The following is a 242,991-nucleotide window of genomic DNA, read 5'->3' on the forward strand; positions in this document are numbered from 1 at the left end:
ATTGCTTTCATTTCTTTTCACTTTCTTACTAAACAACGCATTTTTCATTAGTTGTGTGTATATTTCTTGGGACTTTTCTTTTCACAAGCCTGTTAAGCATCATGTCTCCTAAGCAAGTTGCACATTGTACACCTTCACTGATAGAAAACAGTTTATTATGCGCCATAATTTATGTATCCCTTCTTTTTTTTTTAAAGATTTATTTATTATGTGCAGCACGCCGCTACTGCCAGCAGAAGAGACGACTGCAACAGGATCCTTCTCAGAACGCCCTTTATTGGAGCACTTACACTTGAGGTTTGAAAGAGGCAAGAAGACCCCATCCCCGTGGAAGCAGAAGAATATATACGGTGCCAGACAAAGCCCTGACGTGTCATCAACCCAATGGCTCAGGCCAGAATGGAGCGATAAACGTGCTAAATAATGATTGGCCAAATCGGATGGCCAGATCGAAAGACTCCCCGCGCTGGAGGGGGGAGCTCGCGCGCATGCGCACAAGTTCTCTCAAGTTTGACGTGGAACAGCAAACGGCGCCCAGGCTCCGTGCCCACGACATGACAGCGCCATGGTGCGCGCTACAATTATGTATACAACATTCTGCCTCCATGTATGCTGACACACCAGAAGAGGGTGCCAGATCTCATTACAGATGGTTGTGACCCACCATGTGGTTGCTGGGAATTGAACTCATGACCTGTGGAAGAACAGCCAGTCCTCTTAACCACTGAGCCATCTCACCAGCCCTGCATCCCTTCTTTATTTAAACACAATTCTCAGTCTTCTCTTTCCAAGTGTGACTATGATCACTATATGTAAAAACCCTACACCTGTATTGCGGTGCCTGCACTACAGAATCGTTTGCGAGCCAGGCAAGGGCCTGGAAATTTAAGCACAGAAAGACACACAGAGACACGGGTCATCCTTAAAACAGGAATGCCCCAAGAATGCCCCCTTTATTGTGTCCAGGGGCAACTTATATAGGGATCCTTAACTGATAGCCACGCCCCAGCCAAACGCACCAGAAACCACTCCCCTGTCATCAGGAACTCCTGAGGGTCTTGTGCTCAGAGCAGCTGTAAGCATAACACGTTGTTTACAAGAAATTCAGGATCTGGGGGTTCATAGCTCCCAACAGCTATACTCTGGTGCCACTGTGCAGTTTCTTGGGTATTTTTATCTAGATGCAAGACTGATGGTCTTTGTACGTTAATGGTCCATCTTGTAGCATAATATCTAATGTTTATAGAAAGTATGCCATGTTGTATAGTGATTTCTTCTTCTTGTTAAGACTCAGGGACTAAGCCTGGTGTGGTGAGGTGCACCTTTAACCCCAGCATTTGGGAGGCAGAGACAGGCAAATCTCTTAGTTCAAGGCCAACCTGGTCTACAAAGCGAGTTCCAGGATGGCCAGGGCTACACAGAGAACCTTGTCTCCAAAAACCAAAAGCCCCCCCCCCAAAAAAAAAGACCCATGGAATTAACATAACACATAAGACCCAGGAAGCTCCTGAAACTTAGAAAACTCACAAGGCCTTGTCCCCATGGTTACAGAAGCAGTAACAGACTGCTAGGGAGAGCATACACAGCTGGCGGCTCTGCCTTCCTTATGTGGAGAGCTCTAGGGATGCAGCATCTGTGCCTTGTCCCCTGTGCTGGGTGAGCCTTTGATTTGTACTCTTATAAGTAATCCCAGTGAATTCCTTGCTTTGTCAACTTGGACTTTGGTAGAGTCATTACTTTGGCCTGTCATTCATCTATCGAGTGTTTAGATGGTTGAGTCTCCACGGGAAGTCACAGAACACACACCAGCTAGTATTTATGTCTCCTCTAATATCTCAGATCTTTTGTTAGTAGGATGGTTGGCAAAGAACGTTTCCTGTCTCCAGCCAGGTTCTTGTCATGCCCTCCTCTGAGAATGGAGCGGGCAGATAATGGGGAGTATACAGATAGGGGGTGCTTTACCGTTGACGCAGGATCAACAACCTTAAGTGGAATGAGACAACTTTAAACAACTGCCACGGGGACCGTCGGGGTACCATCAGAGAAGCACTGTAGCTCCAAGAAGGCTTTCAGTGAGCTTTGGGGTCCCAACCAACGGCAGTGCCGTGCAGAACCAGTCTGCAGATCACCAGCGGGCATAACAGCAACAGCTGGCACATCTTGCAGTCTCAGGGGCTGGAAGCAGCGGCAGAGGCAAACTCCCTTTTGCGGCTGATGGGTGGCATCTTGGAGTCTGAGGCAGGAATGGGTGAGGCTGGCTTGAGCAAACACCCTGCTCAGAGCTGAAGCTCCAGGTGGCAGAAGCCTTAGGCACATGGAGCCCTTGGCACGTCCCATCCCCATGTGTCTGGAAGACACTCTTCCTTCTCTGAGGAGTGAGCCAGCTTAGAGCCAGACCCTGAAATCTTCGGGCTGCTACCTCAGAAACTGACAGGAGCACCTGAAGATCAGTGCCCTCTCCCCAGCCCCCAGGCTGAGCTAGAAGCGGACCCTGAACCCTTCCTTGTCTTCGTTCTCCAACAATTCCGTGATTCTATCTGTGTGCATGAATTTATAGGATGCCAGCTGAGCTCTGATTGATGGATTGTGGGTATGCAAATAAGATTTAAAAAAAAAAGACCAATCAGGAAAGTACTGTCAGCCACAGTGGGGAAGGGGGAAGAATCATAAGCCTGCTGGAAGTTGCCAAAAGTTATCAGGAAGGTAGGTAGACAGGGCTCTGCTACTGCTGTGTGAAAACAGACTCCTCTGTGAAAGCTGTCCTTTTCCTGGTTGCTATGGTGACCTTGCAGGCTATCATTTGCTTCCCTTTTGCTGCCACTGGGGCTGCTTTAATAGCTATCAGCATTCTGGAGTCTGCAGGCTGTCAGAAATTTCCGCGTTGGGAGTCAGGGAAGAGCACCTACTAAGAATAAGTGTTAGATGGAATCCCATCCTGGTCTTATTGGTCCACCTTTAAACATCTCTTTTTCGGATAGGTCGTCTGCTGCCCTTTGCTGTGAAATGGATTCCAGGGCTGAGCAAGGCTGCGGCGACGGCAAGACGGCAGCTTTACTTGGGTCAGTTCTCTCAACATAAGATCCAGAGATTCTGGGGAGAGGAATGCGGGGAAACTTCCAAAGGAGAGGGCGTTTACTGTCACGGTGCTCAGAAGTCTGTGGGTGAGGGGTCTGGGTATAAGGGGGCACCGAGGCCGATTGTTCTTTTGGGTAAGAGATTTATTAGAAGACTTATTAATATTGTGGGCAGACAGACAGACAGACAGACAGAAACATGGGTGGGGCTCTGGTAGAGTTCAGGACCCCATGGCAGAGTGAGGAATGGCTTTTTATAGGTCTTCGATGAAGGCAAAAGTATGTTTCATACAGCCAGGCTGTCTCTGATTCCTGGGTGTCAGGGAGAAGGGAGGAACTTCCTGGGTGATGCACCACTCTGGGTATGTGGAGGAGAGGCATATTTAATTCAGCTGAACCATTATACAGGTGGAAGATGTGTTGTCCCCAGCAGCAGCCTGACATCCCAGAAGGAAAAAGACACCTGCAAAGTCTGTTTATAGACTCAGACAGGCTTTCTGTCGGGTATCTGTCTCTCCTGTAGCAGAAGGGATCCTGGAACCAACTAGAAGGATGGAGAGGACACAGCTTGAGCGGTGTCTGGTCCGGGATTTAACATTTCTTTCCTTGTGTCCTGGCATTAGACCTGATGGGGAAAACATTCCGAGGACTGATTAAGCAAGTTTTATTTAGACTGGCCAACCGACGGCCTCATTCTAAGCCTGGGGTTTCAGAGAGAAGCCCCTTGCTGGCTTTTGAGGTCCTTTTCATGGGGAAGGGTTAGGGCTGATAGAAAAGAACCGCAATAACGGGCTGTTAGCACCGCAAGGCTGGGGGCTGTAGATGATTGCAGAGCAAGTCCATCATGTGGGAGGGGAGTCACCACAGGGTCAGGAGTTTAGAGGTGGGGATGCAGCCCCGGGCTACAAGTTTAGCATAGCTGTAAGCATGGTTTGCAGTATACACTGGGCTTGGGAAATAGAAACTTATTCTTATAAGGTGTGGGGACTTAGTAACAGCGTGTGACAATGTGGCTCCTGTTTTGGTTTCACCCTTACCACTGAGCAGGTTACCGAGTCACAGAGAGGCGTTTGGAGGAAAAGGAGGGCTTGCCAGGAGCTGAGAGGCTGGGGAGAGAGGAAGAGACGGCTGTGGCAGCCAAACACGAGTGTGACTTGATTAGCCTGCAGCCCAGAATCTAATAGTGGGGAGTTGGCCAGCAGAGCCAGAACCACACAGATGCAGGACTTACCTGACCCGGAACCAGCAGGTTTTCTCACAGGTTCATAAGCTCCAGGCAAACATGGCCTTAAATGGACCTAGGGCTGGGGCTCCAGGTTTCTGAAGCAAGGAGCTCCCTTGACCCTAGGAACTCCAAGCCAGCCCTTAGACTGGACAGCAAGTGCTATTTATGGCAAAACAAAACCCTTCTTGAATATGCAAACATTTGGGCTTAGTGCTGCTGACAAACTTTTGAATCAATGCATTCCAGTCTGTTGTGAAGAATTTAGTAACCAAGGGGCCAGGCGGCCAGCCCACCTTTGCTCCATTTATGTAGAGTTTATTCCTTGTGTTTTGCCTTTGGTGCTATTATTCTGCTGTTATCCTATGCCTCCATGAGTGTGCAATCGCTCGGCGGTGGTTCCCCGTGTCAAAAGACTCAGTACTGGTCAACCACTTGCCTATGGGGCCCCTCGCTCAGGCCCCCAACTCCACGTGACAAGCTAGGGGTTCGGTTTGTGCTCACCGGTTCTTACAGCCTCTGGACTTTGTGAGTGACGACCCAAGGCCATGCTGAACTTCTGGGATGCTGGAGTTCAGTCTCTGGACCTTCCTGCCTCACTCATGGAGACTGCCCCTCCCCCTTCACATACCAAGCTGCACAGCCGCCTGTCGCCAGTTTACATTCTGTCGGTGATTGTTCCTTGGAAATGCGGCCTCCTTTCTCTGTGTCTGCCTTTTGTTCCTGGCGTGATCAAGATTTTAAATTCTCTTTGATCTTTTTCTAAAGATACTTTTCATTGTGCAAAAACAGCTGTCACAATCATTCTGGTATAAATATGCTGCTGTTTATACAATGTATGTGTCTAAACTTTATATTTTACAAACTCAAAGAATTCTTGTGAGTTCCAGGGAGCCGAATTGAAGGATTCACTTTAAACAGATCAGATACACCCCTCTCTCAATTCCCTGGTCCTGATACCCTCCTCCTCAAGACCTTATAATTCTGCTGACCTTCCCAGTCACCTGGGTACCATCCCTTTAAGAGACAAGCTCCACCCCCCAATCTCCATCTCCTCCCTCCTTCCCACCAAGACAAGCATCCTCTCTCTCTCTCTCTGTTCTCTCTCTCTCTGTTCTCTCTCTCTCTGTTCTCTCTCTCTCTGTTCTCTCTCTCTCTGTTCTCTCTCTCTCTGTTCTCTCTCTCTCTCTCTGTTCTCTCTCTCTGTTCTCTCTCTCTGTTCTCTCTCTCTGTTCTCTCTCTCTCTCTCTCTCTCTCTCTCTCTCTCCTCTGATTCCCTTACCCTTATACCCTTCCCAATACCCACTAAATAAGCTCTCTACCCAAATTCTCTTCACATGGTATTTCTGTCTGTCTCCCACCCACCAGGGTCACCAGACTCTTCCCCATGGTTTTAGTGGGCTGTTGGTCAATTTTCTCATGTAAAATGGACATGTTCTTTGTCGATTTCATTGCAAATTTGCTTCCATTTGTGTTTGTTCCCTTTCTACTTTACAAATAGATATTCTTAACTTTGAATTTTTTGTCTTTTTTATGGTTTCTTTTTGGCCTCATAGGTTATTTAAACGCCATGCTCAGGGATAGGGCGAATCACAAGGCTTTGAGTTCAATGTCCAACACCACACATTAAAAACAAAGGAAATCAAATTTCTTATTTCCTCAACTATAGAGGTTTACAATTGACCTCTACTATAGTTGTCTTAGCCCAGCATACTTTTTATAATACTTTTCTTTAGAGAGGCCCAGGCCCCCCAGATTCAGTGAGTCCGTAACCCTAGCACAACACTGAGCAGCCTGGCTCTGGATTCAGAGTCAGGGAAAGAAACTCACTGAATATGGGACCAGAGCCAGGGGAAGAAACACTTTGTCCCTGAACCTAAAACCGGAACAAAGTCCCCGGACCCTGAATCCAGGCCCCTAGATTCTGAGAATACCAAAGATATTCACCCTGGTCCCAAAATTAGAGGTATAAAGGTAAAAAGAACCAAAGAAAGAAACATAGTTTGGTCTCAGAATCGGATCCATCTCTGCCCCTGACAGAAAACCAGCCAATCCCTGAGCAGGGAAAATGGACCAATCACGGTGCCCCTTAGAGGCTTGGTATTCCCCACAGGCAGGCAGTTACTGGCAGTTGGGAATTCCCGCTCAGGCCAGGAAATCCCCTTAAGTCATAGGGGGCAGCCAATCCCAAGCCTGGAAGTCTGGAATTCCCCCTCAATCCCACTTAGGGGCAGCCAATCACAAGCCCAGAAGAATTTCCCAAGCCTCTTCCCCTATATAAACCCCCTCTTTTGCCACTTGGGGTCTCTCCTGTGCCGTCCCTGTTGCTGCTGCTGCCATTACTGCTGCTGGCACAGCTTCGGACAGGCAGAGGGACCCCAGTTAACTTGCAATAAAGACTCTTCGCTTTTGCATCAGATACGGTCTTGTGGTGATGTTTTGGGGATCCAGACTTTGGGCATAACGCTTTTAAAAGTGCTATGGGGGGGAGGGGGAGGAAAATGGGAGGAGGTGGAAATTTTTAATAAATAAATAAAAAGTGCTCTCTGCTTGGTAGCCTAACTGATGATCTAGCCTTAGAAATGGCAATATGTGCATGAAAAAATTGTGCATCCCCATTGTTGAATACAAAATTAATATTTGTCCGTTAGTAAAAATTTGGCAATTTTGTTGTTCAAATATCCCCTATCTTTAATGGTTTGTGTTTGCTTCAATCACCAGTCACAGATTAAAGAACGTTGAAAAATCTGGCCAAATACAGTAGATTAGTGAAATCTATCAAATGTGTGTTTATTTATTGGGGGGGGGAACACACAGAGTGTCAGGTATTCCAGGTGTCAGGGACCAACCTCATCAAAATTACCTCTTGCCAGGGTAGGGGTCTGGGGATCTGAAAAATAGAGATAGTACCAGGACGGAGTTCCAGTGAATACTGAAATTGCCTGCATTTAATTTCCAATTGTTTAAAATATCCCTCATCCCAAAGGGCAGGAATAAGATACAAACTGTGTTAACCTGTTGTACAAGGAAATGAACCAACCAATTGAAGGTCGCGGGCTAAATCAGTCGTTGAACTCTCTGACCTTTGCTTAAGGTGGAAGTAGGCTCACAGTTTTGGTGTTCTACACCCAGGCTGCCTTCAAATTGGCTCTTTAGCCCAGGATAACCTTAAACTTGGATCCTCCTGCCTTCACCTCTAGAGATCTAGGATTAGGTGAGTGCCACCAGGCCTGGCTGCTTCCTATAGTCCGAGTATGTTTAAGGCTGTGTTACTATTTTTGAGAATATTTGGGGGGGGGGGAGTTCTAGGGGTTGAACCTCAGGCCTTCTGTTTTCTAAGCAAGCGTTGTACTACTGGACTGTACTCCTAGCCTGCTTTTTATCTTTTATTTTTGTCCAGATCTCTCTAAATTGTCCAGATTGCCCTTGAGCTCACTCTCCAGCCCAGCAGGCCTTGAACTTTTGATCCTTTAGTTCCAGTGTCTGCCAAGTAGCAGGGATTACAGGTATAGCACTAGGCCTGGTTTAGCAGATTAAATTTTATATTCCAATAACTGTTTTTTTTAAAAAAATCTTTTTAAAGTGAGATTTTTGCTCTTAATTGCCATCTTCCCTAGTTCTTTCTGTATACTCATGCATGCCTGCGGGTATATCTACAAGGTGGGAGTCTAGCTGGGAAGAAGGCTGAGAGGTGTTAATGAGTAAATGTTCCTTTTTTAGTTTTCAGAACAGCTACCCTTCACCTCAGCAGGCTCTGGTGACCAAGACATCTTCAGATTTGCTCTGTATGATGGCCCAAGCCTGCAGCCTCAATCCTTAGGAGCCTGAGATAGACAGATTATCACAAATTGTAGGTCCACCTCGGTTTTAGACCAGCCAGAGCTACATAGCAAACGTGCTGGCAGCAAACACCTTTGGTTCCCTCACTAGGGAGACAGAAGCACTCTGATCTCTGATTTCTAGTTCAGCCAGTTCTACATAGCAAGCCCCCAGTCACCCAGAACCGCAGAGTAAGACCCTGTCTCAAAGACAGCAAACAGCAAAAAGTAAAGTGATGCACGCTTTTAATCCCAGCACTCGGGAGGCAGAGGCAGAGGCAGAGGGATCTCTGTGAGTTCCAGGCCAGCCTGGACCACACAAAGAGACCCTGGCTCTAAATAAATAAATAAATACAATGGGAGAATGATCAAGAAGGATTCCTGCTGTCATTGGTCTGCACACACGAGCCACACTCACGTCGGGACATGCACATGCTCACACCCCCTGCACAACATCCCAAAGGAAAAGATAAAACCAGATAGGGTGCAATGGTGCATGTCTGTAATCCTAGCACCTTGGAGGGGAAAGAAAGGTCATCCTGGGCTAAGGAGTGACTTTTGGTCTAGCCGGGAACACATGAGGCCTTGTTTTAAAGAAGCAAACAGGTAAGGGTGTCAGAGAGATGGCTCAGCAGTTAGAACGAGGGCTGCTCTTCCAGAGGATCTGGGTTAGAATCCAAGCACCCACATGGTGGCTCACAACCATCTATAACTCCAGTTCCAGTGGGCATTGTATGCATGTGGTACACAGATATATATGTAGGCAAACCACTCATATACATAAAGTAAAAATAAATAAATAAAAGGATCACTGGATAAATATGTAAACAGACAGCTAGCTAAATTTACTTTCTTTCCCCCATAAAATAAACCTGAGAAATTCCCTACAGTAGGAGAGGCAGACATAGTAAGTGTGGAGAAGAGTCCAGGCCTTCACTACTTTAAATCAACTTTTAATTGATCTTCCCATCCCTAACTCTGACCTTATCTTCATTCTGGGGTCACTAGATGAGAGCTGCTGAACTTGGACCTTCTTCAGTGGGTATCAATTTGCTTCTGTGTGAACATCCTCACCTCTCCTGCAATGTTCTTCATTGTTCCGTTTCTAATTATAATATCTTTCCTTTCTCCTTGGGGTGTGTCAATCACAGCTCATGGAACAAGTTTTCCTTTCCTCGCAGATTAGGATTGCCGCTTTTAACTGCTATAGCAAACATAGCTACTATAAAACTAAACCAAATGACTGTTTACCTGTGGCTTCTTCTGGATTTCAGTAGGTTTCATTGTTCACTTACTCAGAGCTGAGGGTTCAAGCATTCAGCTGTTTATTCTTCTGAGAATCTGTGCCTTCTTTGATGAAATATTTGTTAAAGACCTTGGTCCTTTCCCCCCACAACTTGCCTCCTCTTCCTCTTTCTTTTTTTCAAGACAGGATTTCTCTGTGTAGTTCTGATTGTCCTGGAACTCATTCTGCACACCAGGCTGGTCTTGAACTCACAGAGATCTGCCTGCCCAGGCCTCCTGAGTGCTGGGATTAAAAGTGTGTACCACCGCCACCCAGCATTAACTTTCCTCTTTAAAAGTTTATTTTATTTTGTGTCTATGAGTGTTTTGCCTGCATGTAAGTCTCTGCACCATATGCATCGGATCCTTTGGAACCAGAGTTACAGATGGTTGTGAGCTGCCATGTGGGTGCTGGGAATTGAACCTACATCCTCTGGAATGCTCAGACAATGCTCCTAACCATTGAGCCATCCTTCAACCCTTGTTGGCTTTCTTATTGCTGTTCAAAATTTCTTTGTATGTTTTCGATGATGATTTTTTATCAATCATATCTTTGTGAATATTTTCTTTTCTATTGTTTCTAGAAATTCTTTCACAGAGCAAACAATTTTAATGATAATAAAGTTCATCTTATCAATTTTTCCTTTTTTGTGTCACATCTAAAAATTCTTCACTGGACACTATCATATCTAAATTTTATCCTATATTATCTTCTGTGGGTTTTATAATTTTGCATTTTACAGTTTTTGAAACAAGGTCTAGCACAGTCTAGATTTAAAATAGTAAACAGAGTATCAGTGTCTTAGTTATTACTGTGATGGAACGCCATGGTCAAAAGCAACTTGGGGAGGAAAGGGCTTACTCCTCCACATCACTGTTCACCATGGAAGGAAGTCAGGACAGGAACTCAAACAGGGCAGAAACCTGGAAGCAGGAATCTGTTTGTGGATGGTGGTTACACACCTGTGTACATTCCGGAAGCAGGAATCTGTTTGTGGATGGTGGTTACACACCTGTGTACATTCCGGAAGCAGGAATCTGGTTGTGGGTGGTGGTTACACACCTGTGTACATTCCGGAAGCAGGAATCTGGTTGTGGGTGGTGGTTACACACCTGTGTACATTCCGGAAGCAGGAATCTGGTTGTGGGTGGTGGTTACACACCTGTGTACATTCCGGAAGCAGGAATCTGGTTGTGGGTGGTGGTTACACACCTGTGTACATTCCGGAAGCAGGAATCTGGTTGTGGGTGGTGGTTACACACCTGTGTACATTCCGGAAGCAGGAATCTGGTTGTGGGTGGTGGTTACACACCTGTGTACATTCCGGAAGCAGGAATCTGGTTGTGGGTGGTGGTTACACACCTGTGTACATTCCGGAAGCAGGAATCTGGTTGTGGGTGGTGGTTACACACCTGTGTACATACATAAAGTCATCACTGAATTGTAGACTTTAAACTAGTGGATTTTATCACATTTCCACAAAGCTGGGGTTTTGTTAAGTTATCTGTTTTGTTTTGTTATTTGGGTTAGATTTTTGTTTTGTTTTGTTTTTCAAGACAGGGTTTCTTTACGTAGCCCTGACTGTCCTGGAACTCACTCTGTCGACCAGGCTGACCTTGAATTTTCACAGAGCTCCTCCTGCCTCTGCCTCCCAAGTGCTGGGATTAAAGGCAACAGCAATAGCACCACAAAGGAAAATAAGGAGAGGAAGGCTGGCGAGTCAGCTTTCTCTGTTGAGAACCAGCTTTCTATGGGCGTGAGGCACTGGAGTTCAAGGCCATCTGCACACACACACACACACACACACACACACACACACACACACACACACACACAGCAACTCTGAGAACAATTTAGGCCTCATAAGATTTTACTTTAAAAACAAAACAAGTACAGCCCAGCAGTGGTGTTGCACACCTTTAGATCATTTGTTAATCGAAATGAACTCCAGACTCACCATCCCACCAGACCAACCTTTCTCAGTCTTTATAGTGAATCATAGCTATCTTATAGCTAGCTGTCTTTGTAAAAACGTAATTGTTTATGTGAGCATTTTGCCTGTATTTATGTCTGTGCACCATGTGTTGCTCAGGGAGGCCAGAAGAGGATGTTGGGAGTTGAACCCTGGTCCTCTGGAAGAACAGCCCAGTATTTTTTTTTTAAGATCTATTTATTATGTATATGGTGTTTTGCCTGCATGTATCCCTGCAGGCCAGAAGAGGGCACCAGATCTCATTACAGATTGTTGTGAGCCACCATGTGGTTGCTGGGAATTGAACTCAGGACCTCTCAAATGGCAGCCAGTGCTCTTAACCTCTGAGCCATCTCTCCAGCCCCCATGCCAGTATTCTTAACCACTGAGCGTGTCCCTAATCCCTTCCCCAGTCTTAGGTCACCATTAATATAGTTTCTACTTCTACAGATTTGCCTATTCTAGATCTTTTATGTTAGTGGAATCATGAGTTTCACTTGTTTGGTTTTGAATCAGTTTTGCTAAGCTGCTAAGGCTAGCCTGAAACTAGCAATCTTCCTGCCTCAGCATCCTCAGTTTTGGGGTTCTAGTTATTCACTGCCACACCTGGTGTCAAGACAAGCTCTGTTCTAAAGGCTTCTTTGCCCTCGCAGGCATCTTTCAGGATCAGCTACATTGTAGCATATACACCAGTAGCTACTTTGCTCACGATTCCGCCACGGTGTCCCCCTGCTGAAGCAACACATTTGTTTATCTGTTTCTGAAATGTTTCATCCTCTCCACACTTGGGAATTCTGGATAACACCACTATGAATGTTTGTGTGTTTTTGCATAGAAATGTTTTCATATCTTCTCATAGATATTTTCGGTTTTTTTTTCCTTGGGAGAGGAAACTAGGAGGAGAATTTCCGAGTTAGATGATAATCCTATGTTTAACATTTTGAGGGACTGCCAAAGCACTTCCGAGTGTTGGGAACACTTTCATCCCCATCTGCAGTATGCATGGGTACTAGTTTCTCCACACCCCTCCCAACACTTGCTAACGTCTTTTTAGGAGAACCACCTGGTCCAGGCAAACCCACTGCAGATGGGTGAGAACTGAGCCGGGACACCCGCAGACTAATTCAAGACGATGCTAAGTATGATTGGTTGAGACTTGGTCACAAGACCCTGTGATTTGGGACAGAGAAGCAGGACTATTACAGTGACCAGGATAAAAGCATTTTTTCCCCCAAGACAGGGTTTCTCTGTAGCCTTGGAGCCTGTCCTAGAACTAGCTCTTGTTGACCAGGCTGGCCTTGAACTCACGGAGATCCCTCTGCCTCTGCCTTCCAAGTACCACTTCTATAGCGGATAAGGGCATCAAATCAGGCTGGAGTTTTATTTAGTCTGACACTGAGTCTAAGAAAGCCAATGGGTTAATCCTCTAAGTCTGTGCTTCTCCCCCTTTAAATTGTGTGTGTGTGTGTTTGTGTATGTGTGTGTTTGTGTTTACATGTGTGTGTGTTTATGTGTTTGGGTATATGTATGTGTGAGAGTTTGTGTATGTGTGTGTGCTGTAGGAAGTCTTACAGCTGTGGGTTACCCGCCCACTGGGGCATGGCCTCTTATATATGCTGATGGAGAACCTGCATCCGCGATCTTTTCTGGCCTCTCCCTCTGTTTCAGTTGTGGATTTTGGTTTTTTGATCTCCATTCCAGCAGAGAATTCTGATTTGTGAGTTTACCCCTAAATAAATAACCATCTATTTCTCAATTCTGAGCTAGTGTGGGATTTCTTTTAAGCGACCGTTTTCATGTATGTTTGTGTATGTGTCTTTATTTGTGTGCCCTTGAGTGTTTGTGTATGTGTGTATGTGTTTATTTGGGTGTAAATGTATTTGTGGTTATTTGTATGTGTGTGCTCGCGTGTGCGTGCGTGTGTACCACTGTGTGTGGAGGTTTGAGGACAGCCTCTGGTGTTGGTCCTCACCTCTTACCTTGTTTGAGGCAGGGCCTCTGTTGTTAAACACTATGTACACTAGGCTAGTTGACCTGAAAACTTCCTAGGTTCTCTTGTCTGCACCTCCCATTTCCCCATAGGAGCATTGGAATTACAGATACACCCTGTAGCACCCAACTTCTACTTGGATTCTGGGGATTTGAACTCAGATCCTCACACTTGACTCACTAAGCCATCTCCATATGCTGAATTTGTGGTTTTGATTTTGTCTTAGTTAGGGTTTCTTTTGCTGCAAAGAGACACCACGACCACAGCAGCTCTTATGAAGGAAAACATTTCATTGTGGTGGCTAGCTTACAATTCAGAGGTTTAGTCCATTATCATCATGGTGTTACATGGTAGCATGCAGGCAGACATGGCTCTAGAGGAGGAGCTGGGAATTCTATATCTTGACCCACAGGCAATGGGAAGTAGACTAGTGTCACACTGAGCTTAGCTTGAGCAAAGGAGACCTCAAAGCCTGCCTCCACAGTGACATACTTCCTCCAAGGCCACACCTACTCCAACAAAGTCACACCTCCCAATAATGCCATTCCTGTTGGAGCCTGCTCCAACAAATCTATCTGGGTACCTGGAGGGGAGTGCAAGGTTGAGAAAATGGCAGTTTGAAAGAAATTAAGACAGAAACACAGGATCGATCTGGGAGGACTGCCAGTCAATACCGCATAACCCAGAGTTTATTTCAGAACTTCCTTCTATACAGGTTGAAGGCAGAACAAAGAGAAGTACAGCCAGCTAACCACCTCCCAGCACTGTCCTTGGGAGGAAGTGCAAGCAGGCTTGCTATCTGTCACAGGAATTCTGCTAGCAGCAAGCAGTTTCTTTCTCTGTCTGGACATGTCTCCGGCTGGCACTCACCAGCCTGTGTCGCGTTCTTTCCCATGGCTTAATCAGAACTTTCTCGCAGCTCTCAGGGAGACTGAAACAAGCAAGCTTGAACTCAAGTGACTTGTGAGTTAGGATGGACTCCAGATGGGAACTGAGCGGCTTGAAGACCACGGCACACGCCCTATGGGCTCATGGGACCAATTACATTCAAATACCACAGATTTATTTTGGCCTTGATCTTAGCAGATCAGCTCTGCATATCTAGGTGTTTAAATTTTTCATTCAGTATTTAAAGTATTCAGTTTTAAAGGAGTTTCTTAGTGTGAGTGTTTTTATTTTTGCTTTGTTATTTTTATTGATATCTTATGTAGCACATTGCCAGAACATTCTTCCATCCAGGCTAGTTATAATCCTCTCCTGGCTCCTAAACTTGTTGCTTGTTTCATTGTAAGAAAGAGCATCCTATCTTCTACAAAAAGAGGCCTGAGGACTTGAGACCAAAACATGTTTGATTTTTGTATGTCTAAAATTTCTCCTTAGTCAGGTGGTGGTGGCGCACACCTTTAATCCCAGCACTTGGGAGGCAGAGGCAGGCAGATCTCTGTGAGTTCAAAGTCAGCCTGATCTACAAGAGCGAGTTCCAGGACAGGCTCCAAAGCTACACAGAGAAGCTTGTCTCAAAAAAAAAAATTCTTCCCAAATGACAAAAGAAACAGCATTTAAAAAATGGTCTCTACATATGTGAAAATTTCAACTAAGACATATATTGTTTTTATACAGAAGAAATGAGCACCAGTGTAATTTATCTTTCAAAAGGCTCTTTGTGGTAGAGATTTGATATAGTCACAGTTCCATGAACTTAGAAAAGGTCAGTCTCCGCCTGAGCGGCTGTTCCTGGCTTAGGAAGGCAAGCTGAGTCCTTGCTCATGAGCACACTGGTGAGCAGAGACTTTTGGTGAGAAAACTTTCCCTCGTGACCACATGACTGGGGAGACTGGCTTCTCTGATAGTCTCCTCTGTCGTATATCCCGAGGCTTTACAATGAGACTAACCCTTGGCTGTATTAACATCAACATGACTGCAGTGTATCAGTCTGTCCTCTGGCTTATTTCCTGTCCTCTCCTAGTCTGTCCTCCTCTGCCAAATATATCCAGTCTTTTTCTGACACGTGGTCTCCAGTAGACCAAGCTGGCCTTGAACTTGACATGCGTCAGAAGAAGTTGGCCTTGAGCTCCCGACAAACCTCCAAGGCCTCAGAGCTGGGGTTACAGGTGTGCAACACTGTGCCCAGCTTTACATTTAGTTTACAGGCTGACAAGAGACTTTGAAGAATTGAGAACAGATGTTTAAAATGGCAAGCAAAACAAAGAGGGCAGTGTGGTCTGCCAAGGTCCTGGTGGCTCCTGCATGGCAGCTCCATGATCCTCCTTGGCCAAGCATCAGCCTCTACATTTATAAAACTGGGCAGTAGCGTTCTTCTGGCTTACTTCATATAACTGTGAAGACCAAATGAAACTGAGGCAGGACAGACAGACAGGAAAATTATGGGACTCAGCGTTATCACCAGTCGGTGTCCGGACTGGACGTCTCCAAATCTTAGCATCTTGTTCAAGAATGAAATAAAGGCCCGCGCAGATGCCAAACAGTGAGGAGACTTCATTCGAAGTGAAGCACTGATCAGAAAGAAACCTGCTGTCGAGAGAGACCGGGCAGTGTGAGTGTGGGCTAGCCTGGAGCCCTGCTGTCGAGAGAGACCGGGCAGTGTGAGTGTGGGCTAGCCTGGAGCCCTGCTGTTGAGAGAGACCGGGCAGTGTGAGTGTGGGCTAGCCTGGAGCCCTGCTGTCGAGAGAGACAGGGCAGTGTGAGTGTGGGCTAGCCTGGAGCCCTGCTGTCGAGAGAGACCGGGCAGTGTGAGTGTGGGCTAGCCTGGAGCCCTGCTGTTGAAAGAGACCGGGCAGTGTGGGTGTGGGCTAGCCTGGAGCCCTGCTGTTGAAAGAGACCAGGCAGTGTGGGTGTGGGCTAGCCTGGAGCCCTGCTGTCGAGAGAGACCGGGCAGTGTGAGTGTGAGCTAGCCTGGAGACTTGCTGTTGAGAGAGACCAGGCAGTGTGAGTGTGGGCTAGCCTGGAGCCCTGCTGTCGAGAGAGACCGGGCAGTGTGAGTGTGAGCTAGCCTGGAGACTTGCTGTTGAGAGAGACCAGGCAGTGTGAGTGTGGGCTAGCCTGGAGCCCTGCTGTCGAGAGAGACCGGGCAGTGTGAGTGTGAGCTAGCCTGGAGACTTGCTGTTGAGAGAGACCAGGCAGTGTGAGTGTGGGCTAGCCTGGAGCCCTGCTGTCGAGAGAGACCAGGCAGTGTGAATGGGAGCTAGCCTAGAGCGCCTCTCAAGGGGTCTAAAGGATGGTGGGGCTGGTTACCAAGTGACATACTGTGGGCAGTCCTCTATTTTGATTGACAGGTTTAAGTTACTGGCCTTTTCCCTACTGCATATGTTCCTTCCCATAATGCATCTGATTGAAATCATATGCACTCCCAAATTACCTAGTTGTAAGATGTCAAATAAAGGTTTCTAGAAGTTCACATAGAAGGCAGTACCTTACTGTACAGGTACCCTAAGCTATCTGAGGCTAGGTCAACTCCCTTACCTGCGTACGTGGCTATAATGAGTGTGATTGAGTAAAAGCTATCTGGGCCTGATGGCTGTTATGGGGGGAGAAAATGACTTTGGAGTGCGGGAGGGTACAGCTCAGTGCAGGCGGAGTCCAGTTTACTCACATGTGTGTTCATAACATGTGTGGCTAAGGATCCCAGGCTGCCAGGCACATTATTAGAAAAGAAACACAGCCCAGACTAAATGGAGTCCTAGATGGCCGAACCAGACCTATGCTTGCCTGCTTTAACAAGGACAGATGGCGAGAATCTGCCTGGGAACCACACATTTCTCATCCCTGGATCCACGGCGTGCTATCTGCCTTTAACTGAGTGGTGGCCACTACAGGGGACACCTTGGGGTACTAGTGGCAGTGCTGGGCTGATTGCTCCTCCACCACTGATAAAACGGAGACTTTAGGTTAAAGCCTGGATCCTCGCAGCCCTAGCATGTGAGGCCCAGACACCCGTCTCCAATCTGCTATTTAAAGAGACAGGAAAGAGGGAGGGAGGAGACAGGGGACTTCTTGAGTGTAGCCATATTGGGAAGGCCGGACAAATAAAGTGGCCCCGTGACCCTCAAGTCCATCGTTAATATATAAGTGAAGCAGTCCTGGTCAGTGTGTTCTCAGCCGTCATCCACCCTCATTATCTGCACTCAGGTTTGTACAGTAAGGTGCTTTCCCACAGCTGAAGGATGCCAACACAAAGCCTCCTGAAGGCTACAGCTGATGCTAAGCTGCATTTTTTTAAATTTTTTTTTTAATTTTTTTATTTTTCGAGACAGGGTTTCTCTGTAGCTTTTGGTTCCTGTCCTGGAACTAGCTCTTGTAGACCAGGCTGGTCTCGAACTCACAGAGATCCGCCTGCCTCTGCCTCCCGAGTGCTGGGATTAAAGGCGTGTGCCACCACCGCCCGGCTGCTAAGCTACTTTTTAACAGAGCTGAGCAACTGGCAGAGACTCCTTCAGGTTTCCTGTTTTCCTCAGTCAGCCGTGGAAGGTGTGACTAGGGCGCCCCCTGCAGACAGTCACGGCTTCCACAACTTGGGGACTCCAGCTGCCCTGTCTTTGAAGAAAGGAACCAGGACAGGCTTAGTTTGCTGTTCGCGGGCTCACACAGTCAACTGCTTCCCTGGATGGTAAGCTTAAAAAACAAAACAAAACAAAAAAAGCTCTGGAGCATTTGGCCCAATGGTAAAATGGCATTTTACTGATAGATGTCTTTCAGTCCATCAGCTCTGGGAGGAAAACCAGCTTTAAGACTTTAAGATACTAAGGCTAAAGATGATGGTAAATCATTATTAACTATATATAAACCTCAGACCTCTGCAAAGAACATTGGGAATCTTTATTGAGTGACAAAACTTAGAACAAAAAAGGCCAAAAGAAAGATGTAATGTGTTCATAGATGTCACACTCCCAAGTTAGTGTCAGTAAAAGTTCCATCTCCCTCTCTGTGGTTGTCAGTTTTGCTGGTCAACCTGGTAGGATATGGAACCAATCATACGGCAATACCTCTGGCTGGACAGATGTCTGCACGGTCATTGCCAGCAAGGATGAATCCAGGAGAGACCTTCTTCCCCCAGGGAGGGCAGCGCCGTTCAATGGCTGTCTCGGGTCTAAAGAGGTCCGAGGAAAGGGTCTGGTGCTTTCCTGTCTAGCTTTCCTTTTTGTGGGTAAGTCTATCTGCTACTGCTTCTGCTGCTGCTGTGATGGCCACCATCCTTCACTGACAGGTTCCTGCTTCACTGAATGGATAACCAGAGACTTTTTGACAATCTTCCAGGGTTTTAGCACAAACCTGGGATTGCCGAGGCATCCAGATTTGTGTACTGAGCAGTTACAAGTTCTCTGCCTCCTGAGACGAGATGCCATTGTTGGAGAACACAGACCCTATTGTGTAAGCCAGTCTAGTACACACATGCACACACACATCACATGTATTTATATATATAATCCCATCAATCCTATTCATCTAGGAGATCCTGCTTAACATATTTTTTCTGGCCCCTGTGGTGGTTTGGATGAGACTAGCCCCCATAGGCTCATATGTTTGAATTCTTGGTCCCTGGTTGGTGGAACTGTTTGGGAAGGACCAGGAGGTATAGCTTTGTTGGAGGAAATGTTTTGCTAGGGGTAGGCTTTGGTGTTTCAAAAGCCTATGCCATTCCCAGTTAGTGCATCTTCTCTCTCTCTCTGTCTCTGTCTCTGTCTCTGTCTCTGTCTCTCTCTCTCTCTCTGCCTCTGAGGATGTAAACTCTCAGCCTCTGCCCCAGAACCATGCCTACAGCCTGCTGCCATGCTCCTCACCATAGCGGTCATAGACTCATCGTCTGGAACCATAAGCCCCAATAAACTCCTTCTTTTGTGAGTTTCCTTGATCATGGTGTGTTACAGAATAGTTGTTTAATTATGTAAAAATGTATTGCTGTTTTACCTTGCCTGCCTAAGGTACCTGATTGGTCTAATAAAAAGCTGAATGGCCAATAGTGAGGGAGGAGGTATAGGCAGGACTTCTGGGCAGGGAGAGTAAGTAGGAGGAGGAATTTAGGCTCAAGGAAGAAAGAAAAAGATGCCAGGTCCCAGCCAGTCAGACAGGGAGGAAGCAGGAAACTATGGCATACAGAATGAAAGGTAAAAAGCCTTGGGGCAAAACATAGATGAATAGAAACAGGTTAAATTAAGTTATAAGAGCTAGTGAGATGGGCTGGAGAGGTGGCTCAGAGGTTAAGAGCCTTGGCTGCTCCTTCAGAGATCCTGAATTCAAACCCCAGCAACCACATGGTGGCTCACAACCTTCAGTAATGAGATCTGCTGCCCTCTTCTGGCATTAAGTCGTATATGCAGATAAAGCACACACATAAAATAATCTCTTTTTTAAAGAGCTAGTGGGACAAACCTAAGCTAAGAACGAGTATTCATAATTAATAATACGTCTTCGTGTCTTTATTTGGGAGCTGGTTGGTGGCCCAAGGACAATTCCAGCTGCGATGGTGCTTTGTCACAGCCGCAGAGATTAACCAAAATGGCCCACACTTCTTATTTGAGCCCTATTTGTTTTGCTTTCATCTCTCCCCACTTAACAAACGGACACTTACTAAGGCAGGCTTCAAACCCTCCCTTCTCTGCGTCTACAACCCTAAACTACATGTTATACCATGACTTGTTGTTTGACACAAGGCTTTGCTATGTCCTCCTGGCTAGTCTCAAATTCATGCCATTCCCTGGCAGCCTCCCAAGTGCTAGAATTTCAAGCATGTCTGGTCTATAGCAAATAATTTACATAATCCTAACTCCCAGAGCCCTGCATTGAAAACCCAACCTAAGTCAGAATTTCAAGACCTCGTTCCCACCTTAGACTACAGCTGCAAAACCAAGGCTTTCAAAGTGGCAGTCTTCTGATCCACCCGCAGGATGCTTCTAGTTCCTGCAAAACTAAGGCTTTCAAAGTGGCAGTCTTCCTATCCACCCGCAGGATGATTCTAGTTCCTGCAAAACTAAGGCTTTCAAAGTGGCAGTCTTCCTATCCACCCGCAGGATGATTCTAGTTCCTGCAAAACTAAGGCTTTCAAAGTGGCAGTCTTCCTATCCACCCGCAGGATGATTCTAGTTCCTGCAAAACTAAGGCTTTCAAAGTGGCAGTCTTCCTATCCACCCGCAGGATGATTCTAGTTCCTGCAAAACTAAGGCTTTCAAAGTGGCAGTCTTCCTATCCACCCGCAGGATGATTCTAGTTCCTGCAAAACTAAGGCTTTCAAAGTGGCAGTCTTCCTATCCACCTGCAGGATGGTTCTAGTTTCTGCAAAACTAAGGCTTTCAAAGTGGCAGTCTTCCTATCCACCCGCAGGATGATTCTAGTTCCAAAGAGAGCCTGGGATTGATGTGGGATCTGGGAGAGATGCATCAGAGTTGTTGCTATTTTCACCTGACCTTCTATATTGAAAAGGGGAGCTCTGGAGCCTGAGAGACGACTATATGGTTACCTGCACTGGCTGCTCCCCCAGAGGACACAGGTTCAGTCCCAGCACCCACACAGTGGCTCATAACCACGTGTAATTCCAGTTCCAGGGGATCAAACACCCTCTCCTGGCCTCTCTGGCTCATGTATGCACACGGTGTACAGAAACTCTCACACACATACACATAAATAAAAATAAGTCTTAAAATGCCAAAATGAATCACTATAGTAATTTTTGGGAGGGATATCATTCGAGATGATATTGGGCTAGTGGGTGGTCACACTCCTGTGATTTTCTCCCCTTTGAATATTTCAAGAAGTTGTATACCTCTCTTGTTTAATCTGTTTATGGTTAGTTGATTTCAGCAAACCTCCAGTGATTGGATGGGAGATTCGCTTTATCCCTATGCTTCCATTGTACAGATATAAACCTTAAGGCACAGAGCCCAAGACAACAACTGTTCTTAGGATGCCCCTTAAGGGAAGAAACTGGATTCTAATCCAAAGATGGTACTCTTTAAAGTATGTGTGTGTGTGTGTGTGTGTATCTGTTTATGTCTCTCTATCTATATATGTGTGTGTCTGTGCACATGTGTGTATTTGTCTGTCTGTGTGTGTCTGGGGGTGTGAGTATGTTTGTCTTTCTCTGTGGATGTATGTGTATGTGTCTAGGTGTGTGTGTGTCTGTGCATGTGTGTGTAATTGTCTATGCTTGTGTGTGTATTGTTCACGTGGTGCTGGGGAGCAGACCTAGGGCTTTTCACATCTGAGATAAGCAAGTTACACCAGGGTGCTACTCCCTTCAGCCTTCCAAAGTCTGAGGATGCAGGCCTAAGAGCAAAGAGGAAGTATAGGTCTGGATAGTGTGCTTTGAAGTGCCTGGACTCACAGGCCGTCCTATCTCCATCAAGGCCACAGCTGGTACCCCAGACATCTTATCACTGGGATGTGGTCCCTGAGGAGGGTGCTACAGACAAGTACTTGCCATTCACGTGCTCCCTTCCCAGCTGTGTTAGGTCTTCCTTGGAAAGCCACTCACCCCGTGTGCCTTTGCCTACACTGGAAACTGAGGGGGTCTGTGAGACGCATGCTGTGTGTGGTTTAATGTAAGCCTCTGAGAAACCTTGTGAATGTGCGTTGCCCAACCACTCATGGGTAGGACATCACACCCAGCTACCCTGGGGGAGCACATTCCACTCCTTTAGCCAATAGCTTTTAAGATACCAGCCCACTTGGGCATGGTCTCTTATACTGTTTATGCCGATGTAAAGCACACCTCTGGCCCCTTTTCCAGCTGCAGGAGCTGCAGGATTTGGTTCTCCGTTCCAGCAGAGGATTGTGATCCGTGAGTCTACCCCAAATAAATAACCCTCTATTATTCTCAATTCTGAGCTAGTGTGAGATTTCTTTTAAGAGTCCTTCTTCACTGCATATCACATCATGCTAGAAAACATACATGCTCAATATGTTCTGGTTCTAAGCTTGCCAGGGTAGGGTGCTGTGGCCTAAACATCATGACTTGGTCTTCTTGCATGAGGCATCTGAGATAATAACCAGTTGTCCTCAGCTTACACGGGACAAGAGCTTAAGATGGTGGTGACTTAATATATCAGGGTGGCAAAGGTTCTCTGGAAATGCAATGCTCTGGATGCAGGCAGGATGGGGTTCTCTCAGTTCCTCATCTGCTGCTTACTCCTGTGCTCCTCCATGGTACCCACCCAGCAGCTGTCCCAGAGCCTCTCCAGCCAGGTCCTGCTTACTTGAGCCCTCATCGTCTTCTGGAAATTTCTTTTGGTTTTCACTGGGATTGTAGACTCCTGTCACACAGTCCAAGTGTCTGAAGTCAAGAGAGGGAAGTACCAAGCATTTCCCCTTCCCATTCCTCCGCCCACCTGCAGCTTGAGTTTGTATCTTTGTCATGGTATAGCATGGAGCCACATTTATGGGCTCCCAGACTTACATTTTTGGTACCAAGAAAAGAAAACTCAAGTCATTGTGTTACCCTGAGCAGTTGATGCTAAGAAGCCCCTGATGCTAAAAAGAAATCCCACACTAGCTCAGAATTGAGTATAATAAAGGGTTATTTATTTAAGGGTAGACTCATAGACTCCTCTTCTTGAATGGGAAACAGCAACAGAATTCAGCAGCAATAGAAAAGTAATTAAGACACACACGCAAAATAAATCAATTGAAAACAGCAATAGGCATGTGCCAACAACCATGCCCAGCTAGATTTATTTATTTATTTATTTATTTATTTATTTATTTATTTATTCTTCTCTCTCTCTCTCTCTCTCTCTCTCTCTCTCTCTCTCTCTCTCTCTCTCTGTGTGTGTGTGTGTGTGGTGTGTGTTGTGTAGGTAAATGTCACATGTGCAGGTCAGTGTACTCACATATACTGGCCAGAGGTTAACATTTGGATATTTTCTTCAATCACTTCTCTGCCTCCCTTTATTTAGAGACAGTCTCTCACTGAGTTTTGCCATTGCGTATAGACTGGTTGGCCATCAGCCCTCAGGACCTGCCTGTCTCCCACCGCACTCTACACTACAGACAGCACAAACATCTGGCTCTTATTTGGTTGCTGGGATTTGAAGTGAAGGTTGTTTAACAAACTCTACCCACTGAGCCATCTCCCAGCCCTGCTTCCAATGCCCTGTTCTCCATCTGGATTTCTGTTGGCTCTGCACCTATTTAGGTTCACATTCCTTGCTTTATCCCGTGAGCCTTATGTTTGCTGTATTTTATTCAGGTGTTTTAATGGAAGATTTGGCCTTGAGAAAACCTCCCTCCCTCTCTCTCCCTCCCTCCCCCCACTTCAGCTATACAAAGAAACATTTTATTTTACAAGTTAGAAGTATTCCCTAGATATTTCTGACTTATTCCATTATTAACCAATTTCTTATTTTTGTAGATGGGCACTAGGAAAAAAAACAATCCTTTTCTGAGAGACTGAATTAGATGAATATAGAATTTGGCTAACTGCATTTGTTCACAAGTGGCATTTTCTGTTAAAGCGAAGAATCCTGCTAGAATGTTAATTCACATGACAGGAGTAGATATAAACGAGGACACTGATTTATCAATCGGAGCTCTCTCGGCATGTCTGGTCTACCAGGAGAAATGAAGCCATTCCATGTTTTCTCCTCTAGGTTATAATTAGAAGCTGAGCCTGAACAGCATTTTTCAGTTATTCTTAATTTTCAGCTTCTCATTAAAAATGTATATTTGTTGTCTGGGAAGATTTATTAATAGTTCTGTAAATTCTCTGCTGCTCGTTGGGAACAGATTGCATATTTAAACAGGCTTTTCGGGCCCTTGAGAGCAAGCACCACCCTCCTCGGGGCTATGCACTTGGAGGAGAATACCAACCAGGTGGCACCGTGTAGCACCGGTTCCTCCCGTTCTTTTCCGGCACCTCACAGCGGCACCTCACTTCAGCAGCGGCACTTCTGGGTCTGCCTGACCCCACCAAGGTCTACTGCTCCTCCAAGCCAAGGAAGAGCTGGTTTGGGTGGAGCCGGTGATCACGCGCCCATCTCCCTTCTGTCCACATGATGGCAGTATTGAGTCAGGGCTCAATACGCAGTCCCAGCTTGATAGGGCCCCGGCTCTGAGAACTGGAAAAGATCTGTTTTTTTTTTTCCTGAGAAAGAATGGTTATGGTTTTCTCCTCCAAGGCAACCCTCCTAAAACCATGCAGAGTGTGGTCTGCCCACCCCACCTTCGCTGCACCTGGGGGACAATGACAACATTGTGGTGTATTAGGTGATGTTTTGTTTTGAGACTATGAGCATGCGTCTTGAATCGACTTGGTAGGTACAACCGAGCAAGCAGCCTCAATTCCCCAGCTCATTTCATGTGCCAGCCATTCAATGTAAAGGATTATTGACGTTATTTAAAGAGGGCCTGGGGGGTACTTCCCAGTGAGAGAGCGTTTGCCCAGCATTGCAAAAACAAGACACATCTCACAAACGTGGAGAGAACAGAAGAAACAGTTGCATGTCTGATTTGCCTGTACCGTACGCTTCACCAGAGAGCCATCATCAGAATCTCATAGAGAGACCCGTTAAAGCACAGATTGCTGGATCCTCCCCTCAAAGCTCTTGACTCAGTAGGCTTAGGTTAGGGTCGGCTTATTTACATTTTAACAAGTTTTCCAGGGATGCTGAAGCAGCTGCACCAGGGATTTGGTGCTTTAAACACTCACATTTAGTCCTTAGCAGCCCGTTGGTATAAAAATTGTCTTCACTTGGCAGATAAAAAAACCTAGGTTCGTAAAGCTAGGTTGAGGCTGGGGTTTAGTCTAATGGAAGAGAACTCACTTAGACAAATTGCCCGGTAACATACCCTAGTAGTATGTGCCTTGTCGATCTGAACCCCAAATCCTCCCTCTAGCTACTGCACTACTGTGTGTGTGGGTCCCTCTGATTGCCATGGCTTCCAAACTCATGAAACAGGGACCAATACCAGTGAAACATCTTGAGACTTGAAGAGTGTAGCAATACCCCTTCATCTTTGCAATTGCCCTGTGTGTGGCAAAGAAGCCACCGAGGTGGCAAGTGACGATGCGCTTTTGTGTGGGACGCAGTTCTTGGTGCCAGATATCGGCATGTCTGTCTTTAGAAATGAAATATTGGCGCTATTAGGTATTTTAGCACCCAGACTCCAGCCTTGAATCTGGAAGATGGTGTGAAAATGAGGCAGGAGAAAGAGGAAGTAACTATAGGGCCTGCAAACTTGCTCATGGAGGAAACAGAGTTTGTCTGTGAAGATAAGTAAATCAAGATTGGGTGCCCTTTCCCTAGCTGTGAATTGACACAATATTGATTCATCCATGGAGCCCTGTGTGTCACCTGTGCAGGGACTCTTTTCTGTGTTTCCTGTCCAGGTATTGCTTTCTTCTACCAATCCCCCAATTTTAGGTCAAGAATTAAACCTGAGCTCTCAGAGACAATATTTGGAATATATATTTGTAAAGAAGGGGGAGAAGACACGGAAGAGAGAATGGAGGAAGAGGTAGAAAGAAGAAGGGAGAGGATGCCCCTCCTTCCATTTAGAAGGCTATGGCTTGCTCCAGTTCCTTCTTTACAATCATCTCATTGGCTGGTGCCATTTCCAAAACAGAGCCATGGCCCAGAGTGTTCTAGAATGCTTCTGGTAGCTTCCTCCTTGGGAGTCATCATAACTAGATTAGTTACTTGTCTCGTTGCTATGGCAAAATACCTGGCAAAAGGGTTTCTTCTGGCTCATGGTTCCCGGAGACATATTCCGTCATGATAAAGGTATAGTAAAGGAGTAAGGGATGGTTGGTGATTTTGCCTCATAGCCAGGGAGCATGAGCCAAGAAGAGGCAGGAATCCTTACTCGAGTGGGTAACAGCACAGAGCCTCATGGTGGGGGGAGGGGCAGGGAGGCCTGTTCACCTCAGGGAAAATTGGTCATCCTTGCTCAGGGCAACCATGCTTAACTTACTTTCTCTTTATTTGGGACCCCAGCCCGTGGAATGATGTCACCCACATTTAAGGTGGGACTTCTCACCTCAATTAACACAATCTAAATAATTCCTCACAGACATGCCTTGAGATTTGTTTCCATGGTGATTCTAAGTCCTGTCAAGTTGGCAATCAGGATTGACTATCACACCTGGAAAAGAGAAGCATCTACTTGGCAGGGAGTAAGAAGAGGGTAAGCGGAGACCATGCTCCTGAGAGCCTTGCCCCGAGGGGCGCCGCATACTCACCCAACCCACCTCCCTGCTCCAGCTCCCTGGGAGGTAGAGGCCAAAGCCTGGGCCATCAGCCCCGTTAACCTCACACTGTGTTCTTGCTGCTCCATAAGGGCCAGAGCTTGCAGGACAGGAAGAGACATTTGAGGGGAAAAATATGATAAGAGAAGGACCAGAAACTGCAAAGATCGCATCAGGTGTGTGGTTGCATTTGCTTTACAGCAGCAGAGTACCCGAGACATCGGAGAAAAAGCAGCAGCGTGCGTGGCCTCGCAGCTCCAGACCTTCACTGTTGGTCTGCGTTGCTCGGTCCTGTTACTTCTGGATTGCAGTGTGGAGAGAGGGAAGGCCTGCTCACCTCAGCGGAGCTAGAAATGAAGAAAGACAGGTGGCGCCTTCTGATGAATGATTAGCAACCTATGCCCCTTCTGATGACTTGACAATGGCTTTATTTTCTCCTACTGGGCCACATATCCAAAAGCTCCCACTGCATCTCACCAGCGCCACAGATGCAGAAGGGTCTTCACCTTTGGGGGACGTTCCAGACTTTCTAGACCCAAAGTAGTATACTACCAGAGAAAGCCAAACTAACACTTAGAAGTGTGACCTGCAAGTTTGGAGGCTGGGACAGTGGCCTAGACCCTCATTTTGTCATTCCTTGCCTGTAATTCATCTCACACCAGGTCCCCATAGCAGTACACACTGGGACTGCTTGGGACAAGGCCATCCAGTTCCAGTCCTCCCAGCCAGAGGAGCTGACTTCTGTCCCCCCAGACAATGTGCCCCCTTCATTAATTCCATTCTGCAGAGGTTGGTGCTCAGCCTCACTGTTCGCCCCAGGCTTCCTCTAGTGACATAACAGCCACACACCCCTCAAAGGTAGACTCCGTGGTGGACGGAGGGTAACACATGATCGAAACAAGACAGAAGCTCCAATGTGCAGTACAGACGGAAACCGAAGCGGAAGCATCAATAACGACACTTTCTTGACTGGCCTAGATGCTCACCGTCTAGTCTGGCCTGAGTAGCTGTCTCCTAGAACTCAAATGTTGATGCTCTAATCCTGTTTGATGGTGTTTGGAGATGGAGCTGGGGCAGAGAATTGGGTCGTGAAGATGAGTGATTAGCAACCTTATAAAAAGAAACAACATCTCTCAGTCTGTCTCTTCTCTTTTTAAAAATTATTTCTATTTTTTACGTGTATGGATGTTCATCTGTGAACTGCTTGCCTATCTAGAGCACACAGGTCCTCTGGAAAAGCAGCCAGTGCTCTTAGCCACTGAGCCATCTCTTTAGTACCTCAGCTCTCTCTTTACCATGTTAGGGTAAAGCGAGAGGGCAGCTACTGCAGACCAGGAAGGGGCCTCGCCAAGGGCCATCTCTTTGACCTCCCAGACGCCCAAACTCTGAGATACAAGATTTCTATTAAGTTGCCAGTCTGCAATATTTTTGCTTTAGTGTCATTTTCTTAGCTGCTTTGAGGGTGAATACTATATTTAAAAAATATGATATATACATATATATATATCACATGGTTAGGGTCTCGTATATATGTAAATTCATATTTATATAATGAGCCCCTAACATTTTTCTATTTTAAAAATAAGGATAATAATGGGCTGGAGAGATGGCTCAGTGGTTAGGAGTGCATACTGCTCTTGCAGAGGAGCCAAGTTCAGTTCCCAGCACCTGCAGGATGGCTCACAACCAACTGTGACTCCAGCTTCAGGGGATCAGACACTTCCGGCCACTGAGGGCATCTGCCGCATGAGCACACACCCTTACAGAGACACACAATCGCAAATAGTAAAAATAAAAATTTAAAGTGTAAAAAATAAAGTTAAGTTTACTAATATCCTCTTTATAGGACTGTGGTTTATGGGACAGATGTTAAGTCTCCAGAATAACAAACAAGAAAAGAAAGGCAGAGAAGCCACCAAGTGACAGTGCTCCAAGGTGTCTGTAAGCTGCTAAGTTCAGCTCATTGTCCAAGATGTGGGTCCTACCCAGAAGGTAAGGCTATGTCAGTATGATTCAACACAATGAAAGGCCCAGCATGGTTTATTAGCATGGGCACAGACTGTGGGGTGGGTTTGCTGCCAACCCCAGTTTGCTATATATTCCTTGTGTGAAATATTCGTTCTGGTACACATTTGTAGTTTCTGCTATGTGATGCAGGATTCCCCTCTGTGTGCTGTGAATACCATTGGTTAATAAAGAAACTGCCTTGGCCTGTTGATAGGGCAGAACTTAGGTAGGCAGGGAAAACTAAACTGAATGCTGGGAGAAAAGAGGCAGAGAGAAGCCATGTAACCACGCTGGAGACAGATGTTGGAACTTTAGACAGTAAACCACAGCCACATGGCGATACACAGATTAATAGAAACGGGTTAAATTAATATATATGAGTTAGCCAATAAGAAGCTAGAGCTAATGGGCCAAGCAGTGATTTAAATAATATAGTTTTTATGTGATTATTTCAGGGCTGAGCAGCTGGGGACCAACAAGCGGCCACCTCCTCCCACAGCTTATGTGGGAGGCAAAGCAGGAAGGTTGCTTTAGCTCAGGAATTCAAGGCTTGACTAGCATAGTAAGACTCTGTCCCCACCCAACCCCACCACGTGTATGTGTGTGTGTGTTACTATGGATTGAACCTGGAATCTTACACATGCTAGGCAAGTGATGGAGGAAGGTCATTGGTTAACTATAATAAAGAAACTGCTTGGCCTCAGAGGTTAAAACATAGGTGGGTGGAGTAAACAGAACAGAATGCTGGGAGGAAGAGGAAGTGAGCTCAGAGAGACGCCATGCTCCTCTCTCCCGGGCAGAGACACATGCGATGAAGCTCCGACCCAGGATGGACGTAGGCTAGAATCTTCCCGGTAAGCGCACCTAGTGGTGCTACATACAGATGATTAGAAATGGGCTAAATTAATATGTGAGAATTAGCCTAGAAGAGGCTAGATAGAAATGGGCCAAGCAGTGTTTAAATGAATACAGTTTGTGTGTTGTTATTTCGGGGCATAAGCTAGCCGAGCAGGCGGCTGGGGTGTTGGGGACGCAGCCCCGCCGCTCTTATTACTACAGGCAAGTACTCTACCAGTCTTTTGTAATTTAACTTTGAGATAGGGCCTCTCTAGTCCAGGCTGGTCTTGAACTCTCTCTCTCTCTCTCTCTCTCTCTCTCTCTCTCTCTCTCTCTCGTGTGTGTGTGTGTGTATATATACATATACAGGGGTACATGTGTGTGACAGCCAGACAAGCCTCAAGTGTTGTTCTTCAAGAGATGAAATAGGGTCTTGCTGACCTGTGGCTCACTGATTAAGCAGGCTGCTGGGGCACTGCCTGGGATCCTTCTGTCTCCACTTCCCCAGTGCTGGGATTACAGGTGAGCATCACCATCGCCAGCTTTATTGGCTTTTCAAGTTCTGAGGCTTGAACTCTAGTCTGAAGGCCTGCATGGGAGGTATTTACCAACTGAGCCATCTCCCCAATCCTGTTTCTGATCCTCCTGCCTCAGTCTCCCAAACAATTGGGGTTACAGGCCTATATCTCCTGGCCCGATTTGAAAAGAGTGATATTGGCATACACTAACAATGCTGATTGGTCACTTACTCTTAACAAGCATTTTCCATCGCATTATAGGCTGGGCATCCCAAGGTCAGACTGGCGGACCATGGGCAGCAAAGCTAGGTCTCAGACCCAGCTTGTCTTGATCCAAAGCCTGTGGTCTCAGTGGCCATGTGCAGCACAGCCCCTCGGCTGCAGCCATGTCTAAGAATCACCTGTGAGGCTTTGGAGTTTGTTGATGGCTTTAGCTTATCCTGTTCAGGACTTTCTAGAAGCAGGTCTTGAAGGATAAAGTAGAACATTTTAGGCAAATGTAGACAGAAGTGACCCAGGTGGAGAGGCAAGGTACATATACACTGTAGCTCAAGACCACAGAAAACAGCTTTAGAAGTCTAATTGATTGTGCACCTGTGGCTCTGAGCGGGGGTGAGGGCAGGAAAACAGAAAGAAGAAAAAAAAAGGAGAAAAAAGGAGGAGCCTCGGCTGGCGGGTTGAGGACCACCCCGCGTTGGGCTTAGACCTCCTACAGCAGAGCCCCTAAAGAATTCAAGGTTAGAAAACAATCTACAGATTCAATGCAATGCCCATCAAAATCCTAGCAAAAATCTTCACAGACCTCAAAAGAATGGTACTCAACTTCATACAGAAAACCAAAAAACCCAGGATAGCCAAAACAATCCTGTACAATAAAAGAACTTCTGGAGGCATCACAATCCCAGACTTCAAACTCTCCTACAGAGCTACAGTACTGAAAATAGCCTGGTATTGACATAAGAACAGACAGGAGGACTAATGGAACCAAATTGAAGACCCAGATATTAATCCACACACCTTCAAACACCTGATTTTTGACAAAGAAGCAAAAAATATCAAATGGAGAAAAGAAAGTATATTTAACAAGCATTGCTGACATAACTGGATATCAACATGTAGAAGAATGAAAATAGATCCATATCTATTGTAGTAATATGGAGTGGCGACGGGGCTGCGTCCTCAACACCCCAGCCGCCTGCTCGGCTAGCTTTTGCCCCGAAATAACAACACACAAACTGCATTCATTTAAACACTTCTTGGCTCATTTCTACCTAGCCTCTTCTAGGCTAACTCTCGCACCTGGACTAGCCCATTTCTTATCATCTGTATAGCACTGGTCTTACCGGGAAGATTCTAGCCTAAGTCCATCCTGGGTCGGAGCTTCATAGCGTGCATCTTCCCTGGAGCGGGGAGCATGGCGTCTCTCTGAGGCGTGTGCTCCGGAGAGGAGAGCTGTCGAGTCTGACCTCACTTCCTCTTCCTCTCAGCGTTTTGTTCTGTTTACTCCTCCCACTTATCTTCTAACCAATGAAATGGGCCAAGGCAGTTCCTTTATTAGCCAATGACCTTCCTCCATCAATCTATCACCATGCACAAAACTCAAGTCCAAATGGATCAAAGACCTCAACATAAAGCCAGCCACACTGAACCTTATAGAAGAGAAAGTGGGAAGTACACATGAACACATTGGCACAGGGAACCACTTCCTAAATATAACCCCAGCATCACAGACACTGAGAGAAACAATTAACAAATGGGACCTCCTGAAACTGAAAAGCTTCTGTAAAGCAAAGGACATGGTCAATAGGACAAAATGACAGCCTACAGAATGGAAAAAGATCTTCACTAACCCCACATCAGACAGAGGTCTGACCTCCAAAATACACAAAGAACTCAAGAAATTGGTCATCAAAAGAAAAAAATAATCCAATAAAAAAAAAATGGAAAAAAAAAATTAAAAAAACAAAAACAAAAACAAAAACAAAAAAAACCAAGCCGGGCGATGGCGCACGCCTTTAATCCCAGCACTCGGGAGGCAGAGGCAGGCGGATCTCTGTGAGTTCGAGACCAGCCTGGTCTACAAGAGCTAGTTCCAGGACAGGCTCCAAAACCACAGAGAAACCCTGTCTCGAAAAAAAAAAAAAAAAAACAAAAACAAAAAAAAAAATGGAGTACAGACCTAAACATAGAACTCTCAACAAAGGAATCTAAAATGGCTGGAAGACACTTAAGGAAACTGATGGAGGAGAGTCTTCTGTTTTGTGTTGATTTCATTGGTTAAGTAAAGAAACTGCCTTGGCCCTTTAATAGGACAGAAAATTAGGTAGGCGGAATAGACAGAACAGAATGCTGGGAGAAAGAAGCCGAGTCAGTCAGTCGCCATGATTCTCCCACCCGACAGACGCAGGTTAAGACCTTACCTGGTAAGCCACACCTCATGGTGCTACACAGATTATTAAATATGGGTTAAAGCAAGATGTGAGAATTAGCCAATAAGAGGCTGGAACTAACGGGCCAGGCAGTGTTTAAAAGAATACAGTTTCCATGTAATTATTTGGGAGCATAAGCTAGCCAGGCAGCTGGGAGCTGGGGCGGCAGGAACACAGCCTGCTGCTCCATACAACAGAGTGGCACCCAACGTGGTAACTAAATCCACTTAAAAACCTGAGAAGGCTTAGAAATAAGGGAAAAAGAGTTTAACAGATTTTGCTGTTTTCTAGGACATGCTGTAGAGAGATTTCCTGATTCAGCAATAGCAGCAGAAAAAACGCTGCGTCATTTTAAAGCGTGGCTTCCTGGGGCTGTGCCTCCAGTGCAAACTTTGGCTTTAAAGCATTTCAATGGGTTTTATGGGACTGGATATTTGTGTACCCGCTCGGGATCGGAAGAGAGTGCTCTGAGAGTGCCAATGGCTCAGCTTTTCCTGCCTGGGCAGAAGGCAGAATCAGACTTGGTCAGGCAGGAGAGCATGGCGGATTCCTGCGGCCATACAGAGAGGTGTTTTCAGAATGCACAGTGCTCTGCATGTCAGATTTGGCTGTAACTTGGATGAAAAGAGTTTCTGTGCTGCACGCTCAGTCTCAGAATTAAACTGAGGACTGTGGCTTTAATGTGGACTTGCTATGTGCCTGGAACTGTGCGCAGCTCAGGGACACCAGATGGATTTGAGGCTGGAGTGCCTGCTCCATGTTGAACTGTGCTGACCTCAGGCAGGAACCATCGTAATTACCATAATAACAGCACAATTAGGGTTTAGACTGGCAGTAAACAGGCAGTACTGTATTACCCCTACATGGTGCAATTTAAGTTTTTAAGAAATGCTTAACATTTTAAGAAATGCTCCTGGATAGTAAAAAAATTACAGATTCACAATAGGACAGATTCAGACATAAAAGACCTCTGTGGGTCACAATGTTGGATGAGTGTACATAGGCTTGGGAGAGAGAAGAAAAAGAATATAGAAAATAAAGTTAATGTTAAAAACGGTAAAGTCTTTAAAGAGACAGAGTACACAGATAGTTATAGATTAAAAGAAATAAAAAAATAAGCCACGTAAAAATGGAAAATTCACAGAGAGTCTGGATTATGTACATTGTGTTTTCTTTAAAATTTTTGACTGTGAGGAGCTAAGTACAGAGAGACATTTCTTTACAATGATATGGGTTAAACCAGAATGATATGGGCTAAAGCAAGATGTGAGAATTAGCCAATAAGAGGCTGGAACTAATGGGCCAGGCAGTGTTTAAAAGAATACAGTTTGCGAGTAGTTATTTTGGGTAAAGCTAGCTGTGCGGAGCTGGGCGGAATGCAACCCACCACTCCTTACAACAGGAAATGTTCAACATCCTTAGTTATCAGAGAAATGCAAATCAAAACAACTCTGAGATTCCATCTTACACCTGTAAGAATGACCAAGATCAAAAACACTGATGACAACTTATGCTGGAGAGATTGTGGGGAAAAGAGAACACTTCTGCATTACTGGTGGGAATGCAAGCTGGTACAACCCCTTTGGATTTCAGCGTGGTGATTTCTTAGAAAATTAGGAAACAACCTTCCTCAAGACCCAGTAATCCCATTTTTGGGTATATATCTAAAGGATGCTCAATCATGCCACAAGGACATGTGCTCAACTATGTTCATAGCAGCTTTGTTTGTCATAGCCGGAACCTGGAAACAACCTAAATGCCCCTCGACTGAAGAATGGATAAAGAAAATGTGGTACATTTACACATTGGAGTACTACACAGCAGAAAAAAAAAACGACATCTCGAATTTTGCAGGAAAATGGATGGAGCCAGAAAACATTATTTTGAGTGAGGTAACCCAGACACAGAAAGACAATTATCACATGTACTCACTCATAGGTGGTTTTTAAACATAAAGCAAAGAAAACCAGCCTACAAACCACAATCCCAGAGAACTTAGACAACAATGTGGACACTAAGAGAAACATTCATAGATCTAATCTACATGGGAAGTAGAAAAAGACAAGATCTCCTGAGTAAATTGGGAGCATGGGGATCTTGGGGGAGGATTCGAGGGGAGGAAAGAGGCAGGGAGGAGAGCAGAGAAAAATGTAGAGCTCAATAAAAATCAATAAAAAGAAAGAATTCAAGGTTAAATAACTGGAACTCTGGACTGTTGTTTTCTTTATTCCAGGAAGGCAGACGTGTTGAAGGAAAATTAGCATAAGCAGAAAAACAGAAAGATGACGATTTATAATTAATCTAGCCAGAAACATTGTAGTGCTTCTGGTAAGAGCCAAGGGCTGGCTGCTGGAAACTGGATGCACTGTGAAGAGGCTCCCCCCCCCCCACTTGGGGCTGAGAAGGAAGGCACAAGTCCCAGACCTGGATAGAGGCCCATGGGAAAGTTAGGTCTCTGTGCTGCCCAGCAGCCTGGTCACCTAGGTGACCGGTGGGCCTGAGGACTCCAGCTGTATTAGCTGAGCGGCAGCCTAGGTCGAGGGCGCAGGCAGTTCCCAGGGACGCCATCTCTTAGGCCGCCTTCTCTGCTGGTGGCCCTGGGGGGGGGGGCTTTCTGCCAAGGTTTCCCAAGTGCCGGGCTTCCCTTTTAAATGTTCTTTGAGAAATGCCGATCTCTGTGAAATAAGATGGGGAGAAAACATTTGCCAGTCCTAATGACCTTTTGATTATTGGGAGGATTGTCAGAATGGAGGAGGCAGAGAAGCCTCTTTTGCTGACATGCGAGACTCCCGGGCCGCAAATGTGAGCCTAGCCAAGAGTCAGGCTTGCCGCTCAGCCCTTGGGATGCTGTGGGACTTCCTGCTTTTCTTGTGTGCCGACAATCAACAGCAGCAGGTGCGGCAAGTACTAGGTACATTGGTGTGTAAAAGCAAAGAGGCAGGGGCTGAGAAAGCAAGCTCGATTTGGGTATACAGGAACACCAACAGGCACAAGCCAAGGGGGCCCCTGGTGACGTGACCTCAGCTGCTGCATTTAATCTTCATGGCCACCCCTCGACTTCTTTTGTTTTGCAGGTGGAAGGGATGTAGGGTGCAGCTCATTTTTTCTGTTCCTGATTCAGTGCACTCTCGGCAGCACAGGGCACAGTCTCCCAAGTCCCTTGTTCCCAGGTTCCAGGACCTTGACAAACGCTCAAGGTCAAAGTTCTCGGGGATAAATCCCTGTGCTTACCTCAAAATGGCTGCCATTTAGGAGGATGGCTTTTGTTTCTAGGGTCCAAACGGCATCAAAGGCCCCCAGGAGTGATCTTTGGACTTCACCCCGCTTCCATGCATATCCAGACCATCTTTCCTGTGCCCCTCAGATGACCTTGTGTCCTCTGGCACCCTGCTACACCGCACCAAAGGTCGTTTAAACACTAAGTATAGCAGACATAGAAAGAAGTGCCAGAGAGCAGTCTGTGGTTTGATGGGAAGCGCTCCCTGAAGGCTCATGTGTTGAAGGCTTCATTTCCAGTGCTGCAGCATCAGAGGCCAGTGACCTGGTCAGGGAATTCGTCCATTGCCTTAGCGGGATGGATTGGAGGCACAGAAGATGGCGAAGATCAACAGGAAGCAAGCTGCAAGCCGGCGTGCTTACAGGGCGGTTTTGTTTTCGTTTTATTTTGTTTTCGTTTTTTTATTTGTTTTTGTTTCTCCAGACAGGGTTTCTCTGTGTCATGGCTGTGACTGTTCTAAAACTCCCTCATGTAGACCAGGCTGGCCTGGAATTCACAGAGATCCACCTGCCTCTGCCTCCTGAGAGCCTAGGATTAACGGTGTGCACCACCACCGTCCGGTTTTAGTTTTTCAAATCCAAGATTTCATCTAGTTCAGGCTGGTCTCAACTTCACTATGTAGCTGAGGCTGGCGCGGAACTCCTGATTCTCCTTTCTCAGCCTCCCAAGCGGTAGGTGGGAGCCCACATACCTGGCTTTGAGGGTATCTTGTCCCCAGAGCTCCGCCCCCATTGTATCACTTACTCACTTTTTTCTGTTTTCAATTCAGCTAGAGGTTTATCGTTTTTATTGTCTTTCCAAAGGATCAATATCAGGCTTTTTAAAATGTTATATAATATAATAAGTTTTAATAAATTATCTTTGCTCTGGTCTCTATTTGTTCATTTTCCTTTTCCCCCAGGTTGACCTTGAATTGGCTTTGAAGCCCAGGTTGTTTTCAAACTCACTGTGAGCCTCTTGCCCCATCTGCTGAGTGCTGGCCTGGACGATGGGGTTGGTATGCTTGGCTCCCCTCTGCTTTATTTGGAATTATTACGTTATTCTTTTTAACTCTTTAAGTTGTGTGAAACTCATTTCGAAATGGGGTGTTTTGTGAATGTTTTGTTTTTCATATTTAAAACGCTCATTATGATTTATTCTTTGATTTTGCAATCATCTATATGTCTTCGTTCCTGAGGGAATTCTTTCCGTTATGATTTCAGTTTTGCTCAGAAAATATTGTTTGCACGCTTCCATTCCTTTAAGATGGTCTGGACTGTCCCTAGGATCCCTTCATTGGTTGGTCTCCATCCATGGACCGATTTCATGATTATTGGGTCATTTGTATGTCCTGTGTCCTTTGTGTGTGCGCTTGATCTACTACGTACTCAGAGATGTTCATATTCCATGCTGCAGCTGTGTTTGTCTGTGCTTTGTAATAATTCTGCACTCCATTCTGCATGCTTCGCAGTCACTATTAAACGCTTACACACTTAGTGACCAGGGGTTTAGTTTGATGAGCAGACCTGAGTTTGATACACGGAAACATGGCTTGTGGTGGCCGCTTGCAACAGCAGCGCTCAGAGAGGCAGAGATGAATAACCCCGGAGCCTGCAGGCTGGCCAGCCTAGTCTGTTTGGCCTCTGAGAGACCTGTCTCAAAACCAAGTTGGACAGCACATAAGGAATGACAGGCAAGTTTATCCGTTGGCCTCCACAAGCTTGCACACATGTGTGTGTTGGTTCATAAAGCAGACCCCCAAATGACAGTGCTGCTGACAATGTCCCAAATGACGGCCCTGGCCCAACCCAGGCCAGATTCTTATTGGATAAACAGAAACATAAACTCAGAAACCTCATGATGTAGGTTACTGTTTGCCAATAAAGCCACCACTTCCCTTCTCCATAGCTATGGTCACCTACATTGAGCGACAACAGCCGTATCAGCTCAAAGTCCCCATCCTGCTGACTGCCATTTGCTTTCCCTCTGGACTGCAGCGCTCTCTCCCTGCTCTTGTGGGACAGCCCGGGCAAAACACTTTGTCTCCCAATAAACTGATTTTCTCCCCCAAGGGGTGGGATAGTTGGTTTTGCTGTGCTTACTGACGGCGTGTAAATGCAAACACACACACAGGCAACTGTACAGATACAAGCATGCACTCACATATGTATACACACAGAAATACAGTGCGTTTAGAATTGTTATACTTTTTTGTGAACCCAGTGCTTTTTACAGTAAAATCTTTTCCCCATCTGCTATTTATGTAAATGTGATCACTTTCTTTGGATTAATATATTCTTGAATCTTTGAAAAGTACTTTATGAGCTGGAGAGACGACTCAGCAATGAAGAGCACTGGCTGCTCTTCCTGAGGACCCAGGTCTGGCTCTCCTTACCTAAATGGCAGCTCACAAGCACCTGTAACTTCAGTGGATTCGATGACACTAAGTACACAGATTATGTATAGGTAAGCATGAGGGCAAAACCCTCATACACATAAAATAAGAATAAAACCAAAGCCACAGTGCCGCGCCAGCGGGACTTGGATACCGAAACTGGTGTGTGTGTGTGTGTGTGTGTGTGTGTGTGTGTGTGTGTGTGTGTGTGCGTGCCGGGATTGAGACATGGAGGCTTCAATGCAGGGAGGAAGAACAACCTTTATTTTGCCCTGAGCTAGAGCCCTTTATACCTTTAGGCAGCTGGCTGGAGACATGCTGAGCAGCCAGAGGTCAAGATCAGGGCATCCTATACTGGGAACACTTCTGTGGAAAACCACCAACCAGAAAGAACACAAACATCCTTGTTGATTACAAGGAAGTTTAGCTGTCGGTCAGGGGGAGTGAGGGCAGCAAGATCACAACTCCTCCCTTTTTATTTTATCAAATAAACGGTGCCTATCTTAGGTTACTTTGGGTGGAATTCCTTGCCCATCATAGGGAATAGCCCTCTAATATTCCCTGTCTTAGGTGGCATCCTGCCTTTAAGGTATTTCCCATTCGTGGCTACCGCTTATCCAGCATCTGCTGCCAAACTTGTGTGGATTCAGGCTGTGCAGCCATCGCTAGGAGTGCCTGTCGGGTGGCACCCATCTGAGTCTGACACTGGCGGCAGAACCGACAGAGGATCCAGACACAGCCCTAACGCAAGTATCCCCAGGACTGACAGCGCCAACGAGCCAGACCCGTGCTGGTCATCCCTCTACTTTAGCCATCCAGGCCCATTAATCATTGGCCAGGGCAGGCTCAACCGGGGCAGAATTTACGGCCTGAATAGCATGCACTCACGGGGTGGTAAAATTAACAAAAGCAGTATCCCAAACCCCTCTCGTATGATGGTTGAGTTCCATAACAGTAGCAGAAGCATGTAATACAGTGCCAGGAGTAACGCACATAACATGATTAACTGTTGAAAAGTCCAAAGATAGTCCACTTGCTCCTGAACCAGAGCCACTTGTTGGTTCAAGGTCAATAGGCCCAATTGAATATGTCCATTTTGAATGTCCAAAGCGTTGCTGACTTTTTCAGCCAACTGTCTGACAGTCCCAGCTGTTTGCACAGTCTGGGAGAGAGCAAATCCGGCAGCAGTAGCTGCGGTTGCAGAGATGGCAATAATGGCAACCATGGTTGTGGTGATTCCAAGGTCTCTCTTCTGCCGATACAGAACAACAGGGATGTGCCCTGTTAAGCTTCATCCTTAGCTGGCACAGGCATGGCAGCAGGAATCCTCACAAGGAGGGCACTGTCTTCTGTGGTACAATTGCTGAAAGAACAATTAAGACTCCCCTCCTCGTTAGATCTCAACCCACTCCATGTCACGAAAGGAAGGATGACAATAAAAGCAGATGGAAAAATTCCTTCCAGTTGTGCAATTTATTTTCAGCTCCCGGCGATTGATGATCCATTTCCAAACTGGGAAGGGCATCAATCAAAGCTTTTTTAGCTGTGGGGGTAAGTTCCCTAGGGGACAAAGGATCCGGGTCCCCTTGTAACACAATCAACACAATAACATACATCTGTACACATTCTATCTTTTTGAGGCCTTCAATTCACCCTTCTGCCTCCTCTTTATTACTTCCCTACTGGCCAGCCTTCTGGAGGGCATCTCTCAGAGCATCTCTGGGGATGAAGAAACACATACTCCTTTTAATCTGTCTATACGCTGTCTCTTTTAAACTTACTCCTTTTCTTCCATTCCGTTTGAGGCCTTCAGTTCACCCTCCTGCCTCCTGTTTATTACTTTCCTGCTGGCCAGCTTTCCAGAGGCGTCCTTCAGAGAGTCTCTAGTTCCCCATCTCCACGGTGCCTCCTGTTGTGGTGCCTGCACCACCCAGAACCACTATCAGGCAAGAGTCTGGGGGTGAAAATACACATAACACACATACCAATCTTCAATCTATCCTCACCCTTCCAGAGGGCGATCTCTCAGGTTGTCCCTAGTTCCTGATCTCTGTGGGACCTCCACTTGTATCATCTGTACTACTACATGTACTACGGTACTATGTCTGTAGTTCAGAGCCTGCACCACAGGACCATTCCCGAGCCGGGCAAGGGCCTGGAGATTTAAACACACAAAGACACACAGACAGAGACGCGGACGGTACATTACAGCACCTCTTCATTCTGTGTTAGACATGTCACTTGTTAATGACCATGATTGTGCGAATACATTTCACGAGAGCCAGCTGTTGGAACCTTCCAGTAACTGACAGTGCCATAGCACTGAGAGTGGAGAGGTGCTGGGACCCGAGAGCTCCGGGCTTGCACTGCTGCCTTGCTCCTCTGCCGTCAGGGCTGGAAGCCGTGGCCAAGAGGAACTGCCAGGTGCCTGTGGCTTGGTTTTGGAGTCCTTAGCCTCCAGCCATGGGCTGATATCTGTCACATGAGTGGCCCTGCCTCTGGAGCTCTGTGAGAGCAGTACAGACGAGCCATGCCCCTCCTCATGTTTCTTCTGATAGACATGGTACTTTAGGTGTTAGTCTCAATGGTTGTCTTCCTCCACCACCCTTGCTTCCCGTGCTCAAGGCACCTCCAGAGGGGATTCAGAAGTCCCATATTTCTTTTTACTTCCTTGTTTTTGAAAACAAAATTTCTTTGCATGACAGCTCCGGCTATCCTGGAATTCACTCTGTAGACCAGGCAGACCTCAAACTCACAGAGATCCACCTGCCTCTACCTCCTGAGTGCTGGGATTAAAGGCCTGAGCCACTGTGAGCATTTTTGTTTGCTTGTTTTGTTTTTTTCTTGCAAACTAACTGATTTATTGTTAACAAAACAGTCTGGGAGAGAAAAGAGCACTCGTTGAGGGTGGGCACTATGGACAGTGGGTATGTGGGGGTCTGTGTGGGACCTGGGTCACTGTTTCCAGAACAGCTCTGTCCACCACTGGGGCAGAGACAGGATCTGGGCAGCTAGTGGAGGTCAGAGGGCTTGCCAGGGAGTTAGAGCTCAGCTTGCCCTGGCTCGTTTGCAGCAGGCCAGCGAGGGCAGTCATCACTGAACTGTTGGAGAGCAGGTCTACTGGGGGCTTGGACAGGGAGAGGCCCAATTTCCTTGTTAGCCGAGTTTGTGTTGTAAGGAGGACCACATTATGTGGCTCAGGTTTGCTTCAGACTAGGGGTGGGATTGCAGGTGTGTGCTGCCACACCCAACTGTTGCACCCTGGGAGACCAGACTTGCCCTAGAAAGCTGGTTCTGCTCTGCCAGCATGCTTCACGCTGCAGGAGACTGCAAACCGGTGTTTAAATGGCTCGGTATGCAGGACGCTTCCTTCAGAAGTTGTAGTGGTCCAGAGGGTGTGTCTTCGAATACCAACGACCAGCTGTTTCTCCAGCCACCAGCTCTCTGCCCAGCAGTTTAACCCCAGTTCTGACACTAACTGCCTACAATTAGCACAGGCTCACAGGAGGCCCCCACGCTAGGTGACAGCGCCAAGTCCCAGGATCCCCACTCCTGATATCCTTAGGTAGTTTTTCTTTCTTCCCTCCCTCCTTCCCTTTCCTTTCTTCCCCTTTGAGACCCCAAGGTCTCAACAGTGTAGCCAAGGCTTCCCTGGAATGTGATGCATTCCTAACCCAGCCTCTCCGGGCTCTATAATTCTGTAATTACAGGCATATGCCACCACGTGCACGGTTTCTTTTCTTTTCCTTCATCCCTTCTCCTTTTCCTCTCTCCTTCCCCCTTTCCTTCCTTCCTCCTCAACACCCCTCTCTCTCTCCTTCCTCTTCTTCTTTCCCTCCCTTCCTACTTTCTCATCTCATTCTTCAGTACAGGCTGGCTTAGGTCACTCTGTGGCCCGTGCTGACCTCAGTCTCATGATGATCTATTTCCTGCTCAGCCTCCCCAGGATGGGCAAGCTGTGTGAAGTGTAGCTGTGTTTCCCCGGCTCGTCTTGAACTTCTGTGCTCAAGCAGGCCGCCTTACCTTCGCCCGTTGAGTAGCTGGGACTACAAACGTATGGTACTGTTCCTGACTTTCAATACTTTTCCAGAATAGCTCACAGAATTCATGGACTTAAATTTATTGTGAGGGATGTTAGAGAGGATACAGGTGAACATAAAAGCACACACAGTTAAGACCTAGGGTGTTGGGGGGAGTTCTATGCGGCTGGACCATGTGGAGGTGTTCTCCAGTCAGGAAGCTTGTCAAGCCCTTCACATGGGGTCCCACAGATGATTCACCATGTAGGCATGTCTCCAGCTCCCTCTTTTTCCCAGAGGGGAAGCAGGCTGCTAACTAGACATGGCCTTTCTGGTGAGCACCCCTATCCTGAAGCTCTCCAGGTGCCTGGCATGACACCCCTCATCATAGGAAAGGACTCTTATTGCCCGGGAAATTCTCTGGAATTTAGGGGGCTTGAGTCAGGAACCAGGATCAAAGATAAAACAGTAGAAAAGAAAGTTGCTATAGGAAGGCACAGCATTTAGGATCTCCGCCAGGAACCAGGGGCAAGGACCCAGTGCGCACATAGGGTCCCTCCGTCTCTCCTGTACTCTGGTCTTTGATGGTTTGGACTTCATCCTCGTGTTCCACACAGCGGCTCTTCATCACACCAGTCTTCCGAAGCCCAAGGACCTTTCTGGAGCTCCGGCTTAAGCTCTGGATCTGTTAGGTGATGAGGCACCCTGACGGGCTTCAGTTGGCTATGGCCACCAAGATCAGGGAGCGCTGTTCAGTAGAGAGGAAGATGAATTCATCAAAGAAAACTGTGTCCAGAGGGTTGGGGTTAGGTGCTGTGGGGGCTGTGAGTGGCCTCTGACTTTCTCAACCATATGCTCAGAAGCAGAGCTGGACACATCGATCCCTCTCGTCTACGTTTGCTTCGTGGGTGGTGAGTGTTTTCTGTTTGGACTGAAACCAAGCAGGGGTCTCTGATGCCACATTTGTGAGTCAAGTAACCATTCATTGTTATTCTTAGGGGAAAATCACTAAGAAATCAATTGAGAGTTGGTTTGCTGGGGCTTCTAAATGACAGAGTTCAGACTAAGCTGCGTTTCTACCTTCTCATTCCGAAAGGTGGGAAGTGAGGAGGGCATTTCCAGAAAGGCCACTAGAACCGGAGCTTGCAGGCACCTACCAAAGGGACACTTCCCCGGACAAGTGACCACAGCGTGGGTGCCCCGGTGTTCTCGAATATATACATATATGTACCTGACTGTGGTGTGGATGCCCTGGTGTTCTCTAATATGTACATATATATACTTGACCATGGTGTGGATGTCCTGGTGTTCTCTAATATGTACATATATGTACTTGACCATAGTGTGGATGTCCCGGTGTTCTCTAATATGTACATATATGTACTTGGCCGTGGTGTGTGTTCCTTGGTGCTCTCTAATATATACATATATGTACTGGACTGCTTTTAAATGATACCCAGGGCCTAGAAGTAGAAGGCAGGACAGATTTGGAAGGTAGCTTTACCTCAGTAAAGAGGAAATTGCCTGTATAGTGTGGGAGGAAGTCCTTTTGTGTGTGTGTGGCTTTTATTGGTTGCTGAATAAAATTGATCCGGCCAAATGGCTTAGCAGAGTAAAGCCAGGAGGGAGGGAGAAGCCATGTAGCTGCTGCAGGAGACAGACGCCCCCGCTGGAGCTCGTGGAACTTTGCAGGTAGGACATGACCTGGTGGTAATGCACGGATTAATGGAGATGGGTTAGTTTAGGGTATTAAAAGCTAGCTAAAAATATGCTTAAGCTATTGGCCAAACAGTATTGCAAATAATATAGTTTTGGTGTGGTTATTTTGGTTCTGGGAGGCGGGGAACGAAGGAGCAGCCTCCTCCAACACCTGTAGGCAGCGGTAACATATTATGTGCATTGCTCCAACTCCAACCCCCACCTTTGGGCTTCCAAGAAACAGGCTGCATTTTTATGCAATTAAGTGTAACTTATTTCTAGAAAAAAAAAGTGTAGATTTCAAATTCAAGCTGCAAAGAGATGAAGTTAACGTGGGCTAATCTTCTCTTGTTCCTTCCAGCGGTGGTGACTGCAATGAACACCATCGGCCTCTTCTCTCATGCTGAATATACATTTGCATCATTTTAATAATCTCATTTCCCGTCTCCTAACAGGGAGGGATTCTTGTAGCTTTAAGAGTATTAACTCTAAACTCCCTTAACTGACGGCCCCCAAATGACCAACATCTCTGGATTTGAAATGAATGGCAGATAAACGGCAGTATCACACAAGCACACCTCGGCTCTCTGAGGGAGACTGGGGGCTCGAACTCGGGTGCCCGTGCTGGAAACAGAGCCTCTTCTCTTTAGTAACGCCACTAGCCAACTACCGAAGCTAAGGTAAGCTAAGAGGGTCTGGGTGGGGCGGGGTTCACTGTGCTGGCACAGAACATCCTCAGAGAACTTGCAAGATAGACAGGCGCAGGTGGATCATGAACTGAGGCCAGTGTCAGCTACGTGGGTCAACCTTCACTCCCCGCAGGTCTCAAGGGGACACAACACAGCTTCCAACTTGTTTCTTATATTTCCCAGTGAGTTTAGGAAAGGTCTTCCTCTTGAACTTCTACTTCCTATGTGAAAGCTGATGTGATGGTGAATTGTTATCACTTGATGGGATTTAGAATAGCGTAGGTTACAGACTTACGGGATGTCTGTTGAAGGAGTTTCTAAAGAGGTTTTACTGAGGAGCAGGGAGAGCCGTTCTAACATGGGCCGGGCTTCTGGACTGAATGGAAGGGGAACGGGAGCTCAGCACCATCATTCATCACTTCTGCTTCCTGACTGTGGGTACAACGGCTGGCCAGCACCTCAAGGTCCCGCCTTTCCTACTTTGATAGGCTGTGCTCTCAAACCATGAGTCAAAGTAAACCCTTCCTTCCCCAAGCTTGTCAAGTATGTTGTCATAGCAACAAGACAAGAAACCAGTACACGTAGCAAGGGCTGTGAGCTAGATGGACGGGCAGCCTGTTCTCATCAGCACTTGAACTTCAGGCCCAGCACCTTGTGGCTTATTTTCTTTATGGGCATGAATGTTTTGCCTGTGTCTATGTATGTGAACCATGTATGTGATGTGCCTGGTGCCCAGAGACCAGAGGAGGGTGCTGGATCCCCTGGGACTGGACTTACAATACAGATGGTTGTGAGTTACTATGTGGGTGCTGGGAACTGAAGCAGGATGTCAGCAAGAGCAACCAGTGTTCCTCCCTACCGAACCACCTCTCTAGCCCCCTCTCCCTTCTCTGCTTTTGACAGCCTTATAAATGGGTCTTTTTGTGGATGTTGGGGCCATGTTTCTCTTCTTGCAAACTGTTCTAGTCCTACTGGCCTGCAGGAGTCACTGTTACTCACGACCCCTTGGATTCTGCAATTAGTAGAGTTGTCTGTTTTGAAGAACTGGGGCCACCTTTGCATTCTAATGCTCTGTTTTTCCAGCACTGAGTTATATGTAATGTAATAACAGCTTTTTTTTAAACATAAGAGATGGAATTTTATTTATGGTTGGATGCAGTTTTGAAAAGATAAATGAATGGGTTTTTCTGTTACATTCAGTGACATACTTGCCAGCAAGGACAGCGTGTTATTGTCAACTGTTTTCCCCACCCTCACCCAGAGGTAAGGCCAAAGACAGACATGATGTTCAGACCGGCTTTGCCAGCAGAAGCCGAGCAGCTAGACAGAGAGCCACTGAGCTGGAATAACCCGGTGGCATTGTTTGCCTATGCAAGCAGCGCCTGAATGCAAATCAGCGCAAGCTTATGGGCCCAGAATTAAAAAGAAAAGGATCAAGCTGTGATCACCCCACCATCTTTATAGCAAGCTTCCTTGCCCCCCTCCATAGCCCTCTCCTCCCAGGCTCCAACTGGATGAAAGCAAAGTTGGGGACCTTGGGGCCAGGCTGGGCACAAGTAGGTACCCAGTTTGTTCTCACACAGCCAATCTCAAGCCAGATGATCCTTAGAAGCACCCGTGGGAACCAAGAGCCACTCTGGATGTCCTGTTGCATCTACAGGACTAAGGGGACCAATGCAGGAGGGTGCCTGTCTCTGCTCAGACTGATGGAGCCACTGCCTCGGGCTTTATCTGAACATAGATGCAGGTTTGCCCCTGGTGGGCAGCTGGGCTAGACTGAAGCCCCATGGGGATGAACTGGGTCAGCACTGCTATTAGTCAGGGCAGCCTTGGTCTTGCTGTGAAAAGCAATTTTCCAGGGGTTGCTTTTCTTCTTTCCTTTCTTCTTCCTCCCTCCCTTCCTCCCTTCTTCTCAGCTAAGTTGAAAATTCCTCCTTTAAAATTCCTGCTTAAAAGGCTGAGGAGGGGGCTCTGTGGGTCAAGTGCCGCCAGACAAGCTGGCTGCCAGAGTTCAGATACCCAGCGCACACATAAATGCCGGGTGGGCTTGGCACGCACTTAGAATCGCAGTGCTGTTGGAAGATGCAGATGAGACCCTTCGAGAAAGCCAGCTAGCCAGACTAACTGAAACGGCGAGTTCTGAGTTCAGTGGGGAGACCCTGCCTCAGTGAACAGACAGTGTGGAGAGAGACTGAGAAGTCTGTGGGCATCTGCCTCAAACCTCCCCGTTCACACGCACACATGTGCACGCGTATTGCCTACACATGTGTGCCCACACATATGAACATATACATACACACATCACACCCCTACAAATGATTTTAAACTACCCTGTCAATGCTGGGCACAGTGGCTCATACCTGTGGCTGGAGCCCTCTGGAGGCTGAGGAGTATTAAGCTCAAGTGGTCTATAAAAAATGGGGGGAAAAAACCGAGGGAAGGAAAGAGATGAAAGAGGAAGAGCTGCTCCGTTTTAGGGTTCGCGTGTGTTGTGCCTTCTTGTTTAGGCACAACAAACTTCAAAATTGGTTTGAAGAAGTGCATAATGCTGCCATATCACACCGGGACATGTCATAGCACGTGTACACACATGCCTCTTCAGTCTCCATGCAGGAGTGAGGAAGGTCACGGATTGAGCCCCTTCCATGCCACACTCCCATCCCCTTTGCAGAGAAGAAAATGTAGTCTCCGCCAGATCCGCCGACCTACTAACCGGCCCCCACTCGCAGTCTGATGCCCTCAGCTGGTTAGCACGAATCCAGGGGCTCACCCACCGCTAGCCACACGGAAGCAGCTTCTGGTTCGGCACCACCGGGTGTCAAGTCCATTTGACTCTTACCTGGATGAGTCCCTTCCTGCTCAATTGTCTGTGCCTTGTTTTCACACCAGGATAATGGGTATAATATTTGACACCCTCTCTCCCAGGGTGACAGTTTACTGACTTCTGAGGTCCTTAAACGAAAGTGCTACTGTCTGTGAAAATAAACGAGACTGCTGAGTAACCACAGAGTCAGAAAACACATCTGCTCAGGAGTCTTTAGAAGAGAACTCTCGGGAATGAGCAGTGATGGAAATAGAGCTAGGTGAGTTTTTGAAAAACCTTTTGGTCGGAAACCTAGAAAAAGTCCCAAATATTAAGTCCTCTGCATGAAAGCACCTAAGTCAGATGATGATGCTAAGTTTTTATCTAGAGCTCTGAAAAGTCCACAGGAAGGAAACTGAGGGCTTGGGGAATCAGCTCGGAAACTCTGTTTCCAGTGCATCTCTGGCAACTGGGCCTGCCTAGCAGTGATCCCCCCGTGTGCCTGCAGTCTGGAGCTGCTGGACCTGGTGTTTTTTTGGTTCCCAGATGCACAGCAGGGTCTTCCTGTTAACACCCTGTGCATATGGCTGCCTATGACCACAAGGGAATTTCAAAGAGGCACATTACCCTTGTGACTGCAGGACCTGGACTCTGGCGGGGTCCTGGGGTTGCCTGGGTGTCGTCACAGGCTGCTAGACAGATTTAATTGGTTTGAAGAAGTGCATAATGCATCCTTCAGCTTGTGAGCAGGGCCCTGGGAACCAGAAAATCCCTCTGGAGCTTTTGATCCCATCATTCAAAGAGGCAGCCGCGGCTCAGGCAGGGAGGCTGGGCGTCTCTGTAGAAAGGAGGGCCCAGGGAGCACCAGCAGGGCCCAGGGAGCACCAGCGGGCTTGTTAGGGTCCTTCCGCCACTTGCTAGGAGGAGGGGCTCCCACTAATCTTCACCCAAGGTGTCACTGCACAGAAGCAACAGCTGCCATGGAGCCCCGTCCCCAAGTCTGCCTCTTCTTAGAAGGGACACAAAGGACAAGGCCAGCCAAACCATGCTGCTGTGTGAGGACAAGATTCTGACTCAGACATGTGAAAAGGTAGGTACCCAACTGAACAAAAACCTTAGCGTTGCCTTAGAGACCATGGGCTGTAGTTCTAATGGGCTTTAAAGGCAGTTCACACTTTCTTCTTTGTGCTTTTCCCTCAAGGAGAACAAAGTCGCTGAAACAGAAAAATATTTCTCAAATAGAACTTAATTTCTTCTTTGGTGACTTGTGAAAGTTTACCACAACTCCATTTAAAACTTTCAGGCACTTTGCTTTTTTGTCTTTTAATATCCTTTACCTTTTTAATAAAAAGTAAAAAACAAACAAAAAATACATCCATGTCCTGAATAGAACCTTTCTATGTAAAGATCTCACTAAACAAATAAACATAGGACCAAACAAAATATGAAGCTGTGAATAGCAATATGATATATTATGAAGCATTTATATATGTATGTATATATTATATATGAATGTGCAGGTATATGTGTGTGCACCTATGTATGTATAAATATGTAAATATTTGCCTACATACACATCACACACACATACATATTTATACTGACCTCTTTTAGATTGAAGTCCAAGGCACTTTTTACAATGAACAGGTTAAAGCCATTAATTTAGAATATAACTGTTTCTGGGTACATATCAATTTAGGGTGCCAATATCAGAACTCACATCTTTCCTTGCCCACCTTGCCTGATGCGACAAACAGGAGAATAGCCTTAGGAGATTTGGACTGTGTCTGAATGGCTGAACTGAGTTCTTTTTCTAGTCCCTAGGAGGAGAGTCCTCACTGGGAAGGCTGCCTTCTTCATGGAGGGACAAGGGACCAGAGATGCCCAATGCTGCACTGGGAGAAACCCAGGCGCCTTCTATCCAGGGACTTGTCCTCCGACGGCCACTCGCATAGGCTCAGAGGGGGCTCTGAGGGGGCTCGATGCTGTGACTGGAATGATTTTCACATCACACTCGAGAAAGGCCACTCCTCCTGATAGTACGGTCCATGCCTATCATTTAGGCTGTGCAACAGCAAATGAAATTTTAAGATGCACGCATCTTCATCCTTACAATCATGTAAGACCTGTCCATTACCAAACAATTTGGTAACTGAGGCCTGCGAAAGAAATAGCAGAATTTCTGAATTATTGATTACCATTGCAGTGTGGTGAGGCCGAACCTTCTCCGTGTTGACTGCATACAGATCTCCAGGGGCTCTGGTTGAAATGCCAATTGTGATTGAGTGGGCTTGGCATGGGGCCTGCGAATCTGAGTCTAAGGGCTTAAGGGGATGTGAACGCTGTCAGTCTCTGGCTTTTACTGGGAGTAGCAAGGATCAGTATATGGCTACGCACATGAATTATTGCCCAGAGCCTGCATCCTCGAGATCTGGAATTTAGGTTCGTATCCTTGACTGTGGATGAGTTACTGCATCGATGGCAAAGGTCAGAAGAATATACATGTTCTCTATACATGTAAACATCGTAGCTGGTCTACAGAGTACTAGGCGGAGAAGTCAAAACAGCTCCAGTTTTGAGCAGGAGATGTATAAAGAAACAAATCAATGTCTCTCAGTCAATTACCGAATTGAGAGTTAGCTCATTTCCATTGCCCAGTGAGCTGAAAACAGGTGCCCTGGAGTTCTGATGGCTTTAATGAAGCTCAGCCTAGCAGATAACTGAGGAGCAGTGCAGATGCGGAGAGAAAGAAACAGGACTTGCGCACACAGATAGCCCTGGCTTCCCCAGCAGACTGGTATCGGGCATTTAGACACTTGCCTGCCATTGGGCATGGCTAACAGGTGCCATGGAGGCCCGAGCCCTCTCTAGGCTGAAATTCAGACAGACTTGGAGATTTCTAGATTTTTGTCCAGGGCAGCACCTATGGTCCTGCATGCTCTGTGGATCTGCGTGCATGTCTAGAGTTGGTGAAAGGAAGAGGCAGGCAGGTAGCTCTCCCCTGATGCTACTTGGTCTGCACCTGTCCAGTGTTCTGTAGGAGTGATGGCCAGAAGCAAGGTCCTCACGGAAGACGTGTGGACTTATGGAAGACTTCCTTCATCCACTATGGTACAGGATAAGACCATGGCAATTCAAAGGAAGGAACTCTGAAACTCTACGTGTCTCGGGTGCTGTGGTGAGGAGGGAATGGGTTTCGTGAGCCGCTTAGGGGAAATGCAGTGGTCAGGCCCACCTCCTCCCAGCGAGAGTAAAGAGCAGACAAGGAAGCCGGCTTTCTGTGGGTCTTGCTGTGCACACTCTGTCTCCTCCTCAGCCACCAATGACAAACTGCAGAAACCTTGATCCCCCAGAGAGACTGCAACTCAGAGAAGGGCACATTCACTTCTCACTGGGTTCTGCCTACAGAGAATTCTAATCTTGGTTGCCCTCTTACACTGAAAAACTCAACGCTAAGAATTTTGAGTATTTTGAGGCAAAGTAAACAAGACTGTTTTTTAATGCCTAATTCTGATATTGCCAGAGGAAAGCTGGTTGGCTGTGCCCGAGGCAATAATTTACAGAATGGGCCCTTTGCATTTAGATGGAAAGAGTCTACGCTTGTACTAAACTGGCTGACAGCTCCTGAAGGGGTGATGGTTTAAACATCACTTCTGAAATGGCTTGATAGAATCGGGGGTAGAATGATTCTTCTAAGTTCATGTCAGGGCTATTTTTGTCTCTACTACTCACTCAGTCTTGGAGAATGAGGATATGGCCGTCCGGCACGCTGTGGAACCAGGACCTGGGCCTGGGGGTCAGGCAACCACTAAGAGCGATGTGTACTCAGAAACAGTCGTTAGGAAAGCAGGCTGTCACTCAGCCTGCTAAAGACTAGCTCGATACAAAATGTTAATCGAAAGTTACAATATATTTCATAATATAGCAATATATTTCATATTTAAAATAAACTGTTATGCTTTCTCCTATCGTTAAAAAATAGCAAGCAGTACAGAGGCAAGATGCAAATTCATACTGAAGCCCGTCTAGTTTGGAATATAAACACTTCCATTTCTGAGTTTGCTATGAAAATGGCTCCTCCATCAACATCCTATCGCTCACTTTTGTTCTCGTGTGGCCAGCACAGAATGGAGAGTCAGGGACTAAATCCGTCACGTCATTGCGCCAATTAAACTCCACGTATGATGAAGGTGGATCAGCCCTGGTCGGGATCCAAAAACTAATATACCTGGAGAATGGTGTTTAGCCCCGTCCTTGCTCCGGGAAGCTGGATGTCGGCTGTTCCGTCAGATTTGGTTGTGTTTTTTATTTGCCACTGTTCCTATTTATTTTTTATTTAATTTATTTATTTTGCCAGAAATGTCAGCATTTCTTTGGGATCTTGACTAGAGGTTGGTATTGAAGTTTGTGCTTTTTCCTCCACCAGCTTGATTGGTCACAAGGTCCCTTTTCAGTCCAGGCCCGAGGTCACAGCTTCCAGAATACGTTTCTCGGTGTGTAAACAACTGTGGCAAGGCGCGTGGCACCTGGTTTGGAGGTGGTCTGTTGAAGATTTGACATGTTGTTCAGAGGGAACTCCAGTTCATGTGTGAGTGCTTCCAGTAAGGGCGTAAGACAAAAAGATCGCAGTTACAGTCCCCTCTGTGGCTGTCTATTGGCTGCGGCACAGGGCACTTGTTCATAAGATGTGGCCTAATTCAATAAAAATCTATGTATTCCTTGTCTGCCAGGGTTAACTGTCAGTGGCTATTCATGCAGCCTTGCGAAAGCCTCCTGCTACCACAGGCGGACACTATTGCTACCCCTCCGCTCCCCGTCTTAGGGCTAGCTACAATCCCATTCCCCAGATGTTTGCTTTGGCAGTAGTAGAGAAGGAAGGGATACTACCCAAGGCATGATCAAGTCAACTGACTGAAGGGTAGAGAAGGGACTGTTCATGGCTGCCAGGAAGCCTGCAGATTGCTGTCTACGGGACTGAAACCAAAGGCTATGGAGTCAACAGGGACAGCAAAATGACCACGAAGGGATCCTTAATCTGCGTCTAGAAGTTTGGGGCAGTGGAGTGGCTGCATGAGAAGGGGCCTGTTTGAGCAGGTCAGAGCAGTAGCTGAGGAAGGGCAGTGACGTCACAGGGTCGCCGCTGGGCGTCTCCAGCAGCAGCCTGGATGTCTGTTTGGAGATGAAACACTGACTCAGCTTTGGGTTCACTGTTTGTCACACTCCGGAGGAGGGGGGCTTCCAGAACTATGCACACACCCCATATTTTGCCCTGTTGACTTTACTATCTATCTGATTCCTTTTTGGTAACTTTCCCTACACTCAGATATAACATCTAAGTGTGGATTAGCCAGTCAGTACTGCTGTGCTGACAGCAGTGGTCCCATTTGTCCTTTACCAAATACTTTGAACTGAATTATTAACCCATCGTCACCTTGAAATACACACAAACCAAGACATACTGGCCAGATATGCGACTCCAGTCTCAACGTTTTCTCTATTCTGATTTTGTATGTATCCCCAGTTTTCTTCTTCCCATGACTTCTTTGCAAGGAGATTACTGCAAAGTGAAGGGGAAGATCTCTAAATATATTAAAAGTCATCATTTTTCAATGCCCTTTCTTGGCCTTTAATAACTTGCTAAGCACTTGAGAACTAAGTTTCATGTACAGTTTCTACATCTAATTTACAAGATTGTTGTTACATACAGCGCTGGACCCTACTGGGGTCACAGTCGCTGGTGACTCATGGCTATGCCCCTCGCAATCTTTTGGATCATATCAAGACATGATGTCATGGAGTTAGACATTATGAAGGTGGTAAAAATGGCTCTCAGACACTTCATGACAATTTAGTGATAATGATCGCATGCGTGGCCTTTGAGCCAAAGGTGTGGATTTTTATTTGGACTTCAATCTAAGAAGGAATGGGCTTCTAGCCGGGTGTAAATGACCAGCTGATGCTATGTCCCGAGTATCACAGTACATCCCTGACTTCACAGTACATGAAGCTATAATATGGCTTAAGCGATGAGAGGGTGGCTCTAGGTTTTTAATTCAAGTGTCCAGATATTTGGGGAAATATTGGAGTGCTTCCATATGCTACTGCATTCCTGAAGGATGGCAGGAAGGCCTCTGCCATTGGCAAGCCTTCCAGGAGTGGGTGGAATTCGACCAGTTCAGGGCTAGAGTAACATTACAGTAATTCATGGTTTGAATACTCAGCCCACTCTTGAGACTCAAACTTGTCCCACTAACATACAGCCATAGGGTCTGTTAGCCTCCTTCCCTACAGCCAGAGATGCTCAGGTGATGTGGGATCAGCCGAAAGATGCAGGAATATATCTGCATGAGCTATAACCAGGATCCCCAATACCTAGGCCAGGGAGGGCTGATTGTATTTGCAAGAGAAGTGTTACTTCCCGTGTCGAGCTGAAATACTAGGACAGAAACGGCAGTTCATTTGTCATTGCAGAACCAACCTTCAGATTCCTGTCACTTTTTACGAGGTATATTCTTTCACTAGAGATAAAACCACACACAGTTATTGCACTTCCAGTAGGCCAGGCTACCCTACAAATACGCCCACATGTCTCTCCGATGCTAGTGGTACCCTCCTGGAAACAACTCCAGCCATTCTCTGGATTAGCATTGCCAGTTTAGTCTCCAGGGTTTACTGAGCAAGAAAATCAACGAAGAGACAGATTTCAGACGATGTCCAGACCAGGATGGACACAAGGCAGCAGAGGCAGTGGAATCTCACAAGTCATTTGTGAAGTGGAGACTAATCTCCAGCTGCGTGCCCACCCTGCACAAGATCACAGCAGGATGCAAGGGGAGAGCAGAGAAAACCAGTCCAGGGCTCTAGGCCAAATGAGCAGGAAGTGGGCCCATCAGGAGCTGTCATTCTGCGAAATGCAGCCAATGCTGGGGGTGGGGCGCAAGGCCAGCTCATCTGTTTGTATACGTGCCTGTCGGTTCGGTTAAACTGCAAACAGCAATACCATTCTTGGGATAAAAATAATCTTTCAGATAATTAATAATTAAAAGAACAAGTAGAAAGAATTAAACATTAACGACAAATGTGGCCTCTCTGGTGTGCAAAACAGCTAATGAAAAGGCTCAGGGGAGAGATGGAGATAGGCCATTAAGAAGATAGGCCATTAAGACAACAGCAGCAGGCTGGGGTGTGGGTGAGGGGAACCGCACTTGCCTAGCGTGCATGAGGCTGCAGGTCTGGTCTCCAGCGCTGCAAAACAAAGCACAAGACAGCAAGACAGTATGACGAACAAGAGACTGAGCAAAGAAACCGAGTGACCTCCACACCACAGCTGTCCACCTTAATATCCAGCCATCCCTGTCCTAACAGGACCAGGACCAGCATTGCACAAGAAAAACCCACACAGTAAGGCAGTGCCTCCAGGGTGGCCGTAATAGCTGCTCACAGGGCTATTCTCAAGATAGCAACCAAACACAGATAACACCCTTTTGTTCTACCAAAGACAGATGAACTACTCCATACATAACTTCTTACAAGCAGAAATCAAGGACCTCAGAATGGGGAAAGTGGTAACTGGCAGTTCTCACCTTCTAGATGCTGTGTATGGTCAGACCAGGGGGCAGTGAGGCAAGCTGAGCGCCTATCCCTAGCCTGGATCTAGATGGTTCTGGAGTCTATGGGCTTTGAGATTCAGTGGAGTAGTTTTCGCCGCAAAACAAACACAACAGAACAGAAACAGGCTTCTAACAAATGAACCCCTCATTTACGCATGTCTTGGGGCTCCCTGTGCTCTCACAGTGTTTCATTTTGAGGTGAGTCCAGGTAAGGTAGAGGGGACCACAGGAACACTCTCTATCCTTCGCCCAACTCAGTAACTGACCCTTTCACGATCCTACATCTGGGTGATGATACCTCAGCAAAGCCCAGACAGCGGTTCTGTTCACTACGGTGGCATCGGGCACACTCTCGTCTCCCACATACAGACCCCTGAGAACTCAGGGCCCATCAGACACAGCTTTTTTGGCCGGAAGAAAACTCTGGGAAATCGTTATTTTTAGACATCTGCTTCTCTCTCCAGAATGCCAACAGTTTGGGGATGGCACACACTAGAATCAGGCAAGGCGTGCATCTAGGACATTGTGGAGGAGGGACCCGAATCTTCAGTGATGTAGAATGTGGCCAGTACCTGCTAACTTCTACCAAACACACCTCACACTTCGTCTCAATGCAGATTTAGACCTTCCTCACCGTGTGCACAGCAAGGAACCAGGTCCCTTTCATTGGGCTCAACTCAAAGAAAAAAGGACCTAGATGGAACATCTCTGTGTGTGTGTTCAATAGTATTATTGGGTAAAAAATCTGGCTTTTCATTTGTCTATGCCACCCCCCACCCCAATCTAATTTGGCTATGTCCATTTTGGAAAGTTCTGGGCAGCTCTCTTTTTACTTTTACCACCCAGGGGCTTCCTTGGACAAAAGGATGGGAGAGACGCCTCTAAGGTCCCAAGGCAGCCAGGAGTTCCTTTCCCAAACCTGATACTACCCTTGCCCAATGCACCCCACTTTGGCTGACTTCACTTTCAGCTGCCTCAGAATGGCTGCCCCTCCCCACCTCCCTGTGAAAACCTGAGATTGAGTAGGGATTTCTGTCCTCCGCCAGCTCTGCAGCAAGGGCCCTGACAGAGGTGTTGCTTCCAGTCACCTCCTCTTCCAGCTCCCAAGTAGAGGCACCTAAACAGAAATTAGACGTCTGGTTTCAAGGCAAATCGAACCAAGCACGCCGAAAGAACGTGAATTAGTTCATCAGCTCCACTTCTCTTCCTTCTGTCCCTGGTCTGAAACTTCCTTGATAGCAAAGCGACCAGGAGAGAGTTGATTTGCATCTTAAGACCTATGGGTAATGCTTCTGGAGTGGGGAGTTTTATTTAGCAACTGCTTGAACTTGTGTACGGGGTTGGGAAAGAGGTGGAGCTGATCCCGATCGGGCTGTCAGAGGGAGGTGCGTGGCTAGTTCCCACCGCCACACTGACGCCGCGGGCCTCCACGAAGGCAGTGAGCAGCTGCTGCTGTTGCTGGCGCAGGGTGTCTGCGATGAGTAGGGGCAGGGAGTTGAAGCTGGCCGTGAGGTGCTCCAGCTTGGCTTCCAGGCTGCCGATCTGCTTCTCCAGGTCTTCACTCCGATCATTGAGCTCTGTGATTAGGTCATACATGACGTTCTGCATCTGGGGGAGTCAGAGTGGAAGACAGAAGGAGACCATCACCACAGAGGAACACGCCGTGGAGAGGTGAAAAGCCCTCCATTTTGCAGCAGAAGCCACCTCCACCCAGCTGTGTCCCATGTCACCAAAGGTCAACTCTAGGACTTTCCAGGTGGTGGGCAGGCTGAGGGGCACTATTTTTGTATTTTTAGAGGGGTGGGGTATCAATGATCAATTTTATAATTTGTTTTGTTTTGTTCTTTTGATTGAGGGTCTCACTGTGTAACCCTGGATGACCTGGAACTCAGGATGTAGACCAGGCTGGCCTTGATCTCATAGAGCTCCATCTGTCTCTGCCTCCTGAGTGCTGGGATTAAAGACAGGGGTGACCACGTTCAACTCAATTATCAGTTTGAAACAGTACATATGCATGGAAAAAAAGAAACATTCCTCTTTTTTTCTTACGTGGAATGCAGCTTAAATGGCTCTCATATTCATACAGAGGGCTGGCTCAAGAAAAGGCATTGAGATGGGGGTGGCCAATGCCATAGACTCACAATTAACAAGTCAGGATTGAAGCTGCAAACCTTCGGCTCACTAGCAGGCCTCTTAACCTCCCTTATCCCGGCCTCCTCATAAAACGGAAGTTAATAAGTACACATAGTTATGAGATTGCATCCCCACCCCACCCCATCCCCTTTTCTATCCAGCAATCAGAATATAAAATGTAATCAATGCCTCAGGCATGATTCTGGACCAGAAGGGGCTGCCCTGCTGAGGAGCCACCCTTCTGTTTCTTGGCCTGAGAGGAGGTAAAAGGCCCGTGACACCTGGTTGAGGTCTTGTTGATTAGATCACACTTGACTCCTTGGAGCAGTCCTGCGTTCCACATGCCTAGCAAACGGTGCCTCGAGGGTGCTCCTGATGGTGTCCTACCCCAACACTATCCACAGTGTTCTTTGGTCCCACGCGCTAGCAGAACTCCCTGCTTGACACCTGTGGTTCCTGTGCCAGCTGCAGGATCCTAACTATACAACATCCAGTCAACATGCACCGGGGGTGCTGGTTCAAACTTGAAAGTAAAATTGAGGAGTCTCACACTCCCAGAGTGAGAAAAAGGGGTTCTGATGGCAGTACCCTGGGAAGGGGAGCTCTGTCCCTGTGGGACCCACAGTGGGACCCTAATCTCATTTCACCTGTCATTACTCTAGGATAGCAGTTCTCAACCTGTGGGTTGTGATCCCAGATGTTTACATTATGATCTGTAACAGTAGCAAAATTGCAGTTACAAAGTAGCAATAAAGTAATCTTATGGTCAGGATCACCACAACACCAGGCACTGTATTAAGAGGTCACAGCATTAGGAAGGTTGAGAACACTGATCTAGGAGGATGTGGACGCCGCAGTGACCCCAGAGGAGCAGGAAGCAGGGTGGGAGGAGAAAGGCAGGAGCACAGGTAGCAGGGGAGAAGACGGGGAGACTGTGAAACGCAGGAGAGCCCCTACCCCCTGCACTCGGAATACTGGAGGAGTGGGTATGGAGACAGCTCCTCTCTAGGAATAGGGTGACGTCCTCAGAGAAAGGGTAGAAAGGGTGACCTGAGTAGACAAGTTCCTCGTCACCGGACATGGTCCCCTCAGAGTGGCTGAACCACACATCCCCAGCTGGGCCAGGAGCACCCTGATGAACTGCAGCGACTGGGTGATGGTCATCTTGCTCCTTGGGTCTGGTTTCCTTATCTGTGTTTATAATCAGACTCCCCCCCCAGCTCACAAAGTATGTTTACAGTTCCTATCTTAGATGCTGGGGGTTGTTTTTACATCTCTATGGAAAAAACCGAAGCAACTGGCGAGGGGTCCGAGACCTCTCTGCTCTGTCACCATAAATGGGGCCTGTTTGATATAGAAAATGCCGTTGGGAGGCCACGTTCTTTGTTTGTTTGTTTGTTTTTGTTTTTTTTTTTTTAAGACAGGGTTTCTCTGTAGCTTTGGAGGGTTTCTCTGTAGCTTTGGAGCCTGTCCTAGGACTAGCTCTTGTAGACCAGGCTGGCTTTGAACTCTCTCCGCCTGCCTCTGCCTCCCAAGGGCTGAGATTAAGGGCATGTGCCACCACCGCCACCTGGCAGGAGGCCACAGTCTTAATTCAGGGAGGAACAAAGCACAGAGGTGGGGAGGAGAGGAGTCAGGAGTTGAAATACACAGGGAAGGGAGCAGGCATGACATCATCATGCTCTCCCTCTCTCGCCAGTGCTTGACGACAGGATGCTGAGCAAATGGAGACCGACGTGAAACACACACAATTGCTGCTGAATCTCGGCTGGTCTCATGGGAGGAAAAGACAGAGACTGGGTGGATGGCTGTCCGAGGCCACTCCTCCGTACGCACGGCCCTCACGATGGCTCTGCACATTCTTTACTCCCATGTACTTCACTCCCCAGTTATATATGGCTCAATTTCCCAATGCAATACAGGAGAGTGTCTTTCTAACTCACTGTGTGTGTACGTGAGTGCGTGCACGTGTGTGTGTGTGTGTGTGTGTGTATGTGTGTGTGTGTGTTGGATACACGTGATACTGTGGGTGCCAGTACACGATGCAAGCATGTAGAAGCCAGAGGAGGACGTAGAATATCTTTCTCTATTCTTCTCTGCCTTATTCCCTTGAAACAGGGCCTCTCATCAAACCAGAAACTGCTGTCTTTGGCTAAGCTAGAACTGGCCATCAGACTTCACTTTCTCTGCCAACCAGTGCTGAAGTCACAGGCACAGGCAGCTCTGCCTGGCTCAGTGTGGGCACTGGGCATTCGAACTCGTGCTTGCACACAGTGTCTCATTGCCCAGCCGTCTCTTTCACCCTATCAACCAGACATCCATCTCCGAGAGCCTGGGCAGCACTGCAGGAAGCACTGCAGGAAGATGAGCGCAAAGCTTGTGTTTGCCTGATATTCCTGGGGGAGTACCAGCCACAGGGCATCCTATTGGTGAGGGGGGGATGGCAAACATCGCTAGCCCTTGAAGAAATATCTTGGGGCATCTCACTGAGCCATACCCAAGGCTCACAGAATGGATCCTAGCTGGTTTTTTCTTCCCAGCCACAGCTGATTTGTCTAAAGGCAGATACGTGACTCACACTATCCAATCAAATCCTCTCTCTCTCTCTCTCTCTCTCTCTCTCTCTCTCTCTCTCTCTCTCTCTGTCTCTCTGTCTCTCTCTCTCTGTCTCTCTCTGGTTTTTCAAGACAGGGTTTCTCTATAGCTTTGAAGCCTACCCTGGAACTAGCTCTTGTAGACCAGGCTGGCCTCGAACTCACAGAGATCCCCCTGCCTCTGCCTCCGAGTGCTGGGATTAAAGGCCAGCGCCACTACTGCCCTTAATCACCTCTCTTGAGAATTTAGAATTAAGAACAAAAGAAAGTCAGTTAAACCCAGGGTGACCTGGGTTGCAGGGAGATGGAGTGGGGGTGGGGTGGGGAAGCTGGCTCTTTGAACAGCATCTGAGCAGGAGAGAGGAGCTAGTGTGAGAGAAAGTCTCCCGAGAATCCCTTACCTCCTTGGAATAAATGGTTCCGTTTACAATGTACTTCTAGTATTTTTGGTAACTGGAATCTAGAGGATTAACCAACATGTCCAAGACTTCAGTGGTCCATTCACCTCCTCCCACACTGGTCTCTGGGAAACCCCACATTCCACCTGAATGCCCCCCACCACTGGCATGGGGGTCTGTGGGCGTCTCCCCAGCTGTGACTGAAGTCCTCCCAGGCATAGGAGGCCCTTTCTTGGCCTTGATCCCTCCAGAAAGAGGCACCCGCACAAGGCCCAGAAACCAGTAATTTCTGCTTGCAGGCTCTTTTCAAAGGGCGCCTAATTGGCCTGGGGGAGTTTCCTTTGCTGTCCCAGGGAATGAGGGTCCATTACAATTGACATCTGCTGGAATGTTCTGCCAGCCTGGCCCTGGGCTATGCACTTGCTTTATAATTTCTATGAGAAGGCATGGAGGTGGGGGTGGGAGTTCCTGGTCAGATTGCCCACGCTCAGCCCTACGGTGCTGATTTTCAAGAAGAGAGTCTCTTTTGTGCTCCTTATGGCACTAAAGACAAGAAACGCTGAAACACAGTGCCATATTGAGCCTTAAGATCTTCGGTTCTTAGAACCTCCATGTTCACTGTCAGCTGCCTGCCTGTGGTGAAACACACACACACACACACACACACACACACACACACACTCACACACACTCACACACACACACACACACACACACACACACAATCAGTTTGTGTCAGGCAGGAAAACCTGGGCTGTCAGGATCAGAAGGCACAGGAAAATGAATTTCTATTATAACAATAAATTGAAAAGAACCATCTGAAGTCTATATAACCAGGTCATCTGTAGGGCCCTTGTCCCATCTGGTCCTCACTAAGGTGCTTCCTGTATGTCTTCAGTCATCTTTAGAAGCCCCCCCCCCATGCATAGCTAATAAACACACCAGCAAGAACTGGGTTAGCTAATGAGCTATGACAAAGACAAATCTGAGCTCCTTAACTTAGAAACAAATGCCGAAGACAGGACACACCGGTAGATTAAGATGCGAAGCATGAGCCTGGGTGTTTGCCCATCAAAGAGAAAACCTTTGCCTTCCTGTCCCTGCACTGGCTCTGTGGACATGTGCCAGGCCTGTCCTGGATGCCACTCACCTTGGAAAGGTCCACCAGGGTGTTGGCTTGGTCACTCAGCTTCCTTTGTTCCATCTTGACACCCCTCAGTCTGTGGAGAAGAGTTGGAACAGGTAGTTCAAGTTCACAGTAAGCGTCAGCCCTTCATTGCACCTGAGCTCGGAACTTAGCACTGGGACCTTGAGCACAGGCAGCGCTGTCACAACTAGACTTGTCAGGGCCCCAGAAAGCAAACTCCATCCAGACTGCCTTGTCGCTTTCCCTTCCTTGCTGTTCTCAAGCCATTCCATGGCTCCCATGCCTTTGTCTGGGTTCTTCTACCACCACGAATGTCTTCCTGACCACCCAGCCTTCCCAAACGTTTGGATCAGAACAATTTTTTTCTTAGCTTTCTCTGCCCTGTTTATTTATTCATTTATATATTTATTGGGGGTGGGAGGCAGGGTCTCAATTTGTAACCCAAACTGACCTCAAACTGAATTTGTAGTCCCGGGTGGCTTTCAATTCATGGTGATCCTCCAGCCTCAGCCTTTTGAGTTTGGGGATTATAGTCATGCACTGCCATACCCAGCTTTCCACTATATTTAAAAGAACTTATTCCTCGGTTACAGAAGGAACACTGGTTCCTCCCTGGAGTTGTGGTGTGTGTGTGTGTGTGTGTATGAACACATACGTGTGGAGGCACTCAAGTCTGTATGTATGTGTTTGTTTCTGTGCATATGTGTATACATCTATGTGTATATGTGCTTGTATATATGTGTCTGTGCATGTGTGTACATGTGTCTCTGTGCATGTGTGTCTGTGCATATGTGTGTATGTGTCTCTGTGTGTGTATATATGTGTATCTGTGTGTATATGTCTCTATGTGTGTGTATATGTGTCTCTGTGTGTGTATATATGTGTGTCTGTGCATATGTGTGTATGTGTCTTTATGTGTGTCTGTGTATGTCCATGTATGTCTGTGCATATGTGTGTATGTGTCTCTATGTGTGTATATGTGTGTCTCTGTGTGTGTGTGTATATGTATGTCTGCACATACCTGTGCATGTGTGTCTGGGTAGCATGAGAGCCCGTAGGCCCTTGCTCTGACCTTTACCCTCCCACAGCAGCCTGCCTGCTGCCTCACAGGGCAGTGAGTGACAGAAGAGCCTGGCCTGGGAGCTTTTTGAGTAGAACATAGCAGATTCTTCCGCACCTCACTGGTTTGAGAAGATGCAGCTGAACTGTGGGATCCCACACTCAGTTTGGCTACACAGCACACGGTTCTGGTACTCACTGGTGGATCGCTTGGAGGAACTTCCTCTGATGTTTCCTGACTTTGGCGTGGTCAATCTTCTTTAGCAGCTTTGTGTGTTTATAGATTAGCCATGTTTCCCGCAGGACGTTGGCAGCGGCATTCTTGATCTAAGAGAAAGCAAACAAGGGGCTGTCAGGTGGAGTCCTGGGTTCACATAGTATGTTTTCCCTACACGTGTGGTTGCCATCCCCCTCCTGGGAAAATGTTTCCTCAGAGATCTCCATCAAGAGCAGGAAACTCTGAGACTAGATTAAAACGCATCTTTTATTAATCTTGGAGCAGACGCAGGAAACTGGAGCTTGGAGTTGAGAGGCATTTCTCCTCCTTAATGGTTTCATCACTGCCTCTCGGCCGCCATTGCTGATGCTATATTTAGACAGGCTGTTTAGCAAGCCCTTGAAGTCTGGGGTACAGTTTGGATCAATAAATACCGTCTATGCCCTCACATCCAGGGTGCCACACTTGAGAGTAACAGGCTCCCTACCAAGTGGAGATTTAAAAAGGTATCTTTGAGGAGATGTCTTTTGTCGCAGTGACAGGTACCACTGTTCCTTTCCTAAACGACCAAAGACTGTGTGCTCCAATTACACATGCAAATGCAATGGGCACAAAACTGAAAGCATCCCAGGGATGTGGAGAATCAGGGGAGATACCCAGGTGTGAGAGCACAGCTGTGTCCCTGGGACTAGCTTCCTGGGCACCACAGTCACACAGCTCCACACACAACTCTGTCATCTGTTGACATGGAAACCACTGATATCATCCAGCTCACGACCGAGCTGAGACATATCAATGGCATCCAGACGGCAGGGGACAAAGTTTTAATCCAAACACAGACATCTTCAGCACTTAGTGGCAAGAACAAGAGAAAACACTCCTTATTAAGTGCGAGCTGAACATATTTTTCATTAACCATCTCCGTTTCTGTCAGCCGTGCACAGTGGCAGAGGACCACAGGCCCAGAGCCTGGAAGTGAGGAGACCAGCCAGGAAAGATCAGGTGGTTTGCCAGCTAGGATTTTAACAAAATCAGAGAGCACAGACCAGCTTCTCAGACCAACGCCAACAGATGGGGCGTAGCTAACATGCTGAGACGCGTGGGAAGGCCTGGGAAGCAACGCTTCGCAGGCTGATTGTGTGTGTTTCACAAATCTTTTACTAAGGATGGCTTATACTCTTCATTGGCGCTAACATGATTTTTAAAAGAACATCTAAGTCTTCTCAGGAATGTTTAAGTGACATAAATATTGCTTTTTTCATTGTTGTTCAGTAAAAAAAAAAATCAGTGAAAATGGTTTTAAACCTTCCATTGGCCCACCCCTGGCACTTTCTTGTTTGACTGGTAGTGACTTGAGGCTGGGATTGGCGCGTGTCTGGCTAACAAGGAGGGGCAAGCAGATGACTGACTCTGGGCCTTGGCTCTGGTTGGCTAAGGAGGTGGCAGAGCAGGAAGGGCTTTCTCCTGGCAGAGAAGATGCTGCTGCTGTCCTTTAAAGGGATGGGCATATAGGATCTTTTCAGTTTCCACAGGTGTTTGTCCTCTGAGGAAAGCCTTAAAGATAGGAAGGAGGGAACGAGCCTGCCTAAGCCTTCATAGGATGGGCCAGGCCCTAGTCACACAGTCCCTTCTGAGGAATGCTCACAGAGCCACCGGATAACAAAACAGACAAGCCTTTGACAATGGTCCCTGTGTCCTGCCAACAAACACTTGACATGGGAAACCCTGTACGGCCTGTGCATCATAAAGCAGTTTAGGAGCAAATGCTTGATTATCCTGACGATGAAGGGAAGACATCTTGGGCTCACACACACACACACACACACACACACACACACACACACACCCCAGTCCCTCAGCCTAATTATCCTGAAGATGAAGGGAAGACATCTTGGGCTCACACACACACACACACACACACACACACACACACACACCCCAGTCCCTCAGCCTAATTATCCTGAAGATGAAGGGAAGACATCTTGGGCTCACACACACACACACACACACACACACACACACCCCAGTCCCTCAGCCTAATTATCCTGAAGATGAAGGGAAGACATCTTGGGCACACACACACACACACACACACACACACACACACACACACATCCCAGTCCCTCAGCTTACCAACAGCAAACAGTCAACGTGGATTTGAGCACTATATAAATCTTAAGGTGCCAGAAAGATATTAGTCATTATTATACAACTCAAGTTCCCCACTTAAAACAGAAGGAAGCAGTTCAGAGATGGAATGAAAGGCCAGACTCACACAGGGAGTTAATGGCCAAGTCTAATCAAGAGTCAGGTCCAAGGGGTGCATACGATTCTCGTATGGTCCGAAGGGAGGCAGGTCTGGACTTTGTCTGAATTCAAACAGAACCATTTCCTCTTTCCCAGGATCAAGGAACTGGGAGGATGCTAGTTTGGTTTCTGTCTTGCTTTTTAAAGTCATCCTGGCCCCCATTCAGCCACCCGACAGAATGCAGACTTCAATGCTCCCCTTTAAATCCAGCCTAAATGAAAAAGATCCTGAAGTCACAGTTTGGCCGGTCGGCAGGGAAACATCAGATCTGTCTTCACGGGCTTGGGAGGGAGGCCCCTGAGCATTCGGGGAGATGATGTTAAATGCAAGCCTTGCGCTGACTGAAATTAACTGCGAGCAAACAGCCCGGCTCAGAGCTAAGCAGATCAATATCTGCAAGAGGAAAAGCAATAGGCTTTTAACCGCACGGGGCTCTCCTGGGTCTCCCTCCATGTCACCCGGCGCCTGATTCTGAGCACGGTTGAGAAGACAGCACCATTTCAGCCCCTCATGGGGCCTGCTCAGCCTCCACAGTGTGGAGACACCTTTCCCTCGCGGAGACTTAGGTACCTCTGAGTTCTCCTGACCTAAAAGATCTTCCCAGGATGCAGTGTTGGGAGGGTCAGGGCTTGAAAGGGAAGCAGTGAGCTGGCTTAGGTTGGCTCTGAAAGGCTTAGTTGAGATCTCTTTGAAGGAGGCCAGGTAAGGGTCTTTTACGTGTGAAAGGCCAGCTCTCTGGCTTGCAGACCTGGAAGCATGCCAGCTGACAGCACTCACTGAGTCTCTAAGCTCCCTGTCTTCCATATTGCTGTTTTCACTATGCTTAGGGTCCATATACTACAAGAAGGACTTGTTTTGTTTCGTTTTGAGAAAGGGTCTCACCACACAGTCCTGGAAAGCCTGGGACTTGTTATGTAGACCAAGTTGGCCTACAGAGATCTACCTGTCTTGCTTTCTGAGTGCTGGGATTAAAGGAATATACCACCATACCTGGCTAGGAAGGACTCTTCATATTAGTAGGCCTGGGGAAGAAACAGGTCCAAGGAAGATCTCCCAAATAAATGTGAGTTACATCTTTCCAAACACTGTGCCAGGCTTTAGAGAACACTGACACCTGCATTATATCACATATTAATCTCCATATAAATGTGGTGAGTGGTGGGTTGTTAACTCCACCTTGGCTCCATTGCTGAACTCTCTGAGATTTATTTTCTCCACCCATTTAAAGGACAATTAATGAATATTAGTGTGTACTTATGATGAGCCAGACACTGTTCTAGAAGGTGAGAGTATAAAGACCAACAAATCAATAGCATTCTCTTAAAACAAACAAAAACCTGGGTCTCATGATGTAGCCTAGACCAACCTTGACCTTACTATTCTTCCAGACTGACTTCAAATGTAAAATCCTCTGCCACAGCTTCTTGGGATCACAAATGTTCACTACCAGTCCTGGTGAACTAATAGTATTCTTGCTGTCATGGAATTTATAATCTTTGGGTGAGGAAGGATGCAGCTAAAAATATGGTATCAGATACTACATGCTTTAAAGAAAATTAAAGCATGACTCAGGGCCAGAGTCTTGCAAGTGCTATTCATCGGCAAGACAGACTCCTGTGTTGATTAAATGGAAATACACATAGAGCATTTAGCATAAAGCCTGGCCATGGTGTGTTTCAATGCACAGTCATTTTGTTTTCTTGTATCTGTTGTTACATTTATCTGTTTATTGTGGGGGTGGTGTATGAATCACTGTTGTGGAATAATCTTTCTGTACACTGTGTAAATATATGTTGCTGTGATTGGTTTAATAAAGACGCTGACTAGCCAATAACTGGACAGGATAAAGTTAGGCAGGGAAGCCAAACTGAAAATGCTGGGAGGAAGGAGGGCAGAGTCTGGAGTCACCAGCCACTGAGGAAGCAGGAGATAACTGTGCCATGCTAATAAATATACCAATGCATGACAGGGCATAACTAAGGAATATGGGTTAACTTAAAATGTAAGAGCTAGTTAGTAATAAGCCTGAGCTATTGGCTGAGCATTTATAATATAAGCCTCAATGTTTATTTGAGAGTGGCTGTGGAACAGGAAAACCCCACTTAGTCAGCTCTTTCCTTCTACCACGGGGTCCCAGGGATCAAACTTAGGTCAACAGTCTTGGTGGCAAGCACCCTTTTCTACTGAGTCATCTCATAGGCCTATTGCCACTTTACTGGCATTGTTTTTCAAATATGTAGCAGCTTCTTCTCACGGCCCCAGCCCCCAAGAAAAGAAAGCATGCAAGAGGACACAAGTCTCTGCACTCTTGACCACAGCATCCCATGTTACAGGCTGCTCTGGCTACCTCTCTGCCAAGGTAACTGCCACAAGGTATTACAGAAGGGCTGTGAGTCACAGGGAGAGTGGCCAGGGTGCAAGGAGGATAAAAAGAGCTCCTTTCTTGAGTAACCATGGCCTCAGTGGCCACGGGAAGCCAACAGAATAATTCACCCACTGGTGGATCCCCAGCTCTGCTGCCAGGAGCCCTACTGGGGAGCAGTGTCCCTCTTGATTGGAAAGGGCAAAGGGGGAATCCAGGTCAGTCTGGCAGCTATGGCTTTCCTACCCCAACGAGTCAATGGGTGGTTCCCAACTAACAGAGATGAGAGATATCACGTTGAGAGACTGAGAGCCAGCCAGCCTGTCAAGAGCTTGATTGGAGGTGTCCATTATAACTAGAACTGTATGGGGAGGCTGCTCCCTTCAGCCCGCCAACCCACTCATCCCTCATCTTCCTCCACTGACATCTGGCTGACTTCCTGAGACTGCTCCCCCCCCCTCCACCCTGTTTACACCTCCTTGTCTTTCCTCTATCCTAGTCCACATTCCCTGCCTCACCTGGACAGGGTTCCATCCCCTTTTTTGGTAGGAATCTGGAATGGGGAGATGTATTTTGTGTTTCAGTGTTGGAGCTGGAGCTCTACCTGGAGCGACTTGTGATAAATGGCAGATCATTCACAGTGATATTAATATGCTACACAACCAATGTAGAATAAGATTGGCTCCTCCCAGGCAGGCCTGGGACCCTCACAGCCATGCAAACCTCAAGGAACTGACCGCATTGTGTGGTGGCTGGAGGACCAACCAGATCCCGGGTGGCACAGCCAGCTGCACATGCCGGGCATCCACCCCTCCCTCCTCGCCCCTCTCTGAGTCTGAGTGTTCACTCCGCTCATCCCCAGAGTCCTTCCCATTTGGGAAGGCTGCTTTTCTACTCCTGTTGGTAAAGAAACATCATGTCCAGTCTCTCTGGGCCACCGCCTTTGTGGGAATGTCATTTGCAATCCCCTTCTGGGAGAATTCGCATCCCTGGTAATGGCAAGTTTGATTACCTAATGAAGTCTACAGAGAAAGGCTTGTTCTGGGGATCTACTCAGGAGCCAGACCAGCTGTGGGCCATCCATCTGCGGAACAGCAACCGCCATTCTGTTTCCCTATAACACACCCCTGCTGAGAGTAAGTCTTTGAGTAAGCCTGCTGGGAACAGTTTTCCCCAGCCTTTGACATTTTCTCAGAGTTCAAGTTTTATTTAGGACTGTTCAGCAGGTCTGCCCGAGGTTTTTCAGTGTGGTAGCGATATGTTCAGGGTGAAATCAGGTCTAAAGGGATTCAAGGGAAAGCAAAGTGCCGGGTGACCGCACTTTGGGGAGGCTGGCGAGTGGATGCAAGATAATCAGATCCTATGGCAGGGAGACCACGACGAGGGAGCTTTATGGATGGGCAAGAGGAGCCTGGGAGGCATCATTGTGTGTGAACAGCCACGGTGCACAAGTGAGCCCTGTGGGCTGCAAGGAACAGACCAGTCAGACCTGGCACTGTCTTTGGGACTGGACACTGGAGGGACATTGACGTTAGTTAGATACCCTGGAGAGTCAGGAGCCAGAAATAGTTCAGGGCTGCTAGGTTTGGCTTTACTGACTGATATCATGGGAAATGTAGTTCAGTGAGATTCTAGGGGATGAGGAACCCTTCTGCAAGGAGAAGGAGGCCACTCTAAGCCAGAGGCACGCACTTATCACACTGACTAGAGAGAGCTACCTCAGGTCTGAGTGGGGAGTCAGGGAAGTACTTGGGCCATCTCCTGTCCATGTAGTGTCGCTGTGTGTCACTTCCTTAGATATTATGGAGTAGCCCAGGGGTTGGCAGTAAGTTATAATTATAGGTTAACAGCGGCAGTGACAGAAAAGTCAGTGTGGGAAGACATGATCCCATTAAACACAGAAGTGACATTGCCACCAAGGTTAAGTTATTTAGGTGAAAGGAGACATGGGTTTGGGAAAGTCAGAAATGAGTACACCCTTCCTGCTGCCAGCTCCAGTTCCAGTCATAATGGGCACTCTGCTCAAGATCTGCCAGGTTGGCTGGCAGTCTCTCATGAAAAACGTGATGTTTCTCATCTCTGTTAGTCGGGGTCCACCCATTGACTTGTAACCAGATACCAACAGCCTGGTGCTACCCGGAGAGGCTGGGCTGAAGTTAGACAGGTGATAAATTAACATGAGAATGATTTGCATTTTTATGATCCACAGGCTACGTACGATTCATGGTTTCTTTCTGCTTAGATGTTTGAGGGGTTCATATTGCATATACCTGCAAGAGGTTGCTTTTGTCGGGTTAGCCTACTAACTGTCCACTACTGAAGGGCAACAGGCATGGCAGCTGCCTTCCTCTGGACCATTCTCTGAGAACTCACTGGAGTCTTGGGCACAGACTTGAGCTTGGCATCTCATTGGCCCATGAGTCACTGCAGCTGGACATACAGCCGGTTGGAAAGGGCAAAGGGCAGCTTAGGACCCTCTGGGGCTACCCTGGGTGTGAGAGGTCAGAGCCAGCTTGAGTTCCGTCAAGGTCACACGGAAGGACGGCTGTAAAGTTTCAGTAGTGCCGGCTTTGAAAGTCTCCCTTTGTGAAAGTCCTCCCCTTGTGTTTATTTCTCTGGGAAACGATGTAAGATATTAGAGGGACGTTTCTGTGGGGTTAAGTGTTCTGAGAAGAGTGAGATGTTATTCGATTAAGAAGGCACCATGCACTCGCAGATGAGCAATAAATATCTGTGGATTTGATTTTCAGCCCTGTTCCTCCAAAAGTGACTGAACTTGAAGAGGATTTTAGTGAATTATTTTTGAAAGATTGAAATTAGCAACCACAACCTCATCTCCTTCTACAATTATAGTGCAGGAAAAAAATGTGCTTATTTCCCCGGCCCGAGAGAGAGCCGGCTTTCCTTGGTTTTATTTCCCTCTGGTGTCTGATTTACTGGGTGAAGAATGGAAAGGACAAAGGAGAGTAAACAGAGAACGCTAACGTTCCCGTTCTTAGCAAAGAACCTCTGAGAAGAGCGGGAGGCAAAACCCCTCTCCCCTGGCTTGTGGGGCTGCAAAATAGGAAACTGAGCTGACTCAGGAAGGCACTGGCACCTGGGCAGTTCACACCCCTAGCCTCCCTGGCTGCTGTGTGTGTCCGTGGCACACGCGGAGAGGGGGCTGAGCATGAGGGTGCTCTCAGCATTCGCTGTGAGTGCTGCCGGGTGGCAGGACACATACTATCACGCTGGAGCTCCGTGTTTTTGTCTGGCTGGTGGCTTGGGGGCCATGATGCTCCTGTGGTCTGCATGCCAACGATATGAAAAATTTCTTTGTACAGGTTCATATCCATGGTAGCTCTTTTAAAGAAGCCCCAATCAAAGACCCAACAATCAAAGGCTGTAAACAATTCTGCTGAGAAGCTGAGAGACCCTGGCAACCGCACACTGCACTGGCTTCCCCCAGCGAGCCGCCGGCTCCTTCTCAGGTCTGTTTTTGTTCTGTCTTCCTGCCTGTCTCTATTACAGAAACATTCTTATCACTTTGGAACGTCAATCACAGAAGAATTCCTCCAGCCTTCAAATCCTCAGCTAAGACTGTAGACTTGCTGTGGACTCATGTCCCCTTGACATGTTTCCCTGGGGCACAGGGTCTGAGTCGGGCACGGGGTCCTGGTTTTTGTGTCTTGAGAAGAGCAGCCTCTCATGAGGTCGTACACCTGACTACCCTTCAGGCAGCCACTTGTTTCAAGATTGCATGAAAGCTGTCGTTGAAGAAACAGCTCCTACCTAGTTTATTGGGTCTGTTGTTCCCAGAAGCCTTATCCTTTTTCTCTTCTAAAGGAGCCTTATTAATTTTTGCTTGTCTTTTATTTTGTTTTAAGGCAGGATTTGCTAGGTGGCCCAGGCTGACTTCAAACTTGAAACAGTCCTCCTCCCTCAGCCGCTTGTGTTCTGGGATCACTGTGCCTGGCTTAAATGGTCTTCCTTTGCTCTGACAACCCAGTGGGAGTGTGTGAGCAGCAGCTAATCGCCCATTCCTGTATTTTCAACTTACCTTCTTCCTAAGCCATGTTCATAAGGCTGCAAGTGAGAGCCATTATCCAGAAAGCCCAAAGGGGAAACCCGGATGATGCCATTTTGATAAGCAAAAATATTTGGGATGTGGGCTCTACTGCAATGATCTCTTTAAATGGCTTTTACAAAGGGGTTGGCTTTAGATATATATATATCCAGGATAATTTTAAGGCTTTATATTGCCCTTCTTAATGAGAATCATGAAAATATTTGAGCATAGAAAAAACAGCACCATACTGGCTGGTTGATGTGGCCCCATCAGGCAGGGAGGCAGCTTCCACGACTGCGTGCTATTTATCCAATCACCAGGAAAATGATTTGGTTGCTTGACTCATATAGTGACTTAATGGTGGCTTGCCTGGTCTGATGGGATTCACTTGTGGACGAGGAGCTGAAGGCCTGAGCTGGGGCTCCCCCAACTGCTCATCCATATCTGGCATGTGGTCTCTTTCTGACATGAAGGTATGGGCATGAGGTGTCTTACCCGTTTGGTGAGCTGAGTGTCCATCATGAAGTTGTGAACGTGCTTCTCTGCTTTGGTGAGTTCGAGCTTGCGGGCAACCACAGCCACCACAAGGGCAGTGCACCCTGCACCCTGCCGGAGGACGTCAGAGGCCCCAGGAGAGAGAATACACAGTTAGGAGGGCAAAGCACAAGACTCAGGGAGCCCTGTGCTCAGTGTGGGCATTGCAGGTACAAGACTCCGGGGCTCTGACTGGTCAAGGTATTCCACCAAGCCTGTCGAAACCCGCTTGTGCCCTGATATCCCCACCCAAGAAGCAGTCTACAATGCTTCTCGTCTTGTGACCCCAACTAGGGATGAGTCTTCTTAGAGCTGGCCAATTCTCGGCACTGTATGGCTAGGAAGAGTCTTTGGGGGACTCAAACACATGGGCAGTCAGGCTCCTGCACAGTGCAGCAAATGACAAAGGCACGGAAGCCTGCCTGTCTGTCTGTCTCATGTTGTCCCGAGCTCACACCAGCTCCAGCCCAGCAGGCCCAGGGGAAAGACAGCCCTGTGTGGGCTGCAGTGCACAGTTGGGGAAGTCCTGAGAATTAGCTAAATGGAGAGGCAATGCATTCTCCCCAAAGAAGAGTGTGGCCTCCCAAAGGGAACACTATTGGATAGGCGTCAACTACAGTGCCTGCCCCACGTGTGGGTCTTTCTCCTTAAGGCTCTAGGCTGTGACTCAGCACCAGGAACTGGCTTCCAGAAGGAGACACATGCATTCACCAACATGCAGGAATTTTAAAGGTGACAACGCTACTGCCTGCAGCCAGGATTTGAATGACTAAGAGGGGCAGCCTCAGCCTCTGTAGAACAATGTTCCTAGTCTGCTCAGGTAGCCCCCACCTGCCCCCACACCCTCCCTCTCCCCAGCCCCACAGGAGAGCACAGCAGAGGAGAAGCAAAGCGGCAGGCCTGAGCTGAGCCACGGAACGGGAGGACCCCTTTTCCTGCCTGGTCCTTTAGCTGTGCACCTGACCGAGCAATGAGCAGGAACAGGAAAGTGGTATGTCCCTGTGTTTAGAAGCTTGGTGGCCTGTGTGTCCTGAGGAAAGATACAGAAGCCCTTTGCCTGGTTCTCTGGTGGCCAATGAAAACCATTCCTGGATTCTCGTCACACACCACTGCCCTCTCCTTGAACATGGGTACCACCCTGACCACCACCTAGGGAAGAGGTGGCAGACTTAGGAGTGCCAGCAGTGAGTCTCCCGTGCCTCAGGAGCCAAGGTTAGCAGTGTGAGATGCTGCGGGGAGGAATGCACTAGTAACACCTTTGGCTTAATAAGTTTCATAATGTGGTGAGAAACGAGGAGAATATTTCTCAGAAACACTACCATCTACAGCAGAGTTGGGACAAATGCATTTCCTTCAACACTGCCCTCTTCTCCTTGCTGATGACAGCGTCTCGTGTGAGATGCTGCCATGGAAAGAGACTCTCCACAGGGTCTCATCAACACAGGTATGTGACACTGTCCATTTGGCCGCCCAGTTCAAGCCCAGTGCCCAGTCTGTAAACTTTTCTTTCTGACCTCATTTTGCCCATTTGTTTGGGGATAGCTGTGTTTTCTTGGCATCTGTGACTTGCTGGAGACTCTGTGCCCAATTTTCAGAGGATATAGGCAATTGGACAGCCCAGTCTATAGCTATAATCAATTTAGCCAGGCTGCCAAAAGCAAAAATAGCTTAAAAGAAACCGTCCTGGAGGGAGGATGCATGCTCCCTCTCCTCTCGAGCAGAGCCAGCATCAACCTTCCCCTTTGTATGGAACTTCCAAAAAGAAGGATGTGTCCAGGATTAAAAATGGAACATCAGAAGGAGAGGGCTCTTCCCAGGTTCCCCGGGTTCAGAAATAATTCCACTTAAATCACCAGGGGAAAGCTGGGGTGACATCTGAAGAGAGAGTCCCCTTTTTGCTACATGGATCTTGGGAACATCATCAACAGAATTGGTCATGCTCCAATTGCTGGGGTCTAGACAGAAGCCCTGTAGTCCGGACCCATAGCCGAGCTGCCAGAGAACTGCTAATAGGAAGTACAGTGCGTTAACTAAGGAACTACCCAGCCTACATTCTTTTTGTAGACTGAATCCCAGGGCCCAATTTCTTTCAACTTAAAAATGTAAACACTCTCTTGTAGCTGTTTTTCCAGAGGGCGCTACCTTCTTAATATCATTCCAGCTTCAGCAGATACTCACAATTTTAATTAAAAATTTATCAAATTTAATTATTTGCCTGCATGTGTGTGTGAGTGTGTGTGTGTGTGTGTGTGTGTGTGTGTGTGTGTGTGTGTGTGAGAGAGAGAGAGAGAGAGAGAGAGCGCACCATGGTGCACGTGTGGAGGTCAGAGAACAACCTGAGAAAGCCAGTTCTCTTCTTCTACCTATGGGTCCGTGGGTCTGAACTCAGTTGTCAGGCTTGGCAGTATGCCTTTAGCCAATGTGTCATCCTGCTGGCTTGCACGCTCTGATTTCTTTTAGATTATTCGTTGTCTAAATGTTACTAGGAAGGTCACAAATGATAATGCCAAGCTATTAATGTGGATTAAGAGACAACTTTGTGGATGTGGGATCGAACATCAGCAGCCCTCAGAAAAATGGTGTGGAGTAGTAAGAGCCAGGCTGCTAGTCCTTCCCAGGATGAGAGTGAGGAAGAGAGAAGGGGGAGGGGGGAGATGGGGAATGAGCTAGAGAACAAGTTTAACCGTATTCTAGCCAGCACTAGTGAGGAAACAGGAAAGGAGAGAGGGAAAAGAAAGAAAGACTAACAGAGCAGTGAGAGGAAGGGAGGACACAGCCTAAGTCAGAGGCCACCAGAGAGGCGTCAGGGGACCCTCTCCTCCCCCTGGCCCAGCCCTGTTTGTCCCTGTGGGTTTGAGTTTCATAGTCTGTGTTCCCTGCTTCCAAGAGTCACCCCAGGATCGCATTTGTCACCTCAGAGTGTTTGCAAGGTTTGGCCATGGTGCAGCCTAGTGTAACAGGTGAATGAACCATCAGGGACCTGGTTAACTTCAGTGGGGTTTGTGTCGTCCTGGTGCCGAATCTGCTGATGTTGGTGGACAGAGGGGGACAGAGGAGCACGTGAGTAGAGGGTGGGGTGGAATAAGGGAGGTGGCAGCTGCTGTCATGACTTCTGTGGGATCAGAATGAGAAGCAAATCTGTGTCTTGGCCTCTTGCCTTCAGATGCCAAGACCTGAATCCACTGATATCAACCCAAGCCCTGTTCCCACGGAGGGAGAGGACCCGCCTCCGACAAGGCCAGACTTCCCAAGGTACACAGTTGGCAGAGTGACGCAGACTGATCAGAGAAGGGGTGTCTTCGGGGTGAACATGTCTAAATCGTCAGCAGATTCAGGCCCAAACCTGGACCCCAGCTGCTCCACACCAGGCCTCCCACTTCTTGCTTGCAAGAAAGATTTCCAGCTGGAAAATCTTAGATGCTGGAAAAACAAGTTTCCCAAGGGGGAAAGTATGAGGTGTTCTTAACTGGAGAGGCCGCGAAGGAAATAAAACAGAAGTGAAAATGACAAATGGAGGAGGGCGGCCTGCGGCATTGCGGCATTGCGTGCGGAGAGACACCGCACAGGCCACTCCCATGCTGCGCCCAAGTCACTGGCTCTGTGGTGTCACCTCTCCTGCAGGACACTGCTGGGGACAGCTTCAAGGCCTGTTTGTCCACAGCCCACACCAGGGTGGCAGAGAGCATCCCTGGGAAGCGGAGTCTCTGGGGACCCCGAGGCTCTCCCAGATAACAGAAGTAGAGCCCGTTTCCCTTCTGGGTGGATGTTGTAAAGTATCCTTCCTCATGGGCAGATGCTGCGGCTCAAGGTGGATTGGTGTTAATGAGCGAACTCTCAAATGCTCCAGGCCTATGCCAACAGTGTCAAGTTGTCCAGACAGTTGCATGCCCTGCCTAATGGTCGGTAATTATGCACTTGCTGGATTGCCAGAGGAAAACAACGATTAAGGCCATTTGCAGCAGGCACACTAAATCCTTCCTTTTCCCTTCCTGTGCAGTCCTTGCCTTGGCCTTGTGGTGTCCATGGTAACCAAACAGGAAGCCCTACCTTTAGTCAAGGCCCTTGGAATAATAATCAGGAGATATACATCATGTTGGGGGTAGGGCGGGGTAGCCTTAGCAATGTGAGCCCCTAGAAAGGAATGACTCAGCTGGAGAGTCACGTTGAATAGAAAAAAAAAAAGCCACCAGGCTTCCCGAGTGCGTACTGAACACTGAACGGCAGTGAACAGAGGCAATGTCTCACGCTGGAGCCTTTGTGGGGGAAAAGCTTATATTCCCAATGCCAGGCTTTATGCAAAGTGCTCCCAGGAAAGGCCTGGGCTGTAACTGTCATACAGGAAGCAGTGCGGGGTCCCTCACCTGCGGGTCCTTCCCACTTGGATCCCACTGCCATTCACAAGGAACACTGTGGGCCCACACAGCCACCAAGGGTGCTGGAAGGTGGGGTGGCCACACTGCCTAGGGAGAAGCAGTGTCTTGGGCCAGGACTTTCTGTGCTTTTACCAGGCTTTCGAATAGAAACCAAGAGCCATGAAGCCAGGGAGCCAGGGAAACAGTGGGCCTGGGCAGCTTCTTGGATGGGGCACAGCTCCATGCTGAGAGGGAGAATGGCTGGTATTTAAAAATAACAGGGGCCTGTCCACCTCTTGGCAGCACGGCTCTGAGCACCCTGCCTGAGAGCTGGGGTGGGGCCGGAGCCCACTCCAGGAGTCTGAGGAGGAAAGGCACAGCTCTCAGGTGACATTTCGCTCCTTTCGGGTAGGAAGAGTCTTTGCCTGGTTTCCTGGTGACAGCTGGAGCTGTGCCAGACAGACTCCTACTGAACGATGGGAGGTGTTTGTTCTAAAGCCTTACACTTACCGTGATTTATCCCAGCCTGGCGCTACGCCTCTGTCATTACCAGCTGTTTCCAGGCAGCCTGCTCACATGGGCCTGCTCTGCTCGGGGGCTGGAAGGAACAGGAGGCTGTGGCCAGCCATCCACTGCCCTGGGGTCTCCCCTGCTCCTAATGGCCCCCTGGTTCCTACCCATCAGCATCAGCTCTGATGGCCACCATACTGAGCAGAGAAGGACAGTGTCTCCTCCCTTGATGGAGTTAGCTAGAACCTTCCCTTCTGCAGACACAGGTCACTGCCCCGCAGGAAGAGCTGTCCTGCTTCCTGGGAGCAGTGAGAAAGGAACTGAGATAAAAGGAGCCCCGAAAGGAGGGCGTTGCAGCACAGAGCGGGCTGCAGAGCAAGGCAGTGACAGGAAAGTGGGGGGCCAACCCATGGGGACCTCGTACCAGGCTCCAAGCACCCCATCTCTCCTGCCACTTCAGCACCAACCTCAGTGCCCCAGGACTAACTGTGGGCCCTCTCCTCGAAGTCGTTCCTCTTCTGAGAAGAGGGTCTCAACTGGGCTCAAAGAAGGAAGTCTGGCATTGGTTCTAAGACTCCAAGTAGGGCATTAAAGGGGACACTGCCTGTCCCACCACCTCCAAAGTATCCCCCAACCCCAATTACTTCAAAAGTGGGGATGGCCTGGGTACAGCTCTCTCTCATTGTTTACCCCAAACCATCACATTAGTTACTTCTTGGGGCCCACGAGCCAGTGAGGAGGGCAGTCAGGTGCCCAGGTTCACTTCACCCAGGGGAGAGTAAGCATGCCCGGTCAGAGGGCACAGTGAGGGTATAGTGAAAACTCAGCTCTTGCGTCCAACGCACACATCACCTCCCTCCTAGATGCTGCACACAGCCCCAGTGATGCAAGGGACACATGTCTCAGAGCCCCTGGATCTGAGGCATTTGGCTGAGGGTGGGAAGATTAGACCTCGGTGCTGGGCACCCAGAGACCTGCTGGCCTTACCAGATACCCGAGCTGGAAAGCATTGGCACTCAGCCAGCAATCCAGTGCGCACACGTGGAAGACAAAGCCTGGGAAAGTCAAGAGTTGGCCCTGAGCCGTGTGGGCAAACCAGGACTCATGCCAGCAGCCAACCCCATCCAGGGCGTGGGTCCCTTCAGGCTGCCTCAAGATTATATTCCTCAGCTCTAGCTAAACTCACTCGATCAGAACTGGTACCGAGGTCTGTGGAACCTGGGACACAGGAAGGAGCATGGTAAATCACAACCCTGGTGTTCCCTGGTAGCGAACCAAGGATGAGAGCGGCAACCAATCTCATGTCACTTGGGGGTGGGCTTTGAAAGCTAGGTTTGCACACGCAGTTCACACTTGCCTTTTGATGTACAGGACAGGCATAGGGTCTTAGTGACTAACACCCCTCCCCAGTCCCCAAATAGACCCCTCTGTGTTCCTGGAACACCTCGAGGGCAGGGCCGTGGGCCGGTACTCACCATGATGCCAGTGAGAAGGCAGACACCTTTCCCGCAGTATGTGTGGGGCACCATGTCCCCGTAACCGATGGACAGGAACGTGATGGAGATGAGCCACATGGCGCCCAGAAAGTTACTGGTCACGTCCTGCTGGTCGTGATACCTGCCAAGGGGAGACAGGGGTTAAACGTCAAATGACTTCTGGGAGCAGAGGCTGGGGACATGGGGACATGCTGAGTTAGGTGCAGCAATGACAGCGACATCTCTCTCTAGGCTCCTGAGGGTCCTGCAGCCCACCCAGGTGCCCCCTGCAGTGGCTGAGTCCGGATTTGCAGTGCACCGTAGACTCCTTTCACTGCTGGTAGGAAGGCTTCGGATAAAACCATGCAGGAATAAAATTTAAATTTTCCTTTAAAATACATAGTTCAGGCCAGCCTTGAACTCCTGATCTTCGTCCCCCATCTCCCAAGTGACAGGACTTCAGGCCTGTGACCCTTCACCTGGCTTAAGAGGTTTATACATCAGTGTGCATGGTTCGCTCTTGTGCCTTCTACTTGCGAGGACACAGCCTGCCTTCCCTCTGGGGGATGTAGCAACAAGGTGTGTCCCCAGACATAAACTTGCTGTCACCTTGACAGAGGACTTTCTGGCCTCCCAAAGCATCAGAACTAGGCTTTGTCTGTGGTGCTCTGTGACAGTGACACTGAGACACAGAGGGACAGAGCTGCAGCTCTCCTGCAGGCCTGGGGATAGGACCTCCAATTCAGCGTGCGGGGCAGAGGGGAGCCGGAGAGGACGGAAGAGCCTTCCTCATAGGGCCACCCTACTGGACCAGTGTGAGCGGCATAGAGTGCAATGGTACTTCTGTCCGTCTCCCAGCCACTCTCGGGAACAGAGCCTGGGCCAGAGAGGTCTGTCTTGGTAGCAGGGACAGCTGTTGGAGAGTGTTGTAGCCACGGAGACTGACACATGGCATACAAACAGCGGAGTCATGGCTATGCCCAGCTGTGACCTCCATGCACAAGAGAGCTTGGAACTCCATGAGTGAGACATGCAGGGGCATCTGCAGGTGAAGCTGTGGCTGGGTATGTTCCTGAAGGAAGAGGAAGAGCTGCTGGCCAGAGGGAAGCAGCTACGCTGAACACCAAAGCAGAGTACAGAGGATGCCTTGCTTTGAGCCCCTGCCGCACGGCTGACACTATGCATGTAAGGGCTTTGTTGCTTACAGGGCCCCTTGAGGTGGCTGAAGTAAGCAGCTAAAAGCACAGAGACATTGAGTAACTTGTCCAAAGACACACAAGAAATAACTGAATCAAAGTCCATGGGCTTTTGCTGCTGCACTGTGCACCAGAGAATGGGAAGTGACTGGCATGTGTCCTAGAGTGAGAGAAAGGGTCACGAGAGGAGGGCACCTGGGCTTCAGCAGTAAGCCATGAGAGGGCTTGGGAGGCCAGTGTGCAGAAGAGGTTGGGGGGCCTGGAGTTCTACGGGCAGATGCTTGCATCTGGTATTAGAGGGCTCAGAGGCCATTCTGGGTTGCCTGGTGGAGGAAATGCAGCATGGTAAGGCTCTCTGGGAAGGTCTGTGGTGAAGGACGCTTGAAGAGGCAGCGCCGCAGCGAGGAAGCCATCCGAGGGTAAGTGTGTGCAGAGCTGGGGTTGCTATGGCTGCAGCTGCCTCCTGCCCCCAAGTCCAGTCCCAAATCGTCAGCGGGTATCAGTGTCTTCACCGCTGCCTGTACAAGGGCACAGGTTCCTGTAACTTCTGGGGACAGTTGAGGATCCCTGTTTTAAAGCAGGCTGCCTCCAGTTCCCAGCCATACTCTGCTCCTCTCCTAGGACCCTGGTGGATGCTTCTTCCAGGCTCACATCCGCAGGCTGGCCTGTTCTGCTCCCCTGGCCACCCTGGAGAGGCACACCTTGGACAGGTACCTGTCCTCTGTCCTGCTTGCCTGTCCTACCAGGCCTTTGGCCTGCAGTCCCTTCCTGCATGTTGGGAGATGATGAGACTCCAGGCTGTAGCCTACAAAAGGAGGCCCTGGGACTGGGGACATAGCAAGACACGGTGGTTGTGGGAAAGACACCGACGAAGACTAATGAACCCACACAATGAGACAGAGCACAGATGCAAACGCTGCAGGGGTGCAGCCAGTGTCACCAATTAGGCAGGGTATTTTCTGGAACGCCATCTCGGATCAGGTCTGAGGACACTGACGTTCAGTCGGGAGGGGTAGTGTGTCAGGGAATGGGCCAGTGCCAGCTTCACTGGATGGAGCTCCGTAGCTGTAGACAGTGACTTAGATCCCTCTGTGACTCAGTTTCCTTCCTGCTAACAGGAAGATTTAAATAGCCCACGGGCACAGTAATGCAGTAGCCCAGATTAGGTGCCCCCACCTATCAGCAGTAACCGCTTGTACGGGGAAGGGCGGAGACGGGCAGGAGTTATGACGTCAGAGCAAAGTCCCAGCAGGGGTGAACCAAGGCAGCCGCAGGACTGTCCTCAGTTTAGATGGACACACTTGACCCTGAACAGAAGAATCAGAAGCACAAGCCTCTTGTGGCCATCTGAGCATGATGTGACTGCCCACAAGCCTAGGAGGTCAGGCCCTGGGCAGGGGGCACCTGGAGAAGAAATGGGGAGCTTTTAATGCCAACCAGGTGACCAAAAATAGTGTGTGTGGCACATGCAGCAATGTGTACAGGATTGCTTTGCTGCGCCTGGGGGCTCCTTGGTCCTTTTCTGGCAAATTCTGTAGCTTACACTGGTGTCCTTGAGCTGCTGGCTGTCCTCAGCACCCCCTGTGAACTCTGGGTACAGAGGTCAGAGCTCAAAGGGGAATCCCATACAAGGCAAGCCAGGTGTGGCCACACATGGCTTTAATCTCAGCACTTGGAATACAGAGGCAGGCAGATCTCTGTGAGCTGGAGGTCAACCTGGTCTACAGAGTGACTTGCAGGATAGCCAGGGCTAGATACAGTGACTTTGTCTCAAAAACAAAACATTTAAAAGATGATATGTAACTGCTTTTGTTTCTATGATTTTTAAAATTATTCGTGTAGGTTTCTTTTTCATTCAGCACACACACACACACACACACACACACACACACACACACACACACACCTTTGCTTGTGTGCTGAGGAAAGACACTCACTCGCTGCCCCCTGCTCTTGTGGTGGGGGTACAGGAGGGGCCACAATTGACCTGGCCCTGCTGCTGGGAGCCGCTGTGGCTCTGCTGTGACGTAAGCAAGCCTTGTGGTGGAGACAGACCCACGTGCAGCTCGCCAAGCAGGAAGTGATGAGCGGGCAATCAGCTGGTGATTCAGGCTGTGGGAGGGAGAGAGCGGCTCCAGGCCTATTCACAGTTCTAAGTGGTTTACACATGTCCCACAGCCACGCACTAACCTCATGCTATTTTTTGCAATAGAGAAATTTGGGGAGAAAGTAGTTTCACGTTTGTCTCTAAGGGCTGAGGATGGATTTTTTTTTCTCTGAACTCAAGAATATTTATTGTAATTGCTAATTTTTCCATCAGGGTGAACGACGGTTTTCTTTCTTTTTTCTACTTAATATTACATAATAAATAAGAGCTAAGAAAAAAATATGGCTTGAGAGATTCTCATTAAACACACAGAACTACCTTTGTTCCGCAGATCTCTCACAACTAAGTTTGAAGTTCCTTACTTTTAAAAATAAGCAAGCAAGCAGTAACCTCCAGACACCTGAAGAAGGAAGGCCTCTAACACACGAAGACAGACCAAATTAGTCACTTAAATCAAGAAAAGGAGTCGGGGTCAACAGATCATTCAGAGAGAAGAATCCTTGGGCAGGGCTGGTGAGGGATGGGCGGGGTGGGGAGGGTGGGAGGGTGGGGAGGAAGCCTGTAGTTAATACTGCAAGAGAGATAAATAAGACATTGCATCTGTGAGGCGAGAATCGGGGGAGGGGGAAACTGTGGTCAAGATTTATTATATGAGAGAAGATTCTATTTTCAATTAAAAATAAATGGCTGCTCTCCTAGGAAAAGCCGATCGAATAGAGCCAGAAGAGAAATTGAGCAGGTCTCCCAATGGCCGAAGACTGAAACAGTGAAATGATCACAAAGTGTGAGACACTTGGTGAATCTGTCTACTGCCCAGAGAATAGTTTCAGAAAGAAAGAACTGTTGGGGGAGGGAGGTCATCACTGAAGAAATCCAAACATTCCCCAGAACAGAAGAGCTGAGTGGCAACCAAAGTCCCCAGCACAATGAACAGCCACCAGCCAGGCCCGCTGCTGTGAAAGTTCCTAATGTCAGGAGAAGGAAGGAGATCCTGCAGGGTTCTGTGGCCTGGATGCAGCAGGAGAGAAGAAGGTGAAAGACAAAGAAATTACAAATTTATAATGACTTCTGGCTTACCCCAGAACACTGGAAGTTAGAAGGCTAGATACATCCATCAAAATTGTAAAAGAAAATAAGCCGGAGAATGGCCCAGTAGTTAGGAGTACTTGTTGCTCTTGCAGAGAACCCAGGTTCAGTTCCCAGTACCCACATGGTGGCTCACAGCCATCTGTAACTCCAGGCCCAGGGGATCCAGTGCTCTCTTTTGACCTCCACAGGCAACATATGCCGCATAGACATGCATGCTGGCAAAATATTTGTACACTTAAAAAAATCTGATAGCAAATTGGAAAGAAATTAATTTCTAAGAGATACCAAAATTCCAAACCCATTTATGATGGTCAGAATGAGAATGGCCCCATTTGAGTACTTGGTCCCCAGTTGGTGGGAAAGATCAGAGGGTGTCCTGGTTGGTTTTTATGTCAATTTGACATTGTAGCACCCAGCCATGACAAGCTCAATAGAGGCCTAGGTCTCAGTAGTTTACCCTAGGGCAATACCTGGTTCCAAGAACGACCACAAACTGAGACTACCCAGGCACCATCCAGAAACAGGCCATTCCAAGGAAATTCCTAACGTTCCAATTGTTGTAGATAGGATTACCTGCCAGCACACACCCATAGCTTTTCACCAGGACACCCCTAGACAAATATCAGCCATTCAGGGGTCCTGCACCTTAGAAATCCCTCACCCCCACCTTTGCTACTATAAAGCCCAACCCTCACTGAGCTCAGGCTCTCTGATCACTCCAATGCATTGGACATAGGAGAGTCTGAGTTTGCAAACTTGTGTAAGAATAAATTGCTTTTACATATAGGACTCAGTCTCCTGGTGGGTTTGGGGGGGGGAATCTATGTAATCTGGGCATAACAGACATAAGCTGGAGTCATCAGAGAGGAGGGAGACTCAAAAGAGATCCCTTCCATGGGACCAGATCAGGCTGTAGGCAAGCCCGCGGGCATTCTCTTAATTAGGGACTGATGGGGGAGGGCCCAGCCGATTGTGCATGGTGCCATCCCTGGACTGGTGGTCCTGGGTTCTGTAAGAATGTAAACTGAGCAAGCCTTGGGAACAAACCAGTAAGCAGCACCCTCCATGGCCTCTGCATCAGCTCCTGCCTCCAGGTTCCTGCCCTGCTTGAGTTCCTGTCCTTACTGCTTTTGATGATGAACAGTGATGTGGAACGGTGAGTGACATAAACCCTTTCCTCTCCACATTGCTCTTGGTCATGGTGTTCCATCGCAGCAACGGTAACTTCGTTACACCCACTATGGCTTCCTGGGGGAAAACAAACTTTCTAGAGCCTTGTGGATGGGCAAATGCCTCTCTCTCTCTCTCTCTCTCTCTCTCTCTCTCTCTCTCTCTCTCTCCCCCTCCCTCTTTCTTTGACTCAGTTAACCCTTTGATACTTTTCTATTGTTGTTACAAGGTACCATAGGCCAGGTAACTTAGAGAAGAGTGTATCGGGGCTTGCAGTTTCAGAGGCTCCAGGACCATCATAGTGGTGAGCAGGGCAGCAGGCAGGCACACATGACCCTGGGGCAGCAGCTGGGCACTCTTCTCTTGAGACACAACCACAGAGCAGAGCTAACTAGAAATAAGCCTTTTGAAACCTCAAAGGCAGGGACCAGGAGACAGGAGCTGATGCAGAGGCCATGGAGGGGCTGTTTATTAGCTTGCTCGTCATGGTTGTTTAGCTGCTTTCTTGTTGAAGCCAGGACCACCAGCCCAGGCATGGCACCCCCTACAATGGGCTGAGCCCTCCCCCATCAATCACTAATTAAGAAAATGCCCCACAGCCAGATCTTATGGAGGTGTTTGCTCAGTTGAGGTCCCTTCTCTCAGATGGCTTTAGCTCGTGTCAAGCTGACATAAAACTAGCCAGCACAATGGGGCTAGGTTCTCCAAAGGCAAGGAGAAAGAAGACCAGGGTTAGAGAAGGCTACCCCACAGAGGAGGAAAGGCCAGGACACCATGATGTAGCTGTGGAAGACAGGCGCGAAGGTGGGAGGCTCTGCGGCCAGTCTCCGGGAGGTAGGTTTCAAAGGCCTGAGAAACCTGAGCTTCCCCAAAGGAGGTACAAACAAACGTTATGGTTTGGAACTGAACGAGTGGTGGGCACATAGAAAAAAGGCAAGCAAATGAAGGAAAATGATCACTAACAACTCTAGAGAAAATGAAATCTTCTGCAGAGAAAGGAAAATGAGAAAATTTTACTCTAAGGTCCAACGATGAATAGAATCAAATTGGTCTCAACTAAGTGACATAAACATTGATTTCTAGTTTAACCAAAATAAGATGGAGTTATTAGAAAAGAACCGGGGGACGGGAAGAGCTGAGGGGAGGATAGGGAACTAGACTTTCACCTTCCAGCCTGGAAGTGAACAGACAATGCTTAAACCCAAAGCTCCCGGAAGTACACAGTCCACGCATGCTTTCAGGGCCCTGGAGGAAGCCTCCAGGCTCATCAGCAGGGCCAGGCAAGTCACAGGCTTGGAAATGGCTAAGTGGGGAGAGCTAAGAGTGCATGGAAAACATCACAGGACCACAGACCGAACAGGCTCTGCAGAAAGCCAGGTCTGAGGCACATGCCTGCAATCAGGGTCCATGAGTCTGAGGCAGAAGGATTGTAGTGAGTTCAAATGCCAGCCTGGGCTACACAGTAAGATAATTACCTCAAAAGAAAGAGAAAAAAACTAAAACAAATAAGCAAGCAGATAAATAAGCAAATATTAAAAGTTTTTGCAGACATACATATCAAATATAAAAGCAATGCAAGGCACTGGGGACTCAGTTCAGTTGGCAGAGTGTTTGCCTACTGTGGTTTCAATGAGAATGGCTCCCATAGGCTCATCTGTTGGATGCTTGGCTCTCAGTGGAACTGTTTGGGGAAGGATTAGGAGGCGTGGCCTCATTGGAGGAAGTGTGTCACTGGAGGTGGACTTTGAGGTTTCAAAAGCCCACAACAGGCCCAGGCCTTCTCTCTCTGCCCCCAGATTCCAGATAAGGTGTAAGCTGTCTGCTGCCATGCTCCATGCCATGATGGTCATAGAGTAGCCTTCTGAAACTGTAAGCAAGTCACCAATTAAATTGGTTTCATTTGTAAGCAGCCTTGGTCATGGTGTCCCTCTGCAGCAAGAGAACAGTAACTAAGACAGCTAACACACACAGTCCTGGCCTTGACATCCAGCTCTGACATAACTGGACTGTGGTCCACATCAGCAGATCCCAGTCTTTAGGAGCTGGAGCAGAAGGATCAAGAGTTTAGCAAATTCAAGGTCAATCTGGGATAGACACCTGGTCTCCAAAGCAAGCAAACAACAATAACAATCTCGAAGTAAAGGAAGATACAATAATAATTGTTATAAAATAAGATATTTACATGCTGTCATTAACTTAACAGGGTTTTGAATCAGCCAGGAACCACCCCTCCGTGTGTTCTGAGATACCCTGCACACAAGAGCACTACCTCGAGGGCAGGGGTCCTAGATGGGAGCCAGGAGGAAGGGAGCTAAGCTACAGCATTCATGTCTCTGCATCCTGCCTGTGGACACAGTGAGCTTCCCTGGCCACAGTGGGCTACATTCCCAAGCTGGAAGCCAGAATAAAGTCTTCCCTCCTTAAGCTGCTTTGGCCAGGCATCTTTGTTGCAGGGATAAGAAAAGTAACTGATACACAACACACAAATACATAAAGAAAATACACAGGATGTAACGAGAAAATAAGCCCCCAGGAAGGACCACCAACCCCAACCGTCACGCCTGCCAGTGTGTTCCCGCAGCTCCCCATCCCACTTCCTGCTAGCCATCATTAGCCTGGACTCTGTTTCTTTCTCCTCCTCTGGCAGTAAACTTCATCCCAGTGTGTTCTGCAGCTTCTGAAGTGGCTGCCAGTCAATCTCCATCCCGAGGGAGTCACACCTTTGCAGTCCTGTCCTTTGAATGCCGGATCTACTGGTAACTCACTTCTAATACATACAATGTGGCTGAAGCGATGGAGGTTCTCAGCAGAAGTTAGACTCACCAGGTGGGGTTTCTGTCTTGGTGATGTCCCGCCTATTCTCTCTGGCATTGCTCTTCCAGAGAGAAGACACTGCCCATGTCTTGAAGCAAGCCAATGAAAAATCGCCTCCAGCACCATGGTGAGGGTTCATTCCATGCCACCAAGCACAGGAAAGACCTTGAATGCCTAAACTCTGGAAGAGAGAAAGGCCCTAACTTCATGAGACATCTTGAGCCAAAGGTACCCACTGAAGATGCCTTGGGATTCCTGACCCATGGAGGTGACAATCGTATTTACTTTATTGGAGGACACATGTCACGGCTTGCATATGAAGGTCAGAGGAACACTTGTGGAAGAGGATTCTCTTGTTTTATCACGTGGACCACAGAGACGGTTTTCAGATCATCAGACTTGGCAACAAGCACATGCACCCGCTGAGGCACCTTGCTGGTACTCAGATATCTGTCATGGAAGTTTGGGACTCCAGCGAAGTTGCATTTCTCTGTTGTCATTGCGCTTACTGCTTTGGGTGATGTTTGGGAAACCCCTCCCTCCCTGAGATTATGAGACTCTGCAGTTCATCCGAAACTGGATTTCCTCCCCCTGACTTTCAGGGCTTCCTCCATGAGCAAGTAGCTCTATTTCTGAGTTCTTCATACTATTCCATTGCCCTAGTAACCCTACAGTTACATAATAGTTCTCTCTGCAGCCCGTTCTGGGTACCACCTCCAGATCTATCATATAGTAGGTGCTCACTAAACGTCTGTGGTATGGCTGTGGCTGCTTCTGTGCCATCCTGAATCAATACCAGCTTGAGTCGCCCGGTGAAGCACGCTGGAATGACTCCAGCCATTGTCTCCGGCAGACTGACTTTTGTCAAAGTGGCTGCCAGTTCTTCGAGCTTGGAGTTGGTTTTCACTATTAATAAGAACTCAGCTTCTTGACACTGGCTGTGACCTATTCCAGAACAAGGTTATGGGAATGAAGCCCAAGTGAAGAGAACACAGCTCTTCCTTTGTCTCCAGAGGAGTTTGGACACTTGTGCAAAGTAGCTTCTCCATAGCAGAGTCTTTCCGTATGGATCTGAGGGATGTGGTGGCTCCAGCCATTTGTCTAGGGTTGCTTTGTTTGTTGGAATGTCGCAAGAGTAAAGCCAGGCGGGCCTCGCGCAGAACCTCCCTCCAGATGGATGACTGCCTCAACTTGTCCTCCCATGCTCAGCTTCTCACAGACACTGCACAGAGCTGGGCTCTCCTGCTCAGATCTCCAGTGAAGAACTTAACAGCATGCATCTGGATCAGTGGTGGCCTTGGACCCCGCTGTCCTGCTCTCCTCAGAACGACTTGTCCTTGGCATCTTAAGCAGCTTGCTCGCCTCCTTTCCTCTTCATCCATGTTTTCTGAGTCGCTTCCTCTGGCTTCCAAGGTGTCCTAACTTTGCCCGGTGCACACATCTCTTAGTTCCCCTTGGCCTGCCTTTGTCTTAACTGATCCTATGAGACCCAGCTCAAACTCTCCTGACTCCCACACCACACAGCATCCTCACTATCCAGCTGTTGATCTGGCTCTGCAGCTGGAAGGCCCCAGCCTGTTTGGCGTCAATGTGAACACAAGAACAAGACCACAAATTCTTGGTCCCTCCCCACGGTACACACAGTACCTGTCCCCAGTTTCCCAGTGAAAGGGGACACCAGCTCGCAGAGTTCCTTTCCCATGAGTGAGAACGTCACCTGACACAGGGCTCTCCTGCACTCGCAGCTGTCACGCCATGACAGTCTTCTGGGTGTGATTTGCTTTGGCAGAACTGGAGGAAAACCCAAAGCGTCCTTCATGACCTTGGATAATCCTGTCCCTGCTCTATCTTCAGGGAACCAGGCCTAATCTATCCCTGCCTCTCTTACTAGAGTGTGGAAGAGCGAGCAGCCTTCTGTGCAGGACACAGATAGAGGCACGTGACTGCCTCTGGAAGAGCGTCCCACCTGGGGCTCTGTCCTAGCGGCAAGGACAGCGGCACAGGATGCAGAGGGAAAGCAGGCATTAGACACGGCCTCAGGAAAGCCCAGCTTCCCCACAGTGCTTTCTCTTCTGCCAGGTCGCTCTGCCTTCTGGGTGGGCCACTGCCCCTTCTCTATCTCCCCTGGTGCCATCGAATCTTGTCAGCTTCAGCTTACGGAGAGAGTCGGTAGGGGGCACTCATCTCCTCATTTGGGCATGGTCTTGTCTTCTCACACGGACATGGAGGTACTGGCTGATTGGCCTTTCCGCCTCTGCTTGAACAACCACACCTTGTACCACCATGGTTTCACCACAGCAGGGGAAAGGGCATGCCAGACATCTCTGGGTCCTTCAGAGCAAAAGCCAGTCCTTCCAGATGCCTAGCAACCACCCCTCCACACCTGTGGAACCACGTTGAGCCCCTTTGCCGTGAGCCTCCTGTTTCTTCGGCTCAGCAACTCAACAGCCTAGCTTTATTCCTATCTCCTGGCTTTCCGACTTGCTGCTCCTTCTCAGAAGGCTCTTCCCCCAGACATGGCAGCCCTTGGCTCACATGCCAGTGTCATGGTAAGGCTCCTGGCCACCCTGTTCCTACCAGCCTTCCTGATGCACCTGTCACGCCCCAGTTCCTGTCCTGGCCCCCACCCCATGTATCACACTACCCAACACGGTACATATTTGGCTTCGTTGTTCCTATTTCTCAGCCCCTTCCTGATGCATCCCGGATACTCTATGAATGTTTGTTAAGCAAATGGACGGAAGGAGACAGGGAAGAGCCCATTTAGTCACAAAGCCCCGGCACAAGCTACCAGGACAAAGTCAGCAGAGTGAAGACTGTTGCCCCAATTTTACATGTAGGAAACAAAACACCTCCAAAGAATAACTGACCAAACTAGCTTCTCCCAGGAAGCAGAGGACCAGTGGAGGCTGGGACTGACTTTGTTCCTAGCCCAGACATAAGAGCTGCAGTGAACAGGACAGGGCATGGGAGCAGTCTCACCGGCTAGGCAGGGCCTCTGCCTCTGGCTAACGGCAAGGCTGTGTGTGCGTGACTGGCTACTGCCTGCTCCTCAGAGGGAGCCTGGAAGCTATTGCTGAAGGAGACATAGCATGGGATCCTTACTTCTGCCTTTGTCCACGTCCCGACTTGGCTCAAATCATCAAGTATCCTCAGCAAGCCAGTCTGCCACTGCAGCTATTTCTCAAGGGCTCGTGGGCCTCAGCTCAGAGGCACTGGGGAAACACGGGTGTGTGAAGAAGTCACTGAAACTCAAAGTTGGCTGAAAAGTAAACACCTGAGGGGACATCAGGGCTATTCCTGCTCATTTCCACCCCAAAGACAGTTTCTTCTATAAACATCTTCAAATACCAACTGAAAGGCAGAACACAGGTCCTATAGTGCACGCGCTACAACGTGGTCAGAAAGACACTCCCTGGTCCCTTCACAGGGACAGCACAGTTTTCCAAAAGCCGACTTTGAGTTTAGAGATATAATAATGCTTCCCTTTGACAACCCGGCTTTCCAAGGAACGTCTAAATCTCGCCCTAGGAGCTAACAGCACACACCCCAGGAGGTGAGGAAGCAGCTCCACCAGAGTCCAGGGACATCTGGGTGACACCAGCTGAGCCTTCCAGCATTTCTGGCTGTCCCCCCAGCCTCTGGTTTCTTTGTTTTGATCCCCCCAACCTTGCTAGAGGAAGCAGCATTTGAGGGGAGCCAGCTGCCAGTCCCTCCACAGTCCACCTCCTCCCAGGGAGCGCTGTCCACCTCTTTGGATGGTTATTAAATCAAAAACCAGCTGGCTCATCTGGCAGAGCTTTCTCAATTTGCAGTGTTTCTTTCTTCTTATTAAAAAATATTTCCATGTTTTCTGATTGGGAAATGTTTGACAAGATGTGTGGAAAGGGAGGAAAGCAAGGCCTAGAAGGAACATTTCCTGGGGAAGCATCTTCCAATGGGATGTTCATGGTGAAGACCGTGTGGGTGGGGAGACGAGCAGGGTGGTTTCCCATGCCAGCGCTGTCTAGCTGTGCTAAGGGCTTGCCTCTCCACGTTTCGGGCTTTGACAGGAAGCATGCTGTAGCTCCCGGGTTTGTGGGGCTATCATGTGAGCGGCCACGCACATCTCCCATATAGCTCTGCACGCATGGTAGCCTCAGGTAACCTCCGTGTCCGCGTTCCGTCAGTGAATAAGACACGACAGAAACCATGTTTACTTGAGACAAGTGTGCTGAGATGAGTCTAGACACATGGAACAAGGCACCTTCCTTGAAATCAATATGTTCATGAGGAAGCACCAGAACGATTGGGGTGGCAGGGCCCAGGTGAGGAGGGTGGCTCAGGAGAGGGATGAAGTGGGCTGAGGACCAAGGAAGCTGTACAAGCCAAGACACACTTGCCCCAAATCACCAGCACAGGGCTTTAGTATACAAGAAGGCATGGAGGCCTGTGCTGGCAGCTGCGTTCCCTAACTATGCGCCTTCCTCCCCTACTCTCTTCTTGCCTCTCCTTTTTCTTGTCAGTCTTCCCTCTTTCTTCTTTGCCCTTCTCCTTGACCCTCTTCCACTTTCTCAGCCTCCTGGGAGGGCTCAGAATGGGAGCCCCACTTCAGGGGAAGATCACCCATGCCTCCACAAGTAATCATTCATTCTTGGGGGATACCAGTCTCTGCTCAAATCTGCCAGGCATGATCAGATGAAGGTGGCAGAAAATGAGCCAGGACTAGGTCCCTACTCCAGGGAGCCTCTGAGGAGTCAGGGCAGCAGAAAGTGAGTGGGGCCAGCCGGACTACATCTGTGGTCTGCTGGCTGCCGGCACATGGTATGGAAGGGGAAGGGCAGCGGGTAAACCAACTGATCTCTGACCCTGCTCTTAGAGCGGTCCTTTCTTTGCTGTCCAGGTCCTCTCTATACCTCTCACCTACATCCTCTCTCCTACATCTTCACGTCGCTAGGGCCACTGTGGTCTTCTAGAACCCAGGCGCTGCTCTTGATCTTGCTCTGCCATCACTACGCATCCGTCGAGCGGTCCTGTGGGCCGCGGCTCCACGCTCTTGCCGCACCTTATACCAGCCGTATCCTACCAGGCACCTCGCCTCACGGTCAGCCTGTGCCTTCTTAGCTCCCTCTAAGCTGCAGTCTAGGAACTCTGCCAAAACTCGGGCGCCTCCAGCGCTCCAATTCAACAGTGGCTCCCACTGGCCTGGAAGATGCGAAGGAAGAAGAAATGACCTCCAGAGACACGTGGTGCACACACCAGCGCCGTGGCTGTGGCGCCTGCCCCTGGGCCGTGCTGGTTTACAGCCCTGTGAAGACCCTCCTCATTCTCTTGGACCTAGGTTTGCTTCCTTCCATGGGAAGGGAGCTTGGGACTCAGCTACCATAATGGAGATGACTTATACCTGAGGCACATGGGTGAACGGAAGCCAGGGATCTGAACAGCAGAACCGGAAGAAGAACTGGCTGGGAACTGTGGCTTTGACCGAAGAGCTTAGGACTGTGTCCTTAGATTGACACCGTACCTCCCTCTCTGACACTGAAGAAGAGAGGCCCAGACTCTTGTCCTGATCCCCAGAAAGCAGCTGCTTCTTGTGCTCTCATACTCCTGAATGCTGCTCATACCGGTCCTCCTGTCTAGAAACCCCGTGGAGCTGAGGCCCTCACCTCCTTTAGACAGCTTTCCTGGCCAAGTGCCCTCTGAGCTTGTCAACTCTATCACCCCTCGACCTAGGCCTTGCCCCTCTGGTACTTTGCCCAGCTTCTCAGCCATGTGAGTTTGGAATGAACCGGGTTTGTCTCATTTCATTCCTCTATGGGCCTCTACTGTCTTTGGTTTTCATTTAGCTGCGCCCACCCAGGGCCTCTGTCCCTGTCTGGGAGTCTTCTTTCTCCTGGTTGAGCCTTTCTTGATACCTGCCATCAGTCACAGGGCACGACTTGTAGGCAAAGGGCTTTCTGATGGCTGAGTTCTCATACACAGAGGCAAAAATAAAAGTAGTGAGGAGTCTTGCAAAATATTTCCTCTGTGATCTTAGAAATATTCCATTTCTCATCTCGCTTTATTTCTGGAACTATCTTCTTGATAGGCATGTCTGGATTGTAGTTTTAGTCTAAGATCTAGAAGTATCTCCCTGAGGTAGGCAGGGCTGGATTGTCGCTTTATTCTAAGATCTAAAAGTATCTCCCTGAGGTAGACATGTCTGGATTGTCGCTTTATTCTAAGATTTAGAAGTATCTCCCTGAGATAGGCAGGACTGGATTGTTGCTTTATTCTAAGATCTAGAAGTATCTCCCTGAGGTAGGCATGTCTGGATTGTTGCTTTATTCTAAGATCTAGAAGTATCTCCCTGAAGTAGGCAGGGCTGGATTGTCGCTTTATTCTAAGATCTAGAAGTATCTCCCCGAGGTAGGCAGGGCTGGATTGTTGCTTTATTCTAAGATCTAGAAGTATCTCCCTGAGGTAGGCAGGGCTGGATTGTCACTTTATTCTATGATCTAGAAGTATCTCCCTGAGGTAGGCAGGGCTGGATTGTCACTTTATTCTATGATCTAGAAGTATCTTCCTGAGGTAGGCAGGGCTGGATTGTTGCCTTATTCTAAGAAGGATCCACCATTGTCATCATCAATCAAGGCCAGCTGGAGCCCTGTGTGCCCACACTGTACACACTCTCTGATAAAAAGACGAACACCCATCATCTTTCATTTCCTGATAGGAAACCTAGCTCCACTAGATCAGGGCATGCCTGTCATCTCAACACTCAGGACGCTGAGGCTGGAGGACCAGGAGTTTGAGAATAGTCTGAGCTACATAGTAAGTTTAAGTCCAGCTTGAGCTACAGAGCAAGACTTGCTCTAAAACACAAAACAATAACAAAAACCCAGGGCTGGAGATAAACCTCAGAGGCAGAGCACTTGCCTAGCACATGCAAGGCCCCGAATTCAGTCTCTGCCACTTCCCCAAAAAAGGAAACAAATAAAGCATCAACTGAATGGCCAAACTAAGTGTAGGCTTGCATTTGCCCTGTGTTTAGCCATGGAATGCCTCTCAGGAAACAAAGGCCCAGGAAAGCGGGGTGGAGAGGTCGCTGGGGACTTCCCCCTTTCTGGTTTCTGGGCCTGGATCTCTATGGAAAGAACTCTTGTAATTAAGAGCTAGGGTTACTGGTTCAGCAGCACAGGCTATGTGCATCCCCAGGAAGCGGCTTTCACAAAGGCTTCAATGGCGCCCTCTGTGGGGAGCGACTGCAGAGACTCTTGTTCTGGATGGAGGGAGGAAGGGGGTTTCTCCTCAGAGAATGACAGGCAGGCAATTTCTCACCTAGACAGGGTTAGTGTAGGAGGGAGGTGGGGATCACTCTGTGGCCAAGAACAAATAGAAACGGAAGGGGGGATACCCTGAAAAGGGTTCCTTGCTCATCAACCCAGGAAAAGGCACGATGAGAGCTTCGGGTGGGAAGAATTCCCTGCAATTGGGAAGTGGGGAGCTGAGGAGGAACCCTGGAGGCTGTGTGGAGGGGGTAGAATTTTAGCTGACTGAGTTTGCAGCCACTAGAAAGCCATGAGGAGAGAGGTCACTGCAATGGCATCTGGGCCAGGCCAAGGACAGAGCTAGCCTTTGCCATCTTCTAAAGACAAGGCATGGGGCTCCCTGACCACAGTGTCTCCTAAAATGTTCCCACAGACCTGGGCATCACATGTTTCCAAGCAAAGGATGGCCAGTACAGGAGGTAGAAGGTTCTCAGGTAGCTCAGGCTAGACCAGGTAGCTCAGGCTAGCACAGATCCACCCTTCCCACTGCCAACTGCCTGAAACTCTAGCTGGCATGATTAACTGGAAGGTTCTGGAACACAATGTCATGCTTAGTACTTGTGAATAGAAGGATGGAGACAGTCAGTCATCCACAACTCTTTCCCTCAAGAGGAGTTTTCTTGCTGGATGGACTTTCACGTCCTCAAAGATGGCATGCCCCACGACCCATGCGAGCAGCCTCTAGAAGCAGTGCTCCTTGCTGGGGCTCAGGCCACAACTTCCACCCCTGAGCCGCATGGGGTAAAGACTGCCACCATGAAAATTCCCCTTCCCTCCCTCTTGAACTGAGAGCTGCTTGCTGGAGAAAAATGAGGGACAAGACAAAGGCGAGATGACCCACGGAGATTTCTGTCAACTGCGGGGCCTGGAGATAAGGTGTGGAATCTGTCCTCATGGTACCTGCCACTCGGGGCCCCCTGTCCTCATGGTATTTGCCACTCGGGGCCCCCTTCCCTCATGGTACCTGCCACTCGGGGCCCCCTGTCCTCATGGTATTTGCCACTCGGGGCCCCCTTCCCTCATCTAGATCAAGGCCAGTCTGTGGCTGTGATCTCTGGAGCACAGGCTGGCTTTCTGGCAGCCCACACTGATGGCACATCAGGCAGTGAGCATCTGCAATGCCCTTGGCCCTCAAAGGCCATCTTCGAGAAGACAGATTCATGGGAGCCTTGTCTTGAATCAGCTCATGAGCCCACTCAGGCGTAGTGGCTTGGTGGCAGGTGCCTTTCCCCACTGAGCCATCTCCCTGGTCCCTGTTGCATTTTGAAATCACACTCTGTCTCCTTCCTTTTCTCCCCTCCCACTCCCAGGGCACCTGCAGCTGGGCTGGCTACACACGCACAAGCCAGGAGGCCTATGGCATCTCAGGAAACAAGACAAAGCCAGAGGCCAGCTCAGGTGGGAACCTTCAGGTTGGCCTTGCCTTAGACACCACTGCAGGTGCCTCCCAAGCCAGGAAGTGAGTTCTGAGAACACTGATGGCTCCCGAGCCAGGACTGTGACACAGACCGTAGCCTGGGATCCATGACAGGACAGGAGAGGCTCTGGCAGCCAAACCACGGGAGAGCAGGAACGACCTCCCTCAGAATTACACAAGTCTGTCTGCCGTCTGTCTGTTCCCCTCCTTTCCCTCCTCTTCATCACCCCAGAGAGGCCGCAGGATTCCTTGGTCCCAGTGTCCCTGGCCCCAGCGGTTTTAGAGGAAGCAGTCACATAGAAGAAGGTGCTTGTAACACGTTGCTAGGCAACACAAATGTTGCCTGAAAACTACAGCCCACCTCGGACACTTCACAGGACTGGACACCCTCAGATGAGAGCACTGAGGTCAGGAACGAAGGGGGTGCAAAGGAAGGAAGATGCTGGAAGTGGGAAACCCCAGGGGGAAGGGAGTGAGCCTGGCAGGTGTGCAGAGCCCAGCAGCACACAGATGGGGGCTCCATACTGAGGGGCCTAGCCAGAAGCGAGCTGGGTGGTAGCTCCTCGGGAAGCCTCCTTTGTCTGGTTCCTGTCCTGTCTGCTCTGGCTGGGAATAAAGTCTCATTTAGGAAGACGATGGTAATGACTGACAAGTGACTTTTTTAAAACACACTTTAAGCAACGGCCTGATTCTCCTCTGGCTTTCAAAGAATCAGAATTATATTCCAAAGCAGAGATGGTCCAGCCATCATCCATGTTGGTCTAGGTACTCCGGGCTGTGTGGTTCTGGACCAGAGCAACACACAGGGGACCTGGTCCAGGTCAGAACCTGCCTTATGCACCCCCGAAGCCTCCACATTTCTGAAGAAGGAGGGTGACCTGCCTCTCCCTTCACAGAGCGCAGGAAATAACAAAGAAAACAGGACCAGGGGGTAGGGGAAGCATGCACTGTCCATACAGAGCCATCTCCAGCTCCTGCGAGGGCAGTGTCCTGGCAGACCTTGTGAGATAACTTGCCAATTGCCATCAGAGGCAACTGCACAGCAGCTTCAGCCATGATGGGAGGGTCCCCAAATCAGGCCTCAGAGCTTCCACCCGAGAAGTGGAGGTGACCCACAGTGACCACTGTGACAAGCCAATGTCACAGCAGTGCCTGCAGCCAGCCCCGGCAAGCAATGGCTTTTTCTCCTCCTCAGACTTCCAGGTCTGGCTGGGTCCCAGCACCCTCCCTGTAGCGTCCTTTGACAACTTGGTCCGATAGTGATGGTTAATAGTCACAGGAGACTACAGTCTAACTTCTGAAATAATGGACAGCCTCAAATAAGTCTACTCCCTACATAAGATCCATAATTTAAATTATAAACGGGAGCAAAACACATTAAAACAGCCCAGGCGAACTGTGTCTGTTAAGTTTGATAAAATAGTAATTAAAAGTACTAACCAGTCAGCCACGCGATTATTTAACTCTAAAAGTTTGACAATACAGGTGTCAATGGGGCTCGTTCTGGTTTGTATTTTCTCAGAAAAAGCCTATCCAATGCCCCTCCCCAGAGAACAGTGGGCATTTCCATCTGTGCTCCCTTATGGGAAGTGGGTCTCCTCTGTAAGTCACTGTTGCTGTTTTTTGTAAATCACACCAATCACGATTTTTTTGAGACACCAGACAGCATGCCCTCAAGAAACTGTAAACTAGGCAGTTGGCTCCCACTGCAAGACGAGCCCAATCCATTCCTCACGGTATGCTGTCTCTGCAGCTCCCTCCTTCCCCAGCTCAACCTGTTCACACCCAGCCAGCCCTGCAGCAGTACCGAAGGCCCCAGGTCTCAGGTCCACTCCCAGAACCCCCACATCCTTATCCACAGCTGGGACTCTCCTGTTCCCATCTTGCCCGCACACTCCGTGGGACAAAAGAAGCAGAAAAGCTCGTGCTGTTTGGGGGTCTTCCATTTCTTGAATCACCCTGGAGTACACAGGGCTTGCTCTATTCCAGTCTGCAGACCAGAAACATGGGGTCAGTGAGGGAAAGGCCAGGGCTGAACAAGAGCCGGCCACAGTCACTGAACTGAGTGAGGGTCACGCCCTGCGAGGCAATGGGCGCCAGCTTTCTTCTCTCCTCCAACCCTCCTCCTTTCCTCTTCTCATTGTCTTTCTCTGTTCCTGTTGTTTCTCTTCTCTTTCTTCTATTTCCTCCCCTTCCTGCCTTCTCCGTGTGTATATGTGCATGTGTGTATGCATGTGTGTACATGTATGTGTTGTATGTGCTATATATGTGTATATGTGTATGTGTGTGTGCATGTGTATACATGACATGGCACATTTGAAGGATTTGAGGACAACTCACTGGAGTTGGTTTCTAGTTCTTTCTCTTCTACCACACAGGTATCAGGCTTGGCAGCAACCCCCTTTTCCACTGAGCCATCTCAGGGTCCCTTTCCTTTTTCTTTTGTCTTTAAAGACAGGGTCTTATTATATAGTCCAGGTTGACAGAAAATGCACAGTCTCCATGCCTTTGCTTCCCAGACCGCGTGGGTACAGCACACAGGCCAGTGTCACCATGGCAGCTTGGGCCCAGGCTGTCTCACTCCAGTGTGATGCGTTTCACTATAAGCGATAAAGCTTCCATGGAGAGATGTGAGGGGCACTGCAGCCACCACGAGAACTCAGCTAGTTTATAGTGGGTTACTGGGCCTGGGCAGTGGAAGCTGCAGACTCTAAATTAAGGAATATGAATTAATCTTCTGTCGGGAACATTGAAGGCTTTTGAAAGGGGGTGGGGTGTAGCAGAACCAGAAGCTTCTACAGACGGGAAAACAACAGGGGTGGGTGCTGGCAGGCACGGAGAAAGGTGATTTGAAGGGAAATACAGACAAGAACCACAGAGCTCGAAACCCTTTGTGGAAGGCTGGGTGGGGCAGGCATGGGGTGATTGATGATGCTGGCCATGGAGATAGCGGTGGCCCAGTAGCCCATCTTTGCACACCTAGGCGTGGTTCTGAACACAAGTGGAAAGACTCCATTTCCCCAGTCCCAGGAGACGCAGGGCACAGCGGAGTCTCAAGCACCAAAGCCACCAAGGGTTAAATTGTGAAGGTTGGGAGAAGGCAGGTTTCGTGTCTGGACTAACAGCAGCTGAGGGATGGACATGGATTTCTGATCACGGAAGCTCATCCCTCCCCTGTCTTCCTCCCTATCCAAGGACTCCCCACCTTGGGAAATGTGAGCAGAGCCTTCTGTTCTCCGCACACCAGAACGTCCTTCAGCATCCACTACAAGAGAAAAGCCACTTCTTGACTGGGGCTGGAGACACTCTTGGCAAAGTGAGAGGGGACCATTCATAGCGGGGGCGGGGGCTTACAACCCTTCTCCTCTGGTGTCCCCAAAGCAGACAGCCTGAGGAGCAAAATGCCATTGCTAAAGAGAGTGGAGGGAAACCCAGCTGTAGGACCTCACGCTGGCATAGCTGGGATGGTGTGTTGGGAAAAGCACTGCTTCCTGGCACACTGCTGGGGGAGGAGACGCTCCTACAAGGCTAACTCCTCAGGTGCTAGCCTGTACAGAGCTCAACGTTGTCCTTGTTAGGAGACCTTCCTGATTCCCATTTCTAGACTCTTCTAAGAGATGCTATCCTTAATTGCAATGCAATTTATAATTAATGTGTATTAACATAAATAAAAATATAAAGAAAATAACAACAAATAAACAATTTTAAGTGTCGAGGATGAGAAACATACCGTGTAGAGAAAGGGAAAAACAGAAAAAACTGCGAATCAGAAATAACAAAGAGAAACTCAGCTGTGGAAAAGTGAGGATGGGGAGATCCAGACAGACATTTGAGAACGGAACTCTACTGATGCTTGAGTCGGGGTCCTGGGACCGGTGGTCCAGGGCTGAAGTCACCCCGGCTGTAGCCCACTGAACCTGGGCATGGCAGCGCCCTGGAAGGGCCACTCTGCTCCAGGCTCAGGGGAGATTCGGTGCAGCCGCCCCTGCGGCCAGGCAGGTGCAGGAACAGCGTTCTCCTTCATGCTTCAGAGCTCAGCTGTGGCCACGGAGGAGTCAAGGAACCACCCGCCTTTCCCACCCTCCTCGCAAGAGCATGTCCCCTCTTTCTGTGATCTCCAAATGCACCCTCACTTGCAGCGTTCCCACGCCTTCCCACCAAGGACGGTGCCAGGCAGCACCCCCGTGACCCACCCACCCACACCTTGGAGCCACAAGCCCAGGACCCAGCCATTCCAAGGGAGGCTCCAGGGAGATGACTCACAAGGCCCTTGTTATCCTGCCTTTTTCTAAGGCCATTGACTGCTAGGTAGGAAGGTGAACCTTCAAGAAGGAAGGTCGATGGCCCTCTTCAAGGGAAGTTCTCGTCTGGTTGCCCATCCCCCATACTTCCTGCCTGGCTTGTCGTCAATCTGTGTTTTATTAAACCAATACCGAGTAGCAAATCTTTACAATATACAAGAGCGTTATGTACAGCAAACGATCCTCATACTGTGGGGGTGCATTTTGCCTGCATGTATGTCTATGTGCCACTCACATGCCTAGCACCTATAGAGGCCAAAAGGGGGCGCCAGATTCCTGGGAACTGAAGTTGCAAATGGCTGTGAGCCAACATGTGGTTGCTGGAAATTGAACTCAGGTCCTCTGGAAGAGCAGCCAGTGCTTTTACCCACTAAGTCATCTCTCCAGGCTGAGTTTATATATTTTTTTAAAGGAGAGAAATCTTAAATTGTATTTACGGTGGAGTCAAATATGCCTCCTTCGCTTTCGGCTCCTCTCTTCTGAGATGTTCTGTCTAACATTTCTCTTCACCCCGGGATTGATGAAATATTCACTTTGATTTCCTGCTCCTGTTCCCATTTCTTCTCTATCTGACTCTTTAATCTACCTGGAATTTATTTTGGCGGCTGGTGAGAGATGGTGTGCCAATTTGATATTTCATCCAAGCTTCCAATTTCCCCATGAACATTTATAGAATAATCTATTGCCTCCTAATTGGTTTTCTTTCTCCATGACTGGGTTTGCACACTAGGATGTATTTCAGGGTTTTCCATTACGTCTCATTGATCTGCCATTACTGGTTCTTTAGTAATGAGTAATGCCCAAGGGAGTTAATTATTCTTTGTTTTATAGTACATTTTAATATCCACGGAGAAAGTTCCCTTTCTGGGCTTCTCTTGTAAGAGTTAAGCTGTTTTCACTTATTATTAAAATGTTCTGTGAATCACTCACTGTTTTTCCCTAAACTTTCTAATTTTGTTTTCCGATTCAACAAAAATTGATTAAATTTGATAACTTTCAGATTTGTAAATCCTGTTTTTAAAATTTATTAGTTCCTGTTTCTTCATTATAAACTTAATCTGCTTTCTATATAAGGCTTTTTATTTTTGTTTTTCAAGATAGTGTTTCTCTGTGTAACAGCCCTGGCTGTCCTGGAACTCGCTCTGTAGACTAGACTGGCTTCAAACTCACAGACATCCTCCTGCCTCTGCCTCGCAAGTGCTGGGATTAGAGGTGAGCACCACCACTTCCAAACTTATTTCATTCTTCTCATTAGTATTATCTCTTTTCCTTCCTTATCTCTTTTTCTTGGCTTTTTGAGGCAGGATCTTGGTATACAGCCCTGGTACTCAACATGCAACCCATGCTGGTAAAACACTAAAAGTAATCCTCCTGCCTCAGCCTCCTGAAGCATGTACATAGAGTGCCACAATACCTGGTTTCATTCTTCACTTTTTTAAAAAAATGTATTTATTTTTATTTAAATGTTTGGGTGTTTTGCCTGTGTGTATGTCACTGTACCATATATATGCTTATCCCCACGAAGGCCAGAGAGGGGTTCAGATCCCCTGGAACTGGAGTTACAGATGATTGTCAGCTGCCATGTGGGTGCTGAGATTTGAACCTGGTATTCTGGAAGAGCAGCCAGAGCTCTTAACCACAGAGCCATCTCTCCAATCTCCTTCACATTTTAGCAATGAAGACGATAAAGAGTACTTTCATCTGAGTACATGGTTCTCCATCAAAACCTTTAGTACTTCAGGATTCCTTTCTTATTTTGTGTATGTGCATAGCATGTATACATATGAGTGTGCATGTGGGGGTGTGGGTGCATTGTGTGTGTGTGCATGTGTGTGTGCATGTGGGGGGGTGCATGTGTGTGTGGTACATGTGTGTGTGTGGGTGCATGTGTGTGTGGTGCATGTGGGGGGTGCATGTGTGTGGGAGTGCATGTGTGTGTGGTGTATATGTGTGGGGGTGCATGTGTGTGTGGGTACATGTGGGGGTGCATGTGGGGGGTGCATGTGTGTGGGTGTGGGTGCATGTGTGTGTGGTGCATGTGTGTGTGCATGTGGGGGGTGCATGTGTGTGTGGGTGCATGTGTGTGTGGTGCATGTGGGGGGTGCATGTGTGTGGGAGTGCATGTGTGTGTGGGTGCATTGTGTGTGGTGTATATGTGTGGGGTGCATGTGTGTGTAGGGGTGCATGTGTGTGTAGGGGTGCATGTGTGTGGGGTTGCATGTGTGTATGGGTGCATGTGTGTGTAGCGGTGCATGTGTGTGGGGTTGCATGTGTGTAGGGGTGCATTGTGTGGGGGGTGCATGTGTGTGTAGGGGTGCATGTGTGTAGGGGTGCATGTGTGTGTAGGGGTGCATGTGTGTGTAGGGGTGCATGTGTGTGGGGTTGCATGTGTGTAGGGGTGCATTGTGTGGGGGGTGCATGTGTGTGTAGGGGTGCATGTGTGTGTAGGGGTGCATGTGTGTGTAGGGGTGCATGTGTGTGTAGGGGTGCATGTGTGTAGGGGTGCATGTGTGTGTAGGGGTGCATGTGTGTGTAGGGGTGCATGTGTGTGTAGGGGTGCATGTGTGTGTAGGGGTGCATGTGTGTGTAGGGGTGCATGTGTGTGTAGGGGTGCATGTGTGTGTAGGGGTGCATGTGTGTGTAGGGGTGCATTGTGTGTGTAGGGGTGCATGTGTGTGTGTAGGGGTGCATGCCGGGGTGGGGTGCATGTGTGTGTAGGGGTGCATGTGTGTGTAGGGGTGCATGTGTGTGTGGGTGGGGTGCATGCCGGGGTGGGGTGCATGTGTGTGTGGGTGGAGTACATGTTTCTATATGGAGGCCCAAAGTTAATGTTGAACGTCTTCCTCAGTCCATGTCCACCTTATATATTGAGGCAGGATGTCTCAGTAAACCTGGACTTGCCATTTTGGCTTGTCTGGCTGGCCAGCTTGCTGGGGAGATTCTATCTCTATTTCCTGAGCGATGAGATCACAGGTGACTGCCACACTCACTGGGCTCTTTTGTGGGTTCTGCCGACCCATAGCTGATCCTCAGCTTCACCACCAAGCCATCTCTCCAGCCCCAGATTCCCACGCTCGTCTTTCCAGGACGAAAGTGCACTCTGTGCTAGGACATTTTCATCAGTGCCAGTTTCTTTTGTTCCGTGTGTATGAGTGTTTCACTTACATCATGTCTGTGCACTTGTGGGTCTGGCGCCTGCAGAGAGGAACTGGAGTACTGGGAATCGAACTCTGGTCCTCTGGAAGAGCAGCCAGTGCTCTTGATTGATGAGCCATCTCTCCAGCCCCTTTTCATCTAAAATGTTAAGCGGTTCCTTTGAACCACATAGCAGTTTATGCGGTGAAGTCAGTCTGGCCCCATTGCCCTCTGCTTCGCATTTACATAATAACTCCTGGCTCTTACTTTTTTTCTGGGTCCTTTGCTTTAGCTTCTTCTTCTTAAAATAGCATGAAAATAACTATTACTTTGAAATCTCATCAAAGTAAGGGACACTGTCTTTTAATTGAGGAGGCAAATGCAACTATTGTTGATCATTATGAATTTTGGATTATTATAAATTTGGTTTTCTGTCATCTGGTTTTGTGTTTTCTGTCCTTACACTTTCCAGTCCCAAGTCCTTGTTTCTTCTGTCTTAGCTTAGTGGGACCTGATGTATGGAAAGTACATGTTGCTTAACTTCCTCATGCCTTAGCTTCATCCTGTGTGGAACCGGGATGCCACACAAACATGAGGCGTCAGACAGGTGAGGTACCAACTTAGGGTGTGTGGGAGACTCATGGCTGATGCTACTGTTTTCCTTATTGCATGGTTTTAAAGTCCTACTTGTGGGAGCCAGAAGGGTTTCTCTCAGTGGTTACAGAACACTGGCTGCTCTTCCAGAGGACCAGGTTTGACTCCCAGCACCCACAAGGCAGCTCCAACTGTCTGGGACTCCAGTTCCAGTGGATCTTGATGCTCTCTCCTGGCATCTATGGGCACTGCACAGACACACGTGCAGGCAAAACACCCAAGCATAAAGATAAATCTTTGTTTTTAAATCCTACTTGTGGGAACCTAAAGGTTTAGATTATGTTTTCGACTACATTTGCAATGCGTCATCCTGTAGACACGCTTTCTTCACGTCAAAGTCACTGCCATGGCCCCCCTGTTCTCTCCTGCTCCTGCCTCAGAGCTTCCCCAGATACTAGCAGAGAGCAGGAGTATAGTTTGGCCCCTCCTCCTTCTCCTCCTCTATACTTCTGAGGATCAACTTAAGGCCTCGTGCATGCCAGACAAGTGTTTTCCCTGAGCTGTAACCCCAACCCCAGAACGGCCTGGTTCCCTCTGACTCTGCAGGCCAGATCTCTAGAAACAAACTCTTCATTAGAATCTCTGTAAGAAAGAAATAAAATTTACACAGTCAAGATCAAACACCTGCTAACAGGCCGGAGAATCCAAAAGGGTCCAAGCATTCAAGAAGATGGGAAGGTTTACTTGCAAAGCAAGATGCAGCCCATGTTTGTCAGTACCGTGGAGGCTTTTCTGCTTCTTCCATGGAGACAAACACACATGTGGACAGCCAGAGCACGGCTCAGGGTGTACAGGGAAAGCTGACTTCCCCAGCCTGATGCACTGGGACCTGGGGCCTCCACTGTTCCCTTTCTACTGCTGCTTGGCATTTGACAGTGTTTAATGAGGAGGTTCCTGGGGTGGCCCTGGGAGGCCTGTGGGAGGTGGGCATGCAGCCAAGAGAATCCTGGAGAATGCTGAGTGCTGCCGCTGTCAGGGCTCAAAGGCAGTGATGTCATGCATCTCTGGGGTCCCGGGAAAACAAGCTGATGTTGCCACTGCCCTCCTGGCAACCAGGTGTTGCTCTCCCAACACAGGGCTCCTCTGTGCCATTATTAACTCCTGTCTGTCCTTGGCAGGAGATGTAGAAACATTTATTGTCCCATAAAAACCAAGCCCAGATAGGAGACAGGATTTCAAAAATGCATCTTGCTGAAGAGGGATTTCCAAAGCAACTTCAAAAGCGTGTGCATACAGCTAGGATCGAGTACAGCTGAGGGAGGCCACCTGGACCCTATGCGAAGCCTGGCCTGGGCTGCAGAGCCAGAGAAGGTTCTAGAACCCATCATGGCGCTTAATGCCCATGGCAAGTCACTTGGTGACAGAGTCTCCATCAGATCAAGCTGAGAGAGAACAAGGTCATCTTTGCCATATTCCTCTCCTACCCTGGTCCAACTCTCCAGCCCCGCAGTGCAGCCCGTCTCAGTGTCTCGGCCAGTCATGCTTAGGATTCGACCTTGGGAAGCACAGGATTACCTACAGCTCTGAAAAGGACTAGCCGACCATTGCAAGGAGTTTTGCCTGATTACTTGGTCTGTGTATACTTTCATGGCCCTACAAGTCAGATTCTGGGCAAGAGCCAAAGACCATGAGATTTGGGGACAGAAATTTGGGGGTGGGGCTGCTCTCTGGATCAACACAGGAAGCATGGCACAGACTAGCTGTGGCGCAATGGTAACAGAAACCTCTAGATGGCCCTAGAGAGTTAGGCTCCAGGAGGCAAAGGGCTCTCCAAACTCCCTGTCAGTCGGTGGGTTCCTGCCACCTCTGAAAAGGGGTGTGACCCCGAATCAGGCAGCTCTCCAGAGAGGTGCCACAATCCCAGGTGAAGGCAACGAGTGCCCCAATCAGCATAGGGTGGAGCAGGTGCACGCTAATACCCATTGCACACACACATGCACGTCCACAGTTGCACAGACATCATACATGCATGTGTACACATGTATGCACACACATGAAGACATCATTGACCATGAAGTCAACCCTGGCAGCAGGATGGCAAAGTGGTGAAGGACACTGACGTCAGAGAAGACCAAACAGCAAGCCTGGCATTTTTATGTCACCACAGTGGCCTTTAGACTGGGGACATGGCTGGGACAGTCTGGGGCACAATTTCCTGGCCCTGTAGGATCCAGCTTGGGTTGACAAGATAAATGTGAAGTTTAGAGTGGCAATCAGGCTTGCATTATGGCTGCGCACTGTGGAGCCCTGTGACTGCAAACCAGTTACTTCCCAGCAGCTGAGTCCAGCGACTCCAGCGTGAGGACAGTCAGGGTTCCTCGTGTCTGTGTTAGGTTAATCTGGGATAGCATGGAACATGAGCTATAGAGGCAGCAGCGTGAGAAGCAGGAGCCAGGGCACTGAGCTCAGCACCAACCCATCCCGAAGCCTGTGTCCTTAAAGGCCAAGCTATGGGAGGGTCTGGCTGGCTCTGCTTCCTGATCTGCAGCTGGGTCTCTTGAGCCATGTTTGCCTAGAAAGCAGCTGGGGATTCTGTAGCAGCACAGGCTAACCTAGCTTAACAAGGGCTAATCTTGCTTAACCTGGGCTAAACCATCTTGATGCAAGCTAACCTTGTCTAACCAGACTAACCCAATCTGGACCTGGAAGCTTTGGAAGGTATTAAATATCAACTATGATGCAAAGACTTCTGAAAACGAGGTTTTCCACAATGTGGTTATTCTCCAGAAACAAATAAATAAGTTGCTAACTTGTGACAGTTTCAATAAACAATGCAGCTCATTTGGGGATACCTGGTTGTATGTTCAGGCTGACTGTTCATCTGAAATACATGCCAGACAAGGGACAAACATGGAAAACCTCAAGTGTCCCAAAAGGCTATACAAATTCAATTACCGCTGTTGGAAATCTTGGTTTCTGATGATCAGAAAGGAAAACAGGGTAAGTATCAGTGGGATTTGGTAGGAGTCTGTCTATTCTGGTTATTAAAAAAAAAAAGGCAACCACAAAGTTCCTGAGTTACTTGGGGATCCTACAATGCCTGTTATTAACTGATTGCCACTGCAAGGGTCGCCTTGCTGGACTCGAACAATAAATCCTATAAAGCAGTATCGTTATCCTTCATTCTTTATTAAAGCCCAGGGAGGCGGAGTAGCTGCTATTCCTCAGCAGAGAGTCCCATAAGGCAGCCAGCATGGTGGGCATGCACCTGCCATCCCAGTGTGAGGAAGCAGTAGGAGGGGATGTGGAAACAGCGCAGAGGGATCACAAGTTCAAGGCCAACCTGGACCACCCTGTCTCAAATAAACAGTAAACAGTCCCATGAGAAGTTTGGGATTGGAAACAGACAGAGCTCCACTTCCTCTGGTGTAGGAACATATTTGCCAGAGAAAGTTCCCAGGGAACTGTTTAGTGTGGATCCCTGCTAGGAGAAGAGCTCTGCTGCTGAGCTGTGGTAGGGCTCTAGATAGTCAGCTGGTGTGGTTTGGGGCTCTCTCAGAGGCCCCCAATACTGACAGTCACAGTTTGGTCCTCAGAGGCTGCCCCTCTCAATCTAAGGACTGTGTTCCAGGCAGCACAATGCTTCCGTCTGGAATCTGAAAGTCACAGATAACACCCCAAAGCCAGTGGGAAACTTAGTTAATGGCTCCTGTGTGAGATCTATTCTAGCCAACTCTCCACTTGGCTTCTCTGTCTTGTTTTATATCTGCTCGGACCCGGGCACACAGAAGGTCTGACAGACAAACTGTAAGCACCGATGCATTAGGGCAGCTACCGGGGTCTGTGTAAGCCGCACAGATTTTCTCTGGGCCTCCCACACAGAGAAGCTCTCTACCCCTGGAGCATGGCTTTATCTATTTCATTTCAAGTGACTCTTACTTTAAAATGAGGAAACTTCAGCTTCTTGGGCAGACTCCAGAGGCCTTGCCTCGATTTAGACCCTCCATGTGAAATAAGATTAGAATGAGCTACGGTGTCAGCTTGAAAAAGGCAGGTGTCCCCAACTGGGCTGAGGAGTGGAGGAGGGAGGTAGAGGTCCTATGGGTCCTAATGGGAGCCACAAGGGTGGCTCTTCTGAGAACTGGCTGGTCACCACAGAGCCCGCGGTCTCAGGCCGCACTTCGCTCCCATCATCGGTTTCCTGAATCACCAGTTCCCTGTAATCTTTGCCAAATCTATTTCACCACAACATGGTTCACCAGCTCTAAAGTCCAAATGAATCACGGTGAGAGGCTCTAGAACATCATTGCTGAGTCAATAACTCTGGGGCGAAGGCTCTGGATTCTAACAAGTCCCCCAGTGATGCCGATACGGAAGCAAAATGAACAGGCTTCATTACGGCAGGACTTACAGGAGCATTTTAAACATCAGCAAGCACTCTTCATCTCCAAGGGGAGAGCAGTCAGAAACTTTTAAATTGATAAATACAGAATAGGAGCTAAGACGCAACCAGAAGGCTTTGACACACTGCTCTAAGGAAGGAACAGAAGTTAGTTCTGTGTATCTTCCCGCTCACCTGGGCTCCAATGGTCAACATTCTAAACCAGCTCTACCTTCTCATTCCCATTTTCTTTCTCCTTTGAGGGGTCTGAGAACATTCTCGCCTCCTTCATCAGACCTCAGACCAGGGCCTCCCTGCTCCGCCTCCCTTCCCCGTACCATGTTTAGAGGCTCCCTGGAATACCTTTCGCAGACGCGTACGGTCCAGGCGGCAATGATCCACAGAGAGATGCTGAACACCAGCAGCACCGTGCCAGGGCAGATGGTCATGAGCGTCTTCATGACGAACCTGGTGTTGAAGTTGATCTTGTTGAGGGCCCCGATGCTTCGGGAGGAGGCGTCGGTGAAGAGCTTGCTGTGCAGCAGCATGACTCGGGCGATCAGGTACAGGCGCAAGAACATGGGGATGGACAGGATGATGTCCACATCCGCCTCTGCCCGAGAAGGGGTGTAGGAGAAGGCCAGGCGTGCGGTCCAGAAGAACTTGTACTCTCCAGGAATGGGGTGGATGGCACACACCAGCATCTCCAGGCTGATGTAGAGGATGCGCTCGTAGGTCATGGCTATCCGCCAGTCATCTGCACCATTGTCGATCACAAAGAGCTGGGGGAGCAGAGAGTGTGTTAGTGTGGCCAGGACAGGTGAGCAGGAACATCACGGGAGAGGCTAATGGGGTTCCACTGTCCTGACTTCTACCTGTGGTGAGAGTCCCAGTCAAGAGTCGAGACCTGTGTGGTCAGCTGAAGGTCCTGGCTAAAATGCTCACTCTCTGCACCTTGTATTCCTTCTCTTCAAGTTGCTTCCTAGGATATTGTCATGCCTGTCTGTCTGTCTGCCTGCTGTCTGTCGGAGACAAGGTCTCACTCTGTAGCCAGCTAGCCTTAAACTCATGGAAATCTTCCTGCCTCAACTGTTCTAGTGCTGGGATTACAAGAATAAGCCAACATGACAAGCTAGATATTGAGATTTATAATCAAAAAGAATATATTTGGTCTTCACCTTGGCTGAGGCATGCAGTTATTAAAACCTCAGGAGAGGACAGGGTTTGGCAGAGTATGCACAGGATGCTGGATTTGATCCCCAGCAACACACACACACTACCCATGCACACACACACACACATATGTACACACCACACACACATACACACCATACATACACATCCCATACCACACACACATACAATGAGCTTCAAAAATGACTAGGAGGATGTTTTGTTTTGTTTTGTTTTGAGACAGGGTTTTACTATGTAGCTCTGGCAATCCTGAGTTTTGTTATGTGGAGTAGGCTAGCCTTGAACTCACAGAGATCTACTTGCTTCTGCCTCCTGAATGCTGGGATTAAAAGTGTTCATACCTGGCTACTATTACTTAGTGCTGGGGTTTAAGACCAGGTCTTCACACAAGCCAGGCAAGTTTTTGCCACTGAGTCACACCGCCAGCACAATCAAAATCTCCTAAATGCCCATGTTGTGACTGAATGCCCAGGTCATGACTGCTTGGGAAGTGCTGGTCATCCACGGGGTAGGAACTAGGATGAAAATGGCTATCAGTCTCACCCTCCCCAGGTGGCATTAGTGGCAAAACATTTCATCAAGTGTGCCACATAGTGAGCCTCTGCAAACCCAAGGACAAGGTCTGGAGACTTCTGGATAGCTGAGCATATGGAGGTACCTGCAGGGCGGCACACCCACAGAAACCCCAGGAGCTCTGTGCCCTTCCCACACTCCTGCCCTGAGAGTCCATTCCAGCTTGCTACTAACAGGATTCTCTGAAGCATCCTGAAGAACTGTGCAAATGTCTCCCTGGCTCCAGCAGATGACTCAAATCCAAGGCCCAGGTCACAGGGGACCTGACTCACAGCTGGCCAGTCAGACAGCCCAATGCGGGCTTTAGGAGTGGAGCCAGAGCTGAGGGACCAGGTCAGTAGTCAATTGATGTGGGATTCCCCTCTGCATGCTGTGAATATGTTTTATTACCATTGGTTAATAAAGAATCTGCTTTGGGCCTATGGCAGCGCAGAATTGAGCAAGGTGGGAATTTCAAGCAGAGATAGAGGAGAAAAGAAGGCGGAGTCAGAGAGACGCCATGTAGCTGCCTAAGGAGAGAGATGCCCCAAAACTTTACTGGTAAACCATGAGCTCGTGATAAAATATAAAATAATAGAAATGGGTTAATTTAAGATGTAAGAGTTAGTTAATAAGAAGCCTAAGTGTTTTAATTAATATAGTTTCTGTGTGATTATTTCGGTTCTGGGCAGTCAGGGAACGAGTGGCTTCCATCTACTGCCAGCGGCATCTAATGCTAGCTTTGAGTGGAGTGTTAGAGCTGGGTTAACTGCTGAGCGTCCCTCTGGGGTTCATGTCTGGTGTGGGGACAAAACTCCCGCAAATCCAAGAGCAGAGCACTAAGGCCGTGGGTCGGTCTCTTTCTGCTGTACACCACCACGCTCCCTCCAGCGTGAAGGATCCAGCCTCCATGTGTCAGTTTGTGCTAAGGGGGATTAAAAGTGTTTCTGTGTTTAAAGGGGTAACAAAACCAGAAACCCCACATCTCTGAGCTTCAGCGAGTGTGGTGTGATGGAGGGGAGTGTTTCCTGTATTACTGAGCTCACCAATGACCGGGTTTCTGATTCCAACTTGGAAGAGGCAGCATGTGTCTGCCGACCACAGAGCACTCGAGCAATGCATGGAGCATCCATTGCCTGGCTCCTGAGCCTAGGACTAAGCAGTTTGGTAACCTTGGGTGAGTTCCTGAACCCCAATGCCCCTTCGTTCTCTTGTCCAGGAATGTGACATCCACTGCAAGCACGTCAGAGGAGGCTGCAGTGGGCACATCGCATGTGTCAGGCACAGTAGTATGTCCAGTGTGCAACACACCCTGCCTAACCCCTACCACACTATTAGCTACCATGAGCAAAGCGGTGACTATTAGTGATTGTTAATATCAGCTATGACTGTTACTTTTAGCCTTACAAAGGGTAGCATCTTGGTCTTCCCATAAAGTGAGGACTGGGCTCGGCTCTGTCTCCATTCCTTTCCAGTTCCAGCCTTCTTCAAATCTTTAAACCTTGGGGCCTGGTCATGAGAACCCACTGCAGCAGGCATTCCTTAGATACCTGCTACCTACCTTGCCCACACTCCACTGAGATTATGTGGGGAAGGCCCAGCCTTTGTCCCCAAGGAAGCCCCACTATGGGGTCCCATTGTGTTTGATGACTGCTCAGACAGTTGTACTTCTGTCTTTCAGCAAGCTCAGCCATCTCTGAACAGAGGAGCCTTGAAGGTCCCGAGCAACTGGGGCCTGCCTACGGCTGAGGCTATAGCCAGGACATTGGAGGTGCCTATCACACCCCCTGTACCTCCCTAGATGCCACCTGCTGCCACACCCCCCATGTACTCTGCTCAGAAGCCTGGGAAGCTGTTCCCTTCCAGCACGACTTCTGCTGGCCTTTAATGAAGAGCTAGGGCGAAGGTCCTGCACTCTGGTGCACAGGGCACTCTGGGGCAGAGAGCCTCGGGGGTGCAGGCGTCCCCACCTGTACATCCTGAAAGAGAATGACCCGAGTCCTGTCTTGGATGACCAGTTCTAAAAGGCCAGCAAACAGTCAGGCTGGGAGCAAAAGAGGCTGAAGCTGTGGCAGGAACTGGGGAAAGATGAGTTTAACCGAAATCCAGCATCCACAAAGGAGAAAAGATGGCTGGCCAAAGGGTAGAAGGACTAAGCTCCCTTCCCTGCCCACTCTCGCCTGCAACAGACTGCCTCTACCTCCCACAAGGTCTGGGCCCCACCCCTAGGCCTTCACCCTTCTCCACTCCTTCCCATGAGTTGTTTCATCCCAAGAGGAAGAGAAGACTCAGCTGCCTGGGCCTGAGGTCGCCAAGAATAAGGCTGCGAGTCAGATAGTCTCTGGTACCCCAGATACAAATAGAAGGCAAACAGGTGAGTCACATGCTGTAGACAGTGGGGTGGAGAGGGGGTGTTTCTTGCTCTTAGTGTCTGCCTGTGACATTTATGAGCTACAGTAGCAAGTTCCGGACATGCTAACAGGCCACTGAGAGGCAAGAGAGGTGGCTGCGGCGGGGGGCCTCAGCTTCTCCCTTCCTGTACTGTGACCATACAGGGCCATAATGCGTGTGTGACTGTCCGTTGGGAGGGGGTGGAGCAAAACAGCCAAGCAAGGCCACCATGAGCACGCCTGGCTGAGAGGCCTCCCATAGAGTCATCTGGGAACAGGGAGAGATTCCAGCCCAGCACCAGGGGAGCCTCCCTGTCCCTCACTCTCAATGCAGTGCAGCCTGGGTTTTCCCAGACCTAGATCCATCAATTAGAACGACAGATCTGTGGCCATTCCAAGGCATCCTAACTGTGGTCCGACAGGCCGAGTCATGGCAACATGACTATCTGGCCAAACTCTTTTAATACAAAATTAAAGCCTTCCATCCACTAATAAAGAAGCACATTCGGTTGCTATAGTAACTGGGTTCACGCAGTAGGAACTGAAGCAATGAGTAACAGATTCCTTTGATTGCTTGGTGGGCACTGAGCTGGTGCATCATCTAAACTGAAGGATGGGGTCTCCATGATCTCCACAGCTCAACAGGAGAGAGCTGGACCGGGGCGGTGCCCCACCGGCTCTCAGATGTCCCATTGTACTTCAGTTTCCCGATGCCAGGAAGATGGCAGTACTGGGTGGTCAAAGCCAGAGGCTGGTGCGCTGGATGGAAGCTTCCCACGACCAGGTATTAGACTCTTTCAGTCGGTTTGACTGTCTCCGTTATGGGACAATTCACCTGTTCCTCCGCACTCTGCTGACTGTTCTCTAAGTAGGTGGATCACAGAGCTGGCTGCTGGGGCATTCTCAAGCACTGTGCATTTGGGGGAGGCTGTTTGGAGTAGAGGAACAAGAACCTATTTCAGGCTACAGACTGAGAGCACCTGCTAGACAGGCACCATGGCAAGGTTTGGTGGCTCTGCAGAGCCCGGCACCTCCCAGCACATCATGGCTCTCCCACCCAGGACAGCCTATGCCTTGTGCTTTCTGCCCCCGGAATCACAGCTCTGCAGTGTGACCTCACTTCCTGCAGATGCACCCTGCAGCGTCTCAGCCTCCTGCTCATTCCCTGCCAATCACAAGTTTCAGCTATTCCTTGGTCTTTGCTGCAATTCTGTCTGTCTTGTCACTTAGCCCAGGGGCTGTCATTGTGGCTGCACACCAGAGCCACTTGGAGGCCTGGTAAAATTCCCTTTGCCTTTCCCAACAGGAGCACAGCAGAAGAGGCAGGGGGTGGGGTGAGGAGGACAAAGGAAAGATAGGCATTTCCCTGCCAAGGTCCATCCTTAGACCAAGACAGGCTCTATGGGCTGAGGTCTTTGTGGGGTGGAGTGGGATTGTTCTTACTTTAGTTTCTCATATCAGGTCTGTTATGTAGGCCAGGCTACCCTTGAACTTACTATATTTCCACCTCAACCTCCTGGGTGCTGGGATTGTTCTCCGCAGGTGATACTTAAGTATACCGAGGGCTGGGACCCAGTGATTACAACTGGAACTCCCTTGACCCCTACTCTTGCCAATGCCTAACCTCGATCTTAGCATGTAGTAGATGTTTATTAACGCTGCCACTTCTGTGACTTTGGGCAGCTAATTGTCCCTCTCTTGGGCTGCTTCCTCCTCTGAGGATGAAGAGTTTCATGACGGTCCCCAGTGTGCACTGTTTCAGGTTTCTGTCTGTGGCGGTTTGAAAGAAAATGCCCCCCAAAGGAAGTGGCACTATTAGGAGGTGTGGTCTTGCTGGAGGAAGTTTGTCACTGTGGAGGCGGGCTTTGAGGTCTCATATATATGCTCAACCCATACCCACTGAGACTGACCACTTCCTGTTGCCTGCAAGATGTAGGACTCTCAGCTACTTCTCCAGCACCCTGTCTGCCTGCATAGCGCCATGTCCCGCCACTATAATGAACGGAACCTCTGAAACGGTAAGTCGACATCTCAATTAAAGGTTTTCCTTTATATGAGTTAACATGCCATGTTGTCTCTTGACAGCAACAGAAGCCCTAAATAAGACACTGTCACCGTGATAAACCACCAGGACCAGAAACAACCTGGGGAGAAAAGGGCTTATTGGGCTACAGGTTACAGTTCGTCATCCGAGGGAGCCACGGAGGACTGCTGCCCACCGGCTTGCTTCCCATGGCTCACTCATCCTTATACAAGTCAGGACCACCCACCCAGTGTTTGGTTGGAAGCATCACCTCAGTGGAATATTTGGCTGGGAGCTTCATCCCAGCTCCTGGCATAAGCTCCCTCCCCTAGGGGTTCCTCAGTCCAAACTCCACCTCCAAGAAAGCCCACCAAATGGTGACCCCTCCCCAGGGAAGGTCAGGACCACGCCCACAGGCTATTTAAACTGCCCCCCCCCCAGAGAACAAACACGTGGTATGCGGGTTTCACGGGGTCTCCCCTTCCCTCTCTTCCCCTCTCCACGCTTTCCCAGGGCCACCCAGGAGCGCTCCATTAAACACGGGCATCTTTAATTTGGTCTGATTCGGTCTGATTGGGATTACCTGCGCTGGCGGAGAAGCTCGTCCTTAAGAAGATACTTAACATTTGGAAGTCCCATCAGGAGGGGGGCTGTTTTTCCCACAGGCCCATGGCCACATGTTGGAAAACGCCCTTCTCGCATGTTCTCCCACCAGGCTGAACTCGGCTTCATCTACATGAGTACCCCTTTTCAGTACATGCCACTAGGGCTCAGGGCCCGTTTGCATTTATTTTTGTCGATTTTGGGGCTTTCCCATGGGAGTCCTGATGGTGCTGGATGCCTGATTCAAGTGGTGAGCCCGGCCTCACTGAGGTGGGACTGAGGGGGCAGAGATGTTTGCCACTCATTTCTCATGCCCCTCCCCCGTTTGTGACTCAGCTGAAATTCCCTTTTCCCAGATGACTCTAACTTGTGTCAGATTGGGGGAAACCAACCAGCATATGCATCCTGCTCTGAGGATCCCGAATTCTGAGGCACTTTCTTGCCGGCACTCCTACCCGGCATATATGTGTTCTTGGTGTTGTGAGCTCCTCCGGGCAAGGCCCATGCTGGTTCACTTACTTCCAGTGCCAGGGAGGGTGCCAGCACATTGTGGCATTAAGTCGATGTTTGGCTAATGAGGAGTAGGAGGCGATGACTGCTTTATGAAGAATCCAGAATGGAGACTCCTGCAGGAAATTCACTCCCAGTCCCATGACTAACCAGGGCCTGATGATATAGTTCATGCCGTAGAGGACGCTGCCCCATCCCCAGAGGAATCTGACAAACTGCCTGTGGTGGCTGGAAAGAAAGTGACCCCATAGGCTCAGGGAGTGGCACTGTCGGGAGGTGTGACCCCCATAAGCTCAGGGGGGGCCCTATCAGGGGAGGTGTGACCCCCATAGGCTCAGAGGGTGGCATTATCAGGGGAGGTGTGACCCCATAGGCTCAGGGGGTGGCCCTATCAGGGGAAGTGTGACCCCCATAGGCTCAGGGGGTGGCACTATCAGGGGAGGTGTGACCCCCATAAGCTCAGGGGGGGCCCTATCAGGGGAGGTGTGACCCCCATAGGCTCAGGGGGTGGCACTATCGGGGGAGGTGTGACCCCCATAGGCTCAGGGAGTGGCACTATCGGGAGGTAAGGCCTTGTTGGAGGAAATGAGTCTCAGTCTCTTCTTGGATCCAGATGTAGACCGCTCAGCTGCCTCTCCAGCACCATCTGCCTGTGTGCTACCCTGCTTCTCACCATGACAACAATGGACCAAACCTCTGAACTGCAAGCCAGTCCCAATTAAATGTTTTCCTTTATAAGATTTGCCATGGTCATGGCGTCTCTTCACAGCAATAGAAACCCTAACTAAGACACTCCCCAGGTGATCTCCGATGTCAGAAAGTTCTAGAGCTAACCTGGAACCAGCATCTCTTATTAATTTTTTAAATGATATCTATTATTATGTTTATTACATTATTTGTTGTTTATGGGCAAGCTCATGAGGATTGCTAGAACTGGTCCTCCCGTTCCACCATGTGGCACTGAATGCAGGTCGTCAAACTTGGTGGCAGCACCTGTCCCTGCTGAACCTCTGGCTGGCCCTAGACTCAGGATCTTGAGTGGTTCTGGATCAGAGGAATCAGGGGAAATGGCCAATGGTCTCCCCGAGAACTTGATCTCAAAGAGCCAGCCCTACAGCCTCTGGTGGGTTTTGGAAAGGCCCTGGGGTGATGTTGATGGGATGAATCATGAGGCAGGGACACAGATAGCCCCAGAAGGGAGAGGTGTTGCCCGACTCAGCCTGTGCTTGCCCCTGCCCACTGCTCCCTGCAGGAAAAGAAATCCCATCTCTAAATTGCTGAACTTGCTGCCTCTCATTGAAAAGCAGACGCTCCTCTAGAAGGGAGGTCCAGCTTACAGAGGGGACATGAGCACCATGGCCTTCCTCGGATGGAGAGAGGCTGTTCCAGGCCAGGTCCTTCTACTACTTCTCTAACTCTGAGAGCAGAGGAGCTTCTGGAGGGACACAGCAGAGCGATTCCTCATGTGTAGTGATTAGGGAAAAGCCGGAGCAGTTTGCTTCAACTCAACTCAATTCAGTGAAACAACCAGCTAGAATCACCTGGGTTAAGACAGAAACATGAGTCAAACGCGTGCCCCAGAAACCAGTTTGCAGTCTCAAGTGGCTCTAGCATCAGAGAGGCAGATGAGGACCCTCACAGGAGAGCCTCTCGGGCAAGATGGGACTTCAGCACCACTTGGAGACAAGTACCACATGTCTTACAGAAAATGTCCACAGAACCACTTGCTTCTGTGGGTGTGGCATCATCTCTCCATCCCACAAAAGGCATAGTCTATGTCTCAGATTCTAGAGTGTGAACTTGACAGTGTGCCTTTCTTTGGGCAACAGGACATTATAAGATGTGGTGCATCCGAGGTTTAAAGGTGGGTTCTGTGGGGCTTGCTGCAGACATATGGCCTTGTTGGCTCCTGTCACTCAGCTGTGCCAGGCACCACAGTGAGGTTTCCTAGACCAGCTACATGGCAGCAGCTCTGTAGAGCCCCCACACGGAGGCTGGGCCAGCCCCGGTTACAGGCGCTGTCTTAGGCTACTGTCTCTCAGAAGCTCAATACCACAACATCCACCAAGACTGACATGTACTTGGGTAGATGCTGGGAGAGCCAGGCGAATGGCCTTCCATGCCCGACACTTCGCTTTTCAGTTCTCCTGCCACATGTTCTAGAAAGAACCCACACACCTATTCACACCCTCCCACCCCCGTAGTTATAGGGCTGGCCAGTGCAGGGAAGGGCAGGTCATGATCAAGAGCCTCTCCATTACCCACCATCCTCTGCGTGCTTCATTTCAGATACCAAGAAATAAGTCAAAGTATTAAAAAGTTATTGTCAAAACTGTTTAGTTATTTTTCGAAGTGTTTCCTGGAAGTGTTTGAGGAAGCTCACTGGAAAATTAGATCAAATAACACAGGCAAAATAGAATTTATGGAGCGTGGGAAGAGCAGAGCTCCTTAGCAGACCCATGGAGTTAGGAGATTAGCGGGCAAGGGCAAAGAGGTCAGTTCCAACCCTCAGTGGCCACTGATGGTACCAAAGGATCTTAGAGATCTCAGCATGTGCCAGAGACCCTTGAGTTTTGGCCATGGTACCTGTTCTTCACAGGCCTGAGCACAGAGAAGTCCTCGGCCCCTTCAGCTCACTGAGGTGGGCTTTCTTCCCCTGTGGACTGTCTCTAGCTCACTGAGGTGGGCTTTCTTCCCCCTCAGACTGTCTCCAGCTCACTGAGGTGGGCTTTCTTCCCCCTCGGACTGTCTCCAGCTCACTGAGGTGGGCTTTCTTCCCCCTCGGACTGTCTCCAGCTCACTGAGGTGGGCTTTCTTCCCCCTTGGACTGTCTCCAGCTCACTGAGGTGGGCTTTCTTCCCCTGCGGACTGTCTCCAGCTCACTGAGGTGGGCTTTCTTCCTCCTCGGACTGTCTCCAGCTCACTGAGGTGGGCTTTCTTCCCCCTCAGACTGTCTCCAGCTCACTGAGGTGGGCTTTCTTCCCCTGAGGACTGTCTCCAGCTCACTGAGGTGGGCTTTCTTCCCCCTCAGACTGTCTCCAGCTCACTGAGGTGGGCTTTCTTCCCCCTCAGACTGTCTCCAGCTCACTGAGGTGGGCTTTCTTCCCCCTCAGACTGTCTCCAGCTCACTGAGGTGGGCTTTCTTCCCCTGCGGACTGTCTCCAGCTCACTGAGGCGGGCTTTCTTCCTCCGTGGACTGTCTCACAGAGAAGCTGTGCCATTACTAGCTCATGACAGCCAGCTCCGAAGGGCCATCTGGTCACCTCAGAACAGGACAGTTCAACCAGACAGTGTGGCGCCTCCCGCAGGGCAGCTGCAGGGGGCAGAGTGGCTGCCCGGGCAGGAAAGCAAGGGCAGGCTTTGTCTTGGTTTCGGAGTGAGTTTGTCTCATTGGATCACGGCTCCCTCCGTCCTAGTCTGAAAGTCTTGAGGCCTTTCTGTTCTCTATCTGAGCAGAACCATCTCACGAAACGTCCTCAGCCATCAAGGAGGCCCTGTGTGAACAACTTCAGCCAGCCTGACTATGCTCACTCAACTCTAATGTTCTAGATCCAAGTGAGAAAATGGGATGTGGGGAAAACCGCTTGTGTTCTCCGCTGTTCCCTGTGCGAGAAAAACTTCAAAGAAATTTTCCATCACTAAAAAAAATGCAGAAGAAGGGGCTGAAGAGATGGCTCAGTGGTTAAGAGCACTGGCTGCTCTTCCAGAGGATCCAGGTTCAATTCCCAGCCCTCATATGGCAGCTCACAACTGCCTGTAACTCCAGTTCCAGGGGACACAACACCCTCACAGATATACATGCAGACAAAACACCAGTGCACATAAAATTAAAAATAAACAATTTTTAATGCAGAAGAAAACATCTTAATTTTTTTTTTGAGACAGGGTTTCTCTGTAACTTTGGAGCCTGTCCTGGAACTAGCTCTGTAGACCAGGCTGGTCTCGAACTCACAGAGATCCGCCTGCCTCTGCCTCCCGAGTGCTGGGATTAAAGGCATGCACCACCACCGCCCGGCAAACATCTTAAATTTTAAAAAAAATCCATTTTTTTTCTTTTTGGTTTTTCAAGTCAGGGTTTCTCTGTGTAACCCTAGCTGTCTTGGAGCTCGCTCTGCAAATCAGGCTGACCTTGAACTCACAGAGATCCACCTGCCTCTGTCTGCCAAGTTCTGGGATTAAAGGCATGCACCACCAATGCCCAGCCCCAAATTTTCTTAAAATGTGTTATTTTGTATATCTTGTAGATAAATAGACTTAAACTCCCTAGAACATATATTAGGTATGTACACCATTACTATGGAGACAACATCAAAAAGTACTGTGATCCCTAATTGGGTTTCCCTGAGGACAAGACTGACTGTCAGGGATGAGATGAACTCCAGGTCTACAGCAACAGTGAACATAAAATTTCCAATAAGCAAGGGCTACATGGAATTAGATGAAGAAAGGGAAGAAAAAGAAATTGATATCGAAAAAGCAAAAATTATCAAAAAAAGACGGCTCAGTGGTTAAGAGCACTGGCTGATCTTCTAGAGGAGTTAGGTTCAATTCTCAGCACCCATGTGGCATATCACACCTGCCTGTAACTCCAGTTCCAGAGGATCTGACATCCTCACAAAGACATACATGCAGGCAAATAATGCACATAAAATAAAAATAAATCATTAAAATTTTGCCAAGCAGTAGTAGCACACACCTTTAATCCCAGAACTTGGGAGGCAGAGGCAGGTAGATCTCTGAGTTTGAGGCCAGACTAGTCTATAAAGTGAGTTCAAGGACAGCCAGGGCACACAAAGAAATCCTGTCTCAGAAAACCAATAAGTATTTAAGTGAGTAGAAAGTAATATATAAATAAGTAAACAAACAAATAAGCAATTTAAAAAACTGCCTTGTAGAGGCTCTCATTGTAACGGCAGCAAGACTAGGGTATGGGGAGTGATATTCTCCTGCTCTGTGTCCTGCATCCTTCTTCCTTCCTTCCTTCCTTCCTTCCTTCCTTCCTTCCTTCCTTCCTGCCTGCCTGCCTTCCTTCCTTCCTGCCTTCCTTTCTTTCTTTTTCTTTTCTTCTGTTTTGTTTTTCGAGACAGGGTTTCTCTGTAGCTTTGGAGCCTGTCCCAGAACTAGCTCTTGTAGACCAGGCTGGTCTGGAACTCACAGAGATCCACCTGCCTCTACCTCCCGAGTACTGGAATCAAAGGCGTGCGCCACCACCGCCCAGTTGTTCTGCATCCTTCTAAGAAGAGATCCTCCCTATCTGAAACAAACTTCTCACAGCTGGTGGCACAGGCCATATGTAATGTCCTACAGTGGCTTCTGCCCCAGCCAGACTAAGGTTCCCTGGCAGACATAACCATTAGTCTATTGTCACAGACAGGAGCAGCCTTGTCCATGTGTCATTTTGCCCATCCCAGTCCTTGGAGAATGACGGTCAAGCAATGACAGTTGAGAAAGAGCATGTTTCTCTCTTAGCAAGAATCCTTCTCTCCCTGAGCAGGACCTGGGGACAGAGCACTCTCCCACCGGCAAGTCTCTCTCCATCCCTGGCCTCAGGCTCTTCATCTGGATCATGAGAGTTGGATTCAGTTTGCAACCTCAAGTCCAATAAGACAAAGGAAGTCAGCTGTCCAGGCTAAGGGTGGGGGACATCATTCAGTGCCAACTCCCTCCCTCTCCACCTACGTGGGTCTCTGCATGGCCTCTGTGTCCCACTAGCCTAGCAGGAAAAGCGCTGATCTCCTCCACTTGTGACAGGCAGGGTGAGAGCTTTGGGGCCTCCTTCTAAAGCCCCTGGATGTGAGGCTGGAGAGATGGCTCCGCGACTACCAGCACTGGCTGCTCTTCCAGGAGACTTGGATTGGATTCCCAGCACCCACAGGGTGGCCCACAACCTCTGTAGCTCCAATTCCAGGGGATCTGCTGCTCTCTTCTGGCTTTCGTGGGCACTACACTCACTTGGTGCACAGGTGTACAGCAGGGAAACTCTCAACTACATTGAAAAGTTTAAAATTAAATTGTAAGATTCTAGATGCACAGGCATAGAGCTTCACTCTGAAGGGCTCATCAGCCATCTATGCCCCTGTCGTGCTGGGTTCTGCCTCTGGACTCTCACGCTAAGCTCTGGAACACCAAAAACCAGTAGATAAGAAGCCTGGGCCATGGAGCGTGTGTTGCAAGGGAACAAATAGTAAGCAAATGAACCACATAACGCCATAAGCCATGCCTGCTGGTGTGAACGTAAGACGGGAGAGAAATGAGAGACGTCTGAACACAAACAGTGTGATCCTGCAGGCATCCGGGACAGCGCTGCCTGAGGAGAGGACAGAAGAGAACGGAGGCCACCCAACACCCACTGGGGGTGAACTCCGGAGAAACAGGGTTTCCAAGAAGCCTCCTTCCCCAGGGTTTCTGGAGACAGGTTTGGAGTTTGTCCAGTTCTGTCTGATGCAGTGAGACCACAGTGATCTCGCTGGCCACTGGTTACAGTTGCCACACCCTGGTCTTAGCAGGTGCCCCATTCCACCCACCTTTCAGCTGCCAAAGTGAATGTCCCCAAACAGAACCAAGCCACATAACTTCCCTGGCTGGACCCTGACAGTTGTTCCCTGGGCTGTTCTGGGTCAAGTTCAACTTCTTAGTTCACTTGGTAAAAAGAGCTCTTCCCCATCTGAGCTCAGATGACCCCGTCCTCAGAACCACCCTCTGTCCCCACCACCACCTGCCACCGCACACCCAGAGCCTCCTGCCCACCAAGGCACTCAGACCGCAAGCTGTGCCCACTGAGCCACTCCCTTGCTGCCCTCCCAGAGGGCTCCTTCCCAGGAGACTGCCCTTCTTTCAGCTCCACTCATCTCGGGGACTTCCCAGTCCCTCTGATCCCCAAACAGAAGCCGGGGAGGGATGGCCAGAAGTTAACAGTGCCAGTCCCGACTTCAGGGAGGCGGGGAAAGAGTGCAACAGTACTCTCTCGGTGCCAGGCCCTACGCTGTGTGCTTTACAGAACTAGCCCGTTCCGTCCTGAACAAGGTTCTGAAAGTATTATTATTCCCATTACACAGACAGGGAAGTTGATACTTGGGAAAATGTGGGGACTCAGTAACAGTCAAACCGTTAAGGAAGGGCAAGCTTTGACTCCTTCAAATCCACTCTCTTGTACATCCATGTTCTTGACCACTGGGTCCCAGCACAGGCTATGCTGGGGGGTTGGTGACCTGATGGTGTTTCATTTTGGGTCAAGCTGGAGCGTGTTCCCGGTCCCTTCTGCTGTGAAAGAACACCCGTGATGTCTGGGGTAAGCAGAATGGTTTCCAAACAGGAAATGTCTACGTTTCCATTTTGGCTTGACGCAGGAAAGGGTCTTTGGGAAGGTTGGGGTGAGGGCCCAGCCACCAGGCCAGTAATCCAACCTCTTTACCATTTGGAGAGTCTTCAAACCTGGCCAAGTCAAGAGATTTGGAATCCTTGAGCAGCCTTGGGGGCTGAGATCAGGGCCTAGTGGGAGTCCTGGGAGACCGACGGGGCCTTCAACTCACTGTCAAAGACCAGCTTGTGAAGGTCTCAGCTCACAATGCCAGCACCAGGTAGCTAGTCCAGGGCCAGCCTGAGCTACAGAGAAGAACTTGTCTCAGGAAAAAACAAGAATAAACCAGATGCAGAAGCACACACCTGTGGTTTCAGCCCTTGGGAGCACACACCTGTGGTTTCAGCCCTTGGGAAGTGGACATAGGAGCACCGGGAACTCAAGGTCACCCTCAGCTACGTCAGGAATCCAAGACCCGCTTAAACTATGTGAACCCCTGGCAAAAACAAATAAACAAAGGCAGGAGGCAGTGCAGGGCCAACTCGAGCACACGAGATGCTGTCAGTCAATCATCAATCGATGGCAGGAGGCAGTGAGGCAGCTCAGTGGGCAAGAAGCCTGCCTGATGGCTGACCTAAATTCAGTCCCAGAACACACATGGCAGAAGAAGAGCGCCAACGTCTGAAATCTGTTCTGCTATTTCCGCAGTCGCTATGGTATGTGATGCCCGTACATACACACAAATGAGTAATAAATAGATTTGTATGTAATTTTTAATTAAAAATAAAATAAACAAAAGGGCTTTCTGAAGTGTCAGCCCTCGGGGGCATCTGCTGGTCTCTCAGGGAGCAAGTAACCACCTGGTTACTCCATTCACGCCGTATTAGGAACTTCATCTCTGTCTAAGGAACACGTAGTAACTGTACGTTAGTGGGGCATACTGTGACATTTGAACATGTGTGCTGATCAAATAAAGGGACTTAGCTTTTCATCTCTACCATTTCTCTTTTTAAAGATTTGTTTATTTTACATACATGGGTATTTTGTCCACATGTATGCACACAGAAGAGGGTGTCAAATGCCATGGGACTACAGTTAGAGGTGGTTGTGAGCTGCCATGTGGGTGCTGGGATTTGAACTCAGGACCTCTGGGAGAGTAACCAGTTCTCTTAATGCTGAGTCAAATCTCCAGCTCCCCTACTGTTTCTCAGTGCATGACATTCCCATGTCTAGAGCTTCTGAGAACACACAGTTGGTGATGGACTACCATCACTGCTGGGCTGTAGGTCACCCGAGTCCACTCTTCCTGCCCTACAGGGTTTGGGCGTGTTCACTAATGCATTCCTCACAAGGGCAACACAGAGGAGCATCTCCAGCTCACAGGGTAGCGCCCCGAGTCCACGCCCTTACCTAATAAAGGCCTCCTTCTGGAGCTTGCTCCTGCCCGGACCATCTCACCAAAGGTGCCTGCCCCGGCTTGTCAGCCCCCTTACTGACACCGGGCCCTTGGGGACTGGTTTCCATATGGCCACAGTGCCAAGCACAAGCTCAGGGAACATGGGATGCCCCAGATGGCTCCGGAGACAGTGAAGTTCCAAACTATGTCAGGCGATTGAAAGGAAAAGGGTGCCTCACTGATAACCACCTCTCTAATTCTCCAAGGCAAGAGAATAAAGAAATACACAAAATGAAGAAATCAAATACCATTCCTTAAAGAGCTGCTTGCTCACCATTTTCTAAGCCCCAGAAAAGAACCCGAATACACAGCCACAGGGAACCGGTAACATCATGATGCTCACACTGTGGAACGTCATGCAGCTGTTTAAAATGAAGCGGGTCTATATGTATTGACTTAGGAAAGGTTTGCAATGCTAAGCAAACAGAGGAAAGAAAACGGCTGTGCAGTGGGCATAGTGTGAGTATCCAGTTTCCAAAATCAGCAGCACACAGAAAGTGTCCCTCGGTGTGGACACCAGGTGTCCTGTCTTGTGTGAGTGTGCACAGATGTGTGCACCACCTCTGGCTACTCTCACAGAGTTGACACCTCACATTATGGAGAGGTAAGAGCAGGAATCAAGGGAACTATTGATTTTTCCCCCTTTAATAATGAGAACACCTCTGCACTAAAACAAACCAATATTTCTTTTGTAATTTTAAAAAGTTAATAAAAACGTTTTTTAGCAAAAGTCTCCTGGGGAAGGCCACTCACGGAGCCTACTGGAGATATTTTAAGTTTGGCCACTCTTAGAGGGAAATTGACCCTTTCCGTGCTCCCCTGCCTGATATTTTCTCAGTGCGTCCGGCCGACCCCTCCCTGCTGGCCAGTGCCACTCCCAGGGTCAGCTTCACACCCTCTCCCAGCCAAGCCACCAATGCATAAGAAATAAACCCTGATGCTTCTTCCCAGGCCTGCCCCTCACAGACCCTGACAGCCTCCCAAGGCTGCAGCATGTCCAGCCTGCCCAATTCCATGGAGGCTGGCTTGCTAGGAGGGGCCTCTTCTCACCCCTGAGGTCACCAGCCACTGTCCTCTGCCCTTTCCCTCCTGGAGAAGGTCTGGAGAAAGTCAGAGTCAACAGCCACCCAGGTGACAGTGCCCCTTGGCCTCTCTGGGCCAGCTCCAGTGCCAGGCTCTATGGAGTTAGAGAGGAGCTCAGGCTGTGTCCCAGAGATGCAGGGACACACCTGAGGTGAGGCTCGGGCTGAGCAGATGGCTGGCCCCCCTGGTGATAGGCAGAGGGGAATGCTACTTGTCATCCAGGGCCTGGCCACTGCGCTGATGACTGTGACTGCCCCAGACCCATACACCAGGACTTCCACTCTGCAACCCATGTGAGCTTTCTGCCCAGCCCCTCCTCACAGGTCTGGAAACCCATGGGCCACCCCACTCCATCAGCCTACCTTCCGATATCCAGTATCCCAGAATTCCCTATTCAAAGGGCCAAGCCTGCTTCCAGGGCCACATGGTACCTTCTCCTTGCTCCTCTCCTCAGAGGGGAGCTGGATGGAACTCATGTGATGATCAAAGCATCCCATAGACATCTTAGGTGCGGCCATGAAGATGTTAGGGATGAATCTGCCACAACTGTTTCTGACCATCTTGGAGACTAACTAAAGCAAGTAGAAACCACAGCCATATTTTCTAGATCCTTCCAAGGTCAAGGTACATGGAGGTGATGCCCCCTCTTGGCCTGTCCTACCCTCTGCAGCAGCCCAGGGCTCACAGACCTGCTCAGAGAACTCGGGTCTTTGGGGGAACACCAGAACCAGGGGGCCAGTGCCAGATATTTAACGCGCGTCCCAGGACTCGCTAAGCTCACTGGTACATAAGCAAACTGGTCGGCATTGAAATACAGCTCCAGAGATGTGCTTGCCCTCTTACTCTGAGGAAGCACATGGCAGGACAGGGAATGAGGAAGTCGCCATCCTCCCCAGCCTGCTCCAGTTCACGGGTGACCACACTCAAGTCACCAACTCAGTCCTTGGTGGCTGACAAATATTAACTCCAAACCCTTAACGAACCTCTGAGGGAGCCCTGGTATTTAAAGATGAGGAAGCCGAGGCGCCAAGAGACGAAAGCACACAGCTGCTCGGTTACTTAGCCTGGACTGACCCTGCTCTGTCCCCTTCAGCCTGTCCGTCTGTTTCCTGTGGCCGCTGTGAGGACTCACCACGGCAGCAGTGACAGTACAAACGTGTTGTCTCACAGTCTGGGAGCCCAGATGATGACTCAGCCCGGCTGGACTAAGTGGAGTTTGTGAGCAAGCTGGCTCCTGCGAGGGGATGCATTTCCCGGCCTGGTTTCTGGAAGGTACCCACTCTCCTTCCCTCCCAGTCTTTGCCCCCAGCACTTGGAACTCTGGCTTCACCACCACATCTTCCTCTGTGGCCAAGCTTCCCTGCTCACAAGAACCTTTGTGGTCATAAGAGCCCTCAGATAGCTCAGGGCTGGCTCTCAACTCTGAGTCCTTGATTTAACCACACTTAATCCAGGGATTAAGAGCTGTGGGGGAAGGGATTGCTTAACCCACCAACAATGCCCTTTTATCATTATTATATCTCTTCGCCCTTCCCTTCCTCCCTCCAGACCCTCCCACACACACCCCCACTCCCTCACGAATGGACATCTTCTGACTATATACTTCACTGTTGACAGGCTGCTTGTCTAGCACTGACAAGGGCCTGGCACCACTGTATGCCTGGAACCCTAGATGGTAAAGGAGTCCAAGCTCCCCGCAGGCTACATACAGGTTTGAGAACAGCCTGGGATACAAGAGACCTTATCTCCGAAAAAAACAATGGTAAAGATGATAAATTTTATATTTAACTATAATTCCTGCTTCTACACTGCAAGTTTTTGCAGGGCAACATCATGGTCGGTCCATTCTGCCCATTTCCAACTGGTACACAGTGTTTACCCTTGACCACTGAGTGGGTCAGTGCCCCGTTCTAATACCTCCCCTGACTGTGAGCATGTGGGTTAGAAACCTTACGGACTGGTGCTTGGGCACCCATACCAAGTGTGATTACAGCGATGGCAACAGCACTGAGAGGGAACATGGGGAGGGTCACACAGGAGGAGGGCAGACTGCCTCTGTGGTAAGGAGCAGGGAATGTGGGGAGGGGCACACAGGAGGAGGGCAGACTGCCCCTGTGGTAAGGAGCAGGGAATGTGGGGAGGGTCACATAGGAGGAGAGCAGACTGTGCTGTGGTAAGGAGCAGGGAATGTGGGGAGGGTCACACAGGAGGAGGGCAGACTGTGCTGTGGTAAGGAGCAGGGAATGTGGGGAGGGTCACGCAGGAGGAGGGCAGACTGCCCCTGTGGTAAGGAGCAGGGAACATGGGGAGGGGCACACAGGAGGAGGGCAGACTGTGCTGTGGTAAGGAGCAGGGAACATGGGGAGGGGCACACAGGAGGAGGGCAGACTGCGCTGTGGTAAAGAACAGCTAGAAGAAGGGGCTCTCACCCATTTTTTCAAGAAACTCTCAAGAGGAGCAAGAGCTCCGCTGTGCACTTTCCAGACAACCTAAAGCTCTGCCCAGGACGTCATACTATGTTCTCCTGGTGCCAAGCGAATGGGGGTAGAGTTTTCTGGAGCATTCTTGAAACCTCTCAACTGTTTGTCTGAATTTGGAAGGGAAGACACACCTCCCCCAGGAGCTCTCACTCTTTGGTTCCAACCCTCAGAAATCTCATCTTTTCCTATCATTCCAAATGAAAAAGAACCCTCTAGCTAGTCAAGGAAACCTTGGAAGTGGAAAAAAATAAACCAAAGTCAACGCGACAGGGTGAGACCGGCTTCATGGTCAAGGGACTGCCGTTGAGGGTTCAGAATTGACTGTTGAGAGAAGCATTTGCCATTGCAGTGAAAATGGGTGAGCGGCTCTCTGTGGAATCCTGAGGGGGGGATGAAAGGCAGAGACGTGGCTGGTGGGCATCCCTGTGTGAGATCACCCAGGCGACTTGTTCCCTCTGTCCTCTCTCTGCCAGGCTCTCACAGCCATGATAAACCCTCTCTCTTTTCCCTGGGGCCACACGAAATAGCTCTCCAACCATCAGCACAGGAGTTTACCTGTTAGTGGACCCCAGTCTAGGAGTGCAGGGTACCAAAAGGAACAAGAACAGAACGGTCCACAGGAAGCTGGGGGGCTCCTCCTCCCCCTCCCTCTGGAGGATGGAGGGTTTCGAAGGATTTCGGCAACCGGCACATCATCATAACCCCAGGACGGCAATGACAATGTGATGAGCTAATTTAGGTGGCATCTAGGGGACATAGATCTCTGTAAGAGGAAAGGGAATTTGCATGTTTTTCGTTGTAACCATCCTGTATTCCAGCTTAACTGTCCCAGAGAGACTCTAACCACAGCAAAAAGGACTTGGCTAAAAAGACTACCAACCCCCAGGGAAGGAGGGGAGAGAAAGAGAAAGTAAGGGGTGTTCCTCCCTCTGAAGGGTTTTCTTATCAAAGCCAGGAACCTGTGGTAAAGCCCACCACAAAGGCAGGGGCATGGTTAGGATGGATCCCTTTCCAGGCTCTTTGTAAGACTGCCTCCCCTCACCTGGGATGTTCTGTCTCTGAAATGTAGACAAAATGGAACAAAAGGCTCTCTGCATCCTTGCTGTCCTTCATCCAAGTGGCAGGCAACTGTCTGCTTCTGTCTCCTGGGTCCCAGCCAGACACAGGGCACTCTCCACTGTGTGAGCATCAGATGCACCAAGAACCCCCAAACAATTGCACTCAAAAACATTCTCACTACCAACACCATAGCCAGATTTTCCCACTCCAAATGGATATGGACAGTTCAATCCAAGAAGAAAAGGCTATTTAAAACTGTAATAAATCATGTGCCAAGTGAGGTGTCAGACATGCAAACCAGGAATGCTAAGTCAGAGCCTTCAGCAGCAGGAAAGTGAGCAGTGGTGGCCTCCTTCCTCCTGCCCAGAGAGAAGGCCAGACAGGAAACACAGCTTGTCTTTTGGGCAGGCAGGTGCCCAAATGCCTGTAAGAGGCAGACACAAAACACTTTCCCCCAGCTGTCCTTGCTGCACCTTACAGCAACAGAAGAGACGGAGAAGAACCCAAGGGGCACAGGAAGAAAGCCACCAATAGCAAGTAGAAGACTCCAGTGTAGCCCAAGGACAAAGCCACTAGGCTAGAAGACAGACAGACACACAGACCCCAGCTGAAAGTAATAAGCCACTAGATGATCACCATGAGTGAGTGTGGTTAAGGAAAACTTCAAATTATCGATGAATCATTAATAATTTTAATAATGGAAAATATTAAATCCTGCTACTTAAAATGTTGGGAGGCACTGCCCAACTGTTGTGGTTGGGGCAAACACACAACACAAAATGGTTCCAATAAAATAGTTCCAAGAATGGCCAAGGCAGATAAGGTAGTTGATGAAGGCAAGAAATGTCAAAGTCCCGCAGGCTAGTCATGACCCGGACAGTGCTGTGGGACAATGGTCTTTTATCCTGTCACTTGTATTATTTTTAATAAAATGCTGACTGGCCAATAGTCAGGCAGGAAGTATAGGCGGGGCAACAGCGACCAGGTAGGAGGTAGAGGCATGGCAACGAGAATTATGGGAAGAGGGAAGTTTCAGTCTGCAGTTGTGAGCCAGACACAGAGGAAGCAAGATGTGACTGCCTCGCAGTAAAAGGTACCAAGCTGTGTGGCTAACACAGACAAGAATTATGGGCTAGTTTTAAGATGTAAGAGTTAGTTAATGAGAAGCTTGAGATAGTAGGTACCTCTGTGTATTTAACTGGGACTAAATGGCTGTGGGACCTGATGGGACAGAAAACCTCAGACAACAGGACAGAGTCTCTAGTGCATCGTTTGCAGACACTCGAGATGGCCGAGCAGCCGCCACCCATCACACCGGATATTCCTCCATAGTTCCTTCAGTCCTCAGGTGCATCAGCATGCCCAGGAGCTGGAGATGGGAGACCAGTGGCTGCCCAGGGTGTTCCCTGTCCTGGGATGAAGGAGAGCCGTCTTTCCACTCCAGCTCCCCACCACGACCAGGCTTTCCACGGGAGCTCTCCGGCACATTCGTCTCCTCCCTGACACTCACATTTGTGGATACTGTTCCTCCCTTCCCTCTGCCACACTCCAGCGGGCACTCAGTCCTAGGCTTCCAAACACTGGCTGCTTTGTTCCTGGCCTGTTGCAAGATGCCTTGCTATCTGCGGCAGCGACCCTCTGGGGTGAGACAGTGTTTGGACTGTGGAGGACAGGTGACTTATATGCTCCTTTCTGACTTTAACATCACTTTTCTCATCTTCTGAGTAGCTACTGAGGCCTTGGGATCACGAGTTGTGGTCAGTGATCAAACAGAGTCACAGAGGTAGAGTATGCCTCCAGCTGGGCCACTTGGTCTGAGGTAGCCCAGGAGCTTACCAAGGAAGAATGGTGGGATAGATAAGTCATGTCTGCGTGAGTGCATAAGAACCCTATGACAAATTGCTATGAAGATGTAGGGGAGCTCGTTTTCATTGGCCTTGGAGAGGAAGTTCTCACCTAGTCAGAACACAGGGGCTCTTGTAATAGAGGAGGCCACGTCTTCACGGCTGGTATATGCCACTAGCTGTCACACAACTCGATGGGTCCCTAAGAAGCCTACACTGGAGCCACGGAAGCACGCAGGCATCACGTCGGACCTTTCACGTTTCCACAGAACGCTCTCTGAGAGCCCCAGAAGAGGTGACACACACCCTCCCCCGGCACTCAGGAGGCAGAGCCAAGTGAATCCTTGTGAGTTTGAGACCAATCTGCCCTATGTAGTAAGGTAGGAGAGGACTTCATAGTGAGACAAATATTGCTATCTTGCCCAGGGGAACAGATGGAACACAATGCCGAAGCCCTAAAGTCTCAGACTTTGTGTTTTTTATGACATTCACATTTTCATCACACAAGCAAAATGAAACAAACTAAAAAAACAAACAAACAGAAACCCTGGAATTCTGGGAGTATGTTGCCTTTTGTGGCATGGGGAGTTGTACCTCTTCTCTGGCTGGATATTGTGGAAAGAGTCTAGTTACCCATTTAGACAAGTGCTTGGTGGACATGAGGGAACCTGAGGTCATTCAGCAAGGCCATGTCTGCACACATGCCCCTCGAGTGAGGGAACCTGAGGTCATTCAGCAAGGCCATGTCTGCACACATGTCCCTCGAGTGAGGGAACCTGAGATCATTCACAAGGCCACCTCTGCACACGTGGCCTCAAGTGAGGGAACCTGAGGTCATTCAGCAAGGCCATGTCTGCACACATGTCCCTCGAGTGAGGGAACCTGAGGTCATTCACAAGGCCACGTCTGCACATGTCCTCCGAGTAAGGGAACCTGAGGTCATTCAGCAAAGCCACCTCTAGGTGGTTCAAGTCCCTGCAGAAGGAAAGAAACTTCTTTAAGCGTGTGGCTCTGCTCTGAGATCCGATGAGCGGCTAGCTGGCTAACAGTGTGCAGATGCTGTGGGGAATCCATTCACTTACCAGGCACTCACTGAACCCCCACTCTGCCGGATGCCATATGAGATTGGGGGTGCAGAGGCATGGGCCAGGACTGCCCTTGGAAGACTCAGTGAAGGAAAGAGATGTCTGTGCACTGCAGACAAGGGCACAGGAGATGCCCATGTCACAAGGCAGGCAGAAGGTGGGGATACCTGGGATACTTCACAGCAACAGGGTGGCACTTGGAACCAGGAAGACCTGGTATGTGCCAAGGGTCAGAAATGTAGTTCTGAGGCTATATAGACCCCACAGTGCTGCCAAGTGTTCAAAGAGAAGGCTTCAGCACCAGGCAGGGTCAGCTCCGAGAGATGCTATCCTACAGAGTCTGAACTAAGTGTAAGGATGAGGAGTAAGTAGCTACAGGAAGCTTGCAGGCCAGGTCAAGGTCAAGGTCAATGTGTGCATCTGTTTGAGGGCTCGCCAGCTGTGAGGACGAGGGAAAGGACACAGAGGCCACCGCTGTCCTAGCACCCTGAGACCGAGTGAGGGTGACAAGCGGGATGGAGAGGTGACAGTGAATTAGTCGCTGAATGTGACTGGACAAGTACTTGCCTAGTTGTACAAGGCCCAGTTTAATCCCCAGCACTGCCAAAAATAAAAAATATAAAATAAAGTAAACCTAATAAGGGTTCCCTGCGTTCTTTGAGAAATACCTTAGCACAATGAGCAACAGTCAAGAAGCTGTTCAAAGAGCCTTAGTAGCTCCTCCCCGGCCTCAGCTCCAGATCTGCACTGTGTCCTCCCCTGGTCTCCGGGGCTCTTCAGCGTCACTGTGGGCCTGGGATTACAGTCCTTGGAGGACATCTTCTGTCCCCAGTAGAAACAGGCTGAGGGGTGGGTGACACTCATGTCTGTGTCGTCGGCCACTGACACCGTGTGCACACAAACACGGGGATGCACTTGCGCCCATCCACACACGTCTAGAATTTTCACCTGGCTAAAACCTTGAGGAACACAGGCTGCAGAGGCTCACAGTGAAAAGGTGACGGATCTGTGGCTGGGGAGACAAGTCATAGCTAAAGAGCTGACTCCATCCGTTAAAGCAGCCGGAGGTTCGTCTGCATGCCCCTGCGACTGTGGGCATGGCGGCCCTGCAGGCCACAGGAAGAGCAAACCCCCCTTAAGGTGTGCGAAAGTGCTCCAATGGCACCTGTCAGTCACAGGCAGGAAATGAGGCAGCACTGGAGGACAGGATGTGTCTTTTCCATTGCACGCCTTGCTCTGGTGATGAATGAAACGAGCCTGAGGATTCAAAACAACCATGAAACCGGAAATGAGAAAAACATTTGGGAGGGGGCACGCCAGTGTGCCAGCCTGGTGGGCCTAAAGAGATGGGTGTGCTCTACCCAGCTTCTAACCCAGAAGTCCGGGTTAGATAGATTGTGGCTGAAATAAGCTGGCCCTGGGACACTGTCACCTCGTTCTTAATGAGGCCACTTCCAGAAGACGGGAGACGCTCCCCCGGGTTATCCAGCTTACAGTTTCCTACAAGAGGGGCCATGGGAGCAGTGGAGCCGGATTCAGACCTCACCTCTCCTGCTCACATTAACAGTTACCTTGTAGCCATGAAGAACAGAATACAATCATCCTAACTGGAAACAGCCAAGTAAGGTAGGAAAGGGCCTGGATTTAGGAGTCTGACAAAGTAGTGTTCAAATCGTGGTTCATCTGTTGGCCAGCTGTGTGACCGAGGGGGTTAATAAGTCTCCCTAAGCCTCACTTTCCTGGGGAGATAATATACTTCAGTACTCAGGAAAAGGAAATATATTAACAGAAATAAACCTTGTGATACCCAAATTACCATCGCGAAGACCGACACCTGTCACTCTTGAAACCTCAGCCCTGGTCAATCTCTCCTTCATTGTTCTGTTCTTCACTGTCCTTTACAGAATTTACATAAACTCTTCCTTTGAGACAGGGTCTGAGGTAGCCCAGAATGGCCTTGAACTCACTTGTGTGGCGAAAGGTAACCTTGAACTCCCGACTCTGCCTCTACCTCCTAAGTACTAAAGACTACAAGCATGCCCCACTGAGCCCGGGTACTCTGGCCGCTTTGACTCTCCCCTCATTATGACCTGCCCTTTCCTCCCATGGAGTGGAGGTTCCACGACGGTGGGATTAGCTCTGCCCTGCTTGTCCTTGCTCTCCAGTGCCTGGCTTTGACTAGTGAGTGTGGAGCAAGTGCTCAAGGCTCAGCCGGAATGCAGAAGGCTGACCAAGGCAGGGCTTCGGGCCAGGTTGGGCTGGAGTAAGTCTCCTACTGCTCTGCCGTTCAGAGGACAGTCCAGAGATGACTGCTGAGACCTCGGGTATCCCCGGGTTCTGTTCCAGATTCTCACACCGAGCTGACTGAATAGAACCCAAGGCAAGGCCAAAGCCAGGTCCCTTCAGCTTCTTAAGTACCACACAAATTCACCTAGAGAGCTGGACGCAGTTCCTGACAGGAGCTGGGTTGATATGTACCCTCCCTGCTGATCTTCAGGAACCTCCTAGAAGCCTACCCACACACTTGACAAACAGTTTGCAGGATACCAGAGTCCCGGACTCATGTAAGACTCTCTGCTTTTACCTCTCGGCACTCTGCCCTGCTGGAAAGGTGTCCCCAATGCTCACGTATCAGAAGAGTGATTCCTGGGCTGAGGAAGCATGTGATTCAGCTGCTAAAGTACACGTTTAATGTGCACAAAGTCCCCAGCGCTGCACAGAACCAGGGTGAGGTGATGCACTGTTACAATCCCAGCACTTGGGAGGTGGAAACAGAAGGATAGGGGTTACCTTCAACCGTGGCACACAGAAAGGAAGGAAGAAAGGAAGGAAGGAAGGAAGGAAGGAAGGAAGGAAGGAAGGAAGGAAGGAAGGAAGGAATGATGAAGGAAGGTCATTGGCTAATAAAGAAACTGCCTTGGCCCATTTGATAGGCCAGCCTTTAGATGGGTGGAGTAAACAGAACAGAATGCTGGGAGGAAGAGGAAGTGAGCTCATACGCTTTAGCTCTGCTCTCTGGGGCAGACGTGATGAAGCTCCGACCCAGGATGAACGTAGGCTAGAATCTTCCCAGTAAGTGCACCTCGGTGCTACACAGATTATTAGAAATGGGTTAAGAGGCTGAAACTAATGGGCCAGGTGGTGCTTAAATGAATACAGTTTGTGTGTTGTTATTTCGGGGCATAAGCTAGCCAGGTGGCTGGGAGCAGGGCGGCAAGAATGCAGCTCGTAGCTCCATCAACAAAGGAAGAACTTAAAAAAAAACAATTCCTTAATTTGTGTTAATGGTATCTAGAAGCTTTAGGGGATGAGGTCAGGAGGTCATGATAGTGAGACCCCAGATGACATTATTAGTTTCATAAAAAGAAGAAGAAAGACCAGGCTATCATACTTTAAGCAAGACACCTTCCCAGTTATAGAGCATATGCCAACATTATGCTCTTATACTTTGTAGTCTAAATAAATGTGAGCTAAATAAACTTCTTCTCTTTATAACTTACTCCATCTATGGTATTCAGTTATAGCAACAAAACTAGACCAAGGCAGGCTACTGAGCCTGTCATTGCTGTCTTCATACTGCTTCTGATGGCTTTGTTGGTCTGACTCTTAGAGAATAAAGCACAAAAGCCTCTCACCCTGAAGCAAAGGAGGACTTTGTTGTGCCCTGATCCCCTGTCCCAGCTCTTGGTGGATCACAGTCCCAGCCTTAAACCACAAGGACCACCTGTTCCTGGAGAAGCCGTAAGCTTTTCCTCCATCCATCTATTCAAGCACAGGGTGAGCTCACTGATTTCCCTTGGCCTAGGTTCTCTGTGCTGATGTTGCTCGGCTCAGTCAGCACTGATGCCAAGTGATGCCAGTCCCTCTGGGCAGAAGAACACCATCGCATGCTGGGTTAACGTGCAGCAATGCAGGGCAGCCACTTAGCCTTGCTCTGACCTTCTCTAGCACAGGACTCAAAATCGTTCAAGGGATTGTTCTGACCCAAATTCTCACCAAAGAAATGGGTGCTCAAGGCCTAGTGTTTTCCTGTCCCAGTACAAACCTCCAGAGTTGTCGTGGTTGTCACCTGGTAGGATGGAGGATCCTAGGGTCAACAAGCATCACTCGACCAATGCAGACCAACACAGCCACCTCCTACCTGGGCACCAGTTCCTAGCAGAAGCCGAAGACAGGCCTCCAAGGCCCACTGAGCACACCCTGCCTGGATTCCCAATAACACTAGGAAATATTTGCTCCAAACAATTCACTGGGACTCCATGCTGAGCCGTCCTGAGCGCCAGCTGACCCAAGCACCAGCCTTGTTTTTCCCAGGGAGAAAAGGAGAAAGAGAGAGACCCCTCCGTGCTGTGTGCTATTAGGCGGAGACTTTGGCCTCTTTCCTGGCTGCCCCTAACTAGTGGACAATTTCTCCTACCAAACAGAAGCAGGGCCCTTTACATTCAGAAATGAAGTGTCAGCCCAGCACACAGTGACAGCCCAGGTCCCAAGATACCCCTAAAGTCACTTTTTATTCTTTTCTATCCTGGTCATTAGGGAAAAATCTCTCTCTCCTCCTGTTAAGCCCATTCACTAGAGAGAAATAGATCAATGAGAAAGCCACAAACCGAGAGCCTGTGCAGAGGCTCTGAAGAGCACATTCATTCTTTCCCCAGCCCACACCAGGACGGAGGATGCTCCTCCCACGCCCTGGAAGAAAAGCTAGCCAAGAAACGTTCTTTACCCAGATAGCTCTTTCTCATCTATTATACAGTGCAAACGCCCTCTCCGAGAGCGACACACCTTACACTTCAAACACACTTGCTTGCTAAGGTGACAGCAAACGCCCAGGAGGAGGCAAAGGGAAGATGGCAGAGGCACAGCTATTCCCGCAGCTGGCAGCACCAGCCAACAGCAGCGGGACCTGGACCTGGGAAGGGCTTCTGAGAACAGCTTGAGGCTCTGACAACCCAAAAGGATATGGGGTCCAAGTCGCATGTCCTGGCTAGGTGAATGAGATGAAACAGGAGCCGCCATATGGCACCCACGCCCACAACACCCGTGTGTTATTTCACTTGCTGGTCGTGGCAACCTGTTAGGAAGACACTAGCTTTGCTCGGCTTTACCATGAGAGAACTGAAGTACAAAGGCTTAAACCACTAGCCTGGGGCTGTATCGCCAGGGAAAGACAGAGCTGAGATTTATATCCAGATCCTTCGGACTCTGGGTCAGAGGAAGACAAATGCCATGTGCACTTACTGAGCTTGTCAGCAGGAACAAAGACTACGTGACTCAGGAAACCGGCACAGAGCAGCAGGAGACGCCTCCCAGCCACTCAAGGGGCTCTCTCCAGAGCAAAGAGGGAGGAAGTCACAGAACACACAGGAAAGGAACCAGGTAAGACCTAGAATCCCCAAGGCAGGTGGAGGGGGTCGCCCTCGGGGCAGAGGTAAACTCAGCAAGCATGGAGCCTTGAGGCCTAAGTTCAGGGCTGGGTGTGTAGAGCAACCTCATAACCCACAACTGAAACCAAATAATAATCATGATAGTATCTAGACTATTACAGAAAAAAAAAAAACAGATCTAGTCATGATCCTCCAGCAAGGACTGGATATCAGACTCACCACAGAAGACAGCCTACCTGCTCTCGCCAGCATGCACGGAGCTCCCAACAGTGGGCAGAAGCCCACAATCCCAGAGGCTCCCACAAGGTTCCCTCTCCCCTGGCCTTATTCCTAGATGTTTGATGTTTTTGCTAATTCAGATCGTGTGGAAGGGAAACGCTGTCTTCAGGAGGTCTTTTGGTGTTGTACCCTGACAAATCAAGGCTTTGGCCTCCTTCATTAAGGATGGAGCCACCATTTCTACTCCAGCTGTGTCCCTGGGCTTTGGCCTTGGCCAGGCCTTGAGAAACAGCTCGGAAATCCTCCCTGACTCTGCCCACCCAGAAGTACCAGGCAGAATCCTATAGACTCCAGCAGCCCAGGAAGAAGAAGGGCTATTTCTCACCCCAGGTGAGCCACACCAGTGGATTTGTGGACACTCAGGCAAGCTCCAGGCTACTAGAAGTTTCTAGAAGTCCTGTGGAGGCTGCAGGTGAAGGAATCAGCAGCGTGCAAGCTTACCAACAGAGGTGGGGTTCAAATGATCTCTGACAGGAAAGCCCTGTGGGATTCAGTCAGAACTGACAACTGCCGTTCAGGAAAGATCTGGTGTTGTTATTAGCTCTTACTGCATCGTGTACACAGAAACACACTCATTAACACCTGTCTGCTTCAGACAGCTTTTCTTAAAAACGAGAAAAGCCTGCAAGTCTACCTCGCTCACCTCCCTGTCTTCCCTCGGCAGACAACACACTGTTTTCCTCCGAGCAACGTATTTTACAGCTAGAACCAGGGAGTTCAAGAGCCTGGTTTTTAAAGTGTATTCAACCAAGTAGGGATGGGAAATGAGCCAGGGCACAGAACAGCCCAGGGTTGTTGCACAGCTGTTCACACAGCTGGCAGAGACACCCACAGCTGCCAGCAGCATCAGCCAACACTGGGAGAGCTGACGCTCCTCACGAGAGAAGTGTGAGTGGAGCCACTGGCCATTTGGCTAGCGGGTACAGGAAGAACACCTTCTGCCTTTCTCCTGAAGTTGTCCCCACTGCTACCTCACTTCCTTCATGGGCAACCTTTTTTTTTTCTTATTCTGGCCATTTGGAACAAGACCCTGCCCATTTTTAAGGCCCTCCTACCCTGTGCATCCATGTTTTTTCTTTCACGCCCCTTCATCAATGCTGCCATGGCCCCTTTGTCTACAGGAGGAGTCCTCTGTCTCTGCAGTGATTCCTGCTGCTCTCCAGGGAGAGCTGGATAGGAGGCGGGATCCACTTTGCCGAGGAGCCTGTAACTGTCCTCTTGCAGACAGCACCTACGTTCACAGTGGGTCTTGGGGTGCCATTCACACCTTTGCATTGCTGGTGAAGGCTATTGCAAGTTACCTGAATCCACAGCATGGTCTCAGGGGGTTGGTAGGGTATACAACCCACAGGTTCAGATGTGCAGACACAGACAAAGCCCACTAAGATTTTATTAGTGCCAAGAACTAATGATGCACCTTCAGACCGTGGTCCTCACAATCCCACATCACGGTATCCCTGCCTTTATCTCTCTATGCTGTCTGATTCCACACCAGATGCTGTGCTGTAATTAGCGATCTGGTCCGACTGATTTCCCTTTTCCACCACTGTGAGCTATCTCAAGGCAGGGAAGACACTTCACCCTTTCCTAACCTTGCACTAAGTAAAGAATCAATGTTTGTTGCAATCAATTGGACCCACAGGGCTGGATGAAGCTGCTCGTAACACTAGCAAACATTTATCTGTAATCTCCTTCATGTACAAAGCCATTCATCTTCACACTGCCCAGGCAAGCGTTACTTCATTTTTGTATCTTAAGTTCATGGGTGAGGGAACCAAGGGACAGAGAGGAAGAATAACTCGTTCCAAGTTCAGTAAGGACTTTGCAGGGCTAAGGTTTGAACCTGGGCAGTGTGCTTCTGTCCAGTCTGTTCTGTCCATTAGCACGAACAGGAGAAACGGATACAGCTGTGCTGACGGCCATACAAGAGGGACTGAAGAGAGCCAGAGAAGAACACGTGCGTCACCAAAGGGGAGGCTCTGGGGACAGATGATGCCCTGGAGCCTGCAACCGGGGCTACAAAGAGGCAGAGGAGAGCAAAGGCCTGCGGCTCACCTCAGGAGCCTGACTCGATGGGAGAGGGGGAGGGGCTCTGAAAGTCTTTATTAGGGTGAGAAGCACAGCTGGGGCTCTGTTTAGTTAAAATGCTGGCTCTGCTCCACTCCGGAAGCCTGGAGTGAGAGCGCAGGAAATCCCTGAACTCAGGGTCTCCCCAGAGCCATTATGGCTGACTCTCCAGAGGTGACACTCTGGTATCACTTAGAAGCTCCCAGGTGATTCCAGTGTGCAGCCAAATTGAAGAACCACAGCCTCTCCTGCGGTAGCTAACCAGGCCAGTTTATCCTCCCCATTCTAGACTAAGATGAACTGGGATTCGACCTCGAGCTCCTCCCATTTCCTCTCCCCTGACTGCCATGTGCAATTGGGTTATTCTGCAGTGTTTTTCTCTGAATTTCTTGGATCAACCCCCTCTAGCTCTAGTTCCAGCCTGCCACTCCAGCAGTCACATGAAGTCTCGTTTTCTCCAACTGCAAGAAGGGGCTGTGCTAAGCAGAACAACACTACCAGTCCCCAAACCACAGCAAAGGAGCAGAGCGGCTGCAAGGTGGGAGCTCCTCCTGCATTAGCAGAGGGACCGTGTTGTCACAAAGACCCTTCCGTACAGTGCAGGAAAGCAGGAGAGGCACTGGCAGCGTGACGTAGCATGAGAAAACTCAACCAGCCACTAATGGCTTGGAAGATGGAAGGCAAGCCACTTCCAGAAGCTGAAAAGGCCAAGCAAATGGATTATCCCGAGCAGTCCTGCCAACGCTTCGGTCTTGCTGGCGCCATTTTGAACTTCTGACCCCCCACCCCCATATGTAAGATAACAAATGCGCGCTGGTTCAAGCTACAGCGCAAATACAAAATGGATGGGAGTAAATTGAGGACAATATGAAGATTAAATAGGATACTGTTTGTGTAGTGTAGCATGTGGCTTTGTGTGTAATGCTTTATTATTTCCCCTGCCACCATTCTATCCAGCCAGGCAGCTTTAATGAGGCTGTCCGTGCTCTGTTTACCAGCCTGAGACCCAGTTCCCAGGACTCAGGAGAATGAGGGGCTCTGTGGTAAGTGTTCACAATAAGTTTATACCTAGACCAGTAGGGACTGGCCAGTCTTGGGCAGGAAGGACAGGAAGCTCCCTACAGCCCTAGTGTGACCATTAGTACGGGAAATGGTAGACGGTGAGGAAACGGGTCTCCGGAAAGAACTTGAGTACGGCCAGCAAGGGCTTCAGAGACCTCAGCTGAATGAATTGATTGGCTCAGCAGGCGAAACCACAGCCGAGAGCTGGCCCCTGTGTTATAGGCAAAAGGCAGTCTTGCCGAGGAGGAGACAAAATAGAATACTCACCCAGACTCCTGGGTGTTCCAGGCTTGGAGGTATTCTGAGCGGATACAATGTGTGTATGGCCAGCCTATTATACACGGAAGAAGCAGATTCAGAGAAATCCAGCAATTCAGCGGAGGTTGACAGTCAAACTCATGAACCTAAATTTAGAATATCCCATGCCATACCATATTTCATTTTCTCTTCATAAAAGCCCAATTAATATTTCAGGTCTCATTGATTTAATCCTGGGAACATGAGAACATGGCCGTATACACCATTAATCTGTATTTCCTCTTTGAGATGTGCCAGCCATAAAAACTGCAGTGTTTCAAAACCCACTAGCACCTGGAGGGGCGCGGAGGGAGTCTAGGGCTGCTGGAGTCAGAGCTCTGAAGCTTTGGGCTTCCTGTGACCCCTAAGGGTGATCAGCAGGTGAGGGATGGCATGGCCACTCCCCGCTGTGGGTACCCAAGGACTCCTGCTCAATCAGAACAGCGCAGCAGCCTTGAGAACTAAATTTATCCCCAAAGCACACCTAGATCAAAATGTTCCCTACTTCAGAGATCCTGTCCCTCGCTGTCTGCCTCTCTTTCTCCAGAACCAGGAAGTATGGGCTGTAAAATCCTGCTGTCAATCCCACTGTAAAACCACACTCACACACACATGCGTGTGCTACCGCAGTCAACCCAAACAACAAACACTGCGTGTTCCGATACAAAAATGAAAAAAGTAAAAGATGGCCGCAATTAAGAAAAGAGCAGAGAGCGCATTCAGGAGAAGAGCAGGGCTCTGCTGAGGAAAGGCTGGAGACACAGAAATGGGAACACGGAAAAGGCTGTGAGCTGGGCTCTGGCTCTGAGATCCTCCACAGCTGCGCCACCCGAGTTCCCGCCCAGGCAGCACACCTCTGCCTAGGTGACCGCCACTACACACAAGATAGGTCACTGCACAGGAGCCCATACTCCTGACAGTTTGGGACAGTGACGGTTCCCAGCCACCTGGCCAAACAAGCAAGTTTGGATCCTGAAGGCAAGAAAAGATTCCAACCCTTGCCTTTGGGAGAAGCTAGCTTCCCCAGAGTGCTGGGGATGTCTGTTTCTAAGTGGAGGTAACTGGGAACAATAGGAGAACCACACAATTGTAAAATGCTCAGGCTCCTGTAGAGCCTGAAGGGCTTTACATCTCCTGAGAAGATCTGATCCTGTGTGTACGAAGGTCCCACAGGCCCTGCTGGGGCGCGATCTACCTACTCATGGGCTTTGGAATCTGGGGGTTCTAGGCTGAGATGGTATATGTCATTCCTGATTCTCAAACAAGAGCAGCTGGTAGCTGCCATCTTTAGTCTTGGGGATCTCCAGTGAGGGAGATTTTTCAACCTATCCCCAAGCACAGTTCAGAACTTGGAAGTCCCAGCCAATGCCTGTGGCCAGGCAACGAACTCCCCCACATATATGTCCACCTGCCCACGCCATTCCCACCCCTTTTCTTTGATAAGCTGCAGCTTGGAGACATTTCATAACCCCCCTGCCTCTGTCAGATTGCAATCCCTTGTCCTTCTCCTAAGCACTTTGTGACCGCCACCGTTCCAGTCCCACCAGGACAGACAGCCCCAGCTACCCTCTCTTCTCTCCAGCCCTTTATACTTCTCTTTTCCACCCCTAAAAGTGCTAGACTGACCTACCTCTCCGGGCTGTTTGGCAGACTCCTTCCCCTAGAGGGCCCTCCCGGCTCCAGCCTCTGCTAGAACTCCGCCCACCTTCCTACCACCTCCCTGGTACCGTGAGGTCCTTGTTCCCACCCCGATGGGAAGAATCATTGGGCTGTTCCCTGTACCTGCAGTCAAGATGTTTGTCTCAGGGTAGCTCATGAGCCAGTTTAGGCTGGAGCCTTATGGTAACTGTGGCTTAGAACAGACCTTCAACGGCTCTGTGTCAAGGAAACTCACCATCTTTCGTCCAGCCCTCGGGCAAGCTGGAGAACAGTTGCTATTCTGACAACAGGAGTGGATGTCGCCAGGCCTGCCCCTCCCTACCTCCATTCTACACACTCAGTAGAGGCAATTCCTCTTTGCTATCAAATAACTACAGCTTCTAGTACATTCTAACAAGTGATAATCAGAGAACCCAGAAGCACCTTGGAGAGCACTTAGCTCCTTGCTCCACCGGCACCAAGGAAGGAACGGAAGAAGAGAGTGGAAGGGTCTGTGGGGAAGAAGGTGTCAGGGACTTTGGAAGTCATGCATTGCTACCTCGTGGTCTGAGTCTGGAGGCTGTGGTTGCTCTGCACCTGGCAGATGGCTCCACCGTGGCTGGCTACTGATCCCTGCTTTGTGGCTGTAGCAAGCTTAGTCACAGGTCAGGAGCAAGGGCCCAGCCCAGCTGCTGTGGTAGAGCAATTGAGAATGATAGGGCTACAGGGCATGTGGCTATGTGTCAACACTCTCCTGTGGCACAGACTGTTGGGGCAACATTGTTACAACACGGTCTTACCAAATGGCCAAGCGTCATGTGTCACCCAATCCAGAGCCCAGCACGGAGCCTTACTGTAGCTGGGTAAGCACACTGGGTAACACTGAGATAGACGAGTGTTCCGCAGATGCGCATGCTGGGTAGGGCAGTGTGGTGGGCAGGTGCGACCCTGTGGCCTAAGGGGAAGTCGCTGTTTGTAGAACAAAAACTCACAAACGTTTGGGCTTCTTTCTTAACCTCAATTCCCTCTGTTTAGTCCTACTAAAGAAAATGTACTGCCCTAGACTGAATTTCTGGTTTCACCTCTATCACAGCGGTTTGGACAAAGCTCTTCCAGTGTGTGAGAACTGGGGACAAAGATCCTGCTGCTGAGTGAGCCGCAGTGTGAGAGGAAAGGAATGCAAGGGAAATCTAACAGGGACAACTAAAGGTGCAGGTTTCTGCCCCTGCCTTCCCCCAAAGGCTCCTCCCCCCAAAGGCTCCTCCCCCAAAGGCTCCTCCCCCCAAAGGCTGCCTCTACAGCAAAAAAACAGAGACTAAGGCAGGGGGTGAACAGCTGAAAACCCATCAGCTCAGGAAAACAGCAGGCTTTGAGTGAACCAGCGAGCTGCCATGGAAGTCATCTTCAGGTCTAAAGGATGAGAAAGCAAGGAGGGGGCCCCTACAGACCAGGTGTGCATGGAGCCAGTGTGGCACCTCTGCCTGAACCTCTCCAGAGCAGCAGAGTTGGGCAGGATCCCGAGCTCCCTCTGAAAAGAGAAGATGCTGGGACGCTCTGGGTCCCCCTCCAGGAGGTTTGGGAGCAGAGCACAGACGCTCAGCACAGGAAGAGTCCCCATGCAGAGGGACCTTGAGGAGCTGACCTATAAAATTACAGCGAGCAAAGACAACGTCGAAAGCAGACCCCCAGCTGCCCAGTCTTCAGTGCCTTGAGCTAAAGCAAATATGAACCTGATAGCCCAGGGATTAGCAGGGCTAGAGGCTCCAGACAGGCAGAGAAGGACACAAGAAATGGGTGCCTGTCCGTGAGAGGGGCAGGGAGGCAGACAAAACAACCCAGCAGCTGATCTGCAAGAAAGACTAGCACCTAGAGCAAAGGGGAGGGCAGGCAGGGAACACGGGCATTTCACCAGCATCACAACCTTCTCTTCCAGGGAACTGGGCTCCGTCTTTAGACAAGCATAGGACCCATAGGAAGACGGCAGGGAAGCCAGAAAGAGAGAGAGGTTCTAACAGGTGGAGCGGAGCCCACCTAAGGCACAGCAGATGTTGAGGTGTTACCAGCAAGACCTCAGGAGTTTGAAAGGAGTTTGAAAGGTGGGACCGATGCGTCTGTGCTGCTCTTCAGTCCTGCCCCTCCCCCATTCACTCTTCTCAGCTGCATACGTGAGCCCTGCCACTCACCCGTGCTCCCAGGTGCTTCTAAACACCACGGGAGTGAGGGGTAGGAGTGGGCTTGAGAGTGGGGTCACTCCCGCCAGCAGGGAACTCTGTAGGCTCTGGAGATGGTCATCTATTGGAAGCTAGCTCTGCCTCTCGTCAGCCGCATGACTCTGAGCAGGTAATTTATTCTCTCCCAGCCCCACTATCTATAAAACAAGCCTGCTGACAGGGATAGTGGAACAACAACGGCGCAATCCCAGACCCTCAAGAGAAGAATGGACACATGGGGCGGCCACTTTGCCATGAATGTGAGACCAGTCTAGGGGTGTTGCCCAGGGTAGGGTCAGAGCTGGCGCGATGGAAGATGACTGGAAATCAGGGCAGGAAGCAATCTGTCTCATAACAAGGCACACAGGTTACAGAGGTGGTGAAGTCAGCTCTGGAGGCGGCTGGTGGCAATTCTTGGACCACACATGGACGTCACTTAATGCCATTGCACGTACTGTAAAGTGGCAAATCTATGCTGTGTAGACGTTCTACCATTTTTAAGAAAAGAAATTAAATGACAAAGCCGCACCCTGGGCCGGGTCCACGGCCATGGACGTCCGTCCCTTCCGCAGGGGAGGTGCCTGAGTGACAGGATTTCTTCTAACTTACACAAAACTGTTCAACGGAAGAGAAATGGAAGGCAGGCCCCACCCACCTTCCCTAATCCAGTTACTGGGTGAGAAAGATCTGAGCTGTGCCTATTTCACCATCTCCTTCTTAGAAATGGGGAAATGCCACTTTACTAGATGCTTGCCCAACAGGAAGCTAGAATTCCCAGAATTTTCTTGGCAGCATAACGCAATAACAATAACAATGGTATAGAAATCTCTAGAAAGTAAAATTCTACAGTGTCTCCGATATCTCAAACCCCCTGGAGTCAGTTTCTGTCTGCCCAGTGTAGAATCACTGAGCTCCTACTGTGTACAGTACCTTTATTAGACACCGGAGGAGCAGCTATGCAGATGGCTGAAGGAAGACACCTCCTTCACTGAGTTCACAAATGGCACTGTTCCTCTACAGTTCATAGAACATCTATGGAAGTGGGGTTCAATAGCCTGTGGGGGAGCAGGCACAAGTACACTGGGCCTAATACACATTTATGGTGGAGGATTACCCCATCGTGGGAAAGATCACCGTTTAAAAACGGTAGCTATGCCCTGCGTGGTCAGGCTTGTCAAGGATTATTAAATAGAAATCTCGGTACCAAGGGTATGAGTCAGGTAGGCCCAAGGCCTTTAAAGAACACAAGCTATTGCCATAGTTCATTTTCCCACCAGAACTGACTGGTAAGAATCAATTACTGAAACAACATGCTTTTTTGAAGGACAAAGAGGAATCAGGCAAACATGAAAACTTCCTCCCTGCTGACTAGCTTTTACAGTTCCAGAAGGTTCCATCCAGGCTACTGGGAAAGAAAATGTACCCATGGTGACCCTGCAGCCAACCCTGCATGCTACAATCCTGACTTCCAGACAAGAGGTGTCACTAGTGAAATAGGGTACAAAGCTTGTGGAGGTAACAAGCTGCTTTGGGATTGGATTTGAAACTTTGGTCCGCAGTGAAGATTCCAGGCCTGGCGTTGTAGACCTGGTCCGAAGTCCATAGCTCCTGGGGTCACGGGTCCTAGGGAGGAACCTACTACTGTTCTTTTACTAAATGGCAGGCCATCAAAGTGTCTTCTAAATATTTATGCTATATGCATAGAGTAGTGCTGTGGTTACCTTCAGCTGATCTCTCAGCAGGGTCAGAGTTCATGTGGAGATTAATAGCTAATCATAGTACTATTGAGTGCTGAGCCCTAAATAGGTCACCTACATTAATACTCCATAAATTATCAGGGGGAAAGGTAGCTGGGTATGGTGGTACACATCTGGAAATCAAATAGTCTCTTAGGAGGCTGAGGCAAGAAAACCCACAAATTCCAGGCCAGACTGAACTGCAAGGTAAACCCTAACCTCAAACGAAGAAACAAACACTAAGTAACAATACAGATGTAGGATAAATTAATTCTGAAAAAGTCATAGACATACACTTCAACAGAGTCAGAGATGTATTTTTCATGAAGTGAGCTTGCAGCCCAGTGACTTTGGAGAAAGGGGGATGGAATTGAGAGGGGAAGAAGCTCCACCACATACTTTAATTATCCTAAAGTCCTTGAGTGGCCATCTACCGTAATTATCCTAAAGTCCTTGAGTGGCCACCTACCGTAATTATCCTAAAGGCCTTGAGTGGCCACCTACCGTAATTATCCTAAAGGCCTTGAGTGGCCACCTACCGTAATTATCCTAAAGGCCTTGAGTGGCCACCTACCATAATTATCCTAAAGGCCTTGAGTGGTGGCCACTTTGTATCTGTAAGGGACTTGAGAGAGGTCTCCCTTAAACTACAAGATACCAGAGCCAAGAAAACTGTCTTTTTGATGGCTTGCTATGTCAACTTGAGGCCATTAGCCAGGTGTCCAATTCTGCTTCTGGGAAAGACATAAGACCATTAGAGGGTGGTGGAGTCGTTCAGACAGCCCAGCAGGAGCCCTGAGCACACTGCCAGCCACTCTCCTCCAAACTGCTTCCAGCCATGTTCCTTCTATTTCTCTCCTAGTCACCAAGTGTCCCTCGGCTATGGCACCTTCATAGACTCAGAAGCCCCAAAGAATCATTCTGACCAATCTCTCTACTTAGCAACCACAAAACACAATAATATTAATAATAATAAAGTTGAGCTGGTGGCAGCCTGTCTGACTACAGTGATCAGTACTGCAGACAACCCGGACCCAGATTCTAGTCCCACATCACAGCGCAGAGCTTGCTGGAGCCAGAGCTCTGGGTGGGGCAGGTGCCGGGCCCCTTACCCTTGGTCAGTTGCCCATGGTGTGGGCTCTGCACTGCTGAAGTCTCCTGAACCACACAGCCAAGGCTCACTCACCCACATAGCCCAGGGTGAAGGCGAGTGTGTGGTTTCCAAGGCAACCGCATGCAGGTGGATTCTGAATGCTGTGGCCTGTCTGAAGCCAGTGAAGGGAGAAGTGAAGAGGAGCCACCTTCCACTGGCAAGACAACACCTCCGGAGCTAACGCGCTCCGCGGTCCTGCCAGGGTCTAGGACCCTGGACTGTTGGGGCCCAGGAAGCTTTGGGGAGGCAAGAGGAATCTGCCGGAAGGATGAGTCTGTGGGTGAAACACCTTCCTGAGCAAACACCAAGCATGAGGACCTGAGCTCAGGCCCCAACCACACATAAAAATGGGTGTGGGGCAGGCCAGGTGATGGTGGCGCACACCTTTAATCTCAGCACTCGGGAGGCAGAGGCTGGCGGATCTCTATAATTTCAAGGCCAGCCTGGTCTATACGAGCTAGTTCCAGTACAGTTAGGGCTGTTACACAGAGAAATCCTGACTGAAAAAATAAAAAAACCAACCCTGGGTGTAGGGGCCATATGCACCTGTGACTGCATAGGACGGTGAGTCCTGGAGATTCGCTGGCAGCCAGTCTAGCTGAACCTGTGAGAGACATCCAATGCCAGTGTCCACCTCTGGCCTGCATATGTGTACACATACAAGCGAGAGCAAATCACACACACACACACACACACACACACACCTCCCCACTTACTCACTCCCACAGGCATTTACCCTCGAGTCAATGGCACCCAGCAAGTGAACTTGGGAAGTCTGGAACTGGAGCTGTCCTTCTGGCTGGGACAAGCCCCAACATGCCCAGGCTATGGGTTTTCAACCTTTGACAAACACAGCACACACTGTCAGGAAGCAGCATGATTCAGAATGCATTTCCCAATGCCACAACTGAAAGTTAGTACAGACAGCCAAGATGGAACCTGGCTACCCCTTCGCCCCAGCAGTCAGGGCAGAGCAGAGACCTTCACACCAACTAAAAGGAGCAGAGGCAAGAAGTCCTCTGTGAGGCAAAAGAGTTAAATTCAAGTGTTTAAATATTTAGCAAATAAAGATATAGTGTTACATAGAAATTGACCATCAGTACTGATGTGGTAACCATGGCAATTCACGGCCGGGGCAGATCAAAATGAACAGGTCCTGGGACTGAGGCTGACCAGAGTGCAGTAGCGTGGACCGCAGTGGCAAGACCAGCTCACAGGAGTAGCCTGTGTCTCAGTGACCTTTACCCTTTGGGATACAGAAATCCTGGGCCAGAAGTCTGTGCTGTGGACCTAGGCCCGTCGTGCCTTTTGGAGATGAGGTTTCCCCAGAGAAGGAAGAGAGGCTGCATCTATCCACCCGAGCTCAGGCCATCCACTCACCGCTCAGCTCTCTTGCCGAGTCTAACTATGGGCCAGACAGGCACTTCTTCACCCCAGTACAGTCCCAGTCACCACGGAGTCCACATCTAGCGAAGAGAGGCTGACAAGAGCCGGCATTTGCGATCCACCAATCAAGCATGCAGCAGCCGGCAAAGAGCTAAGTGACGGGCAAGACAGGAACCTTGCTTGGGCACCAGAGGTGGCCAGAACTAGAAGAGAAATTACCAGGCTAAAGGTGAAGACGGTAAAGCCGACAGGCCTGTGGAAACACCGTCAGATTTCAAAGCCCAGGCTAAGGGCAGTGAAACCGTCACCTCCCAGGCAGTTGTCCAAGTACCAGCCGCTGAGTCTCCCATCTTCCGAGAACACGACCAGGCCTCCCGGAGCTCTGCCGGAGCCAAGCATCCATCCTCTCGCTCACTCTCTTGCTCTGCGTTCTCTCCCACCCTCCTTTCTTCTTTTATTGAGACACAGCAGCCTCACGCTGTAGCCCAAGCCTCCAACCCTTCCTGCCTCCTCCCGACCGCTGGGATTATAGGCATGTGTCCTCATGGCAGGCCCTCCTCTCTCTTGCTTCCTTCTCTCCAGCTCCACCATGCACAGGCTGACCCTGGGATTAGCAGCACCACAGCGAGCTCCCTAGAACATGGTCCTCGTTTCCAATCTCCCACATGCACTGTGAGCTATCGACGGAGATTTATGAAAGCAGAACAGGAGATGGGCATAAACTTGGCAGAGGAGGCTGCTCTGCAGCATGTCCTGGTCAGTCTGGGTGCCCATCCGAGCCCTGGTCTCCTCTGTGCTGCTACCCTCACACCAAGCCAGGCTGGGATGGCTACCCAGGGTCTTCAGATCCTGGGAACTCAGAGCTAACAATTCACCTCGTGTGTGTGTGTGTGTGTGTGTGTCTGTCTGTCTGTCTGTCTGTCTGTGTGTCTGCGTGTGAGTTCATATGTGTGCTCACATGCATGTGGACAAGCACTAGGTTTTGTGCTTTCTTTGTTGACTTGACACAGGATAGTCATTTCGGAAGAGGAAATCACAAATGAAAAAGATGCCCCCACAAGATTGGCCTGTGGTGCACTTTCTTGACTGATGACTGGTGTGAGTAGCCCATCTCACAGAGGGCAGTGCCACCCTGGAGGAGTAGTCCTCGATGCTATAAAGTAGGCTCAGCAAACCAGTAAGCAGCATTTTTCAGTGGCATGGCATTAGTCCCTGCACCCAGGTTCCTGCGTGAGCTCCCGCCCTGACTTCCCTGGATGATGAACTACAAGCTGGAAGACAAAATAAATCCTCTCCTCCTTAGTGGCTTTGGATCTTGTGTCTTAGCACTGTAGTAGAAACCCAAGCAAAGACAGATGGTTCCCTTAGCCACTCTCCACCTTACTCTTGGAAACAGGGTCTCTCCCTGAAACCAGAGCTCACTTTGTCTAACTTGCCTGGCCAATGAGCTCTAGAGATTCACCCGTCTACACACACAGAGACAAACACACAGAGAGACACAGACACATGCACATGCTATATGAACCCCCAGATAGGCTGCAAACACCAACCCCAGCTTCTGTGTGGTTGCTGAGGTCCACATGATTGGTGGCAAGTCATCTCCTTAGCCCAAGTCAGCACTTGGAGTTCATCAATCGATCAAGCAGGCTACCTTCAGGACTGTCTGAGGTCCATCTGCAGAAAGGTGAGCAGCCTCTAGCTCCCAGGGAAGACAGAACTTCCTCCTTCTCTCTTTGGCCTCTGAATTGCTCCAGGCCAGCTCTGTCTATGATAAACAAGGTCTCTGCTCCAAGTGACCTCAGTGCCCAGCATCCCCTCCCTAGAACTCAAGACACACCCCACTCCCTCCTTCACGCCCCATGGACTGTCACACACACCTCCTATGGTGCTTATGACCCTGGGTCAGCCGGCTCAAGGTGTGGGTCAAACACCCCCAAGAGGCGGAATTACGAGCGAATTGTGATTATTGAGTAAAGAGATGAACGAGCAGGCTCAGTGTTATAAATTCTAGGAGGGTAAAGTCACTGATGTAGAGAAATCGGTGCAGAGCAGCCGTCACACCTTCCCCTGCAGGGCCAGGAATGAGTCCGTGCTTCTAAAGGAAGGGAAGGCAAAGAGCAGGACTGTACTGTCTGCCTGTCCCAGATGGGAAGATGCCACTAACCTATAGCAGAGGGACCCAGAGAGTCTGCACCACACATCGTGTCTTGGTGACAGCACATTGTCCTGAATCTCCTGGACAATCATGCCGCAGTGGGTGAGCCTTTTACAAGGGTGAGCTGTGTCTTGACTATAATTTATGTCCTATAAATTTATGTCCCTGTCTTCTGTTAACCCTATTGGTGTTTAATAAAAATATTCACTTTTATATACCTAATAAATTAAAATCTCCACTTTGGGTCCCTTGTGGTCCAAATTCATAAAGTTGGAGGCTTATATCTTATCACTACCGTTATGTTCCGGTCACCTAGGAGGAGCTAAAGAAATGTGTGGAGGCTGAGGTTAGGTCTTGAGGGGTCAACACTTCTAGACAGGAGCAGGTAAGCATGACCCCGCTGACGCTCAAGTTGTGACTGTTGGCGCGTGCAGCTTCTACCCAGAGGCTTCTGATGTGCATGCCCACTGCTGTCCACATCCCAGCCTGAGCCAGGCACCTCCTCCTGGGAGTGCCAGCCTCCCCAAATGCATGCTCCTGGACCAGGCAGGAAAGCCTGGTTATTCCCTCTTCCTTTCAGTTGACTCCTTGCTCCCGGTCCATCCACAAAGGAAAACCACCTACGTTCACTGTCTCTACTTGTTCATTCCACCCCCTGACACCACAGCCGCTCCCAATGGCTGCGCTGAAAAGGATAATTTAAAGCACAGGACAAAGTTGTTCTTCAGCCCTGCCCCCATGCGGCAGATGCAATGGCTCCCTTCTCTCCCCCTCCTTACAGTCTTTAACTGTCCTTCTCTGTCTCCTATCTATCACCTGTGGAGGTTGCTCTGGGGACCCTGCCCCTCCTCTTATCTCCCTGCCCCTGTACACCCATTCCTAGCTACTCTACATCATTAGCTCCCATCCCCTTGCTGGAGGCAGCTAGGGGCCCCTCCTGTGCCCAGAGTAGACCCCCAACACCCTTCCTACCTTGACCTCCTTCTGTGTTTTCAGTCTTAATGAATGGCATTTTCCAGCACTGAGTTATCCAAGCAGTTGAGAGACTCCTCTCTCCCTGCAGAGAATGCAACCACCCTAATTGGTAACCAAGTCTTGTCGTTTCCATTTTCCCAGCATCTCTAATATATGTCCTCCCCCTGTCCTCATTCTTGTGCTCGCCCTGGTTAGACATCGCTATCCTTCACCTGGATGCTGTAATCAGCTTCTAGCTATCTTCCTGCCTCCAAAATTGACCCTTCTAACGCTCGGCAGCAGCTGCAGAGAGTATGTCAAAAACGTAAATATCCCTCCAGGTTGACACCCTTTCATCGTGACTGCTGCTGCCTACAGAACATCTCGAAACCTGCTAGCAAGACAAACGGATGCCACGGGGCCCGCCACCTTTCACCGTGGAGCTGCCCTGCTGCCTTGATGCATTCTGCATGCCCACTGCAGCTTCCACCCCAGGGCTTGTGTTTATTGCACAACCTCTGTGTGGGACACGGTGGCGGTCTGAATAAGAGTGGCCCCCACAGGCTCATATATCTGAATGTTTGGTCACCAGAAACTGGCACTGTTTGAGAAGAAATAGGAGGTGTGGTCACTGGGCATGGGCTTTGAGATTTCAAAAGCCCATGCCAGCCAGGCCCCTGCCTCTCTCTCCTTCTCTCTCCCCCCACCCGTCTCGTGCCTACAGACCAGGATGCAGCTCTCATCCACTGTTCCAGCCCCTTGCTAGAGCATAGTGCTGCCACGTTCCCCACTATGATGATACTGACCATAAACCTCTGAAACTGTAAGCAAACCCCCAATTAATTGCTTTCGTCCAGAAGAGTTGCCTTGGTGTATCTTTGTAGCAGTAGAACAGTGACCAAGACAGACACATTCTCCACCCTGTGAGCCAGGCATACTGGACTTTATCTAAGCTGCAGCATTTTTTATGATGCTCAAATTTGACCCATGCAGCAGTATTTGTGGTAGAGACAGTCACTACTGACTTTACAGGAAGGAAACAGAATATAGGAGAATCAGGAACTTTCTAAATGTCACCATATACCCTACCCCAAAAGGCTTGAGTCTGGCTTGAACCCAAGCTGGTTATCATCTTATCAAAAACCTGGTACCTGCCTTCTAAGACAGCACCAGACAGAGTCAAAGCTGGCAACCCCTCAGGGAAGCAATGGTGGTGCCAGGGTTTCCAGCTCAGGTGGAAGAGCTCCATACAAGCTGTGCACAGAGCAACCTCACGAAAGCCCTTGCTAAATACAAGCTGGAGGGGCAGCAGAGAGCAGGGCAGGAAGGCTATCAGGAGAGCAGCCAGTTCAGAGCCTTGGGCATAAAGGCACATACCAGGGGCATCTAAAGCACAAGGACATATACCAGGGGCATCTAAAGCACAGTGACATATACCAGGGCATCTAAAGCACAAGGACATATACCAGGGCATCTAAAGCACAGTGACATATACCAGGGCATCTAAAGCACAAGGACATATACCAGGGCATCTAAAGCACAAGGACATATACCAGGGCATCTAAAGCACAAGGACATATACCAGGGCATCTAAAGCACAGTGACACATACCAGGGGCATCTAAAGCACAAGGACATATACCAGGGCATCTAAAGCACAAGGACATATACCAGGGGCATCTAAAGCACAAGGACATATACCAGGGCATCTAAAGCACAAGGACATATACCAGGGCATCTAAAGCACAGTGACACATACCAGGGGCATCTAAAGCACAAGGACATATACCAGGGCATCTAAAGCACAAGGACATATACCAGGGGCATCTAAAGCACAAGGACATATACCAGGGCATCTAAAGCACAAGGACATATACCAGGGGCATCTAAAGCACAAGGACATATACCAGGGGCATCTAAAGCACAGTGACATATACCAGGGCATCTAAAGCACAAGGACACAGGAGTGAATCGTCAACAAGCTTGGCTCCCAGGTACATTTCAGCAATGCCCAAAATGCATAGCTTTTGTGTTTTCATTCCTTTTCAGGATACACTGGCTTGGGGACGAAAGGTGCCTGAGTCTTTTAACGCTTCACTCCAAAGCATCACAAGAGGCCAAGGCTGAAGGCTGGCAGGGCGATGTCTTCAACACCAGAAGGGACCACGTGGCAACCATGGTACTTTCCTTGCTGTCCCAGAGACAGGACTGAAGCAGAAAGGGGGTGTCATAGATGCACACTGTCACTCGTAGGTGCTCCTCTTCAAGGGGCTGTCACTCTGTCACCGTAGCACTCACAAAGCCCAGCAGATCCTGTGCTAGGCAGGTGGGCACAGAATGCGGCCCTCTAAGACTAGGAGATGGGACAGCCACAGCCTTTCTGCCCTGCTCACCGCAGCAGCAGCTGGCCTGCCCTGAGGAAAGTATTTCCATTGCTCCCCTGGAAATTCTCTGCCAGTCACACAAGGGACAGGGATGCCTAGACTGGGGAATTGAAAACCAGGGGCCTGGGATTCTAATGACTGAAGAAGTTTCCTGGAAACTGAGGCCCAAGACCACAGAGCAAAATAATGATGGGACTTGTTTTAGAAACTAGAACTCTTGAGTCCAGAACCTTCTATTCCAAAATGTGCTGCAGGCACCAGCTTTCTGTCAGGCACTGTATAAATTTTAGAAATGCAAATATTAATGATCTCATTGTCTCCAAAGTGAGGAGAAAGCCATCATTAGAAACCTGTAATTTGGCCAGGTGAGGTGGGGATGGGAACACCTCTCTTGCTGGCTCTCTGGGCCCAAGTCATTCATAGCACAGGCAGCTGCAGAGAGACTGTAAAGGTAAAGACACTGGTAACGTCCCTTGGGAGTCAGTGGGCCCAGCATGATGGGGTCTGGGTCGCAGGAACCAAGTCCAGCTACAACAGAAGGAAAGCCACACGCTTGCCAGCACTGGACAGCAGCGTTAGTGACCATACCGCTCTTCCACCTGGCAGATTCCAAGGTGCAGCTAGAAACTAGAAGGCAGGAGCGTGTGTGACAGGAAAGTCTCTATTTCTTGAAATCACACTGCACTCTATACCATCCGGCACCCTTAAGAATCCAGCAAAGTGGGCAGCAGGACTTCCATCCTTTGGGTGGGAAAGCTGAGCATTTGATACTGTCCTAAGGTCCTTCAAGCTGAAGTGTCTGAGTTAAGAGTCAAAGTCATCCCTCTGGGCTGAGTATAGGCCACAGGCAGAGCACTAGCCTGCCATGGGCATGGCCCTGAGTTCCATCCCCAGAACAACACACGGTAGCAAAAAGCTAAAACTAAAAATAATCAGTTAAAAAAAAATCAAAGCTCCCTACTTCACTTTGTTTCTCTAAAACTGTGAGTGTTGGGCTGGTAAGTGAGCGTCAGAGTGTGGCTACAACCGAAACAGAGACTACCCGAGTTGAGGCCGAGATGTCTGCCAGCAGCGTGACCAGTGGCATGCTGAACTAAGTCAGGCAAATAGACCTGAAGCAGGAAACAGGACCAGCCCTAAGACAGTCAGGCCTTGCTCTTCCCCCGCGATGCCTGGGGCAGAAATAGGAAGTCTATATGTCTGGGAGGACCACTGTGTGCTGGGAACCACCATCTGCCCTTCCTTCCAACCCGGGTCCAACAGGGAGGACCACTGTGTGCTGGGAACCACCATCTGCCCTTCCTTCCAACTCGAGTCCAACAGGGAGGACTACTGTGTGCTGGGAACCACCATCTGCCCTTCCTTCCAACCCGGGTACAACAGGGAGGACCACTGTGTGCTGGGAGCCACCATCTGCCCTTCCTTCCAACCCGGGTCCAACAGGGAGGACCACTGTGTGCTGGGAGCCACCATCTGCCCTTCCTTCCAACCCAAGTCCAATAGGGAGGACCACTGTGTGCTGGGAACCACCATCTGCCCTTCCTTCCAACCCGAGTCCAACAGGGAGGACCACTGTGTGCTGGGAACCACCATCTGCCCTTCCTTCCAACCCGAGTCCAACAGGGAGGACCACTGTGTGCTGGGAACCACCATCTGCCCTTCCTTCCAACCCGGGTCCAACAGGGAGGACCACTGTGTGCTGGGAACCACCATCTGCCCTTCCTTCCAACCCGAGTCCAACAGGGAGGACTACTGTGTGCTGGGAACCACCATCTGCCCTTCCTTCCAACCCGGGTACAACAGGGAGGACCACTGTGTGCTGGGAGCCACCATCTGCCCTTCCTTCCAACCCGGGTCCAACAGGGAGGACCACTGTGTGCTGGGAGCCACCATCTGCCCTTCCTTCCAACCCGGGTACAACAGGGAGGACCACTGTGTGCTGGGAACCACCATCTGCCCTTCCTTCCAACCCGGGTCCAACAGGGAGGACCACTGTGTGCTGGGAACCACCATCTGCCCTTCCTTCCAACCCGGGTCCAACAGAGTTTTGATTCTTCTTTTTCAATCTGGCCTCTATGACAGCTTCCCACATAGGCCAGGGTGGTGTCTAACAATGCAGCCTCCCTGCAGATTAGAACATGGGGACTCCAGAGGTTGAAGGGCCACAGACGCCCAGGAATGGTGGAGCCTGGGCTGAAGCCGACGCTGGAGACCCCTCTCCTGCCATGGCCCCTTGGTCTGCTTCAGTTATGCTACTGGCTGCTTTCTGGGATCTGCTAGGAAACAGTGTGGGTTTAAGTCCAGCAGCTTCCTCCAGTTTGACTCTGAAGGACGTTGCCTAGTGAGCCCTATAGTCAGCCCTCAAAGCATAGCCCAGTCTAAGCACACAAGACTCTGTAAAAGCTCGAGTAGAGCCTCTAAGGGGGTGTCCTCATGGCACTGGCACTGAGAGTCCTGCCCAGGAGGCCAAGAGTAAAAATAACTACATCCCGTCCAGCCACAGCAACTCCAGCACTTAGCCAGGAGGCTCCCCATGGTGCATCTGCTTCAGGACAACGAGAAACAGAAGGACCCATGTTTGCCAGGATTTGCTGACTGCCATTTATACATACACCCACTTTCTTCTTCCATCCTCACACGAGCCCAGCAAAGCTGGAATAAAGCCTCCATGATCCAGGTGAAAGGTCACAGGGCTAGCCAAAAACACTGCAAGAAGAGGCCAAGCCTCAACCCCATCTTTCTGACTCTCGAATTCTGGTCCTCATCAGTCTCTTCCTGCTGCCCAGATGTGATTCTGTCTCTGTCCCTCTGACCAGAGAACTGGGGCAGTGTCCAGATTCACACACACATGATCACAAACATCTGGATGATTTGGGTGACCTGGGTCAGCAGTGAGCAGATCAGCCTGCAAGGGGAGGGGAGAGGGCGGCCAGGGGATGACAGCTCACTGTCATGAGAGGATGCCCAGGTCCACTCATTCCAGAATTACCCTCACAGTCCATGTTCAACTATCCACCCTACATCAGCCAAGCTGGAAGAATACCCAGATGTCCAGGAAATATTTCCCAGAGTACCGAGTCATCCCGGGCAGCCAGGAACCAGAGGCATCCTCAACCACATCACACATCCATTCTATCGCCTGGCGTCTGCAGAGGTAGAATCCCCTTGCTGGTGTGTGTGTGTGTGTGTGTGTGTGTGTGTGTGTGTGTGTGTGTGGTGTGTGTTTAGAGCACAACTCCCAGTCACAAAGCCATATTCTCGCCCCATGAGGCCACCTGAGAGAAAATAATGTTTCCGTTGTTCTAAGGTCACAAGATAGCATCAAGATGCCCTTCTTGAGGATCCAAAGAGAAAGAGAAGAGCCAAGATCTCAGACACCATCTTGTAAAATCCCTCCAAGCTGGGCTGGAGACAGATGGGCTCAGCCCAGATCCGGGCGGGAGGATGGGCCACTGCTCCAAGCAGAGGGACATACCTGGACTTCCCTCGTGTGATAGGCGATGATCAAACCCAGCAGGATGATGGTGGATAAACTGATAAGGCATTTCAGGGCCAACGAAAACATGGAATCCTGCAGGAGAGAGGGAAAGACAGTTAGGGGTCCGGGCAAGAAGTAGCTCATGGGGTACAACAGCAAACAGCGGGCCGAGGAAGGAGAATTCTTAGTCCTTCCTGGGAGCAGGGTAGAGCAGGAAGTTAGCCTGAGCCTGGGCTGTCCCTTCTGAGCCTTTGCTTTTGATAAGAAAACATTCTTGCATTCCCAGAACAACTCCAGTAGGCGCAGTGCTTCATGTCTGTGATACCTGGCTAGATTTTGTATTATTGGCCTCCATGCTCATAAGTCTTAGAATGTAATTCCTTTTTTGCCATTGTTATATGGTTTGGGTATCTATACCGTGTCAGCTCATGTTCCTATCTTAGCATAAACCAGAAGATTCACATCCCCAGCCATGGAGAGCTCTGTTAGGAATGAATCAGAATGCCCGGGTAGCTTCTCTGTCCCCGGACTTCAGCCAAGGGCAATGGTGGAAGGACAAGGAGAGCAGAAGGATGACTGGGTGGCTGAGGCGCCAGCAAAGGAACAGAAAGGGGTCCTGGGTAAGGGAAGGTTTTGGTGGCCTGCTGGTCAGGGCAGAGGACAGTGCCTGCAGCTCCTGCCAAGGTGGCTCTGAGAGTCTGTAGTCTGTGCATTCGCTCTCGGGCTGTCTGGTGGGTCCAGAGCCTGCCCCAGCTACTCAGAGACGCATGACCATCAAGGTGACTACACCAGCCTGGCTCAGTGAGTGTTGGCTGCCATTAGTTTTGCTCCTGGCAGTCAGAGCATATAGCTGAGACTACTCCTGAGTAGTCAAGTCTGGAAGGAGAGCTACCTCCACATAGCCTTGAGCAACAAGCACCTCTCTATGGTCCTGAGAGCTGGGGAGACCAAAGAAACAATGCTATCCTCAAGGAAATCAATAATGTACAATTTCTGCATGTTCCAGCTTTATAGCAACGACGTGACCAGAGGCACAAATGGCTTTAGCCAGAGTTCAAAGCCAGAGCCTCCGACCCCCAGGCCATTGCCCTGTGCTAACTCTGCCAGGAAGTAGGGATGCTGGTGAAAACTCCCCGACACAGATCTAAACGGCCGATTAAGACAAGAGGCTAAAATATAACTAGGTAAGACAGACAAACTCTACTATTCTGTATAGAGTTACTATGGTTATAACTACCTATGGCACATTGCAAATAACTAGAAAAGGACAAACGTTCTTACCACATAGGACTGCACAATGTCTGAGGGGATGGGGTATTTTCCAGCCTGAGCCAGTCCTCACATACACGCATGTTTCAAAGTCTGTGACAAAACTCCCATAGAAATATACGCATATTATGTTTCAGCTAAGATTTTTAAGATAACAATAGAAGTATTTCAACAGCAACATACGTTTAATAGCCTGGGGATTCTCATAGCAGAGCTGAAAGAGCTTCAGGGAGGGAGGCATCACTGGCAGAGGCTGACCAGCAGATGCCCTTGCTGATGCTCTCGGCACCCCCTGTGCGCAGACATGGGATGGAAGCTACTCTCTCTGGTGTGTCCATCAATCTCATCTCTTATTTCCTTGGTATAATCAATATAATTATAATATAATATCAATATAATATAATTAGCTTCAAGAAAGAACTAGCGAAATAAGTCACTGGTTCGTTCATTCACACTTGGTTTTTGTGTGTTTGCATTGTCTGTTGCAGGGTGCACATGCAGCAAGCAGCCATGTGCATGCACAAGAGCATTCATGTGGAAGCCAGAGGACAACTTTTGGAAGTCTGTTCTCTCCTTCCACTTTCATGTAAAACTCAGGAATTGAACTCAGGTCATCAAGTTTGTGTGGCAACCACTTTTACCTGTAAAGCCATCCCCGAGAGCCTGTTTTGTTTTCTAAGACAAGATCCAGGTATGTAAACTTCCATCTTCCTGCCTCAGCATCCCAAGTTCTTATTCATTTGCGTTTTCACAACAGTTTCAACCAGTTCTTGCTTGCTGAGTACCTGCTAGACACCCCAGGGCGTGGTCCATGCTGGGGGTACACAGAGAGGGCCCTGCCCACGGAAGTTTTTAGTCTATCTTCTTGTGTAAACCCTCACTTAGTTGAACTATACGTTCCCACTGTGGAGAAACGTGGCCAAGCTGGGGTGTAGCTTAGTGTTTCAGAGAGCTAACCGCACAAGGCAGAGGTCTGGATGCTGTCCCCAGTGCTGGCCTACTTAGCATCTCCTGCGCGCTTCAGAGCGAAGAGCATCCTGGAGCTTTGTCTGGAGCCCGTGAGTATAGGGGTGTCTCAGGGAGTCCTGGTGCTCCGCTGATGCAACATGAACACCAGGAGAAACAGAGCCAGTCCTGACCCTCCAAAAGGTTCGAGCTTTGAAAGCTTACTTGATTCTGATCCCAGACCCAGCTGGGGCTGAAAACAAAAGCTGGAGGCACAGGGACTCTCGGGTTGTTGTGGGACATGATGAATTTCCCTACAGGAAGGAGCTGGGACAGCTCACCATGCTCTCCAGCCAGAAATGACCATAAGGTCCTTGTCAAAGTGGTCCAGAAGCATGTGGCCAGCATCACGCCTACCCCAGGAAGGCCTGTGAGCAGCGGCACCCTTCCCGCCCCTAATTCATCTTCTTGGCAAAAAACTGGCTAACGTCAGAATCTACGTCTATTTCCATCATTTTTAGGGGAAGAGGTAAAGGGACAGAGGCCAGACGCTGTCTCCTCCCTTTAAGCATCTTCCATTTCTCCCAAAAGTCAAAGCTTTTCCATTAAAAGGCAACTCCCACCTGCTCAGAGGTTTGGACTGCAGCAGCCTGCGGGGCCAGTGGCAGCCTGCGGGGAGTCAGGGTGTGCACTGGACTGACAGAGACCCTAGAGACTTTACAGACAGCCTTGAGGTCTCATCGCACGTCAATAAAAGAAAAACATTAACTCATTTTCTAACACCTATAAAACATGTCAAAAAAGTCTAGCTGGATCTGGAACATTTTCTATTTGCTAAAATGTTGAATTATCATCTTCTTTCCCACTTGAACTTTAGTGAAGCTTGAAATTGATGTGACTCTTGGGATGACACAGGGTTGACTAATTAGTCGCAAAACACCACACGGTGGGGCACCTGTCACACCCGCTGTGCCCTAACACACTCCATCTGGGGCCTTAAAATCGACTCAGTGGCCGTGAGGAGTCCTGCGGTCAACTAGTCAACCCTTCTCCCCTATGTCTGAGGCCTTTTTAACAACAAAGAAATAACCCCCAACAAGCAGGATACGCAGGGCACATTCCATTGATGGGGGAAGTTTTATATATAAAGATTTAGTTTTATTTTTAAAATATGAATGTAAGAGGGGTGCACCCACAGAGTCCAGAAAAGGGAGTCAGACTCCCCTGGCTAGAGTTACAGGCACTTACGACCTCCCACGGTGGGTGCTAGGAGCCTAACTCTGGTCCCCTGGAGAAGCCGTATGCATTCTTAACCACAGGGCCAACTCTCCAGCACTGATTTCAAAATCCATCTAGTCCTATAGATTCAAGGATATTCAAGTGGTTCCGACCATCTGAGCAGCTAGTGATGGAGGATAGTACGGCCATAAAGATAGAAAGCATCAGAAGTCACAGAGAGAAAGAAGTTGGGATAGATTGTTAGCTGGAAAGTTTTGAGCCTCAAACTGCATGTTTCTGATTATTTTTCAATTTTCCCATGTAGAAAAAAGATTGTGAAAATACCAATATTCTGTATCATAGACTGTTTTCTTCTCTCCTCAAATTATTAATAATGGGAAGATAGCATTTGTAATTGAAAAGTTTATTTTTCAAAATCTGAGCCCTGGACTGCCAGGAAGAGGCTTCTGTGCAGTGGGAAGCTACAGCCTTACTTGTGACATGCCTTCTGCACCGGTGCAGGAGCAAGTGAGCCTCGAGTGCACCCCTGGCATGGGGATGATGCTCTAAGCTTCCTCTGGGTTTCGAAAGCTCATTTCATGTACTCATGCCCATTCCCCAGTGTCGTGCTCGAAAAGAGACTATTCTCAGCTTGAGCAGATTTCACACTTAGGCCAGGTGGGCACTTGGGCCCCTTAATCGCTTGGGCTGGGCTTATGCACGCGTGCCCGCTTCAGGCGGCTTTATTGCTTCACTGATTGTCAATCTATCTAACCCACATGTTAACACATGTTAGCACATTTGTGCTGTGTGAGCACATCACCTGTTTGGTGCTCTGAGGATAACTAACAGGCACTTAAGAAATACTTCCTTTACAGCTAACCTTCCATGAGCCCTGATCACGTGCTTCCTCGGAGCAGACCCACCACACATGAGCCCTGATCATGTGCTTCCTCGGAGCAGATCCATCACACATGAGCCCTGATCGCGAGCTTCCTCGGAGCAGACCCACCATGAGCCCTGATCATGCGCTTCCTCGGAGCAGACCCACCACACATTTGACCCCTGATAAACCTCCCGTCACCGTTTTATCATAAAACACCGAGAATTGGAGAGTCCTCGAAGTGACGTTTTCCAGGTCACGCAGCTCACTCAGACTTTAGCTATCTGCCAGATTTCTCTGCGTCCCACACTTCCCCTGCTCTTTGGTGTCCTCGGGACTGTGTGAGACAGTATGTCCTGTTACCTCAGTGAAGCCTTGGGCTACACAAGAGATTTCTGGCTGGGCAGGAGATCAAGACACATTCCTGGAGACGTTCCCACCATGTGGTCCTGTTCCGCCCCTGGACACGAACCAGCCCTTCACAGGTCTGTAATCTTCCCATTGATAATAATCTGGACTAATGTCCTGCTACTACAGGCACCTGCTGCTCAAAGGAGCCATCATGAACTCTCTTTAGCAGACAAGGAAAACTGAGGCTCCAAAGAACTCTATTTGTTCAAGGGCAAAGCCAACAAAGAGCAAACGCAGGTTTGGGGGGGTCAGGCTGCCACTCAGACCCACCTTCCTTCAAGCTTTGAGCCCACAGCCCTGCAGCTGGGCCCCACTGGCCTCCATGTTCAATCAAGGAGCAGCTTTTCAGGGCTGCTGCGTCCCTTCCTGGGGTTGTGCACAAGGTGATAGAGTGGTCCCCAGGCCTCTGAGCCTGCATGATAAATTGCTCTCCTGGCCTGCCTTGCAGCTTCCAGAGACAGGCCAGAATTGTAATGATTACAGTAGATCTCCCCAGAGACTTTGAAGTTTTTAATGTGTTTTATTATTTGGATCATTGCGGGTGGGGGACAGAAAATGATGCAGACAGAGTCATGCAGGAGCCCTGAACCAAAGTGAAATGCAAGCTTCAGCACCAGAGTCTGTGCAGGCTCCTTTCCCCAGCCAAGTTAATAAGCTCCAAGGGTGTGCACGCGAGCACGCAGCACATGCACATGGCCCATTCATGACTCTGTCGCTGCTTAGGAGCCCCCAAGGGACGGAGGTGATAACATCCAGAACCTGTATTTCCTGAATTAAGGTCTGATGTGCCTTCCTGACATCAACTCGCTTTGTGCATTCGACTTGGGAAATAATTGAGTTAGAATCGTTCCTGTTTAATAAGGTCAACCTTTGCTTCAATTTCATGGAGAGGCTCCAAGACTGATTGATATTCAGCACTGGCTTCGTACTGGAGCTCTGTAATGGTTGTCCTAATTAGACACTCTTGCTAATTAATGCTATGCAGATTAAGCCAGGCCTTCCTTCCCCGTCCCCTGTCCCTCCCCCAACCCCCTTGCTTCCAGGGAAGTCAGCATTCTTGGCTGCTGATCTCCAGGGAGACCCTGCTTCTCTCCTCTGCCTGAGCCTGTCATGCTGCACCTAGCCTAGCCTTCCTTCCCCTGCTTCCTTCCCCTGCCTTCCTTCTCCTCCCTCCCTTCCTTCCTTCCTTCCCTTCCTTCCCTGCCTTCCTTCCTTCCCTTCCTTCCTTCCTTCCCTTCCTTCCTTGCCTTCCTTCCCCTGCTTCCTTCCCCTGCCTTCCTTCTCCTCCCTCCCTTCCTTCCTTCCTTCCCTTCTTTCCCTGCCTTCCTTCCTTCCCTTCCTTCCTTCCTTCCCTTCCTTCCCTGCCTTCCTTCCTTCCTTCCCTTCCTTCCTTGCCTTCCTTCCTTCCTCCCTCCCTTCCTTCCTTCCTCCCTCCCTTCCTTCCTTCCTTTCCTTCCCTGCCTTCCTTCCTTCCTTCTCCTCCCTTCCTTCCCTGCCTTCCTTCCCCTGCTTCCTTCTCCTTCCTTCCTTCCCCTGCCTTCCTTCTCCTCCCTTCTCCTCCCTTCCTTCTCCTCCCTTCCTTCCCTGCCTTCCTTCCTCTATCTTTCTTTCCCTGCCTCTTTCTCCTCACTTTGCCTTCTGAACTTTCACCGTCTTGCCTGATCAGACCTTAGCTAGTCTTCCTCCCAGGTGTACCCGTCTGAGGTCATCTGGGTCATGAGGTCACCTGAGGTCATGCTGGCACTACCAGCATCCTCAGCGTGATGTCCCATCTCATTGTTAGTACTCACGGTCCAGAATGGAGTCACGGAAAGGCTCAGCCCACTCTAACCTGTTGTTAGTGTGGGGATAATAACGTTTTCATTGTCTCTTTCTATAACACAGAACCTGACAACAAAAGGTTAGAATTCAAGTCATGTCTCTGAGACTTCTCTGTTCTAACACTGGGCTTCCAGTTTCTTCTTTGGGCCTTATCCTCCCAAGGTCTCCAGTCCCTCCTCTTCTCTCACCTCACACACATAAGATATAGTTATTTTTCCACATTTTTTAAGTCAAACACACTTCCTCTTGTCACGCAGAGCAGAGAAGCTGGTTTGGTCTCCATTGCAGGCCCCACCATCAGCACCTTGTCTTCTCAGCACCTCAGAGACACCACCTGGCTACATCTCCTTCACTCAGGTAGCCATGTGGCTGAGCCTTTGCTCTCCCAGGCTCCAGGCTGAGCCTCTGCAGAACACTGGGCTCCCTCCCACCCCGCCCAGGCTCCAGGCTGAGCCTCTGCAGAACACTGGGGTCCCCCACCACCACCCCACTGTACTGAGGGAATCCTGTCCCATCAGCACCCTGACCTCCATAGCCGAACTACACCCTTCTGGACAGGCGCCCTCAGCGCTCGTCCGGCACACAGCCAAACGCCAGAAAAGAGAGAAACAATGGGCAGGCAGGGCCAGGAGGACAAATAGGGCAGAGATGGTCAAAACGGACAGGAATCTCCAACTGAGAGAAGACATGGTCCCTTTGGGCTGTGCTCATCAAGGAGTGACCGGGACCAGAGGAGGCTACACTCATCTGAGGAGCCCCTGCATCCTGAGTGGGAGCTGCAACCTTGCAGAGGAGGCGACACTCGGAGCCATCTGAGGAGCCCCTGCATCCTGAGTGGGAGCTGCAACCTTGCAGAGGAGGCGACACTCGGAGCCATCTGAGGAGCCCCTGCATCCTGAGTGGGAGCTGCAGCCTTGCAGAGGAGGCGACACTCGGAGCCATCTGAGGAGCCCCTGCATCCTGAGTGGGAGCTGCAACCTTGCAACCTCACCCACTGGCAGAGAGCTTTCGAGGGCTCCTGGGTTTAAGCCTCAGACACCTTTCCCACAACCCTTCGTGCAAGGTCCTTGTGGCTGCTTCATCCTTACAGTGACCACGCATGTGACTCTTCTTCCCTCCATGTAGCGCTTCTGTTTTGAGTGTGTCTGAGGCACAGTGCCCTGGCAGAAGGCCTCCAGTGGGCCACTCTGTTCTCTCAGCCCTGGGCCCAGCAGGACCGTTATATGCAGGCTGACTAACTCGGGGTGGGGGGGGGAGTCTAAACAGATGGCTGCCTGGAGCCGTGCCCTGCTGTGCCACCTTCTCTGCCTCCAGTCTCATCCACCCTCTCAGCTGGGAGCATTACCTGCCTGAGACCTGTTCTTGCCCCACACTCTCCGAGGCCGCACACACAAGCTGGGGGTCACTTGACAAGACCTGACCTGTTACTGTTGCTCATCCTAGCCAGAAGGCCAGCCAGGAGGGTGTATCTTAACACTAAATTCCTTCATGTGTCATCACAGGGGAACTACCGTCCAGCACATAGCAAGTCAATAAATACCGGTTGAACGTTGAATACTGAATATTTGAAGGAAGGGAGCAAAATTTAGAGATGTGTCCCCAAAGCAGACACTTCCATGCTGGATCTTCAAATTGATGAAGCAAAAAGGGGACGACCAAAAGAATGAGTAATATGTGCTCACTTGCCCCGGGGCCCACGTGGCCCCACCCTATAGAGAGAGTTCTGAAGCTGAGAGAAAGCTTGTCACTTATACACAGTCCCTGGGCAAGGAGGAAGTAGAGGCAAGATTTGAACCTAAACAAGTCTGACTCTAACATCCAGAGGGTCTGGAGAAAATCTCGTGGCCAGGCCCCAGCTGTGCCATTAAACCTCAGTGACTTTGGCGTGACAACGACAGTCTGAGGTCAGAGCTGAGAATCCTGATTGCCCCTGCAAGTCCAGCCCAGGCCTAACCTGGCATGGGGAGGGAAGATGGGGTGCCAGTGAGTGAAGGACTAAAACACATAAAATCACTTTGGCCTAGGATGTCTGTCTGTGGCCTTCTATTTTGTCACTTCCAGAAGGACATAGGACCTGATATCTGAGGGACATCTTGCAGTGAAAACACCAAGGACACTCAGGTCTGAACAGAGGGTGGCCTGGTATTGTCTAGTGAAGCCAACATGAAGACTAAGGCACCAGCTTAAGAGGCAACGATCCTCCTGGCGCCTGGCTCTCCCGTGGTGTGGTGCCCCAAGGAAAGAAAGAGAAGGTCACTTTGGGAACCAGGTTCTCCAGATATCAAGTCCCAAGCCCCTTCAGCCACAGACATAATTCTGATTGAGATGATTCCTTTACAAGGTGTGGGCAGAAAAGGGCAGACAGACAAGGAGGTGTGCTGCACGCCGCCTGTCCTGCATTTCCTGCCACACTTACGACACTGGCGATCAGTCAGAATTTGTGTTACACACTTGCCATATGTCAGGCATTGCATTGTGTGGGAGGTAGACACAACAGGACGGGGCCTTCCCAGAGCCTGATTGCTACTCCGAGGGAGCTGCCGAGGCCTCTTCCGGACAAAGCCAGCACAAGCAAAGGTGCTTCGGAATGCTAAGGAGGAATAGCAGCGTCTCTTTGTCCCACTGCAAGTGTGAACATGGATGCAACTCCCCCAGGCACAAGACCCAGGGCCTAGGATGGAGTGACCTCAGCCCTAACCAGAACAACAGATTCAGAATCTCTGCAGGCTTTTTAAAATGATCTCTGGCTCTGATATGCAGGCTAGAGGTGAGAGCTTCTCCTCTAGGAATCTGGGAGGCGGGAATCAGCGTCATCACTGAGATGCCACTAAGCAGATGCTCATAAAAATGATGGAGTCCTGAATCTTGCCATTGGTGGCAACAGTTAAACCCTCCTGGCTCGCTGTGAGAGTGGCAGCAGCTGTTAGCCCAGGCTGGTCTGACTGACTCTTCAGGCTGACAACTTGCTTCCTCTCCAGGCGCCTTTGAGAGACACTCCCCTGGAAGGCCTTGACTGTCTCAGAAATCTGTCCTCGGTCTACTTAGGTGTGAAGCTAAGCCAGTACCCCTGTGAGTCTCGCTCCGACTTGGCCTCACAGGTCCCTATGGCAGTTCCCCTTCTCACGCCAGGTCTGAAGGCATCCTTGGAAATTCTACATGAGGACGGTAGGGACAGGAAGGCTGGCTTGTCCCTAGCAGAAGTCAGCCTGTGGTAGAGAAACTGTAGAAGCCAAGTTTGCGTTCACAGGCTCACCTGGCAGTCCCGTCACGCTTGACTTCATCTGTTCTCCGAAAGCCTGGACCCTGCCTGAGAAGCCATTTCCAGGCCTATCACCTAGTCATTTTCTTTCTCCTTCCTCTACTGTGGCACGTGAGTATCAGCCAGTCAGCAATGTCACGAGTCCTGTTGTGCCGAAAAGCAATACAGAACACACACTCGCCACGGCTGCTGGCCTCAGACTGCATCTCCCAGTCCCTATTTACAGATGAGGAAACTGAGGCCCCTCCTATCCAAGATCACATTCCAAACTGAAAGGGGTAAGAGTTCTAGCCTCTCAAGGCTTGGGCTGGCCTTTCCCCTTGCCCCTGTCCTGCCTGCCACTAGCCTGACTCTCCCCCAAAGGGCAGGGCCCGCCTGAGCCTCCTCAGCACCTGTGGGCTCATTTCACGGTTTGAGGAAAGACTATTCCTCCAATGGCTCAAATCAAAAGAAATAGCAATTACCTACTCCAGGTTCTCCATCTTCCTCTCGCTTAAAACACAACCACTTCAACATAAATAAAGAGAAATGGTCTGGAAAAATAACCAGTTGGCATGGAACAATTGGCATTTCAGTCTGCAGAAGAAGCGGAAATACTGTTTTGGGAAACTCAACGCCACCATGGGCTGTTAACTCCTAACCATTTGGCACACGGGCTTTTCAATTGTTTCGCTGTGATAGATGATGTTGACAGAAGAGGCGGAGACCAAACATGGGCTATGAATGGGCTGGCTGTGGTACCTTTACAAACCCGTCTCTTTCTCTAGTCCTCTGGCACCAAACCGTTGCCAGCCTGCCCACCTTGCTTTGAGCACCAGCAATGCCAGCAATGGGGCACCACTTGAGCCACATCAACTACTCCGATCAAGCAAGCTTATCTGATGGCCCAGAAGGCCAGCCATGGGTCACATGGCCACTGACGTAAACGGAGATCAAGGCGCTGTAGGGAGCAGCTTTCTACAGGCCCTGTGTGCTTCCTTCCCAGCTGGGACCGGACAAAACGGCTATCCCAAGGAAGGGTAGCATAAGATGTTTCAGTGAACAGGCGATGAGTCAGGAAGACATCTCCCACCTTCATGACCATATCCACCATGATCAGCTTCAGGAAGCAAATCTCAGATGCTGACGGACACCCAAGAACCTGCCATGAAGAAAACTCGGGCCCTGCATGTACCCAGTGAAACAAAACTGGCTGAAGGAACAGGGGCTGTCCCAACTTGGTGATCCAGAAATACAGTGAGGGCGAAGAGTCCCTGAGCAAGCTCGGGGCTCGGTAGCCTGTGTCCCTGCTGCCTCCTCCGCAGATCTGCACGTCAGTGTGGATGAGAGCTAACTACAGAGCATCAGATAGTTATGAAACTACCCCCTACAAGGAACCACAAGGCCTGGATGTGTCTCTGTTTAGCAACAGTGGATTGTCCACGGCTTTGGGGCCCCATGAAGACTGCTTCTGGGAACGTTCCAATCTCAAACACTCAAAGACAGCCTGAGAAACTGCTGCCCAGCAGGTCCTGGAGCTAACCATCTTGAAAAAAAAGGAGGGGGGGAGGGGGGGAGGGGAGGGAGGGAGAGAGGGAGGGGAGGGAGAGAGGGAAAGACCTCCAAAAAAAAAGCATGGTGTTGCACCTGACAATTGAGAAACTGGGGCATAGAGAACCCATAAGTTTTCCCAAGGATAATTGGGAAGTAGAGGGGCTGGACTCTAACCTCAAGTCCCCCCCCCACCGTGTGTGTGTGTGTGTGTGTGTGTGTGTGTGTGTGTGTGTGTGTGTATAACCCTGGCTGGCCTATAACTCACTGTGTAGACTGGCCTCACACTCACAGGGTCTACCTGCCCTGAGTATTGGATCAAGGGTCTCTACCACCACGCTCACATTCAGCTAACCCCAAGCTTTCTAATCCCTTGTCCAAGACTAGTAGAGTCCCAGGCTGAGGCCTGCTGAGGTCACCCTGCTCTTGCTGACACCTGCTCCCCTTCTGCAGAAGCCAGGTTGGCTGACCCCTCCCTCTGTTTCCATGGCCACAGAGTTCCCTGACCCCAGCCAGCTGCCTCTACCTTCTTGAGGACAGCCACCTAGAAAGCCAGTCCCAAAATGGCAGGTGAACCATTTGGCCCTGTTATTGTCTTTAATATCTATTCAGTGACAGCAAAACCTCTTCTCCCCTCGAGGATTGTTGTGAAGGCCAGATGATGAATGTGAGCATGTTCTAGTAGTCATGACTTCCCATGAGCTCACAGCACAACCCATACACAGGGTGTCTATAATGTCCACTAGCCCAGAGAGTCCACTTTGTGCCTGACATAATTATCAATATGAATAGTAGCCTTGTATGACACCCGACAGTGAGTCAGACACCTTCTTATCCACAATGCATTTGCTGCCAGTGGGCCTGAGAGAAGGGCTCACTTTCCTACCCCTCCACCCTGAAGTCTCTCACCTTGTAGAAGGGAGGAAAGGAATTTTCTACGGCATTAGCAGACCCTCTGCCCCAGCCAGGCTCACAGACAGGCATCATTTGCTAGATCAAAGTAATTATTAGTAGACACTATTTTTAGCAAGGCGGTGTCACTGTGCCTGGATTAATTGCTCTTCTATGTCACTCCTTTAAGGTTTATCATATCAATTATGGACAGCCATAGTCATGAGCTGAGCTTGCTTTAGTCCTCGCTGGCTTGAATTTCTCAGCACAGAATTTCTCAGAGGTAGCAACATGTCAAGAGCTAACTAGCAGAATATATTTGAAATCGAATCACTGGACATCAGTTTAGGATCTTCCTATTTATGGGTCTTGTTTGATTTTGTCCTTCCCAATTCCCTATTTGATCTTTAGGAGACAGAGCAAGTCACTCCTGATGCATGGACAGAAAACCTAAGGCCCGGCATATCTAACCAAGTACATAAAGCCACAATTTTGCCAACCCCAATTCTGCCAACACAGCATAGCCAAAACATCGTCAAGCCTTTTTGGTAAATCCATGGGTGTGAACTGCATTGGGGGTTCTTTCTGTGCTTTGAAGTAGCCCCATGATTGGGTACTTGGGATGGTCCACAGCTACCTGGAAACAGGCCTGACAGGAAGCCAACCAAATGCATCAGTGTGTGTGTGTGTCAGGCTCGGAGCCCTTTGCCATAAGAGCTTCAAGGGGCCTCACTGACAGAAAGAAAAACAATTAAGAAATTCTAAGAAGAATATGTCCAGATCAGAACAACATGCAAACACAGAGACCCAGAGGTTCCAATCTTGCTGCAGTGCCGCTGGAAGGCACCCCTTGCAAGAGAGGTGACAGGGCTGCCCCAGGCCTCCACCAGTGTTGAAATGGGAGAAGCCAGGGAAAGTCAGTTGACACTTGAGTGTCTGATATGTGGGTCCATGATCAGAGTGTGCCAGCCCCACACCACTCTCAGAAATGCAGATCTAAGCAGTCCTCTCTGTCACCTCACCCAAAGCCTGTTTAGAGATAATGAAACTAGCAGGGGTGGTGGTGCACGCCTTTAATCCCAGCACTGGGAGAAAGAGGCAGAGGCAGGTAGATGTCTGTGAGTTCAAGGCCAGCCTGGTCTACAGAGCAAGTTCCAGGACAGCCAGAGCTACATAGAGAAACCTGACAGATGGTAAAACTGAGGCACCATATAGAAACAAGCCGGGCAGAGCTGAGAAAGAACTCATTTCCTCTGGCCTCCTGCTGCCCAAGGCTGTGGGTTTCCGCAGGCAACTGTGTGGAACGCTCCCTCGTGGGAAAGTTAGCTGCGATGTTCCGTCTCTCTCCTCCACCTTCATCTCAGGCTCCTCCCCCATACTTCTTCCCTTCTGCACTGTTTCTGTTTTCCAGGAACATGCTTTAAGATTGCCAGCTGAAGAGTGGAGTCTAGATGAATCCACTAGAACCCTCGAAGTCCCGCACGTACGGTCTTCTACTCTGCACCAGAGGGAGGAGGGAGGAAGGCTCTCTTCCTTCTGCTCCCTTGCCCCTCACAAGACCTGGCACCTACTCATAGATGCTAGATGGAGAAGGAACGGATTCCTCAGGAGAAATCTGTGGCATTGCTCCGCTACAGATTTGATCCCTCAGGTAGTCACAACTAGAGTTAGGAATTTAATATCTGAGTCACCTTAATTTCCTCATCCCACTGGCTAAACAGATAGCTGTTTGTTCAGCATCCATCACTCATGCTTTGAACTCTAACAGCTGTGCTCAGAGACCAAGGAAAACAGAAAGCCTGCCAATCCCTCCTGGGGCTCCTCGCCCTGGAGGAACACTTGGATGGGAGAGGAGCAGAAGGCCAATAAGGCTTTCAGAAGTGATTCCCAGGGTGGGAAAAGCCAGCACTGGAGTCCACAGGCAACCACCGTAGACGACAACAGCTGAGCTTTTAAAACCCAAGTCAGCACAGGAAAAAGACAGGACGGGCCAAGTGCACTGTCATTTCTCACAAAGACGTCACTGGCTACGAAGCAGCTGCCTGTTGTCAGATGCAGGCCAGGTGGAAGGGTCGTAGGCACAGGAAGTGGTGACTTCACTGAAGAGAGCCAGCTGGGCCCAGGGTGTGATGGTGGAAGTCCAGAGTCCTGGGGTCAGAGGGAGGAAGCCAATGGGCTGCAGAGTCAGGAGGGTACATTCTTCCCGAGGGACTCATCCCTCCGGCTCCAGCCACCACCAGCTGCTGGTTATGGTAAGCCAGGAGGCGGAGTCAGATGGCAAGAGGCAGGGGGACAAATACAGAACAAAGAGATGGCTGCCAAGAAGGGAGATCCTGAGTGTGGACTCTAGGGGCAGGGATAGGTCTTAGGCTCCTCACACCATGCAGGTCAGGACACTGAGGTCAGGACACACAGGTCTCAGTCACCTAGCTGCAGAATACAGATCCAGAAACAAAACCTAGAGCCTGGATCCTGGACCCGGACCTCAGTGCTTCTTCTGAGGTATCACACTGGTTCTGTAGCAAGGTGACATAAAACAGGCCATGCCCCCCATTCTTTAGGCTGTCTTTGTCACTTCTCCAGTTTCTGGGACAGAATAGGCACTGCATGTACAAGCCCCGCCCATCTCTGCAGCTCCTACTTACATCATAGGCTCCAGACAATCAGACCCCGCCCACCCTATATACACACACACATACACACACACACACACACACATACATACACACACACACACACACACATACACACACACACACACATACACACACACACACACACATACACACACACACACACAAGGGAGTCGGGTGGCTGTTGTCTTCCTATCTCTCCACTATCTCCAGAAAACCAGCATTTTGCCTGAGATATAAAAAAAATGTCAGTAATATTGGTAGACTCAGTTGTCAAGTTAGGGAGTGAACTCAGACTGCGTTGGTCTCAGAAAGCCGTGTCATCTATGGAAAAGCCAGCCGGCTCTGAACATGCTGTAACCTCTGCTTTTCTCTCTTCTCTCCCTTCCTCCCCACATGGGAGGGAAGTAGGGTTTCAGGCACAACTGAGCCTTGTGAGGTGGTAATTCACAGGAAAACAGTGACGGAAATTCAAGTGACGTGAAGGCCTGCCCCCACTGATGCCGCCATGGGTCATCAAATGGCGATGGCAAAGCAGCCAGGCCGGTGACTAAGCTCATTTACCCGTGAAACGAACCCACAAACACATGACCACAGCCATGGCAGCAACTGCAATGAGCAGCCGTTAGGAGGCGGCGCACAATGCCCCCTGCACCTGCCCAAAAGACACGCTGACCCCAGGGAGCACTGAATGACCAAGACTCTCTGAGGGTTCCCACTGATGTGATTTATTATTATTATTGTTATTATTATTATTATTATTTACAGACCATTGCTTTCAAATGGCTTTCCGTATATAAAACATAAACAGGGTGTTACCCCTGCACAGTCCCTGTACTGCAGCAACTGGCAAGCAAGAAGGTACCCAGACAGCAGAAACAGCAGAGACTGGACCTAGGGGACCAAACGACAACTTAACCATCGGAGTGCATCATCACACTCAGGTGACCAAGAACAGGCCTAGGCATGGAATGTCTTCCCATCGGGAAGGCCACCCAGCTCAGACCACAGCTCAGCTCATGCTTGGCAAGGCTAAGGACTCCCATGCCATCAGCTCTTTGCCAGGAGTCAGGCAGGAAACAGGCCTTTGGGGCACGGGGCAGCTCCATGGCCTGGGATGGGGGTGGGAGTCAGGTTCAGAGTCCACCAGGAAAGGCCCTTGCTAGAACGGTGCTTAGTTTGTCTATTTATTGCTTGCAATTTGTCTAGTATTTTCTCAAAGGTCACCGGTGGCGATTTCAATGCTGTAAAATTTGTAGAGATGCTCCAGAAGAAATGTACAAATTTCACAGGTTTCTGCTGGCTTAAAGGTGATATATTTTATTAAAAGCATCTATTCTGGGTGTACTTTAGATAGGATTTGGCAACTGATTGGTTAGAGATCCAAAAGGCCTATGCTATTAAAAGACTCACTGTGGGGTTTTGGGGAAGGGAGGGTGGCAAAAAGAAACAGAAATCAAAGACATCTGCAAAGGTAGGGTTGGTAGACAGAGCAAAGCACTGGAGATCACAGAATGCTTAGTCACCTCGCAGTCCCCAAGGCAGGGGGCTGGGAAAAAGGATCTTGACAAAAGCCAGGGCAGCTTGTCACCAAACTCCCCACTGCCACACCTGCACAGGCCCCTCTTGCTTTCCTCCTGCGGCTCCTCATTAGCGAAACCCAATCTTCGTGTTGAAAGGAAAATAAACAGGGGAATTGCCTGAGGAAAGAGACTCCTCACTGTGGACCAAAAGATTCTACGTTTTCCCTCAGCCCCCATCAGCTTCTCCCAGCAGCAGAGCCATTCTCTTCCTGTCAGCCCATTGATGCACAACTTCCTGTTAGGGCAGCAGAGGAGTCTGGGGAAATGTGTCTTCCTTCACAGCCTCTGCTGGTGCCAGGCAACAGCCGAGAACTTCTCACAGATCCAGCAAGCATCTTCAGCTCTGACTCTATTGGCTATCCTGAGGATTCAAAGCCACCAGGAAGGGACTCAGGGAAAGGCCTGACCACCTGCCATTGAGACCAGCACATCCCTGCTCACCTCTGGGCACCCAACCTAATCATAGCCATCAGGAAGACCAAAGCTGGCCCTAAAGTGGCAGAAATAATTGCCAGAAAGAGGGAGGAACTCTTCTGTGTAAAAACTGGCTGCTGAGGACAGACCCACAGTGGAATAAAAGTGAAATCCTCCCTCTCCTACCAAAGCTCACATTAACAGCAACGAGAGGAAGACTAAGGATACTAATTACCTCCATTATTGAATTTGCCACAGGAACCTGTGTTATCTCCTTTAATCTCCAGCAAACTTATGATAGTGGTTCCCAGACTTTGGTGCACACTAGAATAACCCAAGGAACTTGGGAAATTCCCAGTGTCCAGGCTGCTCCAACCAATGCGGTCAGAAGGCTGGGACAGGCATCATGGGTTTTTTGGTTATTGTTTACTTGTTGATTTTTGTTTCTCCTTTACAACACATTTTTTTAAAAAAGATCCCAAGGTAATTCCAAAATGTAGCAAGGGCTGGGCAAGGTAGCAAACACCCAAATCCACCTATTTGGCAGGCAGACAGAGGCAGGCAGACCTCTGAATGCAAGGTCAACCTTGTCTACATAGAGAATTTAAAGCCACTGAAGGTTGTAAAGACCCCGTCTCAGATTTAAAAAGAAAATGTATCAGGGTTTATGCACCCCTAAAGTAGGTGCTTTTATATCCTATTTTATTCATGAGAAAATTAACAGGCTAAATCGCCCGCCTAAAGTCAGTCTCTAACACTCAGAGCTGTCAGCAGAACACCTCAAATGTGAACACCAGGGGCTCCTCCCTACTGTCCACCCCCAACCCCAAACCAGAGCTCCTCCAAGACTCGGGAGCTTGAACACAGGGTCTGAGCTTGGCTGGAGAGCAGACTGTGTGTGTGCATGGCCCCACCAGGCAGTCGTGGAATCGGTAAGTTCTGCTCCATCAACTGGCGCTATCATTTGAGATCTCTCCAGAACTAAGTGCCACCTAACCCAAAAGGACGTAGAGACGATACAGTCAAGAGCATAGACATTCCACAGAAGGCAATGCGGCAAGCCCAAAGTAGAGCAAGTGAGGAAGGACTCCAGGAACCTGGGAACCAGAACGCCTATGATTAGTCCTTCATTGCATATGGGACATGAAGAAAGTCGCTCCCCTTACGGGGGCTCAGATTCCTCTTCTGCACGTGGATCCACATGGATCCTTCCAGCCTGGTCTTCACGGTGCTTGTGGGGCCCGTTCTTGGTGTGAGAGGATGTAGGAAGAGCTTTAGCCTCACTCCAGAGAAAAAGGGCCCACAAACTGTTCAGACACACCCAGCCCCAAGCAGGAGATAGCAATGCACCAGTTCAACAAACAGGCCAACAGGAGGGGCAACACCCTGCACCTCCCCAACCATGGCCATCTGAGCAAGACGGGAGCCAGTATACCAGGTCTGCCTCACCTGACAGATATCTCTGCTCAATGTCCCTGCCCACCCCACCCCCACCAAGGAACTTCTGTCATTCCCCAAAGACAAGGCCAGCATGTTAGACTCCCTAACATGGCTCACCCATGGCCCTCCCCACTGTCCTTTAATGTCCCTGCTACTTGTGTTTCTGGCTCCATCCCTCCTCTTGGTTCTAGCACACTGCACAGACCCTCTGTTCCCACCCTGTCACCAGAGATCTGGATAGGATGCTCGGTGTCAAGAGAACTGGCCTTGGGAGTCACACGGCTGCTCTCTCATTGGCTATGAGACTGAGCCTTACCGTACTCTGCTACAAACGGGGCAATAATCTCAATGTCTTCATGAAGTACCAGGACTAGGCACCTGCCTTCAGAGTCCTAGAGCCTAGCACAAGCTCTGGTACTGAGAACTTGGAGCAGGTTTGGTCACACTGTTTGCAGACTCAGCCCCCTAGCCACCCTCTGCCAGAGGTGACTTTTGTACCTATCTACTGCACGGAGCACAGTGACTCTCTGCACTATCCAGAGAATTCAACTGCCCAGACGCTCCCACACCTGCCTGACCTATACATCTGGTTCCCAACACCTCTTAAACCTTAACCCTCCAAATCCCCAGGCTACCAGGGAGCATCCGCTGGCCTCAAATACCCTTGGTCTCGATATCAGTCCTTGTCAAATTCTAAGCCCTGAGGTTCATGAGGGAAGAGGGGTTGTGAGGACTGGGACTCAGTACCTAGCATTCAGGAGACCCCAGGTTTGAGTCCCAGCCCCTGAGGGTGTAGGACAAAGGGGAGCTTAGAAAGGTTAGGAAAGGTGGGGAGGAAGAGTAGAAGACTGAAACCCCTCATAGCTAGGTATAAAATCAGATATGTTCATAGAGAAAGCAGACAGATCAGGAGTGGTGTCCCCAAGGTACCTTCTCCCCTCCACTTCCCATAGAACCCAAGAAAAAGCCACCCAGTTGTAAGACTCACAATTCACGATGGCTTAACAAAGTCCAAAGCCTCAAATACAGGAGAGACAATGACCGAGGAGCCCTCTCAAGGAAAGTTGTCTATGAGAGTTAATGAAATCCTTCTGCTAAGAAGCAAGCACAAGGCCCTCTGTGCCTGCCTGGGTGACTGTCTTGCAGGTGGGGGTGACTACAGAGGGACAGGCAGCTGCCCAGTAGGAAAAAACAGGACCAGCCTTCTCAAGGCCAAGCACGAATATGGGCGGGGAAAACTCATCCTGTGGGGTAAATGAGAAGAACCCCCACTCCCCCTCCCCCTTCCCAGCCCTCCTTCAGTCACCCATTATGCAACTTAAGTAACTCCACGCAGATTTGCATAATGTATGCATTGTTAGTATATGATCTTGTTGGGCTTTCAGACTGTATAAAGCAATTTTGCTACCTTTAATGGAGAATCAGAGACAAAATTCCTCATTACATACAAAAACGGTGTTTAAATCATCACATGGGGGAATTATCGGCAAAAACAAAATGACTACCAGTCTGAAATGTAACGAACACTTCTTTGATACTTCAGTAAAGAATGTATCATAGTATCAGGTGCCTGGCACAGGTCTGGTCACAAGTCATGCCAATCAAGTGTCTTACACACTGTCCGTGTGGTGCCCACAGCAAGCAGAGAGGCAGAGACTGTACTATGGCTGTGAAGCCACTTTGGGCTCCTGAGTGACTCCAATCAATGAGATCCAAACTCCATGTTTTCACCTTTTGTAAATGTTGAACTCCATTTTCTTCCTCAGTACCTACAATCAGCCTGTCACTCCCATGTTAGGGCTGAAGAAACTGGGATATGACGAAGTAGGAGTTCTTCACTAACAGTCAGTCTAGGATCTCTGCATTCCTTCTGCAGGGAAAGCACATGCCCTCTCCCCATCTCTGCTTCCATGACAGACATGACAAATCAATCACAGCACTTTTCTCACTGAGCACAGCTAGCACCTCAGAATCCTCCTCTTCACAGCTCCTCTGGCAGCGGGTGCCAACTGTTCAGAATTAACACCCGGATAAAACCTCTTCTCTATGCCTACTCCATATCCTGCCAACTCTTCAGTATTCAGCCAACATGGTGACAGCGCCACAAATTTCTGAGAATTGTTTGTGGGCCATGCCTAGCCTGGCTGCTCAGCCCCAGGAACCCATATGACTCCCCTTAGCCTGCTGACCAGTTCCAAATGGGTTCTGAGGGAATAGGACACACCTGCCAATTGAAAGGGATTGAGAGGACCGAAAGGTTGCTGTTGTGCCTGCAGGGCCTACCTACCACACAGGACCATAAGCCACCCTTAACTAATGTCCACATTCAGCTGCAGCAGTGACACACTTCCAAAACGTAACCTTGGCCTGAATATTCTGAAACAAGACCCTTCAAGGTGTTCAGCTGGAAAAGAGACCAAACACTGCCTAAGACACACACGAGAGCCATGTGTGTGCACACGCGCACACACACATACACACACACACAAGCATGTTGTCCTGCGACTAGGCAGCCTCAGGAACACACCTCCTCCCTGAACATCTGCTGAGTCTCCCAAATCGAAGGGAAAATGTTCCTGCAATTCTTACACAAACAAAGCAAACACAAACACACACACACGCACACATGCATGCACGCACCATGTCCTTCAAGGGAACCTGTTTGGACAACTTCAGGACAACCCTAAAGTGCTCACAGCGATCCTCAGAGAACCCTTGTTATTCAGAGCAGAGAAACCTTGCCCCTGCCCAGAGCTCTTTGACACTCCTTTGCTCACCAGACGGAAGACAGAAAGCTGCCTGCTAGCCCCAGAGCGCCCTAGCTAGGTCTTCTGGAACTCACCAGTGCTGGCTAGCTAGTCCCCAGGAGACAGATCAGACACGCTCTTCTCTGCCTACAACCAAGGACCCAGACAGCGCTCAGCTGCCACTGTGCTTCCTTCTGCTCACTACTCCTCTGCCTTTATCTCGCAGGGAGCTTCATTCTCTCTCTCTCTCTCTCTCTCTCTCTCTCTCTCTCTCTCTCTCTCTCTCTCCCTCTCTCTCGTCCCTTTGCTCCCAAAGCAGTCCTGGGTGGGTTCATCTTTCAAATCCTTTCAAATCATCCAGGGCCTCCTGGAGCAGACTTGAGGAGTTTTAATGTTTGCAGTCATGCCGACCCTGGGCCGAAGGACCATTAGCCAGCTCCATTCTAGCATGCGGGAGCATCCGTGCCCACCACTGGAGAACAGTAGACTACCACAGACCTTGTTTACAAGTGCATAGTAAAAAGCGGACCAACTTCCAGTCGGTTTTATTCATTTTCCATCTCTGCAGACAACATGGCCCCTTATGGTCTACACCTAGAATAGACAAATCTGCCCCACTCCTCAGTCTACCATAGCCATTAGGAGTCTGCAGCAGATTTCCACAGGGTTGGATCAAATTCCAGGAGAAGAGAGCAGCCAGAAGGCATATGGGAAAGAGCACAGCAACAGTGAGAGCTTGCCTTGAGACATGTGCTCCGCTTCCCCTGCCACTGTAGGGGTAATCAAGGTATTTGGGGACGGCCCTTTGGGGACTACCGTACTTACTGAAAGAAGAGCAGCCCCTGAGTGGTGTGCAGGTCACTGGGGCTGCTGACACAGCACACCTGTCACCCGCTGTGCTGGAGACACTGGAGCATTCTTCCCCCAGCCCCCAGGACAGTCTTTCTGTTCTCCTGACACCTCATCACAGACTCCTTGCTGTGAGCCTCCCCTTGGGCCTGTCTCCTCTCACCCACCTCTGCCATCCCGTACCTACCCCATCCTTGTTCGCTTACCAAATACCTGCAGGCAGCCTCCGTGCGCTGACGCCAGCACACCCCTGATCTGAGATCCTCCTGAGGACCCAGACAGCAGCATCACCATCCTGTTCTATGCAGGACACCACCCCTCAGAGCTTTCATGTCTGTCCAGGTCACACACAGAGAGGGCAGAGGACAGTGAACATCAGGGCAAGAGTGCCAGTCAGGACTCTGTTTCTCTGGGACCTGAACTGGGTCAGGCCCCAACTTGGAAAGAGACCCAGCTAGCCTCTGAGAAAGAAAGTGATGGAGGGAGGAACTGGGGATCCAGGAAAGTCTCCAGTGACACAGGAAAGACCAGAGGCTAAGCTGATTTGCTGACCCCACTGACACCTCTGCTCACTGCATGGGGTGGCTGGTAGGGATGGATGACGGGTATTTTTGAAAAGTCGGTCATGTTAGAGAATAAAATCATCTATATACCATGACGTGAGATGACCCCAGGCTTCCCCTCGATGGCCTCCCACACTCCTCGAGCCCTCCAGAGCCACAGCCTAAGGGAGCTGCCATCTCCACTCATTCTCCCTCTTCTCCTTCAATGCAACCATAACCCGCCTCTGCCTCCCATCCCGTTCAGTCCAGCGCTACTCCTTGACAATTCAAAATGGTGACTGTTGCCGAGCCAGAATCCTCCACCTGTGTTCTCGAGTCCTCTCTGACAGCCATGGCAAGGGTTAATCAGGGAGTCCCAATCATTGCCCACTTGCCCCCATGTGTAGTCAGACACTTCTCCGCTATACATGAGCCTGGGGAGGGGGACGGGGCTGTCTCTGCATGCTGTCGCCACTCCGCCCGGATCTTTGAAAACATGCAGGAAGAGGGTGTCTCCATCTCCATCGGGTCTGGCTGGAAGCCAGTACTGATGGGTTCCAGAAGGAGAGCCCCCAGCCAGAGCGCTGGTGCCAGTTGGTGCCGGGTGGTGTGGGCATTCTGCCACCCGACTCTTTGGGACAGCAGGCTGCCTGGATGCTCACTGACGCCTGTCCTCCAAGAAAGGGCTGGATTTTGAGCAGAACAGGGAGGTACCCAAGCCACAGGACTTGTATCAGCCTTCACACGCAGCCTCGGAAATCCTGGGCCGGAGGGAGGATGGCCACCATGTGCGACTTATCATCTTCTGCCTTCTCCTTGCCCACTGCCCCTGTCTGGTTCAAGCCCTGACTTCACGGCCAGTTTCTTCCTACCACTGTTCTCTGTGCCAAAACTTCACTGCACTACAGCCCTGCTCCTTATGCCTTTCAACAAGCATGCAAACCCCTCAGTCTGGTATGCGAAGACCAGAGAACCGCTGTCCCATTCTGGTCCGTTCTTTTTCACTCCCAGAGAAACCTGCCTCCTCAGGTCCTCCCAGAACACCTAGCACTCTCCAATTTGGGGTCTCGCAACCTCCCTTTGCCATCACCCCTTCAAGCTCAGAACACTCTTTCACTTCTGCCTCATGAAGCCCTGAAGCTCACCTCAAGCCACAGTCCATCTGAGAGGTCTCCATTCAGACTCACAGCACACCTGTAAGGAGGGAGGGGCCTTGTGGAGTTCATAGCTGTCTGCAAGCCTCCAAGCTACCACAGCCTCCATACCCCCAACCATACACCATCCATCTCGGTGTTCCTAATGTCACCAGGGTCAGCCCCTAGCAAAGAGCAAACATCAGTGAGAGTCCTCCCAGTGGGAGGCCCTCTGAGCTTCCGTGTGTCAGCACCTACTTCTCTCTATCTGTCTTTCCCAGGGGTTGTACAGAGCTCAGTCAAGAACTTGCTTCCCAAGGTAGACCTGGAGAACACTGACCAACGCAATCTCAAGAGGCTTCTAGATGGACCCAGACTGGCACACCAGCTGTTTCCCCATGCCAGGAAACCTGCCACTCAGCCAGCTAAGTCTCCCACTCACAAGCACAGAAGTAAGAGTCCTACAAATTCTCTTTCTTAAATGGAGACTACAGCTCCACCTGCTCTCAGAAAGAAAAAAAAAGACCAAGATGAAGGGGGCAGCATCTGAGGCCTCTCAGAGGCAAGAGGGGTTCCTGGAGAGGTCCCTACATCTTTCCTTCTCACGGGCTCCCATGTGGCTCACACCCCAGGCTCATCTACAGGGAAAACCTCCAAGGATATAAAGACACAGAGATCATAAATAAAGAACGCACTCCAGAGTGGCCTGAACATGAACTCAGAACTTAGATCCAAGTCCGAGAGCCTGGTGTGGTAGCACACGCCTTGAATCCCAGCACTCAGGAGGCAGAAGCAGGTGAACCTCTGAGGTTTGAGGCCAGCCTGGTTAATATAGCATGTGCTGGGCCAGCAGTGGCCTACATAGTGAGACCCTCAAAACAAACAACAAAATTCATGTTCAAGTCCTAGTCCCTCATCCCAGAGAAGGCAGACAAGTGTCACACTGCACTTCAGATGGCATTTCATCCTCCCATTTGCCCCGGTGACAAGCCATCCCCAGGCTTCCTCATCATCTGCTGTTGGAACCAGGTAATGCCTCGCTTCGGTGAGTATCCCTGGCCCCTGCCCACTAGGTGTCTGTCAAATCCTTCCCTGGCTGGGATAACCAAATATGGCTCTGGGCTCTGCTACATGTCTGCCAAAGCTCCTCAAGTGGAAAGCCTTGGGTCAAAGGTCAGTTAGATCCCGGGTCCCCTTGTTGCCGTCTCCCCACCTTTTGTTCCTCACCCACACCCCAGTCCCAGACGCGACATCTCTCTCCACCCAAAGGCCAGAGAAGCCTGTGCACAGGACTCCTGAAATGCCTCATGTACGGAGGAATCAGCATCTGTGAACCAGCAGATCACCATAATCCCTTAACATCACTTTCGCCTGCACCACTAACAGTTGAAGATTCAGTTACTACAGTCTTATGGTCAACTAGTGGCAGGGTCCAACTCTGAAGGGGTCAGAAGGCCCTCACCCAGCATGCCTGGCCACCCAACTAGGGGAGCTGGCCCACAGATGCCAAGACCCTCCGACCCTCTAAGGCCAACCATCAGACACCAAGAGACTGGGAGAATACCTCTAAAGCCATTCCTGCCCTTTTTCCCCCACTATAAAGGAAACCTTTAGAGTGGCATCGCTTAGAGTCCCTGAGAGCTCTGGGACCATCAGTAAGCTTTGGACACGGTGGTTAGCTAGCGACTTTGCACGCGGTGGTCAGCTAGCGACTCTAGACACCGAAGCCTCACCTCTGAGTTACCTTACAAACCTGTGCCCACAGAGTTGAAGGTGTTAAAATATTAGGAGTCGTTGGTACCTATCTTATTTCAGTCATCTCCCATCCATACCCAGGGAGTTTTCGGTCACTCCTGGATCTACCCATCAGTGTTCTTGGGGTCAGTCCAGAATAAGACTTGATCTTCAAATGAGGACCGACCCAGAAAACCCCAGGCTTGCTGTGACCTTTGGAAACTAAGCACCAGAGATACTAGAAGCACAGATAACTTGCTTGATTTTGGTTGGTTTGATTTGGTTCTGTGTGTGTCATTTGTGTCTTGGCTGGGGTGTGGGGGATGTACATTGCATGGTGTAGTTCTCGGGTATAATCTTCAGTATTGGTCCTTAGTTTCTACCCTGAGACCGAATCTCCTTGCTGTTCACCACTGTATACACCAGGCTAGTAGGCCCATGAGCTTTCAGGGATTCTCCCATCTCTGCCTCCCACCTCACCTTAGAAGCCCTGGGATTTTTATAAGGGCTCAAAGCTGAGTCCTGACACATGTACTGAGAGAGCCTTGGCCACCGAACCATCTCCACAGCCTCTTACTTGATTTGTTTGGTTTTCTTCTTCTAACGCTTATGTTGTGGGGCTGGTGGCTGCACACAGGCCATGACACACATGTGGAGGCCAGGAGTAGCTTCTTTCCTTTCACTCTGTGGGTTCCAGGCTGATAGGGCTGGCCAGCAACATCCTTACCCCCACTGAGTCATCTTGCCCATCCCTTGATTGTTTTAATTGCCAACCTTGTCACAGACTGTCCTCTGGGATGCAAGAGGAGCTATCCATATGGGAAGAGGCTGGACAAGAACCTCCTATAACCCAAGTATGGTATGCACAAATTTCCCAATGTCTAGGGCTACATTCTACCCCTCGCCTCCTACCCACCTCCCCACTTCATCCGCTTCGCCAGAAACACCGCAAGGGCCAACCACATTCATCATCTTCCAGCTACCTCCAGGTGGAGGTCACCACCAGCCTCACCTGAAGTCCCCATACCTCTTACAGGGCTTCCCTGTCTGAGCCGAACTCTAAAGCCAAAGCCAGCTCGTCGGCCTCTGCTCAGAGCCCTAGCCTGATGCCATCTGCCCCAAGTCCTGCCTCCTTCCCCTTGCTCAGCCAGGCAGATCTGACTGTGGGATGTCACCAGTTCCACCAGCCCCACTGGCATGGCTAGCTCAAGCGGTTTCTATGCGCATTTTGTGGTCAGTGATTCATCTGAAAACAGATGTACCAGGGCTTGGGGATATAGATCAGCAATACAGCATGTGCCTGAGTTTGGGGGATATAGATCAGCAATACAGCATGTGCCTGAGTTTGGGGGATATAGATCAGCAATACAGCATGTGCCTGAGTTTGGGGGATATAGATCAGCAGTACAGCATGTGCCTGAGTTTGGGGGTATAGATCAGCAGTACAGCATGTGCCAGGGTTTGGGGGGTATAGATCAGCAATACAGCATGTACCAGGGCTTGGGGGTTATAGATCAGCAGTACAGCATGTGCCTGAGTTTGGGGGCTATAGATCAGCAGTACAGCATGTGCCTGAGTTTGGGGGGCTATAGATCAGCAGTACAGCATGTGCCAGGGTTTGGGGGCTATAGCTCAGCAATACAGCATGTGCCTGAGTTTGGGGGTTATAGATCAGCAGTACAGCATGTACCAGGGTTTGGGGGTTATAGCTCAGCAGTACAGCATGTGCCAGGGTTTGGGGGGCTATAGGTCAGCAGTACAGCATGTGCCAGGGTTTGGGGGGCTATAGCTCAGCAGTACAGCATGTGCCAGGGTTTGGGGGGTATAGATCAGCAGTACAGCATGTGCCTGGCACATGGGAAACCCGGGGTTCAATCCCTAGAACCCAAATAAAGAACTATAAATTTAAAACTGATTCACCACTAATTTATTAGGAAACTCTAAAGTATGCTTGCAACAATGTGAGTGTTTATTTAACTATAAATTTTATGGACTCTAAAACGGGTTAAGTGTTTCCAGTGAAGATTTAGCATCTGACTAAGATGGGCTGTCAGATATACACCAGACATAGTACAGGAGAGAGAGGGTAAAACATCTCATTGAAAGTTTTTACATCACTTACGCATTGAAATTATAATATCTTGTTTCATCACATAAAATGAAAATATTAACATAAATTTCATGTGTCCTACTTTTTAAAATATATGGCTACTGGGAAGCATAAAAGGACCAAGAGAGTTCATGTTCTATTTTTGTTGGACAGGGCTATCCAGACCTGGCAGCCATAAACCTGACCCATTCCACTCCCAAGGATGCCTGGCTTGCTCAAAGACCTCAGATCATCACAAACATCACCTTCTCAACCAGGCCTCCTCCGAGCTTCCCCTTGGAGCCCTGTGCCCTCCCACCCAGCTCTCCTCCCCTTTCAGCACTTCAGACGTCAACTATAACTAGCTGACATCCTTACTGTTGGGCTCGGCTATGGAAACGTGAGTCCCCAAGGACAGGACTTCTGTCTACTGTGGCTTTTCCCACTGCATTGTGCTCACAGGTGGTCACCAGCCATCTGTAGAGCAGGTAGAAGTACCCGCTTTTCTGCCTGGACAGGAAGTTTCTCAAGGGCTATACGTAGCACATAGTAGGTACTTGGCAGATGTCTGTTGCCAAGATTTCTGGGAAAACAGAGGCAGCTTAGCTTAATCATTCATAGAAGGAAAATTGAACACCAAAGGCCCTGACGCTGAACACTGGACCCCCGCCTGCCTGCTCCTCTCTCCTTATCCCCAGAAAAGAGCCCCACAAGCTGGCAGCCTCGGCGCCCCAGGGAAGGGTCACGGCTCTCCCTTCCATCAGTTTTTACTCTCCCAGTGAGAAGACAAATCTGCTTCCCCTCTGCCAGAAGGCCTTGGGCCACAGCTCCTTGCATTACAGTGATTAAATCCCTGCTGCTAGGAGGGTTCAGAAGACAAACAGGCCTCGTGCCAAGGGCTGGCCTGCAGGGAGGAGGCAGCAGTGAGGGCGCCTGGCCAAAGGGCCTGTCTCTCAGCTGTCTCCTGAGAGAGAGGAAATCCACTTAGCTGCGTTGCCTTCACGGGTTTTCACATGTGGGACATGCAGATAACCGCCCACCCACCCCTCCAGGAGACATTGCGCGCAGTACCCTGCAGCCAGAGTACCACCATTTTCTCCTGTTCGCTCCCCAGGTCTACCTGGCCACCACAACCAGCCCAAGATGGCCGGAGGGAGGCTCCTCCAGCTCCCTGCTCCGTCTCCAGGTGCCGAGCTTGCCATGCCTAGCCAGAGCGGCTCTCTCCAGCCACCCACAGTACGGAGTGCTCAGTGTAGGCCAAAAGCCGGGTCAAAAGCTTGCTGACAGCAACCCGTCATTTCCCGCAGAAGCCTGAACAGCCAGGGTACCGTTAGCCACCAAGGGCATTGTGTGACGATGTTGGAGCATCTTCCTAAAGCTAGCAGGTGCCAGAATGGAGCTTAGACCCAGAGAGAACACGAAACCAGGAGAACGATAGGCACATGGGGCCCAGACTCTGCCTGGAGGAGGCAAAGAGTGGGACTCATTCTAGTCCTCAGTTTCGGGGATGAAGCCAGCACTGGGAGTTGATTCGGTGAGAACACGGTTGATGTAGTATTTGGCACTCACCTAGCCCTTCCCAAAGCCCACACTGCACCTTGTCTCCATCACAACACACATCCTCATTGTTCCCACATGCAAACCTAGAGAAGGAGGCTCGGAGTCACAGAGCCAGACCGAAACTCACGGACTGAGCGAGCCCAGCCCTCCCGGTCCCTGGCTCCTGGAGCATCCATTAAACTAACAGCGTTCTGCCCACCCCTCCACACACCCCAGGGATAGAAGACCAGGTGAGTGAGCCGATGAGTCATAAAGTAAGAGGACAGGGAGCAAGGTGGGCTCTGAAAGACCCAGCGGCTTTTTGGCTTAAAGGAGAACACCCAAGAACCAGCCTACAACAGCCTGTCTACTGCGCAGGGAGGCTTCAGCCACTCTGTCCTGGATCAAGGCTCAGGCTTCAGTCACCCTGCCCTGGATCATCTGCCCTGGATCAAGGCTCAGGCTCCAGTCACTCTGCCCTGGATCAAGGTTCAGGCTTCAGTCACTCTGCCCTGGATCAAGGCTCAGGCTTCAGCCACTCTGCCCTGGATCAAGGCTCAGACTTCAGTCACTCTGCCCTGGATCAAGGCTCAGGCTTCAGCCACTCTGCCCTGGATCAAGGCTCAGGCTTCAGTCACTCTGCCCTGGATTAAGGCTCAGCTCTGATGCCCTAACTGCAATTCCCTGGGCAAGACCACATCGCTCCTGAAGTGGGGCCGATTACGTCCACCTCATACACTGTTGCGAGGCGCTAAGGCGGTATATGGAGACAGGAGTAGACCCTTCGGAGAGACTCATTATCTTCTCCCAGTTCTGTCTCTTTTTTCCACCACCAAATTAGACATGGCTATCCACTTAGAATTTTTTAAATTACATTTATGTACTTATTTAGGGGAGTATGCGCGGTCATCAGAGGACAACTTATGGAAGCTGATTCTCCCCTCCTACCATGTCAGTCCTGGGGACTGGACTTAGAGAATCAGAAAGTGTCCTTATCCTCTGAGCCATCCCGATGGCTCTGGTGTTATTCCCATGGACGCATCCACTTTAAGCCAGCGGTATATTCTCCCACGCTGCTGGGACAGAAGCATTGTCTATGAAGCCACCTGCCTATGAGGAAACTCCCCAGACTCAGCTTCCATCTAAGACTGGCTCCCAGTTCACATCCATTTCACTCTTCAGGGACCTCAGGATTTCTGCCAACAGCATGGACCAAGGAAGGATTGGGAACCATGGACCAATGAAGGAACTCCAAACATCACAAGGCCATGACTTTCAGAAGAGACACCAAAGGCCAAGATCACCACTGCCAAGAACAAGAGCCCCTTAGGGACCATGCCTATCCAGCTGGCTCGCTCACCTGACTTGTGTTCTCCTTGCCATCCTGGGCACGAGGACGGAGCCCAGTGCCTCAAGTATGTGAGGTAAACAGCAGGGCAGTGATTTACTGTCCCAGCCCGGTCTGTACTCAGTCCCCCACCTTCCACCATACAAAGAGCTCGGTTCAACAGTCACTGTTGCAGTCTGCAGTGACGTCTCAGCACCTTCAGGCGGAGAGAGCAATGTGCTTGCTGGGTCGGGAGGGATCCCTGGAGCTGACTCTAGGCCTGGGGGACGCGACCCTTTCCACTCCTAGAACCTGGAACGCTTAGGGAAGGAGGAGCATGACAGAAACTGGAATCCCTGGATTCCTGCTGTGCCTCTGCTACTTAAAATACTGGGTGCTCTCAGGGAACTTGCACACCCTCTCTGAGCCTTGGAGTCCTGAAGGATAGTCCCCACACTGTGTCCCTCACCAAAGTGGGGTCTGTGCAGGAGCATGCCCAGCCAGGCTGGTGGAGCTTGACCAGTCCAGGCAGGTATGATGCCACCCAGGATAGGGATACCCCAGCTCTCCCCCATAGAAGGTTTCCGAGGGTTTTCTTACCAATGGCCTCCACCTCTGAGCCCCCTACAAACATAGTGACCTGAACCAAAACAGCACCTTACCCTCTCGAGATGAGAACTGTAGCCTTGCCGGCAGTTCAGATGTCTCCATGTATAGGAGCTTGGTGCAAAGTTAATGTCTCACCTGCTAAGTCAGCAGAGGAAAAAAGGCCTAAGCTTCAGCTTGCTAAAATCAGAAACCAAAAGGGAGAAGGCCCAGCAAAAATCCCTGCTAGTAGAACCTCAGGGGAACGTGGGCAGGTGGCAGCTCAGGCGAAGGCATCAGGAGGGATGGCCGGCCCGGGAGAGGTGTCAGCACCATGCTGGCCCTTATTCCTCTGCTCCCAAACGTGGTTTTTAGTGGGCTGGTATTCCTGTCTACAAATGCCAGTACTTCCATTTATAAATGGAGAAACTGAGGCTCAGAGAGTTTTGAGGGTAACTCGGCAGTTAGGACCCAGGGCAGCCAGCTCTTCCTGGCTCCCCACAGCCTTCTCCAGCTCCAAGCCACCCACAGGGAAAGGGCTCTGGAGATCCGCTGATCTTGCTGCCTCCTCCCGGCTTGCTGGTGACCTTGGGCAAGGTGGTCATAGTTTGGACTTCTCCAAGCTAAATACCAAACAACTGGCCTTAAACATGCTACCTGGGAGATGCAGAACCCACAGGTTGAAGGTACAGACACCAGGCCATGCAGCCGCTGACACCGTCCACAGAGCCCTTGCAAGCCCGCCATCTAAGCCAGCATCCATGCTGACTTGACACTGAGTGACATTCTTATCCTTTAAGAAAATGCCCAACGAGCCGACTCCACAATAACAGATAGCAATTTGCATATTATTTCACACACCATTTGCATGTTATTCCTTTGGTATCACCAAGGCTGTGTTCAGAATACAGCTCCAGTATCTTGTGACCAGGCCTTGGGGTGGGAAGAACGGCTCCCCGGCATATCTTCCTCTACCCAACTACTGTTGGTGCCCCCTGGTGCCTGGCCCGGAGCATGGCCTTATGTCCTAAGCCCGGTGAAAGAGGCAGGAGAGACTTTTACGGTCTGCTAAGCACCCCTCTCAGGTCTTGAAGGGAAACTGCCAAGATGCAGCCCTCGCCATTGGCCTGGGTCTGTCCCAGGCCAGCCTCCTGACTGGTTCCTTCCCTAGAGCCCACAGTCTCTTCCTGCCAGATCATCATGTGTGCCCTGATCTTCCTCTCAGCCTCTAGCCTGGCCCCGTGGTTCTATTTTTGTGCTCTCTCCACCTGTCCAATTTGGACGTCCACACCCAATTAGCTATGCCCAGGCCACAGACTGCCAACCCTAAGTGAGGAGACTCCAGAGGGCCAGGCCGGACCACCATGACTTACACACTGAGGTTCATCCAGCAGTAACATTGGTGGCACTTGTTTGAGAATAAAGGCATGGTCGCCACGTGCTCAGCTCTTCCTGAGATCTTTCCCCTCACTAGAACCCCATCTTCTCCACCGCCATCTGGAAAGTGTGCACAGGTGACGTGGGCACTTGTATCCAGGCTTGGCTGTCTAGCAGGCAGCTGCTGAGGGTCAACGCATGCTTAACTCTGGGCTCTGTGCTATACTACAGGGCAAGGTTACCAGCACCATGCTCTTGGGAGAGGGCCAGGCACTCCAGGACAGACAGACGTCTTGAGTACTAGGGGCTGTGCTTCACAGAGGATGCTGCGTGCTGCGGTACAGGGAAGGCTGCTGGTGTTACACTGCAGAGAGATGCTGGGTGCCATGGCATAGGGAGCGTTTGGGACTCCCTCTTACCGTCTGAATAAACAGGCTCAGGGTTCAGCAAACTCCCACCACTAGCAGCTGCTGAGTTAAGATATGAACGTAGATTCCGACCCCTTAACTGCCACACCAGGCCATAAACGGGTAAGATCATTCTTGAGGGGGAAAAGAGCCCTGGATCTTCGGGGCTCATGGCAATTCCATCTTTGTGCCCACACCCCTGGCAGGAGTGTTTTGATCCCTGCTCAGAACCTCTCAGGACGCGGCACAGCCCCCAACAATTTGCACAATTTTCTCTTTCCTCCCATCTGCCTTTGTACACACATCCTAGGACATCTTCACAATACCCTGCGTGGCCAGTTTTGTTTCCCACACACTCCATCCCCTCTGCCTACAGTTCTCACCCTCAAAACTGAGTTCCTCTTTCCATTACAGCTCTGGACCTTCAGTGACTACCCCACCTTCTACGGGGAGTCCCCAATAACTCCAGCCTGAGTTACTGTCTCCCTCATAGTGTTCCCAAGCACCAACACCATAAACCGTCCACCCTGGATCAATGTTGTCTGGCTGTCTGACTGCCCACAGGATACCCCTGGGGAATGTGGCTTTGAGGACAATGGCTCAGCCAGTCCTTGTGGAGGAACATGGCCTGGCGGCAGAAAAGGAGTGCATTTGTTAAGTTTGAGCGAGTTAAGAACAATCACAAAACAAGCAAGAAGCACCAAGTACCAGCACCTCCTTGGGGCTCCTTAAAGAGAGAGCAGGCCCTCTTCAGCACTGACTGTGCTGACTGCACCAAACAAAGGCACAGATCGAGCGAGGGAAATGGACTCAAGAAAGAAAAACATTCTAGAATAGACAATGGAGAAATCCTCAGAGATTCTCTGGGTTGGGGGGAAGGGAGGGAGGGAAGAAGGGAAGAAAGAAAGAAAGAGAGAAAGAAAGAAAGAAAGAAAGAAAGAAAGAAAGAAAGAAAGAAAGAAAGAAAAAAGAGCTAATAATGTAGCAGAGCCCTGAACTCCATCCTAGAACCATCTAAGAAGGGGGTCTAGTGGTTCTCACAGTGGGCTGTAATGGCTCTGAGCCGCCGTGGGGACCATGCCGGGAAGCAGATGGGCTCTGCCAGGCAGATATACGATACTGAGCCCCCACTCCCTAGTACCACCTTGCAGCCAGCACAGGAAAAGAAAGGAGATGACTAAGAGAAGATCCAGGCAAGAGGGAACAAGGTAACATGGATATTTTGGGGCCCCACTGGCTCTCAGGCGGCAACGGTGCTGTGGTAGACACCTACCACAAGCCTCTACAAGGCAAATTCTCATTTTTCCCTGTAATCTCCACAACAACATCCTCACAATTTATCCAGGGTCACCCTGACAGTATACGACCACACCCCCATAGAGAAAACATCTCAAGGACCCACCATGGGCCTGCCCACAACCTCACCCTGAACCCAGGCTGCAGAATCTTTTTTCTGGGTCTCTCCACCGGCAGCTCCCATTCCAATCAAGCCCTTCGGCCTGTCTCTTGGTCAAGCTTCTCCTGCCCCAACATTTTGTATCTGTGGTCTCTGGCCCATAGACCTTGATCTGTGTTTTCTAAGAACATATCAGGGTACCTTGTTCAGCCTAGATATAGTAGGGAGGGTTTTGGACCTTCTCCAAAGCAATGTGCCTTACCCTCTCAGAGGAGTGGATGGGGGGGGAGGTGAAGGGAATGGGAGGAGGGGAGGGAATGGGTACTGGGATTGGTAGGTAAAATGAAAAAAAGATAGTTTGTTTTCTTTCTTTAAAAGATAAAATTTTTAAAAAAGAATAAATCAGGGGTGGGGGTGCGGGGGGGCCGTTGGTTCAGTCAGTCAAACCTCTTCCATACAAGCATAAGGATCTGAATTCAATCCCTAGTATCCACATAAAACCAGGGTGCAGGGGTAGATGGGATACAGGTGAGGGCAGACACAAGAGCCCTTGAGCTCATAGGCTGCTCCACTAGGTGACTGGGTGAGCTCCAGGTTCAGTGAGAGACCCTGCCACAAAATAAAAAAGACACAGCACACGCAGAGAGAAGCAATCTGGGCAGGGGAGCTAGTTCAGCAGCGGAGGGCTTACCTAAACATGTACAAGGTTCTGCACTGAAACACCACAGTGGAAACACACAGAAATACAAGCAAACCATCCGCCGCCACCAGCACAGAAGAGCTTAAACTCAGGAGTCAAAAGGGCAGGGTTCTTATCTCAATACCACGCCCACTGGCAGCGTTAGTTTAGTGAGAGATTTCATCTGCATAGCCTAGGGTGCCTCCAGTACCACCTACTTCTAGGACTCTGGGGTGTAAAGTCATCTACTTAAGAAAAGGTCCTCGCCTTCCCTCGCCTGTCACTCAGCAACGATTCACGCAGGAGCAGTGTGGGGCAGAAACAGTGTGGTCCCTGCCCCCAGCCTCCCCTGACTCCCGAGCACCTGGGGGTGGAATGACAAGGGGAGGGGGCCTTGAAAACCCATTAGCCTCCTCCGGACTTCCCGCACAAGAAAAGGCACTAGAATTTTCCTCCCCACGGCTCCTGAGAACAGCGCAGTCTTAGAATTTCCCACCCTCATGATTTAAAGAGGAATTGAAGGCTTTCTGCTTTCTCTCTCTCTCTCTCTCTTTGGGGTTCTGAAAGAAAAACAACTACCAACAAATGCTCTAGTGTGCTGTCACCGAGCAAAGAAAGGGAATACTGTATCAATATATAGCCGCCCTCACAACCACACGTGCGCGCGCGCGCACACACACACACACACACACACACACACACCTCATTTTTCCCTCACTGTGTTTCATAAATAACTAGCCCGGAGCCTAAGCTCTCTGCTCTGATTTCACATATCCACTGGAGCCTCAGAATCACAACACAGGTTACTCAAATTTTGTTGTTTTTCTCTACCTAATTTTTTAAAGAGGATCTTTTGAGGATGTCCTCATACATCCTCCTTCCTGGAAGCTAAAGAAGGGAGTAAAGGGCCATGGAGTAGCTTTCTGATTAGCTTATTCAGGAGACAAATGCCCAGCCATTGTCTCAGTGCCCAGCACCCATGATGCCGCCTGTGGGGAAGGAAAGTCTGTCCCAGGAAAGTTATAAATAGTGGGGTGACATGCAAGGGAAAGCGTATGACGACTTAGCAGTAGCCGTATAGGTTACAAAGGTTTGACTTCTTTGCTCACTGTCCACAAAGAATATAAACAAATGGTCACCATGGGGGCAGGGTTGTGGCTGCTTCACGCTGTCGGATCCGCTTGCCCTCCCCTGGGCTGGCACTGCCAGTATGCCCTGTGACAATAAAATACAGACCTGAGGCCTTTGGCTACCAGCTCTCAGGGTCCTGCCTACAGCCAAAGTGCCCTTTTTCAAATCAAGTCTCCTGCCTTCACATTCGAGGAGGGGGGGCATCCTGCAGGGGGTTTACCCAAGGGTCTGCCCTATTCCTACTACCCCAGCATGCCTGAAATCACAGTTACTGGTGCCCCCCAAATCCACCGGAAACCAATGGTCCAGTGACCACTTGCCTAACCTCAAGTAGCACTTGGGCCGGAAAGGAAAAGGCAGGGCTGTCCGTCCTGTGAAGTCCGGTACTCTCTGCCCTGCTGCAGCTAGGACCTCTCTTCCCAGGAGGGCAGAGGATCAGAACTGAGGTTCTTGGAGTGTCGGGGATGTGTTCAGTAGAGTGTTACCTACAGTGTGAAGCTGTGGCTACCACCTCCCCACACACACCCTACAAGGCCCAAAAATAAATCCTAGAATACTATCAGTCACTCCAGCTGAAGGCTGGAGGGGCTTCTCTGTTCTCTGTGAGGCCAGAAAAGAGATAGGCCTAGTCGCCACCATTCTCTGAAGAGTATTAATCAGAGACCTCTTCAAGGTGTCCAGCAGAACTAGTTCCCTTAGGTGGCAGCTCAGTGATTGGTCCAAAGAAGGAAAAGTAAAAAGAAGTGAGAAAGGCCACCAGGGGAGCTGACAGGGGTTCCTGCATCTGCGCCCTAGTGACAGGACAAGCGGGGGTATCAGAAGGAGCAGACAGGGGTTCCTGTATCTGCGCCCTAGTGACAGGACAAACAGGGGTATCAGAAGGAGCAGACAGGGGTTCCTGCATCTGCGCCCTAGTGACAGGACAAGCGGGGGTATCAGAAGGAGCAGACAGGGGTTCCTGCATCTGCGCCCTAGTGACAGGACAAGCGGGGGTATCAGAAGGAGCAGAAAGAAAAGAAGTCGAGCAAGAGGGACAAGGGGCAGAGACGAAGCTCAGGCGGATCCCTAGGCTGGGGATGGGGAAGCTGTTGGAAACTGTGCAAAATCCATGGAAACAGACAGCTGCTCTCCTGCCCAGCACATCAGACTTCCTGCGGAAGCAGCCACAAGCTAAGGCCTGATGCTCTGTCGGGCTGTAGAGGACGGAGAGCAGACCAGGCTCTCCCAGTAGAGAGAGAATTACTGTCCACTCAAGGCAACAGGGCTGTGTGGGCCAACCCAGCTCCAGAAGAAATTAGAGAACACGGTAAGAAAAGCACCTAAATCCTCATTGCCCTAACCCTGCGTGGTTCTAACAGTTAGAGGGAGTCTGAAAGGTAGAGATGGATCACCAGATTTCCAAGCAGAATCCCTAGACTCTGCCCTTTCCTGTTGTCTAGGTCTCCAGATAGGAAACTACTCATCTACTAAAGATGACGGTGGGGGAGGATGAGGAGGAGAGGGAAGAGAGGCAGGAGGAACAGAGAAGGGTGGGGAGATGGGGGAGAAGGAAGGCAAGCAGGAACAAACTAGAGTCCCATTCAGTTCAGAGACAGCCTAGTACCTCTGAGGGCCTGGGAGGCAGCCCCCTCCCTGCTTAGGTTTTCACCTCCCATTCTCAGTAGAACCTCCCCTCTTTCCAGTGCCATCGCCTACAGCCTGTGAGGGTGGGAGCTGGGAAGCACTTTGTCCCCATTTCCCAACCTCCTCACACTGGCTCCTTGCTGCAACAACTCTGAGCACGCTCACATTGCTCTTCTCCCAGCCACCCGGGGCCTGCGTGGTGCATTACTCCCCCAGCAGCAGACAGCAGCCAAGGACAGGTGAATAGAAAGGTGTAACCTTGTGAGATAAAGCAGAGAACTTCGGGGCTGGCTAAGGCACAGGTTACAGACCATCAGCCATTTAAGCAGAAACAGCCATCGTAGATGCAGGATCACCTGAAATGATTGGATACCTGGTCTGGTCTTGGCTTCCAGAACCATCAGAGCCAGGCAAGCACGCAAGACCTCCAGCCAAGGAGAGTCACTCATCTGTCCTGACCCTCTCTGAGCTCTTCTGTCCCAAAGCCCATCCCTCACCCACCCCCAAGACTGACACCTCTCCCCAACAGCTGCCTCATTTTTGAAGATGGTCTCCAATCAGACCCAGATGCTTTGCGGAACTTTTCTCCTAACTCCAGAGGCAGAGATAGACTACAGAGGAAGACAGTATCTCTCTCCTTGGTCATCGCAAGCAGCCCCAGCAGACCCCTCTTCATGAGAGGAGCTATGGAGGGCCTTGAGCTATCCCCACCTGGAAGCTGGAAGGGACTTGCACGTGACTTGTCACACAACAGTGGCCAAGCTGGGACTCCAGCTTTGGTCCCATTCTTCAATATGATCCTGTTTGCCTCCATGGCAGACAGGGATAGTTGCCTCGTTAAACATTCTGTTGTTCCAATCCTGTACCCAAAGTACACAGGAAGTGGCCACCTCACCAGCTGAGGTAAGCAGGAGCTTCTGACCCACTGTCCCCGGGTGCCATCAGCACAGAGAAGCCTGTCTTCGAAGTGGGGGAAGCACACCCCCAGGTCATCTCACCCTGCCATCACTTCTCGCTTCCCTTCCTGGGGAAGCCTCTTCCCATGAGTACTCCGTCAGAGAAGCTAGCTCATCCCTGCCTGGTGGCCACCCTCCCAACACATCCAGACAAATGACCATGGATCCCATGCTCGGAGCATCTACTCCTAGGAAAGCCACCCCGGGGAACACTAAACATGCGGTGCCACCCCACACCCCCGGGATATGGGCTTCCATGGGTTTCCCCTAGCAAGGGCTCCCGATTCCCAGGGGTGGTTGCCAGCCATCTCCCAGGCAGAGCACGCAGCAGGAGAGGCGGTTCTGAGAAGGCAGGGGCAGAGGGACTGCAGGCTCTCATTACAGGGAATGACTAAGTGAGCTGGGCTTCCAGGGGAAACCCCACTCTCCGCTCGTGGAGAGGTCTGTTCAACCATGAGCTATTTAGACTAAAGCAGCTTCCAAGTGCTCTGGTTCGAGCAGCCCCTGCAGAGCAGCAGGTCCCTGGAGGACTCTGCCCATGCCGGTTGCCTGACAAGGAGCACTGCCCATCCAGGGTTCAAGTCAGACTCTGGGAATGGGGGAAATCTGATCAGTGACTCCCAGGTTTTTGTGACTAGATCTCAAGAAGGAATGTGACAGTCTCCAGCAGCTGTGCTCTGCCTGAAACAGGCTCTATTTGAAACCTCCAACAGCTGAGCCCCTCCCAACTCCCCACCAGCCAGCCCAGCAAGCCCAGCCAGCCCATGTCCAAAATGACAAATAAATACAGGAATCCACACAGCAAGCAGGCACTCACACAAGTGCACAGAGACACGCGTATTCACACAAATGCAAACACCAACAAACTGGGGCCAGAGGGTACAGTGGGGGGAACCACTTGTCCAACAATTCCCTGCATCTCCAAGCCCTCCAGACAGCAGCTTCCTGGCAAATACAACATCGGCAAAAACCCACCTTCCTCGACCTCCTTGCCCTCTGGGAAGGAGCTCTTTTCCTCCGACCGAAAGGCTGGGGCAGTGGAGCCCCCCACACAAGACAGTGCCTGCCACTCTCCTTCCAGTGTGCACTCTCACATACCCTCATCTTTATTTATCCCAAGGAGAAGGAATTGGGGTGGGAGGGAAGAGCGGGGCTGAGCCGGGGGGCGCTGGCTCCCGCGGCCGCCCCGCTGCCGCTGCCGGGAAAGCCCTGTCATCTCCTAAGGAGAGGCGCTCTCCCCGTGATGCCAAGGCGGTGCCCATCTACTCTGCCTGGATAACACCTGTAGCCATTTTTATCAGGGCGTGTTTACAAGGCAGCGGCAGGTTTATTCTGAGTCCTCTTTCCTGAAGGAAGGGACTGCTGATTTCCTCCCCCTGTATTTTTAACCTGGTGCCCCTGGGAAAGACTCGCCCTGGAGTCTCCCTGGGAAGGAGTATAGAAACTTGGGAGGGGGGGTGCTTGGGGAATGGTACAGGATCCCTACCCCCAGCCAGACATTTATTTCTTTTTTATCCCGGGGAAAATGGAGTGGAGCAGGGAGGGGAGGAAAGGAGGGAAGTCGCAGGAACTGGCAGCCACATCAAGGCAGAGGGTAATTAATTGGTGCGTTAAGCTGCTGGGTTATGCTTTAGTACGAGTGAGCCTGGAGGGGAAAGGAGCGATTCTCAGAAGGGATTCTGTAATGCTCCCTACAAAGGGAGCACAAATCAGACACAGTGTATGGGCTGTCCCTACAAAGGGAGCGGAGAAGGGATTCTCAGAGGACCAAGGAGGAAAACCACGGGAAGTTAGGGTGTTCCCTGTAACTAAGCAAAGGAAATCTCTCTCTCTCTCTCTCTCTCTCTCTCTCTCTCTCTCTCTCTCTCTCTCTCTCTCCTCTACATACTCCTTTTGTTGAAGGTATAAAGAGAAACCACAGCCCCTACCTTTGAGTACAAACCCCAAGACAGTTCGGTCTCTATCACCATAACAACAATTCCAAACATCCCAAAAATCAGAGCATAGTCACTCAGTCGCTTTCTCTTTTCAAACAGGGCCCTCCTGTGTCCCAGCTTATAGCCAATGTTTTGGTTTTTCCGCTTGTTGGCTTTGGGGAAGGTGGTGCTGCTGGCAGAGGTGCCAGCATGCTGGTGGTTGTGGGTAGCGTTGGGGTGATGGAGTAGAGTCTGGTGGGCATGGTTATCCTCCCTGGAGGAGATGACAATCTCTGGGGGGTTGCTGGGACCGAAGAGCTGGAGGGGTTGGCCCTCAGGCTCGGCCTCGATAAGGTTTCTCCGAGAGGCGCTGAGGCGACTGAGGGGCTTCATGACCCCACCGCTGTATTTGCAGGAGCTCATAGCTATCTCGGTGAAGGGATTGCTGTCCCGCCGGTGCACCAGGGGGCTGGCCTGCCGGTGCCGGCTGCCTCCACCAGGCCCACTTGTGGCTGTGGAACTTGGAGAGTGGCCAAGCAAGTGGTCATTGAGATTTAGCTGGCTGCCTTGCCTGGAGGAAGGGTGGAGGATGGCGGTGGAGTTGGCTGAAGTAGGAGCCCTGAAAGCCGAGGGAGAGGAGTGCAACAGACCAGGATGGACAAGCTGGCTCTGGAGTTGGGCAAGCTGAGGCAGGGGATGCAGTGGAGCCTGCTGCTGCTGCTGCTGCTGTTGCTGCTGCTGCGGCTGCTGCTGCTGCTGAAGCTGCGGAGGCTGAGGCTGCAGCAAGGGTCCTGGAGGCTGTTGGGGGACTGCTGGTGGCGCTGACGGTGGTGGCGGTTGCTGTTGCTGCTGTTGCTCATCCCCAGAGGATGGACAGGGACACTTGGGGTCTTCATCCAGGTCCCCCACCCCCGAGTCATGGAAGTGCCCAGAAGTGTCCATCTTGGGGCCTGGCTGGGTTCCCTGCAGCACGACCCTCCACCCCAAAGCCACCCTTGTTCCAAAGATGACCTCAAAGAAAGCCAGGCATCCAAGCTTCCCCACCAGAAGTGTCTTCGCTCCAGTCCTCTGTCTTTGGTTTGCTTCAGTTCTCTGGGGCTGCCACTCGGGTATGCATTGTATTGGGCGGGTAGAAAGGCCAGGAGAGGAGCTGGGAGAAGGAGGAAGGGGCGAAAAGAACTCTATTCTGGAGGCGGTCCTCTAGGAGTGTATGAGGCAGACTCAGCTTCACTCCTCGCTGGCTCAATAGCTTCGCTCCCCTCCTCCTGACACTGTTATATGGCAAGCCAAGCCCACTTATTAGCCAGCGGTTTCATTGGCTTCGCTTAACTCTCCAACCCTCCTAACTCCGCCTCCCACCCAGGCTCCGCCTCCTAGAAGGGGCCTGCCATCCTCCGCTCCCCGCCGGGTGGCAGCGCAACGAGGGCTGGGAACTGTAGTTTTTGTTCCAAGACCCCCAACCCCCAACCCCTCCATACCCCAACCCCGAGCCGAGCAGCTGCCCTCTTTCCTCAGGGAGGTACGGCTAAGGACCCTGAACCCCCACCCCCACCTCGATCGGGGCTGGACGCTGGCGCTGGGGCAGTGGAAAGAAGAGGCAGAGGGCATCCTAAAGAGGAAGCTGTCATCATGCTGGGGAGACCGGGAACAGAGAACAAACGTTGATTAATGGCCAGCGTCTGTGACAGGTTGTTTGACACATAGGATTCCAGGTACACCTTCCCAAACCCCAGCGGAGTGGAGCTCTGCTCTCATATTCCAAAGTAGAAAATTAACACAGAGAGACGTTGAGTGAGAACCGCCAGGAGTGGAAGGGACCCACTCCTCCTGGCAGGGAAAAGCTCACCCACCACGGCCGGAGCACCTGTGCTGAGTGCACGAGCCTGTTATTTCCAAACCTCACATCAACCCTATGAAATGACGTCATCGTTCTAAAAAAGAAATAAAAGAAGAAAGAGAAAAAGAGAAACTAAAAAAGACCCACTCAGGCACAGATAAGAAATGCCTCTTTAAGTAAAGGCACTGGGATTTGAACATAGACCCCACTATGCTGGTACCCAGAATACCCCTCTTCTGTGATGGTCAGCACAATGTGGTCATTCACTAAGTAGCGTTCACATGACAGATGGGAAAGAGCCAAGAGAACCCGTCAAGGAAAAGCCAACTTCCCCTAAGCAGGATGTGTGGAATAACCTGCACCCAGCTTCTTCCTGAACAGCTGGGCCTGGAGTCACCTCAGGGTCTGGAAGGAAGATTGGAGATCCTGGTGGCTCCATGTCTGATCTGCCCCATGGGTCTCTGAGAGTCAGAGCCGGAAACAGCTGCTGGCTTCGCTGGTTCAGAATCCTCCTCATAAAGTATTTATTAAACTCCCACTGTGTGTAGAAGAGGCTCCAAATGGACAAGGGCAGAGATGAATTTATCTCCATTTCTAACGGTGGCAGTCTTAGGGATCAGAGGAAAAGAGAATGCTATGGAATTCCTCTAGGCACACCTGGGGCCTTCACGGGGAGACACCTTCCTGTCAACTTCCCAGGTCCCCACCACCTTGGCCCTCTGTCCAGTGCCTTCCCTAAGTGAGTGTGGAAATACCAGGAGATCCAGGAACACAGAGATGCGTATGTGTGAGCATGCGTGTGTACAAGTGCAAGCATACATAGAACATGCACACCTATGCATGCCCATTGTGCTTCCAAAGCATTTCTCCTGAATGGTGAACAGCAAGTGGCCAGGTCAGAGAGCAGCAGAGTTCTCACCAAGTGAGCTCAGGGTCCCCCTCTGAATGTCAGCCCTCACCTCTGTAGGCTGCTGTCAGTCCAGAAGACTGAGAGTTGAACTACTTGCACTATCAGCCACACCCCCAGGGACCTGATAATGACAATCACTCCTTGCACAAGATTGCTATCAATGATGATGGAGCAATTTACACACACACGCATGCATACACACGCATGAGTGCTGCTAATACATTGAGTCATAGCATCGGGGCACCCGTGCAAGCCTAGGGTCTCGGGCCTTCTTCTGGGTCCAGACAGGCCTTCCAGCATGCCCAGCCTGCCCAGTCCCTGTTCTCACGCTCCTCCTTGATGTTCCTCCCTCCTTGATCTCCAAATAGAGTCACCTGTTTGACTCAAGGCTCCAGGTCAGATGATTAGGTTTAATGTGCTGTGCTACATTGGTACAAGTACATTGGACTTGGTAAGAGATGGAGATTCTGTGCTTTGGAAATTCATTTCTAGGCCTGGAAGCTTCTTTACCACACAGGTTGTCTTCTGCCTCCACGAACCTTTCTGAGACAACAACAGGATCCACACAGAACCAGAGATGTCACCATCGTGGATCAGGCTGCTCTCCAGAGGCTCATCTGGGAGTGGTCTAAGACGGAGGCCTGAGCAGCAGCTGCCACCCCTGAGGTCCAGCAATTCTGACCTCAGAGAAGGTGGATGAGATGAGCACATGCCCATGCTGACGTCCTGACGTCCTGACTCCCGTGCCGACGTCCTGACTCCCGTGCCGACGTCCTGACTGCCGTGCCGACGTCCTGACTCCCATGCTGACGTCCTGACGTCCTGACTCCCATGCTGACGTCCTGACTGCCGTGCCGACGTCCTGACTCCCGTGCCGACGTCCTGACTCCCGTGCCGACGTCCTGACTCCCGTGCCGACGTCCTGACTCCCGTGCCGACGTCCTGACTGCTGTGCCGACGTCCTGACTCCCGTGCCGACGTCCTGACTCCCGTGCAGACATCCTGACTCCCTTGCCGACGTCCTGACTCCCGTGCCGACGTCCTGACTGCCGTGCCGACGTCCTGACTGCCGTGCCGACGTCCTGACTGCCGTGCCGACGTCCTGACTCCCGTGCAGACGTCCTGACTGCCGTGCCGACGTCCTGACTCCCGTGCCGACGTCCTGACTGCTGTGCTGACGTCCTGACTCCCGTGCCGACGTCCTGACTCCCGTGCCGACGTCCTGACTGCTGTGCTGACGTCCTGACTCCCGTGCCGACGTCCTGACTCCCGTGCCGACGTCCTGACTCCCGTGCCGACGTCCTGACTCCCGTGCCGACGTCCTGACTCCCGTGCCGATGTCCTGACTGCCATGGATGGTTGTTTGGCAAAAACAAGATGTCCTTCTGGTACTTGGCACCCAGCTTCCTACACTGTAAATAGACAAAATTAGGGTCCCTGGCTCCTGTGAGCCCATCCCCACCCTCAAACCTCCCTTCTTCACTGTAAACAGCAACCCTGCCCCTCCAGAGTGTGTTGGAGCTTGCCAGTACTGGTTGGTCGGTTGGCTGGTTGCTTGGTTGCTTTGGGACAGGGTTTCTCTGTATAGCCCTAGCTGTCCTGGGTCTTGATATGTAAACCAGGCTGGCCTCGAACTCACAAAGCTCCACCTGCCTCTGCCTCCCAAGTACTGAGATCCAAGGTGTGTGTCCCTGGGCCTGGCAGTACTGGTTTTTAAGAGCCAGTTCTGACAGCCTTGCCCACTCCAGTTCACCAGTGCCACACTGGCAGCTTGAAATCATCTGTGGTGGGCGTGTTTACATCTCGGAATGATGGACATGTCATCCCAGGCTTGCCTCTTCCCACTATGTGGCTGTAAGTTTTTACTGGCTGGTAAACCTCCCCCAGGACAGGGCTGCCTCCTTCTCCTCCATCGGCTCCAGCTGTTCATCTCCGGAGACTGTTCCTGTTCCCTAGCAATCGGCTCCAGCTGTTCATCTCCGGAGACTGTTCCTGTTCCCTAGCAATCGGCTCCAGCTGTTCATCTCCGGAGACTGTTCCTGTTCCCTAGCAATCGGCTCCAGCTGTTCATCTCCAGAGACTGTTCCTGTTCCCTAGCAATCGGCTCCAGCTGTTCATCTCCGGAGACTGTTCCTGTTCCCTAGCAATCGGCTCCAGCTGTTCATCTCCAGAGACTGTTCCTGTTCCCTAGCAATCGGCTCCAGCTGTTCATCTCCGGAGACTGTTCCTGTTCCCTAGCAATCGGCTCCAGCTGTTCATCTCCGGAGACTGTTCCTGTTCCCTAGCAATCGGCTCCAGCTGTTCATCTCCGGAGACTGTTCCTGTTCCCTAGCAATCGGCTCCAGCTGTTCATCTCCGGAGACTGTTCCTGTTCCCTAGCAATCGGCTCCAGCTGTTCATCTCCGGAGACTGTTCCTGTTCCCAGCACACAGCTGGATTCCTGAGAAGACCCAGGTCTGTTGATAACACGCTCACACCCTCCTCTCCTTAGCTCCAAGGTAGGGCAGACCAGGCTTTGTAACTTGAAAGTGTGAACCAGCCAGGATCTGTGTACACAGAGCCTTTCCAGCTGCCCGGAGCTGCGCCACACCCGGTGACTTCCCTCCATTGTATGTGCCCACGAATAAGGAGCTCCTAGTGCCTCTCCCAAGCCCTCAGCGCCTGTCTATACGCAACAACCCCTGAGTTGGGAGCACCGTGAGACAGTTGAGGCATTAGCCAGGTTTTTAAGGTTTCTCTGTAGCTGCTTATCAGACAGATAGAAACAACACGAATCTCAATGAGTATCCAAGAAGCTGGGGTTCGTTAAGAGCAGAGGGCAGTCAGTAGAGGCTTCCTGGAGCTGGAGAGGTGGCTCAGCGGCTAAGAGCATTTATTGCTTTTGTAGAGGATCTGGGTTCGATTCCCAGCACAGTGGTTCACAAACATCCATAAGTCCAATCGCAAGAGATCTGATGCCCTCCTCTGACCTCTATGAGCGTGAAGAACACACATTGTGCACACACACACAGACACACTCAGGTGAAACTCACATACAAAGTAAAGTGAATAAATCTAATAAATAAAATCCACTTTAACAGAAAGGCTCACAGTAGTTAGAAAAATGTCTCGGTGGTTATGAGCATTGGCTGCTTTTCCAGAGGACACAGGTTTGATTCCTAGCACCCACATAACGCTCACAACTGACTGTAACTCTGGTTCCTTTGTATCTGATGCCCTCTTCTGGCCTTTATAAGAACTGCATGCAATTGGTATACACAAAAATGCAGGCAAGACACCTAAACACACAGGGAGATGTTAGAACTGGAGACATAGAATCTTTACCCTGCCCTGGAACAAAAGGATGGCACACTGGGACTCTCCTGACTGTAAAGATGAGGGTCAGGGCGGTATAATGAAGTTTCTTACCTCATGGAGTACTGGAGAGTGGGTGAGGGTAGAGTCCCCAAACTCAGAAGGGTAGCCACCAACCAAGCCATCCCCACTACAGGCAAGCCACTCTGCCCTCCCTCCAGACTCACTCCTCACCACCCCAGCTTCAGCTCCTCCTGAGTCATGACATTTCACACCTCTGTGCCCTTCTGCTTGGCATGCCTTTCCCCCAAACCTTCACCCAACACATTTCTCCTTGGCCTTCAAGGCACAGCTCAAAGGTCTTTTTTCAGAAAATCCTTCCTCCCCCGAACTCCCCAAATGCAAATCAGGGCCCTTCTCCTCTTCCTTTGGGGACTCACTGTCACCATCAAACAGTGCAATTCTCTATCACTTTCTGTGTCCTTATTCCTAACTGCAACCTTTTGGAGGGTGGGACGATCTGTATCTGCCTCCTCCACAGAGCTAGGTGATGTGAGATGCCCTTCTGTATGCTGTGAATATGTTTTATTACCATTGGTTAAAAAGAAGCTACTTTGTCCTATGGCAGGGCAGAATATAGCAAGGCAGGAAATCCAAACAGAGAGAAGGAGAAAGAAGGCGGAGTCCAGGGAGATGCCAGCAGCCACCGGAGGAATAAGATGCCAGAGCATGCCAGGGGGCACGTGGCAATACACAGATTATTAGAATTTGATTAATTTATATGTAGAACTAGCCATTACGAAGCCCAAGTCATTGGCCAAGCAGTTATAATTAATATTAAACCTTAGAGTGGTTATTCTGGAACTGGGGGGGGCGGGGACCTTCAGTTAGAGCTGGGCATAGAGCAGAGGCCTGAGAAAGGACAAAGCACCGGCCTGGAAATCAGGGAGAGATCTTCTGGGGGCGAAGAAGAGGAAGCCACAGCACGTCCCCCAACAATCAGTTTCCCGTGTGGTGAAATGGGTGCCACAGAGAAGGTGTTTCCTGGGTGTTCCAGCTCTGGAACTGTCTACTCTACAGACCTCATTGCTATAAACAGAACTGACTGGAAGGTCGTGCCCCGTGGCTCAGGTCACGTGCACCCCTTTCCTTGGGAATTGAAGGCCAGCGCCAGGCAGGGATCTGAGCTCGCAGGCGCTTATTAAAGTGAATTGGAGGCTGGCTGGCTGGGTGATAGCTACAGCGACCACCAGCTGGGGTGTCTGGAAAAGACAGGGTGCAGGATCTCCTCAGACATCTAGGAAGGGCCAACCCCACATCCCTCAGATGGTTGGATCGGAGACAGCTCTAGATTGAAGAACTGGCTCATTGGTCGCATTGTCTTTGCATCTAAGAGCTTTGGTGTTAGGTTTATTGGCACTAAAATCATCTTAACACTCTGATTGCACAGCCCTTTACAGTTTGCACATAGATCGCTTCATGTGCGCATCCTGGGAGCCCTGGAGGTGCAGGCTGGGGCCTCCGCCCAGATAAACCAAGGCAGAAAGGGCTCAGTGATTCGAGGTCTCGAGGTCTCCATTATGGCACCTTGTCCCTTCTGCTTTCCATGCCTTCTTGCCTCAGCCTGCCCTCTATCCAGATTCCTGGGCACCCTCTCGCACCCGGACATGCTCTCTCACTTCTGAACCCTTCTCACTGGTTCTCTCTGGAGACATTCGTCACCTCCTCCTGTCTCGGCTTTGTCGATGTGCGTGGCTTTTCTCTCCCGCATCTAATTTGTACCATAAAGTTCTTGGTGACAGGAGCTTAAGGTACAAATTGTACAACACACACACATATTCACACAAGCACACACACTGCACACACATACAAACACACACACACACACACATACACACACCATCAGCAATAATCGCCCTGGATGCAAAGGGTGTATTGCATAAACAAGTCACCCAGTGAGTTTACGTGGGAGTGAGAGCTTGGAGCACTTTGACTCTGGGGTCCTTGCCCCTGGCCTGTACCCTGGCCCCCAGGGGTGCCAGTTAAAAGTATAGGTCTCCCGTTTCTTTTCTCTGGGTCCCTCTATGTTCAGACCCTGGAGTGAGGTGTGTTAAAACTTAACTATACCCTATCCATAACCTAAAGCGTAAGGTTGACTACAATGCCTTCTGGCCGCCAGGCCACACACTAACAACTCCTAGCCACACCACTATTAGCTAGCCAAGCGATCCCCAGCCAAGGGATCCCCAGCCAAGGGATCACACAGCATCCTGCTTTGGTGGAGAAAGAAATGAAACGGTTGGCTTAGGTATCACTGTGGTAGGAACAAAGATCTACGGCCTGGCCACACCTCGAGCACTTATTGGGACTTATTCTGTGCATACGTGGTGCCAACAGCCAATATCAGATCAATATACCCATTATACACTTGGAAAAATGGAGTCAAGTTTCAGCGACAGTGAGCAGCTGGCTCTGACTCACAGAAGAGACAAGAGGCCCAGCCAGGAACCCACACAGTTGTATCCTGTCCACCCTGCCTCACCACTGGGCTCCTTCCTCTCAGGGAAGGTGCTCCGTATGCTCCCACTCCTACCCCAGGTCCTCATGGGATCCACTCTGATGACTGGAGAGACTCTGAGGAGGCGGTGAGTCTGCCCTTGACTGTAAACGGCCAGCTGGTCCTGCCCTGTGAAAAGACAGGATGGGACATCTGGGCAGTGCACTGGGAGTCACCGTGGGCTGGGGGCCCAACCCCCCAGCTTCCAGCTGCCCTTCTTCTGCCCGTGCCCATGAAGAACACATCTCAGCACGCAGCCTGTAAACCAGGTCCTTCGCATCTTCCACAGCTGGCTGTGGAAACCAAGATAGAACATTAAATGCTTCTCTTGGCCCCTTCTTCAGGGCTTTGATGTGAGAACTCACCGTCCAGACAGATGAGTCACTTGGGATGGGAACACCTGTCAGGGTCAGGGTCAAATGAGAGGTATCAACGCTGTGACGGGAAGGACGTGTGTCCAGGAAAGAGGGGAATGGACAGAGTTGGGGTTCCACCACCACTGGTAGTACATATACTCCATAAACGGGGCCACCCATGGAGGCTGGGCAAACACAGGGGCAGTTGGCTGCTGTCAGGCCCATGTAGACTCCTGGCTAGAGGAGGCTTCCTCCCAGAATTATCCAAACTGTTGGTTTCTTGAGGCCAAATCATAGAGAGAACCTGGCAGACTGGCTGTTCTGTAGACAGTGAGGACCGCTTCACCTGGGCAGCGTTCACCTCTGCTGTGTTCCCAGCATCTCCAGTACTGCCCGCATAGAGCATGCTCTTAGTAAAATACGCTGAGTAAATTGGCTTCTTGGCCCTTAACCCACAATACTTAAAGAAGAAGTCTTTAACAGTTTCTCAGACACAATGCAGGCTCCAGAACCAGCTAAGGTAAAAGCCAGACCCAGGTAGACAAGGCTTGCTGTCTACTACCCAGGTAAACAGGAAAAGAGGGCATAGCCACTCTGGAGTCTGGGGAACGAGCCACCTGCGGGGAGGGTGACAGGGTTCTGGCCTGAGCACCCTGAGCACACCACATCAGACCTGTCACCAAAGAGAGGACCTGGAGGCCCACACACCAGATACAGCCTCGAGATTGAGCCCTACAGGCTCAGATTTGCTCTGCTTGTCCACCTATGGCAGAGCCACCTGTGGAGGATTTGTGAGGAGTATGGCGCCCTCTGCTGGTGACACATGCACATAGTCTTGCGTTCAAGGAAGTCTCACACACACACACACACACACACACACACACACACACACACACGAACGCATGCATATGTACGTGCACACACATACAGAGGAACAGAATCTGAACTTGCCAACTCGACATTCAGCCTTATGATATTTTGAAAAGTGATATTTTGATCTTTGGAGTGTGGGGAAGCCCTCTGTGCCCCACTGTGTGACCCTAGCTGGCTAGAAACTTGCCATGTCTATCACATTGGCCTCAAATAGCACAAAGGTAGCTTCTATCTGTCAAGTTTGGAGTTTGCTAGCACCTCGTAGAAAAGGCACACGCCCTCCTAGCCCCCTTGAGGACAGCCCAATGCTTGTGAGAGGCAAGGCTGAACAAGGGCACAGAACTGCCTCAGGCCTGCCTTTACCCACCAGGAAAACAAACTGAGAGGCAACCTCATAACCTCACACATCTTAAGGACAGGCTGGATGCCCCAGGTCTCATAACCTGTGCTCTTCTGACCGGCCCTTTCTCCATTTCAGCTGGACGTAAACCAGCTGCCCCTCAGCATCTCCCACTGTCACCCTTACAATGGCAGTCACAGCCTCAGCTCACATGCCACCACTGCCGAGTGAGGATAGAAGCCCTGTGTCCCCTGACTGCATCAGTGGACACACCCAGGACCAGGGCCCCAGATCCGGGGCTCTGCCGAGATGCAGGCCAGACAGCCTTCACCCACCCCTTCCCTGTCTCCTTTCACTCCCGGTAAAGGTGAAAGCTGGAGGGTTGCTATGGACACACGGCTGTGCTCTCCCTCCTCAGCAATAATCCAAAGCTGCCCTCCCTGCTGGAGACCGGGTCTCTAATTGCCAAGCCTGGGAGGTAGCCTGGATCCTTTCCACGAGGGACTGGCCAGCTGAGAGCCTGAGGACGAGAGGGGCTGTAGAAGGAAGGAGAGAAACAAGATGGAAATCACCCAGAATTGGAGGCAACAAGCTTGCCCTGTGCTGGGAGACCTGACAAAACCAATGTCGGTTCAGCCAGAACTAGAAAAGCAGTGGTGTCTAAACAGGCTCCCCACCAAGTCGGACACTTAATTGCTCCAGCTGGTGTCCCTCTGCAGCGAGGGTCCGAGCAGGGTCTGTGGAAAGACTTTCACGGCCCTTGGCTAAACAGGACAGCCATGGGTCAGCGTGTTCCTGGATCTCTGTGGGCAGAAGTCCCCCAGGTCCCCACTTGCCCCTTATTTGTACAGCTGAAAATCAGGTCACTATCATTGCCGCTAGCCACTCTCCCAACCACAGACTCAGAGAACATACCCTGCGTGGCTTTCCTGCTATATGACAAACGTTGTCACCTTTTTTTTGTTGGTTTTTTTTTTTTTTGGTTTTTTCGAGACAGGGTTTCTCTGTGGTTTTGAAACGTTGTCACCTTTAATGTCGCCACAACCATGAGATCAGAGCACATCACTGTCCTGAGAACCTTCCCTAGGACATCGGGACATCACGCCGTTCTGTTCTGCGCATTAGGATCAGAGGTTATTCTCCACAATGACGTCACCACAGAGCTACCACCTACTGTTCGGACCTGGACACCAAGACAGCGCCACAGATTCAAGTCCCATGGAAAGTGTCCCACAGGGACTCCTGCTGTGGGCAAGACTAAGTGGCTGAATGCTTCAGACTGGCCACACAGAACCTTCCAGGAGAGGACGTGGAGGAGAGAATGTTAGCCCTAAAGTCACTGCATGAATTCCAGGGCTGCCTTCTGGAAGCCATGCGCGTCTCCCTCAGAGCCCGTGATAAGTGAGTCAGCGTGACATCAAGTTAGCTTTGCGTGTTTATCACCCCTCCCCCATCACTCCCAGAAGAATGTGGACAGGCTAGGGATCCTTGAGAAGGGCAGATAGAGGCTGGAGTAGGAAGAAGACTTACACGTATGTGCATGTATGTGCATATGAACATGTGTGTAAAAGGATTGGCGGCAACATAGAGCCGTTTGCCAGTATGTCTCTGTGTGAGGTCATTCTGGTTGTCCCCATTCATAGTGACACTGGGACCCAGGCCTGGGAACCTGCCCCAGATTCAATGGGGTCCAGTCTCAGGTCCAGCACCCTTGTCTTTCTCCTTTCCCTCTGCCATTCAAAAAGGGTGGTGGTGATGGACGCCTTTAATCCCAGCACCCGGGCAGAGGCGGGTGGATCTCTCAGAATCCCAGGCCAGCCTGGTCTAGAGAACTCCTTCTAGGACAGACAAGGCTACACAAAGAAACCCTGTCTGGGGCAGGGGGGAGCTGCAGGACAGAATGGGGATAAGATGAATAAGGCCATGCGTCCCAGAAAGAATGCGTACCACGTAAAAGCCATGATTCTAGCTGGGAGGTTGTCCTGTCTACTCTGATATTTCCAAAGCTGTGTGCCCAGGGTTGTTTCCCTGACAAACTGCTGCTCCCACAGCCTGTGCCCCGTCCCGAGAGCTCCCAGGCACCCTGCTGAGTGTGAATCATCTCTGTGTGTAGTGCTTTCTACAAACTTAGTGAGTCTCCTGGAGGCCCCCAAGAACTGGTAAATGTGAACCCCCAGAGCAGAGCGGCCAGTGGCTTGTAGCATCTCTCCTTCACTCTAGCTAAAGAAAGGACAAGAGCAGAGCCCTGGGCAAACGCCTGCTGGCTCCCGGCACCCAACACCAACTGTCTATTGTCATTTCCAGCAACACCAGCCTTTACTCTGGCCCGTGGGGCTCTTCAGCACCTCCCAACATGGTCAGACTGGCCATCGGCTTCCCCGTGCCCAGGGAGAGGTTCAGGCTGCCCAGCACTCCAAGCCAGGAGGCTCAGCTGATCAAAACTCTAGCATAGAGAAGAGGCCGGCAAGAAACCCTGAGTTTGGGTTTAGGAAGTTGATTTGGGTGGCGCTGGCAGCAGAGGCAAGAGAGAAGCAAATATCTCCTAGGCTGGCCAGTCAGCTCCAACCGAAGAGACTGGCTTCCCAGAAATAGTGGCGTGGCTAGGGGATCGAGTGTGGCTTTGTTTGCTTATCTCAGTTTTCGTCTTGTGCCACTGGGGACGGAACCCCGAGCCTTGCATGCAGGAGGCAAACATTCTCCCACCGAGCTCCACTCTCCCACACTATTTCACTGTCTTCACAGTGGCCCAGACTAGTCTCAAACTCACGGTCCTTCTGCCTCCGTAACTCCTGAGTAGCTATGAGTATAGACAGATGCCACCAGGCCTGGCTTTTCAGCCCTCTTGTCTGAAGAGGGAGCTTGAATCAAAACTTCAAAAGGTCTTCCCACGGCACACTCATCTTCAGCCATGCCCTGTGTTAGAGAAGGGTGGGAAGAGAGGTGATTGCTGTTGCCAAGGACGTGAGGTCTATGGAAGGGTCTCAGAACATCCGTGTGGTTGGTTGTGCCCACTCAAAGAGAGAAGTTGGGTTTCTCTGAGCTCCTGTCCCCTTGTCCCCCTGAGGGTCCGTAAGCCTTCCCAACTGATGTCCTAGATCAGTAATTCTCAACTTCCGGGTTTCAAATCATTTGGGGGCCAAATGACTTTTAGGCAGGGGGTCACCCATCAGACATCTTGCATATTTGCATTATGATTCATAACAGTTGTAAAATTGCAGTTATAAAGTAGCAAAAAAAATAATGTTATGGTTGGGGTCACCACAACATGAGGAACTGTAGTCAAGGGTCTCAGCACTAGGGAGATTGAGAACACTGTGCTAAAGAATATTTGGAAATCTCAGCTATGCTATCTCAACTCAAAGCACACCCACGACGCTTCCAAGCTGCCTTCTTCTCTTCTGTTACCTCACCCGGGCCATCGAAAGGCCATCGGTAGCTTTGCCAAGAGACACACAGAGGAGAGGGGGAAGCGTGCATCTGCGTGGCAGTTTGTCAGCTCCGCCACAAAAGACAACACTGGGGGAAGCGATGGAAGCCAATGACTCAAAGCAGGTTCGGGGATTATCTGCTGTTTTCAGTTATCCAGGTCCCTCATCACCATAGAGAATCGAGAATCGGGTGTATCCTCCTCCCCCTCAACTCCGTTGCTGGCATTAGAGATGGGATTTGTACTTTGAACAACTGGGTAAAGGGCTCAGAACGGTCTCTGTGTAAAATTTCTCCAGCACTGAAATGCCGTTAAGTAGCTCCCTGCACCTGGCACCTCTCGGTCCCTTTAAAAATAGCTGGAAGATAAACACATTGACGGAGGAAAGAAGTGATGATCACTGAGCATTCCTGTGGACTCAGTACTCATTCTGACCCAACGAAGGGGGCTGCTCCCCCACGGCGTGCATTGTGGGACTGCAAACCTGGTGCTCCAACATGGAGACCATCGACTCCAGCTTTACCCCATCACCTCGACCTTCATAATTCATGAGGGGGGCATCCCGGCCTCTCTGTATCTGCTAAGATGCTTTGAATCTCCAGGAGAAAACAAAAACAACCCAAGTACGGCTATTATCTCCTCCCCTGGGAGCTGAAAGTCTCATTAATTGGTAGCACTTGTGACCAGAACATGATTCTTTTGGGGTTCTGATCCTCCATCCCCAGCGTGCTGACCGCAGCATAGGCAGGCATTCCATTCGGGTTTGGAGACGACCAGGGAAAGTCTGCCGTGTATGAATCTCTACTTAATAATAGAGGGAAAGTCCCTAGAAGCCCCTAGACTTTCTTTCCCATCTCACAAAATGGGTCACATACTCAGACCTAAACCACTCACTGGCAAAAGTGGGGGTATAACCACATTGTGGGGGGCTGACTTCAGGAGCTGGAACCTAGAGCACAGCACACACAGTAATAACTATTACTGGCCTCTGGACAGGCAGGTGCTGGGTCACCAAGGCCACCAGGTGACTTAGTCTATACTTCTATACAGGAGATCTTCCCCGGGGGCAGCTCCGCAGTCTGAACCCAGAAGACGTGATCTGTGTCCCTGCGGTTTAGATAGGAAAGAGAGAGGCAGTGGCTTGACCCCAAATGAGAACCTGCCGGCCCTGCAAACTGTATAGAGGGGACACACACACACGAATGACTTTGCTAGAGAGACTTGGAGAAGAAATCTTATTAGATCTGTTCTATCACAGACCAGGGAGACAAAGCCTTTTGTGGAACTTATGAGCAAGCAATGCGAACATCCGCATGGAGCTGGGGTCTTTAATATCCTGGAGGAAGCCTGATGACTATCTGCCTGGATATGTTCCCGCCTGGTAGAGACACACAGAGCAGGGAGAAGGGGCCTCTGTGTTCCTGCATACAAATCCAGACTCTAGAAGGCCATGCTCAAGGACAGTAGCCGGGTTCAACACACCCCAACTCTGCCCTCTCCGAATGCCCTTAAAGCCAAGCTGAAGGGGACTTTGAAGGTTACCCCAAAGTGAGCAAGAGATATGAGAAGGAAAGAGGGTGAGGTGAGTAAAGAAAGACAGATCAGAGCCAGATGGAGATAGCACACACCTTTAGTCTCAGCACCATTAGTCCCAGGCGGATCTCTGAGCTCGAGGCCATCCTGGTCTACAGAGTGAGTTCCAGGACAGCCAGGGCTATAGAGAGACCCTGTCTCAAAAAACCAAAAGGCAGACAATTCAGAGGGAGAGCAAAGAAATGGGGGGCAGAAGGGAAAGGTGAGGAAGCAGGAAGATGACAAACAGCTGTGGGAAGCAGGACAGAAGGACATTCCAGAATGAGGGAAGGACAGCAGGAAACAGAAGGTGCCCAACACGCCCTCCTGGCCACTGTCCCTTAACATCCCCAGGCCTGGGTCCCCTCAGGGAGCATCCTTGCTTCTGCACGAGGATGGACGTCCAGGACTCACAGTTCTCCCAGCCCAGCAGGATCCAGACATTTCCAGTTCCTGCATCTAGGGGCCCTGCTGGGTGAATGTGCACATGGCCTGCCCATCACTGAAAGGCAGAATAAGAAAAGAGCCAGGCCTCAAAGGAGTGTTGTCACGGCAAGCTCTGACCTTTGAACCCCGCTCCCCACCCGGGTTTCCTGGCTGGGAAGAAAACAGCAGGGTTATATAAATAATCCACAGTCTGACTTCCTTACAGCGTGTGTCTCTAAAGCTATTTCCAAGGCTCCATCGCCCTCTGCTTCCTGCGCGTGTCTCTAAAGCTATTTCCCAAGGCTCCATCTCCCTCTGCTTCCTGGCTAGAGAATGCTGATTCAGCCCCTCAAGACCTGTTGAAATGGGGCTCGTGCATTAGACTTATCCGGCCTCCACATCCCCAAACAGGGTCAGTTACTGCCTTTGCTGAGCAACTCACATCACATTGTCAATACAGTGTTTATGCTCCCCAGGGTCTGGGACAGTGCCAGGAGCATACTAGGAACTCCATATTGGTTAAATGAATGGATGCACAAATAAATAAGTCTGCCTCCTGACTACATCGAGAAACTGCTCAACTTGTATGGAACTAAACTGACTCACAGAACTTCTTAGCAAGGGAAAGCTAAGCGCCCACCTTGTGTGGTTAATTACAAAATGACCAACAGTCATTAAATTTATTTTTATATCCTTAAGAAAGCTTTCTGACTTATGGTGTGGTGGTTTCAAAGAAAATGACCCCCAAAGGGAGTGGCACTATTAGGAGGTGTGGCTGTCTTGTTGGAGGAAGTGTGTCACTGTGGGGGCGGGCTTTACTGTCTCTTTTACTCAAGCTTCCCTCAATGTAACACTGAGTCCACTTCCTGTTGCCTTCTGATCAAGATGTAGTGAGCACCATGTCTGCCTTACACTACCATGTCTGCCTCACGCCACAATGTCTACACCACACCACCATGTCCCGCCCCCTGCTGTGATGATAAGGGACTGAACCTCTGACACTGTCAGCTGCACCCCAATTAAATGTTCTTCTTATAAAAGTTTCCGTGGTAGTGGTGTCACTTCACAGCAATAGAAATCCTGACTAAGACAGATGCCAATTTACAAAGACAAAAGAGGGCTTGGTTTTGCTTTGGTGTGGACATATGTATGTGTATGCTTCCACATATGTGTTAGGGGCAGGAGAGGGGACTGTTGAGACAGCCTTGCTATATATCCCAAGCTAGCCTGAAACTCACAATAGAGCCCAGGCTGACTTGACCTCAAGGCGCTCCTGCCTCTGCCCCCTGAGTACTAGCAGCTGTTATGCCCAGCGTAGAGGGTTCTAATAAACTTGCCTCTCTGAGTTCTCATGATAAATACTTTCTTGTTATAAAAGTGTTGATAAAAGAACTGGGCATGCTGACCTGTGTCTATAAGCCTAGCACTCAGGAGGGAGGAGGTTTTGAGAAGTTAGTTCAAGGCCAGCCTGGGCTACTCATTAAGTTCCACGCTAACAAAACCATGGAGAGAGAAGGAGAGTGAGAGAGAGAGAGAGAGAGAGAGAGAGAGAGAGAGACAGACAGACAGAGAGAGACAGAGAGACAGAGAGAGACAGAGAGAGAGAAATAGGTGAAGAAAAGAAGATCCCAGAGATCAGCAGATGACTCTGGGTGAAGCCCCTTGACCTTAGTCTGACGTCCAGAGTCACCCTACAGCATGGTCCTCCACCTCAGCAGGAGCACCGTGGCATGTGCGTGCACACGGGCACCCTACAGCATGGTCCTCCACCTCAGCAGGAGCACCGTGGCATGTGTGTGCACACGGGCACCCTACAGCATGGTCCTCCACCTCAGCAGGAGCACCGTGGCATGTGTGTGCACACGGGCACCCTACAGCATGGTCCTCCACCTCAGCAGGAGCACCGTGGCATGTGTGTGCACACGGGCACCCTACAGCATGGTCCTCCACCTCAGCAGGAGCACCGTGGCATGTACGTGCACAAGGCACTCACAATTAATAATATTTTTATTTAGAAAAAAAGGGGAAAATAAGAGAAATAAATACAAGGAAACTCTCTGGAAGCAGCAAGATCAAGTGTAGTGCAACCCCTGCATCCCAGACAGCACCACCAATATGCTGGGTAGCTCCGTGACTTGCCTCATGCGCTGCCTCTGGACCTGGATGCATAGGAGCCTGTGAGCCCAAGGAACCTGGGCACCTGTCTTGTTCTTCACCCAGAGCCAGCACAGAGCCTATGGGACTGTGCTCAGACACCTCAACATATGACTGCAGCCTCCTTCCTATGTGGGTTAAACTCTATGACTGCAGACCTCTGGGAAAAATTGAACATCCCCTGTTAATGTTAGACAAATAGCCCAAGTCCTTGGGGAAAGTGACATAGTCACATTACGTCCCCAGTCAAGAGAGAAACATCAATGAGTGGTGGTGAACTGCCGAGTAGATGCACCTCCTGCTCCTCAGGTCTTCCCCCAACACACACACGCACACACATACACACACGCACACACAGACACACACAGACACACATACACACACAGACACACACGCACACACATACACACACAGACACACATGCACACACAGACACACATACACACACGCACTCACAGACACACATATACACACACGCACACACATACACACACGCACACACATACACACACAGACACACACGCACACACATACACACACAGACACACATGCACACACAGACACACATACACACACGCACTCACAGACACACATATACACACACGCACACACATACACACACGCACACACATACACACACGCACACACATACACACACAGACACACATGCACACACAGACACACATACACACACGCACTCACAGACACACATATACACACACATACACACACAATATACACAGACACACATACACACACAGACACACACGCACACACAGACACATATATACACACACATACACACACAATATACACATACAGACACACACACAGACACACAGACACACATAGACACACATATACACACACATACACATACAATATACACAGACACACACAGACACATATACACACACATACACACATAAACACACACATACACACAGACACACATACACACATGCACACACAGAGAGACACACACACATATATACACATAAACACACACGCACACACAGAGACACACACAGAGATACACAAACACACACAGACATACACAGACACACACATATACACACATACACACACATAAACACAGTTACACACACAGACATATACATACACACAGACACACACTCATGCACACAGATGCACACATACACATACAGACACACAGACACACAGACACACAGACACACACATGTCCCTACTTGTGTTCCTCTGCTGCCGCTGGGACAAGCAGAGCCAGCCAGTGGAGCCAATTGTAAACTCCTCAACAGCTTCCTGTTCTCACGGAGGCACAACCCATGTGCTGGCTGCCCAAGCTGCAGACACCTCAGAAGCCCGAATGTCTTTCCCCTACTCTCTCTCTGCAGACATTGCTAGGGACCCTGCCATACTCACATAGAAATGACAGGTGGATAATGTGGGTGGCCACCTTGAGGAGCCATGTCTGCCTCTCCAAACAGGAAAAGCATCAGTCATAAAGCATAGCCCCCTCATGAGACTGCACAGTCCCCTGGGTATCACCCCCAGTCCGCCACAAACTTCTGCACACTGCCAGCCCTTTCCCATCTCCTTCCAGGTCTCAGAGTCAAGTCTGCCCAGTTCAGGGTTTCACAAGGGTCTGGGATGCCACCAAGTCCTCTCACCTCCTTGCTTGGTCAGTCCTCGAATCTCTGTATAAACCAAGCTTCCTCAGGAAAGGCATCCTGGCTCCTCAGCTGAGACAGCCCCAGGGTATGTCTCCCATTAAGACTCTGACCTCACCTCTCCAGGACTCCTAATCAAGCAGGATGCCCTGTGTCAGCCTCCCTCCCCTTCCCCAACAACTCCGCTAAACAGGACCACCGAAGAACATCTTATCCCCAACCACTCGGCGACCGTGGCTGTACAGCGAGGTGCTATCATGGTAGAGGGGGCTGGGTCCATCCAAAGGAGTCAGCTGGGATGGGGAAGCCATGAAAGACGAGGATTTTAGAACTGAGGTCTGCACTCAGGCAGAGCAAAGGCTTTAGGGGTTGATTATACTGGGGATGTTAGAAACAATTCCATATGGCTTGGTTCAGAAAACCATGACAGTGGATCAGAGATGGCCAGCAGGACAGAGCAGGAGAGTTACTGTGAGTTCAAGGCCAGTCTCGCCCATGGTCTCAGGGTGTGCATTGCTGTGAAGAGACACCAAGACCACGGCAACATTTCACTGGGGTGGCATCTTACAGTTTCAGAGGTTCAGACCATTATCATTGTGACGGAGAGCGTGGCGGCATGCAGGCAGATGTGGTCTGGAGCTAAGAGTGCTACATCTTGCAGACAACAGGAAGTCAACGGAGATACTGTGATACCCTGAGCATAGGGAACCTCAAAGTCTACCCCCAACAGTGACACACTTCCTCCAACAAAGCCGTACCTCCCAGCACTGCCACTCCCTTTGGGGGACATTTTGTTTTCTTTTTCTTTTGTTTGTTATGGGGGGTTGTTGGTTTTTTGTTTTTGTTTTGTTTTTCGAGACAGGGTTTCTTTGTGTAGTAGCCCTAGCTGTCCTGGAACTAGCATTGTAACCAGGCTGGCCTCGAACTCACAGAGATCTGCCTGCCTCTGCCTCCTGAGTGCTGGGATTAACGGTGTGTGCCACCACCCAGCAAAGGGGGACATTTTCTTTCAGGGCACCATAACCACAGAATGAATTGCAGGCCACCTTGGGCTACAGTGTCTCAAATTTTAATAATAAAAACGCTGTCTCAAATTTTAATAATAAAAAAATAAATGGCTGGGAAATTCAGTAGAAATCTGACCAGAAGTGACTGGCAACCCAGAGACCGTTGCCAAGACAGGAAAGAGCACCAGCAGGTCCAGGCTGGACAGCAAGCTCCTGAAAAGGTGCATGGCTGCATAGGCTGAGAAAGGATGTACAGGCTGGAGTCTGGAGGGGCAGGCGTTGGTCTGGAGATGTCCACACCACCTAAATAACCAGGGCCCAACACAAGGCAGTACAGAGAGACCGGGAAGGCATTTGAAGGTAGGAGTGACATGCTGGGAGACAAAATGACACAGGGTTACGAGACGAGACTTCCCCAGTTCTTGTCTCGAGCAGCCTATGGAGGTACATCTCCACACTAAGGAATCAGGGAGAAGCAAGAAGCAAAGACCTGACAGGAAGAAACCCTCCCTCGTGACACAAGATTATAGTTAGGGGTCTGTGCATCCCGACACCTCCCTCTCAGGAGGGATCACCAGGGAGCACCTCAGCTCAGCAGAGTTAGTGAGCACTCTGGCTTCAGACTGCCAGGCCACAGAGGACTGAGAAGAGGGAGGGAAGTGCGCAGGGCAGCTACTGCGGAGATGCAAAGGGAGCGCTAGGATGATGGGGAGTCTCCTGAGGAGACTGATGGGATGGGATGTGGGGAGTGTTGCAGCCACAGCAGGAAGCAGGGGCTTCTGGTTGATAGGAAAGAAAGGCCGAAGCAGAGTGGAGGAAAGGCTGGGTGGCACCCAAAGCCGGGTCCTGGAAGCCTGGGAGCCATTGGAGCAGCTCGGAGTTCAGTCAGAAGTAAGTGTGTCATCGCGGGAGGGTTTCAATGGAGCCATGATATGGTCAGATAGGACCATGTTGGGAGATGTCAGGGGGCGAGAAACAGACACAGACTCCTCCCTGGTGGCTACTGTACCCATCCTTCTTTGTAACAAAACCTGATTTCTGTTCAGGTACTTTATCCTCATGGAGTCACGTGTCTTGAAGGAAAGCTCCATGTTATCATATGTGTCTTAGTCTAGGGCTTCCATGATGGTCCCATTCCCCTTAACAGTTACTGGCTTAAGATGGGCAAGGGACAGCCAATGAAGGAAAGGGACATTTCTGAGACTTCTGGGAAAGTGTCCCCTTCCTTTCCTCCCTACTACTGAGCACTGGAACAGGACCAGCATTCCCCACTGACCTAGAGCTCCAACACTCTTTGTTTACTTTTGATTTGACACAGATGCTCACTAAGTTTCCCAGGCAAGCCTTTAACTTGTAATCCTCCTGCCTCAGTCTCCCAAGCAGTTAGGATTGCATGCCTGTGCTACCAAGCCCAGGATTCCTTCAGTCTTGATGTTGCAGGGTCTGTGGGTGATGCCTGAGCCTATGGCAGCTATCTGGAGTTGAGCCTATGGTGGCTATCTTGAGTTGAGCCTATGGTGGCTATCTTGAGTTGAGCCTATGGTGGCTATCTGGAGTTGAGCCTATGGCGGCTATCTTGAGTTGAGCCTATGGCAGCTATCTTGAGTTGAGCCTATGGCAGCTATCTTGAGTTGAGCCTATGGTGGCTATCTTGAGTTGAGCCTATGGCAGCTATCTTGAGTTGAGCCTATGGCGGCTATCTTGAGTTGAGCCTATGGTGGCTATCTTGAGTTGAGCCTATGGTGGCTATCTTGAGTTGAGCCTATGGCGGCTATCTTGAGTCCATGAGCAGAGTTTGCGGGAGAGAACGGATGAGGACCGCAGTTAAAGATGGAGTAGGGTGCTTGACAACGCCCCTGAGTTACTGACTCAGGCAGCTCTGATGATTCCTTCCTTCATGCTTCTTCCGAAGCTAGTGTTCACACCCTGTAGCCTCTCCTACTGAAGCCAGCGTGGGCTGAGTTTCCCGTTATCTGAATCTTAAATCATCAACTCAGAAGGCAAGAAGAGACATTGCATTGGTTACTTTCCTATTGCTGTGACAAGACACCATGACGAAGGAAACTTACAGAAGAAAGGATTTATTTATGCCTAGAGTTCCAGAGAGATAGGAGTCCATGATGACAGAGAATCTGGGCAGCAGACAGCAGACGTGGCAGCAGGAACATCTATGTGCTCACATGTCAAAAATCCAGAAACAGAACAGAGAGAACAAATGGGGAATGGCGGATAACTCTGAAACCTCAGAGTCTGCCCTGGCCACATACTTCCTCCCGCAAAGTCCCGCCTCCCACACCTACCAGCTGGGAACCAAGTATTCCAACATCTAAGTTTCAGGGGGAACATTCTCGTTCAAACACCACAGACATCATGACTACATGGGCTGGATTTATGTCAACTGGACACAAGCTACAGTTCATTTTGAAAGAGGGACCCTCAACCGAGAAAACACCCACACCAAACTGGTTTGTGATCAGTCCTTTAGGGCACTTTCTTGATTGATGATTGATGTGGTACAGCTCACTGTGGGTGGTGCCACCCTGGGCTGGTGGTCCTGGATGCTACAAGAAAACAGGCTGAGCAAGCCATGAAGAGTAAGCCAGGAAGCAGCATTCCTCCACAGCCTCCGAGTGCTGTGCTGACTTCCCTGAGTGATGGGTGTGGCCTGAGGGCTGTGAGCTGACTCTTTCCTCCCAGAGTTGGCTGTGGTGTTTTAGTACACAACAGAGCCTCTAAGACATGACGCTCATCAAGAGAGCCACAGAGAAGACTAACCTGAAATGGACTGTCTGCTGCCATAATCCCACCTGGGGAGGAAAGGGCTTATGTCAGCTTATTCTCTGTAGTCCATCACTGAGGGAGGCCAGGGAAGAAGAAGCTGAAAGCAGGAACGTGGAAGTGGGAAGTGGAGCAGAGACTGGGGAAGATGATGCTTACTGACTTGGTCCCCTGTGACAAAATACCCGGAAACATGTGTTTTATTTAGCAAATGTCCATTATCAGTCCTCTCTCTCTCTCTTGTTTTTTTGAGACAGGGTTTCCCTGTGTAGCCCTGATGTTATGCCCAAGTTACTCATCCCCAAATGAATTCACAGAGCCCAGATTCTAATGGAAATTACATGAGGGTCTTTATTTTACAAACTTGAGTTTGGACCACACTTCCAGCACACCAGCGCAATGCGTGAGGAGAGTGCAGCAGCGAGCCCGGGGAAGGGGGAGATGCTCCCATCAGGAGAGTTCATGTCCTGCCACCTTGGGATTGGGTAAGGAGGGCATAGGATAAGGTAGTTTCTGAAACTATTTGTCATTTTGGGGGGCACAAAAACCCTAGCAAAGAGGCATTAATAACTGACAGGGTATCTGCCAGGACAGGATGCTCCTAGGAACGTCTGGACCTTATTCAATGTTATGACCCTGCTCTCCAGCTCCTTAATTGGCTATTTGCAGGGTGTCCGGTTAAATTGCTGCCATTGCTACACATTCCTGGAGCTGGGATCTGCCCCTGCTCGTTATATGACTTAAGATGAAATCCCTCCTTTAAAACAGAGTTTCCAAAGTCAGGTTCTCACACTGGCTATCCTGGAACTCACTCTGTAGACCAGGCTAGCCTCGAACTCACAGAGACCCGCCTGCCTCTGCCTCCCGAGTGCTGGGATTAAAGGCGTGGTGGCAGATGCAAACACAGTGGTACAACTTTAGTGCGTCCAGTGCATAAAAGTGTCCCCTGGGGCTGGAGATCTGGCTCAGGGGTTAAAAGTGGGGACTACGCTTGCAGAGGACCCAAGTTTGGTCCCCAGCTCCCACTTCCAGTGTCTCACAATTGCCTGTACCTCCAGCTCCAGGGAATCCAATGCCTTCTTCTGACCCCTGAGAGCACCTGCACATACGTCCCCGTACACACTCTACACATAGATAGGAATAAAAGACACATTGCGGGGAGGGAGACTTCCCTTTGGAGCCACACATGGTAGCCCACACCTGCAATCCCAGAACTCAACAGACTGAGGTTGAGGCAGGGCAGGGCAAGGGGGTCACAACAAGTTCCAGGCTAACCCGGTCTGCATGTTGCATTCCAGGCCAGCCAAGGTACACACCTGTCGCTAAATAATTAGTTAGTTAAATTAAGTACCCTTTGGTGTCCACCTCACTTGTACACGTGGCAGACACACATTTTCAGGAGACAGATTCCACCTCGGTTTCAAGGTAACATTATGCTCACATAATCTCATCTTCTGTTTCTCCTCTAGCTTATTCAGGAAGAAGACACCGGCCTAAGCTGGTCAGCACATGGCCTCCCTCAGGCAGGGCAGAGAGTTTCAAACATCTGGCATCGGCTCCTTCTCTGCCCATTAACTACAAGGATGAGTGTGACCCCTTGATGGTGGTACTCATCTTGGTCCCCGTCCCCCCCCCCCCCCGCGTGGAAAGCTGCCTAAGGACAAAGGCAACGCAGAAGAGAATAGATGACTTCGGAGAAGGAGCAAGAAAACAGCCAGAAGCCGGGTCAGGTCGAGCCACGCATGAGCTAAGGGCAGCTGTGAAATTGCCGGTATCTAAGGTATAGGGTCGCCTTTGGTTTAAATCCACTTGAATTGATTTTTCTCTGTTACTTATAATTAAAACTAACCTATTAATGTAGGAACACAGCGAACCAGCCAAGATGGCTCAGCAGGTAAAGGGGCTTGTCACCAAGTCCAACATCCTGAGTTTGATTCCCAGGACCCACATGGACACGGCGAGCGAAGGTGCAGGCAGGCATACATACACAATAAATAAATAATGAAAATGACCTTAATGCATGAGCACAGGGTTTGCAGCGGGAAAAATCACCTGAGCTTTGATTGACAGGTAAGAGATCATCAGCCACCAAGAGTAGGAGGAAAGAGCAGGGTTAGACCTCTCAGGCATTTCGGCAGGCCCTCCATAACCTGGGGTGACCTTGAGGCGGGGGCGGGGTAGTGGGGGGATGCGGTCTCCCAGGCTAGCTCACTGTTCCTTTCTCTGGGGCTCTCCCTTCCTCACTTCAGCACTTTCTCACCTCTATTACCTGGTGCTTCCGGAAGATATTAAGAACAAGGCCTTCTGCCCAGAACTGGAAAGAGCCCTGGGGAATTCGCTAGAGCAAACCTGTTAGGCAGGACGGCATACCCATCTGTCAGGGCAGCTTTGGCATTTAAGTCACACAGTGACTCCAGAGTGACTTTCTCAGCCTCTGAAGCCCGGGACACAGCAGGCTTGGGACTTTACCAGCTGGGCAGCACCTCATTCCTCTCCCGGGTGCCAGGAGACTTTCCTAACAAAAGCCTCATCCCTGGAAACAGGGCAGTCCTCTGTTCCTGGGCTCACATGGAACCTGGCCTGTCATGTGACCTGCTAGCTGCCTTCGTCCACAGTTCTTTCCTTCCTCCATGTGCAGCTCCAGCAGGTACATGGCTTGCTCAGTTACAAGGCTGACCTAGAAGGGACAAGACTCAAACACAGGCCCTTGAGGCCCATTTCTGGACCCCTGTGCTACCTCTGCTCTCTTAAGAAAACCTTCTTCACCCAGCATTCCCAGCTTCCGTGTGAGCAACAGTAGCCCCCAGGAGAAATGTGTTCCACCCATCTGGAGACGTGAGGATACACCACCACTAAAGTCATTTGTACGGGCCTCAAACCCCTGTCCATGCAATGGCCATCCATTTCCTCACCAGCAATCGAATCAAGGGTGAATAGGGTGGCCTTTGTTTTCCCGCCAACTGGGAGCCATGTGGTGGGAAATAGCCTACACATACTCACACACACACACACACACACACACACAGAGGCACGCACACACACTCACGCTGGGGCTATGTGTGGGAGGTGAAGAGTCTAGCCAACCCCACACTCTGCGGGGACCATGAAAAAGCTAGTCATGGAAGAAAGGGTTCAGGGGAAGGGCAGCTTCCTACCTGCTCCCTGGGAAACAGAGTATAACCTCCCCAGGGTCGAACCCTGTGCACCACACTCAGAGTTTCCATCCTTCCCACACTTCCTTTCCCACGCTGGTATCGTGGCCCAACACCTACCACCCAGCTCCAACAGAACAATAGAACCAAGGAGGTCTCCTAAAATTAGCCAGCCTGCCTCCCTCTGATCCTGCGGGGGGCAGATCCAGCTAGGCCCTCCTGCCACTGCCCGGGGCTACCAGAGGACTTCCCAAGCTGGGGGTGGAAGTCCCTCTCTTGCCGCACCTCCCTCATCCCTCTGAGTGAGTCAGCCTCCACAGGGGACGTCAATGAGCAAGGGTATGGGGATGGGAAGGGGTCTTGCAAGAAGAATGGAAGGCATCCCTCTGAGAGGGAAGTTGGAGATACGCCAGATCTGTCCACAGCGATGCCACTGCAGTGTGAGAGGGGCACCCAGGTCACCACTACCCCAACCAACACCACCAGCACCACCAGCACCACCAGCACCACCAGCACCACCACCCCAAGGCTCTCCTCCTGTCCACAGTGAAACCAAAGGAGAACCAAGAGTCTGGTTTCCACCTCCATCCGCTTAGGCCCTCTCTGCAACACACTCCACCTAAGATGGCTCAGTCGGAGAGTTAGGACCCTGTGCCTCAAACCAGAGATGCCCCTCCTCGACCTGTGTCCCCTCCTTCACACCTTGTTGCCTGGGTCTCTCTAAGCCCTATTCTCTTTCCTAAACCCTGTCCTGTCCACAGTCCCGAAACACACCCTTCTCAATGAGATCCCTCTTGCTCACTTGACCTTTACAATCCTTCCCAGGACCCTAAGAAGGTAAGAACTTGTCACTGTCCCCAGGGTATCCCCTGTCCTTGCTGGTAGCTCGGACACTGACAGTGCTGACTCTGTTCTTTCTGGAGTTCTATGCTTGTCTATCTGATTGTCTGCGGGGCAGCTACCAGACGTCTGCGGCTCACTGATCTGTGTCTCAGACATCGCCTTGGGAGCACCAGAACCTGCCTTTCCTATTCCTAACCCAGACCTCCACCGTCTTCCTGGAAGTCTCCCGTTGGCCTGGCTACACCATCCAAAACCTGTATCCTGCATCAGCCAGCCGCCATGGACTCTCCAGACAGGTCTCTCTGGCCTTCTTCTCTAGCCTGGATCAGTTCCCTCTCTGTCCAATGAGAATGCTCTCCTAAAAAAGGCAGCCCAGAGCTGGTGATTAAATCCTCCAAGCTTCCCCAAATGTGAAAACTCAACTCTCATGCAGGCATACAGACAGAATATTGTATACATAATAAATAAATAAATATTAAAAAAAAGAAAACTCAACTCTCGGGCCCTGGCTGTGCCTCTACTCCCATCCCACTCCCCAAAACTCCCCCCTCCAGCCTGCTCCTGCTGTCGGCCTTTGCACGGTTTTCCTTCACTGATGTTTTCTTCCTTGGATCCTGGATGCTCATTGCTGAGGGCAGTTTCCTCCATAGGAGGTTTCCAACCTCCTGGTAACCACTGCATGTTGCTAGTTTAGTTTCCAGAATATCACTTGTTACAGTTTGGGCTTTATTTTTTCTTCCTCGTCTTCATTTGTTTATGGTTTGTCTCCCAGGATGAGACTCAGACTCTGCCTGTTTGAACTCTCTTGTTCAGTGCTGTGACCCCAGTGTTTAGGACTGCACAGGCATACTGCTCATGGTCACCAAGTGTTTGCGGGTTGCATGGATGAAAGTCAGAGACCCTCGGTCCTGTTTCACTTTGTCAGAAGAGTTGGTTTGCTTTTGTGGTTCTGAGAATCAAACCCAAGCTGCTGCCTTACAAAGAGCCACCTCCTACTGCTCCTACCGTGTTTTTTGTGTTTGTTTGTTTAATTGGCACAGTCAAAATGATAAGCATATCAAACGAGATGCATGGGCCCGGAGGGACTTTCAGGAGGTGAGCCAGCAGACAGGGCTGGAGGGCCCACTAACCAGTTAGTAAGGGTGACAAAACTCTGTCAGCCGCCAGCACTGCAAGGGTTAGCCAGGCACCCTCGGGAGCCCAGGAGAACCCTCTGACCTTCTGATGTGCCCTTACATCTACGAATAGGACACCTTCATAACGATCCCAGGACACAAGCAGCCAACAGGCACACCTAGCAGGTCAGGCACACCTAGCTGGATAGTCCTTCTTGGAAGGGAATTTAGTGTAAGTCAGAAACATGTGGTGCAGGACAGGTTTCCCACACAGTTACCCACGTAAAATGAAGGTAGTCTCGCCCGGCCGCCTGTTGTTGCTCTTTGAGACAGGGTGTCACAGTCCTGGAACTAGCTCTGTAGACCAGCCTGGCCTCAAACTCACAGAGGTCTGACCGCTTTTGCCTCCTGAGTGCTGGGATTAAAGGTGTGTGCCACCACCGCCTGTGTGCTTTGGTAGAGCCCTGTCTATGGGATCCGTTTAGGAATTTTCCAATTGTGGCACTGAGTTGAGCCTCAAAAGGTTTCGGGTTTTGAGTTCTTAGGATTCCGGGTTTTGAGACTCCCCAGTTCCTCTACCTGTAGTATCTACTGAAAGTAATCAGTGTTTGCCAGGTGTAACACTGCCAGCCTGTGACCCCAGCACGAGTTCAAGGTCAGCCTGCGCTGTGAACTGTGGGCCAGCCTTGGCTGTACAGCAAGGTCCTGTCCCACAAAATCCAAACTAAACTAAACCACACAGCATTTCCACATCTGGAAGTCTACCCTGGAAAGTTCTCACAGAGGCGTGAAGAGGTAAGTACACAGAAACACTCTCGGAGCGTTCTTTGTGAGGGCAGGAACTTAGAAAGGACCCAAACGTCCATAAATAGGGGGCTGGGTACACGAACAACCACATGGCCACACAACAGGCCATATACCAAAGAGAATGCCGCAGACATGCACGCATTTCCAGAAAGCAGCCTACTGCCCTGGGGGTCGGGGAAAGAAGCTGCAGAGTGAGAAGTATACACATTTTTGTTTTAAAACAAATAACACAAATGTGTGTATAATTTTTTATGCCATATGCACCAAGCTGTGGATGACAGTTGCCCTGGAGGATGTGGCGCCGGGGACCCACTCGCAACACCTTGTACCTCTGCAGTGGTGGTGTCTGTATCACTCCTGGGATCAGAAAACACACGGAACAGCCCAGAATGACCTCTACCAGGTCAAGCAAGGGCAGTGGGAAGGAAAGGGAGAGGAGGCAGGTGGACGCTGTGGGCACTGCAACTCACAAACGTGTATAGGGCTTGGGAGGCGATGCCAGCTCTACAAGACTGTGTGCCTTGCCAGAGAGTAAAGTCCTGCACCCTGGCAGGAGCCCCAAGTGACAGCCCCTACCTGGGCCCTCTTTCTGGCCTTTCAGCTCCAGTGTGGCTAAAGCCTCTTTCTGTCATTCCCCACTACACAGCCGAGGTCTGCCAGTGTCCCTAGGAGCAAAAGATTAACTTGTGATCCTTTTAAATAGCACAACATGTCCCTTTCTGAGGTCGTTTCCCACCTCTCTTCTGATTTGGCCAGGGCTGTTAGCGGAGCATGCTCAATGACTGGAAGATCACTAACCAGCACTCTTAGGTCTGTGCACATGTGGGCCCGGATGAAGATGCAGAAGGCTCTGTCCTGCTTCTTCCCCTGGCTGCCAGGTGAACTCGAGACACTGAACTCTAGAGCTGGGAACAGTTCCAGCCTTAAATGTGGTAAGACTGAAAATCTCATGAAATCAAATTTCAAAACATTGGGTCTATGCACAAATTTTGCTCCAACTTTTTTATAGTTGGTCATCAGTGTTTTGTCTTTTTTTTTAAGAGATAAGTTGATGTCTTTGAGCATGTAGACTAGTAACAAAATGCCTTAGATTTAAATTTAAATGGGTAAAATTACGAATGGAGAAATCAAAGGCTCGTGACTTTAGAGGCTGGGCTACCCACAAGTGAGGGAACAGTGAAGGCTTCCCCTTCTGTATCTCTTCATGGGCCCTTCACCTGAAGAGGGACCAGAGCTTCAGCACGGACGCATGCCAGGAGCACATGAATGGGTCAGGCAAATGCCTCTACTATGTCTGTATCCTGCCTCTGCCACCTCCAATTGACTTCACTTCTCTCATTTGGAGTTTTGCTTTGTCAAGGCAAGGTCTCTCTGTGTCACCCTAGGCTTGAACTCACAAAGACCCACCTGCCTCTGCTTCCCAAGTGTTGCGACTAAAGGTGTTACCACACCACGCCCAACGCTCTTTTCTTTTTTAATGACATTTATTTGTTCATCTTGTGTGTTTCGTGTGTGGCGTCGGAGCACAGCTTGCTGGAGCTGGTTTCCTCCTCCACCGTCTGGATCCCTGATCAGGTTTTGTGACGAGCCTTGCTACCACTGAACCTGTCCTGCCGTCTGTTAAATGTCTAACACCAAACACAACACAACTAAGTGAATATTTTTACCAGATAATCTGCATTTTGTTAAAACAAAGACAAGAGGAGTTAGTTTTATTGAAAACTATATAATTTATTGATGACATTCCTGGTCCATTAAAAACACCCAGTATATGTAATACTAATTCATCAGTTTTGATATGATGGTAACGTTATGCTGCTTACTTGATAATCTCATCATTATAATTGCATATTTACCAGGGTCAACTTGTTCTATTTAACCATTTGTAGCTTATTCATAGCTTTAAGATGTGCAGAAATCTAGCGTACAAAGCCTCAAATATGTGAGGCAGGTGCCTTCCAACTTCCCTAAGGGAGAAGAAAAGGAAACAGCTCAGAGGTGAGCCTCCACCAGCTGCACTCCTGTCTCCAAGACCATCTCCCAACAAGGTGCCAGGACCCTGGAGAAGCGGATTCCTGATCCTGCCCACTGTTTTCCCAGGACGATGGGCCCTATCAACAGAGGGCGGTCTTGCTCCACGGCCCTACCAACAGAGGGCGGTCTTGCTCCACGGCCCCAAGCACAGACGCCAATACGTCAGGCCCACGCGAGCCTGGAGCGGTGGGAAGCAGACGCCAGACAAGCGCCACCCTCACGCTGCTCGCCAGTCCGAAGAGACTCGGTGGGGCAGCACTAGATCCAGGTGGCTCTGGCATGAGTGGCTCACTCTTGTGTTTATTATTAGTGGGGATGTTGCGGGGGAGAGGGGGGAGGAAAGAGCGTATGTACTGGTGGTAGTGAAGGGCAGATGGCAGCTTTTAGGCGTCAGTCCTCTTCTGCATTGCTGGCGTAGTTTCTCTTCTGATTTGCGCTGCACCAAGTACTCCAGCCTGGAAGGCCCTGGCAATTCTCCTGTCTCCACCACAGACAGCTCTTTTTATTTCATTTTTTAATCTATTTTCATTGTTTGTGTTATTATCGTTGTGTGTGTGTGTGTATGTGTGTGTGTGTGTGTGTGTGTGTGTGTGTGAGAGAGAGAGAGAGAGAGAGAGAGAGAGAGAGAGAGAGAGAGAGAGAGAGAGAGAGAGAGTCGGTCTGTGTGAGTATATACACACATTTGTGTGCCAGCACCTGGGAAGACCAGAAGAGGGTGTCTGTCCCATTGGGGCTGAAGTTACAGGCATTTGTGAGTCTCCCAGTGTGAGTATTGGGATCCAAATCAAGTCTCATGGCAGAGCAGCAAGTGCCCCAACCAGAGTGGGCTCTCTAGCCCAATCTAGCCAGCTATTTATTTATTTATTTATTTTGAGGTTGGATATTTATTTAGTAGGTTATGAAAGGAAAAGAGGAGAAGGGGAGAAAGAGGAAGAGCAGAGAAAGGCAGAGAGAGAGAGAGAGAGAGAGAGAGAGAGAGAGAGAGAGAGAGAGAGAGGAGAAGTGGGGAAAAGGGAGGAAGGCAGAAGCTGCCTCTAGCAGGCTTTTTAAAATTGGGTTTTAGTTCTGGGCCTGGTGGTGCACCCCTTTAATTCCAGCACTGAGGAGGCAGAGGCAGGTGGATCTCTGAGTTTGAGGCCAGCCTGGTCTGCAGAGCAAGTTCCAGAACAGCCAGGACTATACATTGAAACCTTGTTTTTAAAATCCACCAAATAACAACAACAGCAGCAGCAGCAACAACAACAACAATAATAATATAAAATAAAATAAAGTGGGTTGTTCCAATGCTGGGCATGGTGGTGCACACCTTTAACCCAGCACTTGGGAATCTGAGGCAGGTAAATCTCTGTGAGTTTAAGGCCAGCCTGATCTACACAATGAACTTCAGGCTAATCAGCCAGGACCTCATAATAAAACAATATCTCAACAACAACAAAAATTCAGTAAAAAAAAAAACACCTATATCCATAAAATACATTTTTTAAAAGAAGAACAAAAACAGATAGGAGTTCTGACAGGTAGGTGCCAAAACGGCCATCAGGGGACAAAAGGAAGCCTTAGAGAAGGGCATACATCTAAAAAAGTTCTCCCCCCCCCAAACACAGAAAGGACCTAAGTATACCTAAGGCCTCCAGAGGTCGCTGTGTTCCGAGCTGAGAACAACTGACTAGAAGTCACCGTCCATGAAGTAGCTATCACGTGCAGGAATCCCAGGGAGTCACAGTAACAAGACGTGAAAAAAGTCAACAAAATAGAGAGGAGGGGCTGGAGAGATGGCTCAGTGGTTAAGAGCATTGGCTGCTCTTCCAGAGGTCCTGAGTTCAGTTCCCAGCAACCACATGATGGCTCACAGCCATCTGTAATGAGATCTGGCGCCCTCTTCTGGCATGTGGGCATACATGGAGGCAGAATGTCGTATACATAATAAATAAATAAAATCTTTAAAAAAAAATAGAGAGGAGACAGAGCTGGCAAGAGGAGCACTGGGTAAAGGCAGCTACTGTCAACCTAACAGCCTGAGTTCAATCCCAGGAGGAAAGAACGGACTCCCACAAACTGTCCTCTGCCTTCTACATGTGTGGTGGCATGTGCATACACCATGAATACACACAGACACAGAGGTACACATGCTTCCTAAAGAAAACTAGGAAAACTGAGGACAGGGAGAAACTCAGTGGGTAAAGGCATTGCCACCAGGAACCTGTCATGGTGGAAGAGAGAACCAACTCCCCTGGTCGTCTTCTGGCCTGCACGCGTGCACACACAGAGAGATATATAGATAAGTATTTTTAAGAACTTAAACTGGAAAAGAAAAGAAACTCACTTCCAAGCCCAACCTCCTGGCTGTATGGTTCAAGGGGAAGGAAGGACCTCATGGAACTGATGCTTAACCCTGTGCTGCCTGCACAACCGGCCCCATAGATGTCACTGTCCCCAGCTCACAAGTGGGACCCAGGGCTCAGGAAAGTAACTGAATTTGCTCAAGATCCCTCAAGTGTTGGCAGGTGAGAACCCAGTCAAATTGCCCAGGGCCATGAGCAAAGTCACTCCCCCTGTCTTCAGGTTTAATGGGAACAAGATCGTCCTATCACTACACATGGGGCAAAACACATAGTAAAACATGAAGTATAACACCACGTTAATGTCTTCTGTGCCCACTGTGCCCCCATCAACCCTGCCAGCAAGGTTCTGAGTCCCTTTCTTTTCTCTGGTTCTCTCTGAGAGAGGACAGGTACTGACAAAGACTTTGCCAAAAGGACTCAAGACCGTGGCACACTTCCCTGCCTGGCTTGCTTGGCCAATACTCAACAGGATTTATAATGCAGTTCCTGGAACATCCAGGATCTGCTAGGACAATGGCAGTTGGAAGCAGCTGTCCAGAGGCCTTCCATTCCTGTTGCAACACCAGCCAGCCCTTGTAGAGACTTGGAGTGCCACTGGCTCTGATCTGGAAGTGCCTGGAAGCTAACCAGAGACAGAGGGACGTTGTTGGAGATGTCCCCACTCAGCAGACACTGTCCCCACCCAGACGGCTGGCAGCCACAGTGAAGGGCAGGGCTCCAGCTCAGGCGTCCCAGCTTCTGCTCGAAGAGCAGCAGGTCCAGGGTACAGGTTTGTGCCCTCACTGACGCCATCACGGTGGAGGACTCTGAATGAGGAGTCGGGGCTATGGGGCCAGCTCCCGCCATCACTAACTACTGCCTGCCCTTGAACAGACCACCTCCCACCCTGCCTTTGAGCGATGGTGAAGCTAGAAGGTGGAAGTCGGCCATGACACTCAGCACTAGCGGCCTCATGTCCAGGTGGAGCCAAAAGCTAGCAACTGTTATAGAGAAAAAACAGTAGGAAGCAGACAACAGGACCACCTCAACCGTCACCGCAGCCTACTGAGCTCCTAAGGAGCTTGCCTTGGGCTGGGTGCTCCCAAGGCTTACCTGGAAGGAAGGGGATAAAGGGACTATTCAGATCCAGAATGAGGCCCTGAAAGTGACAGCAACTGATCCCATATAATAAAAGTTGCTAAACTCTAAGTCTCAAGTGCACAAGACAAACGGCAGCATTCACCACAGTATCACTGCCAGGAGGGTTACTTAAGGACCCTTGGGTCCTTCCCTCAACACCAGAGAACAGGAACCTGGACAAGGCAAGCATCTCTCCCCCTTGTCCTGTGACACTTCAGAGTACCGCAGCCGAACACCAAAGCCGGGCACAGAAAGAAAAGCTTTGACACCTTGGACCCTGGTCTCTAGCCCTGTATAAAGGGGATTATAGTACGTCAGACGTCGCAGGGAGTAAGTGGGTACATAGACCCATGCAGCAGGGATGGTAAAGGGTCACCCTATGAAACGGATATTAGGTTTTTAGAGTGGTGAGCTAGCGAGCTCAAACTGCCTTCTGCTGTTAGCTACAATACATTTTCAAGTGTTCAGGAATTTTTCTAGCCAGTTGGTATCAGGCTGAGAGCTTGAATTTTCACTCAATATAGTGAGCCTAGTGCTGTTGACCCATAATTCCAATTGCTTGGGTGGCTGAGGCAGGAGGATCTCAAGTTCAAGGCCTATCTGAACTAGAGGAAAAATTAGCCTGAGTAACTTGAAGTTGAGAGAGAGAGAGAGAGAGAGAGAGAGAGAGAGAGAGAGAGAGAGATTAACTATCAGTATTTCTACTCTGGCCAAATGCTACAAGTCCAGGCTCTGGGGCTTTTACTGTTTTTCAGAGAGCTGACAGCAAACATTTACAGTGTACAGAGAAGACACACGGTCAAACCCATGCCCTCCTCTGCCCCACGGAGAGCGGCTTCCATGCTTTGGTTTCCTATGCTTCTTTCCCATTTTCACAGACATCTGCTGAGACCGGTTATGTACTAGGACCAAATACTCTAAAATAAAGAAAGAAATGAAAGCATCCCTTAATCGCTCCCAGCGGGGTGGAGCCCTAGGAGATGAAGAAGTGTCCTTGTTCTTGTCAAGCTCCTGGGTTCTAAGGGCACACAGGAAGGGTACTGCAGGCAGAACAGAGAAGGCGTGCAGTGTGGCGGCTCAGGAGAGGTGCTGTGCTGTGTTGCACTGAGATACAACGGGTAGCCCAGGCTGGCTTTAAACTCTTTCATGGTGATTCTTGTGCCTCATTTTCTAGAGTGCTGGGATTTTAGGCCTCAACCACCACACCAGGATAAAAACAACTTTTTAATGTTGCCTCTCTATGCCAGGCAAGGCACACTTGCCTATTATCCCAGGTCTTAGGCAGTATGGCCAGGAGGAGTTCAAGGCCAGCCTCCTCTACATAGCAAGTTAGATGCTAGCCTGGGCTCCAGTTTAGATCCTGTCTCAAAAAAAGTGAATAAAAATCCTTGTCTAAGCCCAACATGATGGTAAATAATGAAAAAAAGCCAGCACTCTGAAGACAGATGCAGGAAGACTGGGAGAAGAGAGTTAGAAGCCAACCTTGCCTCCATAGTGAGACTGTTAAAAAAAGAAAATAAATAAAAAAAGACCCTGTTTCCAAAACCTATCAGTGGAGAAGCATCCACCTAACCATGTACAGAGCCAGATTTGGTCTCTAGCAAAGAAAGAGAAAAGAAGGGTTGGAGGAGAAAGGGGAGGGGAGGAAAACGATCCTAGGAATTCACTTCCAGAAAGTTTTAGCTGGGTTACTTAGCTGGCAGGCCTAAAAGTCCGGCAGCCCTCTCCCTGCACCAGCAGAATTTAGCACCAAATTTCTTTTTGCTTCCAAAACCCAAACCTACGCTAGGGAAGAGGGAACTTGTAACATCACTGAAGCCAAGTCTTTAAATCAAAACAGAGCTCTCAAAGACATCTGAAGAGCAGCCCAGAAAGCCGGCGTGACAGGGTCCAGGCTGCTTAGCTGGCCATCTCATTACCACGGCTGCTCCACGGCAGACAATGGCAGCCAACGCTTTCCTCTTAATGCATGCCATGTTCCTTCTACTGTAGAGAATGCCAGGACTGGAGTCTCAAAAAGGAAAGCAAAGAAATTCAGAAGCATCCCGGCAGGGAAATGGGGTTACCTTCAAAAGAACAGAAGTCAACGCGTCCTTAGACTCTGAGACACATTAGCAGACAACGGAACCAGGTCATAAACTCCATGCCAGCCAAGTCGTTGTGCACGTGCAGACCCAGCAGAATAGCATCCTTTCACGCGCATGGGTTCAGAAAATCTGTCACCGCACACTATTGGCATCTGCTTTTTATGTGTGTGTATACCCATGAGCACACGGAGGTCACAGGACAGCTTGTGGGAGTCCATTCTCTCCCTCTGCCACGTGACTGCCAGGGATCAAACTTGGCTCATCGGGCCTGACGAGAGCCTTTACTCTTGGAGACATCTCAATGCCCTACTTTAATTTTCTTTTGTCCAATAATAACAAATATAAACACATTTTTTTAACAGGGTCTTACTAAGTAGCCTATACCACTCTCAGACTAGCGCTCTTACTGTCTCAGGCTCACCGTGTCAGGACCATAGGCGTGAGCCGTCTTGCCCAGCTTTAAATTGGTTCTTGTGTATGAGAGGGTTTCATTACATGGTTCAAGTTGGCCTCGAACACACGGCAGTCCTCTGCTTAATTTCCTAAAGATTCATTAACTGGTTCAAGTAACTCCTTTGGGATACTCCATCAAATTTTCTTTCTTATTTTCTATGTGTTTGTGTGCCAGAGGTTGAGCTGGGGTATCTTTGTCATTTGCCCTTTGTCTTATTTTTTTCTACTGTTATTGTGTAGATAATGAGTGTAGTTGCCAGGTGTGGTGGTACACACCTTTAACGCCAGAACTCAGGAGACAGAGGAAGGCAGCAGGGTCTGTGAGTTCAAATCCAGCCTGGTCTACACAGTGAGTTCCAGGACAGTCACAGCTACATAGTGAGACCCTGTCTTGGGGGGAAAGAAAGAAAAAAGAAAAGAGAGAAAGAGAGAGAGAGAAGAAAGCGGGGGCTGAAGAGATAGATGGTTCCATGGTTAAGAACACTGGCTGCCCCTACAGAAGACCTGGGTTCAATTCAGAACCTACATGGTGGCTCACAACCATCTGTAACTCCAGGGGTCAAACACCCTCTTCATTCTTCTTTGGCACTGTATGTACCAAATACACAAACATACATGCAGACAAAACACTCACATACATAAAACGAATAAATATTTGGGGGGGCACTTTTTTCAAGACAGGGTTTCTCTGTGTAATCCTAGCTGTCCTGGAACTCACTCTGTAGACCAGGCTGGCCTCAAACTCAGAGATCTGCCTGCCTCTGCCTTCCCAGTGCTGGGAGTAAAGGTGTGCACCAGCTCCACCTGGCGAATAGATAATTTTTAAATGTATGTGGGCACACATATACTTCAGTGAACAACATTGTGGAGTTGGTTCTTTTCTTTCCACCTTTTATGTAGACTCCAAGGATCAAATAAAAGGAGTCAGGTTTGGTGGGTAACTTTGACTACTGAGCTATTTTGCCAGCCCTCTACAGTAATTTTTGAGAGTGTCTCTACTGAATCTGGAGCACCGGGTATCTGCCTGTCTCTGTCTCCGAGCACTGGAATACACCTACCGCTTCACCCAGTCTTTACCTACTGCTGGGATGCTAATGCAAGCCCTCAGTCCCGACCAACCACACTTCCTCCCCAACCACTAAGAATCTGCCGATTTTTATATATAAATGATCAAGTTTTTCTAGATGTTGTTGATTCCTTTTTAAAATTTTTATCGCATTTATTTATTTATGTATTTGGGGGAGCATATGCATCCCATCATAGTTGTTATTTTACTTTTTGGGGACCCACCACCCAGCTCCCAAATAAATACACAGAGTCTTATTACTACTTAGAAATACCTGGCCTTAGCTTGGCTTGTTTCTTGCCAGCTTTTCTTAAATTATCCCATCTATCTTTTGCCTCCGGGCTTTCTACCTTTTTAAATACCTTTCTTTACTTCTTACTCCATGGCTTGCTGTGCAGCTGGGTGGATGGCCCCCTGGAGTCCTCCTCCCTTTCTCTCTTTAGTTCCTCCTCCTCCTCTTCCCAGATTTCTCCTCCTATTTATTCTCTCAGCCTGCCAGCTCCACCTATCCTTTCTCTTGCCTGGCTATTGGCTGGACAGTTCTTTATTAGACCACTAAGGTGTTTTAGGCAAAGTAACAGTTTCACAGAGTTAAACAAATGCAACATAAAAGAATGCAACACATCTTTGCATCACTAAACAAATGTTCCACAATATAAACAAATGTAACACATCTTTGATACAGTTCCTCATGTTGTTGTGACCCAACCATAAAATTCTTTTGTTGCTACTTCATAACTGTAATTTTGCTACTGTTATGAATCTTAATATAAATATCTGATATGCAGGATATCTGATAACCTGTGAAAGGTTATCTACAGGTCTTTTGGGGGTTTTGTTTTTATCTTCTAGAAGTTCTGAGCATTTTGTTATTTGTATTTGTTTTTTGAGAATGGGCTCCCAAGGAGTCCAGACTGGCCTAGAACTTGCTGTGTAGCATAGCCAGGCATGGTGGTACACACCTTTAATCCCAGCTCTTGGGAGGCAGAGACGGGTGGATTTCTGTGAGTTTAGGCTAGCCTGATCTACCGAATGAGTTCCAAGACAGCCAGAACTATGTCATAGAGAGACCCTGTCTCAAAAAACAAACAAACAACAAAAAAAAACTGATCTTGAACTTGTAACCTTCCTACCTCCACCTCCTGTGTTAAGGGTCTGCAGCCTGTGCCAGGACACTCAGTATTTCAGTAGAGGGCTGTTATAGAATGAGGACATTCTGTTTTATTTCAAGTTACCCAGAGATTTCATCAAATATGAACACACAAACAAAATGCCAGAGGCTCTCTTTGCTGGCTGGAGCTAGGCAGGCCTTCACAGGGAAGAAACAGGATGCCTCTGCTGTGCCAGGAACCTTTAGAAAAAGGAAAGGGATTTTGCAGAGTTGAAGGTCAAGCACCTGTCAAAGAAATTTCCTCAAAGGTTGCCCCGAAAGACAAGAGGGAAGCTTATCTTCTGAAAATTCTAAGTACAAGGCTGAAGAAAAATCTAAGCACAGGGCTCAGAGGTTAAGAGCACTGGCTGCTCTTTCAGAGGGCCCAGGGTTCAACTCCCAGCACCCACATGGTGACTCACAATTCCGGCTCCAGAGGATCTGACGACCTCTTCTGACTTTCACAGACACCAGGCACACACATGGTACACAGATACACACTCAGGCAAAGTGCCCACACACACAAATTAAAGGGAAAAAAGAAAAGAAAAGGCTAGTCACTATCACAAGGAACAAGAGTACAGAACTGAGATTTGAAGGGTCAGGGTGGCAAGAAATGCTGACCGCTTCTACGCACCTGCAGAACCCAAGCTGGCATTTGTCGTCAGAATCAGAGGCCTGCGAAGCGTCTTAGCCTCTTCGTTTGTGCCTGATCACCTTTGTCCAGCTCGAAAAGGCACCAATCAGCACGCTGAGATATGGAGCCACAAGTTGCAGGGGGTGCTCCAACTCGAAGTCAGTAGCCAAACTAATCTGTAAGCGTGGTCATGGCAAACTCAATAAGCAAATTCCCTTGACAGATGCCTCGGACTCCTGGTTTCTGGGTAGATGTGCCATTGTCTTCCTGGAGGATCTCACTCATGAGATCTAGACCATTAGAAACGCTTCAAGGAACAGAGGGAATTCTGGGCCCTGCGAGTTATCTTCTCCAGGAAGTGGAACTAAGGAAGAGGCCACATTGCAGAGGTGGAGAGGCTGTCAGCCAGGAGGAGCAGAGCAACGGGCTCACGTGAAGGAAGGACTAAGGATCTCCCACAGTGCTTCTGTAATATGGCCAGTTAGTATACAGTGGTTAAAATGTAGGGACATTTCATTTGTGTTTTAATAAATAAAGCTTGCCTGGAGATCAAAACAGTTGCCCTGGTCAGCCTTACAGACCAGGCAGTGGTGGCACACACCTTTAATCCCAGTAGCTACACTGGTTTGCCACAGAAACCAGGCAGTAATGGTGCGTGCCTTTAATCCCAGCACTAGCGAGGAATATAAAATGGAAGGAGTCAGTTCTCAGTCAATCTCACTCTGAGGATTCGGGAAGGCAGGATCGCCATTTTCAGACCAAGGTAGAGGTAAGAGCCAGTGGCTGGCTGCTTTTCTTTTCTGGTCTTCAGGTTGAACCCCAATATCTGTCTCTAGGATTTTTTTAATCTTGCTACAGGTCTCTCCACAGATTGGAGGGAGCATTGCCAGTGAGGTGCCACACTTAGATGCTAGAATGGCTGTGGGCATGATGGGGCGTATGTGTAATCCCAGTACCTAAGTGGTAGAGGCAGAAAGATGGAGAGTTTAAGGCTAGCCTCAGCTACACGGAAAGGAGGCACCAGCACACACCTTCGCACTGAAGGATGCCCCCTGCAGACAGCAATGAGCACAGGCCTGAAGTCGCTTGGTGCCCAGGTTCTATTGGATCTACCCTGTCCAATTTGTCTTTCTGGGCTTCTTCCCTGGAGAACAAATTCTCTGGTGGCAGAACCCAGGCCCCCTGAGCTCCTGGAGCCACACTGACCTGCGTGGATGCTGGAGACGTCCACATGGTACAGGACATGAGGCTATGCTACACAAGGCTAAGTCAAGTTCATCCCATCACGTGGTAGGAGCTTCTCACCCGCAACCAGGGAGTCTGACTTGAATCCACCCAGCACCTCTGCTCCTCTTTTGGAGCTGATAAAACTATGCCTTTCCTGGGAGGCTGAACCGGCCACCTCCATCCACCATGCAAACACGCCTTGGCTCCCCCCAGCTTTTATTTTTTTTGCTCAGAACCCTATGATGGCCTCTTAGCCGGTCCATTGGCATGTGTTCCCCGTACCCATCAAGACATCAATGTTGCCCTTCCCATCTCTAGTCAGATACTCAGTCTTCCCTCTCAGGTGTGCTGCCCACCCCATCCCATCCTGCTCCTTGTCCCACTGCCACCCTCCCATCACAATCACTGGCTGGTCCTCGCCATGGTAACCAGTCCTCGCCTGGATCTCAGACTGTGTTGGAAGGCTAAGTCACCATGTCCTCCCAGAAGCACTGTCCCCCTCTATTTCAAAGCCCTTTCTGCCTCTCTTAGACTGTGCCCCATGGGTGCCTCCCCTTAAGTACTACTGACCCACGGTGCTAAGAGAACTAACATCTCAGCCATTAAGAGCCTCTGAAGTGGCTGCCGAGGCATGAGGGTAGGGTATGGACTCCCAAAGAAGGGACTGGGATCTATGGCAATTGTGGGCTTTACGACAGGACACTCCAGCTGGGTACACAATCCAGCTCTGGCAGTTAGTAAGTGGTGATCCCCATTGGGTGTGGTCTGTTTGCTCATTCTAAAATGAGGTAAGGGATATAAAATACCAGTCTATAGGAAGTAGGTGCTCTCAAGGGGTCCCTGTTTCGGGCCATGGTCGTACTGGGTGCCCCTGTCGACTCCAGGGTTCCTCACAGCCAGACAGTATGAACTTCTCACCCTTTGACAGATTTTGATGGCCCCAGATAGGTGACCCCCACCCTGGAGGACTGACTGGGTCATTTCTGTAGCTGGGACAGTTTGTAATCCTCTGCTCCAGATATCAAGAATGAGTCCCACACAGTGGGCACTGGGCACCATTCTTGTCCTCATCAGGCCTTGGACACTAGGGAAGCCCAGCTGCCTCCCCATGAGTGTCTCTCTGGTGCCTGTGGCCTGCCCATCTTCACGTCCTCGCTGCCTGGCGCCCAGTGAAGGTGGTAGCTACAGAAGGCAGGAGATAGGAAAGAGCTGGGTCACACTCGAGTATCAGCTTCTTCTTTCGTCTCCCTTGTCTGTGAGAAATGAATCCACGGGGAAAGGAAGCCAGGATGAGGAGTAGGCTGTAGAGCAGGGTTCTCAACTGTCCTAATGCTGTGACCCTTTTTTATTTTATTTTATTTTTATTTTTTTGGTTTTTCGAGACAGGGTTTCTCTGTGGCTTTGGAGCCTGTCCTGGAACTAGCTCTTGTAGACCAGGCTGGTCTCGAACTCACAGAGATCCGCCTGCCTCTGCCTCCCGAGTGCTGGGATTAAAGGCGTGCGCCACCATCGCCCGGCTTGCTGTGACCCTTTAATACACTGCCTCATGCTGTGGAGACCCCCAACCATAAAATTATTTTCATCGCTACTTCATAACTTTTTCCTGCTGTCGTGAATCATAATGCAAATATCTGTGTTTTCAGATAGTTTTAGGCAACCCCTGTGAAAGGGTCATCCAACCCAAAGGGGTCACAACCCACAGGTTGAAAACCACTGATGTAGAGGCTTGGCTAGGGAGAGCAAGGAGCCACAGGCCTTCATATCATTCGTAGGGTGCAGCAGAAGACACTGGCCACGCACCAGCCATCTGCATTCCACTGTGAGCCTGGACACTTATTAACCTGCTAGCCCTGGGTCGGACATCGCACTTGAGTTCCTGGCATCGAACGAATGCACGTGGGAGTTACTTTCCTTCCATTTCACTCAGAGCCTGCGAAGAACCCAGAAAGCTAAGACATCATGGAAAGCTGGACAGATGCAAGGCACCGGCGAACTGGTGTCAACTCCCGTGGAACACAGACCCCAATCCCACCTGTGACACAGTCACCTGCCCCACGCCAGGTGGTGGCGCACACCTTTAATCCCAGCACTTGGGAGGCAGAGGCAGGTGGATCTCTGTGAGTTCAAGGCAGCCTAGTCTACAAGGTGAACTCCAGCACAGCCAAGACTGTTACACAATGGAGCTAGTGTGGGATTATTTGACTAGCGTCCCCCCCCCCAGCTGACACATTTTGCTTCATCTGGCACCAATGTGAGAACGAATCCACTTTTACTGCAACTGCACTCTGGGTTTGCCAGCCCTGTGTGTTCCTCGCCCGCAGCTCATGACCCACACGCTGCTGCTTCTCCAGCCAGAATCCCTGCGGTGTTTCTTCCGCCTGCACAGCTCACAACCTGACAGAAAGCTTTGGGCTTCCTTTTTTTTTTTTTTTTTTTGGGTTTTCGAGACAGGGTTTCTCTGTGGTTTTGGAGCCTGTCCTGGAACTAGCTCTTGTAGACCAGGCTGGTCTCGAACTCACAGAGATCCGCCTGCCTCTGCCTCCCGAGTGCTGGGATTAAAGGTGTGCGCCACCACCGCCCGGCGTGGGCTTCCTTCTTAATTTGACCACTTTCTCGGAATCACTTTAATTGTCCTTAATAACTCCTCTTAATTTGTTAAACAAAGCATATTTATCAGTATCTAAGAGGAGAAAGCACAGAACCAGAAAGAAAGATCCCAAGAAGCCAGCAGGAGCTTCTCCTCATCCCTCTGCCCCGTCCCTGGCTGCAACCACGACACCTACTGGCCAATAAAGATTATTACACCTACTCCAATTCACCATAATGACCTAAGGCAGGTAAAATGTGATAACTGACATTACTACCATTCAGGAATTTAATAGCCATTTTCTTATGCTATGGATGGTATTCTGCAAGGCTTATGTGATTTTCCTTATACATGCATTTATTTGATTTTGGGAATTGGTTTTTTTTCTATTATATTGTTAAGAAAATAATTTGATAACAGAGCCAAGAATGAAGCACTTTTAGAAATGATACAGCCTTTACAGACTAATAATGAACAACTAGTTGAAAAATTAATACTATTGAAAAGGATAACATCAGTTTGACAGACAAAATCCAATCAATGTCAAAGGGTGCTGAGACATGATCTGAAAGAATTTGTGCTGCTGAATTTAACAATCAGAATCTGTTGAAAAGTTATGATAAGCTAATGGATAAACTATCTCTTCAGGAAGGCAATAGGCACACCATAAAAAATTATGTCCAAGGATGAGACGTTATTTTTCCTGGACAAATTTCATACTATGGAATCACCAATGAGCGCATTAGAATGGAACACCGGACAGGAGATTCAGACTTTACAAAAGGCAATGGTAAAAATATTTGAGACGATTAAGGAAATTATCAAAACTGATGATCAGGGAGAGAAGGTACAAGGACAGGATTTAGCCTCGCCAGTGTGTGCCAGAGTCCGGGATGACTTACCCAGAGTTTCAGCTGCCTATCTGGTAATATTCTCTGAGAAGCCATCTGGCACAAAAAACACTAATATAGTCAAAGAATTTAAATGGTAACCTATAGGTATGAGTGATCTGAAGAAAATTAAGCAACCAATAGTATCTTATGGCCTGCATCACCTTTTGTTAGGGAAATGGTCAAAATGTGGGCACCAAGGAATAAGGCTAACTAACATGATTGGCTTCAGTTAATCTCAGTGGTCCTAGAAGACGGACCCCAGCATCAAATCCTTCGGAAGGGTTATTACTCAAACTCTCAGGACCAGGCTCTCTACAACAGACATGCCTTCTCCCTATGCCATACAGCAGCGTTAAATGCTTGGGGAAGGATTCGGAAACCAGGAAAGAGAATTGAATCATTTATCAGAGTTAAACAGGACCAGAGAGAACCCTTTAGTGACTTTTTACAAAGATTAACTAAGGCTTGGGCTGAAGAGATGGCTCAGTGGTTAAGTGCACTGGCTGCTCTTCCAGAGGTCCTGAGTTCAATTCCCAGCAACTACATGGTGTCTCACAGCTATCTATGATGAGATCTGTTGCACTCTTCTGGCCTGCAGGCACACATGGAAGGAATGTTGTATATATAATAAATCTTTTTTAAAAAAGATTAACTAAGGCTGTACAAATAGGAGTAACAGACCCAGAAGGTAGACATGTACTTATTGAATCTCTGGCTTTTGAAAATGCCAACTTAGAATGCAAAAATATACTTGGGCCTTTAAAGGT

The 242,991-nt window shown here is 49.8% G+C and overlaps 1 protein-coding gene across 2 annotated transcripts; it reads right to left on the reverse strand.

Moving 5' to 3' along the window:
* Nucleotides 1-48,529: 48,529 nt before the first annotated feature.
* On the reverse strand, nucleotides 48,530-198,792 carry Kcnn3 (potassium calcium-activated channel subfamily N member 3). 2 transcript variants are annotated; one of them, XM_075978416.1, is made up of 8 exons: nucleotides 197,542-198,792; nucleotides 157,200-157,295; nucleotides 107,808-108,226; nucleotides 77,952-78,093; nucleotides 71,576-71,686; nucleotides 62,345-62,472; nucleotides 61,090-61,159; nucleotides 48,530-56,422 (listed from the first exon to the last, which is right to left on the reverse strand). In XM_075978416.1, exons 1-8 carry the CDS (start codon nucleotides 198,469-198,471, stop codon nucleotides 56,126-56,128), a joined length of 2,193 nt encoding a protein of 730 aa, XP_075834531.1. In that variant the 5' UTR covers nucleotides 198,472-198,792; the 3' UTR covers nucleotides 48,530-56,125. The 2 variants fall into 2 exon arrangements, with proteins under 2 accessions (XP_075834531.1, XP_075834532.1); XM_075978417.1 differs by lacking the exon at nucleotides 197,542-198,792 and adding an exon at nucleotides 196,589-196,730 and having other exon boundaries at nucleotides 51,557-56,422.
* Nucleotides 198,793-242,991: the final 44,199 nt, after the last annotated feature.

This window comes from Microtus pennsylvanicus, chromosome 7 (assembly GCF_037038515.1).
Source record: "Microtus pennsylvanicus isolate mMicPen1 chromosome 7, mMicPen1.hap1, whole genome shotgun sequence".
In the NCBI taxonomy this organism is placed as follows: domain Eukaryota; kingdom Metazoa; phylum Chordata; class Mammalia; order Rodentia; family Cricetidae; genus Microtus; species Microtus pennsylvanicus.

Excerpts from the sequence above, each read along its gene's own strand:
- Kcnn3 (XM_075978416.1), bottom strand. The coding sequence starts at position 198,471 with ATGGACACTTCTGGGCACTTCCATGACTCGGGGGTGGGGGACCTGGAT. Across the intron at positions 108,227-157,199 it reads ATCACACGAGGGAAGTCCAG|CTCTTTGTGATCGACAATGG; the intron begins GTATGTCCCTCT and ends CTGCTCCCCCAG. Across the intron at positions 71,687-77,951 it reads GCCTTCTCACTGGCATCATG|GGTGCAGGGTGCACTGCCCT; the intron begins GTGAGTACCGGC and ends GTCCTCCGGCAG.